A 262263-nucleotide genomic window follows, 5' to 3' on the forward strand; every position below is an offset into this window, starting at 1 on the left:
GGCAAAGTATGGGCAGCCATATTGAAACTCTGTTTGCTCTTAGAGGTCTAGAAGATGAGGGTGAAGAGTTCCACAGCTATAAGTAAAGGCAGCTGTACCTGCATTAGTAGAGTGCTCAGTGGATCCATGCCTGTCTAAGGAATGCATGTATAGAAAACATCGCAATTAACTAAACATGTCAGAGTAGCCAAGTCCTTGCTGCCTACACTTCATCAGATCTCCAAAAGCTTTCTGAAACCAGCATGGCTCTACTATGGTAGTGCACGTCATGACTGGCCCAAACTTCTACGCTGCTGGCTGTTTTCAGACTACCAAATATTATAGCTATCAAATCCACAAGGCTGCAGTGCACCACTGTTATTTAAGTTAATTAAGAGTTGTTTGCAAGGGCTAAGAATTCTATCAATTTCCATAATGGCAAATGATTATCAGCAAAAGAGGGCTCTTCAGTTTTTAGCAGATGACATTTCAAAACACTAGGCTTCATTTATGTAAGCCATGTGGTCATACAGCTTCCCTGTATCATTGCAATGGTGTGATGGCCCACGTGGTTAAGGGAGAAAGACATATATTTTATGTTGGGGCGATGGTCCCTTTAAGAGCTAGGTTTCTCTGAAAAAATATTTCTTGTACAAAGCAACTGGCCTACAGTAAATGATCATGTGACCAAGTAGCCTAGGAAATAATCAATAGAAAAGGGGTCAACAAGAAGGTAGTTATAGAGTGAGTGTGTGTGTGTGTGTGCACGTGCATGCGTGTGTTTGTTTCTGTTTCAAGCAGGTTAATTGAGTTTACTATAATCTGCTGCAGAGCCAGGAACTCTCTTTCAAGCAGAGCCCTTTTGAAATCCTGTATTGGATAAAAGAGTTTAAGCCTCTTGTTAACTGAAGGATCCTAAACAATGGATTGAAATTCTAAGGATAACCAAGCTGAGAAGGGAAAGACAGGATGTTTTACATAGAAGACTCCAGAGTTAAATAATATCAGAACCAGGAGAGTTCTGATCCAAGGTGGCTAAGCTTAAAATGCTTGCGATGCTTTTGTTGAAAGGGGATTCACAATCATGAGACAGTGGGGTGAGATTTGAAGCAACAACCTTGACAGAAGTAAGTGGAAGGCCAAAGAAATCTCAGCCCTTATATGAATCTTTGAAACAGTATTCAAACCAAGTGGTTAATCTTCCAATTCCTTACAAGTTTTGAGCTTATTGGTGGTGTAAGTCAAATGGGTGTAGAAGGAAATTTGTGTTACAAGTTTGGTTTAAAGGTTAAGCATCTGCTTTCAGTGCACTTTTAATATATTTAACATAACTGACTATTTAAGAGAGTATAGTTATTAGTATTCATGTTCATTGATTTTTCTGTAGTAAAATTTGTTTGATTTAACCCATGAACCCTGTGGTTTCGTTCTTTTACTAAATAGCTAGTTTTTTGGATTCTGAAATAAAATTACTGGTCTCTACCAAAATCATAACAATAGACTTTTCAACAGGAAAAGACACCATTCCATCAACTTGCAGTTATAAAGTGATTATCAGGACTTCATTCTGGAATTAGATTCTAGGCACCTTGGAACCTGCTGTAATGCCAATATGTTCCAGTATATATTCATCCTGTAAATTCAAACAAATGGCAACATTTGGGAGGAAGACCTCAAGCAACAGAAACTGTATTCACTTGCTGCACCATCTCTCCTTTGCAACCCCAACTGGGGTTGGGGGTGGGGATGGTACTTCTCACAACCAAAATTGGTAACTGTCCCTTACATCACCTCTCTGAGCGTCACTTTCACTGTTATTGCTGAAAAGGTGCTGTCTTTCCTCTTCCCCACTTGAGTTCTTAGTTCTTCATATGAAATATACAATAACAAAAGGAAGTCGCAACAAATTCTTCAGAATAAGAAGTGCAAGTGGCCCTTTAAGAAACTGCACCTACAATTTTAAGCTCCCGCTGTAGAATTCCCACCTCTTCTCTCTGGCCTTAGTGCTATCAAAGCATAGCTCAATCCATACTGGGAGGGCATCTTTTATGTAAATGGTAGCGCCTACACCCTGCACCCCCAATGGAATTCTTACTCTCAATGTCTAGTTTACAATAAGCAGAAACTAAATATACATGAAAAATCCCAAATGGTTCTTTAATGTTGTTGTTACCTATACTCCAATATTTTGATCTCACTTTCTCCTTTTGTTATTATCTTAACGTAGATTATCCAAGCAAACAAATGAGACAGAGAAAATACATCAACCTTCATTTTCACCGTTACCCTGCATCTCAAATCAGAAGTACCCCACTGAAAATAACACTACCACTGAAGGAAGCAAGGACACTATTTTACCAAGCAGCTCCTCATCAACCTTCTCTTCCTTAAAACAGTGGAAATCTGAATCACAGTGTTGCACTAAAGACTCCAATGTAAGTAATCACAACAGCCTAACTCTGTACAACATGTAAAAATATAACTTGCTGGGCATTGTATGTTTTGATTTATACTCATTTGGTAGTACAGAACTAGAGTATTGCTGTCAAAGTTTTTTATCTTGTGCTCATCAGGACAGATTCATAAGAATACCAATTGTAAAAGAAAAAACAAAAAAAAAGCACAAAAATCAATGCTGACACTTAATTGCATTATTGAAGGACTGCTGCAATGTCAGAAGTTAGGCTAAAATGTTAAACCGAGGTGCTGTGTACCATCTCAGGTGGGCATAAAAGAATCCATTGCACTATTTTGAAGAAGAAGAGGGGATTATCCCTGATGTCCTGGATCAATATTTATCCCTCAAAAAACATCAGAAAAACAGATTTTCTGGTCATTATCACATTGCTGTTTATAGGAGCTTGCTATAAACAAACTGGCTGCAGCGTTACCTGGATTATAACATTGACTACACTTCAAAGGTACTTCATTGGCTATAAAGCATTTTGAGATGTCTGATGGCCTTGAAGGGTGCTATATAAACACAAATCTTTTTTACAGCAGACTCACGGCCAGTGAGCAAGGAAAAACAATGGAGGAAATTTTAACTCCCCAAAAAAACAGGTGGGCTTGACTCAGACGGGATATAAAAATATTAGAATTCTTAAATACAGCCTCAAGCTACCTCCAACTTGTCAGCTTCCAGTCATAAAGGAGGTGGCATATGGAGATTGAATGGGGGCAGCAGGCAATCAATCTGTTCCCAGGAGGTGGGTTGGTTATTTAAATATTAAGCTGCATGCCCTAGATTTAGTTTCCATTTCAACTTTCATGCTGGTCAGTCGGGTTAACTGGCCTTAAGAAAATACCATGGCTCCTGAAAGCTGAGTGTTACTCCCTCAACCCCACTCCCCCACCCCACCCACCTTATCTCTGATCCCTCTCCCCTTCTGCCTGCAAGTTATTGCTGGAGCTAATAGCAACTGGTGAGTAGCATAATATTCAGGTCAACAGGGCCTTCTTATGCTCAGTACTCATCTTACTAGACCTCTAAATTTGTAGTCTCTAACTGGAATAGTGATTCTGGCTTTGTTTTATTCTCACTTGTAGTACATCGCTTAGGAACATATGAACATACTTACGAATCAGGAGTAAGAGTAGACTATTCAACCCCTTAAGCCTGCTCTGCCATTCAATAAGATCATGGCTGATCTGATTGTGACCCACCTACCCCCGATAACCTTTGACTCCCTTCTTAGTCAAGAATCTATCTACTTCTGCCTTAAAAATATTCAATGACCCTGCCTCCACCACTCTCTGGGGAAGAGAGTTCCAAAGATTCACGACTGTCTGAGAAAAAAAATCTTGTCATCCTTATCTTAAATGGAAAACCCCTTTTATATTTTGTGCAAACTTTCTTACACATTAATACTGTTATAACAAGGGTATAGGGAAAATACTGTTGAAAGTGAAGAATAAATCCATCCACTAAAGCTCACAGGACATGAGATGTAGAACCTGGAATGGTGAGAAGTACTTAGAAGAGAAATTAGAAAGGATTTTTCTTCAATCAGTGCAGCATTCTTTCTCTCAGTCCTGATGAAGGAAGCCATTAATAGTTGGAACACTAAAAGAGAATCTTCTATAGTCAGCATAGGTGGACTCCTATGTTGGCCCTATATTTATTTAAATACCTAAAATTATTGCAGTTCCAGCTCCGTTGGCAATTTAGAGCAAGTGAAATTACATGCGGTTTTTGTTCAAGAAGCTAGATTTAGTCTAGGCCAATTTGTGCAGTTATATTCAGAGTGCTGAGCTTCAAGATGGGAGGGCAAGCCTTGGAACTGAACAAAGGAATATTTCTACAATTTTAACTGCTTCATGTTTTCTATAATTGTCTTTCCAACACAAAAGACTATAGCTGGTGCATTGTAGAACGAGGCCTCACATCGAATGTACCTGACATGGTGTTGCCACATTGTTTGGTTCTCAGTGCATGCACACTGTCAGCTCATCAATAGATTAATTGATGTGTAATTTTAAAAATTAAGTTTTCTCCCCTTTTCAGGAGGCATTGACTTCTACTGGGGTTCACCAAGTTTGCGGATGACATAAAAATAGACGGGAAGGCAAGTGGTGAGGATGACACAAGGAGTCTACAGACGGATATAGACAGGTTAAGTGAGTGGGCAAAAACTTGGCAGATGGAACATAATGTGGGAAAATGTGAGGTTATTCACTTTGGCAGGAAGAATAGAGGAGCTGAATATTATTTAAATGGAAAAAGACTGCGGAAGGCTGCAGCACAGAGAGATTTGGAAGTCTCTGTGCATGAATCCCAAAAAGCTAACATTCAAGTTCAACAGGTAATAGGGAAGGCAAATAGAATATTGGCCTTTATTTCAAAGAAAATGGAATATAAAAATAAGGAAGTCTTGCTGAAACTATACAAGGCACTAGTTAGACCACACCTAGAATACTTTGAACAGTTTTGGTCCCCTTATCTAAGGAAAGATATACTGGCATTGGAGGCAGTCCAGAGAAGGTTCAGTAGGTTGATCCTGGGTATGGAGGTGTGTTTTTATGAGGAGAGGCTGAGTAGGTTGGGCCTGTACTCATTAGAGTTTAGAAGAATGAGAGGCGACCTTATTGAAACATATAAGATTCTTAGGGGGCTTGACAGGGTGGATGTTGAGAGGTTATTTCCCCTTGTGATAGAGTCTAGGACCAGATGGCATAATCTTAGAATAAGGGGTGCTCATTTAAGACAGAAATGAGGAGGAATTTCTTCTCTCAGAGAGTAGTGAATCTGTGCAATTCTTTACCGCTGAGGGCTATAGAGGCTGGGTCATTAAGTATATTGAAGGCTGAGATAGACAGATTTTCAATGAGTCAGGGAATCAAGGGTTATGGGGACAAGGCAGGAAAGTGGAGCTGAGGATTATCAGATCAGCCATGATCTCATTGAATGGCGGAGCATACTCGCTAGGCTGAATGGCCTACTTCTGCTTCTACATCTTATGGTCTTTTGGTCTTATTTCATAGAAGCCAAGCAGGTCTCCAGGACCCCATTCAAGTAGGCGTTTTTCATATAGAAATCAGACAAAATGTTGGCAGGATATTCAACAGTCAGAGGCAATATAGGTCAACCAGTTTGACATACCCATACAGCAGGGGTACAATAATAATCAGGAGCAGCTGCATTGGTTGAATTTCCTCCTTTGACCAGTTAACCTGAGGCCAATTGTACTGTCACAACTTCCACCTACAAAATGGTTATTTTTGACACAGTCCAAGAGTCGAGCCTAGGATCTCCAGTCCAAACCACTCAGGGTTGTGTTGCCATTACCAACTAAACTATTGTAGGAGCTTCTTTAATGGCTACTAACAGGCTGGGTTTTATACCTATCTAAATTTAAAATGCTGTGTAATTAATTATGAAAGGATCTGTGATCTATAGGACATATTAAGGCTAGCAAAATGGGCAGACAAGTAGCAGATGGAATTTAATACAGAAAAGTATGAAGTGATGCATTTTGGCATAGGGAATGGAGAGAGGTTATATAGGCTTAATGGCATAATTCTAAAGAGTGTGCAGGAACAAAGGGACCTGGGGGTAAATGTGCGTCAATCTTTGAAGGTGGCAGGACGTATCGAGAGATGGGTTAGCAAAGCATATGAGATCTTGGGTTTCAGAAATTGAGGCATTGAGTACAAAAGCAGAGAGATTATGCTGAACCTTTATAAAGCTCTTGGGCCCCAACCAGAGTGTTGCGTCCAGTTCTAGTCACCACAATTTAGGGGAGATGTGAAAGTCCTTGAGAGGATGCTCAGGAGATTTATTGGAATGGTCAGGGATGGGATGGTGAGGAGGTTTAGTCAAAAGGTTAGGTTGGAGAAGCTAGGGTTGTTCTTGTTGGAGCAAAGGAGATTGGAGGAGATTTGATAGAGTTGTACAAAATTATTGTAGGCTTAAATAAGGTGGACAAAGAAAAGCAGTTCCCATTAACTGATGATACAAGGACTAGGGGACACAGATTTAAGATTTTGGACAAGAGATGCAGAGGGAATGGGAGGAAGAACTTTTTTTATGCAGTGAGTGGTAATGACCTAGAACCCGTTACCCATGAGGGTGGTGGAAGTAAGAACATCAATAATTTCCAAAGGAAATTGGGTGGGAACTTGAGGAAATAAACTTGTAGGTTTATGACGATCAAGCAGGGGAGTGAGACTGACTGAATTGCTCTGGAGGGAGCTGAAATGGACATAATGGGCCCAATGGCCTCATTCTCTCCTGTAAATGACTCTATATGACTTTAAGAATTATATGAAGGACAAGTTTGTGCTTTTTTGAGGAAGCAAGATAATACTATGCCATTTTTTTTTTTAAATGTTTTTATTCCTTTCCAGTTCCATCACATTTTCTCACTTTACAGACTTATCTGCACCAGCCATTTTCCACCAGCTGGGAGTGTGGAACAGTACAGTTTCTTCCTTAATAGCTGCCAATGCTAAATCACATATGTAGTCTAAGTGCTGGTTGGCAGCTTTTTCCTCTGTATTAAGTGATTCAATCCCACTCAAGGCTAATGCCATTAATTTATTCTGTGACTCATTCCTTCTCAAGACTCTTGCTGGTTCTGACTTAAAGCTGTCAGAAATTCTGCCAGTACTGAATACTGTACTCTAATTCACCTCTTGTCCAGTGCCATTAACAATTATGTTTTGTGGATGATAACATTGGAAGACTCATGGAACCAAACTTACAGACATCACTAGTATTGTTGGCAACAGCTTCTTAGGTCTCCAAAACAGTTTTACAATGAATCAAGTGGGCTGCCACTATTCAATGAAATGACTGTTCTGCAGTGTTTGTAGCCATGGTTTATCATACTGTCCAAACCTTTATAAACAGCTTTTGTGAAGAATATTATTAACATGTTCTTTATCCTGATCTATTTTGCAATAGACTGTACTAAAACTATTTTGCTGTATTTATGATGCAGAAAGGGCTCCACATTAACTCAGAAAGCAATCACCTTTGCAATAATCTATCAAATCAACCACCTCAAACAAGTCCATGGACATCAGCATCAAAGGGGCAAAAAGATTCCTGGAGACCTAGGCTTGTATTTGATGAGAAGTGAGTAAGGCACTTTGAAAAAGTTACATTTTAATTGTGTTAAGTTAAGCACTACTTCAAAGAATAATCAACACTGTATGCACTGTTTAACCTTCAGCAATTTTCAATTACTATAATTCTTGTAGTTAATCTACCTTGAAAACATTCACCACTTTGGAACTTTTTGATTTATATCTGCAGGCAACACAATGCTGACTACTACATGCAAGAGGCAAAGAGAAAGAAGCACAAAGCTGATGCTGTGGTACATGCGGTTTTGTACTATGATTTGAATCAATTAACTTTTTGAAATGTTATACATTTTATTATGTCCTCATGAGAAAACTTCAATGTTGAGTCTATCTTTTTTTGATTTAGGTGGAAAAGTTTGGCAAGGCAGTGAATTATATAGATGCCGCATTATCTTTTATTGAGTGTGGCAATGCAATGGAGCATGGGCCCCTTGAAGCCAAATCTCCATACATGATGTATTCTGAAACAGTGGAACTTATCAGGTATGTTAAAAAATCATAAGATCATTGATTGCAGAAAATGGATAACAGTGTACATAGTTAATGCAAAGACTTGGTTAAGACAATTAAGTGCAATAAAAGAGTGCATGTAGGTGAGCAAGGATCTTGACCCAGAAATTCCTGACGATACCTTTTAGAGTGGCAGAATACTTGACCTAGGCCAATTTACTGGAGGAAGGGTAATTTACATATTGTAGGCAGATATGTACGGTGTTAATGGGGCACCAGCCTTGGATAGAGTGAATAATTTTGATGTCGTAGCTAAGTAGACCAACAATCCTGGCCCAACATGTTTACAATGTTTTCAGTGTTGTCACTTTCTAATTAGGTCAATTTCTGTGATTGATTACTTTCAGGAAACTAACCTTTTAAATTCTCTTTGAGGAAGTTGGCATCACTGGCTTTCAGAAGCCAGGCAGTATTATGGTACAATTAATGGGAAATAAGTTATTGAATTTATTTTCCTCATTTGCATACCATGACAATATGTCAGCCCATATGTAAACAGTGATATCATGAGTTCACTCCAATTCAGATAGAATTTCTGATTGTTTAAATTCTATCCCTACTTGCCCAGACAATGGTACGTTTCTACCTACAGGTTCCTGGTGTTTGAGGGCCTTATGAAAGTATGGCTGGGGAATGAAAATAACTCATTAGTCCAGTAATGATTATAATTGTGATGTTAGACCAAGGCATATTTTTGGGCAAACTTAAGTGAGCTTTACTCTATGGTTGCTATGCCACTCTCAGCTTGCTTGATGCTGACACTGGTGCTTGAATTTTACACTCTGTGAACGGGAGCGTTTCCTGCTAGAGATCAGAGGCAGTGGCTGCTCTGGATGGGGACATACTAGCACAAGGTCCTGAAGGTCAGGCAGAGCCTGGAGAGGCTCCTTGCAGACAACGAAGACATTAGGCAGCACTGAGGCTGTACAGACAGTGCTCCAGCTACCTCAAGGTGACAGACACTCAGTGCCATAGAAAGCTGAGGCTCTCTCGGGCAACTGTGATGTCCCTTTGTGAGCTGCTTTCTAGAGAGATTGTATCAAACTGCCGTGGGGGCCACTAGATGCCTGTCGCAGTGAAAGTGACAGCGGCGCTCAATGTTTTAGCTACAGGGTCCTTTTCAGCAGTGTCAGGGGGCCTTGCAGCAATGGCCCAGCTGGCAGCACACCACGGCATCAAGTCTTTAACGATGCAATGTTCCGGAGGGCCGGAAATTACATAACTTTCACCACTGATGTGCAAGGCCAAATGGAGAAGGCCCGAGGCTTTGCAACAATTGCTGGTTTCCCCAGGGTGCAGGGAGCCAGCGATTGCACCTATGTAGCCATTAAGGCTCCTGCAGGGCAGCCCTGAGCATTCATCAATAGAAAGGGCTTCCAGTCAACCAAAATTCAGCCTGTGTGTCATGCAGGTGTGTGCCAGATTTCCAGGCAATAGCCATGATGCTTACATCCTTAGGAATTCACAAATACTGGCTCTTTTCACCAGGCCCAATGCATTGGGGGTTTGGCTTCAGGGAGACCATTGCCCTTCTGAAAATGTGTTTCAGATGCCTTGACAGGCCAGGAGGTGCTTTGCAATGCACCCCCTCACAGGTCTGCCTGATGGTTGTGGTCTGCTGTGTCCTCCACAACATAGCTATTCAAAGAGGAGACACTTTCTTATTCGTTCCTGGGATGTGAGCATCACTGGCTAGGCCAGCATTTATTGCCCATCCATAATTGCCCTTGTTTAGAGGGCATTTTAAGAGTCAACCACATTGCTGAGTGTCTGGAGTCACATGTAGGCCTGACCAGGTAAGGGATGTCAGATTTCCTTCCCTAGAGGGCATTAGTGAATCAGATAGGCTTTTCCGACAATCAGCAATGATTTAATAATCATCATCAGACTTTTAATTCCAGAATTTTTTTTACTGAATTCAAATTTCACCATCTGCCATGGTGGGATTCAAACCCAGGTCCCCAGAGCATTACCCTGGGTGTCTGAATTACTAGTCCAGTGACAATACTACTATGCCAAGGATGGAGGATGATGACAGGCCAGAACAGGAGCAGTCATTTGAGGTCGAAGGAGAGGATGAGGCGGAGAAGCACAGCAATGCCGCAGTGCATGTACCTGACCACGATCAAGCAGATGACTGTGAGACTAATCTTCCAAGAATCCTTAGATTCTGGAAATGTCCCAGTGGATTGGAAAACTGTCAATGTAATGCCCTTATTCAAAAAGGGAGACAAAAAAACAGGTAACTATAGGCTAGTTAGCTTAACATCCGTCATTGGCGGCAGGATTTTTCGCTGAGCGGGTGGGCGCATGCCCAACCCACTCCAGCATAAAATGACGCGCGATGACATTAGGTGAGTGTCTTGACATCATCGCACAATATTTTGGTCGGCGGGCATGCGCTGGAGTTGGCAATGTGCTGACAATTAACAGGCCTATTAAGGTCATTAAAGATCTAATTAAATGTTATATTTGCTGCCCACCCAACCTTACGTTTGGCAGACAGGCAAAAAAGCCAAGCGGCCTTTGCACTTTTTAGGAAACCTCATCCACAGGCAGGATGAGGTTTCCTAAAGCAAATAAAAATAAAATAAAAACTTTAACATTTCATTAACATATCTCTGCTCATGTGACAGAGTCACATGAGAGGATATGTTTTTTAACAATTTAAAAGTGTTTATTTTTAATTCTTAAACTCTTAATCTCTCTGAGGCATCTCTGTGCACAGTCAGCGCTGGGTGCTGCCGCGTGCATTTCACGTTGGAGGCCCGCCAGAGTGAAACCGTGGTCTGGTCCCAATCACGGGCAGCAGCCGGCTTCCCAACCGCTTCCGCCCATCCCCGCCAAGCCTGCCCAATGAGGGAAAAACCCTGGCCTGGGAAAATGTTAGAGTCTATCACAAAGGATGTAATAGCAGAAAATTTAGAAATGCATAATAATATCAAGCAGAGCCAGTTTGGGTTCATAAGGGGAAAGCATGCCTGACAAATTATTAAGATTCTTTGAGGAGGTAATAAGTAGGATAAAGGGGAACCAGTAAATGTAACATATATGGATTTTCAAAAGGCGTTCAATAAGGTACCATGCATAAGGATACTTAATAAGATAAGAGCCCATGATGTTGGAGGTAGTATATTAGCATGGATAGAGGATTGGCTAACCAATAGAAGACAGAGAGTTGCCATAAGGATGTCATTTTCAGGTTGACAACCTGTAACTAGTGGAGTGCCACAGGGATCAGTTCTGGGGCCACAATTATTTACAATATATATTCATGACTTAAATGGGGGAAGTGAATGTACTATCACCAAGTTTGCGGATGACACAAAAATAGGTGGGAAGGCAAGTGGTGAGGATGACGCAAAGAGTCTACAGAGGGATACAGACAGGTTACGTTAGTGAGCAAAAACTTGGCAGATGGAATATAATGTGGGAAAATGTGAGGTCATGCACTTTGGCAGGATTTGAGGGTCCTCATGCATGAGTCACAAAAAGCTAGCATAGAAGTTCAGCAGGTAATAGGGAGGGCACATGGAATGTTGGCCTTTATTTCAAAGGAAATGGAGTATAAAAATAGGGAAGTCTTGCTAAAATTATACAAGGCACTAGTTAGACCACACTTAGAATACTGTAAATAGTTTTGGTCCCCTTATCTAAGGAAAGATATACTGGCATTGGAGGCAGCCCAGAGAAGGTTCACCAGGTTGAGTCCGGGTATGGAGGGATTCTCTTATGAGAAGAGGTTGAGTAGGTTGGGCCAGTGATCATTGGAGTTTAGAAGAATAAGAGGCAACCTTATTGAAACATAAAAGATTCTTAGGGGGCTTGACAGGGTGTATGCTGAGAGGTTGTTTCCCCTTGTGGGAGAGTCTAGGACCAGAGGGCATAATCTCAGAGTAAGGGGTCACCTATTTAAAACAGAGATGAGGAGGAATTTCTTCTCTGAGGGCAGTCAATCTGTGGAATTCTTTACTGCACAGGGCTGTAAGGGCTGGGTCATTAAGTATATTCAGGGCTGAGATGGACAGATTTTTAATCAGTAAGGGAATCAAGGGTTATGGGGAAAAGGCAAGAAATTGGAGTTGAGGATTATCAGATCAGCCATGATCTCATTGAATGGCAGGGCAGACTCAATGGGCTGAATGGCCTGCTTCTGCTCCTATGTCTTATGGTCTTACTAGGGAAGCCTTAATACAGCAGCAGTTTGTGTACAGCCCTGCAAAACACTGTCAAATAATTGAGAACAAAGATCCCCCCATCTCACAATTACATTGAGCAACTCCCGAAGCCCTCACAAGCCACACTTTTCCAATAGCCCACAAGAACAGCCCACAAGGGTAATTAGGGTGGTCAACAGGACTTTAGCCTAGAAAGTGGGGGTGGGGGGGGGGTAAAACTCCAAGAAGTATGACTAATGGGAAAGAAAGCAGCAGGTTCGCGTGTTTGGGTGGGGGGGGGAGGGGGGGGTGTGGATTCAACTTCATGGAAAATTATGAAAAAACTGATAAGAAAGGAGAGCCCAGGAGAGGCTATTAAAGTCTCCAGAACACAAAATAGGACAAAGTGTTTGGAAAGGGCTAGGAATCTAACTTCAAGCACATCAGATAAAGGGATGACAATGAGAAAGGGGACGGGAAATACAGGACTGAAGGTGTTGTATCTGAATGCACGCAGTATACGAAATAAGGTAAATGAGCTTGTGGCACAGATTGAAATTGGCAGGTATGATGTGGGCATTACGGAGACATGGCTGCAAGGGGATCAGGACTGGGAGCTAAATATCCAAGGATATACATCCTATCGAAAAGATAGGCAGGTTGGCAGAGGGGGTGGGGTTGCTTTGAGTGTAAGAAATGAAATTAAATCGATAGCAAGAAATGATGTAGGGTCAGATGATGTAGAATCTGTGTGGAGAGAATCTGTGTAGAGTTGAGGAACTGCAAAGGTAAAAAAAACCATAATGGGAGTTATGTACAGGCCTCCAAACAGTAGTCAGGATGTGGGGCACAAGATATACCAGGAGATAGAAAAGGTGTGTAAGAAAGGTAAGGTTACAGTGATTATGGGGGATTTCAATATGCAGGTAGACTGGGAAAATCAGGTTGGTAGTGGATCCCAAGAAAAGGAATTTGTGGAATGTCTACGAGATGGCTTTTTGGAGCAGCTTGTGGTGGAGCCCACAAGGGAACAGCAATTCTAGATTTAGTGATGTGTAATGAGGCAGATTTGATAAGGGAGCTTAAGTTGAAGGAACCCTTAGGAGGAAGTGACCATAATATTATAGAAATTACCATGCAATTTGAGAGGAAAAAGCTGGAATCAGATGTATTGGTATTACAGTTGAATAAAGGCAACTACAGAGGCATGAGGGAGGAGCTGGCCAGAATTGACTGGGAGATGAGCCTAGCAGGAAAGACAGGGAACAGCAATGGCAGGAGTTTCTAAAAGTAATTTGGGAGACACAGCAAAAATTCATCCCTAGGAAGAAGAAGCATACTAAAGGGAGGACAAGGCAACCATGGCTGACAAGGGAAGTCAGGGAACGCATAAAACTAAAGAGAAAGCATACAATGCGGCAAAGAGCAGTGGGAAACCAGGGGATTGGGAAGCCTACAAAGACCAACAGAGGACATAAGGAAATAAGGAGGGAGAAGATTAAATATGAGGGTAAACTAGCCAGTAATACAAAAGAAGATTGCAAGAGTTTTTTTAGATATATAAAGGGTAAGAGAGAGGCAAAAGTAGACATTGGGCTGCTGGAAAATGACGCTGGAAAAGTAGTAGTGGGGAACAAAGAAATGGTGGAGGAGCTGAATAGGTACTTTGCATCAGTCTTCACAATGGAAGACATGAGTGACATTCCCAAAGTTCAAGAGAGTCGGGGGCAGAGATGAGTATGGTGGCCATTACCAAGGAGAAGGTGCTAGGAAAACTGAAAGGTCTGAAGGTGGATAAATCACCTGGACCAGATGGATTACACCCCAGAGTTCTGAAGAAGATAGCTGAAGAGATAGTGGAGGCATTAGTGACTATCTTTCAGGAATCACTGGAGTCAGGGAGGGTCCCAGAGGACTGGAAAATCGCTAATGTAACCCCCCCTGTTTAAGAAGGGGGTGAGGCAAAAGACGGGAAATTACAGGCCGATTAGCCTGACCTCGGTGGTTGGTAAGATTTTAGAGTCCATTATTAAGGATGAGATTTCAGAATACTTGGAAGTGCATGGTAAAATCGGGCAAAGTCAGCATGGTTTCATCAAGGGGAGGTCATGCCTGACAAATCTGTTAGAATTCTTTGAGGAGGTAACGAGTAGGTTAGACAAAGGAGAGCCAATGGATGTTATCTACTTGGACTTCCAGAAGGCCTTGGACAAGGTGCCGCACAGGAGGCTGCTCAGTAAGATAAGAGCCCATGGTGTTTGAGGTAAGTTACTAGAATGGATAGAAGATTGGCTGTCTGGCAGGAGGCAGAGAGCGGGGATAAGGGGGTACTTCTCAAGATGGCGGCTGGTGACTAGTGGAGTTCCACAGGGGTCAGTGTTGGGACCACAACTTTTCACTTTATACATTAATGATCTAGACGAAGGAACTGAGAGCATCCTGGCTAAGTTTGCAGATGATACAAAAGTAGGTGGAGGGACAGGTAGTATTGAGGAGGTGGGGAGGCTGCAGAAGGATTTGTACTGGTTAGGAGAATGGGCAAAGAAGTGGCAGATGGAATACAATGTGGGGAAGTGTGAGGTCATGCACTTTGGTATAGACTTTGGTATAGAGGCATAGACTATTTTCTAAATGGGAAGAGAATTCAGAAATCTGAAGTGCAAAGGGACTTGGGAGTCCTAGTCCAAATTCTCTTAAGGTTAACTTACGGGTTGAGTCGGTAGGAAGGCAAATGCAATGTTGGCATTTATTTCGAGAGGACTAGAATATAAAAGCAGGGATGTGCTGCTGAGGCTTTATAAGGCTGTGGTCAGACCACATTCAGAATATTGTGAGCAATTTTGGGCCCTGTATCTCAGGAATGATGTGCTGGCCCTGGAGACGGTCCAGAGGAGGTTCACGAGAACGATCCCAGGAATGAAAGGCTTAACATATGAGGAACGTTTGAGGACTCTGGGTCTATACTCGATAGAGTTTAGGAGGATGAGGGGGGGATCTGATTGAAACTTACGGAATACTGAAAGGCCTGGATAGAGTGGACGTGGGGAAGATGTTTCCATTAGTAGGAGAGACCAGGACCCGAGGACACAGCCTCAGAGTAAAGGGAAGACCTTTTAGAACAGGGATGAGGAGAAACTTCTTTAGCCAGAGAGTGGTGAATCTATGGAATTCATTGCCACAGAAGGCTGTGGAGGCCAGGTCATTGAGTGTATTTAAAACCGAGATAGATAGGTTCTTGACTGCTAAGGGGATCAAAGGTTACGGGGAGAAGGTGGGAGAAAGGGGTTGAGAAACTTATCAGCCATGATTGAATGGTGGAGCAGACTCGATGGGCCGAATGTCCTAATTTCTGCTCCTATGTCTAATGGTCTTAAGGCCTTAATATATATTTTCTTCAGCCTTCCCTCAAATTTGAAAATCCTACCTTCACCCAAAGACACAAGTCACACATCTCCCAGCTATGAAAAAGAACACACGGATGAGGGAATTGACACTACAGTTTAGTGAGAACGATTACCAAACAAAAAACAATGACAATGACACATCTCACCCCTGTGCCCCTCATTGCGAGGAATGTAAATAATGACAGAAACATTTGTGTGTGCTCCTGCGCATTGCTCCCCCTCGCTTGTGACTGCATTGACAAGAGGCATCTGGTCTGCTTTGGGCGGGCATCCTTTGAATGGCTTAGGCCTCAAGATACCAGCCATTTCGGGAGACTCTTGCATAGATGCATGCGAGTCTTCAGTCGCCACACCTCTGGTGTACCAGCCATATCTTCACTCCAGAGACTCATCATCTGACTCACATTCAGATTCTAGCTCACCCCAGGCACTCTGACTGCCTGAGGGCTGCTCCTCCACACTCTCTAGGAGCCACACTTGCGATTGTGAAGTGCCCTCACCAATGCATATATTACCCCTGTCCAACATGCTGATCCCTGCCAAAGTGCCACTATCTGAGGTGGTGCTGGATGGTGAGAGAGGATGTGATGATGCATCCTCCAACAGTTGCTCCTCAGTGGAGGGTGGAGGTTCTTCAATAATCTCCAATGGAGGCTGCGCTGAAGAGGTTTCTCCTGTAAGGAACAGAATTAATTCAGGGGGGTCAACAGTTGTCACATTACTAAAAGCATCATGTCTAAATCTTAACATTGATACACATTCAGTCGGCCAGGTGTACACTGATTAACTCTGTGGAAACTATGCTCCCATGAATGAAGATTTGTACCCTCTGATGACGCTTACAAATGGTCCCAAATGTGCAACCCCAGTACCAAACATCGTGCATTTCGGCAATACACATTCAAATCACAGTGATCATTTCATCCTATCATCTAGTATGATGCCTCAGTCATCTCACCAGAAACAGGCTGCCCTCCAATCTCGCCAATGCCTATAATCCTTGACCCCTGCATGTCTATGAGGGCCAATACTTGTACCTAAAATGCAGTCAGGATCTGGAGCCTTGCAACCCCTCCACCGGAGTGCCCGCTGGCATTCTTAGTTTGTTTCTTCTGAAAACATTAGACATAGAGTTGTTGTTAACACTCACAAGTACTCAAATGTCTCAGTAACATTATTAAATGAGTGCATGGTCGGCTGAAGCCTGTTCTCTGTCAGGTGAACGTCATTGCACCAATCAACCAACATCCAAAGTAAAGAAAAAAGAATTACACAGAGAGAGGCCAAGTGAAACTTTTCAGTAAGCATGACTCTACTTCAGAGCTTGATGAATTGATCATCACTGCAAGCAGCTCCCTATGTTTCTCTCTTCACACCTGATGCCAGACCTGTTGACTTCTACAAGCTTTCTCTGCTTTTATTCTAGCTTTACAGCTTGTGCAGAACTGCTGTCAGCCTGCAAACATAAAATCCGTCCCTGGGTGTGTGAAATAGGAAATGATTTCACTCCTCAATGTGAATGTACTTCATCTTATAGACCTCCAGATAGTCAGTGGGAAATTGAGGAGCAAATATGTGCACAACTTGTGGAGGTGTATAAAAACAATAACAATAGGATAATTATATCAGGTGATTTCAACTTTCCCAACATTAATTGAGATAGACATAGTTTTAAGAGCTTGGATGGAGTGGATTTCTTGAAATATGTACAGGAGAACTTTTTAGGTCATTATGTAGAGGGTCCAACAAGGGATGGTGCATTGCTGGCCCTAATTCTGGGGAATGAAGCCAGACAGGTGGCTGAAGTGTTGGTGCGGGAGCATTTTAGTGATAGCGACCACAACATGGTACAGTTTAATTTGCTATGGACAAAGAAATCGACCAGTTGCAAAAAAATGTTTTGGATTGGGGGAGAGTGGATTCTAGTAAAATAAGGCAAGATCTGGCCAAGGTACACTGGGAACAGTTACTTGTGGGGAAATCTACAGAGGAGCAGTGGGGGCCATTCAAAATGGAAATGAGGAGGGTACAGGCTCAACATGTTCCCTCTAGGGTGATAGGAAGGAGTAACAAGCCCAGAGAACCATGGATGACCAGAGATATTGAGGTTACGATGAGAAGGAAAAGAGAGGCTTTTAGCAGGTACAAGCAAATCAGCAGACGCATTAGTGGAGTGCAGACAGTGCAGGGTGGAGCTTAAGAAAGCAATTAGATGAGCAAAGAGGGGATATGAGAAAGCTCTGGGTGGTAAAAGTAGGGAAAATCCCAAGATATTCTGTAAGTATATCAATGGGATGAGGATAACCAGGGAATGAGTAGGGCCCGTAAGGGAGCAAGGGGTAAATCTATGGGTGGAGCCAGAGGACATCGCTAGAGTGTTGAATGAATACTTCATGTCCGTCTTCACCCAAGAGAATGAGGATGAAGATATCGAACTCAGGGAGAAAGACTGCAAGGTTCTTAAGCAAGTTGATAGAGGGAGTGACAAGGTATTAGAGGTGTTGGCAGGCTTAAAAGTGGAGAAATCTCCAGGTCCAGATGATTTGTGTTCCAGACTGCTGAGGGAGGCAAGGGAGTAGGTCGCAGGGGCTTTGACCCAAATTTTTAATTCCTCTCTGGCCTCGGGGGAGGTGCCAGAGGACTGGAGAACATCTAATGTGGTTCCGCTATTTAAGAAGGGTTGTAGAGATATGCCAGGGAACTACAGGCCAGTGAATCACGTCAGTGATAGGGAAACTATTGGAGAAAGTTCTGAAGAAGAGTATCTATCTCCACTTGGAGAGGCAAGGTTTTATCATGGCTTTGTTAGAGGGAGGTCATGCCTAACAAATTTGATTGAATTTTTTCAGGAGGTGACCAGGTGTGTAGATGAGGGTAGTGCAGTTGACGTAGTTTATATGGATTTCAGCAAAACCTTTGACAAGGTCCCACATGGGAGACTTATAAATAAGGCAAATGCAGGGAAACAGGGTAATTTGATAAGGTGGATTCAAAATTGGCTTAGTTGTGGGAGACAGAGGGTGATGACAGAAGGATGCTTTAGTGACTGGAAGCCAGGGTCCAGTGGCGTACCACAGGGATCTGTGCTGGGTCCCCTATTATTCATCATTTATATAAACAACATAGATGACTATGTGGGGGTAGGATTAGTAAGTTTGTGGATGACACAAAGATTGGCTGGGTGGTTAACAGTGAGGTTGAGTGTCTTGGGCTACAGGAAGATATAGATGGGATGGTCAAATGGGCAGATAAGTGGCAGATGGAATTTAATCCTTTAAAGTGTGAGGTGATATACTTTGGAAGGAGTAATTTGACAAGCAAGTATTCAATGAATGGCATGGCACTAGGAAGTTCTGCAGAACAAAGGGACCTTGGCGTGTGTGTCCATAGATCCCTGAAGGCGGAGAGGCATGTTAGTGGGGTGGTGAAAAAGGCATATGGGACACTTTCCTTTATCAATCAAGGCATCGATTATAAAAGTAGGGAGGTCATGTTGGCATTGTAAAGAACATTGGTGAGGCCACAGCTGGAGCACTGTGTGCGGTTCTGGTCACCACATTTATAGGAAAGATGTGATTTTACTGGAGGGAATGCAGAGGAGTTTCACCAGGATGTTGCCTGGGATGAAACATTTAAGTTATGAGGAGATGGTTGGATAGACTTGGGTTGTTTTCTTTGGAGCGGAGAAGACTAAGGTTCGACCTGATTGGGGTATACAAGATTATGATGGGCATGGACAGGGAGGATAGGGAGCAGCTGTTCCCCTTAGTTGAAGGGTCAGTAACAAGGGACATAAGTTCAAGGTGAGGGGCAGGAGGTTTAGGGGGGATGTGAGGAAAAATTCTTTTACCCAGAGGGTTGTGATGGTCTGGAATGCACTGCTTGGGAGGGTGGTGGAGGCAGGTTGCCTCACATCCTTTAAAAAATACCTGGATGAGCACTTGGCACATCATAACATTCATGGCTTTGGGCCAAGTGCTGGTAAATGGGATTAGGTAGGTCAGGTGTTTCTCATGTGTCGGTGCAGACTCGATGGGCCGAAGGGCCTCTTCTGCACTGTGATTCTGTGATCTTGGTAAACTTATCCAACATATTTTTTAAAAATTTATTTTTAAATGCTAGGAATATAAAAGTGCAAGCATTAGAAAAAACCATTCATCTTTTTAGAATTTACTTCACAGCAAGCACTCACATGGACTGCATTGCAAGAAATCACAAGCATTAATTTCAGTCGGCAGAACATTGCAGGATTTGTGCATTTGGTTTCCCACGATGCACTCTTTGCGAGTTCCACTTCCTGCTTGAAGTGCAGGAATGTGGAATCTGTCTCCATATGTGTAAATCATAGAGTTAATTTTCCAAGTCTTTCCACACTACAAGTGCACGCTGGAATGATATTAAAAACTGCAGGTGGTGAGCTTGTATCACAGTACATCACTGTGTGAGATAAGCTGGAAACTTTACCTTCATGCTCAGAGAAGTCAGATTTTTTGCTTAAAGCTTAAGAAATTGAAGAGTTGTTCAAATAGTTAACACACATGGTGTTAGAACTAATATAGAAATAGAATTTTTAAAGCTCCCATAGTATATCACAAGAAAACAAAATTTTATGACTCATGGGAACATTTGAAGCAATGCTTTAAAGTATTGCAACAGTAACTAGCATATAAGTCAATATAGAAAAACTGCAGACCAGAGCTTTAATATATGTAATACCTGAGAAAGCAACACTTACCTATGGAAAGGAAGAGGGCAAATGAAACACGAAGCTATTAATGGCCAAACTTGAGGAATATTTCATACCTCAGAGGAATCTTATTTATGAAAGAAAAGCCTTCAATACTGAGTTCAAGCTCAAGATTTGTATGCCATAGACTTATGAATAAAACCAAGGGGTGGAATTTCTATAGAGGTTCCCGATCTCCCACTGTAACTTAAGTGAAAGGTCAGTACAAATCCAAGAGAAATGCCATATACAACATTTACACAAGTTCATGGAGTTGCGCTGATCTTCTGCTGAGGTTATGATAAGAAATTGGAGAATTTTCACATAAAATATTAGCACAAATCTGATCAGTGTGGATCCCTCGTGGAAAGCACTATTGTGGTCATTACAGATGATCAAATAAAAGCCAAATACCTGAAGCAAAGATTTAGAGTTATAGAGAGCAGTTGATATTTGCATCGCAGCAGAAGTCAGCAAAACATAGATAAAGCATCCATGTAATACTGTCAGTTCGATAAATAATGTGAATGCAGCAGAGATGTCACTTTGCACAGTGTGGGAAAAAGATCATATGTACCTGATCAACAAATCATGGCAGTCATTGTGGCAAATTGCATAAAGGAAAAAACTGCCCAGTGTGCGTCCAAATGTCTATACAATATGAAAAACAAAACCATTTTGTTAAAGTGTGCAAAGCCAAAGCAAAAATGTCCTGATCAGATAAACAAAAGAATACTAAAAGTAAGTTCACATAATGTGAGAGAGTGAGAATGATTTGTTTTATGGATGAGATTCAGACAGGAGATAATGTTGAGTTAGCACGTCAACCTCAAGGTAAATGGCAGGCCATTAACTGGTAATTTTAAGTTAGACACAGAAGCTCAATTTATTTCAATGTTACAGTTGGTTTACAGAGTTTCAGTACAAAATTGAGCAAGTCAAACCAAAGGTGGTGATGTATTCTGGCCAGAACATCAAGCTATAGGAAAATATGATGTGGTGTGTGAATACAAAAACAAATATCAAAGACTATATTTCTAAATCCTGGAACAGCAAGTAGACCGCAAGTATTCTGCCATTGAGGATTGATAAAAAATAGGTGATATAAACACTAACAATAAATGCAGTGTTAGAGAAGTTCGCCAATGTATGTAACAGCTTGGAATTCATAGCAGGAAAACACAACATATTACTACAGATAATCCACATAGCCAGCAGGGAAAACGCCATTTGAAATCTGTGAAAATACATGATGAGCTAGATAGAACAGAGAAACTTGAGGTGATTAAGTTAAATAAGCAAGCCTGTTGATCATTAGTATCACAACAGTAGTTAAACCAAACATTGAACAAAGTATGAATATACCTCAGCCTGGAGTTTCGCTACTGAGGTGAGTAGCTCAGTCGCAAGATTTCCCGGCTCACTGGTACAAGGCACACCTTGGTAGAAAGGCCCTCAGATGACCCAATCTTCACTGTGGGAGGGCAGGTAGGAGAAACAGTTAGGCCCGCGCTCCCAGAAGCAGATCGGCGGTGGCTATAGGGGCAGCTGAATGCCAAGATGAGCTGGTTAAAAGGTCTGCCTTAGTTCTCTGGGTCTTCGTCCCAGTTGGTTGGTTACATTTTAGGCCTTCTAGTCCTCACCCCTCACATCCCATCAAACCCCATCCACTCCCTAACAACCTCCATGCACCCATGCCAACTCAATGCCAACTCATGTCCCCACCCAATCTCAATGGTCACTCATACTGTCCATGCCAACTTATGGTTCTTCCATGCTCATAAACCCAGTATACACTAAGTACAGAACCAATGAACCCTATTGTAACGATGACATGAGTGAAACTACTTAGAAAAAATACCTATTTGTAATTTTTTTAAAAATGGTATTATAAACATAGAAAAGTGACAATCAAACAGACCATTAAAATATCAATCATCAAAGTCAACAGTTCTTTCTAGCTATGTAAACAACCTCCCACTCTCATAATTCTTTTATGAGTCTGGGGTCTCAGCCGAGGCTTGGCTGAGAGCCAAAATCATAAAAGGAATATCCAAGTGATGATTGTTTATATAGCTAGAGAGAACTGTTGATGTTGCTTGATTGACATCTTTATAAGGTTTTTTTTCTGTGATGTCTTTTATCAATGTCTCAATGTTTATTTGAACAAGATTAAGAGGTGTGAAGTGCTTACTTTTATTGACATTTTAATGATCTGTTTGATTGGCACTTATATGGGATTGTAGGAACACCATTTTTAAAAATTATAAGTGGGTGCCTTTTTCTAAGCAGTTTCACACGTCATTATTACTATAGGGGTAATTGGGTCTGAATACTCGGTGAATGGGCATGGAAGTGCATTGAGTTGGTATAGAGGGTAGGAGGGGCCATTGTGGGTGGGTGGGCATGAGTTGGCATTGAGGCTAGAAGGAGCCATAGGGATGGATGGGAAGCATGTGTTGGCATGGAGGGCATGGGTAAGATCTTTTGAACTTACCTTTCAAAAGGTTCCTGAATCCAGGCTATGATTCATGACTCTTCTGAGATCCATGAATCACAAGCCATGGAGAATCTTGAACGACTCCACAAAAATTGTGGTGTGCTAGGAGATGCCTACTTCTGCAATGCAACTGGCCAGGTCAGGAGTGCAGTGTGCGAGCCTCTCACCTGCACACTTATCCTGTGCCAGTAAAAGCTAAGGCCACAGAGAATGGGGACAGGAATCCTGGAATTGGGTCCTGTCCACCATTTTTAAATGGCTTCTGAATCCACGAAAATCCTCAAACCTAAAGATTCAAATTAAACTTAATTAATTTAAAAAAGAACATTATCCATTGTAGATGAATAGAGAAAATGCCATGGATATCAAATGCTCAGATCTTTACATTGGTTGAATTTGTGACTATTGGAATTACAATTAAACAGAGATTGATTCAAGTTGTGGACATTTAATAATCCTTTTAGTAGATATGTGTATACTTGAATGCCTTTTAGGATCACTTCAATTCTATAGATGTTTCAACCTAAAAGTCTCAAATCCTAGATGACAGAAGGAGTGGCAGTTATTCTGTGTGATATCCTCATTTAGGGGAGAAGCAAATGAAAACATGTCCAAAGGCTGGGAAAAGTTCAGCAACAAACAAGGAAGCACAAGAGTAATTGCCATTGAAATTACCTGTGTGAAAACAATGTCAAAGATAAGCAAACAACAATGGTTGGTATCTTGTTTCCTGAATTTGAAAGCAAGCACAATTGAGATATTGACAGGAACTTCGAAAGACCAATCATTACAAAAGTAGGAGATCCCTGATTTTTCAAGGGTTCTGAAGTTGATTCTGAGATACATAATTATTGGGATTTCATAGATGAACCAAAGAGGGGCTTTAAAGTTACAGGACTCTTGTACCCCTTGTTTGGTATCTGTTTTCAGGATTTGAATGATGCTGGCATGGCTTCATTGCTTATCCATGATTGTGAAAACAGTAAGTCACCTTCTTAATGATTGTTTGTATAACTGAGTGGCTTATTCACCCATTTCAGAGAACATAAAAGTCAAAAGTGTGTGGAACTGGAATCCTTTCCAGGGATCATTTGGGTTTTTACAACAAACCAAAAGCTGTCATGGTCATTTTTCCGGTACCGTCCCACAAATTAACAAATTTATTTAACTCAGCTTCATGACTTGCAAGGTGGCAATTGAATTCATGATCTTTGGATTGTGAAATCAATGGTATAACCACTACACTACCATGCCAGCCAAAGAAAGCTTACTTTGGGAAAATACATCAAAACCATCAAGGAATTGAAAACTCGAACTGGCCCAGTATTTTTTTCATTATTTGTTCATGGGATGTGGGCATCACTAGCTAGGCCAGCATTTATTGCCCATCCCTAACTGCCCTTGTTCAGAGGGCATTTTTAAGAATCAACCACATTGCTGTGGGTCTGGAGTTACATGTAGACCAGACCAGTAAGGACAACAGATTTCCTTCCCTAAAGGAAATTAGTGAACCAGGTGGCCTTTTACAATAATTGTTTTATGGCTTTTATTGAATTCAAATTCCACCATGGTGGGATTTGAACCTGGGTTCACAGAGCATTACCCTGGGTTTTTGGATTACCAGCCCAGTGACAATAGCAATACACCACTGTCTCTCCTATACTAATTGCAGATGTGCTTAACCAATAGCCAATATATGACACGTAACAGCAAATATGCAAAGAGCTAAAGAAATCACATGACATTCCAGGCATGGATATATTTGATTTTTTACTCAAATTATTATCTCATTGTCACAGATTACTTTTCAAATTACCTGAACTCAATTCATTGCAAAATTCAAAAGTTAATGCGTATTGCAAGCAACAGCCATTAGATCTCATGTATGTCCTTTGAGGCGAAGATGACCGTGCTCATCGTTTGGGATGTTTGATAGGATTCTGTTAGGTACGGAGGTGACTACTAAAGCCGATTTCACCCAGAAGGTTCTGCTGCAAATAGGACAGGATACTGCAGGTGACTAGATATGGATCCCAGTTGACATTGTTTGGATCAGGTACCTTGGTTTGCAAGTATGGAGACCAGAAATTTTAGTAAAGCCTACTATGTCAACCACTCAACCTTCTCATTGAAGCCCTTATGATCTACAGGGAAAGCTGATAATGTTGCTCAAATCGCAAAATACATGAAGGAAGCAAAAGGTCAAACACCTTTGAAGGTGAGAAGCCAAAGGGCAACAGCTGGGCACTGCATCCAAGGTCAGCAGCCAATGAAGAGGTGCCTCATCCAAAGGTGGACTCATCCATCCAGTCTTCTTGGACCCATGAATAATGAAGGAGATGGGAAAAGGAAAGGTACACCAGACCCCAGAGCCTCCATTACCAGGGCAGCAGGAGCAGCAAGAGGCACAGCCCACGGCTGGACCGTCTGCATCACGATGCCATTTGGAATGGCATCAGGAGAGAGGCCGAAGACAACTCATGCCTCGTTTCAGAGCTTTCAGAAGTTGCAGTAATTATCTGCATATGTCAGAGCACCAGTGCAAGAGAAGACTGCGCCACTCAAGAGAGTCCGTCACCAACCTCTGCATAATGTTGCAGGACAAACTGTGACCAATGGGACTGGATGGACACCAAGTGCCTGTGGCACTGAGAATTTTTACACCTCTGTCTTTTCTGACATGTGTGGGATATCCCGGGCAGACGCACACCGCTGAATTAGGGAAGTGACCATCACTCTGTTTAAGAGGGCTGGAGATTTTATGCGATTCCACACTGACACTGATAGCCAAGCTGAGAGATTGGCTTCAGAGCCATTGCAGAATTTCTACATGTGCAGGGTGTAATATAGTGATGAGCAACCTAGGCTAGTAAATGGGCTGCATGAGTGGCCCTCCTTCATCTCAGTGGGCCGCAAGATTGAAATTGGGCACTTGCACTAACCATGAGCCCATGAATAAGAATTTGTGGGGCGTGCCAATTGAACTGTAGCAGCGCTTTGATTGGATGCAGAGGGAAGCATGGCTCTCACAGTCAATGTAGTGTGCAATCAGCAGGTACCTCACTTCACATGCATATCACTTTAGTAATACTGGTAGGCATGGACAGAAACCAGCGAAATCTGGCAACCCTGTGCATTGGCAATGGTCAAAAAAAATCTCATGGGCCACACTCAGAACCCTGATGGACCACTGGCGGCCTGCAGTTTCCCTCCACTGGTGTATAGTGGCCATCAAAGCTCCTTCGGACCAGCCTGCAGCCTTGGTCAACAGGAAGGGCTACTATTCCATAAATGTACCATAAATGCATCTGCAGTTGTTTCCCGGGAAGCACTCGTGATGCTATGTGCTCCGGCATTCCTAATGGCCACAGTTGTTCAAGCCCCTCGCCACCTCCATGGATGAATGCTCAATGACAGAGGGTACTGTCTCAAAACATGACTACTGACACCACTGAGGAACCCTCATTCTGAGGCCAAGAAACAGTACAACCCAGGCAATGATCAAACAAAAAACAAGTCTGTTCAAGATGTGTTCCATTATTTGGACTATCCTGGAGAAGCTCTGCAATACAATCCAGCAAGGGTTTCCAGAATCATTATCGCCTGCTGCATCCTCACAATCTTGCGCAGCAGAGAGGGTGAAGCCTTGACTCCAGAGAACACGGATGACACTCACTCCTCTTCTGACAAGGAGAATATGAAGGAGGAAGCTGAGGAGGCAGGACAGCACCACAAGCCGCCCCCTTAGAGATACCTGCCAGAGAAGCTCATGACAACCTGATTCACAGCTTTTTTAGAGACATCAGGTCCCTGAGCTGCCTGCCGCACCCCAACAGACCACGTTTCCCCTGCATCTCATCAGACAACTCCCAGCCTCCCCAAGCCCAGTGCCCAAAGCATGGAGATGGCCACACTCTGCCTTGACCACTTCAAAAAGGGTCCAAGGATTAACAGGGCTATCAGAAGCTGTCAAACACTGAGTAAAGGAAACATGAATAAATACACAAACACAATTTAATGTAACACAACAACCATTTATTAACATCAAAGGTTTAAACACTGTGTCACCCTGGTGTTTCAAAGTTTTCTTTCTAATGCGCTTCCAAGTGTTCTGATGAGTTATAGCTAGGGCACCTGCTGTTGAGATGCAGGCAGGCTACTGAATGCGGTGTCCTGTGGCCTGAGATGACCTTGATAGCTTTCCTCTGGGTGCCCAAGGCCTGCAGGACCCTGGCCTATTGAGCGGCTCTTGCACCAGTGCAGATACCTCCGGCTGCTTCTACTGGAGGTGGTCAGATCAGTGGCAGAGGGGCTGAGGAGCACCTCTATACTTTCAGAGCACCTTGAGAGGGGCCCCAAGATATGGTAGGCTGCAGCATCTCTTCCCTCTTGGTGGAAAATGGCACCTCCATCTCCTGGAAATGGAGGGGCACCTGGAGGAGACTCCAAGCACCCCATCTTCCTCTTCCCTGACCACTGCTGCCTAGAGCCCAAACAATGGTATGCAGGTTTGTGTGCACACCCAGCAGCTGCTGAGTGGCCTGCTGGATCTGCCTCTCCATGACAGTCGCAAACCTCTCCATGAAGGAAGCCATGCGTTCACACGCCTGAGACATATGGTAGATGCCATGGTCTGGATGGACTCCTCCATCATCAACACATGGCTGTGTATAGCTTCTGGCAGCTCTGCAGTCTACACTATAACTCCAGCAGATTCAGTGTGGCCGATACCAGAGGCCTATTATCATCCTCCAACTGTCAAAGGCCTCGGTGGTCACAGCCTCTGTTAGCTGCTCCTGCACGTCTGTGAGGTACTCACCAGCCATGCCTGACAAACCTGATTTAACTTTTTGAAGAGGTAACTAAAATAGCAAACAGCAGAATGTCTATGTGTGTTATTTATATGGGCTTTCAGAAGACACTTGATAAAGTCCCACTGTTATCTGAGGTTCAACCTCATGGAATTCAGGACAAATTGTTGACCTGGTTAGAAAATTAGCTGAGTGGCAGGAGACAAAGAGTGCGGATAATGGGCTGTTTTTAATTGGCAAGATGTGACTAGTGGCGTGGAAAAATCAGTTGTAACTGGTCCAAGTTTAAATGGGCATTGGAACTGGTCCCAGTTGAGCTACTCCCAGTCAGTCAGTTGAGTTATTCCCAGTTGACCAGCTCTCAACTGGCCAGTTGAGCTCTTCCCAAATGTCCAGTTGAGCTGCTCCCAGTTGAACTATTTCCACTTGAGTCATCAAGCTTGTTCTAGTTGTGTCCAGTTATCCTGGTTTAATGTACTGGCCCTGGTTGATCAACTCTTTTAAAGGAACATTTTGACTGTGGGACTGGATAGGGGATGGGGTGTTGTTGACCCTGAGTGCAGAAAATGGAGGTTTGGTAAGTGTGGGGGGTATGCTGAGAGGGGTGGGGGTTCTTCTAATTGAGATCAGGGGCTGGGGTTACAACTTATCTTGCTAAGACCTCCTGCTGGCTGACTCGCTCGATTCTGGTGCCACTTGAATCACTGAAACTCACCCTGCAGACTCCCAGGATCAGTCTCCACAGGCTGTCCTAGAAAATACAGGACACAGGGGCATCCCTTATGGGACAAACAGTCAATGGACAAACCCTTAAAATATGGGACAGCTAGTCACCCTGCAGCCAAGTATTCAAAACTTGCAAAAGGGAAAAATCTAGAAAATTAATTCACTCCATTCGTATACATGCCACTAATAAATGAAAAAAACTATCAATAATGTGTCTGTGTGCTGAGGTGAAATATAACTTGACTGGACTGCACCATCACTTTCAAATTTCATTGTGATGCATAAAAATACAAAACACATGATGTAAAACAGGCCAGGATCGAAAAAATAAATACAGTTAAAGTGCAGAAATGTTAAATTGCAGCAGTCTCTCACTCTGTGTGTGTCTCTCTGTCTGAACTTAAATACTGAACTTAAGTATTTACATGTTGAATGCTTCACTGGATTTTTGTCTCTTATTGAGGTCCTGAATCTTCATGGATATAACTCCTTCTTGAAAACCTCCTCCCTTGGGTCTGGATGTGGCAGGAAAAAACAAGCTGTTAAGTAGGAGAAAAAGTTTAAACTTGAAATTAGTTGGGGACTTCCAAAACAGGTGACAAAAGGTCTCCAAGCCAACCTCCTGCTACAAGAAATTGCATTCTTTATGTTGCCTGCAATAAAACAGCCTGCCAGTTCATTGGACCCACAGATGCCAACAGCCAAAGTCTTGGCAAACGATGAATTCATCCTTTGGCTGTGTGCCTTATTCCACATTCCCTCTAGTATCTCAATACCACCTGGCAGTTTTACCTGTAAGTAAAATAAGGAACATATTCAGTATCGTACATGTAAAATAGATTAACTACAGACTCTGTGAGTTTATTCAACAGTTCAGTCTCAATGAATGACAAATCATTATTGATGGAGGCAACACGGCACCTACTGTCATAAAAACCAACCTTGATTATCAAATATTTTGAAAATTAATTCTAGGAATTATTACCTTGTCATTAATGGAAATGTACAACTGCTCACTGGCCTCTTTGTGCTCTATACATGGGACTTGCTGACTCTGCCTGGGTGGTGCAGGTATCTCCAACATTCTTTTCTTGTGTGGTGCCGGTACATTACCTCACCTAGCAACATGATGAAAAATAATTTGCATCATTCATGTATCAGTGTTGGGAGGCCATTGCACAAATTCAATTCATTCAATCACCTGTTTCTGAATCAACAGAGCTGCATTAGTCACAGAAAGAGGTGTGCTGTGTAACATTAAAATAACAGTTATATCTCGCCGATTTTTCATAGTTCTACAGTTTCCTCCTGTACCTTGTGGTTCATAACCTCCAGCTGTTTTTTTCTTGGACTGGGAGGCCACCAAATCTTCCTTGCAGCAATTCTCTTTTCTATTGTTGCTCTCAGGCCTCTGTTTCAGGCAGACTTCTCCTTATTTCTGCCAGAGAGAAGATATTTTTGAAATCATTTAGTTTTGAACCATTTGCAATGGAAATCAATGAGAAGGCATTTTGCAAGTGGTAATCTGAGGTGCAATACATTTTTAAGAGAGTGTGAGTAGATTGACCACATGACTGTAATACCCAATTGCTGTGTAGCATGGGCAATAATGTTAATAAGTAGTTTAGAATAGATTCTGGTTTGAGAGGCACACGTGTGTTAGTGTTATTAAGCACAAATTGTTTATTAACTTGTGTTAATAAACAACATGTTCTTCATCTTACATTGGTCTCTGCATCTGCAGTATCTTCTTTACCAACTCACTCACCAGTAGATAGCCATGCAACTGTGTTCGTTGAACAAAGTGGTTTGACAGTCGGAACATAACAACTGGCAACGAGGCAAAACACAACTAGTTGATAACACCAAAGAAAGCCGCAGAACTTCAACAGAAGTAAATCAGCCATACCTTGCAAGGCGATTGTAAGTACTGCCTTCATCATAGTCGACGAAGTTATCTCCCTCCAGTATGCCACATTTTGACCGTATCGAACCATTTGATCAGGCCACTGATGACTGGTCACATTATATTGTTCTTCTTTTTGGCCAATGACATTGTGGGGGAGGAGAAGAAGCGAGTGATCCTCTTATCGACATGTGGCGGTAAATCATTACAGCCTAATTCGTAGCCTAATGCCCCAGATTCCAAGAGCTTTGATGAGTTGGTAAATCTTGTGAAAATCCACTTTAAGCCAAAATGCTTGGTAACAACACAGCATTTTTCATGCCCCTGGAGAGACAGGTGCTCACTATTTAGCAGCCTTAAAACAGCTGACAGAGCACTGTGAGTTCAGGACGTCGATTAACAACATGTTAAGAGACCGATTAGTATGTGGGATTAATGAAGACGTCATTCAAAAAAGGTTGTTGTCAGAAACGAATTTAGACTTCAGCAAGGTGCTGAAGTTGGCTCTCGCAATGGAAAAATGCAGTCAGGGATTCAGAAACAATCAAGGGAGCACAAAATGGCGCCATCCTTTGCGTCGGGAGGGAAGCACTGGTTAGAAATGGTGCAAGGTTCTGCGGAAAAGCGGGAAACAGCCACCATTAACAGACTAGCAAAAAGCAAAGGTTTAACAGATAAAATCTGCAATAATAATGGCAGAAATGGGATCAGGCAGCCTGCAAGTAAACGACAATTTAAAAGAATCGAGTGTTTCTCTTATCATTGTAATGGGCACATTTTGCAATATTGTAATGACAGATGAAGACAAAACTTTAAGCAGTGAGGTAGAAATTGTGAAATCCACATAATAGAAGAACCAGAAGAAACAGAGTCAGATATTTACTCACTACACAGCTTAAAAATGGGTAAAACAGAGTCAATCTATGTGACAGTGGAAGTCAACGGGAAACCCATCCAAATGAAGATGGATACAGAGGCATCCACGACAGTTATAGGGGAACAAATGTTCAAATATCTGAATGAAGGAGACCACTCATTAAATCTGGAAAATTTGGATGCTCAATTAAAGACGCATACAGGTGAAGACATACGAGTAAGAGGTATATGCAAGGTTCCGGTATAGTATGGAAATAAGTATGTTAATCTACCCCTAATAGTGATAGCAGGCAGAGGACTGAGTCTCCTCGGAAGGAAGTGGTTAAGAGAGATTAATCTTGAGAGATTACTGAGATCTCAATCAGAAGCAGCAAATGTTACTGTTTGGAAAAAGTAGCATGTAAAGACTCAACAAAAGGAACTTGTAGAGGTGATGCTTCAGGACAGAGTTTGAGCTAAAGTCAGTAACCTTCGAAAAGAAAAAGAAAAGCTTTCACATGTTATAAGATTCCCTCAGATCCCAACTTGTACTACTAAAAAATGCATGAGGAAGAACAAAAAGAATTATCTGGCCACGATAAAGAATAAATTAGCTGAGAAAACACTACAATGCTTAATTCTTCAGGAAACAACTAACAAATATAAAATAGAAATGGAAGAGCTGAAGAATCAGCTACGTGAAAATAGAGACCCCCTGAGTTTTCAAAGGAGCTGACAGATGAGGAAATGCTGGAAGACTCAACCACTGAGTTCACTGAAGTTGAGCTTATACCTGAGCCTAGTCTGGCCAAGAGGGAAATTGAAAAGAAGGCCAAGATTAAAGTCAGCACTGCCAAAAAGTAAACCCATCAAAAAAAGACACATAGGAAGAAAAAGCGGAATTATTAACAAGGCCCCGGAAAAAACAGTTTTTTTTACACAACAGGAAGCTGATCATGCCGTGTTGAAATTAGCCTTGCACAACATCCTGATTTTGACAGCCTTCCTGACAGTTGATCTTCATATTATTGAACTTGCAGGGTAGGGGCAGCAGAAGAGGCCCTAAAAAGGATGCAAAAAGCATTCCCATTGGAGTCTACACCACATGTAGAAGGAAGTCCACTTGGTTTGGAAGTACCTGTAGAATCCTTTGGGCCTAAGAGAGCCAAAGAGGAAAACTTACAGGTTCCTACTGGAGAGCCTAGTGGACAGATGACTCCTGAGAGGGAAGCCTCGGGTAAACCATCCCAAATCACAGAACTACGATGTTCGACACATTTGAAGAATCTCCAGAGAGACTGAATTCGTAAATAGTTTTTTATATAAATAGTTGATATATTGTCATTTATTCTACCAATCATTTTCCCTAATCACTGACCTCTCTGCTAAAGTATTGAGTGAAACTCCAAGGAGGACTAACAATTGGCTGTATGGGGATGAGCTTAGAACTCAAAGTCCACTTTCTACTCTACTTCTTGTAGTCCGCCACTGTTTGATAGGATCCATTGCACAATACAGGGATTTATGTTGCTGTGTACAATTCGTCAAATGTACTGTTGATCAAGGACCTAATCAAGGCAAACTCTGACAAATGCTGAAGAATTAAGTGAAAAAAAGAGAGCTACCTATGAAAAAAGAGCAAAGATGTTATTTGAATGCTTAAATAAGTTATATTAAAATCATTTTATTGCTCCATGGCCTCAAACCTGTCTCCAGTAAAACTGCCAAATCCTCACCCATTCTCCTCAGAGAAAATTCAAAGAAACAAATTTTCCCTTCTTCACCCAGAATGCAACACTGCAGGGGCTGGAACACACACTGCTGATTGACCAATACTATGGCCTATCAGAAAATGTTTTTGCTAAAATTGGCCAATCAGGGTGTGGAGGGCAGGGCTTCCTCCTGTTTCATTATGTCTCCTCTCTGAGAGTCGCGTTGTTGTTGCACTTGCTCCAGGGAACTAGGGGGCTGTTCTCACTGTCTCTGCCTCACTCCCTGGTAATGGCCGCCTCGCTCTGGCTTATTGGTAAAAGCCACTCCCACCCTCCCCAATACTGACGCTTTCTCCTCGTTCTCTGTTATGGCTATTATGACACAGCCAATGGTAGGGGCTGGGTTGTTCAAATCCTAGAGGGAAACTTGAAATAACTGTCATAATCCATTTTTGCAATTTGTATGTTTCAAGATGCAGGCTTTGAATTCAGTAATAATAAGACCATCGAGTCTCAAGAGGTTTTTTTATAAAACAAAACAAAGCATTTATTAAGGTAACAACAAATTAAACACGTACACATGGCTACAAATTCCTACTATACTAACTTTTAAACAAATCCCCAAATTAATCTGACTCTCAGTTACACCCTTCATTAAGGCAACAGTAAAGCTCATAGATTTTAAAAGACCCTAGACAAAGTACATTTGACCTTATGAGTTCAAAATGGGGTTCCTTGCAGACACAGTTGCAGGTGTACAGGCTGGTTAGATCTTAAATGCCCCTGCCTTACACACACAAACTCCTTTCTGTTTATACCTAGATTTTCTTTTGAATGTAAATTTCCTATTGTATTTCTAGGTTTTTAATTTTAGCTCTTCTAACAATAACACCCAATGGTTCCACCAATTTTATTAGTAAGTTTAAAAAAAAACACATTGCTTGGCATCTTCTAGCTAGGTGCAAGATTTCCCCCATTCTTTTGAATGCTTTATTTAAAAATGCAAATTGCCCCCTTGACACCTATGTTTCTAAACTTCCCCATGGGCGGTGTGATTGGAAGAAGGAGGACAAGTAGCCCAACAAGAGTTTCGGCGACTGGGACCAGGTCGGCAAAGAGCAGGAGAGAGGCGTCGAATGCCAGGGAGGGTGAGGCAGGTATCCAGGCAGCCAGAAACAGCAATGTGGAGTGGGAAGGATGGATTGAGCACAGGGGAGGGTGAGGCAGGTACTGGGATGCAGGCCATTACCAGTCAAGGGGAACAGATGGCCCACAGAGGGAAAGTGCAGAAAGGGGTTATCTTTCCCCATTGTATTTGTATGTTTATTTGTAATATTAGTAATTTCTTATGTTCATAACTTGTATTTGGTGATTGATGTCCATTTGTAATTGTTTTTCTTTCAGTTTTGTTCCACTTATATCTGCCACTTTTTCAATTCATGTTCTTAATTGATGCCCTTGTAGTTTTTACTATTATCCATTCTTGACAGGTTATCAGAGAATGGGAGAATGGGAGGGTATTTCCTAATCACTTTGAATGTAATGAATGCTATCATTGAGTTATAATTGTCACTATATCATGGCAACTAAGGTACTTGGGGCAATGGTTACTCCTGAAATGGCCTTGTTCATGCTTCTCGTTGAGAAAAAAAAACGTTGGCTTCAACTGGTGTACTCTCCAGTTCAAAGAATCATTACAGCAGCTATATGGAACTGGATCCACTTAATTCCAACTGGTTGCAGTTTGCCTGTCAGCTAGTTCCAGCAGAAGCAACTAATCCTGGCGAGGTTCAAATGGTTACATTTGAATTCAATTGGACAAGTGGAATCCCTGCAGGTTTTCCATTGTATATGCCAGTTATTCCAGTTGTGCACAGTTCAACCAGTAAACAAGTCAGCTGGCTCCAGTAAGATTTCAATTTCCCATTAAATCTAACTGGACAATTAGGGGGATATCAGCTATAAGCTGTCCAGTTATAATCTCCAATTATTTCAGTTAAAATCGGTTGTAACTTATTACTCCTGTCGAAACCAGTTATGCCCAGTTGGATTTTCCAACGGATGGCAACTGATATTTCCATGCAGGCTGCAAGGACCTGGGTTGAAGCCTCAACTATTTACTATATTTATTAACAACTTAGGTGATAGAATAAAAAGCTACACATCCATATTTGCTGATGACACAAAGCCTTGTAAAGCATTGTAAGTAGTGTAGATGGAAGCATAAAATTAAAAAGGAATATTGATAGATTAAATGAATGGGCAAAATCTTTTTCAACATAGGCAAATGTGATGTCATCCACCCCCAATTTCTAAAGGATGAAAAGTTGGTATCAGTAGGTGCCCAAAGAGACTTGGGGCAGGATCTTCCGGTTGGCGAGCGGGGGTGGGGCCGTAAAAAGGCACGTGGTGACGTCGGGTGGAAGTCCCAAGGTCACCCTGTGTTATTTCCATTTTCAGGTTGGCGGGGGCACAGCTGAGTCAGCTGCGTGCCCGCCGACCTGTCAATGGCCTATTGAGGCCATTGAAAAACTAAATAAGGTAATTAATGGACCTTTGCGGGCCCTGGCGGGCTTTGGAAAAAGCATGAAACCTCATCCACATGTGGGATGAGGTTTCATGAGGGTATTTAAATTTTTATCAAATCTTTCAATAAAAGTTATGGACATGTCCCAACCCATGGCAGCACTTAGCCTCAGGGAGATCTGTGCGCTCTTTTGCCGCCACACCCGCACAGAGAATGCATAACGTTTCCTGGCGGACATCACGCTGGGTGGGCCTTAATTAGACTCTCTCCCCCCCCCCCCCCAATTGGGGAAAACTTTTCCCAAGGTGATAGAAGTCGTGCTTCAGCTATGACAAGCCCTGGTGAGACCACAGCTGGAATACTATAAACAGGTCAAGGCACCACACCTCAGGAGCAATATATTGGCCTGTGGGGACTGTAGTGTGGATTTACCAGAATGATACCTGAGTCGACTCCAAGGATTAAATAATAGGAGACATTATACAAACTCGGGTTGTATTTCCTGGAATTTAGAAGGCTAAAGAGTGTTTTGATGAAAGTTTTCGAGGGGGAGAATTTTCCCCCTGTCGGTGGGGCTGTGCGGGGATGAGCAGGAGCAAGCGTGAACCTGATCGGCGCCCCCAATCGGGTGCGTGCCGCCATTTTATGTGGCAGGCCAATTAAGGCTCGCCCAGCGCGACGCACACCCAGAAGTGCTGATCGCTCCCTGTGAGGGCAGAGTGGGAGATTCCCTGAGAGGTTCCCTGTGCTCTTTCACGCATGCGTGTGAAAGAGCGCAGAGATCTCCCCGAGGCACGGAGGTGCCTCAGGGAGATTGTTTCTATGCTAAAGTTTGAAATGAAGGTTTGTAACACTTTTAAAACATGTCCCCTCGTGACACTATCACATGAGCTGGAACATGTCAAAGAATAAAAGTATAAATTGTTATTACATTTTAAAACACATCATGAAACCTCATCCTGCCCATTGGATGAGGTTTCATGAAAAATGCGAAGACCGCCTGGGTTCTTCGCCTGCCCACCAGCCTTAAGGTTGGACAGGCAGCATTCTTAACAGCTTTAATGACTTTCTTAAGGGCCTTAATAGGCCTTTGACAGTTCGTCAGGTGCGCAGCTGACACAGCCGAGTGCCCGCTGAACTGAAAATCTAAGTGACGTCGGGACACCCGCCCGACGTCACCACGCGTCGTTTTACGTGTCGGCGAGTGGGCCCTTCCCCCACTCACCGACAGGAAAATTCTTCCCAGGGTATGAAAGGGAACAGCTAGGATAGATAGAAAAAAAACTATTTCCACTGTTTGGAGATTCTAAGACTAGGGGTCATTATCCAAGCATTAGAGACAAGACTTGCAGGAGTGAGATTAAGAAACACTTCTACACGCAAAGGATGGTAGAGGTTTAGCACCCTCTTCCACAAATGCTAGATCAGTTGTTAATTTTACATTTGAGATTGATAGATTTTTGTTAACCAAAGGTTTTAAGATATACAGGGCAAAGGTGGGTATATGAATAAGAGACAGTGGCATATTGGCAATGCCACCAGATTAGTACTCCAGAGGCCTAGGCTGCTGCTGTAGGGACATGAGTTCAGATCTCACCACAGATCATGTTCTCAGTGGCAATTATGGATGGGCGATAAATGCTGGCCTAGCCAGTGATGCCCATATCCTGTGAAATATATTTTCTAAAAAGCTTGTGGAGTTTAATTCCAAATTTATTATTTGAATTTAAAAGCTAGTCTCAGTAACAGTGACCATGACAACTAACATTAACTGTTGTAAGAACCCATCTGTTTCACTGATGTCCTTTAAGAAAGGAGATCTGCGACCCTTACCCAGTTTGGCCTACATGTAATTCCAGACCCACAGCGATGTGGTTGACTCTTAATTGCCCTCTGAAATGGCCTAGCAAACCACTCAGTTCAAGGACAATTAGGGATGGGCAACAAATGCTGGCCTTCCCAGTGATGGCCACAACCCATGAAAGAAGAAAGGAAAAAAATGGAGTTAGGTTATAGATCAGCCAGGATTAAATTGAATGGCAGAACAGGCTCAAGGGGCTAAATGGTTGTCTTCTCTTCCTACATTCCTCCATTGTGAAGATGAACCTCCAACTGTACAGATATTATCCATTTCTCCTGGATCCTCTGTTTCTGGGTAAATCGAACTCCATCTACCTTGATCTCAGTGAAACTGGTACATCTAAGTCAAATACTCATATCTGGATGGCATAGCCATATAATCATAACTTCTGTAGCCTTTCGGCTAGAGATGTACTTTTCAATCTTAGACACAGTCCTATATGTACCAGACAAAGAATTACAAAAAAAGAACTACAACTAAAGCAAGAACTACAGACTGAAAAGTGAAGAATGAGATCTGAAATTGAACTTTAGAAGTCAATTTTAAATTCTGGGCAGGAATGCAACTAAACTGGGAGAGGTAGCAGACACTCAGGCAATTTAAATGGCCAAACATCACTCACAAACCTCTAGTCAACTTCCTCCCAAAACAACAAGGAAGCCAGTGGGAAGCGGCTGCCTGGCTCTTAAAAGCGGGCCACTAGGTAAGAAATAGGGAATTCTCAGTTGTTGGTTGGGGGAACATCAGGGGCAGGAGAGGCCAATGATTTCCTTGTAGTAATTAAAGAAGCATTCCTGCTTCTCCATGAGGAAACTGAAAAGATATTAAAATCTCACCTTGTTGGCCCACTTCTGGCCGTTTTTCTCCTCAGGTTTGGTCTGGCAGAAAAGTTATCACCCCTCCCCCACTCAGGCTTCAGGTGAACATAGGAAATTGGGCCTCAGTGGCATCATCAGCGGGGTGGGTATGACATTATGATGTTCAAACATATGGGAGAGTTAAAATTGGCCTCATTGTGTCTTAAACACTATTTTCAATATTCCAAAAAAAAAACTCTCCACAATTCTGTTGACTAACCTGACTGAAATGTGTTAGAAAAGTTCAACCAACCTGTTGTCAGTCACCTGACATAGCTCTGCAGGTATCCTTGATGACCTCTAAATCAATGAAGTACCAGCACCTAGACATGCCAGGTCATTCCATTGCTTCAGGTCTTTTCTAACAAAGGGCCTCACACAGGTCCAGACAAGGCAGGACATATTCAATGAGCCATCTATGGGCTTGTGGTCTTGAAAGCTTGCCTCTGTCCCTGGTAAGGAATGTTTTATTTGTATAAGCCTTCAAGGTTAAATTAGTGTTAACCCTTTCCTACCATTCAGTCATAATATCAACCGCATTTTGAGAAATCATTTAAGGCAGCTGTTTGCACATTTATTCTAAGCAGTTCAGAAGGAATATGAGAGATCTCAGTAAAGCATTTAAAAGGCTGGTGCCGGTCTGAGCCAAAAAAAAGCAGGGCAATAACAAATTAAACCCGATATTTGGAAGAGATACCTAAGCAAGATCAGAAAACCATCTGCTAGATCAAGCTCTTTCACTTGTATGATAAAATTAACAAATATTAATGATGTCTACAGTTTCAAATTTACTTGAATTTTGAATTTGTTAGCTCCCTGAAAAGGGGAACTCTAATCAGGTAAGTCTAGTTATATATTACCATCTCATGGTCAGAAATATGATTGATAAATAAATAATCAGGGTTCTGAAGAAATCATATTTGTCTCAAAACATTAATTCTGTTTGTCTCTCCACATGTGCTGTCAGACCTGCTGAATTTTTCCAGCATTTTGTTGTTATTCCAGATTTCCAGCATCAGCAGTATTTGCTTTTACTTTAATCAGGGTTTTCCACATAAATACTCCAAAAGAACATATCAGGCAATAGCACACCATTAGCCTACAATTCTTTGACTGTTACTTTTAAAGGATGGAAAATCACAGCCTAAGGTGTGCAGTTTCCTAATAGACACTCTTGTTGAATGCTTAGGACTCCAAAGTGGAAAATCTCAGCCGAGTCAATTCTTCTCTGGAACTCTAATTAATGTATCTGTTTAATAGTCCTATTTCTGACCGCACGATGGAAATATGGAGCTTAACTTACCTGATTACAGCTCCCCTTTTCAGGGAACCATTAAGTTCAAAATTCAAATGAACTTGAAACTGTAGCAATCATTATTATATGTTAATATTATCGTACAAGTAAAAAGGTAGATACTTTGAGTAAAATTTAAGTCATACGACAGATAGTCTCTTGACAGTTCTACAGTTCAAAATGTTACAATTAATTCTTGAATGTTGCCCATTTCCTTTAGTCTCACTTCATTTATTAGCAGAATGCTTGGAATTGTGCAAAATAAGATCAACCTCCAGTTCAAATTCTATTGCAGGGTGCATGTCGACCAAAAATTCTTTATGCTGCCATATTTGACTATAAGTTACCAGAGATCATCTGTCATTAAAACATTACCTGCTAAACAAAATCTAAAAAAAATCAGCTCCCTTTCCCTCCATTCCACCCCACTCAAATGTAGTTTGTGTCTGTCATTCTATGTGTTCTCAGAATTGTTTTATGATGTGTTTGTATTGCAAATTTAGCAATTTTAGATTTGTACTGACATTAAACTTGCACTGAAAATCTGGAGTTAGGATCTAAATCAGAGAAATCCAGTCTGCTTTGGCTGAATCCAAGTTTACTTTCATTTCTGATTTAGATGAGAGATTTTCCTATTTGGAGCTGTCATACAGTGAAAGATTGCTGATCAATGAGGTTAAACAGAAAAATCATGATAAATGAACACAGAATCTTTGTTTAAAATTAGTTACTACTATTTAAACAATTGAATGCCATCTTTATAAAATCAAAACCTTAACTGCAGGAAGGTTTGCTAGTGCTGTTGGGAAGGGTTTAAACTAACTTGGCAGGGGGAATGGGGTCCTGAGAGGAGGTTCAGCAGGGGGAGATGCATAGCCAAAATTAGAAGAGAGAGCAAGTGAATCTGGAAGGTATAGAAATTATAGGCCAGTTAAGGCACAAGGGAGCTCGGCAAGATTGGATGGTACTTATTTTAATGCAAGGAGTCTGATGAATAAGACAGATGAGTTGAGGGCACAAATTAACACATGGAAGTATGATGTCACTGCTGTCACAGAGACATGGTTGAGAGAGGGGCAGGATTGGCAGCTCAATATTCCAGGATATAGGGTCTTCAGGCGAGACAGGGAAGGAGGTAAAAGAGGAAGGGGTATCACAATATTGATCAAGGAATCAATTACAGCAGTGAGGAGGGATGACATCTTAGAAGGCTCCTGAAATGAAGCCATACGGGTAGAACTTAAAAACATAAAAGGAGCAATCACATTGCTGGGAGTGTACTATATGTTCCCAAATAGTCAGAGAGAAAAGGAAGAGCAGATATGTAGGCAAATTGCAGAGAAGTATAAAAATAATAGGGTAGTGGGGGATTTCAACTTCCCCAACATTAACTGGCTTAGTCATAATGTGATAGGTTTAGAGGGAGCGGAATTCTTAAAATGCATCCAGGAGAGCTTTTTAAGCCATTACGTAGAAGGTCCTACAAGAGAGGAGGTGGTCCTGGACTTAATTTTAGGGAATGAAGCCGGGCAAGTGCTAGAGGTATCAGTGGGGGAGCATTTTGCAGATAGTGATCATAACTTCGTTAGATTCAAGGTTGTTATGGAAAAGGATAAGGATGAGCCAGAAATCAGAGTTCTAAATTGGGGGAAGGCTGATTTTAATAAGATCAGATATGATTTAGCCTGAGTGGATGGGGAGCAGCTACTTTTAGGTAAATCTGTGTCAGAGCAGTGGGACTCATTCAAGAAGGAAATAGGGAGAGTACAGGGCAACATATTCCAGTAAGGACAAAGGGTGGGACCAACAAATCCAGGGAACCCTGGATGTCGAGGGATATACAGGATTGGATAAAGAGAAAAAAGGAGGCTTATGGAAGGTACCAAGGGCTCAAAAACAGTGGAAGCCCTAGGGGAGTATAGAATGTGTAGGGGCGAACTTAAAAAAAAATTAAGAGAGCAAAAAGGTGGCATAAAAAAAACATTCGTAGGTAAAATAAAGGAAAATCCAACGTTATTTTACAAGTACATTAAGAGTAAGAGGATAACTATGGAAAGAGTAGGGCTCATTAAGGACCAGAGTGGTAATTTGTGTGTGGAGCCGGAAGACGTAGGTAGGGTTCTAAATGAATACTTTGTGTAAGCGTTCACAAGTGAGAGGGAAGATGTCGGTATGGAAATCAGGTAGAAGGACTGTGATATAATTAAAGAAATTAGCATAGAAAGGGCGGAGGTTCTAAGTGGTCTGGCAAGCTTAAAAGTAGATAAATCTCCAGGCCCGGATGAAATATATCCCAGGGTGTTGAGTGAGGCAAGGAGGAGATAGCAATAATTTTCAATACCTCTCATGCCACAGGAGAGGTGCCAGAGGAGTGGAGGACAGCCAATGTGGTACCATTATTCAAGAAGGGAGGAAGGGATGAACCAGGAAACTACAGGCCAGTCAGTCTAACCTCAGTGGTGGGAAAACTATTGGAAGCAATTCTAAAGTAGCTTATCTACACTTGGAGAGGCAGGGATTAATCAAGGACAGTCAGCGTGGTTTTGCTAAGGGGAGGTCATGTCTAACCAATTTAATTGAATTTTTTGAAGAGGTGACCAGGCGTGTAGATGAGGCCAATGCATTTGGCGTAGTCTACTTGGACTTCAGCAAGGCTTTCGATAAGGTCCTGCATAGGAGACTGATAATGAAGGCAAGAGCCCATGGGATCCAAGGGAATTTGGCAAATTGGATCCAGAATTGGCTGAGTGGCAGAGAGCAGAAGGTGATGGTCAAGGGGTGTTTTTGTGACTGAATGCCTGTGTCCAGTGAGGTTCCACAGGGATCGGTGTTGGGTCCCTTGCTGTTTGTGATATATAAATGATTTAGACTTGAATGTAGGAGGGTTGATCAGTAAGTTTGCAGATGACATGAAAATTGGTAGGGTGGTAAATAGTGAGGAGGATAGCCTTAGATTACGGGAGGATATAGACGGGCTGGTCAGGATAGGCTGATCAGTGGCAAATGGAATTTAATCCGGATATGTGTGAGGTGATGCACTTGGGCAGGACAAACAAGGCACGGGAATAAACAATGAATGGCAGGACCCTGGGAAGTACCGAGGATCAGAGGGACGTTGGTGTGCATGTCCACCGGTCCCTTAATGTAGTGGGACAGGTAGATAAGGTGGTTAAGAAGGCATGTAGGATACTTGCCTTTATTAGCCGAGGCATAGAATATAAGAGCAAGAAGGTTGTGCTGGAACTGTATAAAATGCTGGTTAGGCCATAGATAGAGTATTGCATGCAGTTCTGGAATCCGCATTATAGGAAGGATATAATTGCACTAGAGAGAGTGCAGAGGAGATTTACCAGGATGCTGCCTGGGCTGGAGAGTTTTAGTTATGAGGAAAGATTGGATAGACTGGGGTTATTTTCCCTGGAGCAGAGGAGATTGAGGGGGGACATGATTGGGGCATATAAAATTATGAGGGGCATAGATAGGATAGACAGGAAGGAACTTTTCCCCTTGGTGGAGGGATCAATAACCGGGGGCATAGATTTAAGGTAAGGGGCAGGAGGCTTAAAGGGGACATGAGGAAGAATTTTTTCACCCAGAGGGTGATGAGAATCTGGAACTCACTACCTGAAAGGATGGTAGAGGCAGAAACCCTCATAACATTTAAGAAGTATTTGGTTGTGCACTTGTGATGCCATGGAGATACAAGGCTATGGGCCTAGTGCAGGAAAATGGGACTGGAATAGTTAGGTTGATTGACCAGAGCAGACTTGATGGGCCAGAGGGCTTTTCTCTGTGCTGTAGACCTCTATGATTCTATGACTGTTTAATATTCTTTCACTCGGTCAACAATTGTACTGCTGGATTGAGAAAAGCTGATTTAATAGCATAAAATTTGGGAGCCTGATACCAGACTCCAAGAATCCAAATCGAAAGAACAGCAGTAGAGTTACACATTTTGCAGCTGAAATTTCTACAGCTCATAAAGTAAAGAAGGAGAAACTGTTTCTAGTGCAGCAGGATTGCTAACCTGAGAACACAGATTATGATGATTGGCAAAAGAACCACAGGGCCAATGGGAAAATATTTGAACACAGTGAGTTCCTATAATCTGGAATGCACTGCCAGTAAGGGTGGTGGAAGCAGGTTCAATAGGAACTTTCAAAAGTAAATTTGATAAATACTTGAAGGAAAAATATCACAGAGTTATGGAAATGGACTGAAAAATGGGACTAATTGGATAGATCTGGGCAAATGGCCACCTTCTGTGCTGTACCATTCTATAATTAAGACCATCAAACCATAAGACATAGGAGCAGAAGGAGACCATTCGGCCCATCGAGTCTGCTCTGTCATTCAGTGAGATCATGGCTGATCTGATAATCCTCAACTCCAATTTTCTGCCTTTTCCCCATAACCCTTGATTCCCTTACTGATTAAAAATCTGTCTATCTCAGCCTTGAATATACTTAACGACCCAACCCCTACAGCTCTCTGCGGTAAAGAATTCCACAGATTCACTACTCTCCAAGAAACAAAATTCCTCATCTCTGTCTTAAATGGGCAACCCCTTACTTTGAGATTATTCCCTCTGGTTCTTGACTCTCCCACAAGGAAAAACAACCTCTCAGCATCTACCCTGTCAAGCACCCTAAGAATCTTATATGTTTCAATAAGGTCGCCTCTCATTCTTCTAAACTCCAATAAGTACACGCCCAACCTACTTAACCTCTCCTCAAAAGAAAATCCTTCCATATTCGGGATCAACCTAGTGAACCTTCTCTGGTCTGCCTCCAATTCCAGTATATCTTTCCTTAGATAAGGGGACCAAAACTGTTCACAGTATTCTAGGTGTGGTGTAACTAGTGCCTTGTATAGTTTTAGCAAGACTTCCCTATTTTAATACTCCATTCTCTTTGAAATAAAGGCCAACATTCCATCTGATGCTGTGTCCGCATTCAGCACCTCAGCCCTTTAGAAGCTGGTGCACAGCACCACTGGTCGCAGATGTGTGATGGGGGTCAGCCCCATCTTAAAGGTGCTGAGAGCACACAGAGTATGAGAGAACTCTGTGGCGCCTGCCCACTACATTCTGGCAGCAATGACCACACTGCTGAGATGCAGGCATCAGTAATGTTTCCAGGGAGTGTGAGGTTGGACCATCATGGTGGTCTGAAGGCCACACAGAGCACAGGGAAGAGGCCCAGGACTGAGACACCTGCCTTTTATCTTGTTCAGAAATGTTTCACATCTGAGTGACAAGAACACTGCTCATCAGAACAAGGAGCCATAGGTAAGGATACATTCTTGGGAGTTTATTGACAATAGTGAACATTATGTACAAGTGATTAACACCCGTGTCCAGGCTGTGCAACTAATTCCCCTTAACTGTCCTGACCCTGGCACCTCGTCTTGGTGCTCCCTGGATATCCACAGCGGAAGTGGAAGCAGCCTGCTGACTGTGACTCCCTGTCTGTGATGACTTTGGCAGGCGTCCTTTGGAGGGCCGCGACTTGGATGGCTCCGTCCTGTTTTCGGGGTCCTGCTGTGCGGCAGTGGCACCCTCTTCGATCTGTGAATCTGGATCTGCAGAGGTCACAGGAAGATGGGCCGGTCACTCGCAGAGTCACCTGGGTGGATGGCCCTGGAGCATGCATCTGCTGATCCTTCTCCCTATGGGTGCCCGAGGGACCCTGGCTGACTCTGTGAGCAGAAGGGGTAGCTGGAGTGAGATCGAGGTGCCCAGTAACCCTCTCGTGTACACACTGTTGGAGGCCAACTATGGCATCAGCAATGGAATTAAGTCTGTGCAGGAGTGACGTCCTGGACCAAGGTCTCCATGGCGGCCCCCATTCTGCCAGTCTTGACCTCGGTGCATTGCAATGCCAGCGCTATCACCTTGGATGGACTGACTTCTCCATCGTGCCTTGCAATCTGAGGAGTGCAGCAGCCATCCCTTCCTGATGTTCCCAAGCTTGCCTTTGCAGCTCCAGCAGCTGTGCCATGACCGAGGCCAGAGGCTCATCATCTGACTTGGACTCAGCAACGTTTTGGCCTCCAGCATCTCCGAGTGCCGGGGACCTGGGAAGCCCCTGCCTGCTGTGGATCAGAAAGTGCATGTGCTCAGCAGATTGTGGTTCCAAGGCTATTCTAAAGCTAGGTCCCACCGAGGTGTGCATCTCTGTGCTGGTGGTTGGTGTGGGAGGGTGCCTTCAGATCCCTCTTTGGAGGTTTCTTCGGAGCTTGCTTGGAGGATCTGGGTCATGGACTCCATCTGCTGCTTCCCAGATGTGCCTGTGAAAGCAAGGGGAGCTAATTAGTGGCCTGTGAAAGTGGACACATCACTCGCAGCATGGTTGTCTGATGGATGTTGCACTGCTGGATCCTCACTTGGTAGAGCAGTGCTGACCTCACCGTCAGCACAGGATCGGTCCCGGTCATCGCCAGCCAGCTGGATGGCTCTGTTTTCAAATTCTGATAGAACTTTGAATTCCAGCATCCCTCCACCTGTCTGCAACCATTTCTTCCTGTTGTGAGCCAGTTTGTCCTGCATGGCTAGAGATGGGGAGAATGTATTAGGACACCTGCTGGGCCAGCTGATAGGTATGCCTGGCCTGTGTGAGTGGTGAGTGGTCCCATGGACAGGATAAGGACAATGATGGGGTGTGTGTGTGTGTGTGAGAGTGAATGGTGATGTCCCTTGCGCTAGCCGTGAGTGAGGGCCCTGTGGGTGTGTGATGGGTTTATGAGTATGTGAGTTGGGAGTGATGAAAAGAGTGACTTAACCTGGCAAAATGAAGGAGATCATTCATCCTTTTACAGCATTGTCCTCTTCTGAAGGGCATTGGTGCTGACCACTGCTGGGTTGGTGACATTGCTACCCATCCTGCGGCCAGAGTAGGGGTAGAGCACATCCCATCGGGCCTCCACGGCATCCAACAGTTGTTGAGGGACCCGTCATTGAAGCAGGGGGCTGCTGTCTTTTTGCCTATGCAGGCCATGTCTCCCAGGGAGCTGTGGTGAGCTTTGCTGGTGGCTGACTTTTAAAGATGGCAGCCAGCGAGATGCAACAGGAGGGTGATGGTAAGCAGGCTACTGCACTTAGTGCAATTCTGGGAAAATTCAGCCCTTTGTGTCATCCTCACCGCTTGCCTTCCCACTTATTTTTGTGTCATCTGAAAACTTGGCAATAGTACATTCACTTCCATCATCTAAGTCATTAATAAATATTGTAAATTGTGACCCCAGCACTGATCCTTGTGGCACTCCACTAGTAACTGGTTGCCATCCTGAAAATGTCCCTCTTATTCCAACTCTGTCTTCTATGAGTGAGCCAATCCTCTATCCATGCTAATATACTACGCCCAACACCATGGGTTCTTTTCTTATTAAGTAGTCTTATGTGCAGTATCTTATCGAACGCTTTACAGAAGTCCAAATATATTACATCTACTGGCTCCCCTTTATCTATGCTGCTTGTTACCTCCTCAAAGAATTCTAATAAATTTGTCAGGCATGATTTCCCTCTCATGAAGCCATGCTGACTCTGCTTGATTATGTTATGCATTTCTAAATGCTCTGCTATTACATCCTTTGTAATAGACTAACATTTTCCCAATGACATATGTAAAGCTAACTGGCTAATAGTTACCTGTTTTTTGTCTGTCTCCCTTTTTGAATAAGGGTGTTACATTGGCACTTTTCCAGTCTTCTGGAACTTTTCCAAATTTAAGGATTCTTTGAAGATTATTAGCAGTGGATCCACTATCTGTGTAGCTACTTCCTTTAATATTCTAGGATACAACCCATCAGGTCCAGGGGGCTTATTGGCCTTTAGCCTCATTAGTTTCCCTAGTACTTTTTCTCTAGTGATAGTTGTTGGATTTATTTCCTTCCCCCATCCCCACTTTTGCCCCTTGATTATTTAGTATTTTTGGAATGTTATTAATGTCTTCTGCTGTGAAGATTGATGCAAAGTATTTATTCAACTCCTCTGCCATTTCCCATTATTATTTCCCAGCCTCATTCTCTAAGGGGCCTATGTTCACTTTGGCCTCACTCTTCCTTTTTATATATTTAAAGAGGTGCTTACTGTCTGTTTTTATATTACTTGCTGGCCTACCCTCAAAATTTATTTTCTCCCTCTTTATATTTTTTTTTGGTCATCTTTTGTTGGTTTTTAAAACTTAACCAATCCTCTGGCTTACCATTAATCTTTGCCACATTGTATGTTTTTTCTTCCAGTTTGACACTATCCTAACTTCTTTGGTTAACCAATAGTTGGTTTATCCCCTTCCTAGAATTCTTCTTCCTCATTGGGATGTATCTTTGTTGTGAGTCATGGAGAAGAATTTTCCGGTCGGCAAGTGGGGGCGGGGCCCGCTCACCGACACACAAAATGATTCACAGTGACGTCGGGCGGGCGTCCCAACATCACCGTGCGTCATTTGGATTTTCAGTTCAGCGGGCACGCAGCCGAGTCAGCTTGTTTTAATTCAGAACAAAAACAGAATTACCTGGAAAAACTCAGCAGGTCTGGCAGCATCGGCGGAGAAGAAAAGAGTTGACATTTCAAGTCCTCATGACCCTTCGACAGAACTGTTTTATTTCAGGCCTGTTAAAAACTAATTAAAACAGTTAAATGAGCTGCCCGCCCAACCTTAAGGTTGGTGGGCAGGCGAAGAGCCCAGGCGGCCTTTGCGTTTTTCATGAAACCTCATCCATGGGCAGGATGAGGTTTCATGAAATGTTTTAAAATTCAATAAAAATTAATTTTAAAATAATTTGACATGTCCCAGCTCATGTGACATTGTCACATGAGGGGACATGTTTTAAAAGTTTTTTTTCCTTTATTTAAATTTTAAAGCCTTAAACTGATCTCCCTGTGGCACCTCTGTGCCTCAGGGACATTTCTGTGCTCTTTCGCGTGCAGGCCCCAATTCAGGGAATCCACCCCTCTCCCCCACTGGCCCGCATAGGGACCGCTCAGTATTTCCAAGTGAGCGTCATGCTGGGTGGGCCTTAATTGGCTCGCCTATGTAAAATGGTGGCGCGGACTCGATCGGGGGCGCCAATCAGGTTCACGTTTGTTCCCGCCTGCTGCTGCACAACCCCCCCAACAGAGGAAAATTGAGCCCATGAACTATTTTCTTAAATGTCTGTCATTGTTCATCAACCATCATTTTTGCTAAACTCCTTTCCCAGTCCACTCCAGCCAACTCTGCCCTCATTCCTTTATAATTACCCTTATTTAAGTTTAACATAGTTGTCCAATCCAAACTGAATGCTAATTTCAACCATGTTATGGTCACTGTTTCCTAGGGAATCTTACTCTGAGATCATTATTAAACCTGCCTTATTACACATTAACAGATCCAAAATAGCCTGCTCCCTGCTTGGATCCACAACATATTGTTCTAGCAACTGTCCCAAATACACTCTATGAATTCTTCCTCTTGGCTGCCTCTGCCAATTTGATTTTCCCAATCTACATGAAGATAAAATCACCCATGATTAATGTACTGCCTTTTTTCTGTGATTCTAGTTCATACATAAAGCCCAGCAAAGTATCTTTACATTGATAACACAATTTTATTAATAGCACAGATCTGTTCAGCATATTTAGAAATGCTGCAGGTTAATTGAATCAAAACTGACAAATGTTTTAGCACTTCTATGCATGTGTTGCCAAATATATCAAATTAACACAGATTCATGTTGAATGCCTCATCTTGGCTGTGAACCTGGTAAAATGTTACTAATTTTACTTTGATGTTTTACTTATACCACTGCTTTAATTTGGGTTTTGTTTAAAGATATGCTATGAGACTGAAGATTCATTCAGGTGCAACAGCCACTCAAGCAGATAAGCAGCTAGGTGCTTTGTGGTGAGTTTCTAAATTATGAGACTGCAAATTAAATCCCATTACATAAATGTTTTCTTTTCTTCCTGGCATAAAATGGCAGTGTCGGTGATTAGTTTTTTTGTAATAGTTTGTAAAACATCTCTCTAACATAGAAACTGAATTAAAAATTTGCCTGTTACATCTTAACTGTATATACAAAAGTATTTGCTTTAAAAATTAAAGTTGAATCTAGTTTTATCTGTAACAAAAACAGAATTACCTGGAAAAACTCAGCAGGTCTGGCAGCATCGGCGGAGAAGAAAAGAGTTGACGTTTCGAGTCCTCATGACCCTTCAACAGAAACCTAGTTCTGTTGAAGGGTCATGAGGACTCGAAACGTCAACTCTTTTCTTCTCCGCCGATACTGCCAGACCTGCTGAGTTTTTCCAGGTAATTCTGTTTTTGATTTGGATTTCCAGCATCTGCAGTTTTTTGTTTTTATCTCTAGTTTTATCTGTGTTTGTTTGAGTAAGTGGTGGAGTAAGGCAGCATTTTAGAGCATTGTGGAATGATCAAAAATAGAACGGCTTCAACAGTCCCCTGCACACAACCCCCAACCCCCACATTTGAGTTTCCATTCTCATCCATGCCACCATGGCAATACATTGAACAGCAATCAGTAGAAACTTCCCTAGAGAGAGGGAAAACTGGGGAACAAGTTTTCAGGAACAGGTTTAGCAATGACTAAGGAGTGATCTTGGAGCAGTTCATCAACTGGCATCCTCGACTACAATGTTGCAGAACAATCAATAGAAAGGAGAATAAGGAATAAATATAAATATTTGGAATAGTTTTTGTCCTCAAAATACAAATAAGTGCATTTTGAAATCCTACTCATTAAAAACTCATTAATATTTTTTCTTGGAGTACATACAATTGTAAATCTATCTTCTGTTCTAATGTATCTTATTTTACCAGGTCAATAAGAATCCAGAATCTGTGGTATTCGCACATGAGACTGTACTGGAATACATTTTTAAACACATCATGCTAGTAGAAGCCATTGGTTGATACTAGTTAAACATTCTGTAAATGGGATAAGAATAAAGAAATCTGAGACCTCAGCTGGATCTTTACATCCTCCCAGCATGTGAAAGTGGTAACTAGCAAAAATATGAGGAAAATGTTTACAGCAGGGTGGAAATACTTGAAAGCATGTTTTATGCTTTTTCACATTTTACATATTTTGCTTTGGTTTATTTGAGTTTTGTGATGTTCACAATGCATTACAAATTTCTCTCTGGTCCAGAGGTACTGGTTGCTCCTTTAAGCAATCTTTGCATTTTACATTTAGGGTTGAGCCTGTAACTGCCCAATATTTAATTATGTAATGGTGTGATCTGAACTGGAGTTCACACCTTCCACCTGTGCCCTTGCATGCACTTATCCAATTCTTCCAGATTACTAGATAGCAAGTGAAATCACAGAATGACAATTATAATCGAAACTTACTCATTTCACTTCTGCCCATGAATAAAAAATGAATAAACCACATTATCCCATATTAGTGGGCCAACTTAACTTTTCCTGGTTGGTTTTCTGGGCCTGACCAGGTCAAAGCTTATGATCAGTAAGTTTTCACTTGCTAGACTCTTCTCCCACAACAGATCTAACAGATTGACCTTCAACATTGTTTATCTCTCATTTTTGTTACTTCAAATCACAGGAAGTGGGTGAGCTGCCTCTCCAATTTCTTCCCCATCACATTATTCACAAGTAAGCCTGTCACTAAGATCAACTACCATCCACCCATGACCCCTTCCCATTCGAGCATGGATTTTTGGATGGTTCAGATTAATAGGTCATTCCCATGAAATATATGTGTGGATTTTCATAGGAACCTATTGTCCCAGGTCACTATGGAAACACATATGCAATGCATGGTTCATTAATACATATGTTATTCCTTGCCACAGTGGCTGCAGCATATTGCTGTAAGCAGATTTCCAAATCAGCATGAATCTACTTGAAGTTAAAATGCACCACTTTAGTTTAACATTTTCTAAATCCTTCTATGAAAAAAATGGTCCAAACATTTCCTAAATTTAGCTATCAATTTTATTTAATTATGAATACTATATTTTGTTTCATATCATATTTTTCTTAATATCCTTTGTGACATTCCAGATGTCATTGGTCTGGATATTTCTGTCAGTGGCAAAGGGACATGTTTCTCTGTTCACCTCTAGTACTGTTGCCCAGGGAATTTTCATGGACTTGTCAATGGGAATTTTCACTAATTAGGTGTCCGATCCATTGTGGCTCTCTCTCTGGTGTCTGTAGACAAGCAACAGCAAGGAACTTCAACCAATTAGATTAAAGTATCCTCACTGGGCTATGTAGAATGCAAACCAAGAAGTAAACCAGGCAATATAAATTATAATTAAATAATGTACAGAAGTCAAAATAAAGATTGGGGTATACAAATGGGATTAAGGGAGAGAGATATAGAGAAAAACAGAAAAAAACTAAAAAAAAATGCTACTTTCTCTAAAAAAAATTGCAACATTGATTTTCCTCTGAAAGAATGAGACTCCATACTTATATAATTAATTGTTCAGGGCCACAGGGGCTCTTTAGCAGTAATTATCACTTGTCACACCATGAAAACTCATTCCTGAATGTTCTAGTCCTAATTTTTTTATCCATCTTCATTGCAGAACTAGTAGGTAAGTACCACAGGTTCATGCTATTACAGTGATTTCAATGCTGAGTCTATTAGCAAGGACCTTACAATGGTGCACCATATGGGGAGCAGATATCTCTGACAGAAGAATCTGGAGTTCCATGTATACCTGCACATGTGCAGACACTAAAAGTTGTCAGAATTACCCTGTAATAACAATGATGCTCATAGCCTTGCTGATATTGTTACACCAACATCAGGCCACTGTATTTCCTTTTGTTTATTTGTTCGTGTGAAAGATGCTGTTTTTAAAAAGTTATAGTAATGAATTAAAATGTTTTAGGTTAGGGATGAGTTTTTGAATTCTCATTTTTTAGATGTACATTAGATAAGTGTGAATATCAGCATGCACCATTTACATGTCTGAATTGTAAGTCTGAGCACAGTTTATGACATCTTCACTTTTGATCTCTGCAGTTATCGTTGTTTGGCACTTCTTTACTGGAGGATGTTCAGACTTAAAAGGGATAATGCTGTTAAATATTCTAAAGCCCTGATCAACTATTTCAAGGTAAATATTTGATACATTTTCTGAATCTCTGGTTACTTCATAAACTCTAACTCGCACTCCATTGCAAGAATATAATTGGAGCGATTGAATATAGCTTAAATGATAGTTTTGTTTTCAATCTATTTACTTACTTTTAACTTTAATTCAGGCTTGATATTTCACCAAATAAAGGATTAAGGTAATTTCCTAGCGAATTCAGTATATGGCTATTAGTGATTCTGTGTTTCTTCAAAACAGAAGACAGTGAGAGATGAGTCAAAGATATATTTGCAGTTGTTACAAATATAAAGTTTATAAGATTGTTATGTTTTGGGTCAGTCTCTTTAATTTAAGGTAAAATGGAGGAATGAAATGTTCATGTGACCTGCTCTGAACTTTGCCAGACAGCAATCCTGGGGCAAGAGGGGCCCAAGTCAAGAGACTTGCTGAGAAGGTGCAAGATGTTCACACCTGTTAGCACAGATGGTCTTGCCATTGTTAACAGTGACTGTTAGTCTCTGAGTCTCACAGGAAAGTGTTAAGAATGTTATGTTTTATAAACAGTTGTACTTTGAACTGTTTGTTTAATTCCAAGATAGAATGGAGTTGGGAATCTAAGGATAGTTAATTAGGATCACTACCTGGATACAAGACCCATTATGATGCCATGGAAATGAACTTTAGGAAGGGAGAAATCCACAGAAAGTTATTGTTGTATACAGGGCTTCCTAGGATATCATTGAATCTGATAGACACAAGTCAGTGTGCAAGAATCTGTGAGAGAGCAGGAATACAGATGCAGCCAGTCCTGCACCTGAAACAGAGAAAATTCTGACCCTATTGTTCACCACATAGAATGTGGGTGGAAGCTTGTGTTCAGGTTGAAGAGACCAGCTCATGATGATTTTTCAGAGGCTGAAAGATTCACCTAGCTTGGACTAAGGAGAAGGAATTTCCAGAGTAACTCTCAGTGAAAGTCAGTCCTGGGATTAGAAATTACCAGCTTGGAAAGGAAAAAGGAAGTAGGCCATTGGAAACAGAGAATAGCTTTGGACCAGTTCTGGGATAATAAAGTGTCCACTTAAGGAACAATGTAACCTTGGCAGGAATTTTTGGGCATTGTAAAAGTTAAATGGCAGAATTTTTCTATAATTAAGAGGATAAGTTGCTTACAAATATAGTGTTTAGACAAAGTTGCTTTTAGTTTGTTTTATACAGTAAAAATCTTAAAACTTGAAATCTTAACATGTGGTCTTTTCAGTTGATCACTGGAATTCAAATATATTTTTTAAAGTGCTGGTCTCTGCGGAGATCATAACACAGTCCTGAGCTGACCTAGAACAAGTATGTATACACAAGTCCAAAACAATCAAAAGACTTCATAGAGACAGCTGTAATCCTTGAGAGATTGTTACTGTGTTTAATATAAATGATACCCCTAGAATTTTACAACAAAGGAAATTAAATCCTCTGGTAAAACATTCCTAAATTGGTAGAAAAAATTATAAGCTACGCTATTGAGGAAGTTTTCTGAAAATGGCATTTATACTCTGAATGCTATTTGGAATATCAGTAATACTGATTTTCTTCTTATAGACAGTAAAGCCATTTTCCACAAAAGCATTTTTGCTCAGGAATCTTGCCCACAGACATGCTCATTAGAAAACTGTATATTGTCTACAACAGAGGCACATGTTGTAACCTTATTGTTCTTTCATTTAGTCATTGTCAGAAGACTGTCTGACCAAAGTAACAATACTCCTTTGCCCTCTGACCTAGTGTAACAGGAAAGAAGTACTAAACAGTAGTATTGCACAAGCTGCTGTGCATCAGAAGGACCTGTACACACACCAGTACTGCAGTCAACCACTTAAGTTCAAACACACCGATCATTGCTGCAGTTTTAGACAAAAAGAGGTATTGATTTTTTTAATATATTTGTCTGATGTGTAGCAAAAACAATTTTCACAACAAATGTAACTTTTAAGCAGATTTTTTGTAGAACTTTGTGTCATTGAATCAGTCTTTATCTGTTTCCATTTGTAAAAAAATGATTGGTGGCTAAAGTCAGAATGAAGTCACTGAACAAGTGAATGGAATAAGGAAGATTAATAGGTATGGGATATCATGGGCACAATTACGTACATATCTGATAACAGGATTATAACATTAAATACAAGAATGTGGTTTCAAGGAATATAGACAACTATTCTCCGCTGTTGCTTTTCACAATAATGACCATTAAGGTATGTGTTAAAACCGAAGGAAAATTTGGATATGTGCTGAAAATGCCATTTTGTTCTGCATTGTCTTTTCTTTAAACTTGTTAACAAACCTTCAAAGAAAGATGTTACAGCTTTCCTTAACAAAATTAATTCAATTAGTTCAGCATTAACTGTGGAACTAGTTAATTCAACAAATTCTGCAGTGTATCTGTTTAGCATGGACTTTACGATGATTTTTACACTAGCTAGCTTATAGAGTCATAAAGGCATTATGGCACAGAAGGAGGCCATTCGACACTTGGAGTTCATGTCATGTTTTTGATGAGAGAGAGCTGCTTGAGACTAAAGAATCCATTGGAAACAAAGCACTAACTGCCACCGGGCTTTTGTTTACAGTGCTTCACTCACTTCCAGCTTAATCATCTTAACAGTGTTTCACTGAGGGTCACTTTAAGCAGCGCAACTGCTGAAGTCTCTACTCAGATATCAAAGATCAAAAACTCAAACTTTAAAGAAGGCCAAAACTTACTAAACAAAAATGAAGTAGAATTTTCAAGAAAAACAAACACATGATGCACACAACTTTTGAAATTTGAATTGTAGTTCAATTTTTGTTTCCTATTTCATGTTTCAGGATTTTTGACTATTTAACTTAGGAGGAATTTCAGGTAATTTGTATTAGGGTATTGCTATTAAATTAAATTCAAGGATTAAGTCATCATTCTGGAATTACAAATCGATTCCAGTCAAAAAGTGCACCAAGGTTGGTGTTTTCGCACATATCACATAATTTACACAAAGGGTACTTGGAATGTGGAATTCTCTGTAACAAACTATTTTTTAGTTTTAATGGGTATTAGTTATTTGAGAAAAGAGGAATATTGATGAGTATGGGGAAAAAGCAAAGGGTGGGATTTGTTTAGATGATGTGATGAAAAACACCAATGCTGACTTGACAAGTTCAACGGTCTATTTCTGTGCTGTAACATTCTGTCAGAAAAACCATTCAGTCTATCTAGACGCTCCTCTAATGACTCACCTAATATCCTATTGCTTTTGATAAGTTGTATTGTTGTTCTGAATAAATTTGATTTAATAAAACACAAAAAATGGTTATTCATACACACAAAAAAATGAATATTTCTGTCTAAAATAGATTTATTTTAATGCTACAGGAATCTGGTGAAACAGCTAAAACTTCAAACATGTGGGGTACCAGTGGCAAGTAAGTATGCTTTTCTTTCTTCTGACTGAAAATGAAACTTTGCAAAAGTAAACCTGAAACAATGATCAGAGAGATCAACTTCAGTGGTGACATAAAGCAGGTAATATTGGATTGGTTCCCGTTATATATCCCATTTGAAAAGAAAAACTAAATGGGATGTATAATGGAAGGCCAATAGTGCTCATTTGATGCCTTCCCACTCTACCCCAATTGAATATTCTGCCCAGTACTGGCTCTTCGTGTGCTTTACCAGGGAACACAGTTAAAAATAAGGGGTCTTCCATTTATGACAATTTTTTTCTCTTAGGGTCATTAGACTGTGGAATTCTCTTGCCCAGAGAGCAGTGGAGGCAAGGTCATTGAAAATTGTCAAGGCTGAATTAGATAGATTCTTGATTAACAAGGGATTCAAATGATATAGGGGCTAGACAGGAAAATAGAGTTGTAAGTAGAGACTGCAATCAGATGAGCCATGACCAATATTTTAGGTGGAGCAGGTTTGAAGGGCCAAATGGCCTACACCTGTTCCTAATCCATATATTCATATCTTCAATATAAGCAGAACTATTTCAAGTTAACTGGTCTTCTTGCAATATTTTCAATATCTATAAGTCAAAAAGAATTGAAGCTTTCAAAGAAGTAATATGACTATTCTGCAGTCACTTTTATGGCCACCAGCAGTGGCTGCCTTCCATGTCCCCGTGGTGCAAAATCCTGCATTAGCTGGCATATGTGACCGACCAGTTCCCTAGATGTACAGAGTCTGTGGCGACACTGGTTCTTGGTCACCTGCAGGAATGAAAGGCAGCATCTATGGACCCTGAGTGTTGCTAGGCATCGGCCTGTGACGGCTCACTGTGGCTCCTTGGTGGTGTGTACGGGAGCCCCAGCCACCTCTTCTTCCTGAGGTTGCTGCTCTGTACAACCAGGAGCCTCAGTCACTCTCTCCTCCGTCATCTTCCTGCTCTGTACACCATCAGGCATACAGCTAGTTCACCAGGCTCCATGATCCTGATGTAATCCTCCTGCAGGATGAAAGAGAGAGACACGTGGTTAGCATGGGTGTACTAAGAACGTGTCCTGGTTAAGCACGACAGCCCCTTTACGCTTCCCGAGATTATGCTGGCCAGGGATTAGTGCACTGCATGGTTGTCCTGTTGACTTAAGCCTTGGGAGAGACTAGTCCAAGCCTGGATGCTGACATTGCAAGGTGCTGTGAGCGCCTCCAGCAGTGACTGCTCCATGGCCAGCTTTAGCGTGAAGATTGTACAACGCGTGCCATCATCCAACTGTTCGGCAGTGCACTAAAATACTCATAACTTTGCACTCTTTGCCAGGGGGTCAGAGGGGAAGCTCTGGGGCATTTGGTGGCACTTTGATGCCTCTGTGTTACTTAAGTGGGCAGATAAGCTAGGAGCCCGACCCCAATCATATCAACGTGGCTGCGACTGAACTGTCTCAGTTGCAGAGGAATGGTCACTTTATACAGGTTTTCCTAATGCGTGGCATTTCCTTCTCCTACCCCTCACCCTGAAAGCGCTCTACTCAATGGCAGGGCTGCCCTTGCCACTCCTTCCGCGCCCCCCCCCCCCCCCACCCATCACCAGTCACCTCAACAGCAGGGCTGCCCTTAATCCCCCACCCCGTCACCAGTTGCCTCAATGGCAGGGTTGCCCTTAACGCTGACTCCCCGCCACCCCTGAAGCTTGAATCCAACAGGCAATCGTGACGAGCGCTGCACAACGTTACTGTGTATTCACCTCCGGGTTCCCCTCAAAGTGCAGGCTGCTAAGTGCACACCTTTTATGTGTTGTTGTGAAACAAGCCACCTACATGGACGGATGATCCAGTGGAGGGTGGGGGATGATTCCAGTGGGCTGGCCTGATAATGATATGCTGATGTATTACAATGAGGTTCCCGCCATCAATAATAGGAAACATGGCCTACCATTGGCAGGCTAAGCAGATGATGGCAAGGTGGTTTCCCATCATCCTAAAACTGATCACGCATATTGTGCACTCACGCCACTGATCACGCCCGACACCAACAGACACAGAAAATTTCACCTGATGTCTTTTTCAAATTTTACTCGATTTCATTTTGGTCTTTATTTCCTGCTGTGTGGGCCCAAATCAAGCATACATGTCAGTCCCTCGAAAATATTATTCATGTAAAAGTCATCCTTGTTTTTTTTGCCTCAAAAATTGGTCTCAAAAATTCAACCTTTACATGGGCATATAGGGAATGTTTCCTTCCTCATGGAGATTAATAACTTTTAAAAAGAAATTCAAACTTCCAGTTAAAACTGAAAGAATGACATTTCAAATTTTCATGTTCTAAGATTGAGTATTGTAACAAATGAACTAAAAGCACCATTGATGAAACACTATTTTTGTAGATGGCTTCTAATTTAAACTACAGATCGAGGGTGGGTATAGGGGCATAAGGTGGCATTGGTGGCATGGGGGCCATGGTGATGGGAAGAGGGGCATAAGGTGGCATGGGGGTATGTCAGCCATGGGGTGTTGGTTGAGGGGTATAAGGTGGCATAAGATTTGAGGGGCCATGGGGAGTGGGTGAGGTGTCATGTGTTGGCATGGTTGCAGTATGGGGAATGTTTGTATGTGGGGTGGGATTGAAGAGTGAGGGCTGAAAGGATTTTTGTTTTGTTCATTTTTTTCTTAAATTCAACAAAGTGCCAGATTGCAGAGGCAGGCCTTCTGCCCAGTTCACCTCTGCACCTAACAGCCCCCGCACCAGTTTCTGGGGCAGTGGGCCCACTTTCTTATCCAGCGTCCATCACCCCCCACCACCACTGCCAGAATGAAAACTCCAATTTCCGGGCCTCTTTTTCCCGAGTCAGTCTGGCGGAGCCGGGAAATGTTTCATCTCTGCCTCCAGACCAGGGAACAAAAATCCTGGCCTTGGTGTTTGTGCACCAAGGGTCTACGCATAGCTTGATGCACACAAAGGTGGCCATCAGGATGAGGGTGATGTTGGATACTTTTTTTTCCTCCTTTATTTAGTGTTTTATACATTGTGCCCCTGTGGACATGGTCCATTTTCAATCTCCAGAAAAGGCAGAAGATGGCTTGTGTGACCACCACAGCACAGAAGCAGGGTACAGACCATACCTGTGCAACGTAGAGCAGCACCAAGAGTGCCTCGCACCTGATGGCCAGGTTCTTACCCACAGTGGAGAAGGAGCATTGATCCCACATGCTCAGTTTCTATTTCACCATAATTATATGACCTTTCCAGTTTATAGTGACACTCTGGCCCCTTCGAACCATATCCCCAGTACTTTCATGTAGTCTGACCTGGCGTGAAGGGGACAAAGGATTGGGTGGCCCAAGAACATGACCTTGCTCTTGGTGAGATTTACTTTGGCTCCCAAGTCTATTTCAAACTTGTCACAGATGCTCATCAGCCTGCACACCAACAGCAGATCTGAGTAGAAGACCAACATCGTCCATGCGCAGATAGGCTTTGACCTGAGTGCTTTTGCTGCTGGGCTTGTCACCTCCCTTATACCTGCATCCTTCCTAATGGACACTGAAAAAGGTTCAATACAGCACACAAACAAGACAGGGTATGGAAGACAGCCCCGTCTGACTCCATAATTGATCGGAAAGCTTTCTGATTCCCACCCAATGACTTAAACTCCACCACTGATGTTGGTGTAGAGCTGTTGGATCCAATTGCAGATCCCCTCCACAAGCCCCATTTTGGAGAGCACGTGCATCGTGTAGCTGTGTATCAACCTGTCAAAGGCCTTCTCCTGGTCCAAGCTGATGAGGCAGGTGTTCACCCCCTGCCCTACAGATAGGCAGTCATATCCCTGAATAACATGAAGCCATCAGAGATCTTCCTCCAGGTACAGTGCAGGTCTGATCAAGATGGTTCAGCAACTCTAGAGCAGACTTGATCTGATTAGTGATGATTCTAGCCTGCTATCGGCTATAGTGAGATTGGTTTCCCATCCAAGCAAATATGGGTTCAATATGACTCCTTGCTACCTTTCACTAACACCCACCTGCCATAATTAAAATGAATTTCCAAGGCTTACCTGCCTTCTCAGGGAATTTAGGAGTATCTCAGGTTTAAATTAGCTCTCTGTAGCTTGGCAGTGGGGCAAGTGACCAAAAGGTGTTGTGGTATCTAGACCTTTGTTCCATGAGGAGTCAATGGAAATTACCCTGGCCCCAAAAGTGAAAACATGTACTAAATGGCTGCTATACTAATAAGAAATGCCAGTTTAAAAGTATGAATTTAGCAGGCATTTTTTGGGCTGATTGGTGATTATCATGATTAAATGTGCCACAAGTTTTGAAGCCAACGCAATTAGACATAGTTTTCCTGGAGGTGTATAGGTAGCTTGTACTCACCCATTTCCACTGAAGCTGTAGAGAGGTCTGACTGGCACAGAGCAGCAGCTTTCAGGATGGCTGCAGGATAGAATGAGAGGCTACATAGGTTCTCAGACATGGCACCAGAGGCCCTGGTAGAGAAGGTCAAGATGAGCAGGGATGCCTTGACCCACAGGAAGGAGGAGTCCACCTCACCCTCCTGTCCCTCAATCCGACAGCAGCTGGTGCTGCTCTGCCTGGACTCACATCCCTCTCCGTTTCCACCTAAAGGCCACTAGCAAGATACCAATAACTAAGTACTCCTTTTCACCGGATGACTCCTATAAGGTTCCCAATAAGATGGAGTAGCACAGCACTAAAGCATTTTAGGCAAAGACTTCAGCAAATTTCCAGAATGAATGTTGATAGTATTTTGCTGAAATTTTGACAAAGTGTTCCAGAAAGTTTCCAGATGTGTCTCAAAAGTCTTTTTGAAACCTCGAGCAGCAAGTGAACAGTAAAATGTGATAGACCTTTAAGTAGTGCTCGAAATTCTCTGCAACAAGTTAATTCCCAATTAGCTGATCACTGTTAGGAGAGATTAAGTCAATTCCATCCGCCAAAATAGTGTGCAGCTTCTTTAATGAACACTAGCAGGCAATTTAATTGCCAATCAACCCCTTATTGATCCTCCAAGTGACTGTTCATAAGACAGAATTCCATTCCTTCAGCATGATTAATACTTTCACAAAAAGCAGGCTGAAATACAGCAAGCTGGACAGGGCGTATGGTCTACTGCAACTCCTATCTGTGGTGTTGTGTTCTTGTCTAAGCCGAGGTTGCAGCTTAAGGCCCTATATTAGCTATCTTGGACATATTTAAAGTATCTGGGGAAAATTGCCCCTACTGTCTTCAGGAAAGAGGAGATAATTGGGAAGAATGGGAAATAAATGAACATTGTGCTTGTCACTCAAAATATCTCCCTCCTTTCACAGTATTGCTTGCTTCATTATTTCAAAATGTTATTTGTACAGTACCAACACAGTCAACTTCCTTCAGCTCTCCTTATAACTCAATGCTATGAAACCTGGAATCATCTACAATAACCAACTCAGAATCTTCTCCACAGCAGCTACATCCTATCAGGTGCATGTAAGCTTATAATAATAATAATAATAATAATAATAAAAGCCATTAAACTCATATGTTGTCCAGGACCTGATTCATTAACCAACCATTTCCCATTTTTATTTCCTGCAACATATTCATCTCTTCCTAACTAACTCCTACTGAGTCAGCAATCAACTTAATTCCCTTGCAATGTTTCAGCTTGCTAAGTATTTATAGTGCTAAGTGGTAATCTATTCCATAAGTTGATGACTTCAGATCCCATCTATTATAAGGTTCTAGCAGCAGCACAGAGCATCACTGGTGGCAGGCGTGGTTTAGAAAATCCAGCACCTCACCACATGCACCTGACTCGTTTGCATGATTTTCCAGTGGGCAATTTTGCATGAGGCCTTGCTGCATGCAATAATTATTACCTCAATTATTAAATTAAGTCCTTCACCTATTACAATTATGAGATTTAAAAGACTGTTTTGGGACCGTGTCTTCAATTTAAGGGAAAATGGAGGGAATTATGTCACGTGTTCTGAAGTTTTCTGGACAGCAAGCCTGATGATTTGATTGTTAGAGGTTAAATGGGGCGCAGACTTTTTACTGGGAAAAAAATGCAATGTGCTTACCCTTGGAGACAATGGCAGCAGCCTGTGTGCTAACAGTGGATAGACTGTGAGCATCCAAAGTCCAGAAAAGCATTGGGAATGTTGGGTTGTAAACAGTTGTGCCTTAAACGCTCCATTAATTACCAAGGTAAAAGAGAGTTGGGTTCTCAAGGATAGTTAATCAGTATTTCTATCTGGATACAAAGCCCATGTGATTCATGTTGTCATGGATATGGGCTTTGCGAGGGAAAGGGTCTAAGATATCTGCAAAAATTCATCGACAAGGTTAGTCTGCAGGAATCTGGGAGAGGAGGTACAGCTATAGACAGCAAATCACTGTGGTTCACCATGCAGGAATGCAGATGGAGTCATGATTGGATTGAAAAGACCAAATTCATGAGGAGTTAAAACAAAGCTGGAAGATTTGCCAATTTTGCAGTAGAGGAAGAACCTCCAGGGAAAAACCTCACCGTGAAAGACATTTCCAAGATTAACTGTCCCCTGGATGAGAAAGGAAAAGAACAGAATTAAACCTTCGGGAACTAAGAATCACCTGGTTCCAGAGGAATTGAATGTTTGCTTAAAGGACAGTGTAAAGCATATCTGTGGAGCGTGTTTTTGATAGTGTTAAAAGAAAAATGGGCATGTTCTGTTTTGTGGTTTGAAGTATAAGTTGCCTACAATGATATGTTTATTCAATAGTACTTTCAGCTTTTTGTTACAGTAACAGTCTTAAAATGTGAAATCTTGCAACGTCATGCTTTCAGCTGTTAACTGGAAGTTAAAATCAAAGTTTTCTGCCTCTAAAGAGATCATAACACACTGAATTTCACAGTTTTAGTGTCCAGCATGCAATTAACCCATTTGAAATGGGCACATGTTATAAAGCTAGTTTGCCACTGTTGTTTGCTTCAATATTGACACCTAGATTTTTGACCGTGAGCGCTTATCCACTAGAGGAATTGATAGTCCATGCACTTTCTTCTCTCCACACTTTTTTCTTTTTGTTGAAACCTTTATTTTGTTTAAATGCACTTGCCAATTACTTATAAGCTTGTTGACACAGAAGAGGGCCAAAATGAATATAGAATACAGAGGAGGTCTAAAAAAGGGAATAAGTGGGACAAAGCGAGACTGAAAGAATTGATTAGTGTCTAACATAAAATAAAACCCAAAGTGTTTTATAAACATATAAATAGTAAAAAGATAGTGAAAGAAAGGGTTAGGCTGATTAGAGACTAAAAAGATCATCTTGCGGAGGCAGTGGGCATAGCTGAGGTACCAAATGAGTAGTTTGCATCTGTCTTCACTGGAGAAGAGAATGCTGCCAATGTTACAGGGGTAACAGTGAAACTGGATAGTGTAAAAATTAAAGAGGAGATACTTAAAAAGATTGGCGGTACTCACTATAAAAGAAAAAAGTTAGGGTGGAAATTGCAGAGGCTCTGTCCACAATCTTCCAATTCTCCTTAAATATGGGGCCAGTGAAGGAAGACTGGAAGATTGTAAATGTTATATCCTACTTAGAGAGAAGGGGATAAACCCAGCAACTACAGGTCAGTCACTTGCACTGCCTGAAAGGGTAGAGGAGGAGATTCTAGAGTGACTTTCAGAAAGATATTTAATAGATATTTGAAGAGAAATACAGTGATATGGGGATGTAGCCTGAGAGTAGGATTAATTGGATAGCTCTTTCAAGAAGCCAGCATTGGCATTATGGCTGAATGGCCTCCTTCTGTGCCATATCATTCTATGATACTGCTGCAGTACATGTTATAGCTAACTTAGTCGGGAGGGTAGGAATCTCTTTCTGTATTTCCAAAGTGCTAAGTGAAGTGGATAAAGAAAACCAAATCATGAAGATACATTTTCATGTTCACAAACACCTCAAAGAATATGTTTACTCTCAAAAGGACCTGTACTTACAGACCACATTATTCCTACCTGGGTAGAACAAAGTAAGAGCTGGAGATGATAGCAGGCCAAGTCAAAAAACACAATGAGTCTTTTAGTCTGAACATAAATAGGCAAAAATGAACAGTAAGGCTCTAATTGGCAAATGAAAAGTCAAGATTGGAGGCAGTGGATAATTTCAAGTACCTTGGCTCAATGATAACCCAAGAATGAAACCCAGGTTAGATTAGCAATGGAAAGAGGCGTGACCAGTGATTTAGGTAGCGTCTGGAAGTCCAAAAGCATCAGCATGAAGCTGAAAAACATCTAGTATAGTCATTAATGTGGCATGTTGCACTCTGTGGATTCAAGAGTTGGACCCTGTAGAAAGAGGGTGAGAGGAAGGTAACAGTTTTTGAAATGTGAGTATGGTGGAGGATGCTCAGAGTCAGCTGAATGGACAGAAAGATGAAAATGAGTGAGTAGATCAAGAGTAGAAGTTCAGAAATCAGAAGTGTTGCTAAGTACAGTTAGAGAGAGAAAGATAGCCAAGTAGAGACATTGGAAATGAAGATCCAACAGCCTTGTCCTGGCAACAATTGAAGGACAAAACTGAGGGCAAAAACAGAAAAGGAAGAAGAAAAATTGGATGGGTGGATGACATTGATACATGGTCAGAGGAAGGCTTGAAGAAAGCCAAAGAAGAAATAAAGTGATGCTAGCAGCTACACTAAGGCTATGGTGAAAACAAATGATTGAATGATGCAGGAGCAGCCATACATATTTCTAGGATGTGAGGGTTGTCCTATAAGGAGAGATTGATAGAATGGGTCTTTAATCCTTAAAATTTAGAAGAATGAGAGGTGATCTAATTGAAACATAAAAGATTCTGAGACGACTTGACAAGGTAATGCTGAGAGGCTGTTTCCCCTAGCTAGAGATTCTAGAACTAGGAGGCATACTTTTAGAATAAGGGGTCAGCCATTTTGGTCTGAGATGAGAAAAAATTTCTTTACTGAGATGATTGTGAAAGTTTGGAATCTCGACCCCAGAAAGCTGTGGATGCTCAGTAGTTGAGTATATGCAAGGATGAGATCGATATTTTTTCGGATTTTGAGGGAATTAAGGATATGGGGATCAGGAACGAAAGTGAAGTTGATATCTAGGATCAGTCATGATCTTATTAAATGGTGGAGTAGGCTTGAGGGTTCATGTAGCCTACTCCTACTCGGATTTCCTAAGTTCTTACATTCTTTTCTGTCAACCTAAAATCTCAGAAAAAGTCTGACATAGCCCCCAAAACCTTCACAATTCAAAAAATTACTTTTTTAAATAAAATTCTTGAGTTTTATGAAGAAAAGCTGCTGGTGTTCTTTCTGTACTGTTTTAGCTATATTTATATTTGCCATTCTAGGGGCATAAGAACATCTTCACCAATGTTGTCTACGCCCTCTCTTGTTAGTTCAGCTGGATCACATGGGAGCAGTTCAAGTAACACTGGATCATCCCCCTCTTCAACCATTAACATTCCACAGCGTATCCATCAGTTGGCTGCTAACCATGTCTACATCACCAACAGCATTCTCTACAGTTACGACTACTGGGAAATGGCTGATAAGCTGACCAAGGAGAACAAAGGTATATATTTTGGCTCAATTGGGAGATAATGTACAGGAATTTGACTGCTTTAACAGTGGCAATTCTGCTTCCCTGTCCAAGGTGTAATAATGAGATAACATTCACAAATGCACAAGATGAGGTTCAGAAACAAAGTAATGAAAACATTGAACATGAAAACATGAGAATGTTGAAGTACTAAAACAAAAACAAAAATACCTGGCAAAACTCAGCAGGTCTGGCAGCATCTGCGGAGAGGAGCACAGTTAATGTTTCGAGTCCGAATGACCTTTAATGTTGAAGTACTTTTGACTTATCCTTTTCTGGTGTTCCCTAGATATTTATTTTGTGTCTCCATTATTTTGGGAGTAGTTTTAAAAGAGCACTTCAAGCAAGCTGGGTGTCCAGATTTAAATTTGTAGGGTTTATTAATAATTCAGAGAAGTTTGCCAAACCACTTAGCTGCAGAATCAAAAGAAAGCAAACATACCATCGATATATCAGAAAAATGCAAGGGGTAAGAGGTTAGGATCAATCCATCGAAGACATGTTTCTCATGGAAACTGATGAAGGTGTTGGTGAGAGCTGGGCCTAGAGGGGATCCCATGACAACAACATATATTTGGCTAGATATGGTGACTGAACTTAACTGTGTTAGTTGCTGAGTTCATAAGTTCAATGAATGCAGATTCAGACAATGATGGTGCATCTAGATCACCATGATATAGTGATGTGATGCAAATGCCTGTGGCTTCCTTGAACGGTACATTAGTGAATAGGTTAGCAATGCTGAATGAGCACATGGACACAACACTGCTATCGGTATGCAAGCCCTGTACAGCCTACGCAAAGTTGAAGGAATCTTTCACTGTGTATATGGAAAATTTGCTCAAAACTGATTGTAGCAACTCACTCAGCCATTTAGCCAATTCATGTTGTGCAGAACCAACCATACATAAGATAGGGCGTAGTGGACTAAAGCAGTGGTGCCAGAGGACCTGGAGAATTGCAAATGTTATACCTTTGTTCAAAGTGCAAAGATAAGCCAGCAACAATAAACCAGTCAGTTTAACCTTAGTGATGGGGAAGCTTTTGGAAACAATAATTCAGGGCAAAATCAATAGTCATTTGGACAAATGCGGGTTAATTATGGAAAGCCAGCATGGATTTGTTAAGGGCAAAATCATGTTTAACTAAGATAAAAACAAAAAACTGTGGATGCTGGAAATCCAAAACAAAAAGAGAATTACCTGGAAAAACCCAGCAGGTTTGGCAGCATTGGCGGAGAAGAAAAGAGTTGATGTTTCGAGTCCTCATGACCCTTCAACAGAACTGGGTGAATCCCACCTAGGAAGGGGTGAAATATAAGCTGGTGTAAGGTGGGGGGGTGGGGGGGGGGAGGTGGTGGGGTTGGTGGTTGGGTTGGGGGAGAGAAGTGGAGGGGGGTGGGGGTGGTGTGGTTGTAGGGACAAGCAGTGACAGAAGCAGATCATCAAAAGATGTCACCGACAAAAGAACACATAGGTGTTGAAGTTGGTGATATTATCTAAATGAATGTGCTAATTAAGAATGGATGGTAGGGCACTCAAGGTATAGCTCTAGTGGGGGTGGGGGGAGCATAAAAGATTTAAAAATAATGGAAATAGGTGGGAAAAGAAAAATCTATATAATTTATTGGAAAGAACAAAAGGAAGGGGGAAGAAACAGAAAGGGGGTGGGGATGAGGGAGGGAGTTCAAGACCTAAAGTTGTTGAATTCAATATTCAGTCTGGAAGGCTGTAAAGTGCCTAGTTGGAAGATGAGGTGCTGTTCCTCCACTTTGCGTTGGGCTTCACTGGATCAATGCAGCAAGCCAAGGACAGACATGTGGGCAAGAGAGCAGGGGGGGAGTGTTAAAATGGCAAGCGACAGGGAGGTTTGGGTCATTCTTGTGGACAGACCGCAGGTGTTCTGCAAAGCGGTCGCTCAGTTTACGTTTGGTCTCTCCAATGTAGAGGAGACCGCATTGGGAGCAACGAATACAGTAGACTAAGTTGGGGGAAATGCAAGTGAAATGCTGCTTCACTTGAAAGGAGTGTTTGGGCCCTTGGACGGTGAGGAGAGAGGAAGTGAAGGGGCAGGTGTTACATCTTTTGCGTGGGCATGGGGAGGTGCCATAGGTGGAGGTTGAGGAGTAGGGGGTGATGGAGGAGTGGACCAGGGTGTCCCGGAGGGAACGATCCCTACGGAATGCCGACGGGGGGGTGAAGGGAAAATGTGTTTGATGGTGGCATCATGCTGGAGTTGGCGGAAATGGCGGAGGATGATCCTTTGAATGCGGAGGCTGGTGGGGTGATAGGTGAGGACAATGAGGACCCTATCATGTTTCTGGGAGGGAGGAGAAGGCCTGAGGGCGGATGCGCGGGAGATGGGCCGGACACGGTTGAGGGCCCTGTCAACGACCGTGGGTGGAAAACCTCGGTTAAGGAAAAAGGAGGACATGTCAGAGGAACTGTTTTTGAAGGTAGCATCATCGGAACAGATGCGACGGAGGCGAAGGAACTGAGAGAATGGGATGGAGTCCTTACAGGAAGCGGGGTGTGAGGAGCTGTCGTCGAGGTAGCTGTGGGAGTCGGTAGGCTTGTAATGGATATTGGTGGACAGTCTATCACCAGAGATTGAGACAGAGAGGTCAAGGAAGGGAAGGGAAGTGTCAGAGATGGACCACGTGAAAATGATGGATGGGTGGAGATTGGAAGCAAAATTAATAAATTTTTCCAAGTCCCGACGAGAGCATGAAGCAGCACCGAAGTAATCATCGATGTAGCGGAGAAAGAGTTGTGGAAGGGGGCCGGAGTAGGACTGGAACAAGGAGTGTTCCACATACCCCATAAAGAAACAGGTATAGCTGGGGCCCATGCGGGTACCCATAGCCACACCTTTTATTTGGAGGAAGTGAGAGGAGTTGAAGGAGAAATTGTTCAGTGTGAGAACAAGTTCAGCCAGATGGAGGAGAGTAGTGGTGGATGGGGATTGTTCGGGCCTCTGTTCGAGGAAGAAGCTAAGGGCCCTCAGACCATCCTGGTGGGGGATGGAGGTGTAGAGGGATTGGACATCCATCGTGAAGAGGAAGCGGTTGGGGCCAGGGAACTGGAAATTGTTGATGTGACGTAAGGTGTCAGAGGAATCACGGATGTAGGTGGAAAGGGACTGGACAAGGGGAGAGAGAAGGGAGTCAAGATAACGAGAAATGAGTTCTGTGGGGCAGGAGCAAGCTGACACGATTGGTCTACTGGGACAGTTCTGTTTGGGGATTTTGGGTAGGAGGTAGAAGCCGGCCGTCTGAGGTTGGGCGACTATCAGGTTGGAAGCTGTGGGAGGAAGATCCCCAGAGGAGATGAGGTCAGTGACAGTCCTGGAAACAATGTCTTGATGTTCAGTGGTGGGGTCATGGTTCAGGGAGAGGTAGGAGGAAGTGTCTGCGAGTTGATGCTCAGCCTCCGCGAGGTAGAGGTCAGTGTGCCAGACAACAACAGCACCACCCTTGTCAGCGGGTTTGATGACAATGTCAGGGTTGGATAACTAACTTGCCTGACTTTTTTGAAGAGGTAACTGAGAGGGTTGATGAGGGTAACACTGCTGATGTGACAAACATGGACTTCCAAAAGGCAATTGATAAAGTGTCACACAACAGACTTGTGAGCAAAATTAGAGCTCATGGAATAAAAGAGACAGTAGCAGCATGGATACAAAATTGACTAAGTAACAGGAAACACAGAGTAGTGGTGAAGGGTTGTTTTTCAGACTGGAGGATGTTTTATAGAGGAATTCCCCACAGATCGATGTTAGGACCTCTGCTCTGCCTGATACATAATAATGACCTAACCCTTGGTACACAGGGAACAATTTCACAATTTGTAGATGACACAAAATTTGGAAATATTGTGAAGCATGAGGGGATAGTGTAGAATTTCATAAGGACATAGACAAGTTGGTGGAATGGTGGAACAAGTGGAAGATAGAATTTAATACAGAGAAGTGTGAAGTGATTCATTTTGGTAGGAAAGACAGAAACAATATGAAATAAATGGTACAATACTAAAGGTGGTGCAGGAGCAGAGGGATCTGGGTATATATGTGCATAAGTCATTGAAGGTGACAGGACAGATTGAGAGAGCAGTTAATAAAGCATACAACATTCTGGGCATTAAAAATAGGGGCATAGATTGCAAAATAAAATGTCATGTTAAACACGTATAAAACATTGGTTCAGCCTCACTGGAATATTGCATCCAGTTCTGGGTATCACACTTTAGGAAGGATGTGAAGGCATTAGAGATGGTGCGGAAAAGATTCATGAGAATGGTTCCAGGGATGAGGAACATCAGTTACATAGAAAGGTTGGAGAAGCTGGGACTGTTCTTGGAAAAGAGAAGGTTGAGAAGAGATTTGATAGTGGTATTCAAAATCAAAGTGTGGTCTGGGCAAAGTAGATACAGAGAAACTGTTCTCATTGGTGGAAGGATCGAGAACCAGAGGGCATGCATAGATTTAAGGTAAATGGCAAAAGAAGCAATGGCGACATAAGGAAAAAACTTTTTCATGCAGTGAGTGGTTTGAATCTGGAATGCACAACTTGAAAGTGTGCAGGTGGCATGGTCAACTGAGGCTTTCAAAAAGGAATTGGATCATTATCTGAAAAGGAAAGATTTGTAGGGGAGCGGCACTGGGTGACTTGCTTCTTCAGAGGGCCAGCACAGACAGGATAGGCCAAATGGCCACCTGTTTGAAACATGACAGCCGGAATGCACTCAGTAAACTCCCACAAATAGTAATGATAATGACAAGATAATATTACTGAGGGACACGTAGTCACCTGGGAGGGCAGAACTTGAGTATTGCTGAAAAACTAGATATTCTTTTGAAGTTTTTTGTCTTGCACTTATCAGGGCAGATTCACAAGAATACCAAATCTCAAAGGGAACAACAATTTGTACTGCATGAGAAGTAGATGATGATTGGTTGGCAAGTGGACCCTGATTGGTAGAGGCATTGCCATGGAGAATGCATCAGGGAACAGTTAACTGCCAAGCTTTTGTTAAAATTCAAACCAGACAGGTTGACTCTGATCGAGGCATTGCCATGGGGAATGAAACAGCGAATGGCTGCCCCCCAAACATTTGTTTAGTTGAATAAGGCGCAATGTGTGGATATGTTCTTTCTGTTTGCAAAAGGCAAGGCCCTGTGTGTGAATATATGTAGCTTCTCAAACACTTAAATGAGCTACACTGCAACCTGACTGATAATCTTAAATTGATCGTTAGTGTAATTCTTAGCACAATCAGGATTGTTTTGTAAGTGTTGTCCAATCACAGAATTCATCTAATGTTGGTCACTATGTTCTGAGCTTTGCAAGCAAAGGCTGGTTGAGTACGGTAAGTACTTTGCCTGTTATAAACAGCCAAAGGGACATGCTATTTGATACAATCCACCAGTTGTTTGGACGTACAACCTATATACCTGGCATCACACAGGCACTGAAATTCAGATACTACATTACTCATTTGTGTGGTAGGCAGAACCACTCTTTGGATTGATGGCAGCACCCTGTTAATAGAGAATACCACTTGTGTTGCTACTGCATTGTATCAGCATGAAACAGCTAGCTTCACCTGCTGCTCAAATCTTTGAGACACCTTATCCTTCCAGGTAATCTGAGGTACACTGGGCACTTATCAGGACCAAAAGTGGCAGCCTTAGGGCTATTCATGAGCTTGCGCGATATACAGCGAGCAATGTACTGACCGGGGTGGCCATTATCCCGTAGGATAGCTTTGATGAGACTTATTTCAACATCAAGCGATGCATGGCAACCAAATGATTTGGACCCACAAATAGCAATGTGATAATGACAAGATAATATTACTGAGGGATAAATAGTCACTTGGGAGGACTTGTCCTCCCAAGTGACTATTTATCCCTCAGTAATATTGTCATTATCACATTGCTATTTGTGGGAGTTTACTGAGTTTATTTTGGCTGCTATGTTTCAAACATTACAACAATGACTACATTTCAAAAAGCGCTTCATTGGTTGTAAAGAGCTTTGAAATGTTTGGTGATTGTCAAAAGCGCTATATAAATTCAAGTCTTTATTTCTTTTTCTTTCAAATGTTGATTTGACACTCAATCAATGAGGCTGCCAATAAAGCCAATCTTATAGTGGGTGGCACTATAGGGATCCCAATGCATATGTTAACCAATGAAGGTTGGCTTGCAGTATACAGTAGTAGAGAACACATTGGTAGATTTCTCAACTAGCACAGCATGTGAAGGAAAGGGAGCTCATTTGACTGCTCCATTTCAAAGGTGAATTTGAGCACAGGATGGAGCCTATTAAGATGTGTAAGGAAATTTTTACATGCAGCTGCAGAATCAAAAGAAAGCAAACATACCATCGATATATCAGAAAAATGCAAGGGGTAAGAGGTTAGGATCAATCCATCGAAGACATGTTTCTCATGGAAACTGATGAAGGTGTTGGTGAGAGCTGGGCCTAGAGGGGATCCCATGACAACAACATATATTTGGCTAGATATGGTGACTGAACTTAACTGTGTTAGTTGCTGAGTTCATAAGTTCAATGAATGCAGATTCAGACAATGATGGTGCATCTAGATCACCATGATATAGTGATGTGATGCAAATGCCTGTGGCTTCCTTGAACGGTACATTAGTGAATAGGTTAGCAATGCTGAATGAGCACATGGACACAACACTGCTATCGGTATGCAAGCCCTGTACAGCCTACGCAAAGTTGAAGGAATCCTTCACTGTGTATATGGAAAATTTGCTCAAAACTGATTGTAGCAACTCACTCAGCCATTTAGCCAATTCATGTTGTGCAGAACCAACCATACATAAGATAGGGCGTAAAGGGACATCACTTTTGTGTGTCTTGGGCAGCCCATACATACATGGATGAGCCATTATGGCGAATCCTTTCATATACAGCACCAGGAAGCTCATTGCTATTATACAAGACCAATAAGTGTTTTTGAAACTTGCGTTCGAGCAGGGCTGTGGGGTCATGCTGAGCAGCAAGTCCAATAGACACAAATTTGGACTCATTAAGAACTGCATGCATTTTGTCAATATAGTCATGCTTGTTAAGGATGACTATTCCAGTCCCTTTATTACAGGTATGTATATCTGGCTTAGCCTTGAGGCCTTGCAATGCTGCTAGATATTCATGTGACATGAATTGGCTAAATAGTTGAGCGAGTTGCCACAACCAGTTCCGAGCGAGTTTTGGCATACACCGTGAAAGATTCGTTCACTTTTGCGAAGAACATATGGGACTTACATAACAATATCAATGACATATCCATGTGCTTGTTCAACATTGCTAGCCTATTCACCAATGTGCTGCTCAAGGAAGCCATAGATGTTTGCACCACGTCACTATATCATTGTGGTCTAGACGCACTGCCATTTTCTGAATCTGTGCTCGGTGAACTTATGAACTCATCAACTCACGCTGTTGAGTTCAGTTTCAATGACATCATGTATGCCCAAATAGACAGTGTTGCCATGGAATCCCCTCTAGGCCCAGCTCTCGTAAACATCTTCATCGGTTTCCATGAGAAACGTGTCTTAGGTGGAATGGCCACTAACATCCTACCCCCTGCATATTTCCAAATTGTAGATGATAGGTTTGCTATATTTGAATCTGCAGCTGCATGTAAAAATTTCCTTACACACCTTAATGTGCTCCCTTCTCTGCTCAAATTCATCTTTGAAATAGAGCAGCTAAATGAGCTTCCTTTTCTCAACGTGCTGGTTGAGAAATCTGCCAATATATTCTTGACTACTGTCTACCACAAGCCGACCTTCCCTGGTCAATATACAAGTTGGGATTTCTACAGTTCCCACGTGCTATAAGATTGGCCTTATCGGCAAAAAAGGCCATTTGGTCATCACGCAACTTGATGCTGAAATAGGGCGCATCCTGTGGGATAATGGCTATCCTGATTAGATCATTGCTTGCTGTATATCGCACAAACGCATGAATGCACTTAAGGCTGCCACATTGGTCCTGAAAAGTGCCCAGTCTACCTCAGATACCCTGAGTAAGGTATCTCAAAAATTTGAGCAATACGTGAAGCTAGACGTTTTGTGCCACTACCAAGCAGTAGCAACACAAGTGGTATTCTCCACTAACAGGATGCTGCTGTCAAACCAAAAAGACCTTCTGCCAGCCACACAAATGAGTATTGTGGTATATGAGTTCCAGTGCTGGCACAATGTCAGGTACGTAGGCCATATGTCCCAAAGATTGGTGGATCATATCAAATAGCACGTCAATTCAGCTGTTCACAACAGTCAAAGTCCTGACTGTACCCAGCAAGCTCAAAACTGACTGTCCAACATGAGATGTGATTCTGTGATTGGACTACACTTACAAAGCAATCCTGATTGTACCAAGAATTACACTAACAATCAATTTAAGGTTATTGGTCGAGGTTGTAGTGTGGCTCACTTATGCATGCTAAAAGCTAGATATATTCACACACTGGGCCCTTTTTCTTGCAAACAGAAAGAACATATCCATGTGTTGCACCTTTTTCAGCTAAACAAAAGCTTGGGAGACAGTCATTCACTGGTTCAGTACCCATGGCAATGCCTTAATCAGTCAGAGTCAACCTGCCTGGTTTGAATTTTAACAAAAGCTTGGCAGTTAACTCTTCACTGGTGCATTCTCCATGGCAACACTTCTACCAAACAGAGTCCACTTACCTACCAATCAGCACCCTCTTCTCATGCAGTACAAATTGTTGCTCCCTTTGAGATTTAGTATTGTTGCAAATCTGTCCTGATGGGTGCAAGATGAAAAGCTTTGACAGAATGTGTCTTTTATCAGCAATACTGAGGGGTAAATATTGGCCAGGACACCAAGGGTAACTCCTCTGCTCTTTTTTACAATGGTGCCATGTGTTGGACCTTTTTCATCCATCCAAGCAGGCAGGTGGGGCCTCTGTTTAATGTCTCACCCGAAAGACAGCAATTCTGACAGTGCAATGCTCCCTCAGTACTGTACTGGAGTGTCAGCCTTGACTTTAATGCTGAGATATTGGCATGGGACTGTAAACTGGAACATCATGATTCAGAGGCAAAAGTGCTACCAAATGAGGCACAACTGGCACACAGAGGATGTGTGCTAGAAGCATGCATGCTTCTGGTGCATGTATGACACACCCTTGCAAGGGCCCTGTCAGTCAATTTTGCAACCATCATACTTCTGTGTCATTCATTGAAAAAAAGAGCACTATTAACTTCAGTGTGCTTCTAACCTGTTTTAATGGGCTGAAACTTCCAAGGCTGAAGCATTTGCAACAATCTTCAGCCAGAAGTGCTGAGCGGATGATCCATCCCAGCCTCCTGCTGAGGTCCCTAACATCACAGGTGCCATTCATCAGGGAATTCGATGCACTCGGCATGATATCAAGAAATGGCTGAAGGCACTGGATACGGCAAAGGCTTTGGGCTCTGACAACATTCCAGCAATAGTACTGAAGACTTGTGCTCCAGAACTAGCTGCACCCTTAGCCAGGCTGTTCCAGTACAGCTACAGCACTGGCACCTACCCTAGCAATGTGGAAAATTCCTCAGGTGTGTCCTGTACACAAAAAGCAGGGGAAATCCAACCCAGCCAATAACCACCCTATCAGGCTATGTTTGATCATCAGCAAAGTGATTGAAGGGGTCATCGACCATGCTATCAAACAGCATTTACTCAGAAACAACCTGCTCACTGATGCTCAGTCTGGGTTCCGTCAGGGCAGCTCAGCTTCTGACCTCATTATAGCCTTAGTTCAAACATGGACAAAAGAGCTGAACTCAAAAGGTAAGGTGAGAGTGACTGCCCATCAAGGCCGCATTTGACCAAGTGTGGCATCATGGAGCCTTAGTAAAACTGGAGTCAGTAGGAATCAGGGGGAAAACTCTCCACTGCTGCTTCACCAATGACCTACCCTCCAACATAAGGTCAGAAGTAGGAATGTTTGCTGATGATTGTACAGTGATCAGCACCATTCATGACTCCTCAGATACTGAAGTGGTCAGTGCCCATATGCAGCAAGACCTGGACAACATTCAGATTTGGGCTGATAAGTGGCAAGTAACATTTGTGCCACAAGTGCCAGGCAATGACCATCTCCAACAGAAGAGAATCCACTCATCACCCCTTGACGTGCAATGGCATTACCATCGCTGAATCCCCACTATCAACTTCCTGGGGGTTACCATTAACCAAAAACTGAGCTGGAACAGCCATATAAATACATTGGTTACGTCGGCAGATCAGAGGCTGGGAATTCTTCGGTGAGTAACTCACCTCCTGACTCCGCACAGCCCGTCTACGAGGCACAAGTCAGGAGTGATGGAATATTCTCTACTTGCCTGAATGAGTGCAGCTCCATCAACACTCAAGAAGCTTGACACCATCCAGGACAAAGCAACCCACTTGATGGCACACCATCCACAAACAATCATTCCCCTCACCACCAACACACAGTGGCAGTTGTGTGCACCATCTACAGGATGCATTGCAGCACTCACCAGGACTCACAGCACTTTCCAAACTCACGACCTCTACCACCTACCACAAGGGTAAACACCATCCTGACATGGAATTATATCACCATTCCTTCACTGTCACTGGGTCAAAATCCTGGAACTCCCTCCCAAACAGCACTATGGGTGTACCTACACCACATGGACTGCAGCAATTCAAGAAGATGACTCACCACCACCTTCTCAATTAGGGATGGGCAATAAAAGTGCTGGCCAAGTACATGTCCCATGAGCAAATTTTAAAAAATTATTGTCAGATTGCCACTCCGCCCTATTTTCTTACCTTGTACTGGAGCTCCACATTTCTGGCCCGGACTTCCAAACTGGGCCTCTTCAGAGCTGTGGAGTATATCTGTTCTCAAAGTCCTTCCTCATGGTGCAGGATCGCCAGGGGGCACCAAGCCCTTTTTATGGCACTAGCTGGAGTATTTTCATAAGTCTTCATTCACGCAACAGTGAAAAGCTATTTAGATGTCCCAAGGCTTTTCACTGTGTTAGTGAATGAGTGTGAATGAGTAGGTGGGTAGTGTGGGTAGGTTGCCATCTGGTAGGGTGGCAGGGTGCCAGGTGGGTATGGTGGTGAGATCAGATAACATCTTATCAGGGGGTGTCAGAGGATCGGTGGGGGAGTCTTTCGGAAGTAAATTCTGAAGAGAGCTATGCAATAGTTAGGTCCTGTGGGAATTCTGGAATACAACTGAACAGTTCAAACATTCATGGTATAGTAGAAGTCCAACGAGTGGCGAATTGGCATGAAAATTCTATAGAAACGATATCTGGAGATGACTCTGATTTCTCAGATCTGCAGAGTTCTGAAAATGTCGGCCCCAATGAAAATCCTGTGGATGCCAATCCAAAACATGTTTCTGTAGCGAACACACCTCAGTGAATTTACATACATGGCAGACTCGATGGGACTCAGTTCATGTCTCAAGAGAGTCCCATGGAACTCTAAACTGAAGGTAGTCCCAAAGGTGTAACATGACGGTCAGATATGGGAGTCAGAGGATCGGGGAAGAGTTGGAGTGTCAGTGGCGAGTTGGAAGGTTGGGAGGAGTAGGAGGATCAGTGGGGAGTCTGAGGGCTGGGGGAATTGGAGGGTCGTGCGGTGAGTCAGAGGGTCGTGAAGGTGGTCAGGTCGAGTTGGGAGGTTTGGAGGTTCAGAAGGGTTGTAGGGTCAGGGCGGAGTGGGGGGTTCAGAGGGTGGTCAGTGTGAGTGATTGGAGGGTCAGTTGTATAGTTACCCAGGAGTTAGAACTGGTTTTAATCCTTCTAACTTTTCCTGGGTAACTATACTGGTAAGTAATTCGGAAGCCTCTGAAGTCTCCTACCCTAACTCAAGAGTTGGAGAATTTTTTGGAGAGTCCCGGAGGGCATGGGAATTGCCCATCAGAAGTCCAAGCTTCCCAGGCAATTCCCACATAGACAGTACATCAGGAATTCCCAGGGATCCCATAGCACATTTTGTGGGGTACCTGTGGGGTACGATCATCTGGAGATCAGAATATCTGGGCCATTATTTATCTTTGTATTTTTGACATGGTGTGATTTTTTAAAACCTATGCTCCATTGCATTACAAAGTAACTTCAGTTTCTTCTCATTTCAGAGTTCTTTCATGATCTTGATGCACAGATGGAACCTATAACACTACACAGTAGTATGACACATCTTGTTCGATACACTCAACAAGGACTGCATTGGATACGAATCAGTAATCACATGTTGTAGTTGTTTTACCAGTTATCAGCTTACATGTACTTTCAGTTCTAAAGTGCTGAACTGCTGGTTTACACAGAAAGGCTCCTGAGCACATTGAAAGAAATCTTTCTTTGCATTGGAATTTCAAATCTAAAATTTGGTTCTTCCTTGATGTTGAAGAATATTAGGCTTCAGTCTCTGAGTTTGATAAGAGATTGAAGAAGCCCCAGTGCAATTTTTCAGCACTCTTTCCTCTTGTTTCTCCCTTTTAGCACTCTACTCCTTTCACATCAGGAAATACACATCTACAGCTGCTGAATATGACAACCTTTGGGTAACAAAAAATCTGTTCACATTGACTGTTCAAGAGTCTTCACTGCCAACTGCACATGTAAACTTCATTTTTTTTTGCTTTCTCTGGTAGGTTTCTATCTATAATGATACAATCTGAAGTAATTTAAAAATAATAGATAAATTCCATTCTTCATATTTTATAAGAAAAAGGTAAAAAGGGTGAGTGCAATTTTTGGCAATAAGTAACAAATGATTATCTGTTTATCAAAGGACCATCTAAGTTAAGACTTATGATGACATCAGTAATGACAGAGAGGGAATTCCTATGTAGAAAAAGTAAAAGCTGTCTAAGAAAATTTGGTCAGAGTGTGTGTAGTAATTATAAATGAATGGTTAAGTTTATGTCAGGAAGGTTAAAACGGTGTTCTAAGGCCCAGATATTAATTGGTTGGTTTTTGATTTAAAATACCGCCTCACTTCATGCTGTTAAGCTTTTTATAAGTAGCATTGTGTTATTTCAAAAACTAAGAGCAGAATTTTTCGCTGAGCAGGTGGGCGTGCACCTTGAGTGTAAAATAGTGCGTGATGACGTCGGGTGAGCGTCCCGACATCAATTATGAGGCCAGTGAAGGCCATTAAAAAGGCAATTTAAGCTATATTTTACATTGCCCATGCGATTTTGTGCTCATCGCGTGGGCAAAACGGGCAGGCGGGCAGCCGACAATTTGCTAAACCTCATCCGAGGGCAGGACAAAAAGGGTCAGCAGCATTGCCAATGTGAGTAGTGAGGAGTTTTGGAGATAGTTTGCTACTGGTTGGTTCTTGGTACTTGGCAGCTTCACCTCTGTTCGGAGCTTCATTGTTAGCATTTCCAGGCTTCATTTCAGGACTTATTGATGTCTACAAGGACCCCGGAAGATTCAGACTGTGTGGACCCTTCCAGGTATCAGACAGCCTTCAGTGACCTTAGTAATGGGGATTGTGATCTCCGCTGGAGGCACCTCCTCTGAGGGGGAAGAGAGGGGCAGAAGGGAGGGGCAGAAGGGAGAGGAGGCCAGGTGTCCCAGTGCAGCTTCCAGGGGAGGGACCTGTGGGAGGACAGGTGGAGGCACAAGTGGCGCAGGGCCAGCAGAAAGCCCAAGGCAGAAGGGGCTGCAGAAGATGCCACTATTCTACTGCCAGGGTTTATAGACGGCGATGCAGCTACCTCAATATGTCTGAGGTGCAATGCCGAAGGAGGCTCCGCTTCTCAAGGGAGACTGTGACCTCCATTTGCCAGATGATTGGGCCTGAGATCAGCTCCGACTATGTGGGTGGACACCCCATGCCAGTGGCTCTGAAGGTCATAGTGGCCCTCAACTTCTATGCCTCCAGCTCTTTCCAGGGGTCAGTGGGGGAATCTGTGTGGAGTCTCCCAATCAGCTGTCCACAGTTGCGTCGAGCTGGTGACAGAAGCTTTGTTCAGGTGGGTTCTGACATTTATTCTTTACAGTATGGACGAGGCCAGCCAGGCTGAGCGAGCCAGAGGCTTTGCAGTGATTGCTGGGTTCCCCAGTATCCAGGGTGCCATCAACTGCACACGTGGCCATTATGGAGCCAGCCGGTCAGCCGGGTGCTTTCTTTAACAGGAAGGGTTTCCACTCCATAAACATGCAGATAGTGTGTGACCACAGGATGCAAATTCTGCAGGTCTGTACAAGTTACCTAGGCAGCTCCCATTCCGCTTACATCCTGAGACACTCCCAGGTGCCGAGGCTCTTCAGTGTTCCAGCCCAACTGGATGGATGGCAACAACTATCCATTGAAAAGGTGGCTCATGATACCTCTTGCCACCCAAGAACAGAGACAGAGAAGTGTTACAATAGGAGTCATGCCTCCACAAAGGTGGTTATAGAGAGGACCATTGGTGTTCTCAAGATGCATTTCCAATGCCTGGACCATTCAGGGGGTGCACTACAATACCCTCCAGAGTGGCTGTCACTGATAGTGGTTGCGTGCTGCGCTCTCCACAATCTGGCACTGGCAAGGGGGGATCCACTGGAGGAAAAAGATCTTGAAGCAGCTCCAGAGGCCACAGGGGATGAATCCAGTAGTGAGACAGAAGAGCAGCATGGTGAGGAGAATGCTGAGGGCATGGAGGCAGACCTCTATAATTCCCAGGGAGGCAGGGACACCAGGGATGCCTTGATCCAACTCTCCTTCTGCTAGGCTACCAAAGATCAGCTTCCACCTCATGTCAGGACTGCCGCCTCCATCCCGGATGTCTGAAATGACCATTTCATTTTCACAAAAAGTCTACTCAATGCCTGTGCAACAAAGTATCGAGCCACTCACGTCCAGCATTACATACTGGCGCACTCTACACCAGAAAGAAAAAAGGTGAAGCATACTCAGGCCATCAGAACCAAAGCAAATTTAATATGATTGTCATATTTAGTGCATAATGACATTACCATTACTGTGTTGCTGTTCACACCAGCAGACATATAAACCAAACATAAATGAACAGAAAATCACCCATGAACTGTCCCTCTTGTGCTCATGGTGCCTTTAACTTACATTTCCGAGTGTTACATATTGGTGCCCCCCCCACCGCCCCACCTTAGTTGGCACCGGTATAGGAGACAGCCTGCTGACTCTGCTGTCCTGTTGGCCTTGATGACCTTGGCAACTGCCCTCTGGCCAGTGGAGCCTGTGCTGGCCCTGCTGGGTGGGAGGGCCAGTGCCATGGCTGGCTCCTCCCTAGTCATCGCAGCCTCATCAGATGCCACAGTCACTGGCGGAGGGGCGAAGGAGCTGCTACCATCATCCAGAGAGGTGCTCACAGAGACAAGAAGTACCTCGTGCGCCAACATGAGGTCTCTCTGGACCTCCATGCTCACCAATGATGGACAGGCACCTAGCTGGGAGACTGGGTGCCTCATCCATCTCCCACATTGGCACTGACCACTTAAAGTCATTGCCTGTGTGAGGGTTTGCAGGTCCAAGAACAACCCCAGGAACCCCTGATTCTGTCCTTGGTGCTGCCTCTCCATTAGAGTTGCCACACTCTCAATGGAGGAGGCAGTGTGCTCAGCCATGAGCATCAATGCAGAGCTCATGCTCCGCATGGACTCCTCCACAATGGAGGTCATGACACACAGGCCCTCATCGATCTCCGGCAGATCCTCCTGCACATCCCGCTGGACATCCAGCATCTGCAGAGGCTCATCATCTGCCTTCAACTGAGCATCTTCTTTTGGCCCCAGAGTCCTCTGACTGCTGGTGCCCTGGGCACTCTCTGCCTCCACCTGCACCTCAAGCAAGTGTGAACTGCTCTTACCAATGTGCACTAATATTCTAGCCGCTGATCTAATGCCCACCAAGGTGCCTGGTTCAGAGAGCAGGTGTGACACAAGTCCAAATGAAGCCCAGTGGCCCTCCATCAAGAGGGGTGGCTCTTTGAGGTTCAGAGAGCAAATGCGTGCTGGTGCATCTAAACAGGAGAACAAGGACATGTCATTAGTTAAAGTCATCACACTGTCACTGTGCATGCCAGGCACCCTGGTGAGACAATGGAGATCTGCATCATGGTGCCATCATCTTTCAATGATCAATGGGGACTCCAGGTTTGAGGCTCCCATCAATGAAGAGACTATGTTATAATGGTTACACTATCCGAAACTATCACCTCTGTGCACTGCAATCTTACCTTCATCTGGCACCCCAGCCTCTCCAAGCCCTGTTGCATGTGAAGCGTGCCAGCTCTCCAACTCAAGGGCAACCTGCTCAAACCTGGTGAGCAGCAGCAGGTTGGATGGACATCCGCCTGTACATGACCTCTCTGTTTGGTTATGGCTTGCCTTCTCCTGAAAGGACAGAGGAGCATTGTTTAGCCAACACTCTACCTGCAGCGCCATTGCAGCTTGGCCAACCCCAGCTGAGGAACACCTTGTAGGGCACATCTGAATGGCCATTGAACTGCAAGGCACTCAGTCCAAGCAACCGGGGCTCACCCTCCTGGCCAGCTCTGGCATCATTGACAGGTGGCACTCAGACTCTAGCACCCTGAGGTCCACGGAGGGGGGGGGGGGGGACGGCCACACCTTAACACTTCTGCACAATGACCCATGCCAACATATTATTCACCCTTCCTGAGCGCAGGAGGTCATTGAACCTCTTTTGGCACTGCACCCACGTGCACCACACCATGTCATGGCTGCTAACCAGCGCTGCCACCTCCTCCCATGCCCTCTTTTTGAGGGGCTGTGGTTTCCTCCTCCCAACTCTGGGGACAATGGTGTCCCTCCTGGAAGCCACCTCCTTCTGGAGGACCACAAGGCACTCATCCGAAAAACGGGAGAGCCAAGTGCCCACCCGACCTGCCCTCCCGCCTGGCATCTCCAGCCGCGCTTGACTCCATCATTTTGCTAACACAAAACAGACATCCTTCTGTGCCAGCCCTTCACGACCAGTGAGGAGGTGCATTTCACGCTGGGTGGGCCTTCATTGGCCCGTCAGCACGAAATCTTTATTGGGGGCCAATCGCGGACTCAAAATTCTGCCCCAAATGAACATTATTATTCTACAGGTTAGTTGAAAAAATCTGCACACTGTTTCAGAACCATATTTGTGTCCTTCAAATTTCATAACAAAAGAACATACCCCATAGTCGAATTGGCATTATGGAAACATTGCAAATGCCCCATTTTTCAGTTTTCAACACAGTCACACTTGACCTGAACCTGGAATTTCTGTGGGGGTACTTCTGATCTTCTGCCATAACTTCAGGAAAAGGTCAGCAGAAACCGTGATGCAAGCCAGGATTTCTGGAAATCCTCTGAAAACATTACAGCCAGTTTATCGAGGAATCCTTGTGAAAATTGTGTCCCTAGAGTCCAGCAACATTCTGTCTAACAAATAGGCAAGCTGCACAAATGGTATTTCAACAACAGAAAATACCTTTCCTGCAAAAAAAAGTGAAATGTCAGCTTAAGATAAAAGAGGGAAAATCTACTATAATGGTAGACACCAAAACATCAGTGAGAAAGGGCACTTCAAAGAGAAAAGCAAAAGTCTTTCCATCATCCTGTATCCCAAACAATTCTAAATCTAAATTCTTTTTCCAATTTATTTTTTAAGCTCAATGCCAACGTTAGGAATAATATATGATAGGATTGGGTGGGTGACTTTCTTGTCTATCACCTTTCTACATGATAGTAGTGAAAGATCTCATGAGACAGTAAGTAATAGCACTAGAAAAATAGAAGCCTCAGATAAAGTGCGTCAACAATCATGACAGGTTTTCAAGAGCATAAGAATATCAGTGACAACTAGTCAGCATTTAGAACATTATTTAAATCATTCCAATTTGATCTAAAGATTATTCCTCCTCCATTTTATAATACCAAGCCTTAATATTTCATCAGCTATTACCAATAAAGACTTTAGGGGATTAAATTCAATAGCAATCTATAATCGCAGTGCTGCAACAATTGGTATCTTCCTGAGCACTACATCAGCTCTATCACATTCAACTTGTCAGATCTTTGTCTTTCGCAATAAAAAATTTGGTCAGAACATTGAATTTTTATCCAAAATATCATATTAATCCATTACAGTATTATTTTGTCACAACAGAGTTTGTCTCTTTTTATTATTTTGTTAATAATCCTCACCTGTTCCTCTTTATGTTTGTGAAATATTAACAAAATGTTACTCATTCAGCCAGAATGTTTGATAAAGTGCATTATTTTCTTACAAAGCACATTTTTTCTGTTTAATTATAATATTGTATAATATATAAAATTGTTTAATGGTAATGCATTTAACTTATCAGTTTACTTTTCAGTCTAGCCTATCTAACACTCTCACCACTGCTGTCATTGATTTTATATTTTGGATGAAATGTGCTGATATCTGAAGCCAATTAAATTACCATAATTAGCAATGAAATTGTATAATCGTAATTACAATCCAGACAGGCATGTGCATGTCAATGAAGTCTTGAGAGTCATCCATAATCTTGTTTGGAGTAATTTGTATTAAACTGAATTCATTATGGTTTTACAGTATAATTAACTGTAAAAAATGAAGATTATTGTATATAATATGGTACTGTTGATTGAAAAATGGATAGTTCTGTATTTTAATAATGCATTTTTATTTCAAATCTAAATACCTGCAAATTCTTGCTCCTCGATTTGTCCATTTCAATGCTTCTGGAAAGATCATTGCAGAGTTAATCTAGCTCAATTGTAATTGGACAAGCCTTAAAAAGTTTTAACACTAGAGCTTTTGTATGAAAAACTAAATACTAGTTGGAGACATCAAAAGCATGATTGTTTTATGTCTTTTATCAGAATAGTTTTTTATTAATGAAGAAGCATGGCAACAAGATGTCAGCAGATTAATCAGACATGAGAGAGCTTTGCAGGGTCAAAAGAATTATGGTGGCCATCTCAAAACATATCACGAACAGACTCTATTATCCCAGCAAAAACATATTTCCAACTAGTTTTACAGTAATAGAAGCTCTGCTCTAGCAATCCTAAACTAAGAGAGCATTTTCGTCTTCTCGCTAGCTGAAGCATGAATTACACTTAGCTTGAGCTTCTTCCGGTTTACCAACTAGCTGGTTTCAGGACAGGCAGAAGATCGAAGTTGTTCCTGATTCACTTCCCCCTTAATAACACTAACCAGCATTTTCCTCCAACATGAGGACAGTGTAAGGTTACCAACTCTGGTTGTATATATTCCTGGAGCTTTCAGCACATGACCTCCTTCCTCCAACTGCCCCCCACCAATACTCCTGCCATTGGTTGCCCAAAACATCCATTCTCCTAATGCACTGCCTTCCCACACCAGTTGGGAAGCAAAAAGATGCTTCATTACCCAATTTGATTATTTTCTCCCGTCACCAATATTTTTTATAACAATACAGGAGAATTCAATTTTTTGATGCCTCTTTGATTTTTCTTTCCACGGTTGCTTGCAGCAAATTGGATATTACTCTTCAATTCCTGGAGACTCCAGCCCAATCCTGGAAGGTTGGCAAGACAGTGGCCAGATGCATCCATCCAAATACAGCCCACTGGTATTCCTGCCAGACATCCGATTTCTGTCTGTGGTTAGCCCATCCACTAAGGAGGCCATTAAGGGGCATTTGGTAATAATGCCGACAGGTAGAACCACATTTAAAGTGAACCTTCATAGGATCTTCAAATTGCTATAAATTTGCTTGTGAAGATTCTACAAGTTTCAGCATTGTTCTTTATATTCTGAGGTTTTCTTTATGCCTCTCATTCAATACAGGCAACAAAAGCATATCTTTTAGAGATTCCTCTCTATTGAATTATTCAGAGGGAGAAATGAGTGAAGAGCAATGCATGGAAGATAGGCTTATCAACACCACAGATTCACAAGACAAGGCACACCTATCTCAACATGAGCCATGCTGATGGGACCAATGCTTCACTTATGAAGCTATACAAGATTTGTAGTATATGCTTGAATTATATCTGAAGCCTATTTCAGGTTGGATAGGGGTTCCTTTCCTTTCCCGTCAAAGTCAATGCTGGAATAGCAAAATTGCTGAGCACTCCCAGAAGAGGGTGCTGCAGTTTATATGGAAGGAGGTGGCAAAGGCAGTCAGGGCAACCTTCATCACCCTAAAAACTTCTGTGCGGCACTGGAAAAGGTTCACAGGCTTACTATAACTTGTTAGGTCAAAGTAAGGGGTGCATGAGGAGACAGGCAACTACATCTGAGCGAGATGGAGAACGAGTGAGTCGTGAATTAGATTCACATGATAAACTATGGTAAGTCTTTTTCAGGTTTAACTATAGATTAATAATCAACATCTGACATAGTACTAACCTTCAAGTAAGTTAGGCTAGATTGTTAAATAGAGAACTGATTTGAATGGCAGTTATCTGTCAATCACCTGAAAGCAGATGGTTCAATTGGTGTTAATTACTGTAGCAAGAAGCAAAACTACCTAGTGACTTATCAGAGGATCTGTAACAGAGGCAGGCTTTTCAAACCGCAAGATCAGTAAGGGGTACACAAGGAGTCAGGTGACTACGCGTGAGTAAGATGGAGACTGAGTGAATAGTGAGTTAGGTTCACATGGGAATTCAGTGCATGGGAAAAGAGGTGTAATATATATATAGGAATTATTCTAAGTTAATTAAGAGATTAATTAATTTAAGTTAACTAAATAACATAAGTAACAATGGCAGGACAAGTGTTATACTGCAGCTGTGGAATGTGGGGCCTTTTGAACGCCAAGGCAAAGGAAGATTGGGCTTGGGCTGCCAAGTGGCAAGTAACATTCGTGCCACACAAGTGCCAGGCAATGACCATCTCCAACAAAAGAGAATCTATCCATTGGTCCTTTGACATACAATGGCATTACCATCGCTGAATCCCCCACTAACAACATCATGGAGATTACCATTGACCAGAAACTGAACTGGACTCACCATATAAACACTGTGGCTATAAGACCAAGTCAGAGGCTAGGAATCTTGTGATGAGCAACTTACCTCCTAACTCCCCAAAGCCTGTCCACCATCTACAAGACACAAGTCAGGAATGTGATGGCATATTCTCCACTTGCCTGGATGAGTGCAGCTTCAATAACACTCAAGAAGCTTGACACCTTCCAGGACAAAGCAGCCAGCTTGATTGGCACACTTTTCACAAATATTCACTTACTCCACCACCAACAGTGGGTACCAGCAGTGGGTACCATCTACAAGATGCACTGCAGGAACTCACCAAGTGTCCATAGACAGCACCTTCAAAACTCACAACCACTACCATCTAGGACAAGGGCAGCAGGTAGATGGGAATATTACCACCTGCAAGTTCCCCTCCAAGCCACTCACCATCCTGACTTGGAAATATATCGCTGTTCCTTCACAGTCACTTGGTCAAAATCCTGGAACTCCTTCCCTAACAGCACTATGGGTGTACCTACACCATATGGACTCCAGTGGTTGAAGAAGGCAGCTCACCATCATGTTCTCAAGGGCAACTAGGGATGGGCAATGAATGCTGGCCTACCAGCGATGCCACATCCCATGAATGAATAAAAAATTAGATGTCAAGGGGCAATGGCTAGATTCTTTCTTGTTGCAGATGGTGATTGCCTGACACTTGTGTGGTGCAAATATTACTTGCCACTTGGCAGCCCAGTTTGGATAATGTCCAGGTATTGCTGCATTTGGACATGGACTGCTTCAGTATATGAGGAGTCATGAATGGTGCTGAACATTGTGCAATCATCAGCAAACATCCTCACATCTAACCTTATTATGGAAGGAAGGTCATTGATGAAGCAGTTGAAGATGGTTGGGCCTAGGACACTATGCTGAGGAACCCCTGCAGCGATGTCCTAGATCTGAAATAATTGATCTCCAACAACCACCTTTCTTTGTGCTAGGTATGACTCCAACCAGTGGAGAGTTTTCCCCCCGATTCCCATTGACCCCAATTTTGCTAGGGCTCTTTGATGCCACATTCAGTCAAATGCTGCCTTGATATCACTAATGAGCCTATCAGCAGGAATTTAGGGAGAGAAACGGTCTCTCATTGGAGGAACAGCGAACGCCAGCATTGGTGAGTATACTGAGAGCTGCCGGGCCAAGGGAAGAAAAGGCTGGAGCTTGGGAAGCCAAGCAAGGGCGCGGCTGGAGCCCAGGGAGACAGATTCGTCGGGTCCGAGGAGGGTGAAGGCGAGGTCACGGGTCAAACCCGGCGAACAAGAAGTTTCGGTGGGCCTGCGGAGTAGACGGTGCTGTTGTATGTGGGAGTGAGAGTGAGTGACTGAGTGTGTGTGTGTGTGGGGGGCTAGTGAATGAATGACTGAGTGTGTGTGTGGGGGAGTGGCAGTGAGTGAGTATGTGTGTGGGTGTGAGAGTGAGTGACTGAGTGTGTGTGCACGGAAGTGAGAGTGAGTGACTGAGTGTGAGTGAGATATTATTACATAGCCAATGGTAAAGGCTAAGTTGTTCAAACCCCGAGGGAAACTTGAAACAACTGTCATAACCCATTTTTGTAATTTGTATGTTTCGAGATGCAGGCTTTGAATTCAGTAGTAATAAGACCACCGAGTCTCAAGAGGTTATATAAAACTAAATTAAACATATATTAATACAAGAAAGATGGTAAACACATACATACAGCAACAAAATTACCACTATAATAACTTCAAAAATTCCCTAACTAATCTGACTTTCAGTTACACCCCCGTTAAGGCAACGGTAAAACTCATAGATTTAAACAGACACCTGGCAAAGCACACCCTGGACAGTCGCATTCAAAATGAGCTTCTTTCAGCTCTGGGTCCTTGCAGACAGCAGTTTGAGGCTTACAGCCTAGAGGCTTCTCACACTTGTTGGATCTTAAAATGCCTCTACCTTACACACAATCTCCTTTTTCCTTTATACATAATCCTGCTTTTGAAAGTAAATTTTCCATTATATCACTAGGCTTTTAACTTTACCTCTTCTAACAATAACATCTTTTCATCCCACCAATTTTATTAGTAAGTTGAAAAAAATAAGCACATTGCTTGACATCTTCTAGCTGGATGCAAGATTTCAGCCAGTCTTGAATGGTTTCTTTTAACAAATGCAAGTTTACACTTTACCTTCTACCCTCCTTAAGTTTACCTAATTAACATCTTAAAACTACTATACATCAAAAGCCCCTGACTAGCTAGCTTAAATACAATTAAGGCAAACACAGACACACACATAGACAGAGAACTCAATTTTAAAAATAATTTCCAATAACATTATAGACATTAATATCTCTTAATGACAGTGTGTGCGTGCGTGTTTGTGTGTGTGCGTGCCGCATGTGGGAATGAGAGCAACTGAGTCTGTGTGTGGGGGAGTGAGAGTGAGTAACTGAATATGTGTGCATGTGAGAGTGGGAATGAGTGACTGGCTGCAGATGCAGGATGAGAGTGAGTGACTGTGCATGTGCGCATGTGTATGGGTGTGAGAGTGAGTGACTGAGTGTGTCTGTGTGGGAGACAGAGTGAGTGACGCACTGTGTGTGTGGGAGTGCGAGTGAGTGACTGAGTGTGTGTGTGTGGGTATGTGAGTGAGTGAGTGACTGAGCGCATGTGTGCGTGGGAGTGGGAATGAGTGACTGAGTGCGTGTGAGGATGAGAGTGAGTGACTGAGTGCATGTGTGTGTGGGAGAGTGAGTGACTGAGTGTGTGTGTGGGTCTGAGAGTGAGCAACTGTGTGTTTGCGTATGTGTGTGTGTGTGTGGGAGTGAGGGTGAGTGACTGAGTGTTTGGGTGGGAGTGCAAGAGACTGAGTGAGAGTGTGGGGGTGAGTGCAAGAGACTGAGTGAATGTGTGCATTTGTGAGAGTGAGAGTGAGCGACTGTGTAGAAGGCAGTGAGAGTGAGTGACCGAGTGTGTAGGGGGAGTGCTAGAGACTGGGTGAGTGTGTGCGGGTAAGTGCGAGAGGCTGAGTGAGTGTGTGTATGCATGTGCGGGGGTGAGAGTGAGTGACTGAGTGTGTGGGGGGAGTGACTGAGTGTGTGTGTGTGTGTGTGTGTGTGTGTGTGCAGAAGTGAGTGTGAGTTACCGAATGTGTGTGCGCGTGCTGGAGTGTGAAAGAGTGACTGAGTGCTTGAGCGTGTGTGGGAGAGTGAGTGAGTGACTGTATGGTGGGGAGTGAAAGTGAGTGACTGTGTGTGTAGGGAGGAGTATGAGAGACTGAGTGAATGTGTGTGTATGCGTGTGTGGGAGTGAGAGTAAGTGATTGAGGGTGTGGGAGTGAGAGAGAGTGAGTGACTGAGTGTGTGTGTGTGTGCACATGTGCGGGAGTGAGAGTAAGTGACTGAATGTGTGTGCATGTCAGAGTGGGAGTGAGTCATTGAGTGCATGTGTGTTTGAGAGTGAGTGACTGAGTGTGTGTGTGTTTGATTGACTGAGTGTGTGGAAGTGAGAGTGAGTGATTGAGGGTGTGTGGGAGAGTGAGTGACTGTGAGTGTGTGGGGGTGACCGCGAGAGACTGAGTGAGTGTATGGGGGAGAGTGATTGAGTGATTGAGTGCTCAAGTGTGTGTGGCAGTGGGATTGAGTGTGGGAGTGAGAGCGAGAGTGAGAGACTGTGTGTTTGTGTGGGAGTGAGAGTGAGTGACTGTGTGTGTGTTTATGTGGGAGTGAGAGTGAGTGACTGTGGGAGTGAGAGTGAGTGACTGAGTGTGCGCGTGTGTGCACACGTGTGTGGGAGTGAGAGTAAGTGACTGAGTGTGTGTGCATGTCAGGAGGGAGTGCAAGAGCCTGAGTGAGTGTGTGGTGGGTGTCTGAGAGACTAAGTGAGTGTGTGGGGACGAGTGTGAGAGCCAGAATAAGTGTGTGTGTGGGGGGGGGGGGGGGGGTGCGAGAGACTGAGTGTGTGTGTGGGGGGAGTGCGAAAGACTGAGTGAGTGTGTGGGTGTGAGTTTGACTCTGCCTTACGACAAGTCTCAGGTTTAACACTCACTCTCACCACCTCACACCAACATATACACACACACCTATTCACAGTGGGTGAGGGTGAGTGAGTGAGCGTCCTGACACTAGGTCTGGGATCTTCCGTGTCTGCTGGCATTGGACGTGTTCAATGGCATCAGTGGACAAAAATCGGTTTCACAATTGTCCGCTTCACCTGCTGATGGTGGGCCACGTTCCTAGCCATCGACGACCTCAATGTAATACATCAGCCTATCATTATAAGGCTAGCCTGCTGGATCCATCCCCGCACCCACCCCCCACCCCCACCCCACCCCCACTGGATCTTCCATCCATAGTTTGTTCGTTTTGGGTGTGTGACCCAGAGATGGGGAACACTCAGCCAAAAACTATTTTTTTTTTGTTACTATAAAACCATTTAACCTGGTTTTTTTCTTTGTTTATATATATTTTTTAAGATTTTATATTTTTCCATGCCAGCATGTTCCACAACAGCATAAATAAGAAATGCTCAAGGCTTGCTGCACTTCGCTCGGGACTTCAAGGTTTGTTTCTGCCTACCTTGCTTTGGTCAGCACTCACGCCAGGTTTCACAGACAGCACCACATCACTTTTAGAGGGGCTCATGGGTAGGCCTCTGCCTACCAGATCAATCACATATGGGATGGCTTTTCAATGGCTGCAGGGCTAGGTCTTGCTTGGGGAAGGGGAGAGGTGGCCTCAGGCAAGGGAAGACGCTGCAGGATGAGAGCTGTACTGGGGAAGGAGGGTATCCCAGGGTGTGTGTGGGGGCACATGTTGATCTGTGCAAGTGGCCTCAGATGGTGAGGGCTGAGGATGCAGTCCCCAGAGGAGATGGGGCCAGGTGGACATGTGAGGGTATGTGTGTGAGAGTGAGTGCTGATGTCCCTCGAGCTGGCAGTGAGTGAGATGCCAGTGAATGTGTGATGGGCTTGAGTGTGTGAGTTTAGAGTAATGAGATGGTTGCCATACCCTGGCTGCGCGGATGAGATCATTCAGCCTCCATCTGCATTGGATGGCCAACCTCTTCTGTGTAGCATTGGCATCGCCACTGCCATCACCTATCCTGCCATAGTGGTATTGCTGCTGCCCCTCCTACGGCTAGAGCAGGGGTAGACGACATCACAGTGGGCCACCACACTGTCCAACTGGCGCTCAAGGGCTGCAGTCTTCTTACCTTTCAGGGCCATGTCCTCTTTGTTGCAGTCCTGGGCTGGAAGCACTGAGCACGGCTGTACTTTAAATGTGGTGCCTGGTGTGATGAAGCAGTGAGATGATGGTGTGGCAGGCGAATCAGAGGCCACCTGCCATGGAAACAGCGTGTTTCCTGGGGATGCATATGACGGGTTTGGGACAACACGGTGTGAAAACCCACCAATGTGGCCAGCAAGTAGAACATCAATTTAGCCGCCCACTACCACACTTAGTGCAAATCTTGCACAATTCCACCCTAGGAGTGAGCCAGACACACACACTTACCCTCTCACAATCTGGTCATTTTTAATAATTACTCTATTTTTTCAGTGAACAATTTATTGCTATGACATTGCTGTACTTTTGCTCAGCAATTGTTTCTTTCCTTAAAACCTCAATTTTTTTTTTAAATTCAATTTATTGTTATGCCAAACCTTATCTTTCCGAAATTTGCTCACCAGCCCCTTGAGTGAGAAAAATAGGCAAATGTGCCCACCCAGAGTGAAAAGCCTATTCTACAGGTATTTAGAAAGGAAAAGAGTAAGTAAAATGAGTGTTGGTCCTCTACAGAGTGACAATGAAGAGTCAATAGTAGATAATAAGGAAATGGCAGACAAAATGAACAAATATTTTGCTTCTATGTTCACTATAGAGGATACAAAAAAACATTCCAGTAATAGCTGTAAATTAGGAGGTGGAGGGGAGAGAGGAGCTTGGTGAAATTACAATCACTAGGGAAGTGGTATTGAGCAAACTAATGGAGCTGCGGGCTGACAAATCTCCAGGTCTTGATGGACTTCATCCTTGGGTCTTAAAAGAGGTGGCTAATGAATTAGTAGATACATTGGTGTTAATTTTCCAAAATTCGCTTAATTCTGGAAAGGTTTCATCAGACTGGAAAGTAGCAAATATAACCCCTCTATTCAAAAAGGGAGAGGCAGAAACCAGGAAACTACAGGCCAGTTAGCTTGACATCTGTCATGGGGAAGATGTTAGAATCGATCATTAAGGAAGTTATAGTTAGTAAAATGCAAGGTAATCGGGAAAACTCAGCAAGGTTTTGTGAAAGGGAAATCATGTATAGCCAATTTACTGGAGTTCTTTGAAGAAGTAACATGCGTTGTGGATTAAGGCAAGCCTGTAAACGCATTTTACTTGGATTTCCAGAAGGCATTTGATAAGGTGCCGCATTAAAGGTTATTACTGAAAATAAAAGCTCAGGTTGTAGGGGGTAACATATTAGCATGGATAGAAGATTGGCTGGCTGGCAGAAACCAGAGTATGCAGAAATGTGTCCTTTTCTGATTGGCAGGATGTGACAGGTGGAGTCCCGCAAGGGTCTGTGCTGGACCTCAACGTTTTACAATTGATTTCAATAAGTTAGATGAGGGGAGTAAAGGCATGGTAGCTAAATTTGCAGATGACACAAAGATAGGTGGGAAAGTATGTTGTGAAGAGGACATAAGGAGTTTGCAGACGGATAGAGATAGGCTGTGTGAGTGGGCAAAAATCTGATAGATGGACTATAATTGGGAAAACATGAAGTTGTTCACTTTGGCAGGACAAATAAAAAGCAGAGTGTTACTTAAATGGAGATCGACTGCAGAATTCCGAGGTGCAGAGGCATCTAGGTGTTCTACTGAATGACTCTCAAAACGTTAGTATACAGGTACAGCAAGTAATTTAAACAGTTAATGAAATGCTATCATTTATTACAAGAAGAATTGAACATAAAAGGATGTTATGCTTCATTTATACAGGGCATTGGTGAGACCACATCTCACTGTGCAGTTTTGATCTCCTTATTTAAGGAAGAATGTAAATATGTTGGAGGAAGTTCAGAGGAGGTTTACCTGATTGATACCTGTAATGAATGGGTTATCTTATGAGGAAAAGTTTGACAGACTGGTCTCATTTCCACTGGAGTTTAGAAGGGTGAGGAATGACTTGATTGAAGTATATAAGATCCTGAATGTTACTGACAAGGTGGCGGTGGAAAGGATGTTTCCTTTTGTGGGTGAGTCCAGGACCAGGGGACACTGTTTTAAAATTAGGGGTCACCCTTTTAGGACTGAGATGAGGAGAAATGTTCTCCCTCCAACTTTGGAGCTCTCTGCCTCAGAAGGTTGTGAGGCAGGATCATTGAATATTTTTAAGGCGACGGTGGATAAATTCTTGTTAGGCAAGGGAATCAAAGGTTATCGGGGGTAGATGGTCCTGACGTCAGTGCCATTTCCAGGTTCCAATCACATGCAGCACATGACCAATTAGAGATGGCAGACAGTGTGACAAGGTAGGAACTAGACATGGTAGCCTCATGTTAAAGGGCTAATGGCAGCCATCATTGTGGAAACAGAGTTGTTGAAGGCTAGAAGTGAGAGGAGTGCAGTGGACCAGCAGCAGGGCAAGTTCCAGAAAAAGGGCAGCCCCACGATTTTCAGACCCCTCTCTTGAGATTCTTCTGCAGGCAGTGGCTGAATAGTGGAAGATACTTTTCCTGGAACGCAGCAGGAGGAAGCCGGTCAGCCAGACTGAAGGGGTCATCAACAGTGCTTTCAAGCGGCACTTGCTTAGCAATTACCTGCTCACTGATGCCCAGTTTGGGTTCCACCAGGCCACTCAGCTCCTGCCTTAATACAGCCTTGGTTCAAACATGGACAAAAGAGCTGAACTCCCGAGGTGAGGTGAGAGTGACTGCCCTTGACATCAAGGCCGCATTTGACTGAGTGTGGCATCAAGGAGCCCTAGCAAAACTGGAATCAATGGGAATCAGGGGGAAAGCTCTCTGCTGGTTGGAGTCATACATAGCACAAAGTAAGATGGTTGTGGTTGTCGGAGGTCAGTCAACTCAGCTCCAGGACATCACTGCAGGAGTTCCTCAGGGTAGTGTCCTAGACCCAGCCATCCTCAGGTGCTTCATCAATGACTTTCCTTCCAGCATAAGGTCAGAAGTGGGGCTGTTCGCTGATTGCAAAATGTTCAGCATCATTCGTGACTCTCCAGATACTGAAGCAGTCCATGTACAAATGCAGCAAGACCTGGACAATATCCAGGCTTGGGCTCACAAGTGGCAAGTAACAGTCGCGCCACACAAGTGTCAGGCAATGACCATCTCCAACAAGTGAGAATCCAACCATCGTCCCTTGATATTCAATGGCATTACCATCACTGAATCCCACACTACCAACATCCTGGGGGATACCATTGACCAGAAACTGAACTGGACTAGCCATATAAATACTGTGGCCACAACAGCAGGTCAGAGGCTAGGAATCATGTGACGAGCAACTCGCCTCCTGACTCCCTAAAGCCTGTCCACCATCTACAAGGCACAAGTCAGGAGTATGATGGAATACTCTCCACTTGCCTGGATGAGTGCAGCTGTAACTACACTTAAAAAGCTCTACACCATCCAGAACAAAGCAGCCCACTTGAGTGGCACCCTATCCACCACTTTAACCATTCACCCGCTCCACTGACAGAAAGAGGAGTAATGTGTGCCATATACAAGATGCACTGCAGCAACTCATTAAGCCTCCTTCAACAGCACCTTCCAAACCTGCAACCTCTACCAATTAGATGGACAAGGGCAGCAAATGTATGGGAACACTACTGCCTTCAAGTTCCCTTCCAAGTCACACACCATCCTGACTTGGAACTATATCACTATTCCTTCACTGTCACAGGATCAAAATGCTGGAACACCCTCCCTAACAGCTCTATGGGAGTTCCTACAACACATGGACAGCAGTGGTTCTAGAAGGCAGCTCACCACCACCTTCTCAAGGACAATTAGGGAGGGGCAGTCCATCCAAAAGAGGGTGAAATGATCATACCATCTCCAGGTGACAGGGATGGATTACCCTCATCCTTGGTTCCCTCCATTCTTATAAATAAGAAGTAATGGAATATTGCATCTTTGAAGAAACAGCTGATGAAATAGCCAAGTTTTCCTGACCAGCTCCTTATATCTCCCATGGAGGAGAAACCAAGGCAGTAATGAGTGACATTGTTGTCTTCTTCAGTGGCGGAAGAGGCAACCAAACCAGCACTGTCACATCGGTTAAGCACATCCTGCAGCTGTGCAGATGGACCCACTTTGGTGGGGCCTCATGCACGTTTAGCTGGGGTCACACAGGGTGAACAACACATCAGAGAGAAATTGAGAGAGAACAGATAGAGTCATGCTCACCTGAACTGAGCTGGCGAGCCTCTGGTGTCAAACACAAGATGGATCTTCTTGGAGTAGCAGCAGGCGATGTGTACCCAAATGCCAGAGTTCCCTGAGGTAGTGAGGTGTCATGGACAGAGAATGGAGGAGTCCATCCATGAGATGTGCACCACTGTGTCTCAGGTATATGAGCACATCAGTTCATCCATTGAGAGAGTAACCAAACTCTTGGTGAATCATATGCAACATCACGCCAAGTGAATGCAGGAACAGCATACTAACAGGTGCAGAATGTGTGCCAATGTCATGGCATTGAAGACACCAAGATGTATGGAGTGGGTGCCAAGTGGTCCCCAGATAGTGGTTCCCTCAGACATTAAAGCATCAAATAAACGGGCTGAGGCAGACAGCAATGAGTTGGAGTGGGCCACCCCTCACTGGGAACCATTATCATCTGCTGACCCCTTAGCCCCTGCAACTGAGGCACCATCAGAGCAGGAGGACTCTGGCCATGACTGCCCCTACCCAACAGCCATCCACGCATTCTGTCCAACGGCATGAACAATTGTGGCACCTGCAATTGCCTAAGGATGAAGGAGTCACGGAAACTGCCTGGATACTGTGCACAGACCTAGAGAAAACACACCAGTTGAATGTTGAGAGAATAGAATCTCCTCCTATTAATGAATACCCTCAGTTGCTGTACCAATGCTTTGATGGCCTCGTGGGTGCAGTTGACAATCCTCACACCTGAGGGAGTCCAGTGATGGAAATAAATGCCACTGCCCTATGTGCCTGTGTGGCCACATCAGTGGCCTCTCAAACAGTGCATCCATCACTTCCTATATGCTGTGATGGGCAGCTGACTATGAAATGCCATTGAGGTCACTGTCAACCCTTGAAGTACCCAGATGCTAAGAAGTTCAGTGCCACTGTCAATTAAAAGGCTATTGACAGGGTGCACCAACATGTCTGGGAAGGAGAGAGGTGACCCTCAACAGGGCATAGAACTCTGCTACCATCTATCATCTACCATTCTACCATCCGTCAACACTGATACACAGATACAAAAATCACATAGTCTCCACTCAGGGATCCAAAATTGCAACGTCACCTGCCTCTGTTCCCACCTCCTCTGCCAACAAAACCTCAGCCTATTGTGTCCCCTGGCTGGTGAATCTACACATAGGGGCACAGCTTTAGGATTAGGGGCTGCCCATTTAGGACTGAGATGAGGAGGAATTTCTTCACTCAGAGAGCTTTGAATCTTCAGAATTCAAGGCAGTTCAGGTATATTCAAGGATGAGATAGACAGATTTTTGATCTCTCAGGGAATCAAAGAAAATGAGGAGCAGGTGGGAAAGTGGAATTGGGGCAGATCAACCATGATGGTATTGAATTGCAGAGCAGGCTTGAGAGGCCGTATAGCCTACTCTTGCTCTTATTTCTTATGTTCTTAGAAAATAACCATAAAATAATGGTTAAAAAAGGGAAGCAGTTAATATTAGTGAATTAAATTGCTTCTGCAACAAAGTGCACAACATCTATAGCAAACGAGGCGGGAGGGAATCTGGAGAGAACAGTTCGTAGTGAGGACCCAGGTGTAGTAGGGATAATAGAAACATGGCTACATAAAGAACAGGACTGACAGTTAAATATTGCAAAGCATAGTGTATTTGGAAAGGATAGGGAAGGAAGCAAGCGAGGTGGCTTAGCTGTTTTCATTAACCATAAACTAATGTTAGCATATACAAGGAATATAATTACCATTAGGATAGAAATGGAATCCACAGGAATTGATATAAAAGATAAGAAAGGATTGATCACGCTAATAGGAGTTTTCTGCAGACCATCAAATAGTGGGAGGGAAACAGGGATGAAATATGTAGCCAAAATTGAATAAAAGTCAAGGAAGATTCCAACTTCCCCAAATAAATTGATAAGGGAGGGAAAGGGGAAAGTAAACACAAAATACTGCGGATGCTGGAAATCTAAAACAAAAACAGAAAATGCTGGAAAAGCTCAGCAGTTCTAACAGCATCTGTGGAGAAAAAAAGAGTTAACGTTTCGAGTCTGTATGACTCTTCTTCAGAGGGGAAAAGGGGTTGAGTTTTTTTAGTGTGCACAGGATTTCTTTCTTACCCCGCGCATTAGAAGCCTAAGAAAAGGAATCACTGCTAGATCTAATAATGGGAAATAAGAAAGGTATAACTAAAACAAAGACCAAAGTAATAAATTGGAAAATAAATAATAATTTTGGAGTATCAGAATGGAGCTAGAGAAGATAAACTGGAAAAAAGTACTGATGTACAAAAAGATAGAATAGTAGTGAGAAATATTTTAAAAGGTGATCAAAAGCATTCAGGAGAAAATTGTTCTGTTAATAAACAAGAATGAACTAAGCATTAATGAAACACCATGGGCGAATAAAGAGATAAGGACAAAACTGAAATGAAAGCAAAAGTTTTACACCGACTATATTTGCAGTAAAAAAAATGACAAAAGGGATTACGAAGAGGTTCAGAAAAAGTCGAAAAAACCTATTAGTAAAACGAAGAGGATCTATCAAAATAAATTGTCAAGGAATATAAAAATTAATAGCAAAGTATTCTGCAGGCACATAAATAAATGTCAAAAAGGAAAATCAGAATCGTATAGGGTGACTAAGGGATATACAAGGTTGTCATGAAAGTATAATAATTCTCATAATATGATTGTTATTTATTGTAAAAGTAGGTTAATAGTGGGGCTTGGATAGTTTGTGTGTGGGGGGGGGCTGGATTTAATTGAATTGAAGACAGCTGGACTGGAGGCTTTGATTCATCAAAAGAAGCTAGGTTTGAAATGTTAATTACATAAACATGGCTGGTTTTAGAATGTAAGGTGAGGATAATTTGCACTTTTAGATAAATCAAGAGCAGTTTGAATTTCAAAAAGTTGGTAGGATGTTTACACCTAGCGAGAGAAACTAGGCAAAGCAATATGTTTATTTTTCCCAAAGGTTACTGACAATATTAGCACTATGAAAAGATTTATGTTATGAATAAAGTAAAGTTCCATAGACATATGGGAACAATGGAATTTACATTAAAAGGGAGAAACATGTATAAAGGAGAATGAGGCTATGTGTCAGGGAAGGCATTGTAAGATCTAACAGAAATGTGAGAAGCTTTCATTATTTGTGCATTAAGCTTGCTGTCTACAGAAACCAAAGCTGGGAAAAGCCACTTTGAATTCTACTGTCCAGGGTATTGACTTACCTGGATCTGTTTAAAATCTATTTTTTTTACTGTTGCCTTAATGGGGGTGTAACTGGAAGCCAGATTAATTAGGGGTTTTAGGAGTTAAGATAGTAGTAATTTGTAGATCTATGTATGTGCTTCAAATCTTTTTTGTTAATAAATGTTTAATTTAGTTTTCTAAAAAAAATCTAAAATCTTGGTGAACTTGTTAATGCTGAATTTGGGGCACGCATCTCAAAATAAATACAAATTGCAAAACCGTTATGATAGCGGGATCGTGTTTCCCTCATGGATTCAATCCACCTGGCACACATCATAACAAGGATAGACTCACCAGGTAATAACAGTGAAATGGCATAAACAAAAATAACTTTCCTTCAGTATTTACCAGGAATGGATGTGATAGTAGTAGATATCAAAACATTTAAGATGGGAAATAAGAAAGATATTACTATAAGTTAACATTGGTAGGTGTAATAGAAAAATATCTAGAAACCAAAAATATAATAAAGAATAGTCAACACAGATTTCAAAGGAGGTCTGGCAATCATATTGAATTCTTTGAAGAAATAACTGACGGAGTAGACAGGGTAATGTAGTCAAAATAACATATTTGAATTTTCAAAAGACTTTTGATAAGACACCACATAGTGGACTCACGACTAACAAACGAAATCAGGGGTCAAATAGCAATCTGGTTACAAAACAAAAAACAGAGTAGGGGGGGTTAAAGGTTAACACAGGCTGGCAGAAGGTGAGAAGTGGTGTTTCACAGACATTTGTACTAGGACATCAATGACTTTGACTTGTGAAAAGCAGAATTTCAAAATTTGTGGATGATACCAAATTGGGATGTATAATTAATATTGAGGAAGACTGTGACAAAGTACAGGAAGACAAAATAAATTTGCAGAATATAAATATAATTGCATGCATATATTCACAAAGCAGGGGTCTTGTGGCACAGTGGGCAACATCTCTGCCTCTGAGCCAGAAGCTCCTGGTTCAAGTCGACTCCAGGACTTGCTGGCCAAGGAAGTTGCGTTTATAACACAGCCAAACAGGTTGAGTATCGACTTGTAAATCCTTCCAACATACGCCAATGGCAGGCAGTAAGAGCTGGAGAGATTCCTGGTCAGTCATGTGATAGAAAGAATGTTGGAGCCTCTACCATCACTATTCATAGCTCCAAACTACCACGTGCATGTGAAGGTGAGGCCAGAGCAACTCTGACCCCTTGGGGGCCAGTTGGCTGATTGGCCATTGTGGATCAGATTGGTGCCAACACCGTGGGGTTCGATCCCCGCTCCATCTGGGGTGGATTCAGGACCTGCTTCCTTGTGGTGGAGATTGTGGGGCTGTGGGTTGGACTTGCTTTCAGGTAGAGAATTGAAGAAAAAGATTTACAAACCATTAAAAGTATCCACCAAGTTAACAGTGCCATTAAATATGCAAAGCACTCAGGTTCATTTCTAGAGGGATAGAATTGACAATCAAGAAAGATATGTTATACTCGTATAGAAGAATAGACCATATTTTCACTATTTTGTACCATTTTGGTCTCTGAAAAGGTACATATGAGGATTTACAAGGATAATACCATATTAGAACAACAATCAGGAAAGACTGAATAGACTCCAGAAAAGAGAATGCTCAGGGGTAACCTAGAAGTGTCTAATATTATCATTTGGCTCAATAGATTAAACATAGAGAAGATTTTTCCATGTGTGGAGCCAATTAAAGGTCACTTAAGCTCATCTTGTCCCACCAGTATTTTAATCAGAGTGGGGAGAGGCCCATGCCATGTGGGAACCCCATTAGCTTTAGATGCATGGGCTGGTGTTGGGCAAGTGGGTGGCAGGACCTCCTTTAGCGGTCCTTTATGCCCATCAGCAGTAAATGGGCAGAATAATCCCCACCCCCGCCATCGACGGGATTCTTGGCGGGCAGGGGCAGAAGATATGGTGAAACTTTAAAAATCGGTTTCCCGACGTCAGGAAATAAGGTCGGGATCTTCCTCTTCCAACTTTCAAGGCAGTGTGATGGTGGGTTGACCTTCCTGCTGAAGATCAACAGGAACCCAGTTTACATCTCACGCAAGCTTAGTAAAACCCCAACAGACCAGAATCATGCGCCCCATCAAATCTTCCACCTTGCCAGCAGGAAATTATGCCATTCAGTTACCCGACTTCACAAATGTAGCATGCGTCCGACGAGAGACTTTCAAGACTTAGCGGCCAGTCAACATTGTCTCCACCACTGCAGAGGATGGTGCATGCAGAAGACATGAAGGTGGGGGTGAGTGGAAAAAACAAAGTGGGGGGGGGATAAGTGGAGGAAGCGAAGGGGTGGTGAACGGAGTGAGAGGGAAGGAAGGTATGAAGGGGCGGGGGAGGATGGAAGGCATAAAGGAGAAGGAGAGAGGAAGGCATGAAGGGGAAGGGGTTGTGGAAGGCATGAAGGGGAAGACGGGGGATGGAAGGCATGAAGGGGAAGGGGGAAGGAAGAAGGGAGGCATGAAGCGGAAGGAGGGAAAATCAAAGGCATGAAGGGGAAGAGGGACTGAGTGAGGAAGTGGGGGTGGGACAGATTGTTTCAAAGGGAGGGGTCAGTTGAGTCAATATTGGAAACTTGGGCAGAGAACTGAGGATGCTGTTGGTAGGAAGCAACGGTAACTGTGATAGAGGCAAGTGGGATGTGGTAGGGTGGTAAGGTCAGGATTCATCTGTGGGATGTGTAGTTTTCCTCGGGGGGGGCATTAAGGGGGACAAGAATGGTGGCACGGATTACAGGAGTGGGCAGGATTACAGTGGGCATCAACATGGTGACTGGTGAGGGCTCAGCAGGAAGGGAAGGTGTGACCAGGTTGACAGTGATAGGGTCCAGGATGATGGGGTGAGGTTCAAAGATTAGTAAGGGGAGAGTGAAGGTAACATGGAGGGGGGTGGTGTCGAGGATGAAGCTGGGGGGAGGTTGGTGGATGGTAAAACATGGTGGAAACAGTCTCAAATGTTATACACACCATCCTGAGATGCAGACAGCTCACCAGGAAAGAAATAACTTCAATGTCCAACTGCAAAACATCGAGGTCAGAGAAGGGTCTTCTTGGGTGTGGAGATGAAGGTCAGCACAATTGGACAACTAAAGGGAAACCCTAATAATCATGTGGAAACTGTATGAGAGCTTTCTGCTTTGAAAATCCACAGTGTCTGGTGAAGCCCACATGGCAGCAGATCTGGCCCAGAGGGTTCCCATTATAACGGCATCATCGCAAGGTATAGAGCTGCTGTTCACTCTAATCCATTTGCCATCAGCTTCATTCAGAGTTAAGGAAGAAGGGAGGAAGGGAAGTGGATGCCTACAAGGGGCAAGCAGGTGAATTATAGCCAACTTGCGACTGCAAATCGCCATCCTCAAAGGGGAATGGATCTGCCTGACAAGGGCTCGTGTGGTTAGTCTTTCCATTACGACAAGGCAAAGGTCTCTGTAGAGTCTTGAGGGCGATGGAGGCAATTGGAATTGTGTGAGTGGGAGGCTTGTCCAAAGAGTGATGCCTCCATACGAAGCACATATTAGGGGGAAGACGACCCATCCTTGGTCCCCCCAGGAAGCCCTTCACCTGGAAGGAAGGGAGTGCATGTGACCATTACAACAACCAGCAGCAAGAATTAATCCAAAAGACATCCAGTCAGTGTAAGTGAATATATATTTACAAGTGCGCAAACTATATACAATGATTGTACACCAGTGCTCATTCACAACTTAACTTTTCTAACTCTACCTCTTTGTCTGGGTGTGTTCCCAACATCCACAGCAGAGTTGGAGGCAGCCTGTTGACTACTATGCCCTCTTGTCTGCGATGGCTTTCACGGGTGTCCTCTGGAGATCCGAGGCCCAGAAAGCCCCAGTCTTCTCTGGGTCTCCTGTTCAGGGCCAGGTGCACCCTCTGCAGCGGAGCTGAAGGCGACACAGGTAGAGGGGATTGAGAATGCCACAACACCCGCAGAGTGTCCAGGGTGGATGCCCCCTCCTCTCTTTGAATGCCCAAGGGCCCCTCCCTGACTCCTTGAGTGGTAGGGGCATCTGGAGGGAAGTCAAGGTGCCCCATCCCCCTCATGCCAAGCAACTGCTGGAACACAGCCATGACTACAGCAATGATGCACAGGTCTCAGCGCATATCTAGCAGAAACTGCTGGACTTGCGTCTCCATGGTATCCGTCATCTTCCACTTGGACACTTCCATGTACTCACATGCCATAACCACATAATCAGGGAGCACGGAAATGGACTCCTCCATCTCTCGTGCCACTCTGTTAAGGGCCTCTAACATCTCTAACTGATGTTCCCATGCGTCTCTCTGAATTTCTAGCATACTTTTCTTTGGTCGCTTCCAGAGGCTCATCATCTCACTCTGACTTGGCAGGTGCCTTTTCTCCAATGATCCTCCAAGTGCCAAAGACCTTGGCTGTCACTGCTTCCTCCTGCTGTGGACACATGGCTGTGAGGTGACCACCAGAGTGTGACCCTGAACCTAAACTAGATATATGACCTGCCGGTGGAGGGCGCAGGTGAAAGCTGTGACAGCTCTACAGTTGTGAAGTCATCGTTGTCTTCCTCTGAGGTCTCCTAAGGACTGGGGCTTATTTCTGAGACAGAGGCTGGCCTCTTCCTCTTCCTACCAGCACCTAAACTGGAGAAAAGAGAGAATGAATAACTGCCTAGGCTGGCTCAAACATTGCACGCATCAATCACCTTGATTTTCTGAGGTTCTTGGAATAATGCATGCTTCCTCACTAGATGCTTGGGAGAGGCTTACCTTGCTATTGGTAGAGGCATGGTCTCAATCCTTGCCTGCCAGTTCAGCAGTCTCCGGCTCAAACTGAGTGAGGGATCTGAGCTCAGGCATCCCACCTCCCGTCTTCTCTCTCTCCCTGCTGTTGTGGGCTGCCTTCTCCTGAATAAAGACAAGAGATGGATTGTGAGCATATTTGATAAAAGAGCAGGTAAAATTAGCATAGGCTGCTAATTCTGTGGCTAATGACTGACCTCCTGACTCCCCAAAGCCAGACAAACATGTACAAGGCAAAAGTCAGGTGTGTGTGATGGAATACTCTCCGCTTGCCTCAATGAGTGCAGCTCCAACAATATTCAAGAAGCTGGATATCATCCAGGCAAAGCAGCCCGCTTGATTAGCATCCCATCCAGCACCTTTAACATTCACTCTCTCCACCGCCACAAACATTGGCAGCAGTGTGTATCATGTACAAGATGCACTGCAGCAAGTCATTAAGGTGACAGCGCCTTCCAAACCTGTGATCTCTTCCCACTAGAAGAACAAGGGCAGCAGACGCATGGGAATAGTACCACCTGCAAATTGCCCTCTACTCCAAAGCCCATGGCTGTGCTTTCACTGTGGCAAGGTAAAAGCCCCACAGTTGCCTCCCTAGCAACACCCTACATGGACTGCAGCACCTCAAGGAGTCAGCACCCTACCAGTTTTTCAAGAGCATTTAGGGAAGGGTAACAAAATGCTGGCCCTGCCAATGAAACCCACGTCCCATGACAGAATCACAAAATGAGTAGTGATGTTAGTTTGGAGTGAGTAGAAGGTTCGCTTACCCTAGCGACATAGATGATATCATGCATCCGTTTCCTGCATTGTCTTTTTTGAGCCCCATGTACACTGACCACCCCAGTGATCTCCTCCCAGGCCACCGTGGTCAGATGAATAGGCCTCCTGCTGTCATCCCTTGGAAAGAGGGTGTCCCACCTTTCCTGGATGGCCTGGAGGAGAATCTTCAGGGAGGCATCGCTGAAGCAGGGGGCTTGTTGCTGCCTTCTCGTAGACATTTTCTGAGTCTTAAAGTCCTGGCACGATGAATGAATGGCTATCTGTGCGCCTTTTAAATATGGTGCTAGAAATGATAGAGGGGCATGTAACTACCTGCCCAACCCGCCATGGCGCCAACGCGTGGCTGCATAATTAATAAGAGCATTGCACGATTCGACGTGCTCTCTGGACCTGCTTTACTGCGAAAGTCACTCCAACTTCCCACTCCTACCATAGGACTTAGACCCGAAACAAAAAGTTCTGCTCAACGTGTAAGCAATGTGTAAGCTTCTTTAAAAATCTCGATGATCGAAGCAGAGTCCTGCCGCCCGAATGTCGCTGTGGTTAGTAGGTGTTGTTGCAAGAACTCACCGCACGGTGACGATATGATTGGATGTAGTTGCTGGGCCCCGTCGGCCGCTGTCACAGTGACTAGATGTAATTGCAGAAACACACCGCCTGGTGTCACTGTGAGTGGACGTAGTTGCAGCCTCCTGCCGCCTGGTGTCAGTTTGACTTGGTGGAGCTGCAGCCAACCTCAATCAAGTGCCCCTGTTACTGCGTGTAGCTGCAGGAGAATGGGTGTGGCGACAGGACACTGCTCGGTGTCACTGTGTCTGTATGTAGTTACAGAGATTCACCGCCCAGTGTCGTTGTGTCTGTGTGTAGTTACAGAGATTCACCGCCCGGTGTCACTGTGTCTGTATGTAGTTACAGAGATTCACCGCCCAGTGTCGTTGTGTCTGTGTGTAGTTACAGGGATTCACCGCCCGGTGTCGCTGTGAGTGAGTGTAGTTACAGGGATTGGCCGGTTGGTGTCGCTGTGAGTGGGTGTAGTTACAGGGACTGGCCGGCCGGCGTCGCTGTGAGTGGATGTAGTTACAGGGACTGGCCGGCCAGTGTCGCTGTGAGTGGGTGTAGTTACAGGGTCTGGCCGGGCAGCGTCGCTGTGAGTGGGTGTAGTTACAGGGACTGGCCGGCCAGTGTCGCTGTGAGTGGGTGTAGTTACAGGGTCTGGCCGGCCAGTGTCGCTGTGAGTGGGTGTAGTTACAGGGACTGGCCGGCCGGTGTCGCTGTGAGTGGGTGTAGTTACAGGGACTGGCCGGCCGGTGTCGCTGTGAGTGGGTGTAGTTACAGGGACTGGCCGGCCGGTTTCGCTGTGAGTGGCTGTAGTTACAGGGACTGGCCGGCCGGTGTCGCTGTGAGTGGGTGTAGTTACAGGGACTGGCCGGCCGGTGTCGCTGTGAGTGGACGGTTGTAGACGGTGCCGGAGCGGGCGGACGGGGCGGGGTGGAGCGGGAATGGAGAGATCGCGGAGCCGGAGACCGGAGTGAGGGTCAGAGGCCGGCGGCCCGGTAGGCGAGTGGTGATATTGGAAGGAGGGAGACGGACGTTAGCCGGTAACCGAGGCCGGGATGAGTGTAAGGCCGTGAGAGGTAAGCGATTCCCGGTTACGTGAAGGTGTTCGGCACTGAGGGGCCGCGGGGCCCGGTCCCCCCGCCCCGGTCTGTCCTCGGTCAGCACCTCCCCCGGCTGGCGCAGCTCTGGCGCCGCCGGGACCGCAGACATAAACAGTGTCGGCGCCTCCCCAGGGGAGAGGGCAGAGCCCGGAGCCCCCGGCCGGCGGGTGAGTTGAGGACAGATCCCGCTCCCCTCGGATCCACATCCCCGGGGCCAGAGCAGAAACCCTGACAAAATCAGCTCACCCAGACTCAGCCTGGGGAAGTGCCTGCCCCACAGGCTTTCCCCTTAACCCCAAGGAGGCTTTCCCCTTAATCCAGGAGAGGCTTTCCCCTTAATCCATGAGAGGCTTTCCCCTGAATCCAGGGAAGGCTTTCCCCTTAACGCAGGAGAGGCTTTCCCCTTAATCCAGGAGAGGCTTTCCCCTTAATCCAGGAGAGGCTTTCCCCTTAATCCAGGAGAGTTTTCCCCTTAATCCAGGAGAGTTTTCCCCTTAATCCAGGAGAGTTTTCCCCTTAATCCAGGGAAGGCTTTCCCTATAATCCAGGAGAGGCTTTCCCTATAATCCAGGAGAGGCTTTCCCCTTAATCCAGGAGAGGCTTTCCCCTTAACGTAAGAGAGGCTTTCCCCTTAACGTAAGAGAGGCTTTCCCCTTAACGCAGGAGAGGCTTTCCCCTTAACGCAGGAGAGGCTTTCCCCTTAACGCAGGAGAGGCTTTCCCCTTAACGCAGGAGATGCTTTCCCCTTAACCCAGGAGATGCTTTCCCCTTAACCCAGGAGAGGCTTTCCCCTTAACTCAGGAGAGGCTTTCCCCTTAACTCAGGAGAGGCTTTCCCCTTAATACAGAGGAGGCTTCCCCCTTAATCCAGGAAGCACCTTTGCCCCGCGATCCGGGAGAGGCTCCTTTGCCCCGCGATCCGGGAGAGGGGCCTTTGCCCAGCGATCGCGGAGAGGCCTTTCCCCTTGCTGCACGAGCAGGCGACCTGCCCATTTCTGCAGGTTGAAGCTGCCGCCCCTCTTGGTCCAGATAGAGGCTGCCTCCAAAATCTGAATGATTATTTTCTCACTCTGATTTGCCCAAGCAGCTTTCTATCCAAAAGTTGAAACTTTGTTTTAAAGCGATAGATGTTGTACAGGTTATGTGGTGTCTTTATTTCTCTGTGAGGAACAAAGAAAGATTTTGGTCACACTTTACCTGTTTCCTACTCTTAAAGTACTGGTGTTATTTCTCTCTGCCGTTCAGCCTTTGTCGGTGGTGTTAATGTTTTTCCGCCTTTGTCAACATCTACCTATTTGAGACATACCTTGTTAGATAGCAGCTTCACTTACGCTTAGTTTTTCCTGAAATATCCATATGAAAATTATAATTATATACCTGAAAATGTCACATTTTCTGTAAAAACAGAACCAGCTACCAAGTTTGTACAAAACATGCTTTGCAGTATGTGTTGCCGCCCTCCTGTGTGGGAGTATGCTCTTTTCAGTCTATGCAAGCGATAGAAATGAAGCACTTGCACTGAGAAATCCCTTACGTATTTTTTTTTCGGGGGGGAGACTACCTTGGGACTCAAGTCCATTCTTTTAAGGTGCTGTTCTCTTATCAGTATCAGAATGCCGTTCCTTTAATTTGGAACTTCACATCCCAAATTATGATTCTTAATCATGTTGTGACCAAGGCCCCTTCAGGGGTACATATGAATTAGGAACAGGAGTAGGCCGCTTTACTCCTCGAATCTGCTCCACCATTCAATAAGATCAAAAATAAGCTGATCGTAACCTTACCTCCAGGTCCCCTCCCTCGCCTCCACGCCTCGCCTCCTCGCCCCCCGCCTCGCCTCGCCTCGCCTCCACATCCCCTGCTACCCTTGATCAAGATTGTATTATCTTACTGAAAGATATACGATTGTTAGGGGGGTGGCCAGGGAAGATACCGAGAGGATGTTTACCTTAGTGAGTGATTCTAGAACTAGGGGGCATAATAAGGGGTCACCAATTTAAGATGGAAATGAGGAATTTCTCTCCCAGAGGGTTATTAATCTTTGGAATTCTCTACTCTAGAGAGCAGTGGAGACTGGATCACTGAATGCATTCAAGGCTGAGATAGACAGATTGTTGAACTATAGAGGTGTTAAGGATTATGGGGCACAGTCAGGAAAGTGGAAATGAGGCCACAATCAGATCAATCATGATCTTATTGAATGGCAGAGGAGACACAAGGGGCTGTATGGCTACTCCTATTTCTTATGTTCTTATAGTTTGCTGTAGGCCATGGTTTTGTACATTAGTGTACTATGTTGAAAGACAGTACAAATTCCATGGTGTACCATGTTGAAAGACAGTACAAATTCCATGGTGTACCATGTTGAAAGATAGTACAAATTCCATGGTGTACCATGTTGAAAGACGGTACAAATTCCATCGTGCACCATGTTGAAAGATGGTACAAATTCCATGGTGCACCATGTTGAAAGACGGTACAAATTCCATGGTGCACCATGTTGAAAGACGGTTCAAATTCCATGGTGTACAATGTTGAAAGACGGTACAAATTCCATGGTGGACCATGTTGAAAGATGGTGCAAATTCCATGGTGCACCATGTTGAAAGACGGTACAAATTCCATGGTGGACCATGTTGAAAGATGGTGCAAATTCCATGGTGCACCATGTTGAAAGACGTTACAAATTCCATGGTGCACCATGTTGAAAGACGGTACAAATTCCATGGTATACCACGTTGAAAGACGGTACAAATTCCATGGTGTACAATGTTGAAAGACGGTACAAATTCCATGGTGTACAATGTTGAAAGACGGTACAAATTCCATGGTGGACCATGTTGAAAGATGGTGCAAATTCCATGGTGCACCATGTTGAAAGACGGTACAAATTCCATGGTGGACCATGTTGAAAGATGGTGCAAATTCCATGGTGCACCATGTTGAAAGACGGTACAAATTCCATGGTGCACCATGTTGAAAGACGGTACAAATTCCATGGTGCACCATGTTGAAAGACGGTACAAATTCCATGGTGGGCCATGTTGAAAGACAGCACAAATTCCATTCTATTTGTTTCATATTCAGTTATTTTCCATTCTAGAGTTCCAATTTCAGCTGTGCTAATTGCACAGGACCTCCCCAGCAGGCTGCTTGCATGCTTTATAGTAGCAAGCTAAGAGTGCCATTGGAGACGAGAGGTTACCCACAATGGTTCTTTAGGTACAGGTGATGTTTGGGCAGGGGAAAGTAGAAAGAAGAGTAATGGTTCTTCAGACTTCTCCAATTCTTCCTTCACTGCTGTTTTTCTCTTTCTGAATATTTCCATGACAAAGGCACTTTAGTCTTTCCTCAAGAGATAGAGCTGTAGCTGTTTTAGTTTTATTTTGAATGTTTCTTGCCTGGGGTTGGTCTCCATTTCAGCATTCAGGTAATTTCTGCCTTGCCCTAAAGTGGAATTATCTTAGTCCAGCCACTTTTCATGGAAGGCAACCAGTGCCAACCAATTCAACTTCAACTTGGCCTAGTATGTTTTTGCATGGCCAACATTTCTTTTTAAATTATTGCCAGCTGCTAAATGAATGTATATAAGAGAGAAAATGTGGGGACATGGCAAAATGTATTATAAATACTGGGGTATTAATACAGGAGCACAGTCATGCCCTTGGACCCACCAATGAACTTAGTGACCTCTGCCAAGTGATGAAGGACTGTCAGTTCTTATCATTCCCATCATGGTCTCCTTGTTATCTAGCTAATTAGCATTAATAAAGCACCAAATTGATAGTGTAAGATGAAGTAGTGCCCATCTTTTTCTTGTGTTAGCTCCAGTTTTAAAACTTGAAACTGACACATTGCGAAGAAACTTAGGTCATCTTAGTTTTCTCAGCAAATTCAAACCCATTTCAACAGGTTAAGCTTACGCCAGTAACTAGGTTTGGTTTTTAATGAAACCAGGTGAACAGCATTGCACTCTCTATCTAACACTGACACAGCATAATGGAAATGTACAGGGCACGGTAGGGAGGTGAAATCAAATGCATTGTTCTTTCAGAGAACTAGCGCGAATATGGTAGATTGCTTGGCTTCCTTCTTTGCTGCAAAGTTTTTTTGCCTCTATGCATTAGGCAGCAGCAGCAATACCTTACATAGCGCGTTTAACATAATGAAACGTCCCAAGAACTTTATAATGCAAAGTATGACATTGAGCCATGTAGGAAGATATTCGGGCAGATGATCAAAAGCTTTCTCAAAGAGGTAGATTTTAAAAAGTAGGAAAGTGAGGTGGAGAGGTGTAGGGAGGGTATTCCAGAGCTTGGGACCTTGCTACTGAAGACACAGCCATCAATGGTGGAGCAATTATGATTAGGGATGCACAAGAGGCCAGAATAAGAGGAGCACAGATTTCACAGAGGTAGAGCTAGAGGAGATTACAGAGATAGGGAGAGATGAGGCCATGGAGGGATTGAAAGCAAAGATGAGAATTTTAAAATCAAGATGCTTCTTGACAAGAAGCCAATGGAGATCAGCGAGCACAAATGGTAGGGGAACAGGACTTGCTGCAAGTTATGACACGGGCAGCAGAGTTTTGGATGACCTCAAGTTTGCAGAGGGTAGAATGTGAGACGCCAGCCAGGAGTTCATCAGAATAGTCAACAACTTGAAATTATACAACACCTTTAGCATCAAACAATCCCACGTCCTTCGTGGAGATAGAAAGGAACAGACACTGAGCTTTAATGCAAAATGAAATTATTCCAGATGCTGGCAATCTGAAATCAAAACAGAAAATGCTAGAAATACTCAGCAGGTCAGACAGCATCTGGGAGAGATAAACAGAGGTCATGTTTCAGGTCGCTGACCTTTCATCAGAACTAATTAAAAATGTAACAGATTTTAAGCAAGTACAGTGGCAGGAAAAGGGAGGAAAGAATAAAAGAGAGGATCTGTAATAGGGTGGAAAGCGAGAGAGGTGGCAACACAAAAGGCACCATTATTCCTTTTGCCATTCTTCTGCCTTCCACCATCTTGCAGATCATCCCTTTCATCTTCCCCCTCCCCCTTTCCCTGTCTTTATATGTTTAAAACCTGCTATATCTCTAAACTTTTCTAGATCAGATGAAAGGTCATCAACCTGAAACATTAACTCTTTTGCTTTCTCCACAGATGCTTCCTGACCTGCTGAGTATTTCAGCATTTCTGGACCGTAATGGGTGAGTTAGAAGAGGTGACGGAAACTCAGCCAAAGACAGAGATGTAGAAAGGGAAGGGATTTAGGGAGGGGCTGAGATTGAAGACTCTGCCATAAATGATGGTGCCTCTTGTGTGCATCACCTGTATACTCATGCACTCCAAGTCTCTTGAGCCCTTTGTTCAATCTCTGCTGTCTCCTTTCGCCTGCTATCTTGAAGCCCTCCTATTTTCCCTCTCAACTTTTGATTAAAGAGCTCAGTCACCCTTCTGTCCCTAATCTCTAGTTGTTTTTGCTGCGGCAACAACAGTTTGCATTTATGTGGTTCTTTTAATGTATTATAATGTCCCAAGGAGGATGTCTTTCTCAGATTGAGCAGAATTGATCGTCTGAGTTTTGGAGCCAATTAGCATAACAGAAAGTGACACAGCCTGAATCAGTGATACGAGGAAAGATCTGGACTAGCAATTAGGCTGAATCCACCAGACTTGGTAGTTGGGCATTCCTTATACAACAACCTCATAGTGTTACGACCGGGATGGGAGGAGTGTGCAAAATATCAAGCCCCGCTACTCCGCAGGCCGTACCATTAATTTAAATGTTTAATTTTCTCACCGAAATGGCCAGTTGTGTACCTATACCTCTAGTACCCAGAAGAAAAGAGACTCTGACCAGGCTTCTTTCAAAAACTTGGAATGATTAATTTATTTTAAAATAAAACTTCTTTTAACAAGTTGCAAGTACTAGTTAACACACAATTGTAATTGGGAAGTATAACTATCTCTTCGTAAAGAATTCCCCCAGCACACACATGCACACAGAGACAAGGGACAAACAGGTAGAATCTCTCTGCAGAGATGGACATTATAAAATAGAGGCTAAAGTTAGCAGGGTCTCGATGCTGGTCGACCTGGAGTTCTCTCATGTGAAGACTGGTCCAGGTGGATGCTTGGAATTCTCACATCTGGTTTCAGCTTTGCAGGTCCAAATGCAAACTAGTTACACTCAGATGAGGGTTCTCTGGCTACAGGTTGATAGCCACACACAAGCTTAGGCAAAGTAGAGAGAGCCAGTCAAGGTAGCCTTCTTTTCTCGCCTTGTTCTCCAACAAGACTGCCTTCAAAACAAGCAGGTTCACAATTTAGTTTTTTTCCTCTCTCCCATGTGATTGTTTTTTTGTCTTGCAGCTTTTTATTAATTAAAGCACTTTGCAGTTCAACACAAACAAATTCCTCGGGTACCATATTGACCAGGTGATTTCTTGGAAGAGACCTGCTTGTTGACAGTTCCATGGTGAACTTATGACCTTTTAAAGAAAATCCCAGGCTAGCATTCACATTCCAGATCATGCCAAATCCTTCCATTTTATAACATAAAACTTCAGCCTTGAGAAATATGATTCTAGCAATAGTGTTTAATTGGACCGAGCAATCAAGTGTATCTATTTTCATGGTTATAGTTCAGTATTAGATTTTTCAGATGCTTCAGATTTGAAAATATGCAATTTGGATGAAACTCACCCTCGCACTGATGTTGTTATTTATGGGTTTGTAAATGCTTCACCTGGTCCTGCCTTATAAGCACTTCCATAGTAGTAAGCTGCTTTCAATGGATGTTATGAAATTCAAAAGATGTGGGGGTTATGGGGAAGAGGAGTGAACAATGATAATTATGGCCTGTTAATCTTGTTTTAAATACAAAGTGTGTTTAATTTCAAGAGTATTTAGGAAATCATTACTGATTGTATTGGGGAGAGAAATCAACTGCAAAAACGTGGATGTAGAGATTTACATTCAATGCAGCTATGGGCTTATGTCCTTATGGATTGATTAATCACATCTGCCTTGGCAAAATGAAAGGAAGCCAAGTGTTATGTATTGATGGCTAACCCTTAGCAGACACACATTTCCTGTAATCAGTCAATGTTTTGATTGTAAATAGAGACAGCATTGTGTTTTGAGAAGAAGGCTGCAAATAATCAGCAGCATAAATAATATCTTTAATTGCACAACATGAAAAGGAAGCTATCCTTGTATTCTAATGTGTAAGCACAAATCAAGGAAGTTCAGAGCATAACGTGGGTAAGAAGGGAAGGATTTGTAATGATAACTAGTATTCAGCAATCTCTTTTGCAAACCAAGTCTCTGTATATCTTGTATTGTGTGAGAATGAACCATCTGCCTTTTCTCAGGAGCAACCTGGAATTTGTGGTAGTTTGCAGTTCAATCCAGGGAAGGGGTAGGATGGAAGTTTGCTGTTGTCAGGAGGGGTGGAATGGTAATGCAGCATAAAGGGATGGAGATCGTGGATGTCTTAGAGAGAAGTGCATAAGTGCCAATCCATTTAAAGATTTATGGAGCACTGAAGACCCCACCTGCATGCAGATGGTCAGACCTGATTAAAAGATAATACACGAATAATAGACATTAAATTTAAAAACTGAATTCACTTTTTGAACTGAAATCTTCAACCCAAGTTGCTTAACTATTTCATACATTAAAATGTGGTGTCACTTTTCCAGCAGTGGCGATCAGCCAGGATGTTTGTTACTTGTTTGACCCTAATTTCTATTCACACTCTTTCTGTTGCTGGCATTAGTGGTGACATCCTTTAGCACTCACTTAGTTAACCTTTAGTTTCTTTAAACTATTTGCAGCCGTACGGGAAGTGAATATATAGGTTGGACAAACCTGAGAACATGCAACTGGCTGCTCCCTGAGAGTCTTGATCCTCCATTGCTAAATGCTGCTGGTCATTAATGTTTGTAAGAAGCAGAAATAATTTAAAAGTTGGTTCAGCAGCAGACTCTGGGCTCTAGACTTAGACAAAAACTGCAACTGCTATCCTACAACCAACTATACAAATTAAGTTTGAATAAACTGATCTAGATACTCAGCAATTTGTGTTGATCACAAATCCTCATGTGAAGCAGTAATGAGCACACGCTGTGCCTTGAGTGGGTTAACGAACTTTTAAACAGGCCAACCCATCTCTGCCCCTACCCTGTGACGTAAAAAAGCAAATGTGCTTTGCCAATGTTAACTTTTCAGGAACCAGCTATTTTCCTTATGTTCATGGGGGCGGGATAGGGGGGGTGTGGAGATAGAGAAGTGCTTAGGAATCATACTGCAGGAATCTGGATGGGGCTGGTAATAGGGTGTGGAGTGGAAATATGCAGTTGGAGGCTCTGTAAAATCTTAAGAAATTAGAAGGCTTACTGTAATCAGATATTACCTCTTGATGCTGACACCAGACTTCCAGGTGTGTGTTGAATGCAGTGACCACTATTATATTTGCTTCTTTATCATCTGTTGATGTTGCATGTTTGCCAAGAGTGTAAAGTTTTTTGGAAGTTTTCTTACCAAGAATGTCCATGCTTAAGTCATCCCAATGAAAAGAAACATTGATTACTGGTTTTTCAGAGAAGTGCAGCTTCAGCTCCAAGAAATTAAAATGGAGATTGGATTTTAGATTGGAATCAGTCTGCTCCAAAGGCCAGGGTGAAGAAACTCAGTGTACTCGCAAGATCTGCAGAATCTATTACACACGTTGTCATAAAACTGCTCAGTTCCGGGATTCTGTGGCTAGCTTAATGCTAACAGACTCAACACTTTTGAGATTACTGATGTCTCAGAGTTTATAATTCAGGCTTGAGCAGTAATTGATGTAGAGAGCTGTAATGATCAACATTTTGGCTTTGATTTAGATACCCTTTCCAGTCAAGCAGAGGTGTTGATTGTACAACAAGAGGATGATATACCCTGTGAAGGATGCACATTGACATTATTTATGCAGCAAATGTAAGAGGTCACTGAAAGATCTTGGTAGAAAGTGTGAACAATAACAATAAAATACAACTTTATATAGCCTTTAATAGAATAAAATATCCCAAGAGCATTAGTTACCAATATTTGAAACTGTAGTAATTACAATTTTGATAAACATAGGATTGTAGCTTTAAGAGTAATCCTGTGTTGTAAGATCACATGATCTGTGTAAACCAATCAGCTTGTAGCGCGGGGAACCCCTAGAGGAGAGTTCTTTGGGTATAGAGTTAGATGCACACATGTAGCTGCTGCTGCTGCCTTGTAAATAAAATTCAATGTTTCCACCAAGAAAAGTTGCCTGGAAAACTCTAGAACAGACACCGAACCACTTGGGGAGATATTAGTACAGATGACCAAAAACTTGGTGCAAAAAGGTAGGTTTTGCAGACCATCTTAAAGGAGGAAAGAGAAGCAGAGAGGTTTAAGAAAGAATTTAAGACCTTAGGACCTTGGCAACTGAAAACACGATCACCAATGGTAGACCAACTAAAATAAGGCATACTTGAGGCCAGAAATAGAGAAGCGCAGATATCTTGGAGGGTTGTGGAGCTGAAGGGGATTACAGAGATAGAGAAAGGCAAAGTCATGGAGGGATTTAAAAACAAGGGCGAGAATTTTAAAATTGAGGCAGGTCTTAACTGGGAGATAATGTAGGTAAGCAGACACAGGGGTGATGGAACATGGTACAAGAAAGGATATGGGCAGCAGAGTTTTGGATGGCCATGTTTCGAGAAGGTAGAATGTAGGAGGTCACCCAGGAGTGCATTGGAATAGTCAAGTCTAGAGGTAATAAAGGCTTGAATGAAAGTTTCAGCAGTGGGTTAGCTGCAGAAGCGGCAGAGTTCGGTATTGGAAATAGGCAGTCTTAGTGCAGATAACTGGGCGGAAACTAATCTCAAATGTAACATCAAGGTTGCATACAGCTTGGTTCAATCTTAGACAGTTGTTGAGGAGAAAAATTAATTTTGTGACTAGGGAATGGGGTTTATAGTGGGGACCAAACACTTTGGTTTTTCTGATATTTAATTGGAGGAAATTTCAGCTCATCCAGTTCTGGATGTTGGATAAGCAGTCTAATAATTTAGCAACAATGCAAGACTGAGAGAGGTGGTGAGGTAGCGCTGGATGTCTTTGGCATAAATGGGAAAACAATACTGTGCTTTTGGATGTTGAGAGGCAGCATGTAGATGAGAAAAAGAAGAGAGCCAAAGATAAATCCCTTGGGGACACCAGAAATAATGGTGTGGGAGCAGGAAGAGCAGTGATGAAAAATAATACTCTGCATATGATTAGACAGTTAAAAATCGGGTAGTCCCACCCAGCTAGATGACATTAAAAAGGGAGTTGGAGGAGGATCGTGTGCTCAACCTTGTCAGAGGCTGCAGATAAGTCAAAAAGGATGAGGAGGGAAAGTTCACCTTTGTCACAGTCACATAGGATTTAATCTGTGACTTTTATAAAAATTGTTTTTCTACTCTGGCAGGGAAGGAAACACAATTGGAAGGATCCAAGCATGGAGTTCTGGGAAAGTTGTTCACAGATTTGGGAGGTGACAAAACTTTCAAGGACGTTGGAGAGGAAAGCGAGGTTGGAGATCGGACTGTAATTTGCAAGGACCAAGAGGTCAAGGGTTAATTTTTGAGGAGAGGGGTGATGAACATTTGAAGGGTGGGGGGGTGGCGAACTACCTGAAGAAAAAGAACTGTTAATATCAGCTAACATGGGGATCAGGAACGGAAGCTAGGTTGTCGGCAATTTAGTGAGAATAGAGTTGAAGAAGTAGGAAGTGGTTCTCATGGATAAGATGGGACGATAAGAGAGAAACTAGAGAAAGATCCAAGTTCAGAGCTAGGACATTGGGGGGCTTCAGAGGAACTTTAGCCCAGTGGAGGCAAATGGTAGAGGTAGCTGATCAGATTGTCTTATTCTTGATGACAAAGTAGTCCATAAGCGCCTCACATTTGTTACTTGATGTGAGGGTGGAGGAGACAGGGAAGAAAACTTAGAATTTAGAATTAGAAAGTTTACAGTGGAGAATGGAAGCTGGTGATTTATCTTTGTGTTGCATTTCCAGGATCATCCTGAAATAGTGAGCAGTTCAGGCAGACAAGGAAAGGGCCTGGTAGTGTTTTCAAGTGGTTCAGCCAGACCTGCTATATACATCTAAGTCTGCAGTCCTCGAACTTGACAGAACAGACATGAGGTCTGTACCAGGAGAATGGCCAGGATAAGAGAGACTAATGTTTTTTTTTAGATTTGAAGGCATCAACGGTGGAGGTGAGGCTACAATTGAGCAAATCAGTAGCTGCAGAAACGTCATGGGTAACAGACTGTGAACTCAGAGGAGCGAGACCAGGATAGTTGAGATGGAGGCTAAAATCATTAAGGATGAGAAGCCACTCGGTGCAGAGACTGATGTAGGAAAGCAGTGAAGAAAGCTGGGTGAGAACAATTTTACAGTACTTGGGTGGATGGCAGAGAACAGATTTTAAACAAGAGGCAAGGGAGATGAAACATGGTGAGAGGCTCAAAGGAGGAGAAAGTGCCAGAACAGTTGGAGGACAACAAAGTGTGATGTGAGAAGAGCTACACCCGCTGCTACAATAGTTTGGGGGGGAAATTGGTAGAAGGTATCGCCAGACTGGGTTGGAGGGGGTGGGTGGGTGGTGTCAATTAGGGGGAAGCTGTCATTAACCCTCAGGCATGTTTCTGTCAAGGCCACAACGTTGATGTAACCATCCACAGCTCTCTCACTAAATAGCCTCAGTCTATCTCCCTCCCTACTCTTAAAGACTTTCTGATAATCCATCTCTGACTATTATGTTGGTCCCCTCCCTCCACAGCCCTCAAACACTCCTTTTTTTTCTTTGAAGTGTCTGCATTCTATTCCATTTGGTCAAGAATGAATTGAGTCAAAAGCTTCTTTGCCATCTTTATAGAAGTAGGAGGGGTTTATCAGGAATTCCAAAGATTCTTGTATTGGAGGCCATCATTTAGCAGACAGCTTGTAAACCTCTCCACGTTTCTACCTGCATTTCTCCTTCAGGATGTTCCTTAAAACCAAGCTTTTGGTTACCTGCCCTGACTGAGATGGTTTAGCCACCAATAGTGGAGGGGGTAGAGAAGAGAGAAAGAGATGCGCAAAAGACCAGTGCTAGAAAATTGGAGGGAACATAAGGATAGAGAGGATTGCAATAGTAGTTTAGGTTAAGCCCTTTAAGTGTGGGGCAGTGGTGGAATAGCTAGATGAAGCAAAAGGAATTTAAATGTGATATTTTTGGGCTCGAGAAACCCACAAGGGCAGAGGTGATACATAAGTGGGACTTAGTGCAAAGTAGGTTATGTGTGGTTCATTTTTGGATGTATGGAGTTTATGGAGAGTGGAAGTTGGAAGACTGAGTAACGGGGCATTGGAGAAATTGAGTCAAGAGGTGAAAAGCATTTTGATGGTGGTGGTGGTGAGGGGGGTGGTTGGCAAGGCAGGGAACATGCAGGCATTTTATAGAGGTGATAGATAGTAAGTGGTCTTGACAGGGCATGAGGCTTTCTGAGGCCTGAAGCTGCTGATTGGCATTTTTAATTAAATATTTTAAATTCTGCAGTTTCTCTTTCTCCCTCTCTCGAAAAAATATGCTTTAGTTAAAAACATTATTCCACTCGAGATTTCTTTTTAAGCACCATTGTTGACAATTTAGAGTGATGAGCATTCCTCGCTATAGTGCTTCAATCTGGTTTTACAGGGTTGGTCCTGAGACATCTCGGATTAGATTCTGTGGTAGGCTCCTAGTTGAATGAAGAAGGAAGGCTATCATATTACATATTTTTACTATCCTTACTGTAGTAAGTGGCCAAAAAACATTCAACCTCTCAATTTTTGATGGCATCTGGTGCTGGTTGGAGTTTTTCCACTGTGACTTGGCCTTTATTAGATACTTGGAAGTCAGCGCTGCTTTTGCCAGTCAACAAGTACAAATATAGCTCATGGTGAGGCCCTGTGTGGGGAATTAAATGAATTCAGAAATGAGGAAGACAGTATAACATTTGGAAAGGCAACAATGTTAACCTGTTAACACGCCAACTGTGTTGATGCAACAAGTGCTGCAAAGGCAATCTTAAGATTTAAAAGCAATGAAGCGCTGGAATTGATTACAGGTTAACATCGCTGATTATGATGTCCATGAAGCAGAGTGCTATGGGTGGGAGTAAGGAATGAGATTGCAGAATCAACTAATTTTGCACAGTCTATAGTGATAAATACAGTATTGTTAGAATTCTGCAAAGCAGTACATTATTGTTAGTAAAACTCTCTTTTCCTTTTGCCTGACCCTATTGTGTTTCTGGTTTAGTGTCATAATATTGCAAAATTCTACAACGTTGTCATGTTGCTGAGCTGTACAGAAAAGGTAAGCTGTCACAATAGTGGCAGTTACAAAGAATGGGAATGATCTCAATAAGAAAACTTACGGTAAACAATACAAAACCATATGAATTATGAAAAACAGACATTGTGGCTTATTTTGAAAATTGTATCATCTCTTGAGGTTCAGATCTAAATCACTACTTACTGTTTTATTAATTATCTAAATCCCGAGTGTATTCCTGCCTCATAACGTGCTTTCACGAATTGCTCACTCTACAGCAGTTGCTGAGTAATTACAGACTTGCTTTATATTCTGTATGTGCTGTTTAGAGGTAAACATCGTTTGCATTACTGTAAGGCAGTGGTTTTAAAATTTGAGCACCTAAATATACAAACAGAGCAGCAGTAGGCCATTCAGCCCCTCGAGCCTGCTCCACCATTTAATAAGATCATGGCTGATCTGATAGTAACCTGAAATCTGCACCCCACCTACCCCCGATAACCTGTCACCCCCTTGCTTAGCAAGATTTTATTCACCTCTGCCTTAAAAAATATTCAAAAACTGCTTCCACCATGAATAAAAAAGATTCACTTCATCTCTGTTTTAAATGAGCAACCCCTTATTTTTAACAGTGACCCCCCTCTAGTTCTATATATTTATTAAACTAATAACACTTTGAGGCATTTTAGGCTATGAGAAGGTGTTCAAGGAAATATGTTCTTTGGATATGTTGCGCCTTCTGAAACCCTATTTATTTTTTATTTGCTGATCAGTTTGTTGTGAATTTTGAACATTTTCTGTTTTCATTAGAAAGATATACTTATTTTTAAGTAATGGATTCTTAGATTTACAGAATGTTGTGTCACTTTGAAGCTTCCTAAGATGCCTGTGCTATGAATGATGGACTTACTAAGTTTAGGTAACGTAATTGTTCATTCCCGTGAAGTGTCCAAAAGTCATACTTGACTTCATGCTCTACTAAGGTGAAGTGCCAATTTTGGCAATTTGATTTTCTTGCTGATTTTAATTGTGAGTAATTGTGCTTTGTTTTATGTCCATGTCCATATTTGTAAAGTTGAACAGTAATGTTTTAACACCAACAATTTGCAATTAAATCTCAGAGGACCTACTATGAGCCGTGGAGGATGGAGGAAACGTGCCAGCGAAGGGGATGGCTGGAGAGAATGGGTATGTTCAGCTCAAATTTACCTTAATAATTCTGATTTTTATTTGTAAATATTTAATTTTGTCCACCAGACAATAGCAATTAAATCAAGCTTTAGTCAAATGAATTGCAGTTTTACTTTTTTGTGTCAGCCTGGCTCAATTGATAATATTCTTGCCTTTGAGTCAGAAGGCTGTGAACACGCAAGTCCCACTCTAGGCCTCTGAACACAAAAGGCTAACACCCAAGATCAATACTGAGGGACTGAGGCATTGTCAGAGATACCATCCGCTGGATGAGATGTTAAACCAGTTATCCACCTGCATGCTCCAATCATTTGGGTAGATATTTAAAATACCATATTCTGAAACGAGCATTAAAATCTCCTGGTGTCATAGTGTACATGTCCCCCTCAGTAAAAGCAGAATGTTTTTTCATCGCCAATTGACAGGATCGTGCTGTGTGTACCTTTACCTACATATTGTGAAGTGCCTTGAGACATTTCTGAGAATTGTGATAAGGATTATGTAAATTAAAATATTTTCTTTACATTCAAGGAGACCTTTGCTAGTAGTATAGTATCAAAATAAATCAATGAAGCTGAAAGTTCATAAAATCTATTGAATTATCCTAGGGTGGCTATATGGCAGCAAAGATGGACAAACTGGAAAGACAGTTCAAATCAGAGACTCCTCTTCAACAAGAAAATGAAGGGACAGCATCTTGTATTTTCAGAGGTGTTGCAATTTATGTCAATGGTTACACAGGTACGCAGTGATTTAAAAATTTGATTCAGAATAGCTGTAATCTTTCAGAAATCAATGTCAGTAGGTTGAAGGTCAAGTAGTAATTCATTTAAATAGAATGAGTCTCAATACATTTCAATGATCATTTGCCAGAAATAATGTTGGCAGGATAAATAAAACTTTATGCTCGCATAGTTGCCAGGTCCTGAAATACTAAGTCAGTCCTGATTTTCTCTACCTGTCAATGACGTGTTGTGTTTCAGAGCCAACAGCTGATGAGTTGCGAAGGCTTATGATGCTGCATGGAGGCCAGTATCATATGTACTATTCGAGATCCAAAACCACTCACATTATTGCCACTAACCTTCCAAATTCAAAAATAAAAGAACTGAAGGAAGAAAAGGTGGTTCAGCCCAATTGGATTACAGACAGGTTAGTAAAAATATGATAATTCTTGTAATTCCCATTATTTTTTGGTGCAGGGAAACAGTGCTAAGTGCAGTAAACCACTGATCCCCCTCCAGGAGATTGACTCACAGCAGATTTATATTTTGGTGCAGGGAAACTCCCACCTAAGTTTATGTGAGCTGCCAGCTGGGTAATAGTATTGATTTATACTAAATGTTAAGATTTGATGTATAGCCTTTTTGTAACGGTAGAGAAATAGAAGTGCAGCAAGTATTTATTACTGTTTTTTTCAAAAAATACTTTATTCATAAAATTTGTAAAAGTCCATAACAAAACATTTTGACTTGAAAATTACAGAAAGTGCAATAATATTCAGCTTGTCTCCATACACAACATGTTCCACTCTTAAGTCCCTCAATCCAATTGGTAATACTCTTGATATTTACATTCCATGTCAGGCATCCAGCCTGATGACAAAACATCTGTAAATTGTAGCATTTACAACTGCTTATGCTTTACAGAAAAAAAATCATGTTGAATATTGAGATGAGGAGAAACTTCACTCCAAGGGATGTGAATGTTTGGAATGCTCTAGCCCTGGATCCTCAATCATATATTCAAAGCTGAGATTGATAGATCGTTGGACTCAAGGGGATTGGGTGGGGACGTGAAGTTGAGGATCAGCAATAATCTTATTAAATGATGGAGCAGGCACAAGGGCTATTGCTCCTATCTCATATGTTATATCTCATGACTGCAGGAGTAATTTTTAATTGGTTAGTTGAGGTCCCTTGTATTTAATGTGTTCATTGTTGCTGAGAGCATATTTTGGTGTGTTAATAAAACACTAGCTACTTATACTTTCAAACTTCCATTTCACTCTAGTTTTATTTTTGTCTAACTGAGGAATATCAGTGCTGGGGAATGGAAACTTTTTCCTGTTTTGACGTATAGTTTCTCAACCTTGTACTGTTTTTAACCAGACCAATTTTATTTAGGTAAATATTCTTCTTCAAGAACTTTTCATTCGTCTGTGTAATAGTTTGCCAATGAGAGAATATATGCATTTGAAGTTTATCAATGTTTGCTGTTCTTTTCAGAGCTGTTTTGTTGGAGATAATATGTTAACACACATTTTGATTCTTCTGTTTGCTTTGCAGTATAAAAGCTGGATATCTCCTCTCTTACATTCCCTATCAGCTCTATACCAAGCAGTCAAGTGTCCAAAAAGGATTGAACTTCACTGTGAGCAAACCTGAAGAACCTACACCAGGCCCGAGCAATATTTATAAACTTAGTAGAAACGTGTAAGTTCAGTGACACTAATATTTTAAATAATGATTTAATGTTTTCTTCTTTACCCTGGAATTTTCATTTTGTTGCCTCAAACATTAAGACTGAAGATATATTGGCGGGGGTTATATTAGCTCAGAGTTGAAGACAAGCTGAAAGTTAATGTTGATCGTTTTTCAGAAGGATGTCAGGTGATTCTAGGATGGGGTTCTGGTTGATTCAGCACGTCTGCTAAATGCAAAACCAGTTGCAGTTTGCTGTACTAAATCAGTTGTTTCATGCTCTTTATATCCAGTTTTAAGTTAAGTTTAATCCACTTAATCTATTGAAATGGTTGGCTCAGTTATATCAAATTGAGTCTCAATATGTAACCTACAAGTTTTTTTTTGTATTGCAACAAGCAATAGAAACAGAAGTAATTAAAGATTGTTCTTACTCCCACCATCCCCAAGGCTGCTGTGTGATCCAAATATAATTTAACCTGACACTTGTTTTGTGTATGTCTTATATTTATTCTCAGGAGGTGGGAGATGTTGGCAAGACCACAATTATTTCACAACCCTAGTAACCTTGAGAGAGTGGTGGTCCTTCTTGCACCACTAAAACTGATCTAGTGATAGTGCTGCCAAAGTGGTATTAGACAGGGTATTTAAGGGTATTGGAGGAATGGTAATTTATGCCTTAGCCAAGAAGGCAGGAGAGCTTGGAGCTGACATGATATTTCTGTTCTTGTCTGTCTGTAGCAGTCATATGGGAGAGAAGTGCTATTAAACTAACTTGGTGAGTTGTACATGCTGCAGGTATTGTGCACCAGCGATAGATATTGAGTCCAGTGGCAGAGGCACTGATCATGCAAGCTGCCCTGTCCTAGATGGTGTCAAGGCCTGATGAGTTCAGTTGTTTTTGCACTGTTCCAAGTGCAGATATTTCATCATACTGTTGATGAGCCTTTTAAATGTTGGGTGGACTTTGAACGGGTCATGAGATGAACGACTCACTGCAAAGTACCCAGCTTCTGTCCTATTCTTGTATCCATGATGTTGACATGACTGGCCTAGTAGTTGGTCTAGATGTGATTTCAGGATGAGGGCAAGGAAGAGCCTTGCAGGAAGCCCAGGTGGGCTACTGGAAGGAAAAGACAGCTGATTGGATGGTCCCGACCTTGGTGGCAAAGAATTCCGTGAGCTCCTTACGCTTAATGTTGGAGGTGAGGGTGGAGGGAACAAGGGAAAGGGGTTTGAGAATACAGTTTGCAGTAGAGAAAATAAGCGGTGGGCTACCTTTGCATTACAGGATAATTCTGGAATTGTGAGCATTTTTAGCAGATGAGAGCAGTGCCTAATAGAGTTTTAAGCGGTCCAACAGCCAGATCTGGATGAAATTAAATCTGATTTGAAAATGAAGTAGAAATAAAGTTTTCAGCTGGAGCTCAATTAGTAGCACTCTCACCTCTGTATCAGAAGATGTGGGTTCAAACCCCTTCCTAACTGTTGATCAGTAAGGGGTGTGCGAGGAGACTATGCCTGAGTGAAATGGAAACCAAGTGAGTAGCAAATTAGGTTCACGTGGTAAGTTCTGGTATGTCTTTTTCAGGTTTAAATATAGGGCCGGAACCTCTGAGCTCCTCAGCATTGGATGGGGGGTACCCCAAAGATACGCTGGGTAATCCCTCCCAGAGGTTCCCAGCTAAGGGTTTACACGGCAATTGCCCAGCAGTGCGCACTTCCTCTGACATTTGGCCTGCTCTGGAAACCATCTGAAAATGCAGTTTAAATCACAAACTTTGGATGGTTTCACCAGGGTTACACCAATAGTTACTCAGAACAAGTTAAAAGAATTAAAACCTCTTCTAACTTCTGGGTAACTATCGCAAACATCCAGACGGACCCCCGCTGCCACACACACACACGCACACACACACACACACACACACACCCCCCCCGCCCCGCCATACCCCCAACCATCCCTACAGGACTCCGGCCCCTCCCCCCTCCTTAAATGGAGAATGACTGTAGAATTCAGAGGTGCAGGGGGACCTAGGTGTTCTAGTGCATGAGCCACAAAAAGTTAGTACGCAGGTTACAGCAAGTAATTAAGGTTAATGGAATGCTATCCTTTATTATGAGAGGAATTAAACATAAAAGTTACAGATGTTATGCTTCAGTTACACAGGGCGCTGATGAGATCACATCTTGAACACTGTGCAGCTTTGGTCTCCTTAGTTAAAGAAGGGCGTAAATGCATTGGAGGCGGTTGAGAGGAGGATTTATTTGATAGCTGAAATGAGCAGGTTGTCTTATGAGGAAAAGTTGAACAGACTGGGCTTGTTTCCATTGGAGATTAGAAGAGTGAGGGGTGACTTGATTGAAATATATAAGATCCTGAATGGTATTGATAAGGTGGACATGGAAAGGATGTTTCCTCTTGTGGGTGAATCCAGAACTAGGAGGTACTGTTTTATAATTAGGACAGAGGTAAGAAATTGTTTTCTGGGGTTCATGTGACTTTGGAACTCTGCCTCTGGAGGCGGGGTCACTGAATATTTTAAGGCGGAGTTAGATAAATTCTGTTAGGCAAGGGAATCAAAGATTATTGGGGAGGGGGTAGGTGGGAATGTGGGGTTCAAAACACAAATAGTTCAGCCATGATCTTATTGAAAGGTGGAGCAGGCTTGAGGGACCGAATGGCCAACTTCTACTCCTATTTCAAATGTTCATAAAAATCGGGGCTGGCACTCCAGCCCTGAAGGAATGCTGCAGTGTCAGAAGTGTCATCTTTCGAAAGATACATTAAGCCAAGGCGTCTCAGGTGGATCTTGCCGTTCCCATGGCACTATTTTGAAGAGGAACAGTGGAGTTAACCCCCAATGTCCTGGCCAATTTTTATTTCTCAATCAACGTCAGAAAAATGGATTATCTGGTCATTATCACATTACTGTCTTTGGGAGCTTGTTGTGCAGAAATTGACTGTCCCACACTTCAACAGTAACTGCATTTCAAAATTACTTAATTGGCTGTAAACTACTTTGGAACATCTCATAGTCATGCAAGGTGCTGTGTAAATGCAAGTCTTTTTAGAAGTAGCTGTTAAAGTACAATGAGCCAAGCAGCTATAAAAAAAAAAACCTGTCAATGGAAAATATAAAGGGCAAAAGAGAGTTTCTTTCAAGCTTTCGCTGTACAAAGATGTTGGCCTCATTAGCATTATCACAGTTTGTTAAGTAACTCAATTTATTTCTTCCCAAATTAATTTTGTTTTTCCTTTCATATGCAGATATCTAATTTTTTCTATTTATCTAATAATTGTCAGCTTTCTAATGAATATCAAATATGACTGACAAATGTGTTACTTCGGTATTTATTTGCACCTGTGAAATACCTTAGCAATAAGGAGTTGCAGGTGTTGTATTTCTTAAGGATGGTTATGAACAAGAGCTGTGGTATCCATGATTTTGTGGCCATGGGAACCACTGCAGGACTTATCTGCAACAGTGGAATTTTTTGTCCTTTTTTTGGTGTTCTAAAAAGTGGAGGGAACAACTGATAGGATGAAAAGTACTTTTCCTTTGGTCAGTAAATTTTGAACTTGCCAGTGGAATCTGAAGTAAAGGTCTTTTACAGCTTAATGATTGGTGCAGAAGCCAAAGCAAAAATGCAGATTTTATGTATCAGTTAAGCTGCAGTCTATCTGCTACCACTTTTCTACCCCTGATCCCATTGCTGCTGCTCCTGTAACTTGGAAAACTTGTTAGCCGTCTCTGCTGCTCACTATTCTCAGTGTTTACTTCTGTTTCTGCTATGCTGCTCTCCTCATGCGATACAATGAATTTATAGTTCAAGTGCCACTCTCTAAACTTATGTTCTTAACCTTAGAAGAAACTGTTGTATATTTCCAGAATTTTCTGTTGTTGCTCTTTATGTAGCCTTGGTCTATCCCATGCACCCAATATGTGACGTTCATTTTGCAGAGAGTGCATTGTTCTGTGTAATGAAAGGTAAAAGTTATGATTTCTGGTGCTTTCTTCTAGAAAGAGCATCACCAACAACCATGACAATGCCAAATACAAGGAGAAAGCAAACCAGACTAACAATGGAATGAATGGATGGGACAAAAACAACGAAGGTTTTGAGCTTATGGAATTGGAGCATGCTTTTCCGAATATAAATCATAATGGAGTTCATAGTTGTAGAGACCACTTTTCTCTTTATAAAAGGAATGAGCCCAATTCTTATAGTGCCTTAAAAACACAGGATTATTTAAAACATTGTAGTGAAACTTTGTGGGAAAAGGAATTTGGAACTCCTGAAGTTCTGGAAGAAGAAAATGATGACTGTGAAATGCATTTCAGAAACTGTGAGAAGCAGTTGGCAGAAGGCGGTACTTTGCTGCCTGATTGCGCTAGGACTGCTACAGCATCTTCATTAAATGAGTGCTTTAAAATAAATGGGGCTAACCACCCTACAGTTCAAGGGATTCCAAAAATGAAAAGTAGTTCAGAGCCTTCACCCAACAAGGCATCTTCCCACTGGTCTTCAAAGCCTGCTGACCCAAGTTTTATATCTGAATTTTATGCCCATTCAAGACTGCATCACATTGCAACGTGGAAGTGTGAATTTACAGAATATGTGAACAGACTTCAAAGACAAAGTAATGGTGTTTATCCAGGCAGAGAGAAACTGAAAAGGATTAAAATGAGCAAGTTTCAAAGAAATCCTGTTGATACCAGCCATTCCGGTAAGATTCTACCAACTTGTTTCAAAAGCATGCTCCTCTTTATCTAACTATGCAGCCACCTTAGAAAATGCATACATTTTAAACAATATTGAACAGATAATAAGCTAACTTCGATGATTCTATCCTCAAAAACAGAGTATATCAGTGATTCATCTGTATCCCTGACTTGTATTACGTTCAAGTAATGCTCCTCATTGGAACACGAACCACTGAAGTTGCCACTTTGTGCTTACAAACATCATTCTTTATATCATTGAATTTCACTTTTTAATAAATGTGGTGGTTGGAAGATTTACAAAGTCATCATCTAGTTCACACATTTAAAGTAAAAGTTCACTTGAATGAAAGATGAGTTTTTAATAATGCACTTGTTCATAGTAGTTTGGAACTTACCCACGCTCCATTGCTGGCAGGTCCTACTTAAAGTCTTAGGCATAGAAATTCAGGCAAGCTCATTTTTGGGCATACCCGGGGTACAGAGTGTGATCCCTGCACCTGAATGGCACTCTAAATATTGGACATCATTTCCATGAAGCAGACACACTGTAAGGCATCGCTAAAGATTGAGGTGGTGCAATGCTAACAGCGACCCTCAGGTAGGTGAGGAAGGAGGGGGTGTGGGGGTGATCATTAGTTAGATTAGGAGATGGGGAGAGGTGCTGATCAGTAGCCAGGTACGGGTGTGATTTGTTAACAGAGGGGAAGAGATTGGTTGACTGGAGCAGCAGTAGCTGGCATTTATTTAATGTGAGGTCGGAAGGAGCGCTGGCTCCAAGTTCAAGTAAGTAAACTTGTAACTCTTACCTTGTTGGTTGCAACTTTACAGCCACTCTTTTTAAGGGACCCTCCCCCAACCCCGATAACAACAACTTAAATCACACCTTTGATGTAATGAAGCACCCCAAGGTACTTAACAGAAGTATTATAAAACAAAATATGACTCCAAGCCACATAAGGAGATATTAGATCAGATCACCAAAAGTTTGATCAATGAGGTAGATTTAAAGGAACGCCTTAGAAAAGGATGACAACTTAAAGAGACGGAGAGGTATAGGGAGAGTATTCCAAAGCTTTGGGGCCTAGGCAACTAAAGGCATAGCCATCAATGGTGGAGCAGTTAAAATTGAAGATGGACAAGTGGCCAGAATTTGATGACCCTGGGTTTCTTGGAGGGTTATGGGGCTGGAGAAGGCTACAGAGGTAGGAAGGGACAAGATCATGGAGGGATTTGAAAGCAATGACAAGAATTTTAAAACCAAAATATTGCTTGATCAGAAGCCATTGTAGGTCAGAGAGCAGAGGGGAAGAGGGGAATGGCCGAGTTAAGAACAGGCAGTAGAGGTTTGGATGACCTCAAGTTTGCAGATGGCAGGATTAGGGAGACCAGCCAGGAGTGCGTTGGAATAGACAAGCCTAGAGGTAACAAAGCATGACTGAGATCAAGCAGCAGATGATCTGAGACATTGGTGAAGTCGGGCCATGTTATAGAGGTGGAAATAGGTGCTCTTAGTGATGGCATGATTATGAGGTTGGAAGCTCGTGTCAAGATCGTTAGAGACAAGAAGGTTGCGAACAGAGTGGCTTAATCTCAGGCTGTAACCGGGAAGAGGGATGAAGTTGATAGCTGGGGAATGATGTTTGAAACGGGGCCTGAAAACATTGACTTCAGCCTTCCCAATATTTAATTGAAGGAAATTTCTGCTACTGGATGTTGGATAAGCAGTCTGATCATTTAGCAGCAATGGAGGAGTCGAGAGAGGTGGTCGTGAAGTAAAGCTGGGTGTCAGTGTGCATGTCAAAACTTGTGCCTACGAATGATGAATCAGAGGGGTAGCATATAGATGAGAAATAGTAAGGAGCCAAGGATCAATCCATGGGGGGCACCAGGAGAAATATGTGGGAGGAAGGAAGAGAATCCATTGCAAGTGATCCTCTGGGTACATTTAGATAGGTAAAAATGGAAGCAATTGAGAGCAGACCACGTACCTGGAAGACAATGAAAAAAAATTGGAGGAGGATGGTGTAGTCAACCGTGTCAAAGGCTGCAGAAAGGTCAAAAGGGATGAGGAAAGAAAGTGTCACAGTCACATGGGTTATTATTTCTGACCTTGAAAAGAGTTTTTTCAGTACTGTGGCAGGGGCAGAAACCTGTTTGGAGGGATTCAGAAATGGAGTTCTGGGGAAAATAGGTGTGGATTTTTTAAAAATTTATTCACTCATGGGATGTGGGCTTCGCTGGCTGGCCCAGCATTTATTGCCCTTCCCTAGTTGCCCATGAGAAGGTAGTGGTGAGCTGCCTTCTTGAACAGCTGCAGTCTATGTGGTGTAGATACACCCACAGTACTTTTGGGAAGGGAGTTCCAGGATTTTGACCTAGTGACAGTGAAAGAACCGCGATATATTTCCAAGTCAAGATGGCAAGTGACTTGGAGGGGAACTTCCAGGTGGTGGTATTCCCATCTATCTGTGCCCTTGTCCTTCTAGATGGTAGTGGTCGTGGGTTTGCAAGGTGCTGTCTAAGCAGCCTTGGTGAATTCCTGCAGTGCATCTTGTAGATGGAACACACTGCTGCTACTGTGCGTTGGTGGTGCAGAGAGTGATGGTAATGCCACTGAACATCAGGGGGTGATGATTGGGTTCTCTCTCTTTGGAGATGGCCATTGTCTGGCACAAATGTTACTTGCCACTTGTCAGCCCAAGCCTGGATATTGTCCAGGTCTTGCTGCATTTGGATATGGACTGCTTCAGTATCTGAGTCACCGTGAATGGTGCTGAACATTGTGTAATCGTCAGCGAACACCCCCACTTCTGACCTTATGTTAGAAGGAAGGTCATTGATAAAGCAGCTAAAGATGGTTGGGCCTAGGACACTACTCTGAGGAACTCCTGCAGTGATGTCCTGGAGCTGAGATTACTGACCTCCAACAACCACGACCATCTTCCTTTGTGCTAGGTATAACTCCAACCAGCAGAGAGTTTTCCCCCTGATCCCCATTGACTTGGGTTTTGCTCAGGCTCCTTGATGCCACACTCATTCAAATGCAGCCTTGATGTCAAGGGCAGTCACTCTCACCTCACCACGAAAGTTCAATTCTTTTGTCCATGTTTGAACCAAGGCTGTAATGAGGTCAGGAACTGAGTGGCCCTGGTGGTACCCAAACTGATCGTCAGTGAACAGGCTATTGATAAGCAAGTGCCACTTGATAGCACTGTTGATGACCCCTTCCATTACTTTACTGATGATGGAGAGTAGACTGATGGGACTGTAATTGGCTGGGTTGGATTTGTCCTGTTTTTTGTGTACAGGACATTCCTGAGCAATTTTCTACATTGCTGGATAGATGCCAGTGCTGTAGATGAAACAGCTTGGCCAGGGGCGCGGCAATATCTGGAGCACAAGTCTTCAGTACTATTGCTGGAATATTGTCAGGGCCCATAGCCTTTGCAGTATCCAGTGCCTTCGGCCGTTTCTTCATATCACATGGAGTGAATCGAATTGGCTGAAGACTGGCATCTGAGTTGCTGGGGACCTCCAGAGGAGGCTGGGATGGATCATTAGCTTGGCACTTCTGGCTGAAGATTGTAGCAAATGCTTCAGCCTTATCTTTTGCACTGTAGTGCTGAGTTCCGCCATCATTGAGGATGGAGATATTTGTGGAGCCGCCTCGTCCAGCACATTGTTTAATTGTCCACCACCACTCACAACTGGATGTGGGAGGACTGCGGAGCTTAGGTCTGATCTGTTGGCTGTGGGATCGCTTAGTTCTGTCTATCACTTGCTGCTTATGCTGTTCTGCATGCAAGTTGTCCTGTGTTGTAGCTTCACCAGGTTGACATCTGATTTTTAGATATGCCTGGTGCTGCTCCTGGCATGCCCTCCTGCACCCTTCATTGAGCCAGGGTTGATCCCCTGGCTTGGTGGTAATAGTAGTTTGGGGGGGTATGCCGGCCCATGAGGTTACAGATTGTGTTTGTGTACAATTCTGCTGCTGCTGATAGCCCACAGTGCCTCGGGTGCCCAGCCTTGAGTTGCTAGATGTATTCGAAATCTATCCCATTTAGCATGGTCGTAGTGCCGCAAAACACGATGGAGGGTATCCTCAATGAGAAGGTGGGACTTAGTCTCCACAACGACTGCGCGGCGGTCACTCTTGCCAATACTGTCATAGACAGGTGCATCTGTGGCATGCAGGTTAGTGCAGATGAGGCCAAGCGTGTTTCTCCCTCTTGTTGGTTCCTTCACCACCTGCCCCAGACCCAGTCTAGCAGCTAGTCATTTAGGTTGTAGGATCACTTAGCTCAGTCTATTACTTGCTGCTTATGCTGTTTAGCATGCAAGTAGTCCTGTGTTTAACTTAATCAGGTGGACACCTAATTTTTAGATGTGCCTGGTGCTGCACCTGGCATGTCCTCCTGCCGTCTTCATTGAAGTGGGTCAAGTCCCTAGATTGATGATATTGGTAGAGTGGGGGATATGCTAGGCCTTAACATTGTGTTAAGAGCACAATCCTGCTGCTGCTGATGGCCCACAGCACCTCATGAATGCATCTGTTCGAAATCTATCCCAGATTAGGATATTCATCACATATTGTGATGGTCAAGTATCTTTTTCCCTCTTGTTGGTCTAGCAGCTATGTCCTTTAGGACTCAACGAGCTTGGTCAGTAGTGGTGCTACCAATCCACTCTTGGTGATGGACGTTGAAGTCCCCCACCCGGAGTACGTTCTGCACCCTTGCCACCCGCAGTGCTTCCTCCAAGTGATGCTCAATATAAAGGAGCACTGATTCATCAGCTGAGGGAGAGCGGTACGTGGCAGTCAACAGGAGATTTCCTTGGCCGTGTTTGACCTAAATCCATGAACCTTCATGGGGTCCGGAGTCGATGTTGAGGACTTTGCAGGTTCGACAGGACTGAGATTGCCATTGTCGTTTCTGGTACCTAGGTCAATGCCAGTGGTCTGTCGGGTTTCATTCCTTTTGTGTGATCTTGTCGCGGTTTGATAGGGCATTTAAGAGTCAACCACATTGTGGGTCTGGAGTCACATGTAGACCAGGTAAGAATGGCAGATTTCCTTCCCTAAAGGACATTAGTGAACCAGATGGGTTTTTACAACAATTGACATTGGTTTCATGGTCAACATTAGACCTTTAATTCTAGATTTTTTTTTTATTGAATTCAAATTCTACCATCTGCCATGGCAGGATGCGAACCCCAGAACCCAGAGCATTACCCTGGGTCTCTGGATTACTAGTCTAGCAACAATACCACTACACCACGGGAGGTATTCAAGGACTTTGGAGAGGGAACAGCAGGTTGGATAGGATGGTAGTTTGCAAGGGAGGTGAGATCACGGTTTTTTTGAGGAGAGGGGTGATAATGGCTGTTTTAAAGGAGAGAGGGGACCACCTGTAGAGAGAAAACTTTACAATATTGGCTAACATGAGGCTAGGAGGGGAAGCTGGGTGAACAGCAATTTAGTGGGAATAAGATCAAGGGAACAAGAGGTGGGATTCATCGACAAAATGAGCTTAGAGAGGACATGAGGGAAGATGGGAGAGAAATGAGTGAAAGAGGTGAGTTCACTTATAGGCAGGGGTAGCATAAAAGAAAGTTTGGCCAGATGGGCTAGTGTAAGGGAAAGACGTGGCAGAGGCAGCTGATCTTGGTGACAAAGAAGTCCATGAGCTCCTTGCACTTGTTGGAGCTTATAGTAGAGGGTACAGGGGTTTAAGAAGACAATTTGTATTAGAGAAAAGAAGCTCAGGATTAGCATTGCTTTCCAGGATGATGCTGGAATACTGAGCAAATTTAGCAGATGAGACCAGAATCCAAAACTGTTTTAAGTGGTCTTGCCAGATCTGTTGATGGCGGACTAAACCAGTTGTCTGCCATATCCTTCCATGCTGCCCTTGGACTTAAGAGATTGGAGATGAGGCTTGTATCGGGGTGGAGGGGTGTTGGCAGCTAAGGTGAGATAGTGTAATGGTTTTACTGGAGCCTCGGACATCATAGGTGGAGGTGAGGGTGCAGTTGAGTAAATTAGTAGCAACAGAAATATTGTGGTGCACGGAGAGCCAAAGGCTATAGACAGTTGAGATTTGGAAATTTTAATAGCCCACATATAGACCTGGTTTTCCCGAGTGCAGCTGATGCTTTTGCTAGCTTTCTTAGGGCAAACCAATCTTGTAGTGCTGGTGCCATATCCCCTTATTTGCATCTACAAAGGGACTAATGGAATTCCCTTTGACCAAAAACTTAACTGGACCAGTCATATGAATACTGTGACTACAAGAGCAGGTCAAAGACTGGGAACTCTGTGGCAAGTAACTCACCTCCTGACTCCACAAAGCCTGTCCACCATCAACAAGGCACAAATCAGGAATGTGACGGAATACTCCCCATTTCCCTGGGTGAGAGCAGCTCCAACATGACTCAAGTAACTCAGCACCATCCAGGGCAAAGCAGCCCACTTGATTGGCACCCATTGACCAATTTAAACATTCACCCCCTCCATCACCATTGCACAGTAGCAGCAGCATGTACAATCTACAAGATGCACTACATCAACTCACCAAGTTCCTTCAAAAGCGCCTTCCAAATCCATGACCTCTACTGTCTAGAAGGCCAAGCAAGGGCAGCAGAAGCATGGGAAGACTACCACCTGCAGGCTACCCACCACTCTGACTTGGGAATGCATCACCTTTCCTTCACTGATGCTGAGTCAGAAACCTGGAACTCCATTCCTAGCCACTGTGGATGTACCTACAGCACAGGAACTGAAGCAACTTGAGAATGAGGCTCAATACCACCACCTCAAGGTGTTATGGATGGGCAATAAATCCTGGCCTTGTCAGCAACGCTCACATCCCATGAACAAATTTTTAAAATGCCTGTTTCAGGCATGGACGCTGGAGGCAAATATTTGGCCTTTACCAATATGACAGGTGGACATACCCTGCTCACAATGACCATGCAATTGCTGTCTGCCCTACTGAAGGACTAGGAAGTCATTTAGTGTGTGAATGCTTACTCTATCTTCACAGTTTTTTTCTCTTGCAGGCACTGCAAGTGCTGTAGATCCACCAAAACAACAGAACTGTATAATGCACGTTGATATGGACTGCTTCTTTGTATCAGTGGGCATTCGTGATCATCCAGAACTAAAAGGTTTGTAAGCATCAAACTATTGTTATCAGTGGTTCAACTGACAAGTTACCATGTAGATTGTGTTGTATAAACTGAGCATGGGAGAGTAATCTCACTGGGGTTTGTGTGGAGTTTCATGAGCACATTATTTGTCGGCTTGAGAAAATAAACTTTGCAAAATGCTGTCTAGATTCATTGTCCTATTCACTGCTCTTGACCTGTGGTAGCCATTGGTTTCAAGTTGTAACACCTTAATGGTTCAATCTTAGTTGAAATACTTCTGCCTGTGATAAGTGTTTCTAAATTTACCTAAAAAAAACAAATCAACCCATACCATCTATGCTGCAGAGAATCTTTCAACCGTTTCCCTTGCGGTCCAACAAGATGGGCTGTGTCTACACTGACACTTTCATAGTGATAAAGAGCACCAGATTTGAAGATTTCAACATGTACTCATTAATATCTCAGCTATATTTCTACAATAGGAATGGGATGAGATGTTTGGGCAGTGATTTTCTCAGAAGTGATTGTGGCAAGAGGGAATGGTGCAAGCTGAAATTAAGATGTAAGCAGAGCCAGTTCTAGGATGGAGTGGGCACAGCATTTTTCTTCAGGAATGTTCAGGATAAGGCTGAGATGTGGTTGAGTCTGGACCCTAGATCAATATTGGGCTGTTTGTAACGGTGTTTATTCGGTCTGGGATCCAGCACTAAGTGTAGGGTCAAATACAGTCCTTGAGTGACAATAATAGCGTTACCAGTGTTACTGGAATGGGAAAGGTTAGTTAAACAACTGTTCGTAAGAATAATAGGTATATGCTTGCCAGAGATTAAGCAATTCGTAAAAAAGTAATAATTTGTTGTGTCTTGAGAGGGCTTTTAAAGGAAGGCAGGGAAATTAGAGATTGGAGATTTAGGAATATGGAGGGATTTGCAAATAAGGAGGTAATTCTATCTGCTGGAATAAGTGTAGATTGGTGAGGAAAGAGTGATGGGTGAGTCAAGCTCTTTGGGGTTAGTATGGAAGAGAGATGATGACAAAGTGTTCAATGGTTTACAGTTCATAGAAGCTAGGGGGTAACAAGGGCAATGCCAGGAAAATAGAGTTTATTAGTGACAAAATTGTTTTGCCAGCAGTGGATATGGGATGGGAGTTAGAAACTTGTTGTGAAGATGAAAAGTAAGCAATGGATAGGCTGTGGGTTTTGATAATTTCAGCAGCAGACGGTCATGACTCACTTAGATGATACTCAGACCTAGGACAGTGACAGATGAGGTTTCCTGGAGAAACAAATTGAGTAGGCCAGCAGTCAGGGAAGGGTACTCCCTGAAAGAAAAAGCAAACTTAGGTAATAAAAGACAGAGATGAGTGGGAGAGAGAGAGAGAGAGAGAGAATGGAGTAGGACCAGGAGATGACTGAAAAAAGCTAGAGGTAGTAGCTCATAAATAGACAAGAAAAATCTTAAATTATGTAGACATATTGATTTAAGACCAAGATAGATAGGTTCTTGATTGATAAGGGGATCAAAGGTTATGGGGAGAAGGTGGGAGAATGGGGTTGAGAAACTTATCAGGCATGATTGAATGGTGGAGCAGACTTGATGGGCTGAATGGCCTAATTTCTTCTCCTAGGTCTTATGATCTTATGTTAGACATAGCAAGGAAGTCTCTGGAGCAAGGGATCGATGAGCACAGGTAACCAGCCCAAGTAGTTAATATAAAATCAGTGATAAGTGTTGGAGAAATCAAAATTCTGCAAGAGAGTTCAAAAGAGAATAGGGTTAGCTAAGAGGATAAACAGGACCATAATTTGAGATCCCAGAAGTTCCTTGTTTGTGTGGAAGTTTGCAGAAGTCTTGAATCTGAGAGAAAGATCAGCAGCAAGGTGGTTAGGAAGCATAAATTGTATATCAATTGTGAGTAGCTATAAGAAGGTGTAGCCATTAATTGGGGTGTTACTTGAACACATATAAAGAGATGCCTGCTGATGTTGGGGTGAGGGTTGCATTAAGAAATATACACTCGTAATGTTTCACTCTGAATAAATCTGAACTGAATAAAGATTGGCTCTGGTTTTACCCTTCACCATCTGGCTATCAGAAGTTTAACAGAGAGGACTGTGAGGAGTGAAAAGAAAGACTTGCATTTATATAGTGTCCTTCGACTTCATAATGTTCCATACTGCTTTACACCCAGTGAAACAAATATAAAGGGTAATCACTGTTTTAATGTAGAAAATGGAATGGAGAATCTGTAACAGTTGAGCAAGCAAGTGTAACAGTTTCAGTAGAACCTGAGTAAGCAGCTGCCAAGTGAAGATTGAACAGTAGTGGGTCACTAACCAATTTAATACCACACAATGGATATGAAGAAAATTTGGCAGCAGAAATAACCTGGTTAGCTGCCTTCAGGTCTTAACGTTGATGAATTACAGGAGTACTTGGAGGAGGGTTGCTGGATCAAGTTGCTGGTCCAACTTGTAACGCTGATCCAAACTGTAAATTTTGTTGACAGGCCAGATTTTCACACAAAACTCATGGTGCAGTATTGTAATGGGTCTTAGTTACTGGATAACTTGTTTGTTTCAAACCTGAGGATGTTGGATTGAAGCATTGGATCATGAAGAAAAGGAGACCCAAAGAAGATGTAGAGTGCTGACCTTTTTCAGAGCTAGATGCTGTTTTCAATGGCTATAAGCCCTCAATGTGCAATGCAAGTTGGACCAATAAGTAGAATTATACAAAATTACTTGTGGCAATAACAATGTGATTCAAAAGGAAGCATACAAAAATGTTGAATTTACTTATCATAATTCAATCCCATTGTTCAGGACAGATGTCAGTGATTTCTACTTTGGTTTGCGCTGTTAAGAGCCATTTGACTGAATTTTTATTTGAAAAGTACTATAATACACTTTAGAGCTAGTTAGAATTTTTTATTTGAAAGTACCTAAAGTTGTGGGTGATAATGTTCATAGTTTATTACAAACAGTTGCAGTTTGGCAAAAACCACTGTTCAAGCAGACGTTTTGGGGACTGGAGGTTCTATGTGTACCCATTTTATATTCTAAGTTAATTCCAATAATTGACCTTGCTTGTGTACTTTGCCTTTCTCTCATCCCCACCCAAGATAAAAAAAGATGAATTTAGCTTTATGTGAAGCACAGAAAAATGTGAAATCAAAGTTTTCATTTTCTGCTTTGTAGGAAAACCTGTAGCCGTTACTCATAACAGAGGTCATGGTCGCATGCCAGTTCGACCAAGCACTAACCCACAGTTTGAAATGCAGTATTACCAAAAGAAGTTGAAGAAAGGCAAGACAGGTAAGAATTTATCATTGTCGTAATTTGTATTCATCTTCAGTTAGTGCAAAAGTACATAGTTTTCTGTTGGTGTACATATCAGATTTTGGGATTTTTGATTGTGTTTTTTGTGGAATGAACTTTGGGATTTAGTTATGTTTTAAGGGTTAATTTCTAAAGCAAAGTGTGTTTGCAAGTTTCTTTTTAAAGTGCTGGATTTTTTGACTGAAGTACAACTGAGTTTTTAACGCCATATTAACTTCATAGATATTGCTACACTCTTGTGGCCCTGAAAAGCTAATAATTGTAGAATGACAAATTTCTCCATTATTTAAAAATGCATTTTTTAAAAGTTTATATTGATATTTTAGTTTCTTTCTAAATCCCATCATAATCATCTAGAGCTGGACATTAAAGTTGTTCCCTCAAAGACCCAAAGAAAATAAACCATTCACTAGCGCTTCTCTTTAATCGATGAACAGCTCTCACCCATTTGGAGAAATGTTTACATATACCCACTGGACACTAAATAGACAGTAGGAAATCTACTGCCGGTCTTACAACACGCTTGTCTTTTTTATCAATGAAAATAAGGCTCAGTCTGGTTGGATAATGGATGTAAGATCCACTCACCTGTTGCTTACCTGCCGGTGAAAGTTAAGTACCATCCTGTTGTGCTGTGAATATCCTGGTGCTTGGCACTCAAAAGGGATTGTTTTGCATGGACATTCCTTCCCAGTTGTGAACATGGAGATTAAAAATAGAACCACTGACAAGTTTTTAAACAGAAGTGTTAAGTTTGCAAGTGCATATAATGATTCATCCACCGAATACCTAATTAATGCTTTGTCATTATCGTCTAGACTGATTTCAAGCTGCTATCTTATTGTAGAGAAAACTGAAGCATGATGCCTTGAGAATTATGAGCTTAATCAAAATGTACAGGAATATAAATTACTAGAATCAACTCAGCTAGCCCAGACTAAATATACTTTATCAATGGATGGTTTTACTGATTTTTGAACAGAACAAAGAAATTATTCGATTAATGAGAAAGGTGCTTACCATGATCTTGTTCAATAACATTAATGGGGTGGGTGGAGGGAGCCCAAATGCCAGTGTGGCACTTATTTATTTGCATAACTTCTTTGAATCCTATATTACTTATCTTGGATTTCAATTTTAATATGGGAGAGAGAAATGGATTTAACTAAAATCAGCTGCAAAGTGCTAATTTTGCATTTCATTATTTTCATAGAAGAAAAAAAAGTGCCTGATAAATTGGATGACAGTACCTGGGAGAATCCAAATCCTTCCTGTGTGAATGGTACTAGCGCGGATGTGGTCACCATGTCAATGGCAGAAATTGCATCCTGTAGCTATGAAGCTAGGTAACTAAAAGCTGTTTGATTTTCAGGATAATTCTAAAAAGTATAGAATAATAGATTTCTGCATTTCACTTCATATATGGCCTGGATTTTGAGGTGGTAACAATGAAACTGGGAATGTGTGCTGTCTTTACTCCACTGAAACTGCCACCTTCAGGAGCCTGCACATGTGCAGAATGACACAGAAATCCAGATGTTGCTGTCAGTGATTCTGCACTCTTCCATATGATGCACTGTGAAGGTCCCTACAGACTGCAATCTCCATTGCAATCATGATCAGATGAAAATCCCCATTTCTGTGGTTGCTGTAAAAACTCTTGAAATTGTTACACTTTTTAACCAAGGTGTAACGAATTTTTAACGGCATATTAACTTCATAGTTAGCGCTACACTCCTGTAGCCCTGAAAAGCTAATATTCATAGAATGAAAATTTCTCCATTATTTAAAAAATATATTTTTAAAAGTTTATATTGATATTTTAGTTTCTGTCTGAATCCCATCATTATTTTGCTGTCTGAAAATTTAAATTAAAAATAAGGGGGCTCAGTGGTTTTAATATCTTGGATTGCTGTACGTGAATACTTCAATGTGATGAGCTCCCTACCTGTTTGTTGACATCACTGGTGCTGCACTCAAAAAGATGTGCCCTTAACTTGGCGGCAGAGTTTAACTACCATTGGGAAAGGGGAAAACCTGCCTCAGAGATTGTTAGTTCTTTGTGGACGACATTCTTCGAGGTTAGTGGCGAGTGCTGTTGCTTCATTGCTGACGACAAAATCCAGCCCAATATGTTACCCTGACTTATTTAAGTCCTGTTTGTTCTTAGAATAGTTACTCTATAAAAGTCCATACTGCTTCAGTAACTATTCAGAGGAATGCCATCTGGTAATGTTAAATCTGGACCTATATAAGTGGAACCTTGGTATTCCACTGGGATATCATAAAGATCAAAAACGCCCAGTTAGATAGACTATCAATTGAACTTGGAAAATTGGATATGGTAGCCTGAATATATTCATCCTTTCAGAATCTTGCATTTAATTTTACCAGTTATTATTTTTATTACAAATATGTGTGTAATTGCTTTTATTGTAATTCTATGGCAGACGGACTGGTATTAAGAATGGCATGTTTTTTGGACAAGCAAAGCAACTATGCCCTGATCTTCAGGCTGTCAGCTATAACTTCAAAGCCTACAAAGAAGTAGCATCAATTTTATATGAAACTCTGACAAGGTATTATAGTTTATTCTTCCATATGAAATTAATGAAAATGTCCATTCTTTCAGTGAATTAAATTAGATTGAAGAAATCTAAATATAGTTAGAGCAAGAAAGAATACATTTGCTCATTTACTACATCTCTGTAAATAAATTATATTTAGCTACATTTCTATAAAAGTAGTTGTTTCTGTCCCAGAGAGCTCATTTTACAGTACTGCACGGATGCTTGCCAACATGTCTACTGTAGATAATTGATCATTTCTTTCAGTCGTCACATCTTCCTAGCTGCCCTTAACTAGAATTTCTAAATCTTAAAGCACAATAGCTATAAGACCAGCTAAACCTGGACTTACTTATACTATGCTCTTTGCAAACATTAAGAGACTAATTTGGAGGGGATAAGTACACGTAGATTTGCTAAGGCAGGTCATAGTTGGCAAATGTTTTTTGAAGAGGTGATTGGATAGATTGTGAATACAGTAAGTGTAGTGTGCATAGAATTTCAGAAACTGTTCCACGAGGACTAGAAAAGTTCAGGTATCTGATATGAGGAAATATAACAGAATGGATAGAAAGTGATTAATGAACACAATGAAGAGTAAATGAATTAAAACAAAAATAGTAGTAGGCCATTCAGCCCTGCAAGCCAGCTCTGCTATGGCTGACCTGTATCTCAACTCCATTTGCCCACCTTGATTCCCTATCCGTTGATACCTTCATGGTATAAAAATCAATCAGCCTCAGTTTAAAATTTTTCAGTTGACCTAGCCTCAACAGCTTTCTGAGAGTTAGAGCTCCAAATTTCCACTACAGTTTGTGTAAAGATGTGCATCGTAACATCACCCCTGAATGGCCAAATTCTAATTTTAAAGTGTGCTTCCTTGTTCGGATTCTCTCACTAGAGGACATGTTTTTTCTTTGTCTATCTTATCAAATCCTTTAATACTCATTCCACGTGAAGACACTGGATGCTGCAAAGGCTATGGGCGCTGACAGCATTTCAGCAATAGCACTGAAGACTTGTGCTCCAGAACTTGCCGCACCCCTGGCCAAGCTGTTTTATTACAGCTACAACACTGGCACCTACCCAGCTATGTGGATATTGCCCAAGTATGTCATGTACACAAAAAGCAGGACAATTCCAACCTAGCCAATTACTGCCCCATCAGCTTGCTCTCATCGATAAAGTGATGTAAGGGGTCATCAACAGTGCCATCAAGCAGCACTTGCTTAGCAATAATCTGCCACTCAGTTTGGGTTCCACCAAGGCCACTCAGCTCCTGATCTCATAATGGCCGTGGTTCAAGCATGGACAAAAGAGCTGAACTTCGAGGTGAGAGTGACTGTCCTTGACACCAAGGCAGCATTCGACTGAGTGTGGCATAAGGAGCCTGAGCAAAACTGGAGTCAATGGGAATCAGGGGGGTAACACTTCACTGGTTGGAGTCATTCATGGCACAAAAGAAGATGGTCGTGGCTGCCGGAGGTCAATCATCTCAGTTCCAGGACATCACTGCAAGAGTTCCTTAGGATAGTGTCCGAGGCCCAACTACAGTTGCTTCATCTATGACCTTCCTTCCACCATAAGGTCAGAAATGGGGATTTTCGCTAATGACTACCCAATATTCAGCACCATTTCCGACAACTCAAATACTGAAGCAGCCTGTCCAAATGCAGCAATAGCCAGGCTTGGGCTGACAAATGGCAAGTAACATTCGCACCACACAAGTGCCAGGCAATGACCATCTCCAACAAGGGAGGATCTAACCATTCCTTGACATTCAATGGCATTACCATCACTGAATCCCCCACTATCAACACCCTGGGGGTTACCATTGACCAGAAACTGAACTGGACTAGGATATAAATACTGTGGCAATAAGAGCAGGTCAGAGGCTAGGTATCCTGTGGCGAGTAACTCTCCTCCTGACTCCCCAAAACCTGTCCTCCATCTACAAGAACTTGCCTGAGCTGTACCAGCAACACTCAAAAAGCTCGACACCATCCAGGACAAAGCAACCTGCTTGATTGGCACCCCACCCACAAACATTCACTCCCTCCATCACTGGCACACAGGAGCAGCAGTGTGTACCATCTATAAGATGCACTGCAGAAATTCACCAAGGCTCCTTGGACAACAAGTTCCAAATCCACAACTTCTACAATCTAGAAGAACAAGACATGGGGACACCACCACCTGGAAGATCTCCTCCCAGCCACTCATCATCCTGACTTGGAACTGTATTGCCGGTCCTTCACTGTCACTGGGTCAAAATCATGAACTGCCTCCCTAAGAGCTCTGTGGGTGTACCTACACCACATGGACTTCCGCGGTTCAAGAAGTCAGCTCACCACCACCTTCTCAAGGGCAACTAGGGATGAGTAATAAATGCTGGCCTAGCAAGCGATGCCCACACCCCATGAATGAAAAAAACAAAAATAATTGTATTTAAAGTTTGATAATGGAGGGAATTTAATCCTGACAAAAGTAAATGTTGAGGCAATTTCTCCACATTAAAGCTTTAGTCAGTGGAATTGCAAGAATCTCATTCCTTGAACTGTGATGAAGGCTAGCTTTATATATCTCTTGTCCATAAGTTCCACCTGTATCTAGCTTGATTCTCTTATCCATGGTTGATCATGCTCCCCACTCTGTGAATTAACTGAAACTGTTGCACTGTCTTTACAGACAATCTCCTTCTTTGTTTGTATTTCCTCTGGAAGCATCCAAATTTGTCCAAGTATTACTCTAATGATGCATTTAAGTTTCTAGCTATTTCTGCCCTTTGGAATAAGGCACAACCAAAAATCAACTGCCTTACATTTTATAGTTTGGAAATTCTTAATCGCAAATGGCAGCGCATATAGATAGACAATCTCAACACAAGTAGATTTTTTTCTTTGCAAAAGACTTAACTAGAAAATCAGATTTCAAAACTCTGAAGAAAATCCAGAAGCAAATAAATTAGCAAAATATGCAGCAAGAAAGCATGGAGGAAATTGATGTCTTGTGTATGGTAAGAAGTTATTCTGTCATCTGTGTGATCGAGTTCTTAGTCATGGATTTTTTTTCTAGTATAAACTAACGTTATGTTACGTTATTGGTCTTTTTGTAAAGTCTTTTGGATTCGACTAATTGGATTTTTAAATGTGGATGGAATAGTTGTAAGGTACTACATGATTTTTAGAATATTATTTGTATAAGGTTTATTTCTAGATGGATAGAATTGATGAATCAAGAAGTTTATTGTAAAACTCATTGAACTTTGGCTAAGGCATCAAGAAATCAAGTAGGGAATTCAGAAGAAATTTGTTTATTCACACAGTGGTGAGAATGTGGAACTCTCTACCACAAGGATAAGTTGAGGTGAATAACATAGGTACATTTAAGGGGAGTAGATAAGCATATGAAGGAGAAGAGAATAGAGGCTCGTGTTGATGAGAGTTTGACAAGGAAGGAAGAGAGGAGGTATGAGTGGCGCATAAACCGCCATCATGAATTTGTCAAACCAAATGATTTTTTTCTGTGTAATTCTATGCAATAGCATCTAGGGAGCATATTAGCACAGTATCAATATGACATTTTTTTCAATCAATGTACAGTATCAATACCTTTAAAAACTATAGTTGTTATAAATCCAAATACATTTAAAATTTGACTAAAATCAAAGTAAATTTAATCAGCTCATTGTTTCTCACCACCTTCAAATGTAAGTATACAAAGCCTCTTATCCTTTACCTATTGATGACAAATGGAACATGGTTGTTTGCATTTTTACCATTTGGTGACATTGGGTAGTTATGTGAGGCGGTTGCAAGGGGTAAAAGAGTTGAACAGTACTTTGAATGTAACCTTTATAGAAGTGCCATTCAGTTCACTGCTTCTGTTCTTAAATCTGTATGTATTGACCACATTATGAGAAATCAGTGTAAGAGAATTAAGCGCGCACACACCTTTTATCACCAAATGCCAACATCAAAAACAGAGTAATTACAGCCTTGATACAGGTTTAAGTTCAGTCTGTTCTCCCTCAACAATGCTTTACCTCTTCCCTCAGAAGAAAATTCAACTTGCTCACATTTTGAATGGTCTTTCCAAGTGAAAACTGTCAGTTTGGTACGAAAGTATGGCCAATTTTGCACTGGGGGTCTTTGATTACAAAGAACCGAATGACTACCACCCAAATTTGTTTCATTTAATACACCTACATCTGACAATGAAAATAAGCTTTCATCCCATCTCTCTAGTCTGGATTACAGCTTGGATCCCAGCATTGAAAAAACAGTATGCCATCCTTCTGTAGCCTCTTACTCTGCCTTTCAAAAACTAACCACTGTAGTATGTTTAAGACAATATGCAATAACTCACTTCTCTTGTCTTTGCATTTAGCTATACTTATGATATTGAAGCTGTCAGCTGTGATGAAGCTCTTGTAGATGTGACAGCAATTTGTGCAGAAACTGGGCTAACACCCGATGAGATAGCAACTGTTATTCGCTCTGAAATCAAAGAAAAAACAAAATGCACTGCATCAGTTGGAATGGGTATGTAGCTAAGCAAAGAAATTGCACCTTTAAATTACATGTTATATATATATTTATAGCGTTTTCATTTCAGAGCGGCTGCAGGACATGCTTTTAGTGGAGGGTGAACAGCCAGAGGTTGTGGTCCACATTGGGACCACTGACATAGGTAGGAAAAGGGATGAGGTCCTGAAAGCAGATTTTAGGTAGTTAGGAAGGGAATTAAAAGCACGACCTCAAGAGCAGTAATCTCAGAATTATTCACAGTGCCACGTGCTAGTGAGCATAAAAATAGGAAGATGGAGCAATTCAACACTTGGCTGGAGAAATGGAGTAGGAGGGAGGGCTTTAGATTTCTGAGGCATTGGGATCAGTTCTGGGGCAGATGAGATCTGTACAGGAAGGACGGATTACACCTTAACAGGACTGGGACTAATGTCCATGCAGAGAGGTTTGCTGATGCTGGTGGGGAGGGTTTAAACTAATTGGCAGGGGGATGGGAACCTGAGGGGAAATTCAGAGTGCAGAGGAGAAAAACTGGCAGTGGGAAGTACTGAAGTATCAACTGGTAACGATATATCAGAGAGTAGATTCAAGATAGATAGAATACTTGGAAAGTTTGATAGAATTAGAGTAGGCAATAGTAAGTCATTAGATGGGGTCAGAATAAGGGGGAAAGTAAAACAACCTAAATCAGGGCTAATGTGCATGTATGTCAACACATGGTGTGTGGTTAATAAGATTGGTGAACTACAGGCACAAGTTAACAAATGGAATTACAATATTATTGCTATAACAGCGAGTTGGCTCAAAGAAGGGCAGGACTGGGCTTTAAATATTCCTGGGTGCAAGGTGTTTAGAGACAGGAAAGGAAGAAAAGTCGGGGGGAGTGGCATTATTGAATAAAGATGGCATTACAGTACTGGAGAAAGAGAGGGTGTTCCAGAGGGGTCAAGGATGGAATCTCTCTTGCTAGAGGTAAGGAATGAAAAAGGTGCAATAGCATTGATTGCTGCAGTATATAGCCCACTTACTCGTGAAAGGGATATGGAGAAACAAATTTGCAAATAAATTACAGAAAGGTGCAAGAAATACAGAGTAATCATAATGGGAGACTTCAATTATCCAAATATATACTGGGATAGGAATAGTACAAAAGGACAAGAGGGGTGAGAGTTCCTGGAATGTCTTCTGCAGCAGTATGTTTCCAGTCCAACAAAAGGGCATGTACTTTTGGACCTGGTTCTGGGGAATGAGTTGGCCCAAGTGGATCAAATATCAGTGGTAGAGCTTCTAGGGGACAGTGACCATTGTATCATAAGATTTAGGTTAATCATGGAAAAGGACAGGGAACAATCCAGAGCAGGGATAATTGGGGGAAAGCCAACATCAATGGGATAAGAATGCACCTGAGTCGAGTGAGTTGGAATCAAATGTTGGCAGAAAAGTGGCTGAACAATGGGCCACCTTCAAAGGAAAAGGTATTGCAGGCAATGTCAAAGTATATTCTCTTGAAGTGGAAAGGTGGGACAAATGAACCCAGAGCGCCCTGGATGACGAGATAGAGGTAAAGGTGAAAAGCAAGAAGTGCACGTACTACAGATGTCAGGTAGAAAATAAAATGGAGAATCAGGCTGAATATAGAAGAACCAGAGGGGAAGTGAAGAAACTAGTAAGAAAAGCAAGGAGAAAGCATGAAAAGAGGCTGACATTGAACATAAAAGGGAATCCCAAGATCTTCTATAAGCATGTAAATAATAAAAAGGTGGTAAAAGAAAGAGCAGGGTCAGTTATGGACAAAAAAGGGGATTTGCATGTGGAGGCTGGAGAAATGGCAGAGGTGTTGAATGAGTACTTTGCATTGTCTTTACAAAGAAAGAAGATGCTAACCAGGCCGAGGTGAGAGAGGAGGTAACTGGTACGCTAGAAAACCTTGCAACTGAGAGGAAGGAATTGTTAGAAAGGCTGTCTTTATTTAAAATAGATAAGGCACCAGGACTGGATGAGATGCATCCAAGGGTACTGGGGGAAGTGAGAGTGGAAACTGCAGAGACACTAGTGATAATCCTCCAGTCTCCCTTAGACACAGGGGAAGTGCCAAAGGACTGGAGAATTAAGAACATTAGGCCCTTATTCAAAAAGAGGTGCAAGGATAAAGCCAGCAGCTACAGACAAGTCATTTTGACCTCAGTGGTAGGGAAACTTCTGGAAACTATAGTACAGGATAAAATCAATAGTCACTTAGACAAGTGCAGGGCAATTAAGATAAAGCAAAAAACTGCGGATGCCGGAAATCCAAAACAAAAATAAAAATACCTGGAAAAACTCAGCAGGTCTGGCAGCATCTGCGGAGAGGAACACAGTTAATGTTTCGAATCAGTATGACTCTTCAACAGAATAAGTAAAAATAGATGAGAGGTGAAATATAAGCTGGTATAAGGGGGGGGTGGGACAAGTAGAGCTGGATAGAGGGCCAGTGATAGGTGGAGATAGCCAAAAGATGTCTTGGACAAAAGGACAAAGAGATGTTGAAGGTGGTGATATTATCTAAGGAATGTGCTAATTGAGGGTAGAAAGCAGGACAAGCAAGGTACAGAAGGAATCAAAAAAGGCTAAAAGGATGGAAACAATGGATGGAAATACATTAAAAAATAATGGAAATAGTTGGGAAAAGAAAAATCTATATATATTATTGGAAAAAAGGCGGGGGGATCGGAAAGGGGGTGGGGATGGAGGAGACAGTTCATGATCTAAAATTGTTGAACTCAATATTCAGTCCGGAAGGCTGTAAAGTGCCTAGTCAGAAGATGAGGTGCTGTTTCTCCAGTTTGCGTTGAGCTTCACTGGAACAATGCAGCAGGCCAAGGACAGACATGTGGGCATGAGAGCAGGGTGGAGTGTTGAAATGGCAAGCGACAGAGGTCTGGGTAATGCTTGCGGACAGACAAAAGGTGTTCTGCAAACAGTCACCCAGTCTGCGTTTGGTCTCTCCAATGTAGAGGAAACCGCATTGGGAGCAACGAATGCAGTAGACTAAATTGAGGGAAGTGCAAGTGAAATGCTGCTTCGCTTGAAAGGAGTGTTTGGGCCCTTGGACGGTGAGGAAAGGGGAAGTAAAGGGGCAGGTGTTGCACCTTCTGCGGTTGCATGGTAAGGTGCCGTGGGAGTGGGTTGAAGTGTAGGGGGTGATTGAGGAGTGGACCAGGATGTCCCGGAGGGATTAAGTGAACTCCTCCAAATAAAAGATGTGGCTATGGGTACCTGCATGGGCCCCAGCTATGCTTGTCTCTTTATGGGGTATCTGGAACATTCCTTGTTCCAGTCCTACTCCGGCCCCCCCCCCACAGCTCTTTCTCCGGTACATCGATGATTACTTCGGTGCTGCTTCATGCTCTCATCTGGACCTGGAAAATTTTATTAATTTTGCTTCCAATTTCCACCCCTCCATCATTTTCAACTGGTCCATCTCTGACATTTCCCTTCCCTTCCTTGACCTCTGTCTCAATTTCTGGTGACAGACTGGCCACCAATATCCATTACAAGCCTACCGACTCCCACAGCTACCTTGACTACAGCTCCTCACACCCCACTTCCTGTAAGGACTCCATCCCATTCTCCCAGTTCCTACGCCTCCGTCGCATCTGTTCTGATGATGCCACTTTCAAAAACAGTTCCTCTGACGTCTTCCTTCTTCCTTAACTAAGGTTTTCCACCCATGGTGGTTGACAGGGCCCTCAACCACAGGGCCCATCTCCCATGCATCCATCCTCACACCTTCCTCTCCCTCCCAGAAACATGATAGGGTCCCCCTCGTCCTCACTTATCATCCCAGCCTCCGCATGCAAAGGATAATCCTCTGCCATTTCCGCCAACTCCAGCATGATGCCACCATCAAACACATCTTCCCTTCACCGCCCCCACTGGTGGCATTCCACAGGGATCGTTCCCTCCGGGACATCCTGGTCCACTCCTCCATCACCCCCTACACTTCAACCCACTCCCACGGCACCTTCCCATGCAACCGCAGAAGGTGCAACGCCTGCCCCTTTACTTCCCCTCTCCTCACCGTCCAAGGGCCCAAACACTCCTTTCAAGTGAAGCAGCATTTCACTTGCACTTCCCTCAATTTAGTCTACTGCATTCGTTGCTCCCAGTGCGGTTTCCTCTACCTTGGAGAGACCAAACGCAGACTGGGTGACAGCTTTGCAGAACACCTTTGATCTGTCTGCAAGCATGACCCAGACCTCCCTATCGCTTGCAATTTCAACACTCCACCCTGCTCTCATGCCCACACGTCCATCCTTGGCCTGCTGCATGGTTCCAGTGAAGCTCAACGCAAACTGGAGAAACAGCACCTCATCTTCTGACTAGGCACTTTACAGCCTTCTGGACTGAATATTGAGTTCAACAATTTTAGATCATGAACTCTCTCCTCCATCCCCACCCCCTTTCCGATCCCCTCCTTTTTTCCCAATAATTTATATAGATTTTTCTTTTTCCACCTGTTTTCATTATTTTTAAATGTATTTCCATCCATTGTTTTATCTCTACCTTTTAGCCTTTTTCGATTCCTTCACCCCCCCCAAGGGCTATCTGTACCTTGCTTGTCCTGCTTTCTGCCCTTAATTAGCATTCCTTAGATAATATCACCACCTTCAACACCTCTTTGTCCTTTTGTCGATGACATCTTTTGGCTATCTCCACCTATCACTGGCCCTCTATCCAGCTCTACTTGTCCCACCCCCCCTTAAACCAGCTTATATTTCACCTCTCTTCTATTTTTCCTTAGTTCTGTTAAAGAGTCATACGGACTCGAAATGTTAACTGTGTTCCTCTCTGCAGATGCTGCCAGACCTGCTGAGTTTTTCCAGGTATTTTTATTTTTGTGCAGGGCAATTAAGGAAAGCCAGCATGGATTCATCAAGGGAAAATCATGTTTCACTAACTTGCTGGAGCTTTTTGAGGAGGTAACAGAGAAGGTTGATAAGGGAAACATTGTTGATGTGATGTATATGGATTTTCAAAGGACATTTGATACAGTGCCACACAACAGACTCATGAGCCAGATTCTAGGTCATGGAATAAAAGGAAAAGTAGGCACTTGGATAAGAAGTTGGTTGAGTGACAGGAAACAGAGTAGTGATAAATTGTTGTTTTTCAGATTGGAGGAAGGTTTGTAGTGGAGTTGACTAGGGGTCAGTGTTGGGACCCTTGCTTTTCCTGATACATATTAATGACACATTAATAATGTGGTGTGCAGAGCATGATTTCAAAATTTGCAGATGATACAAAGATTGGAAATGTTGTCAACTGTGATGGGGATAGTCTTGAACATCAAAAGGACATAGACATGTTGGTGGATTGAGCAGACAAGTGACATGAAATTCAATGTAGAAAAGTTTGAGGTGATCCATTTTAGCAGGAAAGATATGAAAAATAATGGGAGAGCCTCCAAAGGAGACACTGAAACAGAGGGTATATATATATATATAATATATATATATATAAACATAGGTGATTGAAGATGGCAGGGCATGTTGAGAGAACAGTTAGTAAAACATATAATATCTTTGGCTTTATTAATAGGGTCATTGAGTACAAGAGTAAAAAGGTCATGTTGAACTTGTATAAAACACTAGTTAGGTCTCATCTAGAGTACTGCATCCAGTTCTGGGTGCCATACTTGAGGAAGGATGTGAAGCATTGAAGAGAGTCCAGAGGAGATTCACATGAATGATTCCAGGGATAAAGAACTGTAGCTTTGAGGTTAGATTGGAGAGGCTGGGACTCTTTTCCCTGGTAAAAAGGAGGCTGAGAGGAGACTTGATAGAGGTATTCAAGACCCTGAGAAGCATGGACAGAGTAAATAGTGATAAACTGTTCCCACTCAAGAGAACATCAATAACTAGAGGTCACAGATTCAAAATAATTGGAAAAAGGAGTAAATGTGTTGTGAGGATTTTTTTTTCTTTAACTGGAGAATGGTTGGAGTCTGGAACAAATTTCTTGAAAGGGTGGTGGAGGCAAGCTTGATCAAGGTTTTTAAAAGGGAATTGGATTACTACCTGAAAGGAAAGAATGTGCAAGGTTACGGGGATACGGCAGGGGAATGGGACTAGATGGAATGCACTGGAGTGCTGCTTTGGGCTGCATTTGAGTGCTTCACTTGAAGTTTGGTGAGCGAGGGAGTTTTAAGGGTTAACTTAATTTAAGGATTAATTTCTATCTACAGTCTAGTCTTTCTTTAAGCAATTAACTAAATGTTGTCTTTTGGGTTGGGAGAAGGTGAGTTTTAGTCCAGCTTTAAAACATTCAGGCTCTGCTTGCAGCTAGATAATTAGTTAACTGGCATAAACAGGTTTTCAGAAGCTAGATTCAGGCAGCATAAAAGCAAGCCATCTACAGTGCTGCTTTATCTGCACTGGAGTGCTGCTTTGGGCTGCATTTGAATGTTTCAATTGGAGTTTGGTGAATGAGGGAGCTCTATGAAGAGGGAAGGAGGTGATCCATTCATTTTCTACCTTTCCTCAGAAAGAAGAGCAGCGGCCTTGGTAAGTAGGACTTGGTGAGTATTTCTACTGTCCTTAATATTCTCTAAACTAGAGGAAATAAAAATAAAGGGAGTAATTTAAGGGTAAGTCATGATGGGGCAGCTTGCACATGGGGAATGCTCCTCCTGTGCAATGTGAGAAGTCAGGGTCACGTCCAATGCCCATGGTGACCATGTGTGCAGGAAGTATCTCCAGCTGCAGCTACTTGAAATCCGTGTTTCAGATCTGGAGCAGGGGCTGGAGTCACTGGGGAGCATCTGCAAGGATGAGACCTTTGTGGATAGCATGTACAGTGAGGTAGCCACACCGTGAGTAAAGAGTGTGCAGGCAGAAAGGGAATGGGTGACCAGCAGACAGAATAAAGGCACTAGGCAGGTAGTGCAGGAGTCCCATGGGTCCATCTCCCTCTTTAACAGATTTTCCATTTTAGATACTGCTGGGGGAGATGGTTTCTCAGGGGAGTGCAGCAAGAGCCAAGTCCATGGCACCACGAGTGGCTCAGCTGCACAGGGGATGGAGGAAAAAAGTAAGAGAGCAATAGTGACAGGGGTTTCTATCATAAGGGGAACAGATGGACATTTCTGCTGCTGCAGGCGTGACACCAGGCTGGTATGTTGCCTACCTGGTGCCAGGTCAGGGACGTCACTGAGTGGCTGCAGGATATTCTGAAGGGGGAGGGTGAACAGCAAGAGGTCATGGTACATGTCAGTACCAACAACATAGGTAAAAAGAGGGATGAGGTCCTGCCGCAGAATATAGGGAGCTAGGAAATAAATTAAAGAGCGGGACCTTAAAGGCAGCAATCTCAGGATTACATCAGTGCCACATGCTAGTGAAATCAGGAATAGACAGGATGAATATGTGGCTGGAGAGATGGTGTAGGAGGGAGGGACTTAGATTTCTGAGACATTGGGATCGATTCTAGGGAAGACGGGACCTGCACAAGCTGGATGTATTGCACCCCAGCAGGACCAGTACCAGTATTCTCATTGGGGTATTTGCTAGTACTGTGGGATAGAGTTTAAACTAGAGTGGCCAGGGGGTGGGAACCTGAGTGGGGAGACACAAGAGAGGGAAGCAAAGTTAGAAATGAGAGACAGAAAAGGAAAAAGCAGAAGTGGAAGGCAGAGGAACCAAGAGCTAGCAGCAAATAAAGCCATAGAACAAAAACAATGTGTAAAAAGACAAGTCTAAAGGCACTGTATTTGAATGCACGGACAATTCGCAATAGGCTAGACGAGTTGACAGTGCAAGTAGATGTAAATGGGTACGACATAATTGCAATTGCAGAGACATGGCTGCAGGGTGACTAAGGCTGGGAATTGAATATCCAAGGGTATTTGATATTTAGGGTAGGCAAAAAGACAAAAGGAGGTGGTGTGGCATTGTTAGTTAAGGATGAAATCAGTGCAGTAGTGAAAGAGGATATTGGCTCAGAAAATTTAGATGTAGAATCAGTCTGAGTGGAGCTAAGAAGCAACAAGGAGTGGAAAACATTAGTGGGAGTTGTACATAGGCCTCCAAACAGTAGTGGTAAGGCAGGGAATGTCATTAAACAATAAATTAGAGATGCATGTAACGGGGTGTTACAGTAATCATGGCTGACTTTAATCTACATATAGACTGGGCAAAGCAAATTGGCAATAATACTGTGGCAGATGAATTCCTGGAATATGTACGAGATGTTTTTATTTAGACCAATACGTCGAGGAACCGACTAGGGGACAGGCTATAGTAAATTTGGCTTTGTGCAATGAGAAGGAGTTAATTAATAATCTTGTATGTTCTTTAGGGAATAGTGACCATAAAATAGATAGAATTCTTCCTTAAGTTGGAAAGTGAAGTAGTCCAATCCAAACTAGGGTCCTAAATCTAAACGAATGAAACTACGACGGTATGAGGCGTGAGTTGGCTAAGATAGATTAGGGAACTTCATTAAAAGGCATAACAGTGGATTGGTAATGACTAATATTTAAGGAACGAACCTATGCATTGCAACAGCTATATATTCCTTTCTAGTGCAAAAACAGAACAGGAAAAGTGGCCCAACCATGGCTAACAAAAGAAATTAAGGATAGTATTAGATCCAAAGAGGAGTGATATAAAGTTGCTAGAAAAAGAAGCAAGCCTGAGAATTGGGAGCAGTTTAGAAATCAGCAAAGGAGGACCAGGAGATTGATCAAGAGGAGAAAAATTGAGTATGAGAGTAAATATGCAAGGAACATAAAATTGGACTGTAAACACGTTTCTAAATATGTAAGAAGAAAAAGATTAGTGAAGACAAATGTAGGTCCCTTACAGTCCGAAACAGGAGAAAGTATAATAAAAAACAAGGATAGGGCAGAGCAATTAAATAAATACTTCAGTTATGCTTTCAGGGAGGAGGACACAAGTAACTTCCCAGAGATAGTAGGGAACCAAAGGTCTAGTCAGAAGAAGGAATTAAAGGAAATTAGTATTACTGAAAAAACAGTGCTGGAGAAATTAATGGGACCGAAAGCTGATAAATCCCTAGGGCCTGATAATCTACATCCCAGGGAATGAAAGGAGGGGGCCATGGAAATAATGGATGCGTTGGTTCTCATCTTCCAAAATTCTGTAGCTTTTGAAACAGTCCCGGCAGATTGCAGGGTGGAAAATGTAACTTCACTGTTTAAAAAAAGAGGGAGGGAATAAACAGAGAATTACAGACCGGTTAGCCTAACATTAATGGTAGGGAAAATGCTAGAGTCTATTATAAAGGATGCGATAACAGGGCACTTCAAAAATATCAACAGGATTTGGCAAAGTCAACATGGATTTATGAAAGGGAGATCATGTTTGACAAACCTACTGGAGTCTTTTGAGGATGTAACTAGTAGAATAGCTAAGGAAGAAGCAGTGGATGTGGTGTATTTGGATCTTCAGAAAGCTTTTGATAAAGTCCCACATAAGAGGTTAGTGTGCAAAATTAAAGCACATGGGATTGGTGGTGATATATTGGCATGGATTGAGAATGGATTAGCAAACAGGAAACATGGGATTGGGGGTAATATATTGGCATGGATTGAGAATTAGCAGACAGAAAACAAAGTAGGAATAAATAGGTCTGTTTTGGAATGGCAGGCGATGACTAGTGGAGTATCACAGGGATCAGCGCTTGAGCCCTAGCTATTCATAATATATATCAAGGATTTAGATGAGGGAGCCAAATATAATTTTCCAAGTTTGCTGATGACACAGAACTAGGTGGGAATGCGAACAGTAAGGGGGATGTTAAGAGGCTTCAAGGTGATTCAGACATGTTGAATGAGTGGGCAAATACATGGCAGAAGCAGTATAACATAGATCATTTTGAAGTTATCCACTTTGGTAGGAAAACAGAATGGCAGAGTATTATTTAAATAGTGATAGATTGGGAAATGTTGATGTACAAAGGGACCTGGGTGTCCTTGTACAGCAATCACTGCAAGCAAGCATGCAGGTGCAGCAAGCAGTTAAGAAGGCAAATGGTATGCTGGCCTTCAATGTGAGAGGACTTAAGTACAGGAGCAAGGATGTCTTACTGCAGCTATACAGGGCCTTGGTGAGACCACACCTGGAATATTGTGTGCAGTTTTGGTCTCCTTACCTAAGAAAGGATTTACTTGCCATAGAGGGAGTACAACGAAGGTTCACCAGATTGTTTCCTGGGATGGCAGGATTGTTGTATGAGGAGAAGTTGGGTCGACTAGGCCTATATTCTCTGGAGTTTAGAAGAATAAGAGGAGATCTCGTTGAAGCGTATAAAATTCTGACAGGGATGGACAGACTGGATACAGGGATGATGTTTCCTGTGACTGGGGTTCTAGAACAAGGGGTCACAATCTCAAGATACGGGGTAGGCCATTTAGGACTGAGATGAGGAGAAACTTCTTCACTCACAGAGTGGTGAACCTGTGGAATTCTCTATCACAGAAGGCTGGGGAGGCCAAGTCACTGTTTTTATTTAAGAAGGAAATAGATTTCTAGACTTTAAAGGCATCAAGAGGTATGGGGAGAGAGCAGGCATATGGCGTTGAAATAGAGGATCAGCCGTGATCATATTGAATGGCAAAGCAGGTTCAAAGGACCAAATGACCTATTCCTATTTTTCTATGTTTCTTTTAGAGAGCCATTGCAGACTTGATGAGCTGAATGGCCTCCTTCTGCACTGTAAAGATTCTTTGAAGGCAGGATATATATATATGTACCTAAGAGGGGGTGTACCAAAGCTTCACTAGATTCCAAGTATAAGAGGGGATCTTCAATGAGAAGAGATGGAATAAAATGGGTCTCGAGTTCAGAAGAATTAAACATGTCATTGAAATGTATAAAATTGTCAGAGGGTTTGATGAAGTAGATGCTGAGAGGCTGTTCCTCCTGGCAGAAGGGTCTACAAATAGGGCTCATAGTCTCAATATAAGGAGACGGCTGTTTAGGACTGAGATGAGAAATTTTGTCAATCAGGCATTGGTGAAACTTTAGAGTTCTGTACTCCAGAGAGCTGTGGACGCTCAATCAATGAGCATACTCAAGACTGAGATGCCTGATTTTTAGGCACAAAATCAAGAGATGTGAAGATATGACAAGAAAGATTTTATTTTATTTGTTCACAAGATGTGGGCATCACTGGCAAGGCCAGCATTTATTGTCCATCCCTTAATGCCCTTGAGAAGGTGGTGGTGAGCTGCCTCCTTGAAACTCTGCATTGGTGCAGTGTAAGTAGACACACATCACTGTTAGATAGGGCATTCCAGGATTTCGACCTAGCGTAAAAGAAGGAATAGCAATATAATTCCAAGTCAGGATGGTGTATGACTTCGAGCGGAGCTTGTAGATGATGGTGTTCCCCTGTGCCAGATGTCCTTGTTCTTCAAGGTGATAAAGGTCATGCGGTTGGCAGATGCTGTCGAAAAGCTTTGGCGAGTTGCAGCATGCATCATGTGGATGGTACACACTGCAGCTCAGTCATATTTGCTGGAAGTCAATCATTTCAGTCCCAGAACATCACGGCAGTAGCCCCTCAGGATAGTGCCCTTGGTCCAACCATTTGTAACTGTTTCATCAATGACTTTTCTTTCTTTATAAGAGAAGCTCGCTGATGATTACACAGTATTCAATTCCATTCCTAGCTCCCTTGGCGGAACCCAATCTCAGCACCGACGTACAGATTATTGGTGTGTAAATTACCCACAATAGCACTGTTGATAACACCTTCCATCAATTTACTGATTGACAGTAGATTGATGGGGTGGTTATCAGCCAGGTTAGATTTGTCCAGGTTTTTGTGAAGAGGACATACTTGGGTAATTTTCCACTTTGTTGGCTGAATGCCAGTATTGTAGCTGTACTGGAATGCTTGAGTAGAGGCACTGCACTTTCTGGATCACTTCTTTTCTACAATCAGGATCTAGTTGGGGTCCATAGCCTTTTCTGCATCTAATGCCCTCAGCAGTTCCTTGGTGCCATGTGGTGTGAATCAAATTAGCTAATGACTGGCATCTGCGATGCTGGGGCAATCAGAAGGAGGCCAAGATGGATCATTCACTTAGCACTTTTGGCTGAAACTTGTGACAGATGCTCTACCCTTGCCTTTTGCACTGACATTCTGGGTTCCACTGCCATTGAGGATGTAGACGTTCTTGGAGCTACCTCCTCCAAATAGCTATTTGATTGTCCACCATTCATAACTGAAGTTGATACACTGCACTTTGATCTGATCCAATGGCCGTGTGATCACATGTTGCTTCTGCTGTTAGCAATCCTGTAGTCCTCTGTTCTAGCTTCATCAAGTTGGTACCTTGTTTGGTATGCCTGGTGCTGTTTCTGACATGTTCTAAACTGCTCATTGAACCAGGCTGATCCCTTGCTTCATACTAATGGTACATTGAGGGATATCCTGGGCCAGGAAATTACAGATTGTGATTGAAGTAGTTCTTCTGCTGCTGATGGCCCACAGCACCTCCATGAATTCCCAGCTTTGAGCTGCCAGATGTGCTCTGAATCTGTTGCATTTAGAACAGTGATAGTGCCACAGAACATGATAGAGGGTGCCCTGAGTGTGGAGATGGAACTTCAACTCCACAAGGATTGTGCGATGATCACTCCTAATGTAATGGAGCGATGCATCTGCAACAGGTAGATTGACGAAGATAAGGTCAAGTAAGCTTTTTCCTTATGTTGTTTCTCTCAGTACCTACCACAGACCCAGCCTGGCAGCCATGTCTGTCAGGACATAGCCAGCTCAGTCAATAGTGGTACTAATGAGCCACTCCTGGTGATAGACATTGAAGTCCCTTACCCATAGTATACTCTGTGCCCAGCGACCCCCAGTGCTGCTTCCAAGCAGTGTTCATCATGGAGCAGTACTGATTGATCATCTGAGAAGGTGGTAGGTGATAACAGCCGAAAGTTTCCTTGTCCATCCTAGACCTGATGCCATGAGGTCTAGACTCAATATTGAAGACCCTCAGGGCCACTCGGTCTTGACTGTATACCACTGTGTTGCCACCTCTGGCGGTCTATCCTGCCAGCGGAACCAGTCTTTTAGCTGTTACTTGACTAGTCTGTGGCACACATGCTCAAAAATTAGCAAGGAAAATTTTGCCAGATCACCTGGGCTGGATGCACATTTACCGTGTTCAGTGCCTAGGTTGATGTCAGGTGATCTGTTCAGTTTTATTCTTATACTTCGTAGCATTTTGATACAACTGATAGCTTGCTCAGCCATTTCAGAGGGAAGTTCAGAGTCAACCACATGGATAGGAATCAGAAAGGGAGGAAACGGGATAAGGATGGAAGATTTCTTTCCCTGACGGACTATAGTGAAACAGATGTGTTTTTACGGCCATCCAGTACTTTCATGGTCACTATTTACTGAATTAGCTTTTTATTCAGATTTACGTAATTAGCTGTATTATTCTAGATACTAAAGATATCAATGGATATGGGTATAGTGTGGGAAAATGGCATTGAGGTAGAATATCAGCCATGACCTAATTGAATCGTGGAGCAGGCTCAAGGGGCCAAATGGCCACTCCTGCTCCTTTGTTCCTAACTGAGTTTAAATTCCCCTGCTGTCATGGGATTTGAACTCATGTCTTTGGTTCATTATTCCAGGCCTGTGGATTGCTGCTGCACTAACATAGTGTAACCACTATGCTGCCATACCCATGACATAGAAGTTCAGCCATGATCGTACTGAATGGCAAAGCAGGCTTGATAGGCTGCGTGGCCTATCTAGCTGCTATTTCTTATGTTCTTATGGCACTTTGAAATAGTCAGCTGCATGTGTTCTATCTCACATAAAGCCTTATTCAGCCATCACTCTTGCGTTTGCTGACTTGCATTCCTCCAACATCTCAAATTTAAAATTCCCACCCTCATGTTCAGTTATCTTCATGGCCTCATCTCTCCTGACCTCTAACCTTCCCCAGCCCTGCAACTCTTCAAGTACTTTGTACTTCTCCAACTCTAGCCTTTTGCACATTCTTCCAACTTTCAACCCATCATTTACAGCTGTATCCTCCACTGTCCGGGCCCTAAGCTCTGCAACTCTCCTCTTAAATCTCACTTTTTCTGTTATTTGGAGTTTATGGGGATTGTTAAATGCTTTGCAAATCATAAAAAAACTGAACAGCATAATTGCTGTAAAAATTTTACAGTTCAGTTAGTCACATTTTGAAGATATAATCTACTTGTTGCTAACAGTGGACACATGGCTATGTCCATTTATCAATTCTTCCATGAATGCTAGCTTGTCATTTCAGTAACTTAAAAGTATGAAATAAATTATTTTTTATCCAAGATTGCTCCTTTCAAACTAGTATGTTGCAAGTCACCTCTGAACACTGAGGCACAAAGGGTTAAGTTAATTAAACTTGCTTTTAAAAATATCTTTTAAAACTGGTATTCTGGAAACTGTTCCTTATCCAAAGATATACTATTTGTAAACACTAATTTCTCTCTTAAACAACAAAAAGGAAGTTGGATTTTTAACAAACCTGTTGAGTAAGTAGCTGATTCTTTTGGAATGGATGCAAATTTTTATATAAAAAAGCAGAATTATGTTTGTGTACTTGTATCTACAATCAATGGCTTGGTACAAACTCAAGGCACATTCTAACATAGAAATCATTTATTTTAAAATCAGATGTATTGGTCTCACTAGTATATGAGATTTGTAGGTCATAGAATAAGTAATTTCAGCACTGAATAGATTTTACTTTAAATCAAATTTTGTACAATATGCTGTATGTTAGTAATTGTTACATTAAAAATTTGTAATAAATTTTGAAGTTAAACATTTACATTATTCGCCATGTGTTTATGACCTCCATGGGAATGTTTTATTTTTAGTGTTCTATTATGCATTTATGTATGATGATTGTAGCTTTGATTTCTGATCTGTGCTAAGATCTCTGAGCTCAATCATGTGATGGGTTCGACGTTCGAATACATCTCAATTCCCTGGCCCAAAGCTGGGAAGATCAGCCAGATCCTTATTACTACCCACTGACCCATGTTAGAAAGCATTTTGTAGATAACAAGACAGGGTTGGGATTGCTGTGATGTCATGGAGTGGAAAACAATCACTGTCTCAGTTTGAGCATGAAGCATGTGTTACTGGAAGACAACTGAGATCTGTAAAATCGTACTTTCAAAAATGGGATGAAGCCCCAAGGAGAGGAAAGAATGGTGAGAAAATTAGCCAAAAAATGAAGATTTGTAGGAGTTCTGTTTATTGACAAGTACTATAATGTTTCATTGTTGATGTTTTCAATAGGATCAAACATTCTGCTGGCCAGAATGGCCACCCGTAAGGCCAAACCGGATGGGCAGTATTATTTAAAACCAGAGGAAGTGGATGATTTTATCAGAGATCAACTTGTGAGCAATCTACCAGGTAAGCCTGATTGTTTAGTGTAGATAATTTTGACAATTGACTTTGCTTGGAAATGTCATGAATCTTAAAAAGATTACTTGAATTTATATAATGCTTTCCATAACCCAAGGATATCCCAAAGCATTTCATAGCTAATTAAGCATTTTTGTAGTCAATATTTTAATGTTGGAAAATGCAGCAGTTAGTTTGCTGACAACAACAACAACTTACATTTTTATGTGCTTTCATAGTATTAAAACATCCTAGGGCAATTCACAGAAGCACTATCAAACAACTTTGGCATGAGCCACATAAGATATTAGGACAAATGATCATAAACTTGGTACAGTTTCCCTCTGTAGTCCTCCACCAGGGAATTTTCACAGGAGGTGCACAACGAGTCACATTAATTTCAAAAGTTCCAACAGATTTTCCTTGAATGAATCCTTACAGGCTATGGAGATTAATGTTTGTGGAATGTTGTTGCAGTCCTTAATTGTTCTTGGGGAAAAAGGAGTTAGCAAAGGAAGCACGTTGGGATTTATATAGTTGGAATTGTTAGTTATGAACTTTTCAAGCTCGGTCACTTTTGGGCTTAATATACTGCTTAGAAATATTTAATTGTTCATTCAAAATTTTATAGAGGCATGTCAACCTTTTCTTCGGTTCTGGAGACTGTGCCAGCCTAGCGACGTGACCAACTGGGAGACACTATACTCTCACGAGTAATTGTTTGTAACGAAGCGAGCTGCTCGGCGTTGAACTTTCTCAAGGAGGGTAATGTTTTTAGCAGATATATGGGTCTCAAGCGGCTACGCCGTACACTTAAGTGTGGTCTAACCAATGTCTGGTACAGCATTTCCTTTACTGTAGTTTAAGAGTGATGGAAGCTCCATTTCACGAACCAAAGCAATTTGAATGCCCTGGAGGTTGCATGTTGATTTTGTACATTCCACTTTAAATTATTTTGGATGTGGATTCCTAAGTAACAGAATTCTTTAGTAACTTCAAGGGGGGAGTCATGCACTGTGTAGTTGGATACCGATGGGCATCAAGTATTGCTGATTCTGTTACATTTTTCTTCATTCATTTCCCATACGTTGGCCCATTTGACAAGACTATTTAGATCTTCCTGAAGGCCAAGCTCATGTGCTGCTTCAGTATTTTTTTTTAATTCATTTTTTACGGGATGTGGGCGCCGCTGGCTAAGCCAGCATTTATTGCCCATCCCAGTTGCCCATGAGAAGGTGGTGGTGAGCTGCCTTCTTGAACCGCAGCAGGCCCCGTGGTGTAGGTACACCCACAGTGCTGTTAGGGAGGGAGTTCCAGGATTTTGACCCAGTAACAGTGAAGGAACAGCGATATATTGCCAAGTCAGGATGGTAAGTGGCTTGGAGGGGAACTTCCAGATGCTGGTGTTCCCATGCTTCTGCTGCCCTCGTCATTCTAGATGGTAGTGGTCGTGGATTTGGAAGGTGCTGTCTAAGGAGCATTGGTGAGTTTCTGCAGTGCATCTTGTAGATGGTACACACTGCTGCCACTGTTCGTTGGTGGTGGAGGGAGTGAATGTTTGTAGAAGGAGTTGCCAATCAAGCAGGCTGCTTTACCCTGGATGGTGTGAAGCTCCTTGAGTGTTGATGGAACTGCATTCATCCAGGCAAGTGGAGAGTATTCCATCACACCCCTGACTTGTGCCTTGAAGATGGTGGATTGGCTTTGGGGAGTAAGGAAATAAGTTATTCGCCGCAGGATTCCTGGCCTCTGGCTTGCTCTCATAGCCACAGTATTTATATGGCTAGTCCAGTTCAGTTTCTGGTCATTGGTAACCCCCAGGATGTTGATAGAGGGGGATTCAGTAATTGTAATGCCATTGAATGTCAAGGGGTGATGGTTAGAGTCTCTCTTGTTGGAGATGATCATTTCCCGGCACTTGTGTGAGCAAATCTTAGTTGCCACTTAACAGCCCAAGACTGGATCTTGTCCGGGTCTTGCTGCATTTGAACATTGACTGCTTCAGTATTTGAGTCATCTTGAATGGTGCTGAACATTGTGCAATCATCAGTGAACATCCCCACTTCTTCTGACCTTATGATGGAAGGAAGGTCATTGATGAAGCAGCTGAAATAGTTGGCTTGAAATAAGGGCACTGCCCTGCTACCCTGAGGAATTCCTGCAGTGATGTCCTGGAGCTGAGATGCTTGACCTCCAGCAGCCACAACCATCTACCCTTGTGCTAGTTATGACTCCAGCCAGTGGAGCGTTTTCCCCTATAGACTAGACAGTCATCTGCAAAGAGCCTGATCTGACTTGATAATCCATCCTGGATGTTATTTATAAGCCAAGAAACAAGTGTGGACCCTGAACGGTACCTTGGGGCCACGCCGCTTAATACTGGTTTCCAGTTCGAGGATTCCCCATTCACAGTGGCCCTTTGTTGCCATTTAATAAGAAATGTTCTTATCTATTGCTTAGTATTTCCCAGGACTCCATAATGATCTAGTTTGTCCAGGGGCATTTTGTGTGGTAAACGGTTAAAAGCCTTGGAAAATCTAAAATAGATTTTCTATGGTGATGTGATTGTAGTTCAGATTGTGGATGGTAAGGATGAGTTGTGGTTTTGTTGATCTTGCTTTATGAAAGGCATGCTGCTTGTCAATAAGAATGTTTTGCCCTTCAAGATGTCTTATTAGGTGAGTATCAATAACGTGTTCTAGTAATTTACAACAAACACGAGTAAGCAACATAGGTTAGTGGTTTGCTGGACTGGTGCAGGTGTCCTTTCTTGTAAATTAGAGAGACATTTGCTCATAGCAGGTCGATGGATAGTTCTCTTGTTTTTAGGGATTGTTAAAAAAATGTACTGTAACATTGGTGCAAATTCATTGCTGCTGTTTTAAGCCCATGGTTTAGGATGTCATCAGGACTACAAGCTTTAGATGGATTGATGTTATGGAGGAGTTTCTCAACATTTTTTGTTGTAATGACATCAGGTTTTTTTTTGTGAGGCTGCCCTCATACCACAGATTCGTGCTCAGGTGCTCTGATTCCTTCCTTGAAGACGTTCTGAAACTGTGAGCTTAGAACTTCAGCCTTTTCCTTGTCATCCAATAATAACTCATTTCCTACATGCAGAATTGTTGTTCCAATATTATCCCTTATATATAATATAACGCCAAAATTTCCTGGGGTTTTCTGTTATGGCCAGTTTAGTATTTATGCCAGGCGTGTCACATCTCTCTGTTGACCACAGTTTGGTACTGTTCAAACTTAATCCAGGCTTCCTCTTTCTTTGAAGAATCATCATTACACCAAGAATGTTTAGCATGGGTGTATAGTTCCTCCTTCTTACAGACTTTCTTTTGAGACAGCTTGTAAACTATGGAGTACTCCTCTTTCCAGAGTGGATTTGAGTTGGTCTCAGGAGAGTTGTTGTGAAACTGTTTTGTCATCTGTGCAGCTTGGCTCTTAAAGGCATCGGTATTAATACCCTGCCACTGTGATGCTTGGTGGTGCAGTGGTGCCTTGACACAATACTCGCCCATTACTACTGAGTAGTCACTTATCCTGGAATGGAGCCTGACACATCTCATCCATGCAGGATGTGTAACGAGAAGAAGATCCAGTATATTCTCATTTCCATTAGTGTGCATCCAAGTGGTAAAATTGACCATCTGCGTTAACAAGTGGTCATTTACTATATTTATTCACTTTTCCTGAAGTGGGTTTCTTGCACAGTGGGGGCTGTCATAATCCCAAGAAAGATCAGGGACATTAAAATCCCCACAATGTGATGGAGGGTGATGGTGCTGTATTACAAAGTGTTGTTAGGCTAGCATCTAGGTCATTTAGTGAATCCTTGGGGGTGTTGGGTTTCTGATAGTAAGCTCCAACAAAAAAACCTCCCCCTTGGTGGGTCATTTGGAACCATACTAATTCCGCATCTATTGCGGACAAATCGTGCCTCATGAAACTAAGAATTGAGTTCTTGACCGCAATAAAGACTTTTCTGCCTTTAGTAGACCTATCTTTATGATATAAAGTGAAACCTTGTGGAAATATTTCTGCAGTGTGAATATTTTCATCAAGTTTGCTTATAATAACACCATAACTCCAATTAAGCTACTTTCCCTCATTACAATTTATATTTACAATCTTGATAGAGTTTAACCTGGAAGAATTTTGAAGAATAGCTTTGGTTTTCCTGTGATTTGGTATTGTTTGATTGCTGGCCTTGGGCAGATCTGGCTACATGTGATCATCTAAGTTCTGATCCTTTCCATTTGAGTCTTCATGGAGCAACTTGTCTTTTCTGCTGCCTCCATTGCTTCACTTTGGATCGACTTACATTCACCCACCTATCTTCTGTTAGTGTTGAATCCATTGGTGTAACTTCCCTTGTATATACCTTGGCTGGTGGTATATTTGACTTGTAGGATAGTGATAGGCAATCAAATCTATTCCTAGTATATGGTCCATGTATTCAAATTATCACACGCATGACATGCAGCATCTTTGTATGTAATATATGACAGTATTTCATCCAATACTCCCAAACAATTGTTATATTGCGCCACCTTGAGCAACTGGAGCACTTGATGTAGTTTGTTTTACAGGCATAATTACAGAGTCCACAAGGTCGCTTAACTTTGTGAGCACCGTTTAATGCCTGGATGTGTAATTTCAATTGGTGCAGGATTAACAATGTCTTCAGTTAACAAGCCAGCTGGGATAAAGAGGAGCAATTTACCATGAGGGTAGCCCAAAAATGTGGCCTTGCTGTGCTTTAGGGCTTGTTCTAGTTTTACTTTGTTAACAATTAATAAGACAGGATATGAACGGTAAGGTCACTGCTAGCATTGTGATTCATGCCTTGGACTGGAGTGACATATGTTTGAAGAATGGCAGAATCCTATGATAATTTTTATTGAATGTCCCAAGTTTTCCAGGCAGCGGCATAGGTTCAAACTGGTGAGAACAAAAAGACACAAGGGGCGAATCGTGTTTTGTACTTGGAGCCTGTACAGACTGTACAGATAAAAAAAATTTAAATAAGAACACCAAGAGTCTAGCACAGATCAATAATGAATCAATTTTAATTTGTAAAACTAAGTTAAAATACATTAAAAGTCCTGGAGTAGTTACAAAATGTAAAAAAAAAAAAATTTTTTTAATTCAGATCTACCAAAATCATGTTAAAATGCAATAAAAAGTCACCCACCCTTTCCCCGCCCACGCACCCCACCCCCTCGCGCCCTCCCTCCCTCTGATGTCTACAGAAGCTGCGACCTTGCAAAAAGGTAGATTTTAAGGATTTTTTTGAGGGAGGTATAGAGACAGTTAAGTTTAGGGAAAGAATTCCAGACCTTAGGTCCTTGCAGCTGGGAATCCACAAGAAGCCAGAATTGGAGGAATGCAGAGATAGTTAGAAGGTTATAGAGCTGAAGGTAGTTACAGAGATAAGGAGGGCAAGACCTTGGAAAGATTTGTAATCAACGAGAACTTTAAAATTGAGCTACTGCACTGTCATGAAGCAGTGTAAGTCAGTGAACAAAGGAGTAATGAGGGAATGGGACTTGATGTGAGATAGGATATGAGCAACAGAGTTTCAGATGGCATCCAGTTTGTGGAGGCTAGAAAATGGGTGGGCAGCCAGGAGTGCATTGGAATGGTAAATTCAGAGGTAATAAAGTCATGAATGAAGGGAGGTTTCAGCAGTTGATAAGCTGAGGCAGGGAATGAAGTTGCAAAGATATTTGTAGAGGGTCTTGGTGATGGAATGGTTGGAAGCTCACCACAGAGTCAAATCCAACATCATGGTTGCGTATGGCTTGGCTCACCTTCAGGCAGTTGCCAAGGATAAGGATGGAGTGGGTACCCAGAGAATGGCAAAGCCCCGCAATCTGCATTGAGTTAAATAAGAGTACCATATTAGCGCTGAGTACTATATTATTCCATTGTTGATGCATTCAAAACGATCAAGAGAGATCTAGAATTGTGAATTTAAAAATTAAAAAACTAACCTAATTTACACATTGCATTTTCATTTACAGTAATGTTGCCCTTTAATTAGAGGAAGAAGAATATGGCCTTAATTCAACACACAATGTGATTTATAGGCAAAAACTGTATGTACTCATAGAATCACAACATGATAGCACAGAAACTGGTCACTCAGCCCTTGCAGTGCTGATTTTCTCCACATGAGGTACCCAGTGTAATCCCACTCTCCTACTAACTCCCTATATCATTTAATATTCTGCCTTGCCCATCAGCTTATGCCAGTTTACTAGACCCAATTCAATTTTTCTGCTCATTAGAATTTTCTGGTGAGAAAGTAACAGGCAGCTTATTTAAAAAGAAATGATTGAACTTTAAACAATTGAATTTTAGGACAGTCAATATACAAATAAGTAGTCAAACATTCAACTTAACAGTTTATACAGGATGGCATTGACTGATAACTTATTCTGAGAAATTTGGCATGATAAAATATTGGTTATTCCCTAGTTATAAATTCTAACTATATGCCTTACATCCAGTGTTTTTTTTAGTGACAACGGAATATGTGGTCACATGTCTAAGGCCTTCTTATTAATAGCCTAGATCTTTTACATGTTAGATGGAAGATTCTCAACTTGGATACACCTTCACGATGAATAATCAGATACTAAGATTTTTTTAAAGTGTGAAGAGTAAGTCAAGTATATGATTTACTTTTTTTGATTGCTTTTACGTAATGCTGTTCAAATTATTGAAGTTACCCTGAGGCTGTGTTAATTCCTGACTTATTTTTATATTAATTAAAAATTGAGTGTGAATATTTACATTTTTGGCAAAAATGATCAGGAGGTGAGAAAAAAGGTCAATCTAGCATGTACCATAAATAATTTCTTTGTTTGAAGAAGGAGCAAAATGCCTGGCAAGTTCTGAAGTATCATATTAAGCACTCTTATCGTCATCATTTCACTCTCCCTGCTCGTGTTAAATTTACATTGCTGCTTGTCTTGTATTTAGGAGTTGGAAGGACATTAGAATACAGAATGGCATCCATTGGTGTTAAAACCTGTGGAGAACTTCAACAGATTTTGATGCCAACGCTTCAAAAGGAATTTGGGCCCAAAACGGGCCAAATGCTTTACAGATTCTGCCGTGGTCTAGACGATAGGCCAGTTAGAACAGAGAAGGAGCGAAAATCTGTATCTGCGGAGATCAACTATGGTATCCGGTTCAATCAGGTAAGGTATTGGTAATATTAGTCACATTCAAGTAATCACATGAATAGTATTGTATATTTGCACATCAACCTTGAGTTTCATTCCATTCCAATTAAATGATTTGTAAACAATCTGGTTGCAAAACTGCATTGTCTAAACTAAGCATAGTAGATGAAAGGATGATATCTACTAGCTGAAATGAGAAAATGTAACCCATTCGAGCACTTTTTTTCTTTCTGTTAGTGTAGGGACACTGGTACTTTGAGAATTTCCCATTTTCTTTTCCATTAGGAAACATAAGACCTGTACATGCTCTGTTTGTGTAATTACATAGCTGAAATCAGAAGCTCATCAGATTAGAATCTTAATATTGGGCTTTTCCTGAATAATTAAATTACATTAGAGAATAAAGCATGGAATAGCTCAAAGATAGTCTGGGATCTGTAGCATGATTCTGATGGTTAGCTGCTGATCCTTCTTTTAAAGGTCGCTGCTCAATTACATCCTTTAGTACTGCAGTACTTTTTGCTACTCATTCATGGGATGGATACCAGCACATCAGGGGTCAGTGAAGACTGCGAGCATCAATGAAATTAACCGAGAAGAGATTGAAATGGTACGGTGATCTGTTCTGGAGAGAGAGGCAAAAGTGGGGAGGCGAGTGATGGAAATGAGACTGCCAGGAAGAAGGCGAAAGAGGAAGGCCTAAAACCAAATGGAAAGATGCGGTAGTGAGAGATTTAAATGCAGTGGGATTGGAAGAGGGACGGGTGACTGACAGGCGGAACAGAGAAGGGTGATCCTTGGCCTTATTACGATCCATGGCCTCACCCCTCTGTATCTCTGTAATCTCTTTCAGCCCCACAATCCTCCAAGATAGCTGCGCTCATCTAATTGCGACCATACATTCTTGTGCATTCCTGATTTTAATTGCTGCGCCATTGGTGGACTTGCCAACAACTGCTTGGGCCCTGAACTCTGGAATTTTTCCCTAAACCTCTCCACCTTCCTACTGTTCTTTCTCTCCTTTCAGACACTCGTTAAAATCTACCTTTTTGACCAAGCTTTTCCCATCCGCCCAAAAAGCTTCATGTGTCTTGGTGTCAATTTTGCTTTATAATGCTCCTTTGGACATTTTATTATGTTAAAGATGCATAAAAAGAACAGTTTGGTGTAGTTGTTGTCCAGATATCTTGGCACAGTTGTAACAACCAGTTAATGAACAGAGAACTCCCTTAGTTGATTTTAGCAAGTCAGTATGGATCAATTTGAAAAGCTCTCCTCTGTCCAGTCTTTTTGAGATAACCATGTTTGGCCAGAGCCAGCATTGGTCCATCTCAAAGTTCTTTTCTGTCTAAAGTGATTTTTCCCTCTCGAGAATCTGTGTGTATACCTTATTTCTGGGAGTCTGATGTCAATCATTTATTCAATTGTCCATTAGCAGATATTCAAGGTCCTCCTATTTCCGTTGAAAACCAATGAAGTCATCATGTGATTCATCACTTACCAGTACGTCCTACTTAATCTTCATATTAATAAAAAGCAAAATCCTGCAGATACTGGAGATCTGAAATAAAAACAAAGTGCTGGAAAAACTCAACTTTGGCAGCATCTGTGGAAAGAGAAAGAGAGTTAATGTTTTGAGTCCAATATGACTCTTCTTCAGAACTGAGGAACTGGAACTGCAATCATCCAGACAAGTAAAGTGTATTCCATCACACTTCTCACTTGTGATTTATAGATGGTGGACAGGCTTTGTTAGTCAGGAGGGTAAGTTATTTGCCGAAGAATACCCAGCCTCTGACTTGCTTTTGTAGCCACTATAATGTCATGGGGAGATGGTTAGATTCCCTCTTTCTGGAGATGAGCATTGTCTGGCACTTGTGGCATATATGTCACGTGCCATTTATCTGCCTTAGCCTGAATCTTGTCCAGGCCTTGTGCGGGCATTGTTGGCTTCTGTATCTGAGGAGTTGCAAATGGTACTGAACTGTGCAATCATCAACAAACATCCCACTTCTGATCTTATGATGGAGGGAAGGTCATTGATGAAGCAACTAAAGATGCTTAGGCCTAGGATATTGGACTAAAGAACTCCTACAGCATCGTCCTGGAACTAAGATGATTGCTTTCCAACAAACATTGTGTTTGTGCAAGATATGACTCCAATCAGTGGAAAGTTTTTCCTAATTCTGATTAACTTCAATTTTGATAGAACCCTATACCACACAAGGATAAATGCTGCCTTGGTATCAGGGTAGTTACTCTCACCTCATCTCTTGAATTCAGCTCTTTTGACCATGTATGGACCAAGGTTGTAATGAAGTCTGGAGGCAAGTGGCCCTGGCAGAACCCAAACTGAGCATCAGTGAGCAGGGTTTTGTTGAGTAAATACCGCTTGACAGCTCTCTCAATGACTCTGTCCATTGTTTTGCTGATATCAAGTCTGAAGGTGACAGTGGCATGGAAAAAGGTTTTTGTCAGCTGTCAGCAAGGCAGGTATAGAGGTTGGTTAGAGTGATGGATTGGATCTGGGTTGGGTTTGAATCTTACTTTTGGATTGGGCAGGATATTGATATTGTGTATCATCAGATTCAGCTTGTGTTGGAAGAGGGATAACATTGACATCAGACTTGTGGAGTGGAGCAGGATGACATCAGTCTTGATTATAATGAAGTAGAAAAGTTCTGGTTCATCCATTATTGAATGTCAGGCAGGTAATGAAGGAGCAGAACAGGGATCAGAATATAGGCTCATAGTGGGACAGTAATGTTACGCATCAATTACATACAGCTAATCCCATGCTATGGATATCAGTGAAGAATTCAACAACAACAAATTGTATTTATATAGTATATTAAACAAAAAATGAACTAACACATTTACACAGGGCATTATAAAACAAAATAAGCAATATAAAACAAACTGAACCACTTGAGATATTGGGGCAGGTGACAAAAGCTAGGTCTAAGTGATCAGTTTTAGGGAGTTAGGGGGAAAGTGAGTTAGATGAAGAGAGATTTAGGGGGGAAATTCCAGAGCTTGGGGCTCAGGCAGTGAGGGCACATCTATGATGTTGGAACAATTTAAATTAGGGATGCTAAAGAGGCCAGAATTGGTGGAGCGCAGGTGTCCCAGATAGTTATGGGGCTGCAGGAGATAATGGCCCATAACCTCCGAGCTCTGGGGCATCATAACTGCGGGGTGGTGGGGGGAGGTGGGGGGGGGGGGGGGGGGGGAGACTCCAAATATGAGCTCGGGAGCCCCCCCGGCAAGTCCTCTGATAAGGATTGCACAGCAATTGCCTGAAAGTTCAAAATTTCGCTGGGCAATTGCCCTGCAATCAGAACCATCTGAAAGGTGAGGTGAATAGTGATTGCTGTTGGCATCAAGGCAGCATTTGACCGAGTGTAGCAACAAGGAGCCCAAGCAAAACTGGAGTCAGTGGGAATCAGGGGAAAAACCCTCCACTGGTTGGAGTCATGCCTAGCGCAAAGGAAGACAGTTATGGTTGTTGAAGGTCAATCATCTCAGTTCCAGGACGTCGCTACAGGAGTTCCTCAGGGTAGTGTCCTAGGCCCAACTACTATCTTCAGCTGCTTCATCAATGACCTTCCTTCCATCATAACGTCAGAAGTGGCGATGGTCGCTGATGATTAAACAATGCTCAACACCATTTGTGACTCCTCAGATACTGAAGCAGTCCATGCCCAAATGCAGCAAGACCTGGACAATATACAGGTTTGGGCTGACAAGTGGCAAGTAACATTCGCACCACACAAGTGCCAGGCAATGACCATCTCCAACAAAAGAGAATCTAATCATCGTCCCTTGACATTCAATGGTATTACCATAGCTGAATCCCCCACTGTCAACATCCTGGGGGTTACCATTGACCAGAAACTGAACTGGACTACACACATAAATAATGTGGCTGCAAGAGCAGGTCAGAGGCCAGGAACCCGGCAGCAAGTCACTCACCTGACTCCCCAAAGCCTGTCCACCATCTACAAGACGTAAGTCAGGAGCATGATGCAATACTCCCCACTTGCCTGGATGAATGCAGCTCCTACAACACTCAAGAAGCTTCACACCATCCAGGACAAAGTAGCCCACTTAGTTGGCATCCCTTCCACAAACATTCACTCCCTCCACCACTGACGAGCAATAGCAGCAGTGTGTACCATCTAAAGATGCATTGCAGAAACTCACCAATGCTTCTTAGACAGCACCTTCCAAACCCACGACCACTACCATTTAGAAGGACAAGGGCAGCAGATAGATGGGAACACCAGGACTTGGAAGTTCCCCTCCAAGTCACGCACCATCCTGACTTAGAAATATATCACTGTTCCTTCACTGTCGTTGAGCCAAAATCCTGGAACCCTCTCCCTGACAGCACTATGGGTGGATTTGCACCACATGAACTGCAGCAGTTCAAGGAGGCAGCTCACCACCACCTTCTCAAGGGTAATTAGTGATGGGCAATAAATGCTGGCCTGGGCAATAAATGCTGGCCTAGCCAGCGAAGCCCACATCTTGTAAATGAATTTTAAAAAGCACAATTTAAGTTTCAAATGGAAGTTTGAACTTCCCAGACAATTGCTGTGCAAGCCTTACTTGGGGACTGGTCAGGGGGGGGTTCCCCAGCTCATCTTTGGGGTAGCCCACCCTCCCCACCACAGTTATGATGCCCCAGAGCTCGGAAGTTATGGTCAATTATCTCCTGCAACCCCACAACTATTTGGGACAGTTGGTTCTAGCTGTCTTACCAGAATAGTTACCCAGGAAAGGTTAGAAGAAGTAAAACCACTTCTAACTCCTGGGTAACTATGGTACTGATGTCCCCCCCTGATCGCGACACCCACCCTATACCAATCCTAAACAAAAACAGAATTACCTGGGAAAACTCAGCAGGTCTGGCAGCATCGGCGGAGAAGAAAAGAGTTGACGTTTCGAGTCCTCATGACCCTTCGACAGAACTTGAGTTTGAGTCCAAGAAAGAGTTGAAATATAAGCTGGTTTAAGGTGTGTGTGTGGGGGGCGGAGAGAGAGAGAGAGGTGGAGTGGGGATGTGGTTGTAGGGACAAACAAGCAGTGGTAGAAGCAGATCATCAAAGATGTCAACAACAATAGTACAAAAGAACACATAGGTGTTAAAGTTGGTGATATTATCTAAACGAATGTGCTAATTAAGAATGGATGGTAGGGCACTCAAGGTATAGCTCTAGTGGGGGTGGGGAGAGCATAAAAGATGTAAAAAAAAATTATTTTTTTTTCCCCTATAATCGAAATAGGTGGGAAAAGGAAAATCTATATAATTTATTGGAAAAAAAAAAGGAAGGGGGAAACAGAAAGGGGGTGGGGATGGGGGAGGGAGCTCACGACCTAAAGTTGTTGAATTCAATATTCAGTCCGGATGGCTGTAAAGTGCCTAGTTGGAAGATGAGGTGTTGTTCCTCCAGTTTGCGTTGGGCTTCACTGGAACAATGCAGCAAGCCAAGGACAGACATGTGGGCAAGAGAGCAGGGTGGAGTGTTAAAATGGCAAGCGACAGGGAGGTTTGGGTCATTCTTGCGGACAGACCGCAGGTGTTCTGCAAAGCGGTCGCCCGGTTTACGTTTGGTCTCTCCAATGTAGAGGAGACCACATTGGGAGCAACGAATGCAGTAGACTAAGTTGGGGGAAATGCAAGTGAAATGCTGCTTCACTTGAAAGGAATGTTTGGGTCCTTGGACGGTGAGGAGAGAGGAAGTGAAGGGGCAGGTGTTGCATCTTTTGCGTGGGCATGGGGTGGTGCCGTAGGAGGGGGTTGAGGCGTAGGGGGTGATGGAGGAGTGGACCAGGGTGTCCCGGAGGGAGCGATCCCTACGGAATGCCGATAAGGGGGGGTGAAGGGAAGATGTGTTTGGTGGTGGCATCATGCTGGAGTTGGCGGAAATGTCGGAGGATGATCCTTTGAATGCGGAGGCTGGTGGGGTGATAAGTGAGAACAAGGGGGACCCTATCATGTTTCAGGGAGGGAGGAGAAGGCGTGAGGGCGGATGCGCGGGAGATGGGCCGGACACGGTTGAGGGCCCTGTCAACGACCGTGGGTGGAAAACCTCGGTTAAGGAAGAAGGAGGACATGTCAGAGGAACTGTTTTTGAAGGTAGCATCATCGGAACAGATGCGACGGAGGCGAAGGAACTGAGAGAATGGGATGGAGTCCTTACAGGAAGCGGGGTGTGAGGAGCTGTAGTCGAGATAGCTGTGGGAGTCGGTGGGTTTGTAATGGATATTGGTGGACAGTCTATCACCAGAGATTGAGACAGAGAGGTCAAGGAAGGGAAGGGAAGTGTCAGAGATGGACCACGTGAAAATGATGGAGGGGTGGAGATTGGAAGCAAAATTAATAAATTTTTCCAAGTCCCGACGAGAGCATGAAGCGGCACCGAAGTAATCATCGATGTACCGGAGAAAGAGTTGTGGAAGGGGGCCGGAGTAGGACTGGAACAAGGAATGTTCCACATACCCCATAAAGAGACAGGCATAGCTGGAGCCCATGCGGGTACCCATAGCCACACCTTTTATTTGGAGGAAGTGAGAAGAGTTGAAGGAGAAATTGTTCAGCGTGAGAACAAGTTCAGCCAGACGGAGGAGAGTAGTGGTGGATGGGGATTGTTCGGGCCTCTGTTCGAGGAAGAACTAAGGGCCCTCAGACCATCCTGGTGGGGGATGGAGGTGTAGAGGGATTGGACGTCCATGGTGAAGAGGAAGCGGTTGGGGCCAGGGAACTGGAAATTGTTGATGTGACGTAAGGTGTCAGAGGAATCACGGATGTAGGTGGGAAGGGACTGGACAAGGGGAGAGAGAAGGGTGTCAAGATAACGAGAAATGAGTTCTGTGGGGCAGGAGCAAGCTGAGACGATCGGTCTACCGGGGCAGTTCTGTTTGTGGATTTTGGGTAGGAGATAGAAGCGGGCCGTCCGAGGTTGGGCGACTATCAGGTTGGAAGCTGTGGGAGGGAGATCCCCAGAGGAGATGAGGTCAGTGACAGTCCTGGAAACAATAGCTTGATGTTCAGTGGTGGGGTCATGGTCCAGGGAGAGGTAGAAGGAAGTGTCTGCGAGTTGACGCTCAGCCTCCGCGAGGTAGAGGTCAGTGCGCCAGACAACAACAGCACCAGGTCCAACCCTGACATTGTCATCAAACCCGCTGACAAGGGTGGTGCTGTTGTTGTCTGGCGCACTGACCTCTACCTCGCGGAGGCTGAGCGTCAACTCGCAGACACTTCCTCCTACCTCTCCCTGGACCATGACCCCACCACTGAACATCAAGCCATTGTTTCCAGGACTGTCACTGACCTCATCTCCTCTGGGGATCTCCCTCCCACAGCTTCCAACCTGATAGTCGCCCAACCTCGGACGGCCCGCTTCTATCTCCTACCCAAAATCCACAATCAGAACTGCCCTGGTAGACCGATCGTCTCAGCTTGCTCCTGCCCCACAGAACTCATTTCTCGTTATCTTGACTCCCTTCTCTCTCCCCTTGTCCAGTCCCTTCCCACCTACATCCGTGATTCCCCTGACACCTTACGTCACATCAACAATTTCCAGTTCCCTGGCCCCAACCGCTTCCTCTTCACCATGGACGTCCAATCCCTCTACACCTCCATCCCCCACCAGGATGGTCTGAGGGCCCTTAGCTTCTTCCTCGAACAGAGGCCCAAACAATCCCCATCCACCACTACTCTCCTCTGTCTGGCTGAACTTGTTCTCACGCTGAACAATTTCTCCTTCAACTCCTCTCACTTCCTCCAAATAAAAGGTGTGGCAATGGGTACCCACATGGGCCCCAGCTATGCCTGTCTCTTTATGGGATATGTGGAACATTCCTTGTTCCAGTCCTACTCCGGCCCCCTTCCACAACTCTTTCTCCGGTACATCGATGATTACTTCGGTGCCGCTTCATGCTCTCGTCGGGACTTGGAAAAATTTATTAATTTTGCTTCCAATCTCCACCCCTCCATCATTTTCACGTGGTCCATCTCTGACACTTCCCTTCCCTTCCTTGACCTCTCTGTCTCAATCTCTGGTGATAGACTGTCCACCAATATCCATTACAAACCCACCGACTCCCACAGCTATCTTGACTACAGCTCCTCACACCCCGCTTCCTGTAAGGACTCCATCCCATTCTCTCAGTCCCTTCGTCTCCGTCGCATCTGTTCCGATGATGCTACCTTCAAAAACAGTTCTTCTGACATGTCCTCCTTCTTCCTTAACCGAGGTTTTCCACCCACGGTCGTTGACAGGGCCCTCAACCGTGTCCGGCCCATCTCCCGCGCATCCGCCCTCACGCCTTCTCCTCCCTCCCAGAAACATGATAGGGTCCCCCTTGTCCTCACTTATCACCCCACCAGCCTCCGCATTCAAAGGATCATCCTCCGCCATTTCCGCCAACTCCAGCATGATGCCACCACCAAACACATCTTCCCTTCACCCCCCCTATCGGCATTCCGTAGGGATCGCTCCCCCCGGGACACCCTGGTCCACTCCTCCATCACCCCCTACTCCTCAACCCCCTCCTATGGCACCACCCCATGCCCACGCAAAAGATGCAACACCTGCCCCTTCACTTCCTCTCTCCTCACCGCCCAAGGACGCAAACACTCCTTTCAAGTGAAGCAGCATTTCACTTGCATTTCCCCCAACTTAGTCTACTGCTTTCGTTGCTCCCAATGTGGTCTCCCCTACATTGGAGAGACCAAACGTAAACTGGGCGACCGCTTTGCAGAACACCTGCGGTCTGTCCGCAAGAATGACCCAAACCTCCCTGTCGCTTGCCATTTTAACACTCCACCCTGCTCTCTTGCCCACATGTCTGTCCTTGGCTTGCTGCATTGTTCCAGTGAAGCCCAACGCAAACTGGAGGAACAACACCTCATCTTCCGACTAGGCACTTTACAGCCATCCGGACTGAATATTGAATTCAACAACTTTAGGTCGTGAGCTCCCTCCCCCATCCCCACCCCCTTTCTGTTTCCCCCTTCCTTTTCTTTTTTTTTCCAATAAATTATATAGATTTTCCTTTTCCCACCTATTTCCATTACAGGGGGAAAGAAAAATAATTTTTTTTTTACATCTTTTATGCTCTCCCCACCCCCACTAGAGCTATACCTTGAGTGCCCTACCATCCATTCTTAATTAGCACATTCGTTTAGATGATATCACCAACTTTAACTTTAACACCTATGTGTTCTTTTGTACTATTGTTGTTGACATCTTTTGATGATCTGCTTCTATCACTGCTTGTTTGTCCCTACAACCACACCCCCACTCCACCTCTCTCTCTCTCTCTCTATCTCCGCACCCCCACACACACACCTTAAACCAGCTTATATTTCAACTCTTTCTTGGACTCGAACTCAAGTTCTGTCGAAGGGTCATGAGGACTCGAAACGTCAACTCTTTTCTTCTCCACCGATGCTGCCAGACCTGCTGAGTTTTCCCAGGTAATTCTGTTTTTGTTTTTGTTTTGGATTTCCAGCATCTGCAGTTTTTTTGTTTTTATCTCTGTACCAATCCTACCCACTTACATTACAAACTTACCTTCTCCTGACTTCTGAAAGTGGCTGGACCTTTAAGCTTACCTGCTTTACGGCAGCTAGTACTGTGAAAAAGCGGGCGTGGCTTCCTTACCTCCAACTCTCTAACCATCGACATAAGGCCTCAGGAACACACTGCACTGGACAGTTCTCACCCAGCCTGAGTTGGAAGGTCGGGCGAGAAAACAATGGCTGAATTTCCAGGTAAGAAACTGGGAACAGAGTGACAACCCCACCCTGATTGCCACTCCATGGAAACTCAGGCCCAATATATTATTCCTCAGATATATGAAGAATATAAGTGACCGGGGAGAGACCCTTAGTGCAAGACAGATGTATCCTATTGGGAATGTGTCAAGAAGCCATTAGAGGAAAGGTTAGTCACATTGTTGAGGCAGGTAAGAGTAGAACCAAATGAGATTGCCAAAGATGGACAATAGAACAGCAGCATTTGGAGCAGATGGAATGGTCAACCATGCGAAAAATTCAGGGAAGCAAATCATACCAGATTTTGAGCAAGGTAGTCTGGTAGACAAACCAGACTGAAGGGCTGGAAGAGATGTGCAAGAGGTGGATGGTGATAAAGAGTTCATAAGTCTTAGGAAGGAAGAGGATGTTTGTGATGAAGTGGCAATTACAGTGGATGTATGGATCAAGGATGGGGCTTTTAAGGAGTTGGTGATGATGGCAGTTTTGAAAGTGTGCTGGTTAGTGTCTGAAGGGAAAGAGAGACTGCCTCTTTGACATAATATTGAGTGGTCAGCACACAAGGGTCGACAGAAAGTAGGTAATAAATTTCAGTGAAATGATTAATCTTAGAGATTTGGGAAGAAGTTGTTGAGGATTATGAGGTGAGGAATGTTGGGAGTTGTCAATGCTGTGACTGCCAGTTGTGATGATGATAAATGGAGGTTGCAGGAGAGTTGGACATACAAGGTGGCTTTCGAAGAACAGCAAACATGAGCTTATGGATTTCTTAGTCATTTAAATTGAGACATTGCATCCATTGTAATGCCTCCACAGCTTCAATTGTTGCTGTTGCTCCCAAAACAATGCCCCTAACCATTCCTGTGCTAGACTTGAAGCATATTTGTTTTCTCCCTTATTCTCTTTTTCTCTGTCTCTAGATCACAGTGTAAATGGTTCCCTCTACCATCATCATCCCCTTAAAAAAAAGCCCTTGATCTCTCTAGTCTTTTTAACTTCCTTCCCATTTCCAACCTACCTTTCCACTCTAAAATCCTTGAATGTATTGTTGCTTCAAAGCTTTGTGCAATTACTCACCACATTGCCACCTTTGCGCCCTTCCAAATCCATTGTCTGTGCTTCCCATAGCACCAAACTGGCCTCATCTAAAATAACAAACAGCATTTTTTGTAACAGTGAACACAAAATGCTGGGAACACTAAACAAGTTAAGAGATATCTGTGAAGAGAGATACTCAGTTTGAGTTCTGTCAGAGTTACTTGGCTCCAGACCTCATTACCTCCTTGGTCCAAACATGGACTAAGGAGCTGAATTCCAGAAGTGAGACTGACTGTCCTCAAGAACAAAGCAGCATTTGACCAAATGTGGCATCAAGGAGCCCTAGTAAAATCAAGGTCAATGGAAATAAGGTGGGTGGAATTCTCCATTGGCTGGAATCAGACCTAGCACAAAGTCGTGGTTGTGCTTGTTGGAGGCCAATCATCTCAACCCTAGAACATTGCTGTAGGAGTTTCACAGGGCAGTATACTAGGCCCAACCATCTTCAGCTGTTTCATCAATGACCTTCCCTGATGATTGCACAGTATTCAGTTCCATTCCCAAGTTCTCAAATAATGAAGGAGTTAGTGCCTGCATACAGCAAGACCTGGACAAAATTCAGACTCGGACTGACAAGTGGCAAGTAGCATTTATGCTACACGAGTACCAGGCAATGACCATCTCCAACAAGAGAGAATCTAATCATTTCCCCTTGACATTTAACAGCATTGCCATCACTGAATCCCCCACCATCAACATCCTGAGGTCACCCTTGACCAAAAATTTAATTGGACCAGCCACGTAAATACTGTGGCTACAGGAGCAAGTCAGAGGCTGAGGGCATTCTGTGGAAAGTAACTCACCTCTTGTCTAACAAACCCTGTCCACCACCTACAAGGCACAAGCCAGAAATGTGATGGAATACACCCCACTTTCTGGGATGAGTACAACTCCAACACTCAAAGCTTGACACTGCCCAAAACAAAGCAGTCTGCTTAATTGGCACCCTGTCCATCATTTTAAATATTCACACTCTACACCACTGTGGCATATGTGGGCAGCAGTGAGTTGCACTGCAGCAACTCGCCAAGATTTCTTCCAACACTTTCCAAAGGCGGGACCTCTACCACCCAGAAGCACAAGCCTACAGATGCATGGGAACACTGCCACACTCAAGTATCCCTCCAAGTATCTCAATTCTGACATTGAGATATGTCACTGTTCCTTTATCGTCACTTGGTCAAAAGCCTGGAACTCCCTATAGAACAGCAATATTGGTGTGCCCACACTACATGTACTGCAGTCACTCTAGAAACAGTTCACCAACATCTTCTCAAAGATAATTAAGGATCTGCATTGGTGCTGGCTTTGCCAGTGACTCCCACACCTCATGAAAGAATAATAATAAAAATATTGGGTTAAATTTTCAGATCGTTGACCTGAAGTATTAACCATGTTTCTCTCGCCACTGATGCTCGTAAGCTTGTAGCCAGCTTGAGACAGTAATAAAAAATATGACTTTCAACATAACAGGAAGGCTAGAAAATGGAAAGGGGAACCCCCTACATAAACCAGAAAATGTAAAGTATGGTTAATGCTGTAACTCTGAGGATCATTATTCTCCATGTAACTCAACTTACATTTTGAAGCAAGGTTTCATAATTTTAGACAGTAGCCATGTCATCCTGTTTTCACATATGTTTGAAACTTTAAACAAATATTTATATATTATAAAGCACTTTGCAATGATTTTCTATATATGTAAAGACTGTTGACAAATTAGAGGTTGGAAGCCATGAGCAAGTGAGTATTTGTAAGTTTTGTTTCTGCTTGTGTGCAAGTCATTTTTGTACTAAAAGTTTGAATGGTAATATTCTTGTCATCTTTCCCCCTTTCAGACTAAAGAGGCTGAGGTGTTTCTTCTCAACCTTGCAGAGGAGATCCAGCGGCGACTAGAAATATCTGGAATGAAAGGGAAGCGTCTAACTCTTAAAGTAATGATAAGAAAAGCTGGTGCACCTACAGAACCGGCTAAGTTTGGTGGGCATGGAGTTTGTGACAATGTTACCAGGTATGGTGAATTACATATGGTCATTTCTAAACTAAATCACTTATGTTATGCCAATTAGACAGGCATTGTAAAGTTAAATTCACTGATTAGCTACCTTAAATTCAAAATCATTGTAGCAGTTTACTTGAAGATTGAATCTAAAGCTAAATGAGTATTGAAATTTTTGCTGTTAAACCTGCCAGCCATTAGAATAATTATTTCTACTGTTCATAACAATTAAATTGAATGAGGATCAGCATATGCTATCATTATTTTGTTCTGCTAATCATCAGTTCTCCTCTGATTCTGACTTTTCTTGCTAGCAACTATCAAGTCAAAATACACTATATAATTATGAACACAATAGAGTAGGCTGGAATTATAGATTTTAAAAATGTATACGAGAGATTATTGCGTGAAAAAGAACTCAAATCAACATAGCATTGGCTGCAAACTGTTCCTTGATTGCAATTTGAGAATATTTAAATAAAAGCAGCTTAATGGTACTTTTTTAAGACATGCAATTCCATATGTAATGAATTCCAATCTCATTGCGTTGCCTGATGGATATAGTGATTTGAAGATGAATTATTGCTCCAGAAAATGTTAGTAAAATAAGAAAGGTGAATCAGTGCAGCTCCTACAAAGCTCCCCAAAGACTATTTCAAAAATGGTTTGTGTGGTGTAGCGAACCAAGTGGTGAATTAAAAATATGTAAATTTTCCAGATGTGTGTTTTTATGGTATATGAGGAACTTAAAACTTCTGAAAGTTCTGAAGTTTGAACAGTGTCACTAGAAGCTGCCATTCAGTTGTGGTCCTACTGATTTGAGGGCTAACTCTGTTTCGAAAAGATCATGGGAACTTTGTGTATCCTGCCAGAAGTTTAGATATATTTTTGAATCATATCGTGACATCCCATTCTGTAACAACTTGATGAGATGAGTGAACTGAATGACTGACGTTTTCTTATGCCAATTCAACTGGTGTTATTTCTGTTTTCTAAATATTTTATGTTTTAAGTATGGATGCAGAAACTAATCAAGAAAGCTTAATGGAATGCTTTTTTTATATATCTAATGGGCAAGAATGCAAGGAGTTAGAAGCTACATCTATACAAAGCCCTGGTTAGATCACACCTGGAGTACCATTTGTTCAGTTCTGGGCACCACACCTTTGGAAGAATATATTGGCCTTGTAGGAAGTGCAGCGTAGATTTACTAGAATGATGCCAAGGATTAAATTATGAGGCAAGATTGCACAGACTAGGGTTGTATTCCCAGGATTTTAGAAGATGAGGGGGTGATTTGGTTGAAATTTTCAAGATATTACGGAGAATTGATGAGTGTTTAGAGAGAAACTATTATAGCAGATTGGGGATTCTACATATCCTAAAATTAGAGCCAGTCCTTTCAAGATTTAAGTTAGGAACTATTCTGTATAGAAAGGGTGGTAGTAGTTTAGAACTTTTATTTTTCAACTAGGGCGGCAGTGGGGTAGTAGTAATGTCACTGGACTAGTAATCCAGAGGCCCACCATGACAGGTCAAAAAATTAACAAAAAATCTGGAATTAAAAGCTAGTCTCAGTAATGGTAACCATGAAACCATTGTTGGTTCTTGTAAAAACCCATCTTGTACACAAATGCCCATCTGCTGTCCTTACCTGGTCTGGCCTAAATGTGACTCCACACTCACAGCAATATGTTGACTCTTAAATGCCCTCTGAAATGGCTTAGCAAGCAACTCAGTTGTATCAAACTGCTACAAAGCCAAAAAAGACAGACCACCTGGCATTGACCTAGGCACCAGAAGCAACAACGGAAACAACAACAGCATACCCAACCCTATCAACCTTGCAAAGTCCTCCTTACTAACATAAAGGCAAAATACTGCGGATGTTGGAAATCTGAAGCAAAAATAAAAAATGCTGGAAAAACTCAGCAGGTCTGACATATGGAGAAAAAGGCAAAGTTAACATTTCGAGTCCATATGACTCTTCTTCAGAGTTAGCCAGCTGATTCTTTCTCTCCACAGATACTGTCCGACCTGCTGAATTTTACCAGCATTTTTTGTTTTTGGTCCTCCTTTCTAATGTCTGGGGGCTTATGTCAAAATCGGGAGAGCTGTCCCACAGACCTGTCAAGTAATAGTCTGGCATTGGTATGATTCAGTGAGTATGACTATGTCCCAGGCACCACCGTCACCATCGCTTGGTATGTCCTGCCCCAATGTCAGGACAGACCCACCAGAAATGGCAGCACAGTAGCATACAGCCCTGGGAGTCAGGCACATATAACTTAGGAGCATGTGGTGGATAGGCCATTCGGCCCTTCAAGGATGCTCTGCCATTCAATAAGATCATGGCTCATCTGATTGTGGTCTCAACTTTTCTGTCAGCCTCCCATAATGCTTGCCTTCCTTGTTTTTCAAAAATCTATTCAATGATCCAAACTTCACTGCTTTCTGGGCAAGTGAATTCCACACACTAACAGCCATCTGAGAGAAAAAATTCTCCTTATCGCTGTCCTAATAGGGATACCTCTTATTAAACTGTATCCTCTACAAGAGGAAATATTTCCCTGGTATCCACCCTATCAGGTCCCCATAAGCTTTTATATGTTTCAATCAGATCACCTCTCGTTCTTCTAAACTCCAATGATAAAGGCCCAATCTGTTCAATCTTTTTTCATAAGGTAAGCCTGTCATCCCAGGAATGAGATGGAGAGTGGAGTGAACCTTCTCTGAACTGCCTCCAATGCAATTAGATCCCTTTTCAAATAAGGGAAACCAAAACTGTACACAGTTCTTCAGGTGTGGTCTTACCAAATCTCTGTACCGATGTAGTAAAACTTCCTTACTTTTATATTCCATTCTGCTTGTCCTCAACATTGACCCTGAATACCATGAAGTCTCGTGCCATTAGGTCAAACATGGGCAAGGAAACCTCCTGCTAGTTACCACCTACCACCATCATTCCACCTCCCCTGGCTGACAATTCAGTATTACTCCATTTCCATGTTGAACACCAATTAGAGGAAACACTGAGGGTGGCATGGGCGCAGAACCTACTCTGGATGAGAGAGAACATCCATCACCAAGAGTTGTTCAGTAGCACCTTTACTGACTGAGCTGGCTGAGTCCTGAAGAACATAGCTGCTAGACTGGGTCTGTGGCAGTTAGTGAGGGAAGTGACGATAGGGAAAAATCTACTTGGCCTTGTCCTCACCAGTCTACCTGTCACAGATTTCCCTGTCCGTGACACTCTTGATAGGAGTGACCACCGCAAAATCCTTGCGGAGTCAAAGTCCAGTCTTCACATTGAGGATGCCCACCATCATGTTGTGTGGCACCACTGCCGTGCTAAATGAGATAGATTTCAAACGGATCTAGCAACTCAAGACTGGGCATCCATGGCGCTGTGGGCCATCAGCAGCAGCAGAATTGTACGCGAATACAATCTGTAACCTCATGGGATGGTATATCCCCCATTCTACCAGTACCATCAAGCCAGGGGATCAATGCTGATTCAATGAAGGGTGCAGGAGGGGATGCCAGGAGCAGCACCAGGCATACCTAAAAATGAGGTGTCAGCCTACTGAAGCTCCAACACAGGACTACTTGCATGCCAAACAATGGAAGCAGCATGTGATAGACAAAGCTAAGCAATCCCACAATCAACGGATCAGATCTAAGCTCTGCAATCCTGCCACATCCAGTCGGGAATGGTGGAGGACAATGAAACAATTAACTGGAGGAGGAGGCTTCACAAATATCCCCATCCTCAATGATGGGGCAGTTTAGCACATCAGTGCAAAAGGCAAGGCTGAAGCATTTGCAACCATCTTCACCCAGAAATGCTGAGTGCATGATCTATCTCAGCCTTCTTCTGAAGACCTAGCATCACAGATGCCATTCTTCAGCCAATTCAATATCAAGAAATGGCTGAAGACACTGGATCCTGCAAAGTCTATGGCACGTGACACATTCCAGCATTAGCACTGATGATTTGTGCTCCAGATCTAGCTGCACCCCTAGCCGAGTTGCTTCATTACAGCTACAACACTGACATTTACCTGACAATGTGGAGAATTGCCCAGGTATGACCTGTCCACAAAGAGCAAGACAAATCCAAACTGGCCAAAGTATCGCCCCATCAACCTACTCTCGACGATCAGCAAATTGATGGAAAGGTCTGTCGACGGTGCTGTCAAGCGACACTTACTCAGCATTAACCTGCTCACTGACGCTCAGTTTGGGTTCCAGCCGGGCCACTTAGATCCTGAGTTCATTACCGCCTTGGTCTAAACATGGATAAAAGAGCTGAACTCAAGAAGTGAGGTGACAGTGAATGCTCTTGACATCAAGGCAGCATTGATTGAGTGTGGCATCAAGGAACGTCAAGGGGAATCAGGGAAAACTCACCCATGGATTATACCTAGCACAAAGGAAGATAGTTGAACTTATTAAAGGTCAATCATCTCAGTCCCAAGGCATCACAGCAGGTGTTCCTCAGGGTATTGTCCTAGGCACAACCATCTTTAGCTGCTTCATCAATGACCTTCGCTCCATCTTGAGGTTATAAGTGGGAATGTTCGCTGATGATTGCAATATATTCTGCACCATTCACGACTCCTCAGACCCTGATGTTTTCAATGTCCATATTTAGAAACACCTGGACAACATTCAGGCTTGGGCTGATAGCTAGCAAGTAACATTCGCAGCACAGAAGTGCCAGGCAATAATCATCTCCAACAAGAGAGTCTAATCATCTCACCTTAACATTCAATGGTGTTAGCATCACTGAATCCCCCAGTTTCAACTTCCTGGGGGTTACCATTGACCAGAAACTGAACTGGACCAGCCAAATAAATATTGTGGCTACAAGGGCTTGAAATTCTGCAGCGAGTAAAGCTGTCCAAAGCCTATCTACCATCTACACGGCACAAGTCAGGAGTGTGATGGAATACTCTCCACCTGCCTGGACGAGTGCAGCTCCAACAACCCTCAAGAAGCTTGACACCATCCAGGACAAAGCAGAAACTTGATTTGTACCCCATCCACCATCTTAAACATTCACTCCCTCTACCACTAACACACAGTGGCAGCAGTGTACACCATCTGCAATATGCGCTACAGCAACTCACCAAGACTATTTTGACAGCACCTTCCAAACCTGTAACTTCTATTACCTAGAAAGACAAAGGCAGCAGATGCATGGGAACACAACCACGTGCAAGTTCCCCTCCAAGTTACATATCATCTTGACGCGGAACTGTATCATCATTCCTTCACTGTCACTGAGTCAAAATCCAGAACTTCCTTCCTAACAGCACTGTGAGTGTATCTACACCATGGGCTGTAGTGGTTCAAGACAGAGGCTCACTACCACCATCCTCTCTAGGGATGGACAATAAATGCTGGCCTAGCCAGCAATGCCCACATCCCCTGAATGAATAATTTTTTTAAAAAGTACATGCTAGATTAATTTTAAATCTAAGATTGATAGGTTTTTGTTAGCCAAAGGCATTTAGGAATCTGGGGCAAAGGAGTTAGGTCACAGATCAGCCATCGTCTCATTAATGGCAAAACTGGCTAGCAGGGCTAAATGACATACTCCTATATTTAATTTCCTAATATTGTTGGGCAGTAAAATAGTTTGTTTAGTTCCAACCGACACAAAGTCTTAAAGGCTTCTAAAATGCTCTATATAGCATCCTAGGCATCGGCCCAGAAATGGGCCACTTTCGCCATTAAACATATCAATGTTCTTCTCCATGATTCGCCTAACCTAGCCTCCGGAATAATTTATCTCTACATCAGCAACATTTTTCCCACTGTCTTCAATATCACCCTCACAATGAATCTGATGGGTATCTCTGCCATCTCCTGCTCTCAGTGGCCCAGTGTTTAATCCCCTGTCCTCAATATCCAAAGAAATCTGGACCTGCTATTATACACTTTTTATATAAAAGATCAGGTCAGAGGCTGGGAATTTTGTTGTGAGTAACTCACTTCCTGACTCCCCAAAGCCTGTGCACCATCTACAAGACCCAATTCAGGAGCATGATAAAATACTGTTCCCTTTCCTGAACGAGTGCAGCTCCACCAACACTCAAAAAGCTCAACATCATCCGGGACAAAACAGCCAGCTTCATCGGCACCCCATTCATAATCTTAAGTATTCACTCCTTCCACCTCTGATGCACAGTAGCACCTGTGTGTACCATGTATAAGATGCAGTGCAGTAGCTTGCCAAGGCCCCTTAGACAGCATCTTCCAAATACACATTCTCTACCACCTAGAAGGACAAGGTCAGCAAGACGCATGGAAATTCTACCATCTGCAAGTTCCCCTCAAAGTCATGCACCATCCTGGCTTGGAACTATATCGTCATTCCTTTACTGTCTCTGGGTCAGAAACTTGGAACGCCCTTCCTAATAACACTGTGGGTGTACCTACACCAGATAGACTGCAGCCGTTCAAGAAGAAAGCTCATCCACCACCACCTCAACAAATGCTGGCCTTGACAGTTTTGCTCACATCCCATGAAAGAACTTTTTAAAATGCACATACTTGTGTCTGAACCGTTGAGTTTAACTTTCAAACCACATCCTGTTTTGTATGTGCCAATAATTTAATATCAGTATACACAAGAATAAAGCAGCAATATGACATGAAACTGAATTGTGCTCTATTTTTATTTTGTTCTGGCATGAAGGTGATACTAGTATCTAGACACTAGCATTTATTGCCCATTCTTGATAGTTATCCTCAGAAGGTAATGCTGGGCTGCCTTCTAGGAATTTTTTTAAAAATGTAAACTGCCCAGACTAGGTAGGGTTGGCAGATTTCTTTGTCTGAAGGGGTAGTTAAGCATCAGAGGGCTACATAGTCCAAATGTTAGTGGTACGCCATTGTAGTGTACCACTAACTTTGTCTGTGAAATTTGCATCCTTGGGCCAATCTTTTTGGCCCATGCCTACAGAGAGCATCCGCCTGAAGTATGCAGATAGGCATATCTATTGTGGAGCTAGAAGCTCCAGCTCAAGCCATATCTTCAACATGTAAAGCTGAACATGTGTTCGCCCTTATCAGCGCTATTTAAGAGATAATCAACTACTTCAGGTTAGGTGTTGATTGATTTCTACTAGATTTTGTTGCAATTATACAAGTGTTTGGAATTATTTAAAGTTGGTAGAGTCTACAGTTAGTGGCATGACATGGCATCACATGCTCTAAGACATTTTCTGGCTTCATGGACTCTGCACAAACCACTTGCTCCCAGACGCAGCTTGCCAATATGCATGACAGGGAGAATGAACAGAAGCAACACAGAGCAGGATAAGCTGCTAGAAGAGAGAGGATTTTTTCTTTTCTTTGAACCTCAGTGAGAAACAATGTTTTCAGACATCTCTGCTTCACTGAGGATGTGCTTCACATGAGGGATCAAGTTTGGGTAGAGGTAGAAATTCAAGGTATAGAGTCAAGACAGGAGAACAAGATAGCAATATGAGAAGTGAGGGTCAGAGAATGGCTGGAAGGGGCAAAGAGAAAAAAACCTAAGAGTACATCAACAGTCAAGACTAGATGTTACAAAGGTAGCAAAAAGACAAAATTGAAGGCTTTCTATGTGAATGCACGCAGCATTCATAACAAAGTAAATGAATTGATGACCCACATTGAAGTAAATAAATATGATCTGATAGCAATTACGGAGATGTGGCTGCAGGACAACAAAGATTGGGTCCTTAATATTGAAGGTACATGACATTCAAGAAGAATAGGAAGCTAGGTAAAGGTGTAGATGTACTGTACTTAGATTTCCAGAAGGTATTTGATAAGGTGCCACATCAAAGATTATTACGGAAAATAAAAGCACATGGTGTAGTGAGCAGCATATTAGAATGGATAGAAGATTGACTGGCTGGCAGAAAGCAGAGTATGCATAAATGGGTCTTTTTCAGATTGGCAGGATGCGACGAGTGGAGTCTCACAGAGGTCTGTACTGGGGCCTCAATTTTTTTTTACAAATTACATCAATAACTTAGATGAGGGGAGTGAAGGCATGGTAGCTAGATTTGCAGATGACACAAAGATAGGTAGGAAAGTATGTTACGAAGAGGACACAAGGTTGCAGATGGATATAGATAGGTTGAATGAGTGGGCAAAGATCTGGCAAATGTAGTTTAATGTGGGAAGATGTGAAGTTGTTCACTTTGGCAGGAAGAACGAAAAAGTAGAGTAGAACATAAATGGAGAACGGCTGCATAATTCTGAGGTGCAGAGGGATCTAGGTATTCTAGTACATGAGTCACAAAAATTTAGTATGCAGGTACAGCAAGTAATTAAGACTACTGGAATGCTATCCTTTATTACAAGAGGGATTGAACATAAAAGTAAGGATTTTATGCTTCAGTCATACAGTGCATTGGTGAGACCATCTCAAATATTGTGTGCAGTTTTGATCTCCTTATTTAAGGAAGGATGTAAATGCATTGGAGGCAGTTCAAAGGAGGTTTACTAGATTGATACCTGCAATGAGTGGGTTGCTTTATGAGGAAAGATCAGACGGACTGCGCTTGCTTCCACTGGAGTTTAGAAGAGTGAGGCATGATTTGATTGAAGCGTACAAGACTCTGAACGGCCTTGACAAGAGGGACATCCAAATGATGTTTCCTCTTGTGGGTGAGTCCAGAACCAGGGGGCGCTGTTTTCAAATTAGGGGCTGCCCTTTTAGGACAGAGATGAGGAGAATTTTTTTCTCTGAGGGTTGTGCAGCTTTGGAATTCTCTGCCTCAGAAGGTGGTGGAGGCGGGGTCATTGAATATTTTTAAGGCAGAGGCAGATAGATTCTTGTTAGGTGTTGTGGTAACTTTGACAAACAGACCGCAGGAGGCTCAGGTACAGGTCACGATCGTTTATTCGAGCAATTGCAAGGAGAAAACCATCTCAAGGCAGCTTGAGATAGCACTCTGCTAAATTACAAGTGTTCAGTATAATTATACTTTACTGATCACATACATCTCTGGCATCTCTGTACACCCGACTTTTCACTCAGGCAGAGACATTCCCTCCTAACTAAGCTGGGACCATCTGTCTTTCCCCTATCTGTTGAACGGCACACTTAATCTTAGTTGTTTTCCAACTAAGTCTCCAGCCTGACTCCCAGGACACCCAATCTATCTTATTTTTAATTCCTTCATGCCCAGTCTAGCTCCCAGGACCTTGCTGGTGATTGCAAGCCCTGCAGGTGTACAAAGTTCATCTGGTTTAACTGTTTAACCGTTGATTTACTGGTTTGTGCTGGCCTGCCTATAGATTCTAATTTAAGTAATTCATTCCCTTATAATGAATTCTCCCTTACCATACATTCTCACTTACTTTCTTCCCCCTAACATTAGGCAAAGGAATCAAGGGTTATCGGGGTTAGATGGTAATGTGGAAATCAAAACACAAGAAGATCAGCCGTGATCTTATTGAATGGCAGAGCAGATTTGAGCGGCAGAATGGTCTACTCCTGTTTCTATTTCTTATGTTCTTATGTCCTCATTGAAAACTGCCACCTGCTACAGTCACAACTGCAGCATCAGAGCAGAGCAATGACACCATTTCCAGTGGCTATGAAGGTAACCTTGGACATGAACTATATGCCTGGCTCCTCCCAGGCTAGAGCACAAGATATTTGCAACATCTCCCTGTTTGCTGTCCACTGTTCCATAATGGAGATCACTGAGGCTCTGTATTCTGAGAAAGCCAAATATATTTCATTCTGTATTGCCAGAATGAAGCAGGCAAAGTGAGCATATGATTTCATGAGGATTGCAGTTTGTCCATGCAGGGTGCCTTGACTGCATTCACATTGCTTTGGAGGCACAGCATGTCAACTCTGAGATGTATCACAAACAAACCCAAGGAATACCATGCCTTCAGTGTCCGGCTGATGTGTAACTTTACACAGCATATCATGCAGTTCATTGCCCCATGTCTTTGCATAATCGTGATGCCTTTGTTCCGCGGCAGTCTGTTGTGCTATCTGCATTTGAATCATCACGACAAACTGAGGGTGGCTACTGGGCAACAAGGGATAATCTTGGATAACTTGGCTCATGACTCCAACATACCAGTGTGCAATCCATGCACAGGTGAGCAGCACGCAGGCAATGAAAGCCATGCTGCTGCATAAAATGTGGTAGAGCAGACAAATGGGGTGCTCAGTGGTGTTCCACAGCTGAATTATTCTGGAGGAGCAATGCAGCACTCAGCAGAGCACGTGTCAAGATTTGGGGTGGTCTGATGCATGCTGCAAAACCCTGCCATCTTGAAGACCAGCTGAGGAGGAGGAAGCTGGGAAGAGGCAGCCAATACAGCCAAGTTCTGCCTAGACTGCCCATGATCGTCACTGTACCAGTGAACACAACTCCAAACTCCCATCCCCACACCTTCCCCTCCCTCTGGCCTGCGTGGTCCAATGTAAAAACAAAAGCCCTTCACAAAATAAACATTCCAAACCAAATTTAAGAATCAAACAATGCCATGTTATTTTTAGAAGTCAATGAATCACCTATATGTGTTCTGTTGGTGTCAATCTTCCATGTGCCTTTGCCAGTCCCAGTGCTGCCCCAGTGGCTGCAGCATAGCTGAAAGAGGTCTGCTGACTTTCACTGGAGCAGACTGCAGATGACTTTACAACCTCAGGACAACCTCAGGCAGCTCTGAATCTAGCACCGGCTTTGGACTGCACCATCTCAGCATGGACAGCAACAGTCTGTGCTGGCTGGTTGACAGAAACAGCAAAGGCACTCGTGATATGGCAGTGGTGGGAGGTCTAATGCTAAGAGAGGACAAAAGGTTCTTACTCTGCCACCACTACTTGCCCAGGTTAGCGCCTCAGTAATCATAGCATTGGAAGGCAGATTCTTGGACTTTTGTGATTCCTTGTTCAAGCCCCTTTGAGCACTGGTATTTGTAGCTATGATGGCAGTAGGCTGAACTTGCATAACTTTAGTCTGAGTTTCCACTGCGGCACCCAGACGCTGAGTGAAATCTTGTACAGCAGTGGAAGCTGAGACATTGATATCATGGTTGGCTCCACAAATGTGCTAATGGAGTTGGCCACCACTTGCACACTCAAAAGGATGGGCTCAAGGTGGTGTGCCAAGTTGGTGCTGGACCCATTAATGCTTCTTGACATTGACCACAATTTTCTGGCGACCTGCCAATACACCAAGCATTTCAGTGTGCATACCCATCAGCCTTCTTCTGTAAGTTGTTTCATCAAAGTCATCACCTGAGTCCTCTTCTGCAGAAGTTGAGTGGCTTTGCCCTCCAGTGAGCTGGCAACTGTGCTAACCTTGCCCATGCCCTTGCTGCAGGCTGCTCATACCTGTTGGCTCACTACGTGCAGATCCAGCTTCTGAGCTATCCACTAAAGCATGGAGTGTCAGTATTTGAACTGGTAGCTGAATGTGAGAGGGGTGAGTGATGGTGTTTATTCACCTTCTGCTGTTCCACTTTGGCCAAGTTGCAATTCTTGGGTATCTGAAAGGAGAAAGGCACAAGTATTGAGTTTTGGTAATGGAAAGGGGCAAAACAAGAGGTGCATGTTTACACCATCTGCAGCTGTGAATCAGAAGAGATTGTGGGACAAGGGGCAAGAGGAATATCTGAGGGAGGATTTAGTATGAACATCAGCCATGACCTCCACCATGGCTACTCCAGTAATGGAAAATATGATCTCATTAGTTCAAAAGAAATTGCAGGAGTAGACCATTTGGCCCATCAAGCCTGTTCCCCCATTCATTAAGATCATGGCTGATCTAATTGTGGCCTAAGCTCCACTTTCTTGACTGTCCCTCGTAACCTTTGACTCCTTTGTCAATCCAAAAATCTGTCTAACTCAGCCTTAAATATATTCAATAACCCAGCTCTCTAGGAAAGAATTCCAAAGACCAACAACCTTCAGAGAAGAAATCCTTCCTCACCTCTGTCTTAAGTGGGAGATCCCTTATTTTTTAATTTTTCCCCATGGTTCTAGATTCCTCTACAAGAGGAAACATCCTCTCAGCATCTATCCTATCAAGCCCCCTCAGAATCTTATATGTTTTAATAAAATCACATCTAATTCTTCAAAGCTCCGAGTACAGACCCAACCTGCTGAACCTTTCCTTTTAAGACAAGCCTTTCATCCTAGGAATCAGCCTAATGAGCTCTCTCTCAACTTCCAATGCAAGCATATCCTTCTTTAAGAAAGGAAACCAAAACTGTACAGAGCACTCCAGGTGTGATCTCCTTCATTGGGGTAAGGAAATGCATTCATGCCTGTCTCCCAGCAGTTTGGTGCTGCTGCCTCTGGTTGTGCACCACTCCTGTCTTTTGTTATGACACAGCAGTTTGTAAAGGCTCAGTTATTTAAAATCCCAGAGGGAAACTTTAAACATCTGTCATAACCTATATTTTCAATTGGTATGTTTTGAGTTGCAACTCTAAATTCAGGAATAAGACCACCAGCTCTCGAGAGGTTTTTATATCAAACTAAATTAAACATTTATTAAGTTGCAACAAATTAAACACATACACATAGCTACAAATCGCTACTATCATAACTTTCAACAAATTCCCAAACTAATCTCCACGAAGGCAACAATAATCAATAAACTTAGACACCAGGCAAAGCATTTTTCACCTTACAAATTTAAAATGAGGTTCCTTTCAATTTGATTCCTTTGCAGACAGTTGTAGGCTTACAGGCTGAGATCTTACATGCCTCTGTACTGCACACACAAATTCCTTTCTATTGTATCCAGCATTCTCCTTTGAATGTAAATTTTCATTGTATCAGCAGGCCCTTTGAACCCCTTTCACAGTAGGAATTTTATTGGTAATATAAACATTGCTTGGTGTCTCTGAGTTAGGTGCAAGATTTCACTCCCACTCTTGAATGTTCTATGCAACAAAATGCAAATGTACCCTCTACCTACTGTTTACATCTCAAAACTTACTATACTCAAAGCACCCAGACTTGCTAGCTTTAATCCAATTAACACAGACCAGACTAAACCTCTATTTAAAAAAAAGTAATTTCCAATAACATTATACATTAACATCTCTTCCTGACATCCCTCTTCCTATTGAAAAATGAACCGTCATAATTCTAAAAGACGGCTTCAATTTTTTTAATAACCCATCTCACACTCCTTTATGTATTACCCTATTACATTACCAGATGCATGCATTAACATAATATATATACAAGTCCTTACTATCAACAGAAATCGCTCCAGTTCAGTGTCCAGGTTGTTTAAAATGTCCAATTTTCCTTTAAGCTTCAAAACTCTTGAACAATGCATCTGAAAACAGATTCTCTCTACCAGCAATATGTATAATCCATAGATTAAATGGTTGTAGTAATAGACTCCATCTGAAAAGTCTTGCACTGTTGTCTCAAAATTTGTCGAAAAACTTCACAAGATTACGGTCTGTATGAACAGTTTTTCCTGATGAATTGTTTGCAACATAACTTTCAAAATGCTGAAATATTAACACCAAACACAAAGTCTCTTTTTTGATCGTTGAATATCTTCTCTGTTGTACATTCAGCTCCATGAAAAATACCCTATTGGTTTTTCAGTTCCAGTGTCATCTTGTAATAGTGTAGCCCCAATGCTCATATCACTTGGGTCAACGGCCAACTTGAATTGCTTGGCATAATTGGGTACTGCCAAAACTGGTGTCGTAGTTAATACAGTTTTCAAACTATCAAATGACTTATGACACTCCTGTGTCCATTGAAACTTCTTGTCCTTTTTTAGTAGTTCAGTCAGTGGAGCAACCACTCAGCTAAAATTTGGTACAAATTTCCAGTAAAACCCACTCATGCCCAGAAATCTCAAAACTTCTCGTTTTGTTGTAGGCGCTGGGAAATCCATGATAGCCTTGACTTTTGCATCTCTCGGCGCCACCTTACCATGTCCAATACTAGTACATTCTCTCCAGAAACAAAGCTGCAAGTTTTAGCTTTCTTATCTGCTTTCACTTTCATCACTTGCTGTGAAGTCTTTAAATGTTCCCTAGCCAACTCACATGCTCTGTTCAATCTTTCCCTGAAATTTGATATGTAATCCAGGAGAATAGTTTCCTAGGTATGTAACTTGCGCTTTTGCAAATTCACTTTTAGCCAAGTTCATCACCAAATTAGCTTCTTGTAGTCAAGTAAATAATTCTTCCAGATGCTGTAAATGCTCCTCGCACATCTGACTGAAAACTATTAGATCATCAATATAAACAACACAATTGCTTAGACCTGCAATTACTTTGTCAGTCTTTGAAATGTCACAAGTGCATTCTTCATACCAAATGGCAATACTTTAAACTGGTATAGTCCACTTGGCGTTACAAAAGCTGATAACTCCTTTGCTCTCTCTGACAAGGGTACCTGCCAATATCCTTTTAGCAAATCAATCTTTGTAATAAATTTCAATTGTCCCACTTTCTCAATGCAATCTTCCAACCTTGGTATAGGATATGAATCTGCTTTTGTCACCACATTCACCTTTCGATAATCTACCCACAGTCTTTGTGCTCCATCTGGTTTCGATACCAGTACAACAGGCAAACTCCAGTTACTGCAACTGGACTCAATGATATCATTTTGAAGCATGAAATCAATTTCTTTTTGCACTTGTGATAACTTTGCCTGATTTAATCTATAAGGATGTTGCCTTATTGAAGATGAAACTTGTACAGAGACATCATGTGTAGCTAAATCTGTCTTCCCCAGCTTATTTCCACAAATAGGTTTGTGTGATTCCACAGCTTTTCCAAATCACTTTGACACTTGTTTGGAAGGTAACTCCATTTCATTCAAATTTTTAAGCACCCCCTCATTATCCAATTTGATTAGAGGAAAACCAATTTCAGAGTCTTGCACTTCTACCTATTTCTCATCATACCATCAATAATACGTCTTTTTGTTCCTCTTCCCTGTCAGAGTACTTTTTAAGCATATTTTCATGACACACCCTATGACTTCTTCTATTTGGAGTATTTATTAAATAATTTACTCCGCTCAATTTCTTTTCAATCTTGTAAGGCCCACTAAATCTTGCATTTAATGAATCACTGAGTACTGGTAACAAAACTAGTACATTCTCTCCGGAAACAAAGCTGCAAGTTTTAGCTTTCTTATCTGCCTTCACTTTCATCAGTTGCTGTGTTGTCTTTAAATGTTCCCTGGCCAATTCACATGCTCTGTTCAAGCTTTCCCTGAAATTTGATACGTAATCCAGAATAGTTTCTGAATTGTGACCCACCTATTTCTCATGAATCAATTTCAGTGGTTCCCTTACCTCATGACCATAACCTAGTTCAAAAGGGCTAAAATCAGCATTAGGAGCGTCTCTAATAGCAAATAACAAAAATGGAATTCCTGTATCCTAATCCTGTGGATAATCCTGATAGTACGCTCTCATCATAGTTTTTAAAGTTTGATGCCATCTTTCCAAAGCTCCTTGTGACTCCAGATGATAACCTGTTGTCTTAAACTGTTTTATCCCCAAACTGTTCATTACTTCCTTTAACAGCTGTGACATGAAATTTGACCACTGATCTGATTGTGTTTCCTTAGGTAAACCATATCTTGTTAGGATTTTAATTAACTCCTCCACAATCCTCTTAGCTGTAATATTTCCTAAAGGTATCGCTTCAGGAAACCTGGTAGACACATCCATTATTGTCAGTAAATACTAATTTCCATTTTTAGTCTTAGAGAAGGATCCTATACAATCAATCATGACCTTGGTAAAAGGTCCTTCAAATGCTGGTATTGGGATTAAAGGCGCTGGCTTAATCACTGCTTGTGATTTTCCTGTTACTTGAGATGTATGACAAGTTCTACAGAATTTGACTACATCACTATGCAATCCTGGCCCAAAAAAAACTCTCTATCTTTTCCTGTGTTTTCCTAAGTAAATTCCTAAATGCGCCCCCCCACTGACCCCATCCATTGGAATTTCATGAGCAATCCTCAGAACCTCATTTCTATATCCCAATGGGATAACAATCTGATGCACCTCCCTCCAGCTTTCATTTGCTGAGATATGATCCGACCTCCATTTCCTCATTAAAATATCTCCCTGAAGGTAATAACATACTGGAATACATCTTGCTTCTGTTTCTGAGTAAGTTTGCTGATGTAACTGTTCTAATTGCAAATCATTTTTCTGTAACTCCACTAACCTTGAGTTAAACACTTCAGCAGAATTATCCTGTAGTCTTTCCTCCTGAACACTGTTATCAAACACAGTGTCAACTAATTGGACTTCGACACCTTCTTCTTGCCTTTGAACAGCCTGCCCTTGTTTTTCTTCTTGTTCCCTATGAGCCTTTGATCTTGTTACAACACAATTTGGAAACAATCCAGGATATTCCTTCTGCAACACCTCTGTTGAAAACACTTCTACAGGCTGCTCAACTACCATAGTCATCACCCACATTTGTAATCCAGCTATATCATTACCCAGAATATACTGAAACCCTGTAATGGGCAATTTTTCCACCACTCCAACTATAACTTCACCTGTCCTCCATTTACTCTTTAAATTTACCCTCCACAATGGAATAGATTTCGCATCTCCATGAACCCCACTTCTTATTACCTGCTCCTGCAATACTTGCTTTGAACAACAAATATCACCATCTCACAATATTAAGGATTGACTAGCCCCTATGTCTCTTAAAATTTTAACATCTTTACCTACTCCGTCCTATGCATATGGAAAGACTCTCTCTTCACACACAAAATCTTTAAACATTCTTGCAACCTGCTCCTTAGAATTATCTTGAGTAAACTGTGAACACATTCCTATTTCTTCAGCTATCACCGATTCTCCAAATTTCACCTGTACACAAATCACTGGTTTCTCCTGTGCCTGAACCTCAGAGCCCACAGTACTCTCCAAAGCTTTTCTGTACCCCAATAATTCCAACAGATTTTTCCTGCAATTTTCAACACACTGACTTCATGTGCCCCACTTTATTACAATGAAAACACCTCAATTTTCGAATGGCACTCCTACCTTCAACATCTTCCTTTTTATTCTGAGAAAAAACTGCCTGAGAACTTCCAGCTACTCCTCCTCTTCCCTGACTACCTACCTTCCTTTCACCTTCCCACTTTTTATCCTTTTCCAGTTTGATAGGGTGATTAAATAAAGGTTTAGTTCTATGAACTAACTCATAATCATCAGCTATCTCTGCTGCTTGTCTTACAGAATCAACCCTCAGTTCCTCTGCATAAGTTCTCACTAGCGAAGGGATTGAATCTTTAAATTCCTCCAAAAGAATTACTTCCCTAAGAGATGCATACTTTGTCTCTATTTTTAACGTCCATATCCACCAGTCAAAATTACTTTGTTTTACTCTTTCAAACTCGATATAAGTTTGCCTAGGCTGTTTTCTCATATTCCTAAATTTCTTCTTATATGCTTCAGGAACCAACTCATATGCACTTAAGATAGCCTTTTTCACCACATCATAATTCACCGACATTTCGTCGGATAGCTATGTGCCCTACCCACCAATTTAGACTGTAATAATAACGTCCAGCTTTCCTGTGGCCATTTCATCTGTTTAGCTAGCGTCTCAGATGAAATAAAGAATGCTTCAATATCTTTTTCCTCAAACTTTGGAAGAGCTTGTATAAATTTAAATGTCTCCCCACTGGGTTCTACTCTGGAGGTAAGTCCTTCCTCACCTACTGGCGTCCTTTTTCGACTGCCAACATTTTCAGTTGGAATTTTCTCTCTCTCTCTTTTTCTCTTTCTTCCATCTCTGTCTTCACGATTTCTAATTCCCTTTCCTATTTTCTTTCTCTCTCCTGCCTTTCTGCCTGTTCCTTTTAAAAGCCATTTATCTGGTCTTTGCTTCTAATCCAAGTGTTTTCAGTTCCTTTGCTTGTCCAAATTCAAGCGTCTTCATTTGTAACTGAAGTGTCACTACCTCCAGCTGTGACTCACGAATGTCAGGTTTCACTTCCAACTGTAGATGCTGAGCTATACTTAATAAGACCATAAGACATAGGAGCAGAAATTAGGCCAATCGGCCCATCAAGTCTGCTCCGCCATTCAATCATGGCTGATAAGTTTCTCAACCCCATTCTCCCTGTAACCTTTGATCCCCTTATCAATCAAGAACCTATCTATTTCGGTCTTAAATACACTCAATGACCTGGCCTCCACAGCCTTCTGTGGCAATGAATTCCATAGATTCACCACTCTCTGGCTAAAGAAGTTTCTCCTCATCTCTGCTCTTAAATGTCTTCCCTTTACTCTGAGGCTGTGCCCTCAGGTCCTAGTCTCTCCTAATGGAAACATCTTCCCCATATCCACTCTATCCAGGCCTTTCAGTATTCTGTGAGTTTCAATCAGATCCCCCCTCATCCTTCTAAACTCCACCAAGTATAGACCCAGAGACCTCAAACGTTCCCCATATGTTAAGCCTTTCATTCCTGGGATCATTCTCGTGAACCTCCTCTGGACCCTCTCCAGGGCCAGCACATCCTTCCTGAGATACAGGGCCCAAAATTGCTCACAATATTCTAAATGTGATCTGACCAGAGCCTTATAAAGCCTCAGCAGCACATCCCTGCTTTTATATTCTAGTCCTCTTGAAATAAATGCCAACATTGCATTTGCCTTCCTAACTACCGACTCAACCTGCAAGTTAACAATAGAATCCTGGACTAGGACTCCCAAGTCCCTTTGCACTCCAGATTTCTGAATTCTCTCCCCATTTAGAAAATAGTCCATGCCTCTATTCTTCCTATCAAAGTGCATGACCTCACACTTCCCCACGTTGTATTCCATCTGCCACTTTGCCCATTCTCCTCACCTGTCCAAATCCTTCTGCAGCCTCCCCACCTCCTCAATACTACCTGTCCCTCCACCTATCTTTGTATCATCTGCAAACTTAGCCAGGATGCCCTCAGTTCCTTCATCTAGATCATTAATGTATAAAGTGAAAAGTTGTGGTCCCAACACTGACCCCTGCGGAACTCCACTAGTCACCGGTCACCATCCTGAAAATGACCCCCTTATCCCCATTCTCTGCCTCCTGCCAGACAGCCAATCTTCTATCCATGCTAATACCTTGCCTCTTACGCCATGGGCTCTTATCTTACTGAGCAGCCTCCTGTGCGGCACCTTGTCAAAGGCCTTCTGGAAGTCCAAGTAGATAACATCCATTGGCTCTCCTTTGTCTAACCTACTCGTTACCTCCTGAAAGAATTCTAACAGATTTGTCAGGCATGACCTCCCCTTGATGAAACCATGCTGACTTTGCCCAACTTTACCATGCATTTCCAAGTATTCTGAAATCTCATCCTTAATAATGGACTCTAAAATCTTACCAACGACCGAGGTCAGGCTAATCAGCCTGTAATTTCCCGTCTCTTGCCTCACTCCCTTCTTAAACAGGGGGGTTACATTAACGATTTTTCAGTCCCCTGGGACCCTCCCTGACTCCAGTGATTCCTGAAAGATCACCACTAATGCCTCCACTATCTCTTCAGATATCTCCTTAAGAACTCTGGGGTGTAATCCATCTGGTCCAGGTGATTTATCCACCTTCAGACCTTTCAGTTTTCCTAGCACCTTCTCCTTGGTAATGGCTACCGTACTCACCTCTGCCCCCCGACTCTCTTGAACTTTGGGGATGTCACTCGTGTCTTCCACTGTGAAGACTGACGCAAAGTACCTATTCAGTTCCTCCACCATTTCTTTGTTCCCCACTACTACTTCTCCAGCGTCATTTTCCAGCAGCCCAATGTCCACTTTTGCCTCTCTCTTACCCTTTATATATCTAAAAAAAACCCTTGCAATCTTCTTTTATATTACTGGCTAGTTTACCCTCATATTTAATCTTCTCCCTCCTTATTTCTTTTTTGGTTGTCCTCTGTTGGTCTTTGTAGGCTACCCAATCCCCTGCTTTCCCACTGCTCTTCGCCACATTTTATGCTTTCTCTTTAGCTTTTATGCTGTCCCTGACTTCCCTTGTCAGCCATGATTGCCTCGTCCTCCCTTTAGTATGCTTCTTCTTCTTAGGGATGAATTTTTGCTGTGTCTCCCAAATTACACCCAGAAACTCCTGCCATTGCAGTTCCACTGTCTTTCCTGCTAGGCTCATCTCCCAGTCAATTCTGGCCAGCTCCTCCCTCTGTAGTTGCCTTTATTCAACTGTAATACCATTACATCTGATTCCAGCTTTTTCCTCTTAAATTGCAGGGTAAATTCTATCATATTATGGTCACATCCTCCTAAAAGTTCTTTTAATTATATCTGATTTCCTAGCCCCCGCAGGTAACCCCAATTTTAACTTATCTGCCAACTCTGTTAATTTACTCTAGGTTATTGGTTGCAACCCAATCATAGTTATATCGTCTACTCACAGGCAAGTCTTAGCAATTACCAAAGCCATCTTGCAGTCTCACCACTTCTAAAATACCTCACCAACGCCTGAGTTCAAATTGCTTTTCATACCTGTAACCTTAAGATTCACCAATTCCAAACTAATCAAAGAATTAGAAATTTTATCCTGCCAACAGCCCCCAATTGCTATGACACAGCAGTTTGTCAAGGCTGAGTTATTTAAAATCCCAGAGGGAAACTTTAAACAACTGTCATAACCTATATTTTCAATTGGTAAATTATTTTGAGTTGCAGCTCTAAATTCAGGAGTGAGACCACCAGTTCTCAAGGTTTTTAATATCAAACTAAACATTTATTAAGTTACAACAAATTAAACACATACACATGGCTACAAAGTACTACTTTCATAACTTTCAACAAATTCCCAAATTAATCTCCATGAAGGCAACAATAACCAATAAACTTAAACAGACACCAGGCAAAGCATTTTTTACCTTATGAATTTAAAATGACATTCCTTTCAATTTGGCTCCTTTGTAGACAGTTGTAGGCTTGCAGGCTTAGATCTTACATGCCCTGCAAACTCCTTTCTGTTATACCCAGCCTTCCCCTTTGATTGTAAATTTTCATGTGTATCAGCAGGCCCTTTGAACCCTTTTCACTGTAGCAATTTTATTAATAATATAAACATTGCTTGGTGTCTCCTAGCTGGGTGCAAGATTTCACTCCCATTCTTGAATGCTCTATTCAACAAAATGCAAATGTACCCTCTACCTACTGTTTACATCTCAAAACTACTATACATCAAAGCACCCAGACTAGCTGGCTTTAATCCAGTTAAAACACACCAAACCAAACCTCTATTTTGAAAAAAATAATTTCCAATAACATTATATACAATATCTCTTCCTGGCACTTGCAAGAGAGCAGAAAGTGTGTCAGTGTGATGCAATGTGTTTGGGTGATATGCCTGTCATGATTGAATAGTTGGCAATATATACAAACTAAGAGATGTGGTTGTGGGGCCTACAAAAAGTGCTGTGTGTTTGAGGGTGAGGTGAAGTTACCAAGTAAGGTATGAGTTGTGATTGCTAGAGATTGTTGGTAAATGAGTGATGGGGGTGTGGTGTACTAAGCACCATATGATGCTGGAGGTGCAATTGATGGGATGTGGCATTTGCAGATGCATACAATGACGCTGACCTCTCATTCGAGATTACTGAATTTCTTGCCACGCGGCATTCAGGCCCTCAAGGTATTCTCCTGACATTGACCACCATGGCTATCTGGACCCAATGCCTTCATAAAGATTGCCTGGAGGCAATCCTGGCTCACTATGTATCAATGACATCTCTCCTTTTCATGCACCAAGACCCCCAGTGCAACATCAGAATATCATGGAGCCCATTCTCTGCCATGTTGTGCCATTCCTGTGACTTTTCCTTGTCAGATTCAGTTATAGAATGACCAGCGACTGCTCCAAGCAAAACGCACCTCTCTTTACGAGATGCAGAATATATTTAAGCACACATACTAGCATAAGTTCAAGCTAACCTCTTCACAATTTGGGCCCCCGCTGAGATGTTCAGCCACTCAACAGTGCACTTAGCGACGGCTGCATACCACAGTCATTTAAATTAGCAGGCAAAATGAAATTTGCTCGCTACCTTTGTGTGCAGCATGTGTGCGGGTTAATCACTCATTGGGCAGGATTTTACGCATCAGCAAGCGGGGGCGGAGCCAGCACGCCGATGCATAAAATGAGGCACGGTGACGTCGGGGGGAACTAATTGAGGCCATTGACAGAGGCTGTTACCTAATTAAAGGGCAGGCCAAGCGCCCCGGCGCAAATTGGAAAAAGCATGAAACCTTACGGGCGGGATGAGGTTTCATGTAGCTTTTAAAACATTTTAATAATGTTTTGGTGAAAATTGTGACATTTCCCAACTTATGTGACATTGTCACATGAGGGGACATGTTAGGGAAATTTTATTTTTCTATTTTTATCTTTTTGACATTTACAGCCGACTTCCCTAAGGCAGCCCTTAGCCTCAGGGAGATGAATGCATTCTTTTGTGCACATGTGTGAAAGTGCGCACTCTCGATTTTGGGACTCCCCCCTGCCCGCACAAGCAACGCATATCGCTTCTGTGTGGACGTCACGATGGGCGGGCCAATGGCCTCCATGTGCCCGTCATTCAACTGCCCGCCCGACAGGGGGAATATTCAGCCAATTGAGATCCCTGTTCCCAATTTCGCTAGTTATCGAATTTCGAAACTTAAGCTTTGTTTGATTTATTCTGTAAGTATACAAGACACACATTTCAAGCTATTTACAAAGTATCCACCAAGTTACCTAAATAATTTCCTTTCTTTTTTGAACCAATTTTGTGGGTGGGGAGGTGGACGAAAAAATCTAACAAAGCAACCTGGGAAAGGGGAAAAAAAGGTAATAAATTTAACAAAATGAAATTGCATTCCATTAAATTCCTCTTCAAATTCTATGTTTTGTTGATGTGTGTTATGTTTTTGAATGATCACAAATTAATTTTGCTTATTTTGACATGCAAAGCTTGGCTTACTTTATGTCACTTACATGCATCAAGTTATTCAATTCTGCCTTGTAGCACGGAAAAACTAACTGCAGAGACGATGTATTAAAAATAAATCATATGATAGCCATATAAATACAGTAGCTACAAGAACAGGTCAGAGGCTGGGAATTCTGTGGAGAATAACTCACAGCCTGACTTCCCAAAGCCTTTCTACCACTGACCAGCCTTAAGTCAGGTATGTGATGGAATACTCTCCACTTGCCTGGACAACACTCAAGTACATACCATCGGCAAGATGCACAGTAGCAACTTACCAAGGTTCTTGCAACAGCACCTTTCAAACCCGCGACCTCTGCCACCTAGGTCAAGGGCAACAGAAGCATGGGAAGCATAAAATTCTGAGGGAATGAATTTTCAAAGTTGGTTTTCATATGTATGAATAGCATTAGTATAACATTAGTCATAAGCCAATAAATGTGTCCTGCTATTGCCTGCTTTGGGTTTTTATCCTAACAACTACTTCTCCAAATTTGGATTGTGCAGAAGTATAACGTTGGACCATGCAACAGGCAGTGCTAAAGTAATTAGCAGAGAGGTACTGCACATGTTCCGTATGATGAAGCTGAATGTGACAGATATGAGAGGGGTGAGTTTAAAGTTTTTGTTTAAAATTGGTCTCCACTATTTAAACAATTGAATGTTATCGCTATAAAATCAATACCTTATCTGTTCTAAAACAAATATACCTGGAAAAGCTCAACAGGTCTGACAGCATCTGCAGAGAGGAATACAGTTAACGTTTCAAGTCCGAATGACTCTTCATCAGTTCTGATGAAGTCATTCGGACTCGAAACATTAACTGTATTCCTCTATGCAGATGCTGTGAGACCTGCTGAGTTTTTCCAGGTATTTTTGTTTTTGTTTTAGATTTCCAGCATCCGCAGTATTTTGCTTTTACCTTATCTGTTCTATATTCTTTAGCTGAGTCTACACCTATGCTACTGGATTGAAAAAAGTTGATTTAACAGCATAAAATTTGAGAGCCAGAAATCAGATTCCCAAAATCCATGATAAAATATCCGCGTTATGGCCACACTTTTTGTAGTTGAGGTTTCTATAGTTTATACTTCTAGTAGTTAAGGAGAAAGTGGCAGAAGGAACACCAGCCCGAGGACACTGATTAAATGTGATTGGCCAGGGAACAGAGGCAACATGAAGAAATTTTATTTTTTGCACAGAGTTATGATCTGGCCTGCACTGCCTGAAAGCATGGAAATAGATTCAACTGTAACTTTCAAAAAGAAGTTTGATAAATACTTGAAGGAAAAACAATGCCAAGCTATGGAAAGAATGGGGAAGTGGGATTCATTGGATAGTTCAACCAAGGAGCCAGCAGTGGCACAATGGGCCAAATGGCCCTTTACTGTTATTCTTACATTGTATGATTCTAATTTCAAGTTAAGTAATATTTTTAAGTGATTAATTATTCAACTACAACAGATTCCTGTGCAGATTTATTTATACAGGATGAGGGAGAGAAGTTTCTTGCTTTATCCACTTCGGTAGGAAAAACAGAATGGCAGAGTATTATTTAAATGCTGATAGAATGGGAAATGTTGCCGTACAAAGTGACCTGGGGTCCTTGTACACCAGTCACTGAAAGCAAGCATGCAGGTGCAGCAAGCAGTTGGGAAGGCAAATCGTATGTTTTTGTTTATTGGCCTTCATTGTAAGAGGATTTGAGAATAGGAGCAAGGATGTCTTACTGCAGCTGTACAGAGCCTTGGTGAGACCACACCTGGAGTATTCTCCTGGTTGATCCTGCTTATGCATGTTCTATGCATTGAAATCGATGAGTGCAAAGATTCATGAGTGCAAAGGAGCCAGTAATTCTTAATATTTATGAGGAAAGATTTTCTTTGTGATCGGATTGCATGCCGTAAATGATTATGACTCTAAAGTTGAGTATTTGCCATTCCTGGTACTTCTGATTTTTCTCCGCCTCATTTGATCCATGATAAATGATCTACCTTCCTAGAATTATGGTAATCTATGAATAATTAATATTCCAGAGTTTATTGTGCCAAAATAGGCATTTTGAGCTGATTGAAGCAGCAGGTTGCACTTATTATTTGACCAATTCTGTCTCTAATTCAAGATAACTATCTGCTAGAGTATTCATTATCACCATTATGATAATAAAAGCAAAATGCTGCTTATGCTAGAAATCTGAATTAAAAAAGAAAATGCTGGAAAAACTCAGCCGGCCTGCAGCATCTGTGGAGAGAGAAGCAAAGTTAACGTTTTGAGTCCAATATGAGTCTTCTTCAGAACTCAGAAGATGATTACCAATACACAAGATAATTAGATATTAAACAACGCAGAGAACTGTGAGGTGATTCATTTGGGCAGGTCGGATATGGAGAGACAGTATAAAATAAAGGGAAAAACTCTACAAGAGGTGCAGGAACAGAGTGGCCTCGGTGTATATGTACATAAGTCATTGAAGGTGGTAGGGCATATTGAGAGTGCAGTTAATAAAGCATATAGTATCTTAGGTTTTATTAATAGGGACATTGAGTGCAAGAGTAAGTAAGCCATGTTGAACTTGTATAAGACACTGGTTAGGCCTCATCTGGAGTACTGCGACCAGTCCTGGGCACCATACAGGAGGAAGGACGTGAAGGCATTGGAGAGAATACAGAGAAGATTCACAAGAATGATTCCAGGCATGAAGAATTATAGCAATGAGGATAGATTGGAGAAGTTGGGACTGTTTTCCTTGGAGAAAAGAAAGCTGAAAGGAGACTTCATAGAGGTATTCAAGATCCTGAGGGGTAAGGACAGAGTAAATAGAAACCATTCAAACTCAAGAGAGCATCAAGAATTAGAGGGCACAGATTTGAAATAATTGGCAAAAGGAGTAAAAGTGATGTGAGGAAAAGTTTTTTCACCCAGAGAGTGGTTAGAGTCTGGAACAAACTCCCTGAGAGGGTAATGGAGGCAGGTTTAATCGAGGTATTCAAAAGGGAATGGGACTGCTATTTGAAAAGAATGAATGTACAAGATTACGAGAATAAAGCAGGGGAGCGGGACTAGGTAGAATGCTCTTTCAAAGAGTCAGTGCGCGCAGACTTGATGGGATGAATGGCATCCTGCAATGTAATTAGTTCTATGAAAATAGAGAGCAACCAATTGAATATGACTATATGCAAAACAGTTGAATATAATTTTTCTTAGTAAGTTAGAAAAGATAGTATATTAAGTAATACCAAAGCTTTTATAGAGTTATTTTTCTAATAATTGAAAAGCACCTTCAATTCAGTGTTATGTATTATACTTAAAAGTACCCCACGGACCTCCCCTACCTCCATGCTGCTAGTTAGCTCAGCATGACAAACCGCTTGGGTACCCCTGCATAATATTTGTTTTAATTTACTTTTAATTGGTTACACAATTTGTTGTCACTGCATTTTATGGTATGGCATTTCTGTTATACCAAACTGCACGTTTAAATAAATTGGGTAATACGTTTACATTTCGTAAGATATATACTGTATGGTTAAAACTGAAATAAGTGAATAAAATGTAAAACAGATTATTTTAATCATATATAGATATATTTGAGTGGAATCTAGCATTTTCCTTTTCATTCTTTAGGTTGGAATTCAGATGCATCAGTTAATCCCAGACAGCAAAGCTTCATTTACTCACTTTTCTTCATTTGTACGGAGTAACACTACTACCGGACCTTTGTGTTCAGTGATGGACCTTTTTCAGACATCTAGAACAAAGAAAGCTATGGAACACAGGCTTTCAGAAGGTTAGCAAACTTGAAAAATTTAGAGATGCCTACCATAAACCAAAGAGATGGGAAGAAGGGAGAGAAACGAGAGAAAAAAAATAGGGAAGGTGGGAGAGAGAAAGTTAAAAGGAAGGAAAACGGAAGAGAGTAAAGGGAAAAGAAGTGAGGGGGAAGGAAAGAGAGAGAGAAGGGGAGGGAAGGGGAAGAGAGAAAAGGAGAGAGTTGTGTATAGGCCCCCGGTAACAGCTGTAAAGTAGTAGATAGTATAAATGCGGGAATAAAGAAGCATGTAGCATTGGCAGAGTGGTTTTAACAGAAGATTTTAACTTTCAAATAAATAAGCAGACTAGCATGTTAGAAAGATGTTGAATTACTTGAATGTGTCCAGAATAGTTTTTTGTTATATTATGTCCTGGAACCAGCAAAGGGGCATGCCATTAACAAAATGAGCCAGATTTGATTAACAGCCTAATAGTGCATGAACTTTTTCTAATAGTGATCATAATATGATGAAGTTTAATGTGATGTTCGAAAGGGAGGAATGTAAAACATCTACTAAATTTCTAGATTTAGGTAAGTCTAACTTCATTGGGATGAAACAGAGACTGTCCACAGTAAACTGGACCAATCAGTTAATTAGTTAAAAAAAAATCAGTGGGAGGTGTTCATGAAGGAATTTGATGTGATACAGAACCAGTTTATACCCCTATGGGGCAAGAACTCTACTTGCCCAAAAACGCAACCTTCGGTAACTAAAGAGGTAAGAGACAAAATAAAACCGGAAAAGTAAACAAAAATTAGTGCAGATCCTACCAAGTGATAGACATACAAACAACAGCAAAGAGTAGCAAACCAGATTTTAAGAAAGGGAGTGTGAAAAGAAGGGATGTCAAAATCAACACTAAATGTTTTTCAATGATATTAGGGGAAAAAGGTGCTCAGGAACAATGACTCAAGACTAAAGAATTAGACGGAGGAACATCTACGGATGTTGCTTGGGGTAGTTAGAAACTTTTTCCGAAGGTTGGGGAATCTAGGACTAGGGAACATAAAAATTAGAGCCAGACTTTTTATGTGTGAAATTAATAAACACTTCTATGCACAAAGGGTGTAGAAGTTTGGAACTCATTTCCTCAAATGGCAGTTGATGCTAGATCGATTGTTGAATTTTAAATCCAAGTTTGATAGATTTATTAACTAAGGGTAGTAACAAATATGGGCAAAGGCGGGCATATGAAGTTAAGTGTTAGATCAACCATGATTTTTTTTTAATTCATTCATGGGATGTGGGCATCACTGTCCGGGCCAGCATTTATTGCCCATCTCTAGTTGGTCTTGAGAAGGTGCTGGTGAGCTGCTTTCTTGAACCGCTGCAGTCCATGAGGTGTAGGTACACCCACAGTGCTGTTAGGAAGGGAGTTCCAGGATTTTGACCCAGCGACAGCGAAGGAATGGTGATATATTTCCAAGGCAGGATGGTGAGTGACTTGGTATCATTGAATGCAATGTGAGGAGGACATCAGTCTGCAAAGGAATATAGAAAGGTCAAGTGAGAGGGCACAAATTTGGCAGATGGAGTATAATGTGGGAAAATGTGAAGTTGTCCACTTCGGTGGGATGAGTAGAAAAGCAACATATTATTTAAATGGAGTGAAACTGCAGAATGCTGCCATGCAGAAGGATCTGGGTGTCCTCATACATAAAATCACAAAAAGGTAGCATGTTGGTACAGCAAGTAATTCGGAAGAAACATGGAATATTGGCCTTTATTGCAAGGGGAATGGAGTATAAAAGTAAGGAAATCTTGTTACGACTGTATAGGGCATAGCGGAGATCACACCTGGAGTATTCCGTACAGTTCTAATTTCCTCATTTATGGAAGGATATGCTTGCATTGGAGGCAGTTCAGAGATTGTTCACTAGGTTAATTCCTGGAATGAAAGGGTTGTCTTATGAGGTGAGTTTGAACATGTGGGCCTATACTTATTTGAGTGTAGAAGAATGAGAGATGATCTTATTGAAACATTCAGTATAAGATTCTGAGGGGGCTTGACACAGTAGTTGCTGAGAGGGGTTTCCCAGTGTGGGGGAATCTAGAACTAGAGGTCATAGTTTAAAGATAAGATGGAGGAATGCCACCTCTGAGGGTCATTAATCTTTGGAATTCTCTGCTCCAGAAAGCACTGGAGGCAGAGTCTTTGAATATATACAAGCTTCTTTAGGTATGTGAAAAGGAGAAGATTAGCAAGGACAAATGTGGGTTCATTACAAGCGGAGATAGGAGAATTCATAATGGAGAATAGGGAAATGGCAGCAAAACTAAACAATTATATTTGAGTCTGTCTCCACGGAGGAAGTTACAGAAAATCTCCCAGTGATTCTAGGGAACCAAGGGACTTGTGAAAATGAGGAACTGAGAGAAATTAGTATCAATAAAGAGGTAGTACTCGTAAAATTAATTGAATTAAAGGTTGATAAATCCCCTGGACCAGATGAGCTATACTCCAGAGTGTTGAAGGAGGTGGCTGTAGAGATAGTGGATGCATTGGTAGCTATCTTGCAGAATTCTACAGATTCTTGAAAGTCTTCTGACTGGAAGGTAGCAAATGTAACCCCACTATTTAAGAAGGGAGAGAGGGAGAAGATGCAAAATTTACAGACCTGTTAGTTTGACGTCAGAAATGGGGAAAATATTAGAATCTATCATAAAGAATGTGATAACTGGACACTTAGAAAATAATGGTACAATTTAGCATGTTTGTCAAAACTGTTGGAGGTTTTTGAGGATGTTATTTGTAGCATAGATAAAGGAGAACCAGTGGATGTGATGTATTTGGATTTTCAGAAGGCTTTTGATGAGGCCCCACACAGAAGGTTAGTAAACAAAATTAGAGCACATGGGATTGGGGATAATATACTGGTATGGATTGAGAATTGGCTAACAGACAGAAAGTGGAGAGTGGGAATAAATGGGTCATTCTCAGGATGGCAGGCTGTTACTGGTGGGGCACTGCAAAGATCAGTGGCTTGGGCCCCAGCTATTCATAATCTATATAAATGATTTGTAATATTTCTAAATTTGCTAATGACACAAAACTAGGTGAGAATGTAAGTTATGAGGAAGATACAAGGAAGTTTCAAAGGGATTTGGACAGGCTGAGTGAGTGAGCAAGAACATGGCAGATGGAATAAAATGTGAATAAGTGTGATGTTATCCAACTTGGTAGTGTTATGATTCCAGCTGATATTACTAATGGACAACTCAAATTCCAGGTACATGGCTTGATAGAGGTGGTAGCATAGTGGTAATGTCACTGGACTAATATTCCAAAGACCCAGGGTAATGCTCTGGGAATCCGGGTTTGAATCCCATCACGGCAGATGGTGAAATTTGAATTCAATAAAAATCTTACTGTTATAGAGTTGATTTTCCAAGCAACTTTTCGTGGTGGAAACAGTGAACTTTATTTACAAGACAGCAGCAGCAGCTGCATATATTCATCTAATTCTATAACTAAAGAAGAACTCCCTCCTAGAGATTCCCCTTGCTGCTAACTCATTGGTTAAACAGATTGTGATCTTACAACACAGGATTATTATTAAAGCTACAGTCCTAAGTTTATCAGAACTATAATTACTACAATTGCACTACTCCTTCACCCAACTATACCTTTACAGATATATACAAATTCGTAAAGATGACCCAAGTTATAAAATCTATCTTATACTCAAATGTTCATAGTAAGTATACAGTCCATGTGAACTATGGTCAGACACACCGCTCTCCAAAATCAAGTTTCTATGGACTTCTCATCAACCACCCCCCTCCCCCACAACCCTCAGATGTTTGTTACCCTGTCTCACTGAAACTCTGTCTTTCTCGTAAGGGTTTCCAATCTCCATGCTCAAAGAACTTGACTTGGATTTTTCTCCCAAACAACACTTTCACTCGGACGTATCCAGCAAAGGTCCATCTCCAGGGTTTCGCTCTCTCCCCCCATGTTCGTTCCCCTGGATCTCTTCATGCACTCAAGCCTCACCTTCCACTTGCACTCTCTCAGATTTCAGCCTCGGCAACAGAACATCACTGCTCCAAAAGCCTGAAATAAGGAATCACTAACCTTCAGCTGTCTTCTTGGATCTCCTGGCTTCCCTTAAACCCACTTTGCTTTAAGTCTGCTCCCTGCAGTTCTGTCTCTTTAATTTGGAGTCTTTTCCTCTACCTCTTCCTTTTAACTTTTCTTAACAGGACCTTGTTCAGATTCCTGTTCCTTTCCTTTGACTTGACTGTCTTCTTGGAACCTCTTTCGGTTCCGCTCCCTGGTTTGGGACCTTCTTCCTGTCCCCCTCCTGTCTTTCTCCTCTGGGCACCTTCTCCAGAATGGTGCTCCTCCACGGAGATGTTGAAGGTCACCTGATCTTTTTGTGTTGTTTCATTTTCGGACCTTGTTTCCCTTCTGCGCAGGCACGCAGGAACAGTTTCCAGCTTTTAAAAAAAAAAGAAACAAACCGCACATGTGCGCAGGGCTATTTACCGTCTTGAAGATGTGAACACGCACAAACTGTGCGTGTGCGGCCATTCGCTGGCCGGCACATGCGCAGATGCCAAAGAACGTAAAAAAGAATTCTCTGAGCATGGGCAGCCATTCCAGGGCTGGTGCATGCACAGAAACTGCCAAAGCCTGCTGGGAACTGTAGTTCCCAAACTCCAAGGCGCAAGCTCCATTTTAAAAAGTAAGTTTTCATTTTTTTTTCTTTGGGGCTCATAACAGTAGGAAAAACAGAAAGACGGCGTATTCCTTAAATGGTGAGGGGTTGGGAAGTGTTGATGTCCAAAGGCACCTTGGGTGTCCTTGTTCATGATTCACTAAAAGCTAGCATGCAGGTGCAGCAAGCAATTAGGAAGGCAAATGGTATGTTGACTTCACCCCAAGGGATTTGAGAACAGGAGTAAAGATATCTTGCTGCAATTGTATAGAGCCTTGGCGAGACTACACCTGGAGTATTGTGTCTAGTCTTAGTCTCTTTATCTGAGGAAGGATATACTTGCCATAGAGGGAGTGCAATGGAGGTTCATCAGACTAATCCTTGGGATAACGGGATTGTTTTATGAAGCGAGATTGACGAAACTGGGCCTATGTTCTCTAGAGTTCAGAAGAATGAGAGGTGATCTCATTGAAACTTACAAAATTCTTACAGGACGTGATAGGGTAGATGTGGATCACATGTTTCCCCAGCCTGGTGAGCCTAGAACCTGGAGACACAGTCTCAGAATAAGGGGCAGGCCATTTAACATTGAGCTGAGGAGGAATTTCTTCATTCAGAGGATGGTGAATCTTTGGAATTCTTTATCCCAGAGGGCTGTGGAAGCTCAATCACTAATAGATTTCTGGATACTAATGACATCATGGGATGTGGGGATAGTGGGGAAAATGGCGTAGAGGTAGGTGGCCAGCCATGACCTGTTTGGATGGCAAAACAGGCTCGACAGGCTGAATGGCCTACTGCTCCCATGTATTAAAAGAGTATTACACTATAATAGTGAAAATGGAACAAAATTTCTGAAGTAAGTAGAGTTAATTTGTTTCACAGTACATTTGATTCACTGCTAATATTTATGGTAGAAATTTAATTTGCTATTTATAGATTTTCACTTTCATGTCAGGCATTGTAATAAAAATATTGCATGATTTAAAGGAACATTGCTTGTTCTGCTCAAGTTACTTCATTTTATTGAGCAAAATGCATAAAAGTAGTAGCTTCACATGAGGCCATTTCACAAACTTCAATGAAAACCAGAAGGCACGGAATGCTGCTACTTTTATGAGTTATATGACTTTTCATATTTGTGCAATGTCAGTTGTATGATGTTTCCTGGACCGTATTCACTCATTCTTTTTGCTGGATTTGATTGCAGACTCAGATTGTGCATGGAAGAAGACAACAGAAACAGGAAATCCTATTTTGCTTCCACCTGGTCAAGATACAAACCTTAATAGTTCAGGCACTTCAATAAAAGCCGCTGGAGAACATACCCCTGAGAGCACAACTATCCATAGACATCGACTTGACATTAATATTGAAGTGCCATCTGCTTCTCAGGTACAAAAATTAATGTATAAGCCATTTCCTTGTAATACAGCAATTCCTGGTGTTAGGGCACATTTAATAGCAACAGTATAAGTAGTCAAACTGGGTTTTTATGGGTAGGTCGGGTTGGGGAGTAGTTGGGTCGGGTAAGGGGGTAGTTGGGTGGGGGGGTTTGGTGGGTACTCAGATTGGGGGATGGCCGGGCCAAGGTGGGGGGGCGGGGAATGTAATCAGGTCCAGTTGGGGGCAGTGGAGTGGTCGGGTCAAGGGTAGTGAGGCTGGAGGTTCAGGGCTGGTGACTTGGGAAGTTGTTGTGGAGTTAGCCAGTCGTTAGACCAGGTTTTAAACTGCCCAACATTTCCTGGATAGCTACACAGGCAAGTCCTGCAGATCTGTCCAAAGTCTCCAACCCTATCTTGAAGTCGGAGACCTTCATGCAGGGGTACTGGGCAACGGGAACTTACCCATCAGAAGTTTAAACTTCCTTGGCAATTCCCCTGTAGGAGTGTGCATCAGGCCTTCCACCAGGACCTGACACACATCTTCCATCATTCGTCCAGTCTCCAACAATCTAGATACCAATTGGGCCGATGTGTATTCTGTAGTTTATAACTTTGTAGTAGTAATTTTACACACGATTTTCATTGCTCTTGTACACCAAGAAAATGAAAACATAAATCTTTAAGAAAACCCACATAGAAAAAATACTTCAGGAGGTTAATGTGTTGTTTTACTCTATATTTTAGATAGATCCTTCTGTTTTGGAAGCACTCCCTCCGGATATTAGAGAACAGGTAGAACAGACGTACTCAGCTCAACAACAGCCTAATTTTACTGATACCAATATCAAAGAGTCAGTGAAAGGCATTGTTACCGGGCATGTACCGGTGTCACTGGGGACAATGATTCTCGAGTTGCCTGGACCTCAGGAACCAAGCAGCACTACTGGAATGATTGTCGCCCTCCCAGCATTTTCACAGGTGAAATATCTGTTCTCTTTATGCCTCTATGGCTACATTGTATGCGAAGCCTTTAAATTCAAATAAGAATTGATTTTCGTAAATATTGATGACAAATTACATATTTGTACAAGCAACTAAATCTTAATCACATGAAGAGGATTTGGTATTCAGGATATTCTGTTTTTCAAATGCAGGTTGACCCTGAGGTTTTTGCTGCTTTACCTCCTGATGTACAAGAAGAACTGAGAGCTGCTTATGATCAAAAACATCGACAGGGTGAGAATGCTAGGAACCTTCAAATTATTAATCCTAGTACAAATTCTTATAATTTTGAAGTCACTGAATGTATAAATGGGTAAGTATATGAGAGAGAAATGAATAGAGGGATTATATTGATAGGCTAAGATTAAGTATGATGCGAGATGGATTGTATGAAGCATAAACACCGGCGTAGACTTATTTGGCTGAATGGCCTGTTTCTGTGCTATAAATTATACAGGTAACTCATCTGAACATATCCATCAATATTATTGCCATAAATGTTTACAAAACACAATCACAGTGTACTCCCTTCATAAATATGAACCATGAATCTAATATTTACCTAGTGTATGAATTTAACTTGGGAATTTTGTGGATTCCTTTAATCAGGCTCAGAAATGACAGGTTGGAATTTCTGTTTGCCACTTTGGCTTGCCGTTGACCCTGTTCCAAATCTGGGGAGCAGCATCATTTAAAAAGTTACGGACACATTTGTACCAGAGTTTTTACCCTTTATCCTTTGTAATCAACTATTCACAGATATACAACTCTACTTTAGAAGAAATACCTTCTTTGGAAACGATTTGATGTAATTATCAGATAAAATAAACTGAATTCTTACAAAAACTAAGTTGTTAATCCCTTCCACCTGTAACAGTCATTAAGGTTTAGGTTTGCTCAGAAGAGCATTAACTTAGATTTCTAGTTGTGTTGCTACTGTGTTATTTTTGTTGCTATCCCGTGGATGAATTGAGTATAACTCCAGAGTTTCTATCATTTATTTTTAACTGGTTGCCTTCTTTGGCATGGCACTTCCATGCTATCAGCAGTTAAATGCTATATTTTACTGTTCTAGGCATGAAGAATCAGTTATTGAATCCATTACTTCAGTTAAAGAATACTGTTCCTGAAAAATCTAAGAAACAGTTCAAGAAGAAGAATCAAACCAGCCCTATTAAAGTTCACAGTCCTCTTAAAAATAAGTTAATGGTCAATCCACATAAAGTACTTCCTGACTTGATCCGACATGAACACCAAGTCGAAGAAAAGCTGCAGGTATACTATTGTTCAATACACTAAATCTAGTTCAGTGGTAAATTATGGCTAGTTTTAAACTTAATGAATAAGGAATTTTATTTTTAACTTTGGTATTGGGAATTTGTTTTGCCTTTCATATAAAGATGCTAGAGCTGTTCTCCCTTTCCTATTCACTTGCCTTGTTCTTCAGACCGACAGGAAGCTAAAACAGAAAGCACCAGTTTCAATCTCTTTACTTCACTTATCAGGAAAACACATTTACAAAAGTTGTATAATTTTTCAAGGGGTTATTCTTTTGGTAGGCTATGTACAGAATCATTTGGGTTTTATACAGCAGTGGTAATTTTAGAGCTCAGATCCTTAACTGAATGCTGGCATTATATTATAAATTGATGAGCTTAATCACAAATAGAATGTTGCCCTTAGTGCGCTTTCTTTTTAAATATCCATAGAAAAGGGCATGGATTGATATTGTAAGTCTAGGGGCAACAATTTCAGGTAGAAATGAGAATACAGTTCTAAATAAACTGACTGACTTAAGAACTTGAATATAAATTTCTTTAATGTAGAAGAACATCCCAATATAACTTAGATATACAGATTATGGATCTAAGCAGTAATGATGCCATCATGCTACCAAATGTTTTATTTATAACTGCTGTACCATTCAATTCTGTTAAAAAGAACCCTTTCTATGACAGTGTTGCTATCAAGTATCAAATAATTAAATATTAGCAATTACTGTGTATTTTATTCAAATCACTGTTCATTATTTACTTATAGGTTGATCCTGGTGCTTCCACATCAGACCACCAAACGAAAACATCCTCACAACATGAAGTTAATGTTGACTCAGCTTATTTGAGAGCTAACCTCGCTGGAGCCTATGAATTGAAAGATGTGAAATCACTTCTAAAAGAATGGGTTACAACTATTGGAGGTATGTCTAAATTATTGATAATAGCTACCTGATAGCTTCAATCGAGGTACAGTTTTCAAAATAAGATATCCATTAAATAGTCAGAAGTAGGAAGCCACTGTGCTAAATGAAGGACAACAAGAACTTGGCCCTTATTAAAGTACCATTGACATAGTAAAATCCAGATGTCACTCAGCTGGAACCAAGGTAGGTCAGTGAGCGCAGAGGTGAGAGGTGAACGCAACTTAATGCAAATTAAGATATGGACAGCAGAGGTTTGAATCAGCTTAAATTTAAGGTGGATGAAAGATGGGACTCCAACCAGGAGTGGAATAGCCTAGTCCATAGGTAGCAAAGGCATGGATTAGGATTGCAGCAGCAGATGAGCTGAGGCTGGGGTGGAGTCGGGTGGTGTTGTGGAGGTGGAAACAGGCAGTGTTACTAATAGTCTGGATATGTGATCAGAAGCTCATGTTTGGGTCAAATATGTTATGACGTGGCAGGTGTGACAGGTGGACCAAATCTACAAGGGAAACTTGGCCACACTATCACAACGGTTTTGCAATTTTGTATTTATTACAAGGAGGTGTATGCATTATATTCAGAAGTAATGAGTCAACTAAGACCTTTAGAGATTTTATAAATTAAATTAAAATATTTATTAACAAAAGAAAAGATTTCAAGGAAGGTGATCTTCTTTCCTTCTTTGTATATGTTTCTCTCTCTTTAATCTGTAAATTCTATTATTCCATATGTCTTTGCAAATTTACTTTTCCCATTATATAAAAATCTTTGATGTTGCTAATGTGAGCTCTTTCCTTTTGGGAAAAATAAACACACTGCTTAGCCTTACTTACCAGTTGTATACATCCTACCATCCCTTTGAAATCCAAACAACTCCTTCACTTATCTAAAAATGCAAATTTCCTTCACATCTTATATGCTAAGACCTCATCCATGTTTGCTCATTGGCATTTCAAGTATCTTTCTACACTTAATTCCTTTTGATAATTTCAAGCTTGCTGTCTAGCTCACTCCATCTCAGTTAGATCTCACAGACAGAATCATCCATACACACCCCTATAAACCTACTTTACAATAACCTACGATAATATTAGGAAAATTATTATTGTTTCATAAATACAGCACCAAGGTTGAGCATAATCTGGTTCAAACTCAGATAATTGCTATGGAGAGTGTTGAAGTTAATGTTATGGAGCGGAGTTTGTGGTGGGGAATGAAGATAAGAATGTCAGCCTTTCCAGTATTGAGTTGGAAGAAATTACCTGCTTATCTAGCACTGGATGTCAGACAAGCAGCCTGGCAGTTTATGGTCAAGAGAGGTGGTGGTGAGGTAGAGCTGGGTGTCGTCAGCCTATGTGTGGAGCCTGTTATGTTTTTGAATGATGTCCTCAAGAGGCTACACGTAGATAAGAAATAGGAAGGGGCCAAGGCTAGATCCTTGAGGGCTCCATAGGTAACATTGAAGGAGCAGGAAATTAAGCCATTGCAGGCAATTTTCCTTATCTAAATACAGACTGCTATTACAGCCCATGTATTGAGATTATATATATTTATCCTACATTTAAAAGTTTGTGATAGCTTTAGCTTTAAATATTTAGTAGCTGGTTGCACCCAGTAAATAAGCCAATTAGTGTTTAGCAGTGTATGTGCCTTTCTGGTCGGTGTAATTCAGATACAAAAAGCTCCCACCAGAAAGAGGCAAGAACTTTGTTGAATAGTACGGAGGAACAGAAATTGTGATTTCAACATTATTGTTAGTTCCTACCCATTACACCAGAGCTGCACTATTCCCTACTGTCATACATATGCAATTAACTTTTGGGATTGCTAAATTATTTATAAGGACATCCTGCAAATTCCTTGTATACTTTTGTATTGTTTTTTTCAATGCTTTGCAGTTTTTGTATTTTATTTGGCCAAATCATTGATTGAAAGTCATTTGTTGCCATGGGTTTTGGTCCAACAGACTTTTTTGTTTTGTTTGTCATCTAGAAATTGGCTGAGTGTCCCTATGAAATTCCTAGCAGGTATTGCACAAGTGGAGAGATACACGCCTCCGTCATTACATTTTATTCCAATTAGTGAGTGTGCATGACTTTTGTATTCTACAGCCCTACCTAGTGGCTCCTCGATAGAATCATATCTCTTTAAACTGGATTTTTCTTTTTAAAAATATGGAAGGACATTGCAGTATTTGAACATTTGGAGGCTGTTTGAGAGTTTTTTTAAAGGGTCATAAGTGCGCTTTGAAACTGTGAACAAGCAGGCCTCTTCCAAGCAGTCATCTGAGCTATATGATGCATGAGAAGGAGTTGTTTGTTTTGAACTGCAAAGTCTTTAATTAATGAAAAGCTGGAAAACAAAAATGCAAACACATGCAGAGGAAAAATCCTTAAGTTTTGCTTTCAGTCTTGTTGGGGAAAGGCTGAGAACAGAAGGCTACCCTGACTAGCTCGCTCGTGCTCTCTCTGTGCTTTGTAAAACCATGTGTGGTTCTTGACCTGTAGCCAGATAATCTTCATCTGAGTGTAGTTTGCATAATTTCGGACTTGCTAGCTGAGACAGGAAAAATTGGTCCAGCTGCACACTCTTCCATGCTGAAGCATCGTTGGTGAACATCCCAATATCTGTTGGGTCCACGTCTTCACCCAATAATATTAGGAAAATTATTATTGTTTCATAAATACAACACCAAGGTTGAGCATAATCTGGTTCAAACTCAGATAATTGCTATGGAGAGTGTTGAAGTTAATGTCATGGAGCGGAGTTTGTGGTGGGGAACGAAGATAAGAATGTCAGCCTTTCCAGTATTGAGTTGGAAGAAATTACCTGCTTATCTAGCACTGGATGTCAGATCGACAACATCAAACTTCCGTGAACTTCATTTTTTTTTTCTAAGAAAGTTTTTATTCCCATCTGCCTGACTCTGCAGAGACTACCTATCTGTCTTTTGTTTGTCTGTGTATGTATGTGTGTCCGTGTGTGTTGGGGGAGTTTAAAAGGTTAGTTAGTTACATTCCCAGATTACAAACATTTGTCAACCAGTTCTTGAAACTTGTTCAAAAGGAGTTTTGTTATATAATAAATTAATCATTGAGTTTTTTAAAAGAAGCTTGGTCAGAGTCTCATTTCTTCTGGGTACTAGAAGTATAGGTACACGATTGGCCATTTTGGTGAGAAAATTAAACATTTAAATTAATGGTGCAGTCTGTGGGGTAGAGGAGCTTGATAATTCACACATTCCTCCCATCTCAGTCGTAAAAAATGGCAAGTGTATGAGAAATGGCTGGCTATGTATATCTAAGAGAGACTCTTAGGATTAAGATTAATCATAATCAGCAACTCTTTCCATGCACCTGCCAAGCTTATCTAAATCAGGAGAGGGCCTCTTGCACATTGGAACCCAAAGCAGCTTATGGCAATAGACTAAACGTTCACAAAAAGATGTTACAGCTATCCTTCTGGCTTCTGTCATGAGGCTGTGCTACAAATATCCCCACCAGGTGCTGCATGACGAACTGCAGTGTTTTCATTCCCTGTGTCACCACAGCATGCATGCTGGCAATGAACTTCTCAACACTAGCTGGCAATTGTTGAAGATCGCTTAGTACAGTCTCCAAGCACTGCAACATTTAAAATTAGATCCACTGATGTCTGGATCAATGCTTTCACCATCGAGAAGGGATTTGTGAACCGGCTTTCTGGACAGAAGTTTCTTGCTCCTTTGCCATGTGGTCCCACTTTCTTGTACTTTGCATCATCCAGTGCACTGTTCTAAACCACTGTCTCTGAATCAGTTGCTTGGCAGTGCAGAACTTGAATATTACTGAAAAGAGAGACATGTTGCCAAAGCTTTTTGTCTTGCACTCATCAGGACAAATGCAATAATACCGGATTTCAAATGACACAATAGGAAGGTGCTAACTGGTTGCCATGTTGACTCTGATTGACTGAGGCATTGCCATGGAGAAAGCAGCAAGAAACTGTTGGCTTCCTGTGCTTCTGGGTAATTCAAAAAAGACACAAGGTTTGAACATGTTACTTTTGTTTGCAGAGAACAGGTCCCTGCATATGAATGTATAGCAAGTGCAATGAGCTGCATTATAAACGCAACTGATTATCTTATATTGATTGTTAGTGTAGCTTTTAGCACACTACGGTTGTTCAAGTGCTGCCTTATCGCAGAATCATATCCAACAGTAGACATTTTGTTTTGGATTTTGCAAGCACAGGCTGGTTGAGTACAGTGTGTACTCTGCCTATTACGAGCAGCCGGAGGAACACGTTGCTTGATTCGATCAGCCAATTGTTGGGACGTGTGGCCTACATACCTGGCATCAGACCGGTACTGAAAGTCATACACTGTATTGCTCAATTGTGTTGGAGGTGGAACATCTTTTTGGACCAGCGACAGCATTCTATTAGTGGAAAATAGCACTTGCATCACTAGTGCATAGTAATCATGCAAAAGGGTTTACTTGTTGTGATTGTTTGAAATTTGGCATTCTTGCATTTGTCCTGATTTCAGCAACATACCTCTCTTTTCAACAATATTCAAGTTCTGTGCTACCATGTGACTGACTGCGGATTAGTAATAAAGGTAAAATGTTGGACTGCCCAAAACATGGCTGATAAATGTCTCTCAAAGACATTATATGTCTTCTCCATCCCAATCAGAATCAGTGATATAAATGGAAGACGAAGTAATTTGCAGTGAACTGCAGCCAAGTTTTGATTAAGTAGCAGCAAATTTGAGATGGAATGCTTTAGCTCAGTGGAGTTAGATAAAGCAAATAACTTCCATTTTCATAGCTTTTAACTATGCAGTTTCATTGGCGTGTGTTTCTTTCCTGTTACCTTTAAATACTTTACCCTGGAGCTTCAGTGGACCATGCAGCGATCTTGGCAAGCTGAGCAAGCTCTGGAATGAATGATTGCCCACCAAGCCCAGAAAAGATAGCAAAGCTGTTGCAGAAGCAGGCAAGGACAGTCTGTAGATCACATCTACTTTTATGTTAATCATGACCTTTGCTTTATCACCTTCCCCCTTCAGGATGCCCTGCAGCCGTTCAGTGACATCCTGGACCCTGGACCAGGGAGGCAAACACACCATCCTAGAGTCACGTTGACAGCCACAGTTGCGCCTGTTTACCTGACTATAGAATCCCCTATTTCTATTGCTCTTCCTCCCCTCCTGTACAGACAGGCTGCTTGTGGTGCCAGAAGCTTGGCTCTGTCTGCACTCCCTGGAGGAACCAGCGCCCTCATCAGCCTCCAAAATGGAATACTGATTTGCGAGCGGGGTCCCAGGGGACTCCTGAACCACCTGACTGTTTCTCTTGGATTGCCTGGTGGTCACCCATTCCCTTCCTTCCTCAAGTCCCTTCAGCTGCAGCGTGACCACTTCTCTAAACATGTTATCCATGATGCTTTCAAACTCGCGGATGCTCCACAGTGTCCTCAGCCGCAGTTCCAGCTCTGAAACCTGAGCTTCCTGGAGCTGCAGCTGGACACACTTTCTGCACACATGCTGGTCCCGGGCATTGGAAATGTTCCCGGCTTCCCTCATGGAACACGAGGAGCATACCATGACTTTGAGCTCTCCTGCCATGACTTATCCCTTTAAATTAAACCTTTTAAATCAATTACTCTAGGGCCGTTCTTTCCTGATCCTCATTACTACAGAATATACAAACTATAAACCACAAAAAGGCCTTAAACTATAAGCGATAAAAGTAGTAAATACTCACCCGACCTTACCCACTACTTACCAGTCATTCCTTTCCCTTGTAGCCTCTACTGCTGCAGCAGGGCAAGACCACTCTCTGAAGATTTAAGAAGTTGGATAGCAAAGAAAAAATGCAAAGAGCACCTCTTCCCCTATGCACCGAATTCCCACTGTGCACCAAATTGCCAATACCCACATTCACTCTGACTATGTCTCACTCACGATGAGGTCTCTCCCCTGTTCGTGTGCAAGCACATTGTGGTTAACAGTGGGGTTGAGTGTCTTGGGCTACAGGAAGCTATAGACAGGATGGTCAAATGGGCAGATAAGTGGTAGATACAATTTAACCCTGAAAAGTGTGAGGTGATGCACTTTGGAAGGAGTAATTTGACATGGAAGTATTCAATGAACAGTATGACACTAGGAAGTTCTGGGGAAAAAAGGGACTTTGGCGTGTGTGTCCATAGATCTCTGAAGGCGGAGGGGCATGTTAGTGGAATGGTGAAAAATGCATATGGGACACTTGCCTTTAACAATCGAGGCATAGATTATAAAAGTAGGGAGGTCATGTTGGAGTTGTATAGAACCTTGGTGAGGCCACAGCTGGAGTACTGTGTGCTATTCTGGTCACCATATTATAGGAAGGATGTGATTGCATTGGAGGGGGTGCAGAGGAGATTCACCAGGATGTTGCCTGGGATGAAACATTTAAGCTATGAGGAGAGTTTGGATAGACTTGGGTTGTTTTCATTGGCGCAGAGAAGACTGAAGGGCGACCTGATCGAGGTGTACAAGATCATGAGGGGCATAGACAGGGTGGTTAGGGAGCAGCTATTCCCCTTAGTTGAAGGATCAGTCATGAGGGGACATAAGTTCAAGGTGAGGGTTTAGGGGGGTATGTGAGGAAAAACCCTTTTACCCAGAGGGTGGTGACCGTCTGGAATGCACTGCTTGGGAGGGTAGTGGAGACGGGTTGCCTCACATCCTTTAAAAAGTACCTGGATGAGCACTTGACACGTCATAACATTCAAGACTATGGGCCAAGTGCTGGTAAATGGGATTAGGTAGGTAGGTAGGTCAGGTGTTTCTCACGTGTCGGTGCAGACTCGATGGGCCGAAGGGCTCCTCTGCACTGTGAGATTCTGAGATTCTACAAATTGTTAAAGAAAACCCAGCTCATTATAAGCCATTTCTTGCAAAATCCTGTCACTGATGATTATATCATGATAAGCAATGTAGTGGAATAACAAGTATTATTGTGAACAAAATCCTCAAAGAATGTACACCCTTCAAAACAAGAGACATCAATGTGTTTTCATCTTGTTCACCATTTTTCCATTTCTTATCAAAGCTACCATGGATAACCATTCTCAGTGATACAAATCTATGTCCTGCCCTTTCAGCCAACAACTACAGCAGTGTTAATTAAATAGTACCCACACAAATCAAACCTTAAAGCATTCTGGGAATGAGCAACTTTTAACCATTTCAGTATTTCTAGCTGTGGTACAGATGTATCAGCTGCAAGTAAGAGAAACAAAAAAAACCTTCAATTATATAAGATGAAGCCAAATCATAGTCTTGTGTATATATGGTTGGAGCCAAAGTGAGCCATTTTTAAAAGAAATCCCTGTTCTTTTACTGGTGCATTTTCAACTGGAAGAAAATGTACAGGAACAAAACAATACACAACACAGTACCTTGGCTTCAGTGCTAAAACCAGTTTCCATAAGCAAGTACATGCTTCCTATGAACCAAAAATTGACTTTGAGAAATATCTGAGTTAGCATTGTAACTAGGGAACAATGAACTCAACAACTCTTGTACCATTCATCTATGCACTGGAAAATTACTACATAACTCTTCATTCCAGATCTCAACCAGAGGAAAAAATAGAGCCTATAATCTTGAATTTGTGATTTGACATATAAAATTATGCAAAAACAAAAATAGAACAGCAGATTAGACAGCAATTCATTACCTAATGTTCAATTAAGGCTAGCTACATTCCAGTGATACCAAACAGATTGTGTATTCTTTCCTTCATAAGGAAACAAATTTCTCACTGTAGTTACCAAAGCAATTTTTTAAAGATCAGAAATGTGCATATCCACAAATATTTTAAAAATACATAATTTCAGAGATTCTTAATCTCTGAAACTAGATCTTTAAACCCATTGCATAAACTTTGGGTATTATTAACCACCCAGGTTATGATCAGTGGTGACCTAGTTTGCAAAATAATTCAAATAGGGTGCTTGTTTTAGAATGATATCCAGCCAAATTAAGTTATGTTTTTGAATAGGGGGAGGCAATGGCATAGTGATATTGTCGCTGGACTAGTAATCCAGAGACCCAGGGTAATGCTCTTGGGAGCCGAGTTCGAATCCCGCCACGGCAGATGGTGGAATTTGAATTCAGTAAAAATCTGAAACCATGAAACCGTTGTCGATTGTTGCAAAAACCCATCTGGTTCACTAATGCCCTTTAGGGAAGGAAATCTGCCGTCCTTACCTGGTCTCGCCTACATGTGACTCCAGACCCACAGCAATGCCCTCTGAAATGGCCTAGCAAGCCACTCAGTTGTACCAAACCACTACAACGACACATATGGTTGACTCTTAAATGCCCTCTGAAATGGCCTACCAAACCACTACAATGACACAAAAAAGGAAAGAAACCAGACAGACCACCCGGCATTGAGCTGTCTCACAGAGTAGCCAAGCATCAGCCTAATGTAGTCATCCTCACAGAATCGCACTTTACAGAAAATGTCCCAGACTCCTCCATCACCATCTGGGCAGGACGGACCACCCGATTTCAAACAGATCTAGCAACTCAGGATCATCTATGAGTCACTGTGGGCCATCATCAGCAGCAGAATTGTATTCGAATGCAATCTGTAACCCGGCCCGGCATATCCCCCACTCTACCATCGCCATCAAGCCAGGGGATCAACCTTGGTTCAATGAAGAGTGCAGGAGAGCATGCCAGGAGCAGCACCAGGCATGCCTAAAAATGAGGTGTCAACCTGGTGAAGCTACTACTTTTGTGCCAAATAGCATAAGCAGCAAGTGTTAGACAAAGCTATGCAATTCCACAACCAACGGATCAGGTCTAAGCTCATCAGTCCTGCCACGTCCAATCGTGAATGACAGTGGACAATTAAACAACTCAGTGGAGGGAGAGGCTCCACAAATATCCCCATCCTCAATGATGGAGGAGCCCAGCACAGCAGTGCAAAAGATAAGGTTGAATTTGCTACAATCTTCAGCCAGAAGTGCCAAGTGGATGATCCATCTCATCATTCTCCAGAGGTCCCCAGCATCACAGATGCCAGTCTTCAGCCAATTCAATTCACTCCACGTGATATCAAGAAATGGCTAAAGGCACTAGATACTGCAAAGGCTATGGGCCCTGACAACATTCCGGCAATAGTACCGAAGACTTGTGCTCCAGAACTTGTTGCGCCCCTAGCCACAGCTACAACACTGGCATCTACCTGGCTATGTGGAAATTTGCCCAGGTATGTCGTGTACATGAAAAGCAGGACAAATCCAACCCGGCCAATTATCGCCTCATCAGTCTATTCTCTATCATCAGTAATGGAAGAGGTCATCAACAGCGCTATCAAGCGGCACTTGCTTAGCAATAACTTGCTCACTGATGCCCAGTTTGGGTTCCAACAGGGCCATTCAGCTCCTGACCTTGTTACAGCCTTGGTTCAAACATGGACAAAAGAGCTGAACTCCCAAGGTGAGGTGAAAGTGACTGCCCTTGACATCAAGGCAGCATTTGACCAAATGTGGCATCAGGGAGCCCAAGCAAAACCTGAGTCAATGGGAATCAGGAGGAAAATTCTCCGCTGGTTGGAGTCATACCTAACCCAAAGCAAGATGGTTGTGGGTGTTGGAGGTCAGTCATCCCAACTCCAGGACATCACTGCAGGAGTTCCTCAGGGTAGTGTCCTAGGCCCAACCATCTTTAGCTGTTTCATCAATGACCTTCCTTCCATCATAAGGTCAGAAATGGCGATGTGCAATCATCAGCGAACAATGTTCAGCACCATTCACGACTCAGATACTGAAGCAGTCCATGTCCAAATGCAGCAAGACCTGGACGATATCCAGGCTTGGGCTGACAAGCGGTAAGTAACATTCGTGCCACACAAGTGTCAGGCACTGACCACCTCCAACAAGAGAGAATCCAACCATCGCCCCTTGATGTTCAATGGCATTACCTTCACTGAATCCCCCACTATCAACATCCTGGGTGTTACCATTGACCAGAAACTGAACTGGACTAGCCATATAAATACTTTGGCTACAAGAGCAAGTCAGAGGCTCGGAATCGTGCGATGAGTACATCGCCTGCTGACTCCCCAAAGCCTGTCCACCATCTACAAGACACAAGTCAGGAATGCGATGGAATACTCCCCACTTGCCTGGATGAGTGCAGCTCCTACAACACTGAAGAAGCTGGACACCGCCCAGGAGAAAGCAGTCAGCTTGATTGGCACTACATCCACAAACATTCACTCTTTCCACCACCGACGCATAGTAGCAGCAGTGTGTACCATCTACAAGATGCACTGCAGGAATTCACCAAGGCTCCTTAGACAGCACCTTCCAAACCCACAACCACTACCAACTGGAAGGACAAAGGCAGCAGATCGATGGGAACACCACCTGCAAGTTCCCCTTCAAGTCATTCACCATCCTGACTTGGAAATATATTGCCGTTCCTTCACTGTCGCTGGGCCAAGATCCTGGAACTCCCTTCCAAACAGCACTCTAGGTGTACCTAAACCACATAGACTGCAGCAGTTCAAGAGGACAGCTCGCCAGCACCTTCTCATGGGCAATTAGGGGTGGGCAATAAATGTTGGCTCAGCCAGTGAAGTCCACATCCTGTGAATGAATAATAAATAAATTACCAAATATTATACAAATAAGAGTGTGTACCAGGTATGTATGACAAAATTTAGGTGCTAGCAAGTGGCAGATTTAGTCCATTTCCAGGGCAGTACAAGCCCCATTAAAGAACAGCATATATTTCCAGTGCATTATGTTGAAGAATTGCTTAATTCTAATGTTTCTTCAGTTGGAAATCTTTAGGCATTTACAATTCCAGGCTCACTCATCTCCAAATAAGTTCAAATTTGATTCTGGAAGATTACCAGCAGCCGTGGTTTTCACATCTTAAAGTATCTCATAAAATATTTGAGATTTATTGTGAAAATTAAGCTACATGTATTCATTAGGTCAGGCAGCACCTGTGGAGAAGGAAACAAAGTTAACGTTTCAGGTCAATGACCTTTCATTAGAACTAGGAAAAGTTGAAAATGTAATAGGTTTTAAGTAAAAGTAGGGGAGGTGGTAAAAGAATAAAATGGAAAGTGGAGAACAGGAAATAGTAACTGTCAAAAGAGTTGGTGGTGTGGGGCCAAAGGGTATGTTAATGGAACAAGTAAAGAAGCAAAAGGTGTATCTAAGGGAACTGTGAATGGCAGAATTGTGAATAGCTGCCAAATCGACAGCAAAATCAAGAGAAAGAAAACTAGAGGATAGCAGAAACCTGGAAAGGAAAAGGAAAGCAAATTGGTGGCAGAGATTATAGTCTGAAATTGTTGAACTCCGTGTTGAGCCTGAAAGGCTGTCAAGTTCTAATGAGAAGCTAGAATTCTGTTCCCCAAGCTTACTTTGAGCTTCATTAGAACACTGCAGGAGGCTGGAAGCAGAAAGGTCAGCATGAGAGCAAGGTGGAGAATTAAAGTGACAAGCAATTGAAAGCACTGGGTCATGCTTACGGGCTAAACAGAGGTGTTCTGCAAACAATCACCCAATCTGCGCTTGGTCTTCCCAGTGCACTGTAGACTCCCTGAGCAGCAAATATAGTATACTAAATTGAAAGAGGTACATGTAAATTGCTGTTTCATCTATAAGTAATATTTGGGGCCTTGGACTGAGAGAGGAGTAGGTGAGAGTAGGTGTTGTCTCTCCTGCACTTGCATGGAAAGGTGCCACGTGAACGGGAGAGGTGATTGAAGAGTGGACCAGGGTGTCACGGGGGAGCAGTCCCTTCGGAATGCTGAAGAGGAGGGGAAGGGAAGATGTATTTGGTGACGCTACCACACTGGAGGTGCCAGAAATGACAGAGGATAATCTGTTGAAGATGGAAGTTGATGGGGTGGAAGATGAGGACACTCGGTATTCTATATCTTGTAACCCTGCAAGTTTATTTCCCTCAAGTACCAGTCCAATTTTCTTTTCAATTCATTGATTGTTTTCATTGTCATCACCCTTGTAGGCAGCAAGTTCCAGGTCATTATCAATCTCTGAGGAAAAAGGTTCTTCCTCACATCCTCCCTGTATCTTTTGCCCAAAGCCTTAAATCTGCGTCCTTTAGTTCTTGTGCCATCAGCTAACGGGAGCAGCTTTTCTTTGTCTACCATATCCAAACTTGTCATAACCTTGTACGCTTCTAACAAATCTCCGCTCAGCCTCCTTTGCTCCAAGGGCAACAACCATAGTTTCAACAACCTAACCTTATAGCTATAATCCCTCATTCCTGGAAACATTCTGGTAAACCCCCTCTGCATCCCCAAAAGAACTTCACATCCTTCCGAAAGTGTGGTGATCAGAACTGGATACAATACTCTAGTTGTGGCCTAGCTATGGCTTTAGAAAGGTTCAGCATGATTTCCCTGCTTTTGTACCCGATGCCTTTATTCTCTCTTAAAGTCCTGTCACCTTAAAAAAAAAAACCTATGCATGTGAAATCCCAGGTCCCCTTTTCCTGGGTACTCTAAAACTGTGTCATTACGTCTATATTGGCTCTTCCTGTCCCTCTGCCAAAATGCCAATTGGCATCATCCTCACTATCTGCCACACCTCCAAATTTTGTGATTTTATTCTGTATTCCAATATCTAAATTATTTATATATAATATGTAGTGGTCCTGGCACTGAACCTTGGGGAACACCACAGTGTATCACACTCCAGTCTGAAAAACAACCATTTTCCAGGACTCACTGTTTTCTGCCCTTAAGCCAATTTTCTATCCAAGCTGACACTGATCCTGCTATTTCATGCACCTCAAGTTGTTAACCAACCTTCATGCAGCACTTTCTCTATAGGGATTTGAAGGAAGCATTCGACAGCATTCACTTCATCAACCTTTTGTGTTGCTTGATCAGAAAATTCAATTCAATTTGTCAAACATGACCCCTTAATTTAACTCAGACCTCTCCAAATGCCTCTTAATTTTTTTCTTTGATTATTATTTCTGAAACCTTACCCGTCACTGATGTTAAAATGAATGCCCTGTAGTTACTTGGCATGTCCTTCACCCTTTCTTGTACAAGGGTATCATAGTTGCCATTGTCCAATTCAGTGGCACCCCCAGTGTACCTAGGGAAGATTGGAAGATTATAGCAAACTTTTCTTCACTCTAACTTTCCTTAGCAACCTGGGATGTAAACCATCAGGACCAAGAGACTTAGCCTCTGTAAGTGAAGCCAGCCTTTCCAGTACATCATACCTATCAATTTTCACCCCATCCATTGCATCTAACTGTTCTACTGATATTTTGTCAGCATCCTCCTCAGAAAACACAGATACAAAGTACTCGTCAAGTATTCCAGCTTTGCTCTGCGTGCCTCAAGATATATCACCTCCTTTGTGCCTAATAGGCCCCACACATTCCTTACCACCTGTTAATTATTTGCATCCCAGGGGTCGCCTTTTAATGTTAATTACATTCTATTCTCTGTCACTTGCCTTTTGTTCTTCACTTCCCCTTCAACTTTGGCCTGTATTTGGCCTGGTTCTCCCTTGAAGAATTCACCCGACTTGCATCATACACTTTTTTTGTTTCATCATATTCTCTATCTCCCTCATCATCCAAGGAGCCTTTGGCCTTGATTCCCCTACCACCTTCCCATTTTGGGATATACCTAGCCTGTACCTGAAGCAGCTTCCTTAAAGATCACCCATTGTTGACCACAGCTGCACAAACCATAATCTTACGAGACTGAAGGATACCGAGTTCCATTACAGTTTTTCCTGTCAAAATTTGGTTCCATTTAAAAATAAAAACAAAAAACTGCGGATGCTGAAAATCCAAAACAAAAACAGAATTACCTGGAAAAACTCAGCAGGTCTGTTGAAGGGTCCTGAAGACTCGAAACGTCAACTGCTTTCTTCTCCGCCGATGCTGCCAGACCTGCTGAGTTTTTCCAGATAATTCTGTTTTTGTTTTGGTTCCATTTAACCTGGCTGGTTCCCTCTCATCCTACTGAGGTTAGTCTCTTCCAACTTAGTAGTTCTACTTTAGATTAAAATAAAAATAGAAAATGCTGGAAATAGTTAGTGGGTCTGGCTGCATCTGTGCAGAGAAAAATAGAGATAACATTTCAGGCCATTGACCTATCATCAGAACTGCTTTCATGTACTTTAGATTGTTCCTTACTCTGCTCCATTACTAATCTAAATCTTATGATATTATATCACTCTTACCCAAATGTTCTCCCGCAGACACTTAGTCCACCTGCGTCACCTCATTCCTCAGTAACAGGTCCAGCAATGCCTCCTTCCGAATTGGACCAAGATGCTGGGTGAAGAAGTTCTCCTGAACACATTTCAGAAATTCCTCCTATAATAAAAACAGAATTGTAAGCTTAGCTTTTCTCTGTATCCATAAAAAACTTCCACACTGACACTTTTATTATATTCAAAAAGCAACAGCTGCCCACAAGGATCAAAATTATTTTGTTTTTCCCAAGAGCTACTTTTTGATTTCTAGGGGGCTGCTACTTCTATTTTCAAGGGCTCCTTTTTAATTCTCACTAACACCTTTATTAGATGGCACAGTCACGTTACATCTGTATTTATCCAGGGTTTCCTTCTTTAGGTAGCACAAATATCAGACTGAAAAACTCTAATATATCGCAGCTCATCCCAAAATGGGGAGGGAGAGCTGTCCCTCAGACGGGTCAATCAGCAGACGGACATAGTCATACTCGTGGAATCATACCTTACAGATAATGTCCCAGACACTTCCTTTACCTTCTTTGGTCATGTCCTGTCACAGCAGCAGGACACACCCAGCAGAAGTGGCACACAGTGGTATACAGTCAGGAAGGTGTTGCCCTAGGAGTACTCAACATCAATTCCAGACTCCATGAAGTCTCATGGCATCACATCAAACAAGGGCAAGGAAACTACCTCCTGATTACCACTTACTGGCCTCTCCTCACTGATGAATCAGTTCTCCTTCATGTTGAACACCACTTAGAGGTAACACTGAGGGCCGCGAGGGCGCAGAATTACTCTGGGTGGGGGTACTTCAATGTGCGTCACGAAGAGTGGCTCAGTAGCATCACTGCTGGCCGAGTCCTGAAGGACATAGCTGCTAGATTGGGTCTGTGACGAATGGTGAGGGAGCCAAGAAGGAAAAGCATACTTGACCTCGTCATCACCAATCGGCCTCCCACAGATGCATCTGCCCCTAACAGTTTCGGTAGGAGTGACCACCGTACAGCCCTTGTGGAGATGAAGCGCTGTCTTCACATTGAGGATACCCTCCATCGTGTTGTGTGGCACTACCTGTGGCCAAATGGGATAAATTTTGAACAGATCTAGCAACTCAAAACTGGGCATCCAAGAGGCACTGTAGGCCAGCAGCAGAATTGTACTCAACCACAATCTGTAACCTCATGGCCCAGCATATCCCTCATTCTACCATTACCACCAAGCCAGGGGATCAACCCTGGTTCACTGAAGAGTGCAAGAGTGGCACCAGGCATATCTAAAAATGAGGTGTCAACCTGGCAAAGTTACAGCTCAGGACTAGTTGCATGCCAGTCAGCGATAGACAGAGCTAAGCGATCCCACAACCAGCAGATCAGATCTAAGCTCTGCTGTCCTACCACATTTAGTCATGAATGGTGGTGGACAATTAATTCACTGGAGGAGGCGGATCCATAAATATCCCCATCCTCAACGATAAGGGAGCACAGCACATCAGTGCAAAAGATAAGGCTGAAGTATTTGCAACAATTTTCAGCCGGAAGTGCCAAGTGGATGATCCATCTTGGCCTCCAGAGGTCCCCAGGATCACAGATGCCAGTTCTTCAGCCAATTCAATTCACTCCACATGATATCAAGAAACGGCTGAAGGCACTGGATACTGTAAAGGCTATGTGCCCTGACAATATTCCAGCAATAGCACTGAAGACTTATACTCTGGAAGTTGCCATTCCCCTAGCCAAGATGTTCCAGTACAGCTATAACACTGACATCTACCCAGCATGTGGAAAGTTGCCCAGCTGTGTCCTGTACACAGAGAGGTCAAATCCAACCCGGACAATTACTGCCCCATCAGTCTACTCTCGATTATCAATAACATGATGGAAGAGAGTCATCAACAGTGCTATCAGATGGCACCTGCTTAGCAATAACCTGCTCAATATTGCTTAGTTTGGATTCCACCGCGATCATTATAGCCTTGGCTCAAACATGGACTGGAGCTGACCTCCAGAGGCGATGTGAGAGTGACTGCCCTTGACATCAAGGCACCATTTGACCAAGTATGATATCAAGGAGTCCCAGCAAAACTGGAGTCTGTGGGAATTGGGGGAAAGCTCTCCACTGGTTGGAGTCATACCATCACAAAGGAAGATGGTTGTGGTATTTGGACGTCAATCATCTCAGTTCCAGTACATCCCCGCAGGAGTTCCTCAGGCTAGTGTCCTCGGCCCAACCATCTTCAGCTGCTTCACCAGTGACCTTCCTTTCATCATAAGGTCAGAAGTGGGGATGCTCACTGATGATTGCACAATGTTCAGCGCCACCCGCAACTCCTCAGATACTGAAGCAGCCAATGTCCAACTGCAGCAAGACCTGGACAATATCCAGGCTTGGGCTCACAAGTGGCAAGTAACATTCGCGCACACAAGTGCCAGGCAATGACCATCTCCAGCAAGAGAGAATCCAACCATCGTCCCTTGATGTTCAATGGCATTATCATCACTGAATCCCCCACTATCAACATCCTGGGGGTTGCCATTGACCAGAAACTGACCTGAAATAACCATATAAATACCATGGCTACAACAAGAGGTCAGAGGCTAGGAATTGTGCGATGAGTAACTCACCTCATGACTCCCCAAAGCTTGTCCACCATCTACAAGGCACAAGTCAGGAGCGTGATGGAATACACCCCAATTGCCCAGATGAGTGCAACTCCCACAACACTCAAGAAGCTTGACACCGTCCAGGACAATGCAGCCTACTTGATTGGCACCACATCCACAAACATTCACTCCCTCCACCACCAATGCACGGTAGCAGCAGTGTGTACCATCTACAGGATGCACTGCAGGAATTTACCAAGGCTCCTTCGACAGCACCTTCCAAACCCATGACCACTACCATCTAGAAGGACAATGGCAGCAGATAGATGGGAACACCACCACCAGGAAGTTCCCCTCCAAGTCACTCATCATCCTGACTTGGAAATATATTGCTGTTGCTGGGTCAAAATACTGGAACTCCCTTCCTAACAGCACTGTAGGTGTACCTACACCACATGGACTGCAGCGGTTCAAGAGGACAGCTCACCAGCATCTTCTCAAGGGCAACTGGGGATGGGCAATAAATGCTGGCCCAGCCAGCGAAGCCCACATTCCATGAATGAATTTTTAAAAATACATCTTGCCATTTTCAGACACAACTGATTCTACAAAATACCCTTCTTAAGTAACATTGCCCAAATGAAAGAGAGAACAGGAGTCAGTCACTGGGGTTATCTACGTGAGTGACTAGTCATTCCTTGTCCGCCACAACTATGTTCATGTACCTGATCGTGGGTTCACAGGGCCACTGAACTGGAATGTTTGGGATGACTCAAGTTGTACCGCCACATGGCACATCTTTTGATGCTCAGTTAGATTTGGATGCTAGAATAGTCATTTTAGTGCAGATTAGGATGAAAATGCTTGCCACTTATTTTGTTTAATTTGTGTTTTAAGGTAGTAGCGGGAATGTTTTCAGATATTGAGTATGCTGCTGGGTATTGTAGGTAGTATTTTGGATAGAGTGTTGAATGCCTCCTATAAATAAAATTCTGTAAGTGAACGTTAATGTTTTTCTCAGCACTTAAATTTCCAATGCAGTTATCTTTTGTCTTTGTTCAGAGCCAGTGGAAGAGGACATTCTGCAGGTTGTAAAGTATTGCACTGACCTCATTGAAGAAAAAGACCTGGAGAAGTTAGACCTAGTTATTAAGTACATGAAAAGGTAAACCTGTTGAGATGTATGTCATGTTTTATGATTTCTAGAATAAGAACACTTTTCAAAATAATTTTCTACTTTTTGTTGGACTCAGTTTAAGAATAGTGTTTCGGTCTTTGCAAAGCATTTTATAATCAATGACATAGAACTTATTTTTGTACATTTCTAAGACAACAACATTACTTTTGGTTGGTAAATATGGTAGGAATGTAAGTTTAGATTTTATCAATCTTGATATTCCCAGGTTTGAAAGTATTCTGGCCATCTAATTAAAAAATTAAGTTATGTGTAATGGATTTCTTTAATATGATTCAGTTATTCCATTCACATCCTATAAATATCACAGAATTAAGTCCAGGTTTTTGGTCCAGAAAATTTCAGTGATTTAGTCTCTGCAGACTTTTTTTCAATTTTCTTTTGGTTTTCTGCTCACCAAATCAAAGGCTATTAGTATGAGAAGCACATTTACATTCCAGTCACCCATTGTCTACCTCAAGCATTCACAGGTCAAACATATAGTAAAGTTAGATGCAGAGTTAAGTTTCTGATACTCTTCTCCAAGAAAATGGCTAAGGATGGATCTCAAGTCCATTATAGTTTAGCAATGTGATTGCATCACAGCAATGTAATCATCCTGTGACATTAGAAATTTAGGGTCAGATTACTCCAAGTTTTGTTGTGAATGCGTTCCCTCTAAAAATTGGGTTACAATTGATAAATCTTATTTCATATTGAACACAGCCAAAAGATGAGCTTTTATTCATCACTGTGGCTGAATTCAATTCCAGGTCCTAGACCCAAAAAAAAAAGTATGCTGAGCAACTATATTTTGAGATTGCTGATCTAACAGCAAATGTTAATGTTTCCTTCTGTACGTTATAAAGATGTTTGGATGCTAAATAGTTTTATCCTCTGCTGGTAGCACGCATGGAGTTGTTCTTTTGACTCTGGTATTTCTTTAAAATAATTGGAACTGTCGGTTTAAAAGTGGTGTTTTGATAAATTTAGACTTGATTTAATATAGTTGCATGCCTAATTACTGGTTCCCAAATTAAGCCTTTAAACTGATTTAGTTCGACAGAGATATAACCATCAGACAAAGACTCAGGCAGTGAATTAGTAAATAATATCAAAGTATATTGAACATAAGCAAAATAAACAATACACTTACCAATTAACTAATAAAAGAAAATAAAAGTACACATCAATTAAGCACTACATCAAGCCCTGTGCTGAGAGGAAACTCCCGTTGTCCCTCAGAATTTCATGCCTTCAAATGGATTGACAGTCCAGAAGAAGCAGAAAACAGCCTCAATCCTTTGTGCCAGCAAGTATTCACCTCTGCCTTCAAAGAAAACTGTACTATCTTGGGTCCATACTGACAGGAATTCTGTCTCTGTCCCTGGGCCCACTGCTTCACTATCGATCCCCTCGCTGCCAGAAAACTCCTGCTGTCCTCGAGGATCTGTCGATACAACCAGTTTCCCTTCACCTGATAAAATGGTTCCCATAACCCTCTTTCATAATGGCATCACCCCAACTTCACCCCTAGTTATTGTTAATGGTTAATTGGTCAATAATGTTGTATGGGTTAATTTCACTGGTTATAGCTATTTGCACACATTGCCTTAAACATAAAATGATAGATTATTTCAAGATGTATTTTGATCTTAATACCACACAAGTGCCTCATTCATTGAACCAGCACTGGGCCAATCAATGTTGGTGTGTTCTGAACAGGGCCTATAATGGATAGTTCGGATTCCTTTCTCACAGCTTCTGCAACAGCACTTTTATGTTTCAAACTTAAACCCGAAGAACATAGGGGCATTGTTGCGTTCTGTATGCAATACAGAAATAAATATAATCTGGTTCTTATTAAGTATTCAGTTATTAATTACTTATCCTTCAATTATTGGGTAATTGAGGTACTTTCTTCTAATACAATCACCTGTTGCTAATTGGTGACTTCTACACAGTACTATGTTAACTTAGCTTTTTGTAAAAGGTTAGCAGGATTAACATGGCTTCTTTCCTGGTCACGAGTTAGTACAGAATGGCAACCTGACCTACTTGGTTTGTTGCAGAATACATGATTGTAACAAGCCTTTAAAATAAAATGGTCAAGTTAAGCAAACACACTAAAGCCTATTAAAATAAAATCTCAAATCTAGGCCAGTTTACAGAACTGAAAAGTTTAAAATGCCATCTGCCATGTGTTGTAATGGCCTCTCATTTCAAGCAGGCCAGGATCATACTTCATTTGCTTCCTAATTATTTGACATATCAACATTTATGCCATCTCTTAAAAATCCCAATCTTCCCCATTGCCATCTCCAGTAATTTATTGCTTTTCACCACAGTTCACATTTCACCTCTTGAACTCTTTTCTTCCTTCCACTCCAGTTCAGAGGTGCATATGCTTGTTTGTTGTGATATTCCTGCTGCTTGCCTCAATTCCTTTTGACTCAAATGATGTTGCTTGCCTGTGACTAATTATTAGTGTACTGCTTCACTTAATTCACCTGTTGTCTTTTCCTCCCAATTTTGATGCCCCTCCATAATGATTTAAGTTTTTGTCAAGCAAAATCTGTCCTTCCCTTCTAAAAACAAAAAATACTGGAAGTATTCAACAGGTCAGGCAGCATCTGTGAAGAGAAATAGAGTTAGTGTTTCAGTGAAGGTGGCCTTTCATTAGAATGCCAAATGCAGCAAGACCTGGGCATTATCCAGACTTGGGCTGACAAGTGACAAGTAATATTTGCACCACGCAAGTGTCAGGCAATGACCATCTCCAACAAGAGAGAATCCAACCTTCACCCCTTAATGTTCAATGGCATTACCATCACTGAATCCCCCATTACCAACATCCTGGGGGTTACCATTGACCAGAAACTGAACTAGACTAGACATATGAACACTGTGACTACAAAGGCGGGTCAGAGGCTAGGAATCACGTGATGAGTAACTCACCTCCGGACTCCCAAAGCCTGTCCAACATCTACAAGGCACAAGTCAGGAGTGTGATGGAATAGTGCCCACCTGCCTGGATGAGTGCAGCTCCCATAACACTCAAGAAGCTTTACACCATCCAGGACAAAGCAGCCTGCTTGATTGGCACCACATCCACAAACATTCACTCCTCCCATCACTGATGCACTGCAGGAATTCACCAAGGCTCCTTCGACAGCACCTTCCAAACCCACAACCGCTACCATCTAGAAGGACAAGGGCAGCAGATAGATGGGAACACCACCACCTGGAAGTTCCCTTCCAAGTCACTCACCATCCTAACTTGGAAATATATCGCCATTCCTTCACTGTCGCCGGGTAAAAATTCAGGAACTCCCTTCCTAACAGCACTGTGGGTGTACCTACACCACATGGACGGCAGCAGTTGTTCAAGAAGGCAGCTCATCACGACCTTCTCAAGGGCAACTAGGGATGGGCAATAAATGCTGGCCCAGCCAGGGATGCCCACATCCTGTGAATGAATTAAAGAAACCCATCAGAACTTCCAAATGTAACTTTATTTTAAAGATATTTTTGCTGCTGCCTTTTCAGTAGTTGATTATTTTAGTTCCTTGGCAGACCTGTCTTTCATAACTTTATTGAACCCTCCTTTCATCCAGATGGTACATTTGCCAATTTTCCTAAAGATAAAGTAGACTATCTTGAGTAATTTTATTTTTTCCAGCCCTAATCTCCATGACTTTAGTGAAGAATCTCCCCTCATTATGTTTCAATATTATGACAACATTGTTATATTCTTGCCAGATTGATCCAGTTCTCTGGTTTTTAGTCTACAAGAATTCCTTCGGTGTTGACAGTGTTACATTTGTCATCCTCAAGGAGTGCCTTCCCTCTAACTCTTGTTGTACACTATCAATCTTCAACATATGGCCTTGAATTTGCTGAAAACTTGTGCTGTAAATCCATAGCGTGCATCATTATCATGGTGCAGAAGTTTCAGAAAATTTTGTGTAAGTGACTCATGCCATTATTTACACCATGTCATAATTTTGCTAGCACTTTTGCGCTGCTTCAGAGGGAGCCTCGTGGAAGTAGTTGAACAGTTAAATGTGACTCCACCCCACTATTAAAATTAGTGAAGTTTGCTGAATTAATGCCACTGATTACCACAACCACTTGGACCATTCGACAATGACTTTGAAAGGTTCAGAATCAGTAATGTACTCAATCAGATTGGCTGGAGATGATTTTTACTGACATCCTGGGAACTTCATTGAAATCTTAATCCTCAGTTAAGGAATAAAGTAAGTGATTTGACAGCCAGGCATGTTCTGAATAATTTCCTAGACATCTCCAAAGCTCTTGGCATGGACTGACACCATGCATTTAGAAATTAAGTTGCCATTATCTAGCTTCTCTGCAAAACTATCTTTATTACCTAGTTTCCTTTCAAATTGTAAGTTCTGTGGTTAATGGTTCATCCCTTGACTCTCTTCCGTAATCTTAAAGGTTCCCTAAGCTCTGCCCTTTTTTTCCCCATTTTGTTCATTCACCTACTATGTTCCTCCTTCATATACATAACCACTCTTTTTTTGACGGTTCCACTCTATATTTGTCAATTTCCTGCAAATCAAAAGCACTTCATCTACACAAGCATGAATTTTATTTCTTCACTTCTCAGGTACAATTTCTTCATGTCTAACCAACAGCTACCACTTTTTATCTATGGTGGCTCCAGCCTTAGTCCTCCACCATCAACATTCTTGGCCTCACTGCCACTTCCAAATTCAAATGGAATGCATATAGCTCCCGCATTGCTAAAGCTTACTCCAATAAGCTTGATTTTCTCTTCCATGCCATTCACTCCCCCTCAACTCACTATAAAGTCCAGGTCCTTGAATCCCATTTAAAAAGAAAATCTGGGTAGTCTCCTGGGCTATGGCATCAACATTCTGGGAATTACCATTAACCAGAAATGTAATTGGATCAGCTACATAAGTATTGTGGCTACAACAGGTCAGACATTGGGTGTTCTGGAGGGAGAAACTCACCTCCTGGCTCCCCAAAGCCTGTCCATCAGCTACAAGGCACAAATCAGAAATGTAATAGAAGATTACCCATTTGCCCAACAACATTCAAGAAGCTCAACATCTTTCAGGACAAATCAGCCTGCTTGATTGGCACTCCATCCAGCACCTTCAACATCCACTCCCTCCACCACAGGTGAAATGGCAACATTGTGTAAAATCTACAGGTTGCACTGCCGCAACTCGGCAAGGCTCCTTCACCAGCACCTTCCAAACTCGTAACCCCTACCACCTAGAAGATCAAGGACAGCAGGCGTAGAGGAACACCTGCGAGTTCCCCTCCAAGTCACACGATACTGGCTTGAAAATATATCGCAATTCTTTCACTGTCGCTGGGTCAAAATCCTGGAACTCCCTCCTAACAGCTCTGCAGGTATACCAACACCATATGGACTGAACTACAGCAGTTCAAGAAGGCGGCTCACCATAATCACCTCAAGAGCAATGGGCTGACCTTGCCAGCCATGCCCACATCCCAGGAAAAAAGCCTAGATATGATACAAGAAAAAACTTATATGATGCATGATTCCTCTCACCTTCTACAACTATGATGAGTGCTCCTCTGAACTTCCTTGGTCGTTTTAAATTCCAAGTTATACAGGCTCTAAACTTAATTCCTGGTGTACCCTATCATTATTTTTACAACTTTCAACTTTGCTGGTGTATTATTAGCTTTGGGCCATCACTATGGTTTCTCAATAGACAAAAATACTTCTAAATAAAAAAAACTAAAAGCTTCCACTGTTCATTATAAAATGGGTATGGGTAATCAATCAAATATTTATGAATTGCTAGGATTTAAAAAAAAGTCCAGCAGCTTAGCTACCCAGACAGGGAGATAGATGACCCACTGTAAAAGCTGGTGTTACAGCTTTGGCTGACTTTCAGAACTGTTGTGATAACAAAACAACCACCTACCCATGTATTTTTAACATAGAAAATATCTCATGGTGTATCACAATGGCATCATAATAAAGAATGTCAGAGAGATTTGGTCCCTTGTTGGATATTAACTGCTTACCACTGCAAAGCAGTGCAGTTCAGAAATAGTGGTCGATAATGCCATCTGAAGCTAGAGGTTTGTTTTACACAGTTTCATATGCTAGATTGTTGAGCTCCACTCTTTTTGTCTCTTAATAGATTGCTGGTACTAGTGATGGTAATGGTGACAAGAAATTCCAGACCAACATGGTTTTGATAGAAAACCTTGGATTCTGTTAGATACTCAAATACCTTTCAGTATTGGAGATATTCAGCATGTCAGGCAGCAGTTAAGCAAACAACAGAGGAATTAACATTTTGGGTGTAGGTTCACAATTGAAACATTAATTCTTCTCTTTCCATAAATTATAATTTTTGTTTTGTATTTCTATTTTTATTGCTCAGGTAAGTAGTGTTTTATTTGCCATCCAAAATCTGATACACACAAAAAAGGTGTAGTAAATTTTTACATAAATATTTTAGCCACTCTACTTTGATGCGTCATCAGCTTTGTCTATTTAATGTTACATCAACATATAGTATATAAGTGTGGCATTCAGTTGCTATTTACCGCTATGAGAGCAATGCAAGCAAAATTATACTTATTTTTTCAAAATATAATGTTCTGAGAGCAATGTATTTGTTGTTTCCTGACAGGCTGATCCAGCAGTCAGCAGACTCCCTGTGGAACATGGCTTTTGACTTCATTCTTGACAATGTTCAAGTTGTAATGCAGCAAATCTATGGAAGCACGTTGAAATTTACATGAAAAGACAACGCTAGTGATATTTTTAAAACCTAATACACTGGAGCCTGGAGCTCCCATCTTGTGCCATAAATCCTTTGTGAAGCTCTTAAAATTTGCATGGTAGTAACACATTGTGTTTTTATGAAAACATTTCTGATATTGAAAAAACATTTTGTAGATTTTTTTCTTGGCAAAAATTGTGTGCCAAATTCTTGTTGGAGTTGCATGTAAATAATTGTGTTGTATAAAGTATCATGTATGTAGCATACATTGTATTTACAAAATTGTTGTTTATAAAGTTTGTTTTTTAGTGTTTACTTCTATTTAATAAAAAATGTTTGTTGTGAATTTATAACACAAATCTCATCTATTTTTTAACTTAAAATTAAATTATATAGTATATTGACATTTCAAACATAAACTGTTGATACGATACTTCTGTCTAATATTGTTTAGTGAAAGTAGTTAGTTGCAACTGACTAAATCCTACAGCTCTCAGCCTAAGAACTTTTTGCATATTTCCTATCATCTATAATTTGGTTACCTCAGTAATGGTATGTCAACACTGTAAACAAATACAAATGAAACTGAAAAATTAGTAGTAGGAAACAATTAATATTGTTTGAAAACAAACTGAAATGCCCATTTTCTTTTTGAAAAACTCCAGACACAATCTTGGGTTGTTTACTGCTCAGTAGACTACAGTTCTCCCAATAATATCCTGTTCTGTAGCAAAGTGGGGGTCAATTATTCACACAAACTTTCATTGAGTGCCAGTATTTAAAAAAACATTGAATGGAGGAGCTCCTATTTCTTAAGATCATGGTTGATCTTTATTCTCAACTCTATTTTCCTTCAATCCCCATATTCCTTGATTCACTTGGTCCAAAATTTATGAATCTCAGCCTTGAACATACTCAATGACTGAACAGCCACAGCCCTCTGGATTAGAGAATTCTAAAGATGCACAATGGGGAAGCGATGGCATAGTGGTATTGTCGCTGGACTAGTAATCCAGAGACCCCAGGTAATGCTCTAGGGACCCAGGTTCAAATCCAATATCTGGGTTTGAATTCAATAGAAATCTGGAATTAAAGCTCTAACGATGGCCATGAAACCATTGTTGATTGTTATAAAAACCTATCTGGTTCACTGTTGCCCTTTAGAGAAGGAAATCTGCTGCCCTTACCTGGTCTGGCCTATATGTGTGACTCCAGACCCACAGCAATGTGGTTGACTCTTAAATGGACTCGGTTGTATCAAACTGCTACAAAGCCTCAGAAAAGGAATGAAACCAGACACACCACACAGCATCGACCTAGGCACCAGAAACGGCAATGGCAAATTCAGCCCTGTTGACCTTGCAAAGTCTTCCTTACATCTAGGGACTAATGCCAAAATAGGGATAGCTGTCTCACAGAATAGTCAAGCAACAGCCTGACATAGTCATCCTCATGGAATCATATCTTAACAGATAATGTCCCAGACACCACCATCACCATCCCTGGGTGTTTCCTGTCCCTGCGGTGGGACAGGACATACCCAACAGTCAGGAGGGAGTTGCCCTGGGAGTCCTCAACATCAACTCTGGACTCCACTGAGTCTCATGGCATCAGGTTGAACATGGGCAAGGATTGCCACATACCACTCTCCCTCAGCTGATGAATCAGTGCCCTTCCATGTTGATCACTTGGAGGAAGCACTGAGGGTGGCAAGAGTTCAGAATGTACTCTGGGTGGGGGACTTCAACATCCATCACCAAGAGTGGATTGGTAGCACCACCTGTGACCGAGCTGGTTGAGTCCTAAAGGACATAGCTGCTAGACTTGGTTTGCGGCAAGTGCCAAGGGAACCAACAAGAGGGAAAAGGATACTTGACCATCACAATATGTGATGAATACCCTAATCTGGGATAGATTTCGAACAGATGCATTCATGAGGCGCTGTGGGCCATCAGCAGCATCAGGATTGTGCTCTTAACAATATTAAGACCAGCAATGGCCTGGAATATGCTCCACTCTACCAATATCATCAATCTAGGGGATTGACCCACTTCAATGAAGACTGCAGGAGGACATGCCAGGTGCAGCACCAGGCATATCTAAAAATTAGGTGTCAACCTGATTAAGTTAAACACAGGACTACTTGCATGCCAAAGAGCATAAGCAGCAAGTAATAGACTGAGCTAAGTGATCCTACAACCAATGGATCTAGGCTCTGCAGTTCTGCCACATCCAGTCGTGAGTGGTGGTGGATAATTAAACAACTCACTGGAGGAGGAGGAGGCTCCACAAATATCCCCATCAATGATGGAGGAGCCCAGCACATCAGTGCAAAGGATAAAGCTGAAGCATTTGCAGCAATCTTCAGCCAGAAGTGCCAAGTGGATGACCCAGCTCTGCCTCTTCCGGAGGCCCCCAGCATCACAGATGCCAGTCTTCAGCCAGTTCAATTCACTCCACATGATATCAAGAAACTGCTGAAGGCACTGGCTTCTGAAAATGCTATGGGCCGATATTCCAGCAATTGTACTGAAGACTTGTGCTTCAAAGCTTGCCGCGCTCCTAGCCAAGCTGTTCCAGTACAGCTGTAAGACTGGCATCTACCCGGTTATGTGGAAAATTGCCCGGATATGTCATATACACAAAAAGCAGGACAAATCCAACCCGGCCAATTACCACTCCATCAGTCTACTCTCCATCATCAGGAAAGTAATGGAAGGGGTCAACAACAGTGCAATCAAGCGGCACTTGCTTAGCAATAACCTGCTCACTGATGCCCAGTTTGTGTTCCACCAGGACCACTCAGCTCATTACAGACTTGGTTCAAACATGGACAAAAGAGCTGAACTCCAGAAGTGAAGTGAAAGTGACTGCCCTTGACATCAAGGCCGTATTTGACCAAGTGTGACATCAAGGAGCCTGAGCAAAACCCAAGTCATGGGGATCAGGGGGAAATCTCTCCACTGGTTGGAGTCATACCTAGCACAGAGGAAGATGGTCGTGGTTGTTGGAGGTCAGTCATCTCAGCTCCAGGACATCACTTCAGGAGTTTCTCAAGGTAATGTCCTCAGCCCAACCATCTTCAGCTGCTTCATCAATGACCTTCCTTCCATCATAAGGTCAGAAGTAGGGATGTTTGCTGATGATTGCACAATGTTTTGCACCATCCACGACTCCTCAGATACTGAAGCAGTCCATATCCAAATGCAGCAAAACCTGGACAATGTCCAGGCTTGTGCTGACAAATGGCAAGTAATTTTGTATCACACAAGTGCCAGGCAATGACCATCTCCAACAAGAGAAAATCTAACCATTGCCATCACATTCAATGGCATTTCATTCACTGAATCTCCCACTACCAAAATCCTGGGGATTACCATTGACCAGAAACTGAACTGGACTATCCATATAAATGCTGTGGCTACAAGAGCAGGTCAGAGGCTAGATATCCTGCAACGAGTAACTTATCTTCTGATTCCCCAAAGCCTGTCCACCATCCACAAGGCACAAGTCAGGAGTGTGATTGAATACTTACCACTTGCCTAGATGAGGCAGGTCCCACAACACTAAAGAAGCTTGACACCATTCAGGACAAAGCAGCCCGCTTGATTGGCACCATATCCACAAACATTCACTCCCTCCACCACCGCGCACAGTAGCAGCAGTGTGTACCATCTACCAGATGCACTGCAGGAATTCACCAAGGCTCCTTAGACAGTACCTTCCAAGCCCCACAAGCACTACCATCTAGAAGGACAAGGGCAGCAGACAGAGTGAACACCACCACCTGGAAGTTCCCCTCCAAGCCACTCACCATTCTGACTTGGAAATATATCACCATTCCTTCACTATCACTGGATCTAAATCCTGGAACTCCCTTCCTAACAGCACTGTGGGTGTATGGACCTGCAGCAGGTCAAGAAGGCGGCTCACCACCACCTTCTCAAGGGCAACTAGGGATGGACAATAAATGCTGGCCCAGCCACAACCTATGAATGAATAAAAAAAAAAATCCTGTAAAGTGAAGATTTTTTTTTTCTCCTAGCTACCTGAGACTATGCCTTCAAGTTCTAGACTTTTCAGCCAGGGGAAACAGTCAGTCAACACGTACCTACCTCTCAATCTTCTATTTTTCAATGAGATCACCTCTCTTTCTAAACTTCAGAGTATAGGCCCTTTCTATTCAATCTCTCGTCATTGGACAACCCAACCCAGGAATCAACCTGGTGGACCGTCATTGCCCTAGAGCGAATGCAAGTACATCCATCCGTACATATGGAGATCAAAGCTCTAAAATACACCAGATGTGTACAATTGCATTGAGACATCCAACCGCTTGCAATAAAGGCCTACATACAATTTACATTTCTAATTGCTCATTGCGCCTGACAATTTTTTTAAAAACTAATTTTTCCAGGTTATACTTCATCTGTCATTTTTTTGTCCACTAACAACTATTTTTCTTGCAGTCCTTCTCACAGTTTACCTTCCCAACAAGCTGTGTATCATCAGAAAACTTGGACACATTACATTTGGTCCCTTCATCAAAGTCATTAATAACTGTAAGTAGCTGAGGACCCAGCACTGGTCCTTGGAACACTGGAGTAATAACAGTCAGTCAACCTGAAAATTACCCATTTATTCCTACTCTCTGTTTTCTCATAGAGTCATAGAGGTCTACAGCACAGAAAAAGGCCGTTCGGTCCATCAAGTCCGCACCAGTCAAACAAGTACCTAACTATTCTAATCCCATTTTCTAGCACTAGGCCCATAGCCTTGTATGCCATGGCATCACAAATGTACATCCAAATACTTCTTAAATGTTGTAAGGGTTTCTGCCTCTACCACCCTTTCAGTCAGTGAGTTCCAGATTCCCACCATCTTCTGGGTGAAAAAATTCTTCCTCACATCCCCTCTAAACCTCCTGCCCTTACCTTAAATCTATGCCCCCTGGTTATTGATCCCTCCACCAAGGGGAAAAGTTCCTTCCTGTCTACCCTATCTATGCCCCTCCATAATTTTATACACCTCAATCATGTCCCCCCTCAATCTCCTCTGCTCCAGGGAAAATAACCCCAGTCTATCCAATCTCTTCTCATAACTAAAACTCTCCAGCCTAGGCAGCATCCTGGTAAATCTCCTCTGCTCTCTCTCTAGTGCAATCACATCCTTCCTATAATGCGGATTCCAGAAGTGCACACAATACTCTAACAGTGGCCTAACCAGCGTTTTGTACAGTTCCAGCATAACTTCCCTGCTCTTATATTCTATGCCTCAGCTAATAAAGGCTAGTACCCCATATGCCTTCTTAACCACCTCATCTACCTGTCCCCCTACCTTAAGGGACCGGGGACATGCATGCCAATGACCCTCTGATCCTTGGTACTTCACAGCGTCCTAACATTCATCGTATATTCTTGTGCCTTGTTTATCCTGCCCAAGTGCATCACCTCACACTTATCCAGATTAAATTCCATTTGTCACTGATCAGCCCATCTGACCAGCCCGTCTATATCCTCCTGTAATCTAAGGCTATCCTCCTCACTATTTACCACCCCACCAATTTTAGTGTAATTCACGAACTTTTTGATCATCCCTCCGTCATTCAAGTCCAAATAGTTTATATATATCACAAACAGCAAGGGACCCAAAACCGATCCCTGTGGAACCCCACTGGACACAGGCATCCAGTCACAAAAACACCCCTCGACCATCACCCTCTGCTTCCTGCCACTCAGCCAATTCTGGATCCAATTTGCCAAATTGCCTTGGATCCCATAGGCTCTTGCCTTCATTATCAGTCTCTCATGCAGGACCTTATCAAAAGGCTTGCTGAAGTCCAAGTTGACTACGTCAAATGCATTGCCCTCATCTACACACCTGGTCACCACTTTGAAAAATTCAATCAAATTGGTCAGACATGACCTCCCCTTAACAAAACCATGCTGACTGTCCTTGATTAATCCCTGCCTCTCCAAGTGTAGATTAATTCTGTCCCTCAGAATTGCTTCCAATAGTTTCCCCACCACTGAGGTTAGACTAACTGGCCTGTAGAAGGTTTATTCCTTCCTCCCTTCTTGAATAACGGTACACATTGGCTGTCCTCCAGTCCTCTGGCATCTCTCCTGTGGCCAGAGAGGTATTGAAAATTATTGCCAGCACCCCTGCTATCTCGTCCCTTGCATCACTCAACAGCCTGGGATACATTTCATCCAGGACTGGAGATTTATCTACCTTTAAGCCTGCCAGACCACTTAGAACCTCCTCCGTTTCTAAGCTAATTTAAAAAATTATATCACAGTCCTTTTGCCTGATTTCCATACCGATGTTGGCCCTCTCGCTTGTGATCACCAAGACAGAGTATTCATTTAGAACCCTACCCACATCTTCCGGCTCCACACACAAATTACCACTATGGTCCTTAATGGGCCCTATGCTTTCCCTAGTTATCTTCTTACTCTTAATGTACTTGTAAAATAACTTTGGATTTTCCTTTATTTTACCTGCCAATGTTTTTTCATGCCCCCTTTTTCCTCTCCTAATTTCCTTTTTAAGTTCCCCCCTACATTTTCTATACTCCTTTAGGGTTTCCACTGTTTTGAGCCCTCGGTATCTGCCATAAGCCTCCCTTTTTCTCTTTATTCAATCCTGTATATCCCCCGACATTCAGGGTTCCCTGGACTTGTTGATTCCACCCTTTGTCTTTACTGGAATATGTTGGCTCTGTACTCTCCCTATTTCCTTCTTGAATGAGTCCCAGTGCTCTGATGCAAATTTACCTAAAAGTAGCTGCTCCCAGTCCACTCAGGCCAAATCATATCTGATCTTATTAAAATCAGCCTTCCCCCAATTCAGAACTCTGATTTCTGGCCCATCCTTGTCCTTTTCCATAACAACCTTGAATCTAACAGAGCTATGATCACTATCTGCAAAATGCTGCCCCATTGATACCTCTACCACTTGCCTGACTTCATTCCCTAAAATTAAGTCAAGGACTGCCCCCTCTCTTGTAGGACTTTCTACGTACTGGCTTAAAAAGCTCTCCTGGATGCATTTTAAGAATTCCGCTCCCTTTAAACCTATGACTAACCTAGTTAATGTCGGGGAAGTTGAAATCCCCCACTATTACTACCCTATTATTTTTATGCTTCACTGAAATTTGCCTACATATCTGCTCTTCTATTTCTCTCTGACTGTTTCGGGGCCTATAGTGCACTCAGAGCAATGTGATTGCTCCTTTTCTGTTCTATAACCAGTCCTTTACCCATGCTAATTCAGGGCTTATTTCCCTCTACTCCATGAGTCCTTAGCTTGTGTAACAATCTTTTGTGTCGCACCTTATTGAATGTGCCAGGAACATTTAAGCCAAACCTGACAGGGCCCTCAACCGTGTCCGGCCCATCTCCCGCGCATCCGCCCTCACGCCTTCTCCTCCCTCCCAGAAACATGATAGGGTCCCCCTTGTCCTCACTTATCACCCCACCAGCCTCCGCATTCAAAGGATCATCCTCCGCCATTTCCGCCAACTCCAGCATGATGCCACCACCAAACACATCTTCCCTTCACCCCCCCTCATCGGCATTCCGTAGGGATCGCTCCCTCTGGGACACCCTGGTCCACTCCTCCATCATCCCCTACTCCTCAACCCCCTCCTATGGCACCACCCCATGCCCACGCAAAAGATGCAACACCTGCCCCTTCACTTCCTCTCTCCTCACTGTCCAAGGACCCAAACACTCCTTTCAAGTGAAGCAGCATTTCACTTGCATTTCCCCCAACTTAGTCTACTGCATTCGTTGCTCCCAATGTGGTCTCCTCTACACTGGAGAGACCAAACGTAAACTGGGCGACCGCTTTGCAGAACACCTGCGGTCTGTCCGCAAGAATGACCCAAACCTCCCTGTCGCTTGCCATTTCAACACTCCACCCTGCTCTCTTGCCCACATGTCTGTCCTTGGCTTGCTGCATTGTTCCAGTGAAGCCCAACGCAAACTGGAGGAACAACACCTCATCTTCCGACTAGGGACTTTACAGCCTTCTGGACTGAATATTGAATTCAACAACTTTAGGTGGTAAGCTCCCTCCCCCATCCCCACCCACTTTCTGTTTCCCCCTTCCCTTTTTTTTCCAATAAATTATAAAGATTTTCCTTTTCCCACCTATTTCCATTATATATAAAAAAAACCCCACTAGAGCTATACCTTGAGTGCCCTACCATCCATTCTTAATTAGCACATTCGTTTAGATAATATCACCAACTTTAATTTTAACACCTATGTGTTCTATTGTACTATTGTCGTTGACATCTTTTGATGATCTGCTTCTATCATTGCTTGTTTGTCCCTACAACCACACCCCCCCCCCACCTCTTTGTCTCTCTATCTCTCCGCCCCCCACACACACACCTTAAACCAGCTTATATTTCAACTCTTTCTTGGACTCGAACGCAAGTTCTGTCGAAGGGTCATGAGGACTCGAAACGTCAACTCTTTTCTTCTCCGCCGATGCTGCCGGACCTGCTGAGTTTTTCCAGGTAATTCTGTTTTTTTTTCTGATTCTGCCTTTGCCCAGTATATACACATGCATTCCTCTGGCAGAGGTTGCTGCTCGTGACCAGGAATACTCAGCAACCTTCCCCTGGGTAGAGCAACAAAGATCAGTTAACAGCAGCCTGTGAACCCGAGATCTTTCTGGTGCCTGTGAATAAACCCAATGAGCTATAAACTCATTAAGCAGAACTCTACTACATACATTCCAGCTCCAGTAGATTCTGATAATAGCTACAGGACAGTGGAAAAAAAGTTATTTGAGTATCTGTTACTCGTGATTTATTACATTAATATATCAAATATTCTGCAATTTTCCAAATATATGTATCTGTTCCCTAAAAAATAATCTAGAAGTTAGGCTGCATGGTTAAGGGTGTGGGAACTATTGGCAGAGAAGCAAAGCACAGCAAGAGAGAGAAACAATGGTGAGAGAAGAGGATATAGTATAAAGTAGCATTGCAAAGAATCACGTGGTGAGTACACTAACTAGTAAGCTTTTAATTTTTATTGTAATTTAATTAAATTCATCAATTATAAAGTAAGATTAGATCAATTAATTAGCATAAAACTAAAGCCAATTTGATAATTCATCTTACATTTACAATCAGTTTTCAATTAATTAATCAAATCTAGTGAAAAAGTTAAAATTAAATGGCAAGAGATTGACACGGTAAAGGGTTTGGAATTCTTCAGTAGATTAAAATCTGAGACACATCTAAAACCCTTAAGTTAGTTTCCTATGAAATACAGGGTGTCAGAACTTGGGATGCTGCTGATTGGTGAGTAACTGATGAGTTATTAGTTATTTAAGTCTTAAGTATATTTCTGTTAAGTCAGTTAATTGTCTAATAAATCGAGGTAAGAAAGGATACCTCAGTCCTGTGGAGGGCACATTCTGTTCCATGTGAGAACTCTAGGAAGCTTCTTGAGTCCTGGACAGCCACGTATGTGGGAAGTGTTGCCAGCTGGAGCAGATCGAGCTCCAAGTTCCAGAGCTTGAGCAGCAGCTGGCATCACTGTGGTGCATACCCAAGGTTGAATGTTATATGAATAACATTCCTATATGTGGTCATCCTGCATCTTAAGGGTTTGCAAGCAGATAAGGAATGGGCGATTGCCAGGCAGTCAAGAAAGATCAGGCAGGTAGTGCAGAAGTCCCTTGAGTGGAAAATTGGTTTGAGTGATGGTTCCTCTGGAGAGTGCAACCAGAACCAAGTCCGTGACACCACAGCTGGTTGAGCTGCATGGTGGTGGTGGCGGTGGCGGTGGCGGGGGGCTGTGGCGGGAGGGGGTGTAGGTGCAGGAGAAAGCTTGAAAAAGCAAAGTGATAGGGAACTATATAGCTAGGGGAGCCGACAGGCATTTCTGCTGCATCAGAATTACCTCCCTGGTGTAAAAATGTCACTGACGGGCTGCAGAGCATTTTGAGGAGAGCGAACAGCCAGCAGTCGTGGTCCATATTGGTATCAACAGAGTAGGTAGGAAGAGGCATGAGGTCCTGCAGACAGATATTAGGAAGCTAGAAAGAGATGATAATGACGGTGACGATGCAGGACCTCAATGGTAGGAATCTTCGGATTACTCTAGATACCACGTGTTAGTGAGTGCAGAAATAGGAGGATAGAGCAGATGTATATGTGGTTGGAGAGATGGTGCAGGGGTAGGGCAGTGGCTTTACATTCTTGGGACATTGGGATTGGTTCTGAGGGAAGTGGGACCTGTACAGGCCAGGTGGGTTGCCCCTGAATAGAGCTGGGGCCAATGTGCTTGTGGGGGACAGATTGCTAATTTTGTTGGGCAAGCTTTAAATTAACTTGGTGGCAGGATAGGAATCAGGAGGTAACATAAGTGAGGAAAAACAAATGCACAAAGAATTGAGAGAGACAGACAACAGGGGTTTAGAGAAAGAGGGAAATCAATAAGGTCAGGATTAGGTTTACAGCACATGTATATGAGAACACAGAGTGTGGTAAATAAGGTTGGTAAGCTGCAGGTGCAGGTAGCTAGATGGTAGTGTGATATTATGGTGATACCAGAGATTGGCTCAAAAAAGGCTAGGACTGGGTACTAAACATTCCTATACACAAGTTGTTTAGGAAAGGAAGAAAAAAGGTGGGATGGCAGTATTGATTAAGGAGAATATTCCAACGCTGCAGAGTCCAAGAGGTATCAAGGGTAGAATCTATTTGGTTAGAACTAAAAAAACTTTAGAAATATCATTACACCACTGGGTGTATTCCAAAGGCATCAACAAATGGTAATAATATAGAGGAACAAATTTGCAGGGAAGAAAAGTACAATAACTATAGAGTAGTTGTAATGGGGGACTTCATCCTAATATAGACTGGGATAGTAATTGTGTAAAGGACAGAGAGAGAGAAGAGTTTCTAACAAATGTTCAAGATAATTTTATACATCAGTATGGTTCATGTCCAAGGAGAAAGGAGGGGTTACTGGGTCTAGTTCTAGGGAATGAAGTGGGAGAAATGGATCAAGTGTCTGAAGGGGAACATTTAGGGGACAGTGATCATAGTATCATAAGGTTTAGGTTAGCTGTGGAAAAGGACAAGGAGCAAACTGGAGTAAAATTAATTAATTGAGAGGGAATTACTTTCAATGGATCGAGAATAGATGTGGCCCAGGTAAATTGGAATCAAAGATTGGCAGAAAAAGCAGTAATTGAAAAATGGGATGCTTTAAGAGATGATAGTTTCAGTACAGTTGAAGTGTATTCCTATGAGTGGGAAAGATAGGACAAACAAATTCAGGATGATGAAAGAGAGGGAGAGTAAGATGAAGCAGAAAAAGGGTGCATATGACAAATGTCAGGTTGACAATACAAGTCATAACCATGCTGAATATAAAAAGTTCAAAAGGGAAGCAAAGAAGTAATGAGAAATAGAAAGAGAGTATGAGAAGTGATTGGCGACCAACATAAAATGAAATCCAAAAGTCTCCTATTGGCATATACATAGTAAAATGGTGGTAAAAGGAGGAGTGGATCTAATTAGGGACTTAAAAGAGGATATAGAGATGGTCGGAGAGGGCACAGCTAGGGTACTAAATTATTACTTTGCAACTGTCTTACCAAGGAACGTGATGCTGCCAAAATCCTTGTGAAAGAGGAGGCAGTTGAGATGCTGGATAGACTAAAAATTGATAAATTGAAAGGCCAGCTGTACTTCAAAGTTAATAACTCACCAGGACCAGATCAGCTGCATCCAAGGATACTGAGGTGTAAATTGCACAGGCACTAGCCATAATCTTCTAATCCTCCTTAGATGGCTGGTGCCTTAGAACTGAAGAATTGCAAATATTACACCCTTATTCAAAAAACAGTGTAAGAATCTCAGCGGATCTCAGCAACTACAGGCCAGTCAGCTTAACCTTGCCAATGGGAAAATATTTAGAAGTGATAATTTGGGACAAAATTAACAGTCACTTGGACAAATGTGGATTAATTAAGGAAAACCAGCATTGATTTTCTCAGCTAATGGTGTTCAATTAACTTGATTGAGTTTTTCGAAATAATAACAAAGGTGGTTGACATTGTATATTTGGACTTCCAAAAGGCATTTGGTAAAGTGCTACATATTAGGTTTGTCAGCAAAGTTGAAGACCATGGAAAAATGGGACAATGGCAACATGGGTGCAAAGTTGGCTGAGTGACAGGAAACAGAGAGTAGTAGTGAATGGTTGTTTCTCGGATGAGAGGAAGCTATAGGGGAGTTCCCCAGGGGTCAGTACTTGGGCCACTGCTTTTCTTGATATATATCAATGACCTAGACTTTGGTGTGGAGGGCACAATTCCAAATTTGCAGATGGCACAAAACTTGGAAGTGTTTTCAACTGTGAGGAGGATAATGATTGACTTCAAGAGGATATGGAAAGGCTGGTGGAATGAGTGGCCAAGTGAAAGATGAAATTTAATACAAAAAAGTATGAAGTGATACATTTTGGTCAGAGTATGAAGGAAGGCAATATAAAATAGAGGATACAATTCTAAAAGGAGTGCAGTAGCAAAGAAACCTGGTGGTATATGTGCAAAAATCATTGAAGGTGGAAGGATAGGTTGAGGAAGCAGTTAATAAGGTATACGGGAGAGATGGGAGAGCTGCAATTGCAATCTACCAGGTGAAAAATAACAAAGACTGTGCCTGTTGTAGGGCGGCCAAGTTGCCTATTTGTAATCGAGTTGATCTGCAGACACTTCTTGAGTGGAAACATTAAGTTTATTTACAATATACTCAACAGTAAACACAGGAAAAGCAGCCAGTCCATTTGAGAAAGGGTGGTACAGTGCAGTCTTCAGATGAGTGTTACCATTGAGGCTGATAAACCTTTGAAATTCAGCACTCGTGAATGCCTTGACATTATCTGAAATGACTACTTCTGGTAGGCCGTGAATGGCAAAACTCTAATGTAGTTTCTCAATTGTAGTGCCCAACGTTGGTGACTTCACCTCATATGCATCCAACCATGCTGAATAGGCATTGACAATGAGCAGAAACATTGTTCCCAGGAAAGGTCCAACATAGTCAATGTGTAACCATACCCAGGGTCTATCTGGCCACTCCTATGGGTGTAATGGAGCTGTCACTGGCAACTTCTGCAGTTGCTGACATTGCACACAGTGCTTTACCACACTTTCTATTTTGCCATCCATTCCTGGCCATCATAGATAGCTGCCCACTCTGGGCTTCATTTGTGAAATTCCTGGATGGGCACTGTGTTGTTCAACTAAAAGTGGCTCACTCATGCTCCTCACAATAAGATGCCATCCTGACTGATTATTTCATGTCTTCTGTTAAAGTATGGTTTCATTAAATTATATACAGGCTCTTGGGACCCAACAATGTAGCATTTGCTCTCGTATCATCTTGTCCAGTCTCTGATCTGTCGAGCACATACCGGCGAGGAATCTAAGAAATTTAACAGTAAAACAAGTTCCTGTGGAACTGGGACGTGCTCATCATTTTCTTGTAAAAGCAAATGACTAAGGGTATCGGTGTTTGTGATTTGATTGCCAGGCCTATGCACGGAAGTGTATTCGTATGCTGCCAGGATTAAGGCCCACCTTTGTATTCTTGCTGAGGCAATGGGTGGCATAGCCTTGTTCTCACTAAAGAATCCTAGCAATGTTTTGTCATCTGAAATGATTGTGAAATGGCAGCCGTGTACATACTGGTGAAATTTCTTGACACCAAAGATGATGGATAAGCCTTCTTAAAACAATAAATGATATTGGATAAAACAATGAATGAAAATGGAAATAAATTTTAAAAATAATAATAATGAAAATAAGTGGGAAAAAAATTAGTGAAATTTTAAAAAATAAATAATAAATAAAAATGAATATGGGAAAAAAAGGGGATGAATAAAGGGGGTGGGGATGGAGGAGATAGTTCATGATCTGAAGTTGTTGAACTCAATGTTAAGTCCGGAAGGCTGTAAAGTGCCTAGTCGGAAGATGAGGTGTTGTTCCTCCAGTTTGCGTTGAGCTTCACTGCAACATTGCAGCAGGCCAAGGACGGACATGTGGGCATGAGAGCAGGATGGTGTGTTGAAATGGCAAATGACAGGGAGGTCTGGGTCATGCTTGCGGACAGACCAAAGGTATTCCACAAAGCGGTCACCTACTCTGCGTTTGGTCTCTCCAATGTAGAGGACACCGCATTAGGAGCAGCAAATGCAGTAGACTAAATTGAGGGAAGTGCAAGTGAAGCACTGCTTTCCTTAAAAGGAATGTTTGCGCCCTTGGACAGTGAGGAGGAGGGAAGTAAAGGGGCAGGTGTTGTACCTTCTGCGATTGCATGGGAAGGTACTGTGGGAAGGGGATGAGATGTTGGAGGTGATGTAGGAGTGGACCAGGGTGTCCCGGAGGGAACGGTCCCTATGGACACCCCATCCTGCTCCCATGCCCACATGTCCGTCCTTGGCCTGCTGTAATGTTCCAGTGAAGTTCAACGCAAACTGGAGGAACAGCACCTCATCTTCCGATTAGACACTCTACAGCCTTCCAGACTTAACATTGAGTTCAACAATTTCAGATCATGTACTCTCTCCTCCATCCCCACCCCCTTTATTCATCTCCCTTTTTTCTATATTCATTTTTATTTATTATTTATTTTTTAAAATTTCATTAATTTTTTCCCACTTATTTTCATTATTATTATTTTTAAAATTTATTTTCATTTTCATTCATTGTTTTATCCCCAGCTTTTAGCCTATTTTTGATCTTTTTCCCCCCACCCCCACTAGGGCCATCTGTCTCTTTCCAGAGTGCTTACCCTGGTCCGGCCATTATCACATTTTGCTTTCTTACTGTCACCATTAGCGCCTCCTTTAGCCAGTTACAGCCATTAACAACTCTTTGACCTTTTGTTTATGACATCTTTTGCCAACTCTCCTTTGCCTCCACCTATCGCTGGCCTTCTATCCAGCTTCATCGGTTCCACCCCACTTAATCAGTATATATTTCACCACATCTCTACCTCCCTTTAGCTCTGAAGAAGAGTCATACGTACTCAAAACATTATCTCTGTCTCTCTCTCCACAGATGCTGTCAGACCTGTTGAGCTTTTCCAGCACTTTTTGTTTTTGTTTCATATTTCCAGCAGCCGCAGTATTTTGCCTTTATTTTGGAATACTTTATACGTAGCTCTGGTAGCCCACTTGCTCTCAACTGGAAGGTTTCAGACCAGTTTAATCTCCTTTAACCAATTTCACCCAAGGAGGCTTGGCCCTTCACCTCTACCACATCATGGGTGGCTGTGCCAATTGACTTCCATAATGGACAGTTACCCTGCTTATATCTTTTACATGAATGTCTTCACCGGTGTATGTTTTTAGCTTGGCCATTGTTTGTTCTAAGCTTAATTGATGTTCCCCATAATTCAAATATCTGAAGGTACATTCCCTAATTACAATAGTGGAAACTGTTGTGTCTACTTCCATTTTAACAGGTTTGTCATTTACTTTCACTGTGACAAATATTGGCTCTGTCTTTACAACTTTCAGACTAAACAACAAGTAAACGTAATAATTTGTTTTTTCAGGCTCTTCTATATCGGGCTTTTTCTTTCAGCTGAGGTTTCCTGCCCAATCTAGAGGACAGCACCATTTTGTGCACCCTGTATTGCTTATGAATCTCTTACAGCACTTTCCATGGCCAGTGCTATCTCCTGCAGCTTCTTAAAATCCAGATTCACTTTGGACAATAATCTTTTCTGAATAGTGTCCTCTTTCACACTACACACTAGATCCCTTAACACGTCATTCAGAGTCATACTGAATTCACAATGTTCTGTTAGCTGCTTCAGGTTTGCCGCGTAGCATGTAATTGGCTCGCCTGTGGCTCTATTGCGTGAATTAAACCTGAACCTCTGCATCGTGACTGAGGGCTTGAGTTGAAAATGTCCCTTCACAAGGTCCGCCATTTCATCGAAATTCTTCAAATCTGGGGCACTGGTTGCCATCAAACTTCGAGTTAAACTGTAGGTTTGCTCCCACAAGTACTCAAGAGGATCACTTGCCTCTTCTCTTCCCCAGTAACCTTGTTCGCTTGAAAAAAGAACGTGAGGCTTTCTATGTATTGAGGCCAATCATCTGTGGCTGGTTCAAAAAGATCAATTCTCCCAAATTGTGGCATTTTGAGAGGGTAACTTCTTCAATTCTAATGGAGCTTGCTGCTTACAATCACTGAGTGAGGTACAGTGCCGAATTCTTTCTAACTTGATTTCTTCAGTTCAATCTTGTTTTATTCTCATCGCCGGTTTGTTGTAGGATGGCTGAGTTCTACTATTAGTGAAAGAATTGATCTGCAGATACTTCTTGAGTGGAAACATTAAGTTTAGTTACCATATACTCAGCAGCAACTACATGTGTGCTTTCAACTCCAACTCTATCTCTACACTGCCTCCTGAGGTAGCCTGTGCTGCTCTCCTATTGGTTACTACAGATCATGTGATCTTCCTTAACAAGTATTATTCTTAAAGATACATTACGAACTAAATAAAACCATAATTACTACAGTGCACCACCCACCCCTCCCTCAATCCACCCCCCCACCGAGGGTATTTCAGCTGAGGTCCTCAAAGCTGGTGGGCTTTTGCTAATAACAAGACTCTATAGATTTTGGAGGAAAATGAACTCCTTCGCCCATTTCCCTTCCCGATTTCAAGCATACAACAATTGTGACAATAGTTGGGCTCCTCCAACACCAAAAAGAAACCCAACACTGCATATGTTTAAAAACTTTATTCTTATTGCTATTTTTAAAATTTTTAAACTGGACTTTTTCTCTAAAGAATTCTCTTCTCAGTTCTGGGAATGTCACACCTCGTTATGCCTAAGGAACTACTAACAGACAACATGGAACTGGTCAGACCAATTTCAAAGGGAGCTACAGGAAGGCTATTTGTATTTGATAAGCCAACCTTGCTAGCGGAGTCCATGGGTCTACTGCGACAATGCCTTCCCAAAAGTCAGCCCCTCAACGTAACTGGCACCCCTTTCAACTCATAATGGCTAAGACATTATCAGTCCTGAAAACAAAGCCAATTCCAGTCGTTCGATAATCATCCCTTTTGAAGTCTTTGTCAGGGAGGAAGGTCACACAACCCAAGGATCTGGCCCTTGGAATAGTTTAATATTACATTTCTGGGCTGCTCAGCCAGTTTGCTGTTTTACCATCTGATAGGCATGCCACAAAGAAGCCAGTTCTGTCCAGATAGGACAACCGGCACATGTAACCTGACTCTGCTGAAAGACTTTGTATCATCGCCTACAAAACTAACTCAATCTCTGCATGCCCACTTCATCTTACGACATCACACCACCTATAAGATGAATCTTACAACTTTGGACTCTAGCCAGCCAAACTCGAAATGCCTATGTGCAAGAAGTCCTCATTGGACTCTGACTTAAGGTCTCTGGAACTCATGTTCAGTTTTTCTGTGGCCCTTTGTATTGTAAACCTCCTTTTCTCTGTCCCTCCTTTTACTGTCTTTTCATGGGTTTTGAATGTGTGAAATAAACTAACCTGCTGAGTTAATCCTAACTCGGGTTTGCTGTGGATTAGTAGTAAACTTGGATTACAAAAACCGAGGGGTTGGGAAAATACACACCACTTATTCCTTTAAAAAAAATGAATTCAAAACACCTGTCTACGGCCAGGTGCTAAGAGGGTAACAGTGCTGCTTAAACTGACCCCTCCTGTCAATAACACTATCTTCAAGAAGGGCAATAAATTATATTGTGGAAACTATTGATGTGTTTCCCTCTTGTCCATAGCAGGTAAAATTCTGATACACATTCTCCTGAATCACCTACATCCCATGGGTGAGGAAATTGCCCCGAGACAAAGTGTGGCTTTTGACCTTCCAGAGGAACTTCCGACATTGTCTTTGTTGCTAGACACACGAAAAAAATGTTGAGAACACCACCTTTATTGTACTCATCGATCTGACCAAAGAATTTGACTCAATAAATCATGAGGCTCTGTGGATTGTGCTCCAAAGATTTGAATGTCTAAGAAACTTTATCGCAATCCTGCAATTGCTTCATGACAATATGACTACAGTCTTGAATGGGAGATCTGACACAGGTGCTTTCAAAAACTGAACTGGGGTCAAGCTATGCTGTATTATAGCCCCCATACTACATACAATCTATCTTACGCTGACTATTCATCTCATTAAAGATCAACTGCTGTCTGGTGTCAGTATTAAATATTGTCTGGATAGAAAACTCTCAGTCACTTCTGTGCCAAAACTAAAATGACCTCCATAGAGATTCATGATCTAGTTTGTGGATGACTGCAATGTTATTGCACCAGATTTGCAAGCCATTCTCAATCTCTTCAGTTCTGTATTATTAGGAAATAGAGACAGCTTAAGTTAGTTATATTTGTAATTGTGGGTGTTAAGAATGAGTTTTAGCTTTAATGTTTAATTTTGTGTTTCTGATCTCTGTGTTAAGAAAAGGTCAAATTGAGTTTTAGTTCCACTTTAAAAGGTGCTTGTATATCTAATGAGAGTTTTACAACTGTAATCTAAGTTAAGCAGCAAGAATAGAAACAAAAGTGCTGTTGCCAAACAAAAGGGGTCCAGAGAGGTAGGACCCTCCCACAGACACTGTCATGAACCTATTAATGTATATAACGTTATTGGAAATTATATTTTTTAAAATTGATGTTTAGTCTGTGGGTGTGTCTTTGTGTCTCTTAATTGGATTAAAGTCAGCTAGTCTGGGTGCTTTGATGATGTGAACAGTAAGGTAGAGTGCATTTGCATTTTGTTGAATAGAGCATTCAAGTAGGAGAGTTAAATTTGGCACCTAGCTAGGAGACAATCAATCAATGTTTATATTACTAATTAAATTGGTACTATGAAGAGGGTTTTATTGTTAGAAGAGGTGGAGTTCAAAGGGCCTGATGGTAGAAGGAGAATTTACATTCAAAGAGAGGTGCTGGGTATAACAGAAGGCAGTTTTGTGTGTGCAGGGCAGAGGCATGTAACATCAAGCAGCTGTAAGCCTACAACTGTCTGCACAGGAACCAAAGTGAAAGGAACCTCATTTTGAATTTGTAAGGTGAAAATGCTTTGCCTGGTGTCTGCTTAAAGTCTATGGGTTGTTGTTACCTTAGTGGAGATTAGTTTGGGAATTTGTTAGAAGCTATGATGGTAGCAATTTGTAGCCATGTGTAAATGTTTAACTTGTATAAATTAATAAATGTCTTATGTAATTTGACATAAAAACTTCGAGAATTGGTGGTCTGATTGCTGAATTTAGAATTGCAACTCAAAACATACCACTTGAAAATATAGGTTATGACAGTTGTTTAAAGTTTCCCCCTGGGATTTTAAATAACAGCCTTTACCAACTGTTGTGTCATAACAGACACACACACAGAAGAAGAAAAACAGCAGTTTGATTTTGGAAGTTGTTTTGAGTTCAGTTGCTTTCGAAAGTAGCTGCAAGGAGAGACTGGGGCAAAGGGGACAGATCGCCAGTCCCAAGCTAATGAAAAGACCCCAAAATCCAGGGGTGTGGAACAGGGGGAAGCCCCAAGCAGATGTTCTAGTCAAAGGAAGGACAGGAACCTGGAAAACATCCTGTTAAGTGAAGTTAAGAGTGAGAGGCAGAGTGAAAGGTTCCAAGCTTCATACTTATAGAGACAAAAGCTGCAGAAAGCAGATTTAAAATGAGATCAGCTCGCAAAAGGCAAGGAGGTCCAAAGAGATGGCTGAAAGTCTGTAACTCTTTGCTATGGGCATGTGAAGCAATGGTGTACTGTTAACAGCTGAGTCAGTGAGAGACAGTGCATGGAAGACGGCTTGAATGCACGTGGTGACCCGGGGAGAGGAACATCAAAGGGAGAATTTTAAACCCTGGAGTGAGCCTTTGCAGAAGGCATCTGAGAGAAAAGGTGGGTTTGGGATAAGATTCCAAGGTGA

The 262263-nt window shown here is 42.4% G+C and overlaps 1 protein-coding gene and 1 long non-coding RNA gene across 4 annotated transcripts; one reads left to right on the plus strand and one right to left on the minus strand.

Annotated features, from left to right (window-relative positions):
* Positions 1–103005: 103005 nt before the first annotated feature.
* LOC121284465 lies at positions 103006–105249 on the minus strand. Its single transcript, XR_005944480.1, has 3 exons — positions 104856–105249; positions 104053–104190; positions 103006–103926 (listed from the first exon to the last, which is right to left on the minus strand). It is a non-coding gene; the product is annotated as an uncharacterized LOC121284465 (long non-coding RNA).
* Positions 105250–106331: 1082 nt separating this feature from the next.
* On the plus strand, positions 106332–242605 carry rev1 (REV1 DNA directed polymerase). Of its 3 annotated transcripts, XM_041199005.1 has the most exons (24): positions 106332–106502; positions 111692–111738; positions 121026–121092; positions 121704–121836; positions 122079–122247; positions 123384–123530; positions 127544–128250; positions 135311–135418; positions 138603–138719; positions 139957–140089; positions 141194–141322; positions 145700–145854; positions 161170–161289; positions 168283–168503; positions 181215–181387; positions 204885–204987; positions 208002–208164; positions 214064–214248; positions 214983–215216; positions 215393–215474; positions 216316–216515; positions 217281–217437; positions 235368–235470; positions 242163–242605. In XM_041199005.1, the coding sequence occupies exons 2-24, from the start codon at positions 111692–111694 to the stop codon at positions 242272–242274; spliced, it is 3765 nt and encodes a 1254-aa protein (XP_041054939.1). In that variant the 5' UTR covers positions 106332–106502; the 3' UTR covers positions 242275–242605. The 3 variants fall into 3 exon arrangements, with proteins under 3 accessions (XP_041054939.1, XP_041054940.1, XP_041054941.1); XM_041199006.1 differs by lacking the exon at positions 111692–111738; XM_041199007.1 differs by lacking the exons at positions 106332–106502; positions 111692–111738; positions 121026–121092 and adding an exon at positions 121283–121410.
* Positions 242606–262263: the final 19658 nt, after the last annotated feature.

The sequence above is a fragment of the Carcharodon carcharias genome, chromosome 11, assembly GCF_017639515.1.
Source record: "Carcharodon carcharias isolate sCarCar2 chromosome 11, sCarCar2.pri, whole genome shotgun sequence".
Taxonomy (NCBI): domain Eukaryota; kingdom Metazoa; phylum Chordata; class Chondrichthyes; order Lamniformes; family Lamnidae; genus Carcharodon; species Carcharodon carcharias.

Coding starts and splice junctions, on each gene's coding strand:
- rev1 (XM_041199005.1), top strand. CDS start 111,692: ATGCTTCCTGACCTGCTGAGTATTTCAGCATTTCTGGACCGTAATGG. Junction 121,837..122,078: donor TTATGTCAATGGTTACACAG/GTACGCAGTGAT, acceptor GTTGTGTTTCAG/AGCCAACAGCTGATGAGTTG. Junction 122,248..123,383: donor CCCAATTGGATTACAGACAG/GTTAGTAAAAAT, acceptor TTTGCTTTGCAG/TATAAAAGCTGGATATCTCC.